The 288358-nt window shown below is 37.7% G+C and overlaps 2 protein-coding genes and 1 pseudogene across 6 annotated transcripts; 1 reads left to right on the forward strand and 2 right to left on the reverse strand.

Moving 5' to 3' along the window:
- Positions 1-14116: 14116 nt before the first annotated feature.
- Dmxl1 (Dmx like 1) lies at positions 14117-162156 on the reverse strand. Of its 4 annotated transcripts, XM_075968684.1 has the most exons (45): positions 161940-162156; positions 151868-151993; positions 148704-148775; positions 145258-145336; positions 143458-143590; positions 135747-135813; positions 135051-135229; positions 131218-131407; positions 128138-128306; positions 118621-118833; positions 117467-117720; positions 116672-117356; positions 116460-116581; positions 112300-112389; positions 112119-112221; positions 103314-103433; positions 102516-102737; positions 94782-96461; positions 93476-93583; positions 86962-87131; positions 86237-86334; positions 85049-85214; positions 84210-84471; positions 80739-81817; positions 79682-79873; positions 75581-75657; positions 71764-71891; positions 70823-71053; positions 70336-70449; positions 60374-60531; positions 58051-58199; positions 55686-55771; positions 54598-54799; positions 53144-53261; positions 49778-49840; positions 42987-43073; positions 40621-40742; positions 40070-40211; positions 30604-30664; positions 26177-26304; positions 23089-23181; positions 21854-21945; positions 20831-20883; positions 18812-19029; positions 14117-16193 (listed from the first exon to the last, which is right to left on the reverse strand). In XM_075968684.1, the coding sequence occupies exons 1-45, from the start codon at positions 162024-162026 to the stop codon at positions 15969-15971; spliced, it is 9213 nt and encodes a 3070-aa protein (XP_075824799.1). In that variant the 5' UTR covers positions 162027-162156; the 3' UTR covers positions 14117-15968. The 4 variants fall into 4 exon arrangements, with proteins under 4 accessions (XP_075824799.1, XP_075824802.1, XP_075824803.1 ...); XM_075968687.1 differs by lacking the exon at positions 49778-49840; XM_075968688.1 differs by lacking the exon at positions 70336-70449 and having other exon boundaries at positions 161940-162155.
- An 11059-nt stretch (positions 162157-173215) lies between these two features.
- On the reverse strand, positions 173216-173571 carry LOC142848651 (large ribosomal subunit protein eL31-like; annotated as a pseudogene).
- Positions 173572-233772: 60201 nt separating this feature from the next.
- Positions 233773-275502, forward strand: Dtwd2 (DTW motif tRNA-uridine aminocarboxypropyltransferase 2). 2 transcript variants are annotated; one of them, XR_012910291.1, is made up of 7 exons: positions 233773-234087; positions 249909-249999; positions 253212-253306; positions 253611-253803; positions 269460-269588; positions 273788-274748; positions 274937-275502. XR_012910291.1 is itself a non-coding variant. In XM_075968690.1 (6 exons), the coding sequence occupies exons 1-6, from the start codon at positions 233870-233872 to the stop codon at positions 273956-273958; spliced, it is 897 nt and encodes a 298-aa protein (XP_075824805.1). In that variant the 5' UTR covers positions 233773-233869; the 3' UTR covers positions 273959-275502. The 2 variants fall into 2 exon arrangements, 1 of the variants encoding a protein (XP_075824805.1); XM_075968690.1 differs by having other exon boundaries at positions 273788-275502.
- Positions 275503-288358: the final 12856 nt, after the last annotated feature.

A 288358-nucleotide genomic window follows, 5' to 3' on the forward strand; every position in this document is an offset into this window, starting at 1 on the left:
ATAGACCAGAGCCAAAACTAAAGTCTCTCATCTTCCAGGACCCTTGGGTGGTACTAAAGTCTCTCATCTTCCAGGACCCTTGGGTGGAGGAGGCAGAACAAAACATCTGTTTCAAATGTTGCTTCATTTGATGTTTCAAATGTTGTTCTATTAATTTAAAAAGTCTTTCAAATATGGAAACAACATAAAGGACCACAGAGTCAGGTAGCATGATCAATAAGCTGAGGAAACATGGCAGGCGAGATGCTGTGGTTGACAAAACCATGTCTCACAGAGAGATGTCCAGTCTCTGACCCACAGAAACTGTGAATGTGTAACCTTACACGGCAGAAGGAATCTTATAGTCATGAATAAAGCTAAGAACATTGAAATGGGGGACACTACCTTGGATTGTTAGGTGAGCCTAGTCTACTTATACGGGTCACCTAAAATGGGAGCACACTGGGGCAGAGATTCAAAATATGACAAGATGTTCGGCCTGGGGCATGAGCCAAAGACCATGGGTTGCCTCTAGAAGCTTGAACAGACCTCAACTAACTGTTCAAAAAGGGTGTGGGACATAAATAAGCCTTATATCCCTGAGAACTAAACTCTGCCATGCATCAAAATAAGCAAGCAAATGTTTCTCTCTTGAGGACCTCCGGAAAGTAACCCTTCAGATGCCGTAATCTGATACCGATGAGACTCCATACTGAATTTATGGCCTATGGAACTACAGATAAAAGTTTGTGCCAAATGCCTAACCTAGTGGTAATTCATCAGGGCAGCAATTGGGAACCGACACAGATACTGAAGCCCAAAGTGGATGGAACGGGTAAGGTGGACTCAGAACTTAGAAAAGGCCTAGAGATGGAGAGAGTATTGAGGTTGTTTTACAAGGTTTCTGAATGGAGTAACCACCACAGGTAGTTATTTCCCAAGGAGTAAAGTAAAAAAAGTAAGCAGATGTGTTCTAAAAACTCCAGAGTCTGCAGTGGTGTCACTAAATTAGGGTGGTAAGTGTTTGCGTACCTCCAGCAGCCTCTTTGTCAAACAGCTAGACACACTGTCTCAGTGCCTCCCGCACTGGCTGCTTTCCTTATTGTTGTGAAAAATACTGCAAAACAGTGTAAGGAGATGAAAGGTTCGTTTGGGTCGGGTTTCATATGGTGCAGTCTACAGTGGTGAGGAGGCGGGGCATAGTGGTTCTATCTGTGGGCCAGGACTATGAAAACCGTGCAGGGATTTTTCACATGGAATGGGCCAGGGAGCAGAATGCAGGCGGAAACCAGAAGCGTGGATAACTTTCTAAGGCCCACCCCTTGCCACTTCTGCCATCCAGGGCCTGCCTCCCACGGTTTTGAAAATAGCACAGCAAGCTCAAGATTGAACGTTCAGAATGTGAGCTTGTCTGGGGAGATTCCAGACCCAAGCCATAAAGCATTTACAGCCACCAAGTGGTGTTTGTCACCACCATTTGAGAGTTCTAATACTAGATCTGCCACACACCCACTGGATGTCTTGGGACAAAGCACAAAGCCTTAATGAGACTTGGCCTCTTTGTACAACTGCTGTGAGTCACCAGGATGCCCTGATAGCTGAAAATTCAGCTCCATTCACTCTCACCATTGCTTGTTTCAGTGTGTGAGCGGTTTCCTCCAGGTTTGACATGGTGAATGCCCACCATGAAGCAGAGTGGCTGAGGTGACCTCTGGGAGGCCTTGACCACACAGCCATGGCAACAAAACCAACAGACCTATGCTGTGGAATTGTCTTTTTGTACATTGTGAAGATTTTTCACTCAGATTGGTTTGATCAAAAGCTGTATGGCCAGTATCTAGACAGAAATCATAGGTGGGACAGTCAGACACAGAGAACTGTGGAAAGAAGGAGGACAGAGTCAAAGGAGAGGTCAGATGGGCATGCCATACTTAGAAAAGGTACCAAGCCACATGACAAAACATAGATAAGAAATATGGGGCCGGGCGGTGGTGGCACACGCCTTTAATCCCAGCTCTCGGGAGGCAGAGGCAGGAGGATCTCTGGGAGTTCGAGGCCAGCCTGGTCTACAAGAGCTAGTTCCAGGACTGGCACCAAAGCTACAGAGAAACCCTGTCTCGAAAAACCAAAAAAAAAAAGAAATATGGGTTAATCTAAATGTAAGAGTTATATAAGAATAAGCCTGAGCTATTGGCCGAGCTTTAGGATTAATATTGTCTTTGTGTAGGTTATCTGGGAACTGGTAGGTGGAGAAAAAAGTCCGCCTACAGACCTATATAGCAAGTAGCAAGGTGCAAGGGAAAGGGACTGTTAGCACTCCCTCTCAAAGGGAGGAGAAAAGGTCACAAACCTATAATAACACCCTTCTTTGCTACTCCAACCTCCGCTCACTCCTGCCTCAGCCATAATCTTAGCTATACAGTACATAAGTACATAAGTAAAAACCCCTGGAAGTGGGACTCTTCCCTGCTGTCACAGTTCACAAATTCCTCACACTCCAGCAGTAACACCAATATCTGCGTTTATTTCCCCACGCTGGACCCGGTGGCATTGTTCTTTGGTCTCTCTGTTCCTTCTCTCTTCAATGTGAATAACCACTCCTTTTATGGCCCCCCAGGAAAGTCATGTGACACCTGTGGGGTACTCCCTTCCTTGTCTGCGTTCCTCAGTCTTTGGCCCCAGCATTACTATTGGTCTAGCTGGAAACCCTTTCTAGACATCATGTTTTTCCTAAGGGCTGCTTATGGATCAAAATGTGTGAAACTTAGTGCAGCAGATTTACAAAACCCAATGGCCACTGAGTCATCATGGAGCCTGGATACTAATCTGCATAGTGAGGTCATCTAGCTGTTTTTCCCACTCCCCTAGCCTTTCTGCCCTTAATGTATATTCTCTCCTTGTTCACAGAAAATATAAAAACTGATAGAGTTGTTCATCATCTTGTCTAGCCCCCCCGCACGCCACCGTCATCCTCACTTATGTCTCATTACCTGCATTAGAGCGGGCCTGTTCCCAATTCTCTGGGTCTTCTCTGAACCATCCCTTCTAGCCACATGGATCAGATTCTATTAATACAGGTTTTCCTCAGTCTGTCCATTCCTATGTTCCTTTGTAACATAAAAATGCTAAAATAAAAAAATACAAAAATGAAAAGCTCTCAGAATAACCCACTTTACTAGAACCAGTTATGCTTGTAACCACACCACCAGGTGCTAACAGAAGAAACAGCAAAGTTTGTGTTTGTGGGGAGGGGGTAAAATGTTGAGGGACACTTTGTAATCTCAGACAAGTTATATCACTGTCATTAATAACTACTAATTACCTCTAACTTTGCTCACAAATATCCTCCGCATCCAGACATACTTACAGGACTTAAGTTTATTCTGTACTAAGAAGATGTGTAAAATGTAGCAGGAAAATTAGTATTCTTATCTCACTTGTTTGTTTGTTTGTTTTATTGGTTTGGTTTTTAAATTAACTCTTGCCAGTCTCTAATCTGGTACTTTAACAATCAAATTACCCTCAGTATTGTCTTCTATGCTCCTACTAAGTTAGGCCGGTTAAGCCCGACTTAAAATATCCAACTGCTTTTCCTAATTCAAAGTCCAAAACTCCACATTCCACCAAGTGGCATTGTCAGGCTAGCCACAGCAATGCCCCATTCCTGGTACCAGCTTCTGTCTTAGTATTCTATTCATATGAAGAGCCACCCTGAAAAGCAACTCTTTAAAAGAAAGTAATTCATTGGGGCTTTCTTACAGTTTCAGAGGTTTGGTCCATTATCATCATAATGGAGGATGCTGGCACATAGGTAGAGTAGCTGAAGTTCTTTATACGGATCTTCATGCTGCAGGAACCTTTAAAGCTACAAAGCCCATCCCAGAGACACACTTCCTCCAAGGCCACACCTCCTAACCCTTCTCAATTAATGCCACTCGCTGATGACTAAGCATTCAACTATATGAACCTGTGTGTGTGTGTGGGGGGGGGGTTCTTATTCAAGCCACCATAGTGGATTTATTTCTGGGTCATCTATTGTATTCCACTTGTCTATATGTCTGTTTTTGTGCCAATACCATTCTGGCTTTGTTACAATGTCTCTGTAAAATATAATCTGAGATCAGCACTGTGGTATTTCTAGCATTACTTTGTTTTTGAGACAAAATCTTACTTACTATGTAGCTCTGGGTGTCTTAGAGCTCACTATATAGACCAGGCTGACTATGAACTCACAGAGATCTGCTTGCCTCTGCCACCCAAATGCTGAGATTAAAGGCGTGCACCACTGCTGGCTGCACCGCTCTTCCTGGTAAGGACTGCGGTAGGGGCTGCAGCGGTGGCTCAGCAGTTAAGGTTACTAAGCACTCTTCCAGAGGACACAGGCAGTTACCAGCCCCACATGATGGCTCACAACCACCTATTACTTCAGTTCCTCTCTTCTGGATCCTCTTAGTACTGGGCATGCATTCTGTACAGATGTACATGCAGGCAAAACACCCAAACACATAAAAATTATAAATTTAAGAAAGGAATGACTTTAGCTATTTAGGGTCTTCTGTGATTCTATATGAATTTTAGGATTTTCTTTTTCTACTTCTATGAAATATGTTGTTGAACTTTTGATGGAGATTACATTAAATGTGTGTATTGCTTTTGGTAATGTAGCTCCTTTCATAATATTAATTCTGTTGATCCTCCTACCCAAGAAATCTTTTTTTTCTCATGTCTTCAATTTCGTTCTTCATTGTCTTAAAGTCTTTTTTAGAGGTATTTCACTTTTTTGGTTTGGCTTAATCCCTAGGTATTTTGTGGAACTATTGTAAATGTGATTCCTCCCACCCTGATTTCTTTGTCAGTGAGTTCACTATGGATATATAGAAAGGCTAGTGGATTTTCTGCGTTAATTTTGTATCCTGCTACTCTGCTCAAAGTGTTTATGGGCAGGAGTTTTCTGATGGAATCTTTCAGGTTTTTTAAGTGGAGGATAATGTCATCTGCAAATAGAAATAATTTGACTTCTCTCTTTCCCATTTGTTCCCCTTTTTGTCTTGTCTTATTCCTGAAGCTAAGCATCAAGCCTATGCTGAGTATGAGTAGAAAGAGTGAGTACACTTGTGTCATTCTAAATTTTAGACGGAATATTCTGTTTCCCCCATTTAATAAAATGTTTACTATAGGTTTGTAAATATAGCCCTTATTATGATGGGGTATGCCCCTTCTGTTCCTAACTTGTTCAGATTTTTTTCATTAAGGAATATTGAATTTTGTTGAGGAAAAGACCTTTTCTGTCTTTAAATCTGTTTATCTGTTGAATTATACTTACTGATTGAGTATGTTTTATTAACTCTGTATTCATGAAATAAAATCAGCTTGGTCATGGTATATGGTCTTCTTAGTGCATTCTTGAATTTAACTTGCAAGGATTTTATTGAGTATTTTTGGACCTGTGTCCAACTGGAGAAATTGTTCCATAGTTTCCATTGTTTGTTATGCCTTACGTAGTTTTGGTATCAGTATAATGTTGGTTTCATAGAATAAGTTTGGCAGTTTTCTCCTTTCTATTTCATGGAACAATTTTGAGAAGCCTTTGGTGTTAGCTTTTCTAATTTAGCGGTGAATCTAGCTGCATCTGTTCATGTGCTGGGTGACTTTTTGCTACTGCTTCAATCTTATTTATTTCTGTGGATCTGTTTAGGTTATTTATATCCTCTTGGCTTAATTATAATGGGTCATATTTGTATAGAAATTTATCAGTCTTTTTTTTTTAGTTATACGGATATTTATTTGTCTTCAACAAGGTGGCCATGCTCGCCTCATCTGTTTTGAATCTTTCTAGTATAAACAGTCATGGAAGTTGTATGTAGATGCCTTTGTGTTAAAATTTGGTTTAGAACCAGTGGGATCTCTGGGACCCACACCAAGCCTATTTCTTCTGTTCTGTGTTTTGTTTCTTTGGTAAAATGATAATGGTTTTCATTTTTTGCCTAATGTTGTATTCTTAACCTATGTAGAGTGTCAGAGCTAAAACAGGCAGAGCCTGCTGTTACTAGTTCTTTCCTCGTAAAGCTTGCACACAGTTTTTCCTTGTTAAGAAGATGTAAGATGTGACCTACTTGTTACTTAGTATCACACAGATTATGTGTTTTTTTTCAATTTCTTTCTTTTTTTTTTAATTGAAAAAATTTCCACCTCCTCCCCGCCGCCCATTTCCTTCTCCCTCCCTCCACTCCTCTCCCCCTCACCCCACTCCTTTTCCCCTCCCTCTCCAGTCGGAAGAGCAGTCAAGGTTCCCTGCCCTGTGGGAAGTCCAAGGTCCTCCCCCCTCCATCCTATCAGTTTCTTTAAGAAATTTCAGTTTCTGTCTTTGTGAGTTTCAAAGTACTCCCTACTGGAGTACTTTTTACTGGAATCTGCAGTTTCCTCACATCTTTCGTTTCTAATTTTATTAAGCTGAGTCCTCCCTTTCTTTTGGTTAATCTGACTAGGACATTTTCAAAGAACCAACGCATCGATCTATTCTTCATATTCTTTATTTCCTTAATTTCTTGCTTATCATTATTTCTTGACATCTGCTGCCTTTAGGATTGTTCTTATTTGTTTCTTTGCTTTTAAGAACCTGAGATACCTTAGTATAAAACTTAAACAAAACTTTTTCAGTGTAAGCATTCATTACTACAGGCTTTCCTTGGTGACTTTGAAGGCTGGTGACAAAGACCTGGTGTTCTGATTATTTCTGCCTTTGTAGGTATGCTGGCTACTTTTGTGTCAACCTGACACAAGATTCTAAGAGAACAGAGCCTCAATTGATAAAATGCCTCCATAAGATCAGCCTGCAACCAAGGGTATGTAGGGCATTTGCTTAGTTAGTGATGGATGTGGGAGAGCTCAATCCATTGTGGATGGGGCCACCCCTGGACTGGTGGTCCTGAGTTCTATAAAAAATCAGGCTAAGCAAGTCATGGGGAGCAAGCCAGGAAGCAGCAGCCCTCCATGGCCTCTGCATCAGCTCCTGCCTCTAGATTTCTGCCCTGTCTTCATTGGTGAACAATGATATGACAGTGTAAGCCAAATAATCCTTTTCCTCCCTAACTTGCTCTTAGGTCATGGTGTTTCATCGCAGTAGTAAATACCCTAACTAAGACAAGATGGTACCGGTAGTGAGGTATTGTTATGACAGACCTGACCATGCTGGTTTGGAGAGGATAGTAGAAGAACTTTGGAACTTTGTGCAAGAAAAGCCATCGAGTTCAGTATCTGATGAGATGTTCTGGAGGTGCTTAGCAGATAAGAATGTTGAGGGCAATGCAGTAAATGGAAGCAGGCTTTTGAAGTCCCAGAGGGACATTTAGAGTCTCTATTGGGGCCATTTATTATCTTGAGTTAAGATTTTGTCATTTTGGTTAGCTGGGACTGATGAATCAGCTGTAACTAACAAGATACCAGAACAACTAAAGTGAAACCTCTGCTTTTACCCAATGCTGGTCAGCTGGAGCTGAAAATTAGTAGGGAGTAGAAAAAAAAAAAACCCAACATTGTTGAGGTGAAATCTTCTGGGAAGTGTTCCTGAGAGCACAGAGAAGCTGTGTTCCAGACGCAACCAAAACTGTGCCTCACTCTGGAAGATGAACTTGGTAGTGTAAGAATCACCCGTTTGATACTGGTTTTGAAGGCATGAATGAGTAATGGAGAGCAGGTGGCAACTGAAGTCTCAGTGTAGAAGAGGTCAGACAGGGAAGTTGAGGCTTGGTACCAGGAAGAGAGCCTATATGAGGCTATTAGTGAAGGTGCTGTCCAGCTGCAGCAGGAGATCCCAGCATCTTGGAGATGCCAGTACCATGGATGACCACCAAGAACAGCAGCAGCAGTGGAGTGGAGCCAGCTAGAAACTGTAAGACAAGCTGTGTATGCTGAGAGCAGAGCCTCAACCCAAACCACTAGGAGGATCCCAGAAGATCCCGAGTGAATCCGACTTATTTACACTCTTGGAGTTGAGTTTTGCTTTTATTTGATGGTGACTGTGCACTGGTTCTTCCCTCTTGAAATAAGGAAGTATTTAATTTTATTTCAATTTTACAGGCGCCCACAGCTGAGAGACTGAATTTTTAAAAAGAAATTTTAGTTTTTAAGAAAGACTTTGGATTTTTAAAGAGACTGGATTTTAATATGTTTGAATCTGTAAAGACTTGGGGTTTTATACTATAATGTCAATGTGTGATCTTGGGGATGGTAAAGAAAGGAAAGTCTGTGACTTTCTAATGAGGTATTTGTGTGTCAAGTTGACAGGAGGTCAGTTGTGCTGGCTACTTTTATGTCGACTTGACACAAGCTTCTGTTTTGGCTTTTTGAGACATGGTTTCTCTGTAGTTTTTAGAGCCTATCCTGGCACTAGCTCTTGTAGACCAGATTGGCCTCAAACTTAGAGAGATCCGCCTACTTCTGCCTCCCGAATACTGGGATTAAGGCATACACAACCACTGCCTGGCTTGACACAAGCTTCTAAGAGAATGGAGCCTCAATTAAGAAAATGCCTCCATAAAATCAATCTTAGTTGTTGATGTGGGACTGCCCAGTCCATTGTGGGTGGGGCCATTACTGGACTGTGGCCCTGGGTTCTATAAGAAATCAGGCTGAGCAAGCCATGGGGAGCAAGCCAGTAAGCAGCACTCCTCCAATGGCCTCTGTATCAACTTCTGCTTCCAGATTCCTGCCCTGTTTGAGTTCCTGTCCTGTCTTTCTTTGATGATGAACAATGATGTGGACATGTGAAGCAAGTAAACCCTTTCTCTCTAGCTTGTGTTTTGGTCATGGTGTTTCATAGAAGCAGAAGAAACTCTAAAGACAGAAGGTGAGCTGACATCACTGCCTTGTAGCTTTGAAGATCGTTTGCTTTATATTTCTGACATCTTGATTACAAAAATGTAAAAGTTCTCTGGTTATGTCTGTTTTGGATTTTATATGCTTTCTTATATTTGAATACTTTTTCTTTCTTTTCTAGGTTTGAAGAAATTACGGCCATAATTTTCTTAAATTGATTCTCTCTGCTTTCACAGTTGATCTCAGCTTCTTCCTCTGTCTTATGGATTCTTAGGTTTGATCTTTTGATCATATTTTAGAGTTCTTGAATGTTGGGTTCCTTGCTGATATTTAAATGCTGTCTTCCATTAATCCTGTGCTTTCTTGATGGTATTTTTTCTTCTCTTCTGTTCATGTCACTTTCTATGGTGTCTTTTTTGTTGGCTTTGCTTTTAGATTTTATCTTTAGTTTACAAACCCTTAGATTCATTTATTTAATGTGCATGAATGTTTTGCTTGCATGTATGTACACATGTGCCCATGAAGGAAGGAAGAGAAGTTGGACCAGATGGAACTGGAATTATGGTTTGAAGCCTCCATATGGGTGCTGGAAATGGAACCCAGGTCCTCAGTAAGAGCAGCAAGTACTCAAAACTGCTGGGCCTTCTCTACAGCCACAGATTTTATTTTTACATTTAAACAAGGATGATGGATACTCTTGGTTGTCACCTTGACTGCAAGTGGAATTAACTGAAACCAAGTGGCTAGGTGTACCTGCGCAGGTTTTTGTTTTTTCTTTTTTTTAAATCTTAATTAAATCACTAGAGGTTGAAAGACTCACTTTTAATCTACGTCTTTTTGAAGATTGATATAACTTCAATCTGGGCCACACTCTCCGGTGGCAACCTGTATAAAAGACATGGAAGAAAGAAGGGCTTGTTCTTGGTTTGCCCTTGCTCTTGCTGGCAAGTTCATTCCCTCACTGTCATTAGAGTGTACTTCTTCAGGATTCTGACATGTACTGAAGACCAGCTGAGACAGCCAGCCTTGTGAGCTGAACAACTACTGGATTCTTGGACTTTCCATTGGTAGGCAGACATTGCCAGATTAGCTGGAACACAACCTGCATGTTAGTCCAATAAACCATATATATGTTCATTCTTTAAGTTCTGTTCCTCAGGAGAAACCTAATACTATATACGTATATGTGTTTGAGTGTAAACCCCAAAGGTATTGGGTCCCTTGGACTTGGAGTTATGGGAAGTTTTGAGCTGACATGGGTACTGAGAACTGAACTCAGATCTTCTGCAAGAGTAGTATTTGGTCTTATATGCTGAATCATCTTTCCATCCACTCTATTATTTTTCATTTTCAACTCTTGTTTTTCGTTTTCAATATTTTTCTTAATATTTCCTCACTTTCTGATGTGGGAGTGTCATATATCAATCTGTTGATTTCATTGGTTAAGCAATAAAGAAACTGCTAGGCCCATTTGATAGGCCCACCCTTAGGTGGGTGGAGTAAACAGAACAGAATGCTGGGAGAAAGAAGCTGAGTCAGGGAGTCACCATGGTTCTCTCACTCCAGACAGATGCAGGTTAAGATCATTCCTGGTAAGCCAGCTTGTGGGCTACATACATTATTAGAAATGGGCTAGTCCAGGTGCGAGAGTTAGCCGAGAAAAGGCTAGATATAATGGGCCAAGCGGTGTTTAAAAGAATACAGTTTCCATGTAATTATTTCGGGTAAAGCTAGCAGTGGGGGCGGCCAGGTGCTGGGGACGCAGCCCGCCGCCCTTGTTTCAACAACTTTCTTTGTTGAATTTTTTTAAGTTGCTCATGTTTTTCATCCACTCTTTCTCCCGTGTTGCTGATTTTGCTCTCTAGTGTCTGTATGTAGTTAATTTGCTTGGTTGTGTCCTCATTCAGGTCACTGACACTTTTTCCCAGAAAAGTTTTGACCTTGTCAGCTGGCATTTTACCCATGCCCATGTCTGTAAGTTCAGCACTTGTGGAATCATTTTGCCTTGCTTTTCATTTTTTGTTTCTGTGTTGTAATTTTTGCATCTGTTTTGTTTATCTCTTCTGGGTTTTTTTGTGGGGATTTTCTTACTGGGCAGCTTTTTCTAGTACCATGCAGAGGATGAAACAAACTTTTGGGGCATAGTGTTCTGTATTTTTTTTTTATCCTGGCTCTCATAGAAGTAGCCTTTAACCCACTATTTTATCTGGAAGTTCAGAAATAAGCCTTTACATTACTAAGTACCAAGGAATTAAAACGCCACAAAGTATGTATCTACTCTGAACATGGTTTCTAGGTGTGGCAGTAGAATTATATCCTTTACCACTTATGCACAACTGCTCCCAGGAGCCCTCACTTCTAGGACTCCCCAGTTACCTCAGTGCCCCCTTGTGGGAGAATATAATTGAAAAACAATGATTCAATATTGTGAATTACTAGTTATCCACAGTGTAAACAAGACTGGGTTAGGGCGATAGCTCAGTCAGTAGAGTGCTAGCTTAGTGAGCATACAGTTCTGAGTTTAATCTCCTGAAGCCACATTTGAAAAAGCTGGGCCGTGTGGCATGATGGGACTCCCTAGGTAGAAAGAGTCTGGGAGTCAGAGATGCTGGAGGACACCTGGAAACAAAGCCTTCTAAATCAACATGGTGAGCACACATGTAAACTCAGAGAGATCAAGGCAGCATGCACAGGGCCTGCATGGGTTGGCAACAGATAGGAGACAAACCCCCACATCCCTAAATTTCTTGTTTAGTAAACTATGTTGGTCTTCTAGTCCTGTTAATAATTTAATAATGTTAATACCATTTCCATTTTAAAGCTATATAAAACATTTTTTAAAATGTCTTCATATTGTTTCAGTTAATGAGGTACATTTGAACATTTTTGCTGTTTAAAACGACTTAATTGGGGGAGGGGGAGGGAAATGGGAGGCGGTGGCAGGGAAGACAGAAATCTTTAATAAATAAATAAATTAAAAAAATAAAACAACAACAAAATAGGGGCAGAAGAGATGGCTTAGTGGTTAAGAGCAGTGGTTGCTCTTCCAGAGGTCCTGAGTTCAATTCTTAGCAATCACATGGTGGCTCGCAACCATAATAATCAAACATTATTATATGCTCTTCTGGCATACAGACATACATGCTGGCCAAACAACAACCACCAAAACCAAAATAAAACATTTTAACAAAAGAAGGGTAGATAAGGGTTAAATGCTTAATTAGTTTATACCAATGCCTTTATAAAGTTTTGGTAAGAACAACAGCAAATTTTCTATCTTATCTAAAAGCAAAGAGTGGAATCAAAGGGGAAAACAAGTAATGATTATTTCATGATAAGAGGAATCCCATAGAGCATAAGTCCTGCCATGTGAAAAAAATCTATAATAATGTTGGTGGCCAAGGGTGACGCTGCCAGCTGGGGCCATGGTGACATCTGGGCCCAGGCTGCTGCCAAGGATCATATGTAGGTTCATGGTCCTATCGCACCTGGGATATGTGTTGACGTCTGTGGCCTAGGTCGCCATCAAAGGCCTCATAGATGCCCAGTGTCTGGGTGAACACCTGTAGCCATGTTGGTGTCCAAGGGTTGTGCCTCCAACCAGAGCCATGCCAATCTGAGTGGCCTGCACTGCTACCTGGTGCCATCTGGGCTGGAGCTGCTGCCGAGGGTCACTTCAGGGTCGGTGGCCCTCAAGCAGTCAGGATCTGATTTGATGTCCATGGCTTCTGTTATCACCGAGGCCCATGCACCGGGGGTCTGGTCAGCCATCTGAAACCGTGTTGGTGCCCTTGGGCTATTCTGCCACTGGAGTCATATTGGTCTGGGTAGCTTGCGCTGTCACCGTGGCCATGGTAATGTCCAAGCCCAAGCTGCATCCACAAGTCATGTCTGGGTCCATGATCCTGCTGCAGTTGGGGTCTGTGCTGACCTCTGTTGCCCACAATACCACAGGGACCACAGTGTTGAAACCAAGGGCCAATTTGAGCCAGCCCTGCCTTTCACCGGCCCTACCCATCACTGGCTATTGCCACCCCAAAGCTGGGCTGGCCCTTCACGGGAGGGCTTGGCTCCATACTCAGGAAAGATAGCCTCATCCCTTATCTCCCCAGAGCCATCATTCATGGCCCGATGGCACAGGTGTAGAAGTGCTGGTTCCAGCCCCCACCTGAGTAGGGCAGCTCCAGTGGGACTGACAAGGGCTTTGGGTTCACCCCATCCATGACCTGATGGACTGTGTGAAGTGACTGGATATGTGGCACCATGGCTCCAGGATTTCCACGAGCACGGCATGGCGGGATATGTGGGAGTATTGATGAGGGTCCAGTGTTGATAATGTACCAGAAGCCAGAGAGAGATCTTGAACCAGACCAACAACTTATCACAATAAATATCTAAAGTAAAGTGGAACAGACAAAAGGATATACTGCAAGACACACCACAAGCTCCCAATGCCACTAAGATGAATGAAAAGGTATAGGAGAGGCGGGAAAGGTGAAGGAAGGAAGTGGGCTTGCTCTCTAAAATAGTTTTAAATTTTCCTTTTGGGAGGCACTACAGCAGTGAGGAGCAGACGTGGAGGGGCTGGGAAATGAATGGGATTGGATTACATGATGTAAAATTCCCAAAGAATCAATAAAAAAATTATGTTAAAAAAAGCTGTAACAGTCATTCTCAGAAACATAGCATATAAGTGTATTTGATGTGTTCATTACATTTGGATGAATAATAAAAATTTAACTCTATGTGTATATATCTTTACTTATTTCAATTATTTTTATTCCTATCTATAGTTGTTTAAAATAAAGTGTGTGTGTGTGGGGGGGGATGGCCCTCATTATTGGGAGGTGTGGCCATGTTGAAGTAGGTGTAGTCTTGTTGGAGGAAGTATGTTACTATGGGAACAGGTTTTGAGGTCTCTTTTGCTCATGCTTTGCTCAGGCTGAGTCTCAGTCTACTTCCTGCTGCCTGCATCAACACATAGCAGCTATCTCTCCAGCACCACGTATATCTGTACACTGCCATGTCCCATCATGATGATAATGGATGAACCTCTGAACAGTGAGCAAGACACCACAACTAAGTGCTTTCTTTGGAAGAATTGCGATGTTCATGGTGTCTCCTTGCAGAAATAGAAACCCCAAGTCACCATTGTTAATGATTACCCATTAAGTAAAAAAAAAATGCAGAAAAGAATGCGAAGGTATTTAAGAAAATTCTCTCTACAACTGTCACAAATATAGAAATTCTGAATTTAAAAATATCACATAATGTAAAATCAACTAAACTGGCAGAAATACTTAAAATAAAAGCATGCAAAAAATCACTACATGATTGTTTATTTAAAATATGACTCTGGATGTAAATACATACGGGCTTACATAATATGTGGTTGTGGTTATTCATATAAACCCTCAATTAGAATGCTCAGTAGTTCATACCCAAAGCCTTTTGTTTAATACACATGATAAATTTTCTTTCTGATGGAAAGTGTTTAAAGCCTTTTGAATCTTGATTTGTGAAGAGATTACTAAAAAATAACTTAGCTACATCAAAGAATAATATTGTTTGCAATGTTGTCACAGATTTCTCCATGGCAAAATAGTCATGTATTATTATTGCACAATTTACAGGTACAGGTTACTATGTGTATATAAACTCTCTATAATGACAGTGTTCTCACTGTAACTTGCTTACTATATTTAAAATTATGAAATATAATTTACAAAACCTGTAACAATATACTTTTATAATAAAAGTATCCTGAGGATATTACAAAATTCATTTACCAGCCCTTCATTTCTTTGCTTTGACTTTTTAATTCCTAATAGTTTTCCATATTTCTTTACATAAAAATGGTCATTTACAGTTCTAACTAAAAATAAATTTAAGCTAAGTAGTATACAACTGTCCCTTAAAACTTATCCCCATCTACTTACTGCCAGTCTCATTGGCTAAAAATCAAGTATTTATCAAGTTTTTATAATTCTGAATCAGAAAAGATATAGCATGAAACAGACAGAAATAGGGTTAGCATAGTTATACGCATTGTAAAATTTATATATTTTGGTCAAATTTTATAATAAAATAATGTATTTTGGCAAAAATAATAAAATATAAGGTTTATTTCCTATCAATGGTAGATCTGCGGGACACTGTACATTTGTAAATACTATTTAATTTGACTGCTTTCACAGTGTTTCTAAAAACACTGCTATACATTTTCAGAATTTTGAGACTAAATTCATCTAAGAAGAAAGAAAACTGAAATTTTAAGTAAAATATCTGATCATCAAAACGATGACAAATTCATAAATGTAAATGTCTGTGTGCCACATAACATCTTTATTGCCTACTAAGACTTATTTAACACTTTTAAAATAGTAATCTTGAAATTCTTCTTAAAAATGACTTTGAAAATTAAAGTGATAATTAAAAAAACTTTATATAAGAAAATCACAAGAAAGGTTTTATACTTGTGGCAGTAGGTGTTATGGCACAAAACACATGAAAAGACTTGTAGCTTCTGTTTGTGTATATACAATATCAAGTAAGATATATATACATATATACACATATGCACACATATATACATACAATTAAATACATTTACACACACATCTGGGGCTATAGAAGGGAACGAGGAAAACTCTAATGAACTCCTTGGCTCTTTTACACTGTTAAGTCCCAATAGCAGTTTTAATGGAGATATCTTACCTATATATAAACTTCTCACTATTAACAAGAAAAGAATTATGATGTCTGTGTGATAAAGCAGTGAAAGTGTGGTCAATAAGTGATGAGTATTATCTCGGCACCTGTCTTAAAGAGTTTTACTGTCAATAGAATTTGTGCAGTGGGGTCTGCAGAAGGGTGTGTAACAACGAGAAAACAAAGTTCCTTTAACCCAATGACATATTTACTAAAATATACTATAAATAAGTATGAATACAGCATTATTTATACATTCTAACATTCTATGTTAGGCAATAGGATCTAACTCTGACTGACTTGTTAACTTTTAAGGCATCAGTGCATCAAGGGCAAAGCTCCATAAAATAAATATGAGGACAGAAAGCATTAGCCTATCCTTGGTACAGGGGATTACTGCGTAATGCATCTTTTGGCTACTTTCACAAAGCAGATAATAAATCATACACCCTCTTGTGAAGATGTTACAGCATCAATTTTACATCATTTTTTAACACCTCATTTAAAGGGCTAAACTGATCCGGCAGTATCCTCATTTTCATTGTTCCATCAGCTCCACAAGAGAAAATGTGATTTGCAGGTCCTGTCTCAATTTGCATGACTCCAGTTCCAATATTTCTAAAAATAGACTGTCGAGCATGTTCATTGATGAAAGTATGGAGAAGACTAAAGGTAGAAAGACTCCAAATCTGAAAGATACGAAGGACAAAGTGAAAACTGGGACTGGTGATTGACTCAATAATCCAAAAGAAAATGTAAGCCTGCCTTCTTGTGCAGGTAAGACATTCCTACAAGGATGGAGAGTATTTGTATATGCTATGATCACAGCTTCCTGAGTCTCTATAGGCTGGATACAATTATCAACTGCTTTTATTATTATTCAAAGTCCATCCTGTAAGGGCACAAATTATTAGCAATGCACTGAAGATTAGACAACCTGAGTACAAAGAACAGAAACTTGCATCAGTGACTAGAAAGGTGTTGCTGTGTAGCTACTATGGGGTATTGCTTCTTTATACTGAATACTCAGAGATCAGAAAAGATGCAAGGATGAAAGTAAACTGACATCTATGGCTCTCTACCCTCGTAAAGCTTAGACAAACTCAATTACTAAAATTATAAAATACTAAATTCTGAAAGTTTCTATTGTAAGCCCCATCAAGACAAATGTGACTGCTTTAAATCAAATGCCAAATGGCTTCTCTTATTAATGACTTATGTGGAAAGGCTTTCAGGATATATTTTTCTGGTTTGGAGATAACAACTTTTTAATTTTTTATATCTCTTAGGAAAACATCTGAAAAAAAAAACCCTCACCAATCCACATTACCTTTACATGAATTTGTTAGATTATACATCTTAAAACACACTGTACCTTTAAAACTTTATCTTTATTTGATGTATATGGGTGACTTACTGCATGTGTATGTGAAATAAGATGTGTGCTTGATGCCTAGGGGGCCAGAAGTTACAAGTGGTTGAGAGCTACATGTGGGTGCTGAGAAACATGGATCCTCTGCAAGAGCAACCTGTGCTTTTGATCACTGGGCCATTTCTCCAGCCTAGACTATATGTTTTTCAAATATCTTAAAATATAAACTGCAGAATCAGAGTAGAATCTAAAAATAGGTGATCTAAATCAAAGTCTGTCCTACTCTAAAGTCTGTTTGAGGTACACTATGCAGGCACAGGGAAAAAGAAGATAATTCACTCACTACATTAGCTGGGACCAACATGGCCAACACAGATGACAGTTAACTCTGCTTTACTACAATGAGATTTCCAGACCAACAGTGGACAAAATGGCCTGCTTCCATCACGTATCTGATATCACAACACATCCAAAAAACAAAACAAAACAAAAACAAAAAAACAAAAAAAAAACCTCCTTAAGCACAGAAAAGGGGGAGAAAACCCTATTCTGGGAAAATCCAGACCCATTCCTGGATTTCCCTGTAGATCACCTCCTGAACAATCCTTTCCTCCATTAGTTTTGCTCATTATTAAAATTACCCAGAATCCTAGCCATGTGACACTATTTCTTGAGGGTGTACTTCTACTTTATTACAAAACTTTTTCTCGGTTCTGTGCTTTGTCTTGTCTCTTATTCTTTCTCTGGAGGTGCTAAGTGTCTGGACACAACAGATGGAGGTCTAAATTTGTTCTTTCTGAAACAATGACAACCTTTACCAGCAGCCACAGGTTGAAATAAAAAAGTGGCTTCAAATCAGAGAAGAATAATTCTGCTGGGATTTATTATTTTTTAAAAAAGAGTACTTTGGGGCCGAGGAGATGACTCATTGATTAAAAGCACTGGCCACTCCTCCAGAGAACATGAGTTTGATTTCTAGCACCCATATGATGGTTCACTCCAGTTCCAGGGGACTCAATACTCTCTGATGGGAGCAGCAAGCAAGTTATGTGGTGCACTGGCATATGGGCAGACAAAACATCCATGAAACACAAATAACAACATTTCCAAATTCTGCAGTTCTGGTTTTTTTTTTTTTTTTTTTTTTTTTTTTTTGGTGGTGGGAGGAAGGAGAGTTAAGGGGGAAGAAAACAGCCTATCAGTTCTAAGAGAAGTTCATCTTATTTAGCACTAAGTATGCTCACATTCATGTAATGGATTCTAAAAATCAGATCCTTCAAATCTAGGCTTGCTGACCATTCAACATCATGAAGACCAATTGAAACTGGCATACCTCTTTGCAATGGGCCCACAGAATCTTCCTCAAAATCAACAGGTATTTCTTAACATAGAACTTCACAGCTGAGTATTTTTAAGGTGGAATTTTGCAATATACATTTTAATAAGTTGTTCAACATTTTTAAATAAGCTGCTTAATGCTTTAAACAACTTTAAAATTTAAGTACAATAGATTTTAGTTATCTATGAACAGGGCTTATCTAGGTACATTCTTGAACCAGAATTATGGAATCTGAGTTGTTGAATATTATTATTATATATGAAAAAAGAGGAGCAATGTGGGTTATAGTTAACCTAGAAATTTAATTTAGTAAATACATCACCAAAAGAAGAGTCAAAACCAATTCTAATGTCTGAAATATACTAAGATCCACAGAAAATTTAAGAATTAACTAAGCATTTTTTAAAACAAGTAAAAAAGTAAAACTTCAAGTTAAAAATAATTCTATTTATCAAAGGGTTTATTAAATAGTAATTGGCACTGCTGATTATAACAGAACTAATATAATATGACTAGTATTTAAGTAAATTACTACAATATGATTAAAGGCCTAAGTTTGTAATTTTTTTTCCATATTATTGATACCATGTTTTTACCTTTATATTGCCTTCTGCAGATCCTGTAACAAAGTATTCTTCAGTTGGATCAATAGCAATGGCTTTAACAGGGGAATCATGGCTCTGAAAAAGCTGCCTCTGTTGCCTTTGTCGAAGGTCAAATACACATGTGAAACCTTTTCTGCCACCTGATATTAGCAGCTGATGTTTGGGAGCATATGCTAAGACTGTGGCTCCATTATCATGGCAGGTAAAAGCTGAAGGTTTAAAAAAAAAAGATTAAAACCACTTAGTGATAAAAGACCACAAGGTGGTCAAGATAGAATAAATTGAATGAATAAATAAATATTGGATAAAGATTGCTGTCCCGCCCAAGGCAATTTAAAAACCAAATGCAATATAAGAAATAATTTGAGATACTAGGCATAAGACAACGAAGCATGGTCCTGGAGAAAAGGAAATATGGGTAGCCATAGTATTGTTCCAGCAAACCACCTACAGTTTTGTGGTCAGAACATAAGAAAAGGAAATTCAAGTTGAACTGGACTCAATACCAGCAAACGGTTGAATAGCATCTATTACTAAGTGTAATAATCTATAAACACTTATAAATATTATAAATAAAGCTGCTAAGAAAATTCCTGTTTAAGTCTTTTTGTAGCTTTCAGATACTGAAAACAGTACATACAGATGGATCACGCTCAGTCTATGTTTAACGTTATTAAAACTAAGTTTTTGGGGGCTTGGATGGTTCAGCGGTTAAGAGCACTAGCTGCTCTTCCAGAGGTTCAATTCCCAGCAACTACATGATGGCTCACAACCATCTCTAGTGGGATCTAATGCCCTCTCCTGGCATAAATGCATACATGCAGATAGTGCACTCATAATCATATACATTAAAAAATAATCTTAAAAAACTAAGTTGTTTTCAAAGTGGTTGTAGCATTTTCTGCTTCTGTCAGCAGTTGCAGTTTCTGTACGCCCTAACCAACACCTTGAGTCTTTAATCTTGGCCATGCTGGTGTAAATGATAACTTGCAGCACACTGGATGTGCATTTCCTGATTATCTTGATTATCCTTTTATATGTTTACTTGCCATTTGAATAGTGAGAATGGGATTGTTTAAAAGTCCTTGGAAACATTGTCATTTTGTTTTAAAAACTGTTTTTTTGGTATTATATGTAAGAATTCATCACCAGACCCAAGCCACGTAGATTTTTTCCGTTTCTTCTAGAAGTCTGCACTTTACATGAAGCTTTACAACCCATGCTGAGCTAAATTCTGTGAAAAGTGAAATCTGTGTCAAAGATATTTTGGGTTGTTGTTCTATGTCACTATTCAATTGTTTTAGTACTTTATTTAAAAAAACCTTATTTTTCTCCATTGAATTCTTTTGTACATCTATCTGATAAAGTCTATGATATATAAAGTCGCCTATGAGGCTCTCTAGTCTCTCCAATGCTCTCGGTAACTTTTTAAAAGCCACTGTCACGATGTTTGATTATTGAGGCTTTACATTAATTTCTGATTATGCAGGGTGAGTCCACTGAATGTTTTTCTTCAGTATTTTGTTGGTTATTTGCTATTTTCTTATACACTTTATTTAGAATCTGTTTACTGATATGAATAAAAATTTGACTATATTTCATTAGACTTGTGTTACATCTATAAAGTTGGGAGGAACTAGTATTTTGAACAAAATTAAGTTTTCAAAGCTCTAAATGTAAGTCATTTTCTATATTAATTTAGATCTTTGAGTTTTTAAATTATATTTGTCCCCTTCTACATATATGTCCTGTGTGTATTTTGTTTGACAAATGCCTCAGTAGTTATTTCAGGTGTTATTATGAGAAGATCTTTTAAATTTCAAAGTATAGATATTCATTTAGTGCAGAGGACCAACTGGTTTTAGTGTACTGACCTGACACCTTGATGTATTCACCATATTAGTCTAGGTGCTGAGGGTCACACCTAGGAGTGCGCGTATGGTAGACAAGCACTCTCCAAATGAACTATATCCCCAGTCCAAGATGTGATAAGTTGTCTTCAAAACTTACCATGGACTAAACTATTGGCAGGTGCTACTAGAGTATCCCACAGACATATGTTTCTGAGAGGAGAAAAAAAGGGATTTCTTTTTAACCGACACAAAAATAGAATAAAAAATAAGCCAAATATTAAACATTTGAACTTTGTTCAAAAGGTATATATATATATATATATATATATATATATATATATATATATATATATATGTTGTCACACTCAATTTAAAAGCTATTAACTAATAGTAACTGAAGGCTGACTATAGAAATTGCTTGTGTATTTACTAATTTTTAATCTATCTATACCTAACATAGACAAGTCATAGACGATGCTAGTTATTAGGTGGAATCTACTGAACACAGCCAGAGTCTACAGCCCTGAAGCTAGTTTTCAGTGCAATGTGAAGCTCACATCTGAGTTTCAGAAGCTCAGCAAACTCAGTGTGTCTGGATGGGCTGCGTGAGTATATGGAGGGAGAAGACAGAGATGTTCTTACAAACTATAAAGTTGTTCTGAGATTCCTATTTTCTTTTTCCTTTTCCTTTTTGGTTTTTTGAGATAGGGTTTCTCTGTATAGCTTTGGAGCCTGTCCTGGAACTTGCTCTGTAGACCAGGCTGGCTGCAAACTTACAGAGATTGGCCTAGTTTCCTATTTTTTTGCTGTGAAAATGATAATACCTACCTAGTAAAGCCATGAAGACTAACCAAGTTAACTAAATAATACGGCCAATAAATAATTGTACCTTTTTCAGCTTCAAGTTTTCTGAATATACAGAAAATACAAAGAAATGTTCATTTTACAAACAACCAAATCCTTTCTCCTAAAGTATCAATATGAGAATATTAAAAATAAGAATGATTTTTCTGTAAGTGGTACTAGAATTTTCCTAAATTTATGGCACTAAGAATGATTTAAATAAGAAATCTTTATGATGAAAATTCTTAGGTCATAATTACTGAGACAAATAAATACACAACAACAAAACAATTTAGTTATCCACACACAACATTTCTGTTTCAGCTCCATCTCTTACCTATTGTCAGTTGAAAGACCAGCTGTAGCTATCAGAGAGGAGGAACTAACGAAGACAAAATCATTGGCTGTTTTGTTATGACACTGCCAAGCCTGGAATGGTTATAAACAATAAATGTTACTGTTGCTAGTAAAATTTCCATAATGTGACCATGCACTTTATGTCTTTAAAAAATAATTTCTATTCTTTTAATCTTCTGAACTTTAAAAAGATTAGAGAATACAATAACTCTCACGATAATTCTCCCCATCTCTTTCTGTAAAAAATGCAAACAGTTAATGAACAGTCTTTTTCACTTTTGTTCAACCAACACCTTAAGAAGAAAACACAGAGGTTAAACTTCAAATAGTTACTTAGGTCTAGGTAGTGGGGGAAAAAACAAACAAGAACAAAACTGTCTTACAAGAAGTCAGATACGAGGATTTAAGATTATGTTAGATGTAAATATCTTTGCTAAACTGACATTAATTGTTCAGAAACATTCAAACTTTTAAATAAAAGTAACTGTTCAAAAGTAATAAAAAGTTACTATCACAAAATAAGAAAGCTCAGAGAACTTCTGAAAATTCAATCAAACTTATTATGATCATTTCACCAATTAAAAAAAGAAAAGCAGTCGTCTCTCCAAAAGGTCAACTTGCACAGTTCACACTGTAGCCTAATAAAACGATGAGGCGAAGAGCAAACTAAGTCTTTCAAGAAGTCCTAGCAATGCTCCCTTGTGTTTATTTAGATCAATACTGAACTCAAACATTTAACCTCAGGTGAATCACCAGAATTATAATCTATAACCTTAATCTTTTTCTATGTTTTGCTTATGTTTAGTTCTGTAAAGGAAATCAATGAAACATTTTTATTTTCTGAAGGCAAATTTTTATGAATTCTGCACAGACTTTAACAGATGAAAAAACAACAGGATCAGCAGCAGGATGCCCTTTCTACTTCGCTCATTAATAAGAGCTAAATACAGGAAAACAATCTGATAATTCCGTTGGTCTGCTAGTCACCTGAGGCTGGATCTCTGGAAAAACGGTGCTGGGCATGCTAACTTCCTCAACTTCACTCAGTCATTTTTATACACAACAGGAGTAGTCTGTTGTAATATGTGATGAGTAGATAAGACTAGACATATTTTATTTATTAATTGTAATATTACTTGCTCAAGCACAGCTTTGATTTTTAAACATAAAGTCCATGTTTCATATATATATATATATATGGAATATTTAACTTACCAGATATGGCTTAGGTATGCTCCCAGTAATTGGACAACATTTCCAGTTTGTTTGGTACAAACTTAAATATCCATCAGCATCAACAATTCCAAACTTTAAAAAAGAAATTACATGATTAGTGTAAATAAAAAGCACACATTTACTCCTTATACCCAGTGTGACACATTATCTCTATGTTTAACATTGGATTGACCAACTGTTATCTTTTAATTTCACTTAAGCTTCAATCTAGTTTTGAGCTATATTTAGGTATCACTTTAAGAAAACTTCCAGTGTAGAAAGAAGCAAACATCAGACACTTGGTTAGTTAAACTTACACCTCCACATGTTGAGTCATGATATGTGCTTGGCTTCCTCCCACAAAATAAAGTTCAAAAAATGTTAAGAAGTTGAAAGATGAAAGCAAAACAAAATTTTAAGGAAAATAATTTGAACTCAATACTCATTTATTCTTACACTAATTAATAAATATTAAGTACTATCAAAATTTAAAATATTTACCAAGTTTTAATAGCTATTTTTTCAATTTTCAGTGATGATTACTGAACATATTAGAGATTTTGGTAAAATTCATATCGCTTATTTACTTCTCTAATTTTTTCTGAGAATTCTGATAGAGCTATTATTAAGTATATTAGCCTACGGCTTTTATATTTGCTATAGATACTTTCCCCACTATCTAATCCTCTTTTCTAGTTTTATGTTTTCTGGAGTAGAGCTAGGTTTGTTCTTCAGCTGAAATAAACATGGAATATATACTCAAATAGTGTTAATGAGCCACCAAATTTGAAATATAGTCTGGCTGGGCATCAACTTATTTCTCATTCTTTATCTAGCAGAATTCTATGGAAATAGTTCTATTAATTACAATTTTTTCCCTTTTAATTGGAATTGTTGAGTAAGGTGTGCTATTCGGTTACATCATGGGCAAAGTAGGAACACGAAGCTAAGGGGTTTATCAAGATACCTGGTAGACAAAGAACTAAAGCTTGTTGTACTTTAAAACAGACGATATGAAGGACTGTAGCAGTGTTAATGCTGAAAAATAAGTCAGACTACGAAATCAAATTGTAGAAAGGTTTGAGTGTTATACTGATAAATCTGGGAAGAGGTACCTTGAAGGGTTTCTCAAAAACAAACAAACAAACAAAAGATACTACTTATTCTGTAGGTATTTAATTATGTTGTTCATAATATTACTTTATTTTGGGAAGACAATATATCAAAGGAACTATGGACTGACATGCATAGACTAGAAGCAACAGCACATCGCCAATTAAAATGGAAAACATAATAAATACTGAAAGGGAATACAACTGACAGCCCAAGTTGAATATTCTTATTGCAAATGTTTATACCAGAAAAGTGTCAGATTTTGAAGATATTTTGATGTGCGAATCCCTTCTGTATGCTGTGAATACGATTGGTTAATTAATGAACAGGCTTGGCCTGTTAGCGTAGAGTAGAGTTAGGTGGGGAAAACTAAACTGAATGCTGGGAGAAAGGAGGTAGAGTCAGAGAGGCCCTGTAGCCCTGCCAGAGACAGACGCCGGAACTTTACTAACCGGTAAGCCACAGTCTCATGGTGATACACAGATTAATAAAAATGGGTTAAATTAATACGTAAGAGTTAGCCAATAAGAAGCTAGAGCTAATGGACCAAGTAGTGAGTTAATTAATACAGTTTCTGTGTGGTTATTTCAGGGCTGAGCAGCCAGTAACAAACAAGCAGCCTCCTACAACAGTATTTCTTTTAATAGTTGCACTTACTAAACTAATCAAGCACTTATAATCTGAAAATGTTTGAAATCTGAACTTTGTAAGCACCATAACTGAAACTCAGGGAAAAGAAAAGGCAAGAGATACTATTATCTAAGATTGTGTAAACTTTTAGTGAAGCATGATCCAGAAGACAAAACAGTAGGCTAATTTGCCTGTTAATTCCTATAAAAACATGCTTCAGGAAAGCAATTTGAAATAAGCAGCAATGTGAGAAGTAACAGATAATAAAGGGATGGTTTAGAGGTGGTTTGGCAAACTTCTTTAAAAAAACAAAACCTAAAGTATTATTTATTCATGTGTATGTGTGTATGTCTGCATATGAAGAGGACAGAAGGGGTCAGATCCTCTGGAGCTAGAGTTATAGGCAGTTTGAGCTGCTAGATATCTTGGGTCCTCTACAAGAACAGTATGTGCTCTTAACCACTAAGCCATCTCTCCAGCCCTATATTATTGTTACATATATACATGTATAAATATATAAATGCAACTTGCTGAGTTTGTTTAATATTGCTGTGTATATATGATTTTAGGGCTGACCATTTTGTAGTGGATAACCAACTACAAGGCTTGTCCCTAGAAGAGAAATTTTCCTACTCTCAGTAGTCATCAGTTGCCTATAGTTCTTTGTCTAGGGGCCCCATGAAATTTTCTGCTTTCTCATTAGTTTGTCTATTGGTATTGTCAATGTTTAAGGTACCATGTTGCTTAGCTGTCATGGGTATAACTTTCCTGTCATTTCTAAGAGAAACACTCTCACAGTACACCTCCTAGTATCATTTTTCTTAAATATCTTGTAATTAAAGGTTAGCCCACCATACAGTCTTTGCCTCCTCAACTCTGCTAGATGAAAATACTCAAAGAAAATATAATGAACAATAGAATTCGGATTCGAAAAAAAGTTCTATAAAAGTTGTGTTGGTAACTAATCCAGTTTGCTGACCTGCCATTCTAGAGCAATATTACTAAGTGTTAAAGTGCATAAAAATCACAGTGCAGATGGGTTAAGCAGATCTGACACACCACAAACTGTACTTGCTGCTTGGTACGGAATCATATTATGAGCATATTCCAGGAACTAAAGAAATGGATTTCACTAATCAAAGAAATATAAGGGAAAACATTGGTCCTAAGAGAACATTTAACTTAATTTTAGTAGTGATATATGTGCACCACAAACCTACAGGAAGAATCATGTACACTTAAATGTTCTTTGAGAAGAGTTAAAATATTCTTTTCAAACTCTCAAGCTAGTAAATTTATGCACCATCAAGCTTTTTAAAGAAAAGTAATTAATTTTCAATAGTACCTTATTTCCCTGATAGTTAAATCTCATTCTTGTAATTCTTGGATTGCCACCGGATCGAAAACAGGTTATTTGCTGAGAATGGCCCCATTCAAACATTCTGACACTCCCATCTTGAGCACCTGTCAGATCTGCATTGTAAGATGACAAAAATTAAATATTTATTTTAAAAACTTTTGAAAAAATTCTTAACACAATATTGAATTATTCATCAAAGAAGTACCTAGGAAATAAAATCTATTTATATAAATTTACTTTGAAGTTTTATTTTATATAAGAAAAGTCACATGATGTACTTTCATTTGACTGAGAATATGTTTTCAAACAAAAAAGTAGACACATTTAGATCACTATAAATTATGATTCTTCTCAAAATTATCTTAATGTCTTAAGAGTCTAAAATAAATATATTTTATAATAAACATTTAATAAATTACTGAGATTATTAAAGAATCAACCTTTATCAGCCATATTATTAATGTTAAAATTATGCATTTTTCTAAGACAAGGTCAGATTTAAATACCATAGTAAAGGAGAAATTTTAATTTAAAATTATTTTGATGGATTTATTATCTCAAATATATGCTAATGTCTGATAATACTAATTATACTATGGAATAAATAAGTCACTATTTTTGAGAATGATTGAGATCATTTATATATAGCACTCAAAATAATAAATGGCACCCAAATTATATTAATTATAACTGTCAAAATTAGTATAGAATAGGGATAATGAAAATCAGTATAGATAAATGCCCAGCAAGTTGCTAATTATGCTATTAGTTGAGTTTTACTAATACTTTACCAAATATCTAATAGCAATGAATTCAGGCTGTTTTAGAATATTTTGTCGTGTACTAGGCAGGGGTGTGAAGGCGGCAGCATAATGACTTGGGACTCGTTGAGGGGATGTGAACTCTTTTCTTTTCCTCCCAGGATAGCTGCTTAAAAACTGTTTACGTTTTCCCAATATTATCTATAGTGCTAAAAACACTAATTGGGAAACCTCTAAGCTATAATGGCTCTGGTGTATGAACAAATCTAACCACAACTCACTATAAACAGTAAGACAATAACCAAAGTTTCAGCTCTAATAAGTAATTTACCACTTCAATGAATCAAATTTCTTTCTGTCTTGCTTCTGCAAACACCTTTAAATTTTTCTCCTACTACCTTAGTGTGACAGTTAATCTTTACTGCCTGGGTTTAGATTCATTTAGGAGATCAGTGAGGCACATCTCTGGGTGTGCTTGTAAGAATATTTTTAGAGGATATTAACTGAAAGATAATAGATGTACCACAAATATGGGACATGACATTTCATGAGCTGGGGAACCAGACACAATAGAAAACTAGCTGAAAAGGACAGCATATCCTATTTCTGTGGTTTTTAGCTGGCTTCCACTGCCCAGATTTCTGTTCAAGTGACAAAGGACTTAAGGCTCTGAAATAATGAGCCAAAATAAATGATTCCTCTCTTCTCAGCTGGTCCTCTCAACTATTTATTTGATGACAGCATTGAGAAGCTAATGAATATCTTGGTAAAGCTTTAAACCACCTATAGGCTAATGTATATACATTAAAAGGACAAAAATAAAAAGTCAAATGAAATGAAGTCAACCCAAGATAAGAAAATAGAATTCTATAATGAGAATTGATCAAGATAACCCAAACTGAAAAGGTGAGAGAAATGATAAACTCATTAACCAAAACAAAAACCTCTGTGGAAAGCCTCTCCAATGGAAGGGATCACATGGAAAACTATGTTACGGCTGGACGATAAACTAAAAGAATTGGCTCAATGAGTACAGGAAAAAAAACAAAGAAGAGAGGAGAGGAGAGAGAAGGAAGGAGAAGGAGGAGAAGCAAGAGAAGGAAGAGAAAAAGGAGGCAGAGAAGAAAAAAGAGGAGGAGGAGAAAGAGAAGGAGGAGAAGGAGAAGAAAAAAAAACAAAAGAAAGAAAAGAAAAAGAACATGGGGAGAGCTTCGGGACAGTGCCAAAAGACTTTAGGAAGAAACTGTAGACCATATTTGCTGGGTTTGATCATTAACAATGAATAGGTAGAATAGTCTCTCCTATTTATAAGACATAATTAGAAAAACTGGTTATATTACCAAGGTTTTGACTAGAATGTCATACTTGAGAATTCACATAATCAGATATACAGCTTTAAATCATTAAGGTGCTTTTATGTGACAAAAAAAGCAACTTGAAATAAAACTGGCCTAGCAACATGTACACAGTTTATATCATTCTCTTACATGTTTATCTTACAGCTGAATAAGGACTGTCTATCACTTCTGGAACCCAAGATATTTGGAGATCTTGGGAAAAAAGGAACCCAACTCTAGGGAGACAAAAACTGTTCTTCTGACCTTATCTTAAGTATCTTTTCATCTGTGTTACTTTATAATAACTTTTACAATAAAGTCTCAAACATAAGCCAAGTGTTTCATTGAATTATTCTAGCAGATTAGTCAAACCAAAGGAGAAGGTTGGGAGAACCCCCTGTATAGCCAGATGTATAGGGGAAGTGAACTAAGTGAGGCAGAGGACAAGCTTATGTATCTGAGCTCTTGACTTGTGGCTTCTGAATCTAACTGCAGGTAGAGAGTGTCATAAGTTGAATTGAATTAACAGCACACTAAGTTTACCTTCAGAGTGGGATACCTGCCTAGGGTAGGGAAAAGAAAAACCCACACAACTTCCATAAGAAGTGTTGCTGAGAACAACAGAATGTATTTTCTCACTTAGGAAATTATAAAAGTATTATCTCAATTTCTAACAAAAACTCAAAAATAGTGGCTTAGGGTACTGGCAAAGTGGTATAGAGCTTGGCTAGCCCAAGCATGGGCCTGGTTTTTAGTCCTAGCAATGGCTTGTAATGTTTTTTTTAAAATATCTGGAGAAGAAAAGGCCTACTGAATTACCTGAGTTTCAAAGTAAGACTTTAGGAAATCTTACTTTGTTGCATTTGCTTATATAATATGCACTTATTCTTGAACTAACTTATTTCTGGGAGAATGTGTTCATGACTAAGAAGAAATACTGGGGAAGAAATCAAATGAGAAAAAATCCAAATAATTTAATTACCTTTAATTTTCTAAGTCTCTTTCTTGTCCGTTATGGAAATTCTCTCTTATAAGACAGTGATGATTTTTCTTACCTAATACTTATAAAAATTGGTTTACTAATAGCTGTGGAAGTTGGGGATATCTTTTTAAGTCTGGGACTAATAACAGTTACTGCCAACTATTAATCTGGTGATTATATGCAATAGAGTTGACAGTATATTAGGTCCCTTCAATATTTCAGGAAGGTTACAAACCTTACTGCAGAGGGTAAGAACATTTTTAAGCAATGCCAAATATGTTGCTTGCCAATATTATTTAAACTTTGCACATAAAATACCTTTTTTTTTTTTGTGAAAGGGCCTTATTTTGTAGACCTGGGTGTCTCCCAAGTGCTTAAATCTCAGGTATGTGCTACCCACATGCTATGCTAAATGCATACTGACATCTTATTATATACACTTTGATGACTATTTTAGTTTTTCTTCAAATTCTTTCCTCTTTAAAAAAATTTTTTCGAATTTGTATTTATATGTGTGGATCATGTTAAGGCCAGAAGAGGCTACCGGGTCCCTTGAAGCTCGAGTCACAGGAGGTGGTGAGCCCGACATGGGTGCTGACCAAATTTGATTAAGTCAGCTCCAAAAGTAGCAGAGATTCTTAACTACTGAGCCATTTCTTCAGTCCCAGATACCTATAAAGTTGTAGGAACTCAACGTTAAGGGAGTCAATATAATATTTTATTTCAATTTGTATTTGGTATGAGAAGTCATTCTCTTCATTTAAAAAATTTTTTTCAACCTTTTTATTTGACAAAGTATGCAATTTAGATAACATGATTATAGCACACACTGGAATACAGAGGAAAAGAACACAGAACTTTGTTAATTTTATTTTAATGGACAATTGTTTATGAGAAAGGCGGCTAAAATTTTTATATATTATTAATTTGTAAAGACATGAATATCTCAATATACTCCTATAACTATTAAGGGAATGACATACTAACATATATATTTCAACCATCAGTTAATCAATACTTTCAAAATTTTTTAAAAAATTTTCATTTAATTTTGGCTACAACAAAAGAGACTTAAGATTTCTTCAAATAAGATCTGAAAAAATATATCTCCTACTTTATAAGAATTTACTAATAACTCCTTTTATGACTCCTATTAACGTGCTTGATGAAAGACAAACTGATAAAATTAGTGTAACATAAACTCATCTATGAAAAATAAGTAGGATAAAAATTATCTTTCAATTGAAACTAAAAGTTTCCCACGAATTCCTTATACAATTTATATAAAAAATGTAAAAGTAAGACAATCATTGTTCATCATTGCCAACTTACAGTAAGGAAGTGTTGGATGTGATGTCATTCTTCTGACATTATTAATGGCTTTCTTAGTCATCTGGTAAAAGAAGAAATATTTTATAGTAACAATAAAAAATAACTAGAACTTTAAGTTGTAGGGCTGTATACATAGTTCAGTCATAGAGCACACCCTAATTATGAGTTATGTTCTGATTTAATCTTCAGCAACACACAGAAACATACACATAGTTCTACCTATCAGTTAGTTAATCAATATCTCCAGCGACTCCCTTTTTGGCTAAACCAAGAGAAACTTAAACATCAGAATTACTCTACTTTTTTGCCAACTGATTCATTTTAAATCATTTTTTGAATGATTTAACTATCCTGTTAAGTAAGAATAAAATAGCTATGTAAAATTAAAGGAAACTATAGCTATATGTTAGTTTACATTGTGCATCAATCTTGAGATTGCAACAATCTTAGTTGGTCTTTTGGATTTTAATTGTTTAACTAGTCTAAAGTTGTGGTGATGTGTGGCATTGGTAAGGGTGGCAAAAAAAGCAGGCCATCAGAATGGTAGTGACAGGAAGAGAAAGATCCCTGTGGATGTGTTCTAGTCCAGAACAGAAGCTGCTGTTAACAAATACAGTACTGATCATCCAGTAACAATATAAGATCAATTCTCCAGACAACAAAACCTTGATGAACATATGACTATTACTTTAAACCTCACATCTAAATCCCTTTATTTTGTTTGGGGGTAGGGTTGGGAGAGACAATTTTTTTTAAAAAAAGGTTTTATTTAATGTTAATTTATGTGCATTTGTGTTTTGCCTGCATTTATGTCTATGTAAGTATGTTGTATCTCCTGGAACTGAACTTACTTGTGGGCTGCCATGTGGGTGTTTGGAATAGAACTCGGATCTGCTGGAAGAGCAGCCGGTGTCCTTAACCACTGAGTTATCTCACCAGCTACAGAGACAAAATTTTGTTGTATAGCCCAGGCTCACCTGTAACTTGCACATCGTGCATCACCCCCCTGAGTGCTGGGATAATTAATTATAGGCATGTCCACCATGTCTGCCAAATCCTATGTTCTGAATTAAATATATGTATAAAGGTTCTTAGTCTTTCTTTTACCTTTTTGTTTGTGACAAAATTATCACAGAAAAATAATAAAACACAGATTATAAGTTTTTCTGAAAGCAGGTAACAGAAAATAAAGAAACCATTGGTTATTTGAAAAGATTCATATAAAACAAACCACCTTATTTTATTAGTATTTTTTTCTTGAGAGAGGAATAGGGGTAATCATGAATCAGAATGACTTCCAATTAAAAAGCTATTAAGATGGTAATTCCCTATTACTACAGACAATACCTATGCAACTCATTGAACATAATTAGTTGACAGCTGGTGCCTACATAGAGCCTTCACCTCTACCGACTAGTGTTCATGGTATGGAGAGTACTTTGCATGGTCTCAGAAGGGAAAGGTAAACTATAACCCACCTACAAACCCTGCTATTTACAATGGTGACATGCCTGCAAGGTGGTTGAAAACCTGAAACTAGATAGGCCACAGACCTAGGGAAAACTAAATACAACTATTCTGTCAAAGGAACACAGCAAGAAAATGACTCCTAATGACATTCTGCTATACTATACTGATGCTATAGATCAGTTCTTTGCTCAGCCAGTATCAGAGCAGCGTTCTTCTGCAGTAGACCCACAACAAGACAATGTACAGAGTTGGAGCTCTTGGAACACTCAGTACTAAATGAGGGTGTCTCCATCAAACAATAAAGTTTCTTTCATACAATATATTCTGATTACATTTTCCCCTCCCTTTATGGCTCAGGGGATGCGGAAAGATTGTTAAAGAAACAAGGCTTTGTAGACATAACAAGACTGACACACATATGACATCAGAGACTGTGGTAGTATGCATAAGGCCTGCACAAGTCTAAGCCAGAGAGTACCCCATTGCTGAGGGAAAGTAGACATAAGCCTCCGTCCCCAACCCAGAAGCTACTTCCAGCTGATAATGACATGTAAAAGAAAATTCAGTTCTGGCCAATGGAGTTTCATTGGGTATACAAAACCATACTTAAGTGCAGGCCCTATGCTCGGCAGTAGATAGCCAACACAAACCTAACTCAACAGTATTTTTTTGGGGGGTATTTTATCTCATTATGCTTTGCCAGAGCATTTTTTTTTTTTTTTTGATTTTTTGAGACAGGGTTTCTTTGTAGCTTTTTTTGGTTCCTGTCCTGGAACTAGCTCTGTAGACCAGGCTGGTCTCGAACTCACAGAGATCTGCCTGCCTCTGCCTGCCTAGTGCTGAGATTAAAGGCGTGCGCCACCACCGCCCGGCTGGCCAGAGCATTTTTTTAAACCTCATAGATCTTATATGTTGTGATTTCTGATTTTATTTTTATATAACATATTTTTTGTTTTCTATATGTGCAAATATGTGTATCTCAGTATCTGTGTTTCTTGTACTTTTTCCTCGACTCTTTTCTCCTGTTTGTTCATTTTGCTCTATCCTGGATTGTTTATTTTTAATTTCATTGTCATTATCATGATTATTATTCAGATGCTTGTTTGTTTTCTAATGAGAGAGAGAAAGAAAGGGTGTGGACCTGGACTTGAAGAGGAGAGGAGATAGGGGAAGGGAAAATGTAATATCCTTAGTCATCAGAGAAATGTAAATTAAAACTACTTGAGATTTCATCTTATCCCTATCAATGAATAAGATTAATAAAACAAGTAAAAGCACACTCTGGAAGGATTCAAGGAAAGGGGAACACTTATTTACTGCTGATGGGAGTGCAAACTGGTATAGAAATCAGTGTGAAATTTCCTGAGGAAGCTGGGAATTGATCTATCTCATGATCCAGGCTATACCACTCTTGGGCATATATATCCTACTATGGAGATACTTGCTCATCCATGTTCATTGCTGCTCTAATAATAACAATCACAATTTGAAAACAGATTAGATGTCCATCAATTAATGAATGCATACTGAAATGTAATATATTTGCAGAATTGAAATATTATCCAGCTGTTTAAGACAAATGATATAAGAAATTTGCAGGTAAATCAAGCTAGAAACAATCATCCTAAATGAGATAACTCAGATCTCAAAAGATAAATATTGGGCTGAAGAGATGGCTCAGCAGTTAAGAGAACTGGAAGCTCTTCCAGAGGTCCTAAGTTCAATTCCCAGCAACTACACGGGGACTCACAATAATGAGATCTACTGCCCTCTTCTAGCCCGCAGGCATACATACATGCAAGCAGAACACTGTATACATAATTAATAAAATCTTAAAAAAGGGAGAGATTGCATGTTTTAGCTTATATGTAGATGTTAGATTTTAAGCTTTACATATGCACTTCAATTACAATAACCACAGAGGTTAGGTTGCTCCTAAGAACCAAGGGCGGGGAGATCTTCCAAGGAAAAGGAAATAGGACATAGTGCAATAAAGAGATAAAGAGGAAACTTGAATACATTTAAATGTCAAGAGGGGTGGGAGAGAGGGTAAAGGAGAAAATATGGGGAGGGACAATTAACACTAAAGGCTTTTTAACAGTCATTTGAAAATCTACTACCCAGAAGCTTCCTAAAATGTATACATATATGAAAGGAATGTAAGTGGAATCACCATATAATAGGGGAAATAATTAGACAACTTATGTTACCAAGTAAACTCCCTAGTAGCAGAAATGTGTTACATCTTGCAAAGATGTTAGCCAAACATATTCCATAGACTCTCTTAATATCACAGACAGTTGTCAAATCTATTAATTACCTTCTACAACCTGATGTTGAGTCTCTAATGCTGAAAACAACACTTACTCGTGTCATCGAACATGGAGAAACTGAACTTGCGCCCAACTAGAAGGTACATTCTTACTGACTACTTATGAGGTACTTTGCATGATACTGGAAGCTAAAAGCAATCATCAACCTCACCCAGCGACAAACCATGTTACCTACAATGTATCTGCCTATAAGATATACTGGTGCAATATTAAGGGAGTAACTAATCACTTTTGGGTTGGAATTAAAACACTGAGACAAAATAGGTCATGTGTCTATGGAAAAAATTAGAACTATTTATTATTCTGCAGAAGGAACACAACAATAAGATAACTACTAATGGCATATCACTATACCCATAGATCAGTGCCTTGGCTCAACTCTCATGAGAGAAGTTTCTGAAGTTGTTTTCTTGCTGTAGATGGGAATTAACACAGAAATCCATAAATATACAATGTGTAGAGACTGAGACACTTTGGAGCACTCAGTCCTGAATGGGATGTCTTTATCAAATCTCTTCCCCTTCAAAGCTCAAAGATTTATGTTAGAAGGAGGCAGAAAGATTTTAAGAGCCAAAGGTAGTGGATAATTCCAAGTATGTAAACAGTGTTTTCTAGACACAACAGGGCTGATACATATATGAACTCACAAAGACTCTTGACAGCACACATAAGACCTGCACAAGTACAAAACAGACAAAATACTAGCATAGAGAAAAAGAAGTTGACACAAAGTCCTACTCCTAGCCAAGAAGTTATTTGCAATTCATTTCTGCTAGCAAAGGGAACAATTAGTTTTCTCCATTGTAATGTGATTAGATTTATCAACCAGACTCCAGGGCAGGCCCAATGCCCAGGTATAGCTGGCCAACATAAAACAGATTCCATCACCAGAAGAACATAGTCCACAGAAACAACTAAGCAGGACTCATTGGGGCTCACAGAGACTGAAGTGTCAACCACAGAGCCTGCATGGGTGTACACCAGGCCCTCTTCATACCTGCTATAGTTTTTATAGCTTGAGGTTTTGTTGGACTTTTAACAATGGGAGTAGGTGTATCTCTTTTTCCTGCTCTTGGGACCCTTTTCTTCCTACTGGGTTGCCTCATCCAGCCTTGATATGAGGGTTTGTGCCTAGTCTTATTGAATTTTGTTGTACTGAATTGATATCACTGGGCGAAAAAAAACCAGACTCCATTATACAGCTTATGCAGAAACCATCTTTCTGACTATCAACAGATACATGTGTGCCCAGAAGATGAAATATATTCATGAGATAAACATAAAAGCAGTGGGGGAAATACCCATAGCTATTTTTAGGGAAGAAATGTAGTGGCACATGAGAAAATTACAGATAGAAGCAACCAGTCCACAGACAGTGTTTTTTGCTCTGTTTTGGCTTCTTCTTCTTCTTCTTCTTTTTTTTTTATCTTATTTTGCTTTTCTTCCCTTTCTTTCTTTCTTTCTTTTTTTGAGAGAGAGCATGAAATTGGGTGGGAAGGGAAACATGAATGATCTGGAAGGAGCTGGAGGAATAGAGAAAATATGATAAAAATACAATGAATGAAATAAAATTTCTAAAAAGCAGCCCTAAAATTTGCATAGGAAGAATATTCAACTGTAAAAGTGCTGAGAGTTGCTGGTAGCAATGGCTTTACCAGAGACACGAGAATACACAGCACATGACAGCTGAGAGTTCAAGTGTCAACCTACTGGGTGAATAATTCTCTGATGGAGGAATCTCATTAAGTAAGGCTTATAGGACCACAGACTCTGGGCCGGTTGCCTCTGTCTGTAATTTTCTCATGTGCCACTTCATTTCTTCCCTAAAAATGGGTATTTTCCCCACTGCTTTTGCGTTTATCTTGTGAATATATTTCACATATTGGGCACACATATATCTGTAGATTGTCAAAAAGATATTTCCGCATAAGCTGTATAATTTTGATGAACAGAAATAATACTAGAACATTTTTCATAGCTCAGACTGATGTAGGAAAATGACAATATTCTCAGTTACAAAAACAGCTTTTTACATATTTGCTGATTTTAGACTTTAGAACAGATTCAAAATAGGCTAGTTGCCCCTGCAAAATATGCAAAAGGGCAAGTTCCCAGGTGTCTGTTTGTTGAACCAAAGTCAGGCTGATAACATAAAGACCTAACTCCCTGCAGCAATGGACTTTCTGCATGTATTCCTGGTCTTGGTTTGTGATGCAGGACTGAAGGTCCAGAAACTGAAGCTTGTTTAAGTTCTGAATTTCAATGTCACTCTCTGTCTGGGAGCCCTGACCACTGAGAGCTAAAAGAGAAACTATGCGACTTATCAGATGTTATTAGAATGGGTCGGACCCTGTATATGTAACTCACAATTGTCCAAAGTTAGGGGGTTGAAGGAGGTGCATGTAGAAAGATCTATGTAGACAGAGTTTTGCAAAGGGCTTTGTAAAGAGCGTGTAGAGCTATGGAGAGAAAGCTATATAAAGAACTGTGTAGAGCTGTGTAGAGAGCTGCTGTGTAAAGAGTCGTGTATAGCTCTGTAGAAGACAGCTATGTACAAGATGAGTAGTTGTCTAGAAGACAGAGCCGTGTAGAGAGATGGAGCAGTAGCTGTGTAAAGACGTGTAAGGAGAGATATGTAAAAGAGAGACATGTAATGGAAAGATGTGTGTGTAGGAGAGAAGAGATGGAGCTGTTGAGGAAAGATGTATGGATAGAAGACAGCTATGTAGATATGTACAGCTGTGTAGAGGAGGTGTATGGTAAATGTAGCTACACGGAGATGTTGAACACTTGTTTCGTTTTTGGCTGCTCAGCCCCAAAATAACCACTCAGAAACTGTATTAATTAAATCACTGCTTGGTCCATTAGCTCTAGCTTCTTATTGGCTAACTCTTACATATTAATTTAATCCATCTCCATTAATCTGTGCATCACCACGAGGTCGTGGCCTACTAGCAAAGTTTCAATATGTCAGTCTCTGACAGTGGCTCCATGGCTTTTCCTTCACTCTGCCTCCTTTCTCCCAGCATCCTGTTTAGTTCCCCGCCCCACCCTGCCTAACGAAGTTCTACCCTACCAACAGGCCAAGGCAGTTTCTTTATTCACCAATAATATTCACAGCACACAGAAGGAAATCCCACATTATGGAGACAGAGAGATTTCCAGAAAGAGATTTTTCTTTTATTTTTGGTTTTTCGAGACAGGGTTTCTCTGTAGCTTTGGTGTCTGTCCTGTAACTTCCTTTGTAGACCAGGCTGGCCTCAAGTTCACAGAGATTCTCCTGTCTCTGTGTTCTGAGTGCTAGGATTAAAGGCACGAATCACCACCTGGCCAGAAAGAACTTTTTAAAGACAAAGCAAAAGAGGAAAGTTTCCATCAGAAAGCATGTGTTTCTTTCTTATTCCCCTCATATAGAAAAAGTCTAGCCCTTGCTGCATTTGTAGATTTTTTTTTTTTTTTGCACACCCTGGGCTGCTGGAGGCTGGCCCTCCAGATAGCAGTATAAAAAAAATGCAAAGTTGGGTTTCTAAATTATAATGCTTTCATATATAAAGAACTACTTTTGAACATAACGTGTCCAGCATTATTCTCTACAAAGCATATCTACCTGTAAGGCAGGCAAACCTCAAAAAGCTTCTGTTTACAGGAAAGAAACAACTAAATAATGCATTGCTTTTACAAAGATAAGGTGAGACAATAAAATTAGAAGTATGGGGCGAATGTCTTCTCTAAGAACAACAGAGAAATCTCCTGAGATCTCAAGTTGGGATCCGAATGTTTACACAGAGAGAGAAGCATTTGAAGGAGAAGGTAAGGCAAAGTCTTTAGCATGATAGCAATGGATGAGTCTGAGGGACAGAAAGCCGGCATAAACAGAGCAGAGAGAGTAAGTGTAGACTGGAGAGCTAGGATTAGAGTCAGGCAAAGCTTTTGGGGGTCAGAATAAGAACTTGTTTTTTAATAAAGATGTATTGGGAAATGCAGAACTTGAAAGGAGGGAAAATCTGAATGGTATTTTAAAAACACCTGCTGCTTTATAAAGAACAGAGGGAATAAGAGGTTGCAGCAAGAAAGCAATTCTAAGAGAAACTGTACTGTTTTATCTAAGGCTCATACTGAAAATAAAATCCATTATTTATTTGTATTTCCCTTAAGTTTCTCTGTAAAATACAATGTCACAATGTCACTAAAGTTCACAAATTTTATGATTTGTAATCTTAGACTGACCTAGTCATTTCATTTTAAAATTACTAATTTCTAATTCTGAATTCAATTGAATCCTTAAAAATAAAGTACTTGAAAACATTAAACTAAGTGATTTGAATCACGTGACCTTTTCAATTAAGCTTCATTTACCTGATCAATGAGTCAAGAGGAATATGAACACAAGTAAAGCAAAGTACTAACAGTCTGTACTACCTATAAAGGAACTGCACATTACAGAAGACTAAAAAGGCTTATAAATGATGTCCAAGTCTCCATTGAACAATTACCTATATTAATTGGTTAAAAAATGGCAGACTGGCAAAGGAGACAGAATGCTCAATAGAACTTAGAACATTAAAAGCAAAACATAATAAAACAAAGAAAAAAAATCCCTAACAACTAGAAATTAATTAAAGGAATTAATTTGTTTCTGTGCATCAATTTTTATAGCCTAATCAATAAAGGGAAATCCTAGAGGAATAAATATAGGTAACATTTTACACAAAACAATCAATGCTCAAATACATGCTTTATCACTACAAAATTATCTTGCTCAATTTTGAAAATTTGCATTTTTTCTTAAAAGAAAGAATGTATTATATATCAGCATTACAAAATGTCATACTCAAAATGGATAGCATTTAATTGGTATCTACTAAAGGATATTATCTAGAACAGGGCCGAGTACAGCATTTTACAAGAGCTGGACAAACATCCTGGGTTTTATGAGTACAGCATGCTGTCTTTTGCAGACCATAAGCTCTGATACTGCAGAGTGAGAGCAGGACCCATAAAAACGTAAAAAAATTGGCCACAGCTGAGTTACTACAAAGCTTTACCAACAGAAATATAAATCTAACTTTTTATAATTTTCATGTCCTGCAAAACTGTGATTTTTTTTTCTATACAGGGAAAAATGTAGGGCTGGGGCTAGAACTCAAGAATAGTGCTTGACTCACAAACATGAGGCCCTGATTTTAAACTTCAACATTGGAAAAAGAAAAGAAAAAAAAAAAGAAACAACTTAATCTCATTCTTATTATATCAGTTTCATAGTGCATGGTTTACATATGGCTCGTACCTGCAAATTAAAATGTATTTCTTTCATTTTTAAACCAAGTATATTTTATTTAACTTTTAGATATGTATCTCTGGCTGTCCAAGAACCTGCTATGCAGACCAGGCTTGCCTCACAGAGACCTGTCTGCCTCTGTCTCCAAAGTTCTGGGATTAGAAGGTGTGTGCCACCATGTTGGGCCAAAGAGATTTTTTTAAAAATATGTAATCCCTTTCAAATGAAAATGTTATTCTTAATTATTCAAACATACACTTCTAGTATATAAGGTAACTAAAAATTAAGAAATTAAAAAGGTCTTCATCACCTTTTACTCATTAACCTAAAGGGAAAAGAAATAGGACAGTTATGCGTAAACCTAAGTATCTTTAAATCTACATACCACAGATGCTCCTCTACCCGTCTGTGTACTTCCCAGCCACGGCATATTGATTGGAGTGCCAGGGTTGCTGTGTGTATATGGAGTTGAACCTTGGACAGCTGTTAAATCATCACGAGCATGTATCACCAAGAAATCTTCTGATCTACAAAGAAACATCAACTAGAATGAAAACATCAGTTCTTCATTTTTTTTCTCCCTGGAGTCTGTCCTGGAACTTGCTCTATAGATCAGTCTGGCCTCAAACTCAAGAGATTCACCTGCATCTGCTTCCTGAGCGCTGGGATTAAAGGTGTGCATCACCACCTGGCTCTTCGTTTCTTTTTTACATTCCAATTCCTTTTAAGAAGCTACAGTCACGACTTACTTACCACCCCTAGTCACGGCAGCATGTGCTACTCTGCTTACAATTACAAGCACTGTGTTTGAGACAAGTGCTGCCTGCTGTTCAAGAGGGCACTTAAATCTCTTAAGAAGGTTTTCCAAAGTTACAGTTCAGTGGATAAAAATCACTCATATTATATAACTGAATTAAAAACAAAGCATAAGAATACCCTTTGGTTTCTGTTTCTGCATCATCATCCACCCATGTATAGATCTGTGTGGCCAGAATTCCAGAAACATCGAGTTCTTGTACATCATGGCTGGAAGCAATTGCTATGCAATTTCTATTTGCCTGAAAAATAAATCATGTTAACTTTTACATTAAAAAGCCTAATGGGTCTATGAGCTACTTCTGAAGAAAATCTCTAATCTCCAATAACATGCACAAAAACATTTTTACCAACTAATATTTTAATTTGGGGGGGGGTTGGTTTTTTTGAGACAGGGTTTCTCTGTAGTTTTGGAGCCTGTCCTGGAACTAGTTCTTGTATACCAACTCGGCCTCAATCTCAGAGATCCACCTGCCTCTGCCTCCTGAGTGCTGGGATTAAAGGCATACACCACTATCCCAGCCTTAAATTAACTTTTTTAAAAAATGTTTTAATTTTTTATGGTGTTTTGCCTGCATGTATGTCTGTGTGAGGGTGTTGTATTCTCTAGAACTGAAGTTACAGACAGTTGTGAGCTGCTCATTTGGGCTCATTTGGAAAGAAATGCAGTCCTCTGGAAGAGCAGCCTGTGCTCTTATAACCACTGAACTATCTCTCCAGCCTCTTAAACTAATTTTAATAATTAAATTTTTGGTAATTTAATTTGGTAATTAAGCTTGAATGAAAGAAATGTTCACACTCTAGAAATTCTAGACCACCTAACAAAAAGTCAAGTAGAAATAAAAAATGTTTGAACTACTTTATTTCCTCTTTCCAAGCAGTTTCTCTACTCTTCCAGACGACTTTTATTGTCCTAATATTTGTACAACAAAAACACAAATAGTAGGCAGATGCAGCAGCAGCTCACACCTGTTGCAGCTGGGGACTCTGAATTCAGTGACCTCCAGTAAACAACCCACTGCTAACGCAGGCACTGCCTGTCCCGCTTTTCTCACTCTGCAGTCACTGGTAGCCCAAAGAACTGGTGTGAAGAGATTCATCTAATAGTGACTTCTTGTGCTACCAGATGTGAACTGTCTGTCCCTAGTCAGTGAAACTAAATTCTTGTGTTATCAAATGGCATCCAATAAACTAAAAATAATGTATTAGTTTGAATATAAGATACCATCACAACTCTCATTACAGGTAATACCCAATGAAACAAACGGAGAAAAAGCTTAATCTTAAGGCCATTTTAAAAACATGAAATGTAAAACAAAACAGATTATTTGTGAGCTACAAATTTTGGAAGAATGTAAAAATGTAATACCAAAATGTAGAGAAATAATTATATAACGTATTTATAAAAGTGAACAGCAGATTTCATATATGTAGATGACTATTTATAGTTACTCATACATTTTAAGGGGAAAGCAGATAATCCTGAGTGAGGACAGAATTTGTATGTGTGTGTGCTCATATGTACCCCCACACAGACATAGACACAAACACACATACACTCACTACTCAGAGTTACATAGATATTACAACTTGAGAACTGCCTAAGGGGTTAACTGCAGTTCTGCCTGGTCTAAACATAACTAGTTCACAGATGTTTATGATGAGATGAAATTAAAGATACAGGAAACTATAAGGACAGATGGCTAAAGAACAAGTTAGATAAAGTCGAGAAGATGGGTATAGAATATGAAAATGAACAATCTACTGGTAAAAGGCTTTCTAAGTGTTACAAAACATACACATGCTGAGGCTGAAGCAGGAGGCTCACCTGAAGGCAAAGAGTACCACAAAGGGTCTGGTTGATAACATTGTAAAATTAAAAATAAATATGTGCATATGTCCTTAGGTATACATAAAAAACCCATAATCCTACCCTTTTAAGTTGAAAAGGAAACAATAAGACACCAAAAACTATGCTGTATAGCAATCTGGGGGCAATTCAAGTGGGATAAGATTCACAAAACTTCACCCTTGGACTATTATACTTAACACTACCTCTTCTCCTGGAGTTCATAGATACCTCTAAGGAGGATGTTAAACAGAAGACTAAAGACTATAAAATAAACACAGAAACTGGACTTCTAATACATGAGTTTAAGTTCTTCAAATACCTTAGAAAGCCTCTGGATTAACGATGTATTATTTTCTATCTATTTTAAAGTTTTTGCTTGAAATTCAAATACTCAACACTGTTCTCTGCAGAGCAATAAAGTATTTTATTAGATGTATCTCCCAGATAATATAATAAACAAAACTCCATTAGCAAATTATATAATAAATTTAATAAAAGAAAGTTCTTACTGAGATTATAATTTAAGGAATGGGAAGTAAATTTGGAAGTAGAGTACTTTCACTGAATAAACTGATAAAGGTATTCTCCAGCAAGGAATAGTTGGAAGTCACAGAAAAGACATCTACGTACTTACTTTATTAACAGCAAAGGCAGTAATGATATCAGATTCCTTATGAATAATTCGTGCTTTACCTCCGGGATATCCCAAATCTGCCTCTATCTAAATAGAAGAGAGTATAATATTAAAATTTCTATTTTATTAATAAAACAAATGACCAAATCAAATTAATTTTAATAAAGTTTAAAAATACACCAATTCCAAAGGCACTATGGTAATTATCTCAGATTTATTTATTTTTATTTTATGTGCATTGGTGTTTTGCCTGCACATTTGTCTGTGTGACGGCCAGATTCCATGGAAGTGGAGTTAGAGACAGTTGTGAGCCACCATGTGGGTGCTGGAAATTGAACCCGGGTCCTCTGGAAGAGCAGCTTAACCACTGAGCTATCTCTCCAGAACTTATTATCCCAGAAAGAATTTGATGAGAGGAATTTTTCAAGCTTGTTTTCATACATAGAAACATGTAACTTCTTGAGCTGTTTATCCTCCTAAAGCAACAATGAACTAACTTTAAAGGATCAAAATATTTTAATTATTTTTTGCTATTTTGTTTTGTTTTTCAAAACAAGGTTTCTCTGTGCCACCCTGGTTGTCCCGGAACTCAAGTTGTAGACCATGCTGGCCTTCAAATCAGAGATATTCCTCATCTGTTGGGATTAAAGCTTCCTCACCTCTTATCTATCACCTGGCTGACATTATATGTGTGCATATATATATATATATATATATTGTTTTAAAAAAAGAAAACAATCTTTTTTTTCATTTTACATACCAATCCCAGTTCCCACTCCCTCCCCTCCTCCCTCTTCCCTTCCACCCACCTCCCCCACCCCACCCCCATCCACTCCTTAGAGAGGGTAAGGCACATTGCTTTGAGGAAGGTCCAATGCTTGCATATATATATTCCTATTATATCTAGGCTGAAGAAGGTATCCATCCAAAGAGAATGGGTTCCTAAAAAAGCCAGTGCATGCAGTTGGGATGAATCCTGGTGCCGCTGCCTGGCATTTTAATTACTGAAGTAAAGATCTCCCAAGTTTCTAAGTAATGTAATTATTTAATAATTCCTATAGTACTACAAGAAAGGTCAAGTGGTAATTAGTTCAGTCTTATAGACCACAAGGGTTCACTGTTGGATATTTTTGGTATTTTGTTTCCCCCTCTAAACCATCCACTCAAAAGTCCAAAGGCCATTCTTACTTCATAAACTAATAACAGTTGTTATCTTACCAGCCAGTTGTAGTTTACTGACTTCTGATCTAAAATAACCTTCCATTTAATAAGGAGAAACTGGAGTCCCAGAAAGGATGTAACTCAACCAAGTCAGTAATTAATTTTAGTAGTTGAATAAATATATTCAAGTGAGTTTACAGGAAGGACACATTTTGACATTCTGTTTATTCTAGAAAAGGCACATACATATGTATAACACCTTTGAATTCAGAAGAGAACACTTATAATCAACACTTATAATCAATATTTACCAAAATTAATTAGTTGGAAAGCTCAAAATATTAATTTATCTTATTTTACTTACCTTTAATGTCTAAAATAGATTACTAAGAAATGTTTAAAATCTCATTATGAAATGCAGAAATTATTATTTTGAAATTAGCATATAACAAATTTAGATAAAAATATCACCAATGGCTGCTCATTGATTATTTATTTATTTTAAAAAAAATATTTATTTATTATGTATACAATATTCTGTCTGTATGACTGCAGGCCAGAAGAGGGCACCAGACCCCGTTACAGATGGTTGTGAGCCAACATGTGGTTGCTGGGAATTGAACTCAGGACCTTTGGAAGAGCAGGCAATGCTCTTAACCTCTGAGCCATCTCTCCAGCCCCTGCTCATTGATTTAAAATAATCAATTTATTTTAAAAAATGGCCCCCAGAATAATTTTAATTGTAATTGAAGAGACTTATGCAATAACAAAGCCTATATATCCTAATATAAGCAAACATTATATATACTATATATATACACACACACACACACATATATATATATATATATATGTACAAAAGTCAAATATAGTCAATCTAAAATGTAACTAACTTACAAACATAAAACAATTTCAGTGTTTGATAACCAAACATTCTGGGTTGAGGTTCTAATTCTAAGGCAAGTATTTGCTCTGGCCGATTTCTGTATTTTTTAAAATGAAAACTCGATTTGTCCATTTATATTCCTGGTATCTAAAGCACCACACCAACGGGCTACTCCAGTGCTTGTGGATTATCAACAAAGTACACCAAGAGACCACCTCTGGGTCTAAAGAAACTGAAGGTATTAGAAGAGACATGACATTTTCACAGAACAAAAGAATCTACAGGTGATAGGCCCAAGGAACATGCTGGTTTCATGTGGAGAACTTTCCCCAACTTTACCATGGAAAGAAAGTGAAAACAAATTAATTTCAAAAACAGCTTTCTCAATATGGGAATAAATTCTTATCCTCTCATTCAAAACAATGTTTCTCAAGAGCATGGTATCAAAATTGCCTCCTTGATATTCAACTGGGTGGTATTTTAAATATGAAGGTTCTGAACACCATGTCAAACACACAATCAAATCACACAGGGGTGAGCAAAGAAATAGAGCTTAGCATCTCAACAGTTTCTGGTACAGTCTATGTGAGAATGACTATACAAGTAGGATTTTTTAAGATCTGCAGAACAGGCAGGTTCAGTTTATGAAAAGGCCTTAAAGGTTACAATAAAAATTCATTTGTCATATGAATGTTTAGAGGCCTTCAAATGATTCTGGAAATTCTGTTAGTAGCTGAAACATAAAGGATGTGAGAATGGCTATCAGAAAACCAGGTAAGACACTATAATGGCTCAAATAATAAATGAGGAAGACTGGATTAGGAAAGCAAGTATTACGGGGTTAGAATGGGATAAATTGTGCTTATGGGCTGTATTCTTTTAGCACGACTTAAGAGAAGCTGATTTTAGTTTTCAAGATTGATAAATGTTTGTTTTTTGTTTTTTCGAGACAGGTTTTCTCTGTGTAGCTTTGAAGCCTGTCTTGGCACCACTCTGTAAACCAGACTGGCCTTGAACTCACAGAGATCTGCCTGTCTCTGAATCCCAAGTGTTGGGATTAAAGGCATGTGTCACCACTGCCTGTCAGGAAGTCACCATTTACTGAGAAAAGTGAAAAAAAAAAAGTGGTCTTAGGTCAGGAGTAAGGAATGTATAGCCTTTAGTAATGAACTGGAACTAGTGTGATTTGAAATGTACCAGAACACAGATAATACTTAAACTGTAAGAGCAACCAAAAAGGAAAGTTAGAACAGAACTGAGTTCTTAGCACATGCATTCTCAAGGACAGATAAAAGTGAGGTCTGGTTATAAGTTCTCAGTGAACTGGCTAACACACACACACAAAAAAAAAACCCTTGGGGTTATAGAAATTGAGGTAAAAAACATTAGGAAACTGCCAGGGATCAATAGTATCAAAGGATACTGAAAGTTGAAATGAAGAAGACAGAAATTGGCAACTGAATTTAGCTTGCTTTAAAGCCAGTTATGCCAAGTACAATCTGAGTTGAATGGGCTAAAGACAGTACCTAACTATGTAAGGTTCTGACATCTCGTGACTAGAGAGGGAACTTCAGGGACATAAAGGACTGAAATTTTCTTTCTGAATTAAGACAGTTTGGTCATGATGTTTGCAGTAGGAAAACAGGGAAATGGCAATTTCATGGAAGAAAGTATAATGTCAACAGGTTAATAGAAATTAAATCTACAATAAACTATTATGATTGCTAAAATTTAAAAGCCTTTGATGTCGTATGTTAGAATGAAAGGTAATTGAGATTTTAAACACTGCTGGTAAGAACATAAAATGGTATAATTATCCAAGAAAACATTTAGATAATTTCCTAAAAAGTTAAAACACATACCAAGGTTACACACTTGCATCAATCTCTAGTACTGCAAAAATCTATGCCTGGTATGTAATTTAGCCATCTCTCCTAGGCATTTACGTAAGAGAAATGAAAGCCTATATACAAAGACCCTTATGCATAAATTTTCAAGGCAGCCATATTTGAAACTGCTCCAATATAATGTAATTAGCTCAAATCACTAGGAAAAAAAGATGAACAGATTATGACACAGCTGGATAATATAATGAGTATCAGCAATAAGAAGTCATGAACTATCAAAATACACAACATTGAGAAATCTCAAAATAATTATGCTAAGTAAAAAGACACGGGTTAAAACGAAAATACAAATCCAGGCATGGGGGCTTATGCCTGCAATCTTCAGCACCTCAGAGGCTAAGGCAGGAGGTGTGAGAGGTCAGCAGGGACTACATAGTTAGCTCCTGGCTGGCCTAGTCTTCAGAATAAGATTCTGTCTTAAATAAAACAGCAAAAATAAAATAATAAAATGACATATGATTTCATCTAATTCCTGAAGATGAAAATAAATTTAAACATTTGTAGTTACTTGGGGGAAGAAAAGGAGAGAGATGAGAAGGAAGAAAACGAGAAAGTCTAAAATGTGAGAGTTGATGTGTATAACTACCATCTTGAAGGTGGTGATGGTTATCCCAAACAAGCTAGATTATTTAAATATGTAGTTACTTAAGTTCACAAAATAATGGTTTTAGTTTTTAAAGGCATCACATGGTTTCCTCATAATATTTTTACACATGTGTATTATACTTGGTTCTAATTTGTCTTCCTTTCCTACTATCCTCCTCTTTCCCTTCTGCCCCTCCTATGTTGGTTTCTTTCCTCTCTGCATGTCACAGATACTCCCATTATCCTTTGTTTTATAGTTATTTCCTCATGAAGCATTCCATCCTAGACAAAAGGAGGGACACTGTTGAAAATTTAAAGAAACTAACAAAACTTAGAAGGCTCAGGAAACTAAAGAGTTACAAAAGGTTGACAAGGTCCCTCCTTCAAAAAAGGCTGTTTGTAGGGACGATTGCAAATTGGGCCAGGAGCTCCAGAGAGGCAGGTTTTGTGAGAGTCACCATGTAAGGCACACTTTTCAGTGATGTAGCTGCTTTAGAGTTGCACATGCTCAAGCACACAACCCTAACAAACTCAATAGGAGCTGTTTCTCCCGGCTGCCATGAGATCCTCTCTGGGGTAAATAGGTTTATTCAGTCACATAAACACACCCCTTTTCCTCTTTTCCTTTTCGTTTAAGATGTTTGCCTCTCCTCTCACAATCCCCTTTCTGGTTTCATAACCTATGTAACACACACACACACACACACACACACACACACACACACACACACACACACACACACACTTACATACAGGTTCATGTAAAGAAACATGATATTTATCTAGTCTGGCTTACTTTGCTTAAAATAATGATTTCTAGTGTCATCCATTTTTCTGTGTCATGATTTTGTTTTTCTTCATAACATTTCATTGTGTACATGTACAGCATTACCAATCCATCTATTGTCAGATACCTACGCTGGCTCCATTTCTTAGCTATTGTGAATAGTGTAACAACAAACAAAGATGTGCCTCTGGGGTGTGTTGACTTAGCCCAGAAGTGGGTCTAGAGGAATTCTATTTTTAGTTTTCCGAGGAACCTCCATATTAATTTCCCTAGTGGCTGTACCAGTTTATACTCCTACAGCAGTGAGTAGGGCTCCTCTCTGCCTATATCCTTGTCAACATTTGTTATGCTTTATATTCTCGATGGTGGCCATTCAAATTGGGATGAGATATAATTTCAAAGTAGCTTTAATTTATATTCTCCTGTTAATTAGGATAAAGAATAGTTTTTCAAATTTTTTTTGGCCATTTGCATTTCTTACATAAAGATGTTTCCTAAGTATAGCTAAAATAGTTAAGATGGTAACCAAACAATGACTAGTTTCATGAAGCATGGACAAGTCTTTAGACATATGTCAAGAAAACAAATTTTATAGAAATAGTATCAAAAGAAAAATAATTGAAAAATATTTTTTTCAATTTCCAATAATAAATACATTATTTAGTATAATTATCCAAGCAAAGAAAATTGTTACCTAAAAAAAAATTGTTGTATTCTCTCAACATAAAAATTAAAAAATCCAAAGTATACAAACATCTATCAGCTTTAGATATAATATATGCATTATATCAAGTCAGTTTTTATTAATTGCATAGGATTAGTCTATTTCACTAATTCCTTTGGAAAACAATAAGAATTAATGTCCCTAAAAATATTTTCTGAGAAAAAATTTTCCCCTAAAAATTATCAATGCAAGATTGTCTTAAATTTCTCAGTCATACAATTTAGATCGGATGAGTTAAATATCAACATAATGTTGTAGCCACAGAAATTCTATGAGTCATTTATGTTTATACAAATTCTTATGTGCTCTGCTTTACTTCTCAAGAACTTAGGCACTTACTACACACAAGAATACATGTTACATGCTATTTTGAAGCAAAATAAATACTATATAATAGTAATTGCTATAATTTTCAAATAAGAGATAAATTTAACAACGCTATTACTATATTTTACACTTCTTGATGTAATTACATTCCCTAAACTTGAAAGGTATTTACTCAGAAAAATCTGTAGCCAACAAAGAAACATTCAACTCCCTTTTAAAACTGCATTCTTTTAATTACTTAAAGAGGACCAATTTTTATGATTGCAACAGCTAAATTGTTATGATGAAACAACAAACTGAGCAGATACGCTTCATTCCACTGGAAACCAAGTTCAGTTGAAAACTAAAATGCAAATTTCTTTTTGTTCTGGTCAAGAATGCAATTTTTAATTTCAGTTGAATGACATTATGTACCTTATTGATGTTTGGCTCCTCCATCATAGAATTTTTGATGGTTTCATTGTTGTCCTCTAATAACTTCATTAAGAAAGAATAATCACATGTCAAAGAATAAAGATGAGATGTAACATGTACAACACTGAAGTATTTTTTAAACTTATATTTGTAATCAAATTACTAAAAAAACAAGGAAATGATATCTTCTTAAATTTCATATATTTTAAAAGGAATGCATGTTGGAGAGGGCCTGGTTAGGGAGTAGGATATTTTGAAGGTGTAAAAATTCCTTATCTACAACTATACATTTTATTCTACTGCATGAACAATTATTTTTAATCATTTGTTTTATAATGCTGACATTAAAATAATTTTTTGTCTAAGGCACCTTATATGTGTAAATTCAGAATTTCTGGTGTCAACTGAAAATCAAAGTCAAACTATTGTCTTAATACTATATTACTTCCATGATACATAATTCCTGCAGAAAACCTCCTTGGTAGAAAATTCAAATTTCTACCTTTCAAATTCTCTCCTACTGATGTTGCAAGGAGGCATACAGCCTTACACAAAGATGTCAAAGAGAAAAGTTGAGTCAGGACTTTAAAGTTCTCAGAAAATTAAATATCACCAAGACAGTGCAAAGATGTTAATTGTTAAATCCAACTTTTGTTGAGAGTGGCTTTGACAGCCTACCTACAATCATGTAAGATTAATTTACAAATGAGTACAACCATTTTCTAAGAAATTTTAGTTTTTTTTAAAAAAAGGAAACAAATAAACTATGCTATGAGGGAAAAGTTCTGAGATACATGAGAATTTTAAGATACGATAAAGTCAGATAAAGAAATGGTAAATTTTTATTTTCAATCACATAAAGGAATAAACAATGGCAGCATCAAAATATTCAGCATGCCATATATCAATCTTCTGAGTAACTAAATTCATAATGGCTTTAATGATCACTTTATTAAAAATAATATACAAGAGGCACTTTTATGACTACCCAAAACAGACTACTTAATTCCTAGTAAATAATTTTCTACCAACTCTATAAATTTAAGAATCTATTTAACTCTATCCAACCTAGTTTTTTTATATTCCTCTACTGAAATTTTCTTATGAGTATCATGGTCAGTAATAAACTACAAGGCAATAACAAATTCTTATTGCCAAGTCCAGAATGGGTATTGAGTAGGAAATCTTGCATCCCATAAAACCCAAGACCTTTTTCTTTCAAAAATAGAGTCTTTTGAGACCTCATTTTCTCCTTAGTCCAGACTTGAGTAAAAATCTGTGTCTATAGCAGAGAATGAGAAAACAAAGACAATGGAAGCCACCTGGCTCGGACCTTTATCTCTCCTCCCATCCTTCCACCCTTTCTCCACCCCAGAAAAACAAGGTCTAGCTCACCTACCTAAATTTACACTTGTGCTAGCTTTTACAGCTTCCTGTAAATTATAAAATGGGTACAGAGGGTATGGGGGAGCATTAGCCACCCCTGCCTCCATTTAGTCAAAGTGTAAATAAATTCATTTTCCTGTGAAACAAACAAACAAAAATTCACAACAACAAAGTTCTCATAACTTTCAATGAATGTGTTAGTGTGTAAGTTTATTATAAAAACATTGCAAAGAGGCTCAACAGTCATTTTGCAGATTAAAAAATTCAGAAAAATATTTAGAGATGCTACGAAAACTGTTAATACTATGTTCATATTTTTGTTTTAAAACTATAATAAAAAAGCTTTCAGTTTTCCATTAAGGTATTATGAAGCTCCCAACAAAGATAAGACTAAAACTGTTCCACATTCCTCTTTCAGAGTATGTACAGAATATAGCACTTACTACTTACTTGTGGGCTCAGAACAAAATGAAAGTACAGGACATTTGTTAAAAATTTAAAAATGTCAATAGTATATTAGACAAATATTAAACCAATTGTAACTCTACACCAATAAATTAAGACAGATTAAATAAAAATGTGCAAGTTTACTCATTAACTGTTATTCTCATATGATATGGCATGGTTATACCACTCTATTTCTCTATGCTGAATCACTGAGAATATCAAATCTTCATATGCATGTTAAAAGGCACACTACAGAAAAAGGAGCAAGCAGAGTGAACTTTTAAAATCTAGAACAATGTAGCAGTATTCTTAAATATTACATAAGAAGATGTTTAAGATAAAATATACCTTTCTACTAAGTCATATATTCTATTCACTGTTGACTATTCAGTCAACAAATTCACTGTTAACTATATTTGTTCATTTTCTTGAACTGTTTTAGTGATAACTCACACATTAAATTATAATCATATTTTACAGTTACATTACTAAGTAAATGGCATTCATATCTGCTTAGATTTCAATATATTATCAAGGCATTCACCTTTAAATACTTAGCAAACATGCTATATTTTGTGTGGTATGATCACAGCAAATAGTAAATAACACATTCAATCATTTATTATAATTGGTACCAAGGGAGGGAGACATGGTGGAATCACATAATTGCAAAAAGTAAAAAAATTTCAAAAAATTTAGTATTTAAATTGAGAGTTATGTATAAAAATATCCTTTGACATTTGATGTTATCTTGTTTTTTTCTTGTCTATTGTGAAGCCCTTCTATTTTATTTTTCCAACCATATAGCTTTTTTCTCTTCTCCTACTTCAAAACCAGTCTTTGGACCATGTTCTGTCATTTATAGACTCTGTTAATGACTCCAGAGAAGTAACTGGCTAACTATAACTGTGTCTACTGTTTAGGTTCACTTGATAATTTTTAGATACAAATCATTTATATTCAGAAGGCAAGATCTTCATGCTAACCACTATTTTTTTAGTAGCACTGGACTAATGATCCCTCCCCCCAAACATACAAAACAAAACAAAAAAACAAAAAACCCAATCCACTGTAAAGATATCGAGGTATAACTTTGCTATTTCAGTTTAATTATAAACTAGCTTGGATTTGTAAAATTGCCTTTATTTGTATGTAATTTCCAGAAGAAAAAAATACACATATTCAGAAAGTTTCCAATAGGTAAACCCAGTTTCAACTAATTCTAAGACTGACTTCTCTTAACTATCATATGAAAATCAAAGGAAATGTTTCCTAAGAAAAAGGTCATTATAAAGCAAAACACAGTATGCAAATATCAGAATCTTAACTCAATACTTCAGAAAAAAGTTCCAATTACATTAATTAAACTGATGTGTGAAAATGTTGTCCCTTCCTTTTTAACACACCTTTATAAACATTAATTGTTATACCAAATGGATTTTTTAAAAAATGCGCAACTTCAATTATTTTAATGATTACAAACAATATGAAACACTCATAATACTATAGTAAAGAGTTTTAACATCTACAAACCTCATTTAGACATCGTTTCTTTGTGAATATATTTCTGATAAAAGTTTCTTGAATTTCTTCCTGTTTCACCAAGTACTGCCAAAGTCTCTTCACAGACAGTGCCAAATGATTCTTGGATCTATAGGTACAGCAGATTTAATTACCTCAGACTTGACATTTCCATAGCACTCTACCACAGTTTACTATAATAAATTAGATTGCACCTCATGATCTAGGAAAGCACCCAAAGAGCTTTTCTACAGAGTCACTGACTACTATCTTAGGGTTAGTGGACAGTGTGGTTCCCATGACTCCATCACTTTGGTGGGAAAGCAGAAAAGGTGAACATCCCTAATCTGAATGCTCCAAAATCTACAACTTTTTTCTGGTTTTTGATTTTGTTTTGTGTTTTTGAGATAGGTTCTCATGTAATTATGGTTGAACTGGAACTCACTATGTAGACCAAGCCGACCTCAAATTCACAAAGACCTATCTACTTTTTTGTCTCTGCTTTCCTAGTGCTGAAATTAAAGGCATGTACCATATACTTGGCTAAATTTTAATACCTTTTAAGTGACGACAGGACACCCAAAATGTTTTAGGTTTTAAAACATTTTAAATTCTGTACTAGAGATACTTATTCAACCAGTAAAATCTTATTCTCATCTGCAAATGATATTTATGGCTGAGCTAATAAAATGTTATTGACAAAAGCAAGAATAGGTATGACCATAATTTCCTGACCTTTAAATCAGGGTCATGGGTGTTAGCAAGAAAACAAAACAAAACAAAAAGTTGTGCTTACTAGAAGATAACTAGAAGCAGAATTCCTTAATGTGTTTGCTGTGGATACAATAGTCTATAACTTTCTTGTTACTGGCCAAAATTGGTTTAAGAGCTCTACAAGAACATAAATGAACACTAAAAAACTAAACATACTCTTCAGTTAAGTGAACATTTGTTTGGGGCAAGACTTTCTAGATAAAGCAAGTATTGTATAAACTGTTTTCTCTTCATGCATAGTACAACAGTTGCTGAATAGCTATTATTCTTTTGCAGAGCAGGAGTTAATAAAAGCACATTCTTCAAGCTGTATCTACTACTTCAGCCTTATCTGTTCCATATTTTCAAAAACTCAAGTTTTTGAAACCCCCTTTGTTATACATTCTTAGTGGTTGCCTTTACTCTGCAATGTCAGAGTTACCTAGTAATGACAATGCATCCTAAAAAGCCTAGAACAATTACTATCAGAACCTTCAACACAAATGCTTGGTGACCTTTGATATCTATGTCTTATAACAAAGACACATCTGCTCCTAAAACTGAATGTTAAGCATGTACCAAAAGTATTTCTTCCTCTAAATGTTCCCAAGGACAACCTGGTTCTGCAAAACTTCTTAAAAAACGAAACAAACAAACAAACAAAAAACCCCACACTACCAACAATAACAAACAATATCCATGGTAAAACCTACTTGAAAGGAGTGTTTGTAGGTTCTAGTAAAGCTTTGTGACGGAGTATTGCAGGACCTGCAGACACACTCTCTTCACAAGTGTGACTGGAGATATAATTTTGAGGAGGTCCACCATGGATTTCAAGTCGTCGGAGAAGTACTTGTTCCCAACACTGGAGAGTTTTTAGGACTGCATGACAAAGAGGTGAACTGACTGGTAGTTCTGAAAAAGGAAAACACAATTGGTCCACGGTTATATTCTACAGTAAAATGCTTATGAGAAAACAATGGATACTAATGAAATTTAGTAGGGATATGTGGGCACTGAATCTGGTATTTTTGAAGATAAAGTGACATAAATCTTTACAACTATTCCAACATTACTGCTTTGGAATTTAATTTCACATGAAAATTATGCTTGAAGATTATATGAAAATGTTTATGGAAGAAAAATTAATTGCTTTAATGTCTGTAACAGGCCTGAAAGCCATCTGACATTTTTGTTTAGAAAATGAAAATAATAAAGTTTAAAAAGTTCAATGATCCTTACCATGAAATGAAATACTACTTCAGCTATACTACTTCATAGTCTTGGGTAGCAATCCTAACTACTTTTATCTGCCCACATCTGGTAACAGTCTTAATTTTCAATTCTGAAAATTACCTACTCATTTATTATAGTAGAATGACTATAAACTTATCATTCCAACAGTCATACATTTTTTTCCATTAAGTTGGTATTTTATTATTTACTTTAGTGTATGAATAAACACGGTTCACAGCTGAAGTGTCTTTTATAAGAGTACCCTTCTTTATTTCATATACAGCACTCTCCTACTTTGGAACTCATCACTGTGTTTCAAGGTTTATAGGTTTTGTATTAAGTCCCAGGTAAGACATAGTCTAATATAATAATATCAGGCTCGGGGCCTTTGATTTCTCAAACATTTCCCTCCTCAGCAGGTAACAGTATGATAGAAAAATTTAAAAATAGTTTCTACCTGAAATAAATGTATATTTTACTAAAGAAACTCATTATACCTTTTCTTTATTTAAAATATACACACAGAATAACAATTAGCACTGATTCATATTAAGATGTTCATTACCTGCAAGATCATGGCCTGCAAAGGGATAGAAAGTCTTCAAATTGCTGAGCACCAACTGGACCATAGCCAATCGCATCAATGACCAACTAAAAATAAAAGTTTCTCTGTTTAAACATTTGTACAGGGATCTAGAAAATGATGTCACCCTTTAACATAACTATTTCCCTACAAGGAATTAGCCCAAAGATATACTTCTGTAAAACCAAAATAATATAACTAGTTATTCATGTCAGCATTATCTAAAACAACAGTTAAAAAAACCTAAATGCCTGTCAGGAGAGTAGGGGCTAAATAACAATAATTTTGTAGATTGAAATTTTAAAATAACAGTAAAAATGAAATATTACTAAATGAAATATTAATATTGCTAAAACTACAGTATCAATAGTAATAAAAAAGCAAGCTTAGGGGCATCTTGTGTATGTGTGTATACTGTCATCAATTTAAGAAAGCAGGGGAAATAATACAGATGTCCTTTATTTCTGTAATCAGAAGGATATAGGAATGAATAAAAATGGCTACCTTTACAAGTGCCAGGGAAAACATAGCATAAATGAGAAACATGAGGCTTCTGACTTTACATTTCTAGATAGTTAAAATTATTTCTGCTTCTCTTTAATTTTAAATATATCATATTTATTTATATCTTACCATACTGACTTTAAATCATGAACTGTGCAAAATATGCACAACATAAAGTCTAGCATTTTAGCATTCTTGACAATAGCACACTGACTGTTTTGGAACTATCACCATCATCATTCTCTACAACTTTCCATAGAACTGCTAAAAAAGAACTATGCACTTTTCACTCCTCTAGTGACTATCAATTTGACTGTTTAATGCATTTAGTAAAGTAGAACACACACAATTTACTTTGTTTTGACTCTTTGTATAATGTCCTCAAGATTCATCCATGTATCATGATTCAGAATTCCCTTCCTTTGTAAAATATAGTAATTTTCTGATTACGTACATAATACATTTTGCTTACTGAGTCACCCAACAAAACACTTGGATTTCTTCATACCACTGCCCATTATGAAGTTGTCAATTGGATGTACAAACACGTTTGAGTTCCTACATTCAACTCTTTTGGTATATGCCCAAAGTAGAATCACCAAATTATACTATAGTTGTACTTTTAAGTTTTAAAGAAACTATTTTATCATTTTCCAAAGTGGCTGTACCATTTTATAGTCCAACCAAAAGAACACAAAGGTTCTAAATTCTATCTGGGTCAATACTGTCATTTTGTTATTTTTGTAGCAGCCACACTAATGGGAATGAGATAACATCCCACTGTGGTTTTCATTAACATTTCCCTAATAATCAGAGTATTTTTCCAGTGTTTATCAGCCATTTATATGTCCTCTTTAGAGAAACACCTCAAACTATTTGGCCTCCTTCTCCTGACTCTTGCTTTTTTCCAATACTGAGAATTAAACCTGGGCCTTCACAGATGTAAGACAAACAACTGTGCTACAAGTGACCTACATTTCCACTTCTGACCAGTTTTTAAAAGTTTTTTTTTAAATTGTTGGATTATATAATTTGGCTTCTGAGCCATACATATGTTTATATATTCAAAAAGTAAACTAAAGTCAACAGAGAAAAAAAACACCAGTAAGCAAAATCTTAGTTTTTCAATAGCTATTGTCCAAAAATCTACTTGTTTCTTTTCAAACTTTTATTAACCCATCATTAGCATGCCATGTCTTAATAAAATATATTGCTGCTCCAATGTAAATAACATATGAATAAGACCACTCAAAAATATAAAGCCAACAGTGAACCATTCAAATTGATGTTGAGAATAGTGAACACTTAAGGCATTTTTTTTCTTTAAATCACAAAAGAACTGGAGAGATGGTTCATAGGTTAAGAGCACTGACTGATCCTCCAGAGGTGCAGAGGTCGATTCCCAGCACCCACATGGTGGCTAGCAATCATCTGTAATGAGATCTGGTGCCCTCTTCTGGCCTGCAGGCATATATTCAGGCAGAACACTAGATTCATAATAAATAAATAGATCTTAAAAAAAATAAGGATATCTTATATAATTAGAGGTCTACTAAACAGTCATTTGATATTCTTTGTTGACATTGTAAGATTTATATGTGCAAAAAAATTAAAGCATAATATGAAAAGATTTGTGTGATGTACGATAAATGATAATGTTTTATCAAGGGATAATCAAACATTAATTGAAAATTTATTGCAGAAAAAAGGAATTTAAAAATTTCAACTAGATAAATAGTATAGCAATTCAATAGGTTATTAATTAGATGTTACTTTTAAAAATATTATTTATATAGGCCAAGTTGATTTTTTTTAAAGAAGCTTAACATACAGTATTTCATACCTGAATGAATTTGAATTAGAATGTTCCTGGAGATGGGGATCAGAAGGTAAAGTACCGTCATCATTATCATCTTCATCATCATCCTCATCACTTTCTTGACTCTCCTCAGAATCATACTCTACTCTACTTTGGGAAGGAGGTAGAAAAGGCTGAAATAAAAATTATATACCTTATCATTCAAATATTTGATTTAATCTATCTAATCATATAATTCATCCCATTTGTGGATATTTCACTATAAGCACAACAACTATTATTTACCACACTGTGTTTTTGATATAATTTTATATATTCACCCAGTTAACATAAAAAAAATTTTTTAAAACAATCTTATTTGCATATCAAAGCCAGTTCCCTTTCCCTCTCATTCTTCTGCTTTCCCCATCTTCTTGCTACTCTGCCCCCATCCATTCCTCAAGAGGGTGAGGACTCTCATGGGGAGTCAGCAAGTCTGTCACATCACTTGAGGTAGAACCAAGGCCCTTCCCCGTATCAAGGCTGAGCAAGGGATACCTCCATAGGGAATGGGCTAAGAAGAGCCAGTTCACACACTAGGGATACATTCTGGTTCCACTGTTAGTGGCCCCACAAACTGCCTAAGCCACACAACTGTCACCCACATTCAGAGAGCCTCATTCATTCTTATGCAGGTTCTTCAGCTGTCAGTCTCACTAGCTTGGGGACTGCTTTTGTTTCTGTGGGTTTTCCCATCATGGTGTTGGCCCTTCTGCTTGTAATATTGCTCCTCCCTCTGTATGGCTGGACTCCAGGAGTTTGGCCCAGTGCTTAGCTCTGCAACTGCTTCCATTAGATACTGAATGAAGGTTCTATGATGACCATTAAGGTAGTCATCAATCTGATTACAGAGGAAGGGCATTTAAGGTACCCTCTCCATTATTGCTTAGATTCTTAATTGGTTTCCTGCTAACCCCGTAATAGCTCCCCCCCCTTTTTTTTTGCTTCTTATTTGAGCTTGTTATGCTGTTCGACTGAATGCAGAATAAAGACCTTTCCAAAGCTCCGTGTGTGGTGAGGGCTTATGAGCAAAGAAGTCGGGACCACTAGGGGTGCACCCACCCACTGAGACAGTGGAGCTGATCTACTGGGAGCTCACCAAGGCCAGCTGGACTGCTACCAAAAAAGCATGGGATAAAACTGGACTCTCTGAACATGGCAAACAATGAGGGCTGATGAGACGCCAAAGACAATGGCACGTGGTTTTGATCCTACGCAATCTGCTGGCTTGGTGGGAGCCTAGCCAGTTTGGATGTTCACCTTCCTAGATATGGACGGAGGGGGGAGGACCTAGGACTTACCACAGGACAGGGAACCCTGACTGCTCTTTGGACTGGAGAGGGAGGGGGAGAGGAGTGGGGGGGAAGAGGAGAGGGGTGGGAGGAGGGGGAGAAGAGTGGGAGGAGGGGGAGAAGAGTGGGAGGAGGGGGAGGGAAATGGGAGGCTGGGAGGAGGTGGAAAAGCTCCCCTTTTAAAGATTATCTCTTTCCCTGCTCTCCCTCTCTGTCCTTCACCCATTTATCTTGCCAATCCCTCATAATCTCTTCCTCGCCCACCCTCCCCAGTCCCCCCCCCAACTGCCATGTTACTAAAGAGATCTTGTCTACTTGCCTTTCTGGGGGTGGGGGGTATGGGGTGGAGTTGTGGGCTGTAGGCAGGTTATCCTTTCCTTTATGTCTAATATCCACTTATGAGTTAGTACATACAATGTTTGTCTTTCTGTGTCTGGGTGACCTCATCAATAAAAAATTTCTTAGGAATGTCACCCAAAAGTCTACTTGAGATATATCTAATATCTACACAATCCTCCCCTCCCCTCCCCCTCTGAAAAGGTCTCACTATGAAGCCCAGGCTAGTCTTTGCCTTGTGGTTATCCTTCTTTAACCTCTCTCTCAAGCGTTAGGCATTTGATAGCATAAACTGGCTTGACACAAGAATGTTTAAAAGAATTACATCCAATGCCATCTAACAGTTTTACATTTTTGGTAGTAAAGTTAAGCAAGTAAGTAAAAAATTAAGTAAAATTCAAGAAAAAAATGTATTAAGTGTTACCAAAAGGGGGGAGGGGGACTAAGATGGAGAAAAGTGAAAGCTGACCATAGAAGGCCTCTATGAAAAGTAGCATTTAAATAAAACCTAAAGGAAAAAAAATAACCAGCCTAGGGACAATAATGGGGCTAATGAAACCTGTCTAATAATTCCATAAAGAGAAAAAACAATTTTCCAAAAGCATTATAATCACTCACTTTAGACCACTTGTTCCCATTTGACTACATGAACATTGTTCTGTGTATCAATGTTTTATTACCTTGGCTATGAAGTAGTCCCAGATACTTAGCTCAGGTGGGATAAACTTCTCTTTTACTGCCAGTGACTCCTGATTTACTGAGGAAGAGGTTATGGGGGCAGATTCTCTGCAAGATACTTTTGATGGAATAAAATGTTTGTTTTGTTTTTCTCCTTCAACTAATAAAGAAACAAAGAGAATAAATTATTAAAGTACTATGTCCAACTGTAATCTTTACAAAAGATAACTACAAACAACATACATAAACTAAAATATGATTATGAAAGTATAGAGCACTTGAAAAAGCAGGTACGAAAAGGAAGAAAAAAAATCACTCTGTATAGCAACTTTTGCTTTTACCTTAACTTGTCCACAATTATCTGAATGCTAACTTATATGTTGTATATAGTGTATAATAGACGTAATGTCTGACAACCAAAAAAAAAAAATCACTCTACAATTTAGTTAGGATTATGATAGAAATTTCCTATATCCTTCTACTTCACGGTTTTTAAGGGGAAGAGGTTTACAGGAGAATCAACCAGGGATTTATGCACATTAAACACAGATTTTTTTTATTGCCAGTAAGCTACCCCAATAAGCACTTAAAAAAAATAGATAACATAATGTCAATATGTTATATATATGAATTAAAAATAATACCACATTTCAGATTGTACAGTAACAAAATGGTCTCATTATACATTTAAAATACATTTTTATTAGAAAATATTTTTAATATTTTGACTTCCATAATTAAATTGCATTTATTACAACTTGAAAAATGGGTTAAAGATGAACTTTCTAGTTGTTAGAATTACACAAAAGAGAAAACTCAGTCTTTATTTTAGTTTCTAAAAACTTTAGAATTAGACAGTATTCTCTCAGGATTTACCCTATAAAACTAAAAATAATAAGTATACGAAAAGCAAAAATTATATGGGAGCTTGATTTAAAAGATTTTATGGTACCAGTGATCAAAGCCAGGGCCCTTGCACATGCCATGCAATTATTGCATCACTGAGCTACATATCCACAGGCTATAAAAATATTTAATAAAAACTAAGTTATAAGACACATTATCAAATGTAGACAAACAGGGGTCTTATAGACATAGCATGACCTAATAGGCAAACAATTTATATTAAGCAAAACAGTATCTGTCTCTAATGATTCCAAATGAGATTTACTTACCTTAGGAAGGGATGTAAATATTTGTGTCTTAATTACAATTTTGATTTATCATTTGGAATTATTCAACTTTAAAATACAACATGCACATGCAATATATCAAGCAATAATAACTTAAGCTTAATGTAGTAAATTATGTGATTTTGGAAAAGATGAATGACACGTGCATATTCTAAAGATAGTATATAATAATGGTTCCACTGTTATTTCATCTATTAAATGATTAAATTTGTAAATTGAAATCTGTATAAACTTTTATTAGTATCTGATAATTAACAATCAAATTTCCAATATATACATTGTACATATTAACAAACATTCTAAAATTAAATGGAGCAGAAACTGGATGTAGACCTTATAAAGTATCTAAGAGAAACGAAGAGGATAAAATGTAGCTAATACAAAAACAAAGACATGCTTTTATCCACTGACTGATGAAAACAGATGCAGAAACCCATTGCTAAGCTTTGGGACAAGTTCCGGATATTCTGATAAAGAGAAAGAGAATTGTAAAAGGGGGAGCTGGGGGGTGGGGTTGGTTCAGTTGTGTAGTTTGGTCTACAAACAATGGGAGCAATAGCTGTCCTTAACACTTTGGCTGGCTCTTGGAAATTATTCTTCATATTGGGTTGTCTTGCTCAGCCTTAATGTAAGGCGAGGAGCTCAGTCCTACCTTACCTTGATATGCCATGCTTTGTTGATACCCACAAGAAGACTGTCCCATTCTGAACAAAAACGGAGGACTGGACGGGGCAGAGGGGAATAGGAGAGAAGGGAAGGGGAACTGCAGTTGAGATGTAAAATAAATGAATAAATTTAATTTATAAGAAAAGAAAAAAAACAAAGGTATGCATGGGATGAAAAGCCTGACAGAATAAAAAAAATGTCCTAAATTTTAAAAACTTAATTCTTTTTTGACTAATAGGTTTTCATGTCAAAATAGATTTCGTAGACAAATATCCCTTCCTTTCCTGAACATCCTGATCTGACTCTCAGCAATTCTGTATTACAGATATTTAGAAATGTTAAAGTCATTCCCAAAAGATATGAAAGAGAAATGTGTGTGAGGTTACACTAAGGCATGGGAATATGAAACTAAAGGAATAAGAAATGAAACACTGCTTTCTATAAGTTTTCTTGTATTACTAGATTTGTTACCATGAAGATATTACTGTGATAAGAACACAACAAACCAAAGTGCAGAAGTGAGAAAGGGAAGGATAATATGAATTAGTGGGACTTAATATGCTCCAAGTACATTACATACATGCATGAAAATGGCCACAGGTAACCTGTACAATAAGAAAAATAACACATTGAAAGTTAAGAAGTGGGATTGGAGAGATGGCTCAGTGGGTAAGAGTATTGCCTGCTCTTCCAAAGGTCCTGAGTTCAATTCCTAGCAACCACATGGTGGCTCACAACCATCTGTAAAGACATCTGGCGCCCTCATCTGGCCTTCAGGCATACAGACAGAATATTGTATACATAATAAATAAATAAATATTAAAAAAAGAAAGTTAAGAAGTTAAAAAGCTTAACGTTTATTTTATCATTGTTCTTTGTCTATGTGGTGTGTGGTGTATGAGGTGTACATGGTATTGTGTACTGGGACTGCATGCACACATTTCGACATACACGTGGAAGCCAGAGTACAGCCTCACGTGTTGTTTCTCAATAATGCCATCTACCTACCTGGTTATGTGAATCAGAGTCTGCTGCCAGCCTGGAATCACCAAGTAATTTAGCTGACTGGCCTGTAAGCCCCCGGATCCACCTGTTCGCCCCTCAACTTCCCCAGTGCTGGGATAACAGGCATGTATCAATATGCCTGGATTTTTTCTGTGGATTCTAAAGACTGAACTCAGTCCTCACACTTCCATAGCAAGCACATTACTGAGTTACCTCTCCAGCCCGAGCTTACCATTTTAAAGCAGATATAACAGTATTTTGTAGCCAGATTTAAACACTACTTACTTAAGATCTTAACACAATCAGCAGAACTATTTCATTTCCTCCTTTTCTACTGAAAGCCAACTTATCTTTGGGGTTCTTACAGAGAATGCCAGGAGTACATAAAATTCATAATGCAGGACTTTAACAGTTAGTCCCAAATGCAGGAGGAAAGGGTAAATTGTTTACTGATGACTTAAATAGTTAATGTTGAAGGAAATACAGATATGAAAAAGATATAGGACATTTAAAGTTTAATAAAAATTAATCCCAAATTAATTTTTGGTTTTAGCAAGGCAATTCAGGCTAAGTACTTAGTTTTTTATAGGGTACTTTAGATACAAACCTACCTGAAATCTACAAATAAACTTCAAAGAACCCAAAAAGGGAAATAATAAAGAAGCAATGAATTAAATGAAGTTTTCTTCTTAAATAAATAATATTAATAATTTTCAAAAACTGACATGATACTATTCAGGTATAACAACATTTGATTCTCAGGGTCCTTCTAAAATCATTACCTCATATACTACTTTGTAACTGTTCTGTAGTATTCATAAAAATAAATTTACAAGCTGGACATGGTAACACACAGCTTTAGTTTCAGATCTTTGGAGGTAGAGGCAGGCAGATCTCTGAAGTTAAGTCTAGCATCATTTACAAAGTGAGTTCCAGACCAGCCAGGACTATATATATTGTGAGATGCTATGTTACAAAATAAATAAATTTATAAATATTTGAATTAAAAGTAGCAAATTTTTCTCAAAATCCTATACCAAAGCAGATTCCTAGATAGTTGATGTGAAAATGATTCACTGAAAAATAGCAAGAAACTACCAAAGCTGTTATTGGTAAGAGAAGGGGAGAAAAGAAAGGGAAGAGCTGGAGAGAAGTTTAAAGCAGGGCACAGAGGCAGAAAATAAGAAGTGGGGAGGGTGAAAGAAAGAGAGAAAAAGAGAGGAGAGGGAACATGGCTGGAGGAGAAAGAAGACAGTCTCTATAGTACTGTGAGCACATGAGCTAATGCTGTGACTCATGTTCTGTAAGCAGGGTTTTATAATCAAAAGACCTATGGTCACTGTATTGGAATACTAACTCTAAATTATTACAAAAGCCCCATGTTGGAAATATATTCAATCCATTTTGTTGTAGACTTGAAATGGCCAAAAAAAAGGGGGGGGGAGGTCAGGAAAAAAGTTTACAAAAGAAAATATGCTTAGTTTTAATAATCTCATTAAATATCTTTACCCACTGATGGCATCTGGATCAGGTAGACTTTTTCCTATTGCTTCTAGCTTTGTATATCAAAAGGAACAGCCTTAATAATGAAATTAAAGGACTAATTATCTGCACAAAAAGTACATTTACATTTCTTTCAAGCCCTCCTGGAAAGCTTCTTTTATCTCCCATTCTCACAAAAATAAGTGCTATTTAAACACAAAGGGAAACTTGATATGACATGGCCCTCACTAAAAACCTAAGACTAACAAACATGAATTAATTTCCTTCTAAAGTGAGTTGTTTTCATAGCTGGTCGTATTTTTAGAAGTTCTTAACCAGTGATGAGTGTTTCCCATGCTCACCTGTGTTTAGTCACTGCCATTCAAACGTTATGCCTTTGCATTTTCTGGTAAAAAATGTTATTCTGCTAAAGGGATGATTGTAATAGTATGTAATAGTCACTAAGGAAACACTGAGCTTTCATACAAGTTCTATATATATAAATGATTTGGATTTTCTGACTATATTTAGTATAAATAATAAAAGATCAGGGATAATTTTAAATGTCTTCAAAATATCTATCATTAGCAGTTTCAGAGAAAGATGATATAACAGGCTTACCAAAAGTAAAATACTCATTTTATGTTTCATTCTACAATTAGGAGATAAAATATTCTGTAAATTTATTGAGAAGACAAAATTCACAAGTTTTTTTTCTCACAAGATGCAAAATTCTAAAAATTATTTCTAAAAATGATAATACAAGAAGCAAAAATATGGATTTCTAACTGTTTGCAAAAATAATAATTTTAAAAAATTGCTCTTGCTAGTTTTCAACTTTAACAATTATCAGAAAATATAAATACCACAAGTATACATAATTACTACAATTTAATTATAAATATCAAAATTTTCATGTGATGCAAAATTTACAAAGAGAAATTTCATTAACATTTAAGTTAGTAAGTTATTTAAATTATTAACTTTTTGATTAAGAATCCTAGGCTGTCCTTACTAGCCAAGTAGCCACAGGGGCTACATAAGAAAGCTGGCTGAGCATGAGCCAGGGAACATCCCAGAAGCACAGTTCCTCCATGGCTTCTGCCTCCAGGTTCCTGCCCTGAACTTCTCTGATGCCCAAGTTTCTTTCGGTCAGAGTGTTTTAGCAAAGCAACAAAAAACAAACTGTAACAGTCAGCAAAACGATTAGAACAAAGTATATGAGACATGCAGGAAAATAAAAACCTATAATTTAGTCCATGAGACCATTATTTCAAAACACTTGAGATGAGAATTTATATCAGAAGAAACACAAATACCAAACTTCAAATGCCTTTTCTAGCATGAAATTTGAAAACACTTTTTAGAGAACATATATTTAGGCATCCCAAAACAAGTATTTCATTTCCAATACACAGTATTTGAATAATGATGTGTTAGGAAAACAATATTCTACACTTCTCAATTTTCATTTGGCTAAATTTAAAAACTTAAAATACATACATTTTAATGCTGACTCAATTCGCACTGACTTTCTGAAATACATTATTTATCCTAGTGATGATTAAAGCCATGGTTAAACTTGACAGCATCTGGAAGCACACAGGAGATTAGGCCTCTGGGCATGCCTGTGGGGTTACCTCATTGCTGACTGAGGTGCTATTATGGGTAGTGTCACTTCCTGGTTGGGGTCCTGGATTACTTAAATAGAGAGAGGAAGTTGAGAAGCAGCAGGCATTCACTGTTCTTCACCTCCTAAATGCAGAAATGACATGACCAGGCTTCAAGCTCTTCCTGATTTGACTTTACAAAATGATGACTCTACCTTCAACTGGGAGCTAAAATAAACATTTCCTTAAGTAGCTTTTGCCTGGGTATTTTATTGTAGTAACAGGAAAAGAAACGAAGATAATCCCCTTGGTCAACAATGTACACTGAATATTAATACAACCAAACTCTTGGGACATTGTGAGTGTTATTTTGCAGCCATCTAAACACAAAGCACTGCTTATCTACACCTAAAATTCCTCAGATTGTTGTGCTTTAAAAATACAATAATGTGTCTAAAAATCAAGATTTTAAGAGTTTCCTTTCACACTAACTGCCGTCATTCTGTTGTTTACCTTGACTGTACTTTGGTTCTGAGTTTTCTCCTGTTCACAGGACTGGCTGTTTCTGACTGCCAGTACTCTGTTTTCCACTGCTTCCCTTTCCCACTTCAGTCTCTCACTCCTCTCCCTTCACTTCTTTCCTCCATGTTTCCTTTCAAACTAGAGTAGTTTGGAACCAAGAGCCTTTCTCTTAATCAATTGATAAATCATGTAATTTACAGTTCCTGTAAGTCACATCCTTCATAGCTCCTCTAAGCGCGCTTGGTATCCAAAATAGTTTCTAAGTTCTCAAAGACAGGTGAGCATAAGATGGATGTTTACATCCAACCTTACCACAAGATAACTGTGTTTTAAATATTTTATTTGGCTGGCCTATACCCAATCCAAATGGATAAACATACAGATAATTTTTGGTTATTTGTTTATTTTTTATTATCTGAAAAAATGGTTAGGATTATCATTTATTAAGATCTTTACAACTACATAATGATATTTTTGCCTACAAGCAATAGATATAAGTGTTTAAATAAGAATCAACCTGACCTTTGAGTAAGGCTCTTCATAAACATGTAGAACTGGGGCTCGTAATCTGGTTCATTGGTAGCAGCCTGCCTAACATAAACATGGTTCTGGGCTCAATTTTCAGTATCAAAGAAAAAGAAACAGTTGAAGCTAAGACCAGGCTAAAAATATACTTTTCATCTTAAACCATATGATAAAATTGCTTACCAAAAATTTATTCCTTAAATAAATTTATAAATTTAATTTATAAAATAAATTTAAATTTCACTTAAATATTTAAGCCTTAATGTTTTTAAAATATTAAAAATAAAGCAAAAATTAATTTACCAATTATCAATTTAATCATTAACTCCATGACCTATGAATCTATTTATGTTAAAGTTTGAAAATTTTTTTCTAGAACTCAGATATATGAAAAATACAGTCAAGGTAAATTTCATAGTTTTTTAATTGATGGAAAATATATCATGGGAAGTAACTTTAAAAACTATTCTCCAAACTAAAATGTTTAATATTTTGATAAACAGATAAATTTCATATGTAAAGTAAATTTGAACTTAAATCTGCAATTTTAAGGAAAAAGAAAAAATGTTTTAATTCAGAACAAAAGGATTAGTGAGGCAGTGTAGTGGGCTTTAGTACAAGACGAGATGGTATGAAATCTGTGGGCAGCCACATCAGCACTGGACCTTCCAGGAGAGGAGCCAAAACTGTCTTAGCTTCTGAACTTCTTCAAAGAAAGGGTCACAGAAGGAAAAATGACAATTATCACTCTGATGGCATCTGTGCCAGACATGAAATGGTAACTTTAGTTCTTAAAAGCAGAAGCTATAAAGTGTAACAAAAAACTTTGTATCTCAAAGGCTGTCAAAATATGACCTTTTTTTTTTTTTTTTTTTTTTTTTAGCTCTGGCTGTCCTGGATGGAACTCACTATAATAGACAAGGCAGACCTTGAACTCAGAGATTTCTCTGTCTCTGTCTCCAAAGTGCTGGGATTGAAAGATGTGTACCATCATATCTGGTTTACGACCTATTTTTATATCCAACATTTTACTGAAACACAGTCATATTTATTAATTTTTGTCTATTGCTGCTTTAGTGCTACAAGAGAAGACTGATACACCAAAAGGTCTCTGTACCCCAAAACGTACTCAGTTTGTTTTAAGTCGCATCCCCACCCCCACCCCCAGCTGTTGAAGAGCAGGAAGAGTATGGATTAAAATGTAAGAGTGACAGATAAATGAACAGTTTCAATGTGAGGATAAAGTAGAAGCTAACCTACCAAGACTTTTGTTGTACAATTCTATGGGATCACAGCTTAGTGAAAAGTGTGTCAATATTGCTAAGAAGGACTATTAAGGATTTTAACAAGATAACGACTTTTTTCTTCTATTACAGAAGATCATTTTAAAAAAAATCTAAAAATATTTACTTATGAGGGTATGTATGGGCTTTAAAAATGCTTTTAAAACTTTTTAAAATACTTATTTTATGTATATGAGTGTTTCACTTGCATGCATGTCTGTGCATCAAATACATGCCTGGTGCCTATTAAGATCAGTGCTGGGATTAAAGGCTTGCACCACCACTGGCTGGTTTTGTTTCTTTGGTTTTTAGAGACAACAGGTCACGGTGTCTTGGAAAGCACTTAAGGAAAATTAGATATAATGTTTCATGCTGTAAGTAAACACCTCAAGTAGACTCAGGAAAGTTCCGTGAAATGTTACAGTGTTAAACTTTTCTTTTTTAAAAATATTTTAGAGGACTTGGGGTTTCTTATGGGATGGTGAGAGTACCCTAATCCTTATTCTTCCTAGAGGAACTCTGGTCCTTCACCTTATACCCCCTCTGATCACCATCTTTCTTCACTTCCTTACTAGCTTCAGGCTTCGATTTTGTATTAGCCTATTAAGATCAGTAAGAGAATGTTGGTTCCCTGGAACTGGAGCTACAAAGTTGTGAGCTTCCACAAGGGTGCTGGGATTCAAACCTGGGTATTCCACAAAAGCAAGTGTTCTTAAGCACTAAACTATCTCTCCAGCCCTACAAGGATTTTTTTTTTAAATTATGAATCCAAATCTAATTATATTTTTTCGTCAAGTCTTTTGCCAACCATCTGACCTTCCAAATAATAAATATTTAACCCTACAAATATATACAGGTACGGGTCTAAGTACTTAAAGGCAATAGGGAAGAAGTGGATTAAAATTCAGAGATAATCTTTCTGGGCTTCACTTATAAATGTGATTTCTTTTAAAAGGGTTTCTTTTAAAAGCATTTAAAATTGTTTTCCAATTTCTATTTGAAGATTCAAATTTACATATATTTTAATAATTTAAAAATATTTAATGTTAATATAGTAACAGGTTTCCCAGTGTTATAAATTAAGTCCAAAATCTACTCCAAATAATCCACAAAACTGGAAAACCAATACTATCATGTTGTTAATAAATCACAAAAAAAGTTTGAAAAACATCATGAAAGTTATTTTCAAGTTGAACAAGTACGTTGTTTTAATTTTATTTAAATAGAATACATGTGGTTATAACATCAGAAATGAAAGGATACAATTACTTAAAATATTTACTTTTCGTGGTATTAAAAACACTTAGAAATCCAAAAACTAATAGCCAGTCATAATATGCAAATCATAAAGCAGCCTCATGGGAAATGCTTTTTAGGTCATTTCAAGCCATATTGTGATTTCCTGGCAATCTTTTTCTTTTGGTTTTGTACACTTAAAGATGTTAAAATTTAAGGGATAGAAAATATCCACAACCAAGTATTTGAAACTAGTATGGAATAGCAGAAAGAACTTTATAAAATGCTAATAATTGTTTTAAATAAAAAATATGGCTTGAGTAAAAGAAACTGTCAATTTTTCTTAAATGCCAAAACAAACTATCCCACTCTATGCAAACCTGCGAAAACAACACAAAGCAAGCTAAATAGTAACAACCTATTTCTAAAGCTAAGATCTTGCCTTCAAGAGTGGGAGGGCTATGAGAACTGATGGCTGAAAGACCTTTGGAAAAGCCCACACATTCCATGGAGAATACGACTACCTGGTGGGGGCTAGGCATAGCAAAGTGCCTTCCTGCCAAAGAAAGAAGAGAAAAATCTGTATTTGGAATAGAACAAATTCAAAGTGACAGAGTATTGCAAAAGAAACGAACATTTTAATAATAAGAAACAAATTAAAGTACATTAAATAGTCTAATCATCAATGCAGGAGTATGTTAAAAGACTGAAAACTAGACCAGAAGCTTTTTTTTTTTTCATTTTCTTACCACATTATTATTTGCTGACTGTCTTGTATAACAAGAGCTCTCTGACACAAAATTAAAACATAATTACATTTAACAAAGCTATCCAGATGAATAAAGTTTCAGCTTTAAAAAAAAAATGAGAGGAAGAAGAGATAAGAAAGGAAAAGGGGGAGGAAGAAGAGAGAGACAGGAAAAACTTACCAGATAAGCCTTTTGAGTGTGTCTGCACTCCTCCACCAAATACTGCAGACCACATATTTTCATTTAGGGGGTGGGCTACAATCCGAAACAGTTCATTACTAGAATGTGTTGCCAGCCCATGAATAAACAGACTAAGATACACTGCTGTGAGAATTTCACAAAGCAAGACTGTAAGTCCTGATTGGGCTTCTTCACCAGAAGAATTCAAAAGTTGTATTAGGCAATTTATTCCTAGGATCAAAAAAAAAAATTCTGCCATTAACAACAACAAACTTTTTTTTTTGAAGATTTATTTATTTATTAAGTATAGAACATTCTGCTTCCATGTATGCCCACACGCCAGAAGAGGGTGCCAGATCTCATTACAGATGGTTGTCAGCCACCATGTGGTTGCTGGGAATTGAACTCAGGACCTTTGGAAGAGCAGGCAATGCTCTTAACCTCTGAGCCATCTCTCCAGCCCCCAACAACAAACTTTTAAAGTTAAAAAGTAAAAATTTTTGAGTTTTTGAAAAAATTTACTCAATCAGCATTAAATAACCCCCTCTGGATTCATAACCAGTAGGTTATTATGATTTAAGAGCAATTGCTGAAATATCTGTGCAACTTAGATAAACTGAAAAATTAAAACTTATGTCAAATCTCATAATAAAAACATTAGTAACACAAATATTTTGATAAAATATTTCAAACTATTTAAGAAACAATTTAACAAAATGAGCTACTTGAATATAGTGATTAAAAAATACTTGTTTATTAATGTCTTGTGTAACAAGAGCTTTCTGTGACTAAATGAATTTGCATTGAATTTTTAAGGGTGTCAAATCTAGCAATATTTAACAATGATAATCAATTGGCAAAATTAAACCAATCTGCTTTTTATCACTTAACAGTTCTAATAAGACTAAAAAAAATAACTCATATATGTAAATTACTTATACCTGGCCATTGAGCTGGTGATGTGTTGGGAGTTACTGAGTCATCTAAACTTCCTGTTCTCAAAGAATGTCGATGGGCAAGCAGTACTGTCTGATACACCATTCCAGTAAACTGATTTGCTTGAAATGAACTAAGAAAAGAAACAATATTTAAGCCTAAGCTAAATTCCATGTAATTCCATCCAACTTCGAAAGTACCTTAAACAGAAATTTTTGTTTAAGAATTATATTGCTTTTATATGTCTAAGTTATAAGTTTTACGGCACTATACTGTTATTAATACACTATCCTCTAAAGTTGTAAACACACACATTCTAAACTAAAACAAATTTGACAAGTGTCTAGCATATTTTTTTAGTGAAAGATGAAAAACACATTTTTAAAAAAGACACATTATTTTGGGCAACAAGAAGCAAGCTTATATGTATGAGTTTAAAACAAAGCTATTTCATTGAAAATGAGGTGAGTCCAGGCTCAATTTCATAGTTAATGGCTAGTCAACCCTCTATCTGGCACTGAACTAGGTACTAAGCATATAGTAGAAACAGTTTCTATCCCCATAAAAGTTTTGCTATGATGGAGGAATCGGACATAAATAATTTTATCATACTGCTATTGATAAAATTATATACATCACACTATGAAGGCAAAGGGGATAAGCATTACTATATATTTAACAACTTACAGTAATTTAATAAGAGATTAAGTAAATAATAATAGTTTACCACAAACTATTTTAACATTATGATACCTAGCAGCAAAAAGAACTTATAAAAATCCTAGAAAGTAGTACTTCAGATGTTTCTATACTACATATTCAGTAAACAAATATAATATTTACACTTCAACAGACAGAGCCTTAAAGATGTTATACTTAGTGAATCTCACTAATCATAACATTTTCATATTTGTAAACAGATTCTTGGGCTTTATTTTCCAAATTTAAGATGGCAGAGTAATAACAAAAACTCCCTCAACTTGTAGAAATATTTATGATAAGAAGATAAAAACATGTCGATGAAAACAAACCAATATGCAATTACATAAATAAACTCAAAATCAAAGAAATAAAATTGAAGCTACCCTGGGAATATATAACCAGAGTGGTAAGTGGGGTTGTCCATGGACAATTTACAGAGATAAGATGAACTGACAACCAAAAACCAATACCGATGAGAGTTGATACCATTTAAGAGATAACAAACTCACCAAGACATCTATCTCTACCCACAGAAGCAAACTTACTAAAGCTATTAAAAAGGAATGTTATGCATAAAGAAGTTTTCTGAAGTCAAAACAAAGATAAAGTATAAAAATGGAAGACATAATTAAAAGAGATTGAGAGGGACATTACATACATAGTAGAATGGGAATCTCTTGATTTTCCCGCTACCCATGGATATACCGTAAACATCTATCAGTGGATTGGTTCCCTCTAAAAGAAAGTCAGAAACCAGTTGAGAATCCCCAGGCACTAGATAATTGAGAAAATATTTGTACCAAATAGGTAGGAAAAGCTATGACACAATCAGGTATGGAGTCACTTCACGAAAAAATTGAGTAGGTAGGTGTCTTCTTGTGAAGACAGGGAAATGGGTAGACCTCATGTTTCTTGAGAACTTTATTCATTAGTATTGTTTACATCATATCTCTCTTCTTATTCAACTCTTTCTGTGTCCCTCCTATTCTTGCTCAAATTCATGACTTATTATTGCTATATGTACCCCCCTTCTGTGTGTGTGTGTGTGTGTATGTGTATGCCTACATACATACAATTCACTGAGTTCATTTAGAAATGCTTATATATTCATGTGGTTAGGGCTGGTAAGTTGGAAAAGGATAACCCACCAAGAGGTTTGTACCTGGCAAAAACTCATTCTCCCTGTCTCAGCAGCGACTGACTACTTTTTAACTCTTAGAGATGGGGCATATGAAATTTCCTCTCTCTATGCTGTTTAGGCAACCATACTGCTGAGATTTCATGTCTTTTCTTTCCTTTTCATGTCTAGAAGTCATTGTTCTGCAGCAGAAATCCTGGTTCTCTATCTCTTAAAAATCTTTCTGCCTCTTCTTGCATGATTTTCCTGAGCCTTATGTATAGAGTTTGGGTTATGATATATGTATCAATTGGAATTAGGCACCCCATGTTCAATTGTTATAAAACCTTGATTGATCAACTAAAGGAACAGAAAGAATTAGATGTAAAAGGCTACTCTAGTCTGAACATGTACAAAAGCACTACAGGAAGACTACTACCTAGAAGTAAGGACAGGACTTAAATAAAGTAAAACAACAGAGTTCCTCATCCTCTTAAACCACTGCTCCCACCACCGATTGACCTGGGGTTGACAAAAAGATCCCAGGCAAGAGTTACCATGGCCTGGCTTTTAACCAACTTTAATTGAAAATTAAAGATACAATTATTAATCCTTCTTTGTGGTAAAATGGATGAATTCTGAGGACGTCATATAAATAAAATAAGCTAGGCACAGAGAAATAAGATACTGTCAGTTTTTCACATATGCATGGATTTAATAACAGTTATCTCACAGAAGCAGCTGAGTAGAATGGTGGTTACCAGAAACTAAGGAAAGGAGGGTAAAGCAGAGAGAGAGTTGTATAACAGGTACAGAACTTCAGTTAGACAGAGGAAGTTACTTCTAATGTTCCACAACACAGCATGGTGGCCACCATTAATACTGTGTGTGCTATTTCAAAATACCTATGATAGGATTTTGAATCTTATCACAAAGAATAATAAATATCTCAATACCCAGTTTTGATCACTGGACATTGTGATATCAAAAATATCCCATACTGTACTGCATAAATATGTACAATCAATATACATAAATTTAAAAACCAATTTGCAGTTTTAAAATGAAAAAATATTTATTTAATATTTTATTTTTTACATTTTGCTGTTACCTTTTAGAAGCCTGTTCTTTTCTAATGAGACAGACAGGAAGTTGACCTGGATGGAAGGTGAGGTGGAGTGGAACTGAATGAAGGGTGGGAATACTGTAATCAGGATATATTGTATGAGAGAGAATCTATTTTCAATAGAAAGAAAAAAAGCAAAAATTTCTAAAATATAAACATCTAAAGAGGAAAAAATAGTATATATTGTAGAAGAATGCACCAATATCTAAAAAATTAAGCGAGAATTTGCATGGAAATGAAACCAATAGATAAAAGAATGGATGAAGTTTAAAAAAGAAATGGACATACAAGTTTTAATATCTGTCTCAAAGAGTAAAAAAACAGAAGACAGATAATATTTAAATAAATAATGTCAGAGAATTTCAAAGAATTAATGCTAGACTATACACTAGAATGTCAATTTTCAGACTTTTAAAATATTATACTGAATACAGAATATGAAAATTCCTAAACATGAAATTTGAAAAATTTCTCAATTTCATATTAATCACCCCTTTGTCTACGTGCCTCAGGCTTTTTGCTGTATAACAAATTAAAGAATTTATCACTCAAGTATGATGTTTTATTATTTATCATCTATTCATCTGTTTTTAATGAGAACGTTCTTAAGGAATGAGTATTTTACCTATTTTTAATTTCTCAGTATCTATCACGGTATTTAGCATGACAGCAGTGATCAATTACAGGCAGCTAAATAAATTACAAAAAAAAGAGCTTCAGTTTCCTTTGTCATTAAGGCATAAGCTGAAATTTCAAAGATGGAAAAAAGTACATTTACTGAAAGCAGTGTTATGTATCATTTTGAGGTAATAACATATAGATAGGGAACCTCACTGTTTACTGAAAGTAATCTTAAATTCCATAAGAAGGTATTTACCTGTAGTTATGACTACCACAAAGGCACTGATAAATACAAGCAGAAAGTGAGGCTGCTAAAGTATGCATTACATATACCTGGAAAAAAAACAAAAAACACAATTACTTTAAGTAGAATTTTTGTTTGTTTGTTGAGACAGGGTTTTCTCTTTGTAACAGCCCTAGATTTCCTAGAACTGGCTCTGTAGACCAGGCGGGTCTCGAACTCAAAGAGATCTTTCTGCTCCCGAATCCCTCCCGAATACAGGGATTAAGGATGTGCACCACCAAGGCCCGGCATAAGTTACGATTTTGCCAAAACGGAAATGAAAAGTCTTTAGCTTCTGTAGGCTATTTTCTTCTTTTAGTCCTCCTAAGAACATCTACCCACAGAAGTCATTTTATAGAAATATTAAAGAAAAGACAAGAGTTCTCTGGCAGAAATTACAAACCACACAACTATAACCAAATTTCTCCAGAGCAGGGGAGAAGTATGAACTACGTAGAACAATATGAACCACGTGCTAAGAGTATACCATTCAAAATGCATCTGCCTTTTCTTAAACAAAATATAAATAGGTAACAGTAATAAATTACAGTTCACTTATGGACAGGCCACCGAAGAAAATGCTAGCATGTATCATAGTCATCTGAGAATGAAACTTTAGAGAAAGGAAAAGTGAAAAAGGTAGTGAAGGCAAATAATTATTTTAAGGAAGAAAGGATTCTAACCTGACATGGCAGGAGCTATAATAACAACAGAAGCCAGGATAAAGAAGATTAAGGCAGAAGAAAGCAGATTAGATTATAAAAGATTACCCGATTATGAAGTATAAACATTTCATGTAGATAAAAATGGGTATTGATAGATAAAAGTCTAATTGCTTATTTGGCTTCAATTGTCAATAATACCTGTGGTTAAAAATACCATATACTCAAGCTGGCAGAATACAAATATGATAACAATAACTGGTAGTATTTCTCCAGATAGGACTGGCATCTGTTTCTCTATTCATTGTCTGCTGACTTATCTAACTCATGAACAGAAGAGAAGAAATGTGAGAGTCCTAAGCTTACAACTCAAAAGGCACATTTTACTCTTGTTGCTCTTAAACCCCTGAAACTCTTGTGTAACAAATAGAAACCAAGTGTTACTGGACTAGGAGGTACACAAACACTTGGATAAATATTACTCTGAGTGAGCCTGAGGATATTTCTAGGAGACAAAAATATATAAAATAAGTAGTCTGGTTAAAATAGATTGATTTCTCATTTGCCAATCACCTGGAAGAGAGGGTAAGAAGTAACACTTTTTTGTCATCATCTTCCCTTCTCTATCCTCAGAGTCTAACTGAAACATAAGCTCTTGATATAAGATATCAAGCGGTTCACTTTTAGAATAAACTTACTTTTTAACCTTTGAACCTGGACTGGAACTGTAAAGTCTGTTCTTCTATTCACAAGTTTAGCATGTGTAGATCCTTGAGCTACTCAGCCACCACAGTCACTATGGTGGCTGACATGAGAATGGCTCCTGTAAGCTACCATATTTGGATGCTTGGTTCCTAGTTGATCGACTGTTCAAGGATTAGGAGGAATAGTCTTGTTGGAGGAAGTTCTTCACTGGAGTGGGCTTTGTGGTTTCAAAAGCCCATGTCAAGCCTTGTCCCTCCCTCCCTCCCTCCCTCTCTGCCTTCTGATTATGGATCAGGATATAAGCTCTCAGCTACTGCTCCAGCACCATGCCTGCCTGTCACCACAGTTCCCATCATAATGATCATGGACTTATATGCTGAAACTATAAGAAATGCCCCAATATAATGCTTTTCTTTTATATGCTACCTTGGTCAGATGTCTCTTTTACAACATAGAATAGAAACTAAGACAGTCACACATGCCAATTACTGATAATTTCTTTCCCTCTTCCTCCTTTCCTATTCCACTGTACTTTTCATACATCCTATCAGTTTTACTTCATTGAAGAGACCAGTTTAACGCATTTGGCTTGCCTGCTGGGGGATGAGACACATAAAATTAAATCGTCTATCACCAGAAAATAAATGAGGCTATATCACCCAGAATCTAGCTACCCAACACGAGATCACAAGCATAAACAAGTAAGTTCAGAAAATAGCCATGTTGGCTCAAAAAAGAAATGACAAGTCAACAGATGGAATGAAATTAAAGCCAGTCATATTTCAGGATAGTTCTTAACCAGCAACAGGAATTTAAGAAGGCAAAGCTAATACGATACAGCATGGATTCCTGTAATTAATGTTAATAGGCCAGCAGGGAAAGAATTTGTCAACAAGTCTGAGTTTGCTCCCTGAGCCCACATAGAAGAAAAGTGATTCCCAAGAGCTGTGCTCTAAGTTCCACATGTGAATTGTAGTGTTCAAGTGTATATGCACACATACAAATTTATAAAATAAATGGATATATAAGTGTAATAAAATAACAGAAGTAAGAAATGTAGTTTGCTGAAAATGAGCAGTTTTTAGGAAATGAATTTCCAAACTATATAGTACATGCTTTATGGATTTCCACTGTAGAGTAATACAGTAAAAAAAGTGTGTGTGGGGGGGAACAAATAAATTGTAAAAATTGAGTAAACTGAAGAGGGTAAAATTGTGGAAAGGAGATTTTACTATCAGTACAGCAGAAAATCAAACTGGTATGGTATCATAACCTGGAAGATAGCAGGAATTTTAAGACAATGTCAGAAAAAAAATCCCAAGGGATATACCGAAAATGTCAATTAAACTCAGTCATTAAAGGAATCTCAAGAGGAAAGATGAAATATAGTTTCAACAGGAGATAAAGTACAGTAAGATGGATAAGAAGATGGTGTGATCAATTAAATTATCTATAATAATACTAGCATATTTTAAAGAAGTTGCAACTTTGTTAGTAACAAACTTATTCCTGAGCCTCTCTCACAGGTGATTCAATAAATCTGGAACAATTTAGGAATTCAAACTTTTAGCAGATGATTCTGATAGGTAACAAGATACCTCATGCTTTTTAAAATGTATAACTCAGTATTGACATGGGAATAATTTAGTTACTTGTTAGTGCTTTTACACTAAAATACTAAGCATCTATCCTTTAAAAATTATAGTATTCCACCCATGGAAAGCATTCTACCCTTTATAAACTTAAGGAGGGGCCAGCAAGATAGCTCCAAACGTCTTGACCTGTCACCAAACCTGATGAAATGAGTTAAATCTCCAGAACTCACATGGTGGAGAGAGAACTGAGTTCTGCAAATGTCTTCTGACCTCCATATGAGCAGTGGCATGTGCACACCAATACACATACACAAGACTTTTGATGCAAATCAAAAAGATTAAGGAGTCATTGATGTTTTATGTGTGTGAGTGTGTGTGTGTATTTGTGTGTATAAAAACAGTTAAAAATCTAATATATATTACATTTTGGTGTATATTTAGATATATTAGGTATATAAATATATGCATACTTATATAAGTATATTATCTATTTATGTATATATAAATATACAATAGATTTTTACCTGTGTTTATGTATAATTATTTATTGTGTGTGTGTCTTAACGTGGATATAGAGGTCATGGACAACTTGTACAACTTTCAGTAATCTCTTCTTCCACCATGTAGATACAAAGCATCTAGTGCAGGTTTTCAGGTTTGTAGTAAGTGTCTTTAGCAACTAAGTCATCTCTTTAGCCCAGCTGTTTTAATCTTAATGAAGCTAATGAAGCTTAAACAATTGACACACAGAACTGAAAAAGAACTCCAGTATCCTACAAAACAGTAAACCTGACCTAAAACCAGGGAATTGTTAATACAATTAATACTATGCCTAATCTTGTATTTTGTTTTGATAGAAACTCTTGTATCTTCAGAAAACAAGTAAATGAAGGTAGGAGGAGGCCTGCTCAGGAAAAGGAAAAATCAGGGCAAAAAAAAAAAAAAATTAAAAAAATGAGTATGTAAGAAGAGGAGTGGTGTAACAGAGGGTGTATGTGGAAAATACTGCTAAATGTTTTAGAGATGAATAAAATGTTAGAATAAAAAAATCTGTCATTTTATCTAAATAATATACATTGGTAACAAAAAAGCTTTAAATGAAGCATACTTACTTTATTGCTTTGGCTATCAGGATGAGGTGGTGAATCAAAGTTTATTATGGCATGTAGAATATCATGTGTGAGATTACTAAGGTGCAGCAACGGATTGGCAACTACTGTTTTGGCACTGGCTGTACAAGCGAAGAGAAGAGGCACTGAAGTTTGTTCTGACAGAGGGTTAGGAAATACTGGCTCTGCCGTTTCCTTAAAAATAAAGAGAATAAAAGTTAAACGACTATTTTTAGTTATACTCTACTCCTTAAGAAATTCAGGGGAGAGCCGGGCGGTGGTGGCGCACGCCTGTAATCCCAGCACTTGGGAGGCAGAGACAGGCGGATCTCTGTGAGTTCGAGGCCAGCCTGGTCTACCAAGGGAGTTCCAGGATGGGCTCCAAAGCTACAGAGAAACCCTGTCTCGAAAAACCAAAAAAAAAAAAAAAAAAAAAAGAAAGAAATTCAGGGGATCTTTCAAAAAGCTTCAAAATTAAAACTTAAAAGCATTCAGAGTACATATACCTTAAGTTGCTACAACCCAAGGACATAAATGTTTCTACAGTTGTATTTCAAACAGTAATACCCTTAGTACTCCTCCATAAGGTGATGCTCATTACCTGAGGTGTTCCTACAAACAAAGCAAGTCATAACACCTAACAAGATCTGTTCTGCAACTGTAACAGACACAGCACCTCCAATTCCTACTATGACTACACACAGATTCATTCCTTAAAGCAACTCTAACACAGAAAATCAAGTACAAATATAAAATAAAAAACACAACACCAAAAGCTGCTTCAGACAGGTAGTATCTTTCTCTTTAATTAAAGCTTTTAAAATTTTAATTAACATAATTATATTACTTCTCCTTCCCGTTCCTGTTCTATGTTTGACTAGTTAAAGTTATATACCTGCCAGCATGCTGGCACAAGCCTTTAATTCCAGCACCTGGGAGCTACCTGCAGAGGCAGGAGGATATCTGTGAGGTCAAGGTCAGTCTAGTCTACGTAGAGACGTTGGACTAGCTAAAGTTACGTGACACCTGGCATGGAAACAAAACAAAAAATGTTACATACCTGCTGAGATTCTTGCAAAAGTAAGATTAATTCCATTCTCACAGATGCAAGACCCCCACCATGAGAGCCATGAAGTACACAGTAACTAAGAAACATTCTCAAGAGTGACTGATACTTCAAGAGCCACTGTCTTTTTTCCTGGAAACTTTCTCTCCTTTGTTTCACTGTTGTTTGGTGATGCAAATCATCAATATCCTCACTTAATCCAGATTCCCCTACACTTTGACTAAATGTGGTCTGCAGTTGTTCGGCATCTGAGCAAAAGTCACAGATCCTCTGAAGAGCTACCACCTCTTTTTCAAGCCAGTGGTAAAGTTGGTAACGCAATTTCCCACCATCTATTTCATAGCCAGTAGATAAAGTACGAAGTTCCACTGTGAGGATCTTTAAACATGCTCTAAATTTTAGTTGAACAGCAATTATATCTTCTGATGGATTTAAAATGTCACTTTCATCTAGTGTGCTTAAAGAGTCTGTGTAACTGCTTAATTCGTCTAATTTTTTATCTGCTTTTCTCGGCAAAGGTTTTATTTCTTTCATTGAAATAGGAAGATCTTCATTTTCTTCATCATTATCACTATCCCATTTCAATTCCAAAGAGTCATCCTGAAATACCACACTTGGTTGGCTCCAGTCAAAGGAAAAGGTAGAGTTTGACTGTTTCTCTGAGGAACCCTCTGAAGAAGATTCGAAACCATTTATCAGTGACTGTGACCAGTCAACAGCAGAAGACTTATCTTCTTTTGCATCTGATTGTAATGGAGAAGACTCTTTACTAGTAAAAAAACTAGACGCTCTACACAAGTGTTTTGTTTTCTTGACAACTTTAGGCATCTTTGACAATACTTCCAAAGCCAACATGGGGCAGCCAGATTTGAGGTGAGCACTAGCAGTACTAAAAAATAATCTTCTTTCATTTAGATTAATTGCTCCAGCCAATCCACTTTTTCCTCTTACAGCCATGTGAGTTGAAAATGTATCAGTTGATCCAAAATGACGTCTTAGCAAAAGTGGATGTGTTCTTAGAAAATTGTAGAAATTAAAAACTACAGGATTACAGGCTGACATCACGACTTGATCTGAAAGCAAATTTACTTTGTAAGTCAAGAGAAACTCAAGATCTGAACAGAGAATTTATGACTGTATAAAATTCCCTCTTTTCTCTGAGGAAACTTGACCAGGTCCTTGGGCAAATTATAATATCATATATATTATATAGACCACATTATTCCTTGTCACTGAACAGAAAAGATTTTACAATTGTATTTTAAACATAAACAATGCCTTCAGATAGATAGATTACTTAGCTCTTTTTCTCACTATTCCCTGGATACATCTCTTCAGTCAGTTTGGCTAGTCCTTGTCTTCTCTGATCATAAATACTATATTTTAGCCACACTCCCCAAGTTAAACTCACAACAGTCCCATAATCTTAACCACCATTTATATGTTGTTAATTTGCACATTTCCCAATTCCCCACAGCATTTCTACTTAAATACAAAAACACTTTTGCCCTGGGGTGGCTTATCTGATGTGCCCTTGGTCCATACCACCCTTTATCCACCTACCTCTTTTGATTAACTTGCTTCTTTCAACTAGTTCTTTGCCCAAAGATCATCTAACTGGAGGTTTCTTGATCTAATCAGTGCTCCATCATATCATTCACTATTAGTCAAGCTAAAAATCTAGGAGTTACCTGTAATTTCTTAATCTTTGACACTCCATATAAAATTCAGTCCTGTGTAGTCAATCTAAAATTATCCCATATTCAAATATTTCTTTCTGCCTGTAATACTATCTCACTGGTACTATCAATTAAACCAGTGTTATCACTTGTCTTTCAAAAGAATCCTGATTTAAATGGTTCTAGAAATGTAATCTTGCATTAATATCACACAAACACATACACACACACACAAACATTTACATATTTTCATAAAACAAGAAGGCATGAAAGTTTAATAAAGCGATGTTTTCCCTCCATTATGAAGAAGCCAATTTAAAAATCTTTACCTCATGTGACTACTGAAGGGACAACAGTCAGTTGTTCCAGCAGCCAGATGTTTGCTAAGACCTCTGCCCCACATTACCCCACCATCCTATATTGACTCATGTCTGGCTTCAACTAGACCCTCAGCAAGTAGATCCAGTCAGGGTCCTACCTGGCCACAAGCAGGAACAGTTCTTGCTATTTTCAGTCAAATAGACTTGACACAGCAGACAAATCCCTGACACCACAACCACAGTTGCTGACTAGATGTCAATCACAAAATGATTCCTCTGTCAATACCCAATCACTTCAAAGTACACTTACCCAGAGCTGAAATTTTCCTAAGTAGGATTAAAAGGGGCTGCCTTACCCTCCCCTGGGGTCAAACCCCGGGGGAATCCCAGCATGCTAGCTTTTTTTGTCTCAAGAATAAACCTGCCTTCTCCAATTGCAGATCAGGTGTCTTCTGGTTATTTGGAACCATCTAAGGACCCTTTAGCTACGAGACTTAAATACCCACGTCTCATGGCTTTGAGTGTTAAAAGATACTTCCTAATTAAATAGTGCTACATAAAAAGTTATAAACTAGAAGCTATTTTACTTACTGTTCCAAATGATACACTCACTACTAAGCCAGCTACAACATACCATTCAATCTTGCCTATGGAGAAATACTGGTAAAGTAAATCCCACCATTTTTACATGACTTCATAGAAAGAATTTCACTTTATAGTAGGCTATAAGAATGTTTCACAATCAGGCATGGTGGCACATGCCTTTAATCCCAGCACTCCAGTGGAAGAGGCAGATGGATCTGTGAGTTCAAGCCAGCATGGTTTAGAGAGCTAGATCCAGGACAGTCACGGCTGTTACACACACACACACACACAAACACGCACACGCACACACACACACACGCACGCACACACACACACGCACACACACAAGCCCTGCTTAAAAAGAATGTTTCCTGCATAAATGTGTGTATGCACACATGCATGCACTCACACACACACCCAGAAAGAAAACGAGAAGTAGAGTTCTAAAGGGCATATTTAAAATAACCTATATGCTACTGATCCTAAGAAAACAATAGTTAAGGATTTTTCCAGTTTAAGGTTCTCCTATCACATCTATTAAGTCAGCTTTCTTGTCACTGCATTTTTCTTGTAAGAATTATAAAACTGATTAAGAAGTGTAATAACTCAACCAAATATTAAAAATTGGCTTTATATTATTACCATTTCTCCAAAGTATTTAAAATCAACTGTTGATACTATTTATGTTCAATACATTTATTTCATAAAACAGAAAATCTAAAGTTCTTGGCTTTAAATAGTTTATCTTTCTGAAATAATAAAACCCCACTTAGTCACCAAGACCAAAAAATTAATATGCAGTATTACATTTGACCAGAAAGTGGACTACATTTTCATAAAATAATAACATTTTTATTAAAATCTAGGAAGTGTCACCTTACCTTCATTCTCTGTAACTGGCTGCTTTATTAATGTCTCCAGAGCAGCGCTATAATCCTCTAAAATCCAGTGTGCCATACTCCGAAGAAAGGGGTCGCGATGTGCATTTAGGTTTGATGAACTGAGTTCACTGACTGGAGAACCAATTCCCAACACTTTTTTACGTAAAATAGATTTGTATGTTGCAGACTTATCAAATTCAGACTCAAACAGTCTTGCTATTACAAGAGCCAACTGAATGTCATTCAGTTTCTCAAGACATACCTTAAAAAATATTGTTTATAAATAAAGTCAGCTTTTAAGAAGAACTCAACCTATTTACCGAAAATGTATAAGGATTTACTAATCTCTAAACATTACAAGCTATAAATGCAATACTGGCATGTATATTGCCTACTTTAGTAAATTAACATTTATAACATCTGCAAATCTATTTGTCACTACTAAGCATGCATTTACAAAGTAATTTGACCTGAGGAAACGGATAACTCTAGTCAGTATGAATCTATAATTTTTATTCTTAAAACTTGCTCTTCTGAATTCACCTGAGCAGATTAGAATTTTAAAATTAAGAAGATATTTTTCTCAAATCTAATAAGTAAAAGAGCCAGATATACTTCATGTGTAGTCATATGAATTACTCATTTTACAAAACTTGCTTTATCAGTTCTGTAAAATACTGCTCTAGGTAAAAGATAAAATATAAAAACTACTATAAAATATTATCAGTAACTTTAGGCACTTAGCTTCATATTTCTACCAGTTAAATTAAAATTTAGAAAATTAAGATTTAGGTGAACTGCTTAAGGAAATGATAATGCTAATTAAAAAGAAAGTTTACCTCAATTGCATCTCTGAGGCAACCACCTAGAAGAAAAAAGGCTGCAGAATGTTCAAACCTTTGCTTGCCTAGTAAAGAAAAGGCATTTTTCAAAGCTGCTTTACGCCACCTCTCTTCCTCAAAATTGTGTCCAAAAAACTGTGTCATTTTGGTGTCTTTTTGAGATCTATAAAGGAACAAAATTCATAAAATTTTAAAATACTACTTTGGAATCAGCCTTTTACACTTAGGACTTTCAGTGAGTAAGATGGGTAATTTGAAGGCAATCTGTAGTGCATACTAAGATCCAGTTACAAAAAAAAAGTTATAAAAATGAAAACAAAACATTTGCCAGTTCACAAATTACTATGAATCTGCATCTTCATCAGCAAAATAAGATTAGGTAAGCATTTACTTTTATATATAAATCTCACAAATTATTTAAAAGTTCTCTTACAAATTGCAAAGTGATCTGCATTTGCAGCACTCAGACAAAAATCACCTTTAAATTCATGCAAATTAATTTTACTAATACATACTTCATTAAGATAATTTACACATTAATATTTACACTAGTATAAAATTAAAACCTCATCAATAGTTGTGTTCTACCTATTTGGAAATGAGTTTGCTAACTAAAACTCAATGGAATCTGATAGAAAACAATCCTGAAAAACCTTAGATTCTTAGAAAACTCATATATTCAATATAAAAAATTTCCCCAGAAGTTGCCATTCTGAAACAGAATCTTCAACAAATGGTACTCTTGGAGTGGTTGCGGTTGACAAGTGAGAAGAAGAAATGACAGCACCTAGAAGAGTAACAGTCTCAGGAACACCCTGACCCATGTCCTTTAGCAGCAGAGGACAGATGCTTATCCCAGACTCCACTATCTCCTCCTCCTCCTCCTCCTCCTCCTCAATGCTGATGCAAATTCATCTTGACACATTTGTTTTCTACTCCACTTCCTTCCTCCCTGCTTCTTGGTGATGAGGGAGATATTCTTAGAATAATCAAATAAGAAACAAACTTGTTTTTAGACTGATAAATGCTAAAACAAACTTAAGTAACATCATTTGGTTTCTTTTAACATGGAACACATACTTTAACACAAAAAGCAACTAAGAACATATTCAATAAAAACATGTTTTACTTATGCATTCATTCTGAATGAAAAGTGACTTATAGCTCTAAAGGTCTTTCACTTACCTATATAATCCCCAAATCACAGCTTTTTTTTTCATGGCAAGGTAAAAAATTGCAGCATCTAAAGGATCATTATTTCTATGAAAGGCTGCTTTGGCTACCTACAATTGGAAAACAGTAGTCAATCTTTTAAAGAAGTAGTTTGGGAATGAACAAATAATTGCTCTTACATATAAGATTAGTACATGCTATTTCTATGTTAAAATTTAAATAAGCACACAAATAAGCATAAATAAGTGCAAGCATATAGATTTAACTAGTATATGTGCACTTATAGTAGCAGAGTACACACAGAAGAGGTGACAGGGCTATAGAAGCCTTCCTAAACTATTGTATTTTTCTAAACAAATACTTCAGAAATTAAGAAGTATACAAGTAAATAAATGTGTTAACTAGAGGTTGAGAATAGATAGGCCTACTGGCAAAGGCCTAGAATCACAACAGCTCAAGGGTTTGAGACAGAACTGCACATTCAAGGCCAGCATCTGCAATGTACTGAAATCATTAAATGTTTTTTTTAAAAAAGAGGCTTGATTCTGAACTTTGTTCACTGATATAATGCATGCCTAGCATTCATAAGGCCCTACATTTAATACCCAATAACACAACACACCACACAAAAATTATGAAGCTGTTTCTAAAACAAAATGGAATAACTAATATAGAAAACAGGATGCCATTAAACAAATATTCAAAATATACTATTTTACGTCCAAATAAAAATTTACCTTTTCTATGCATTTGCGCAAGATGCGAGAATTGCGAACCCACCATCCCACACCCATTGCTCTAAGTTCAGACCAAGTTGGATCATCTTTCTGCATGACTGGCAACATATTCAGCAGTTCTTCTTCTGCTACCGAGTGAAATGCCCAAGCAAAATGACCAGTAGAGAGGCCTGAAATGTCAAAAAAGACACTTATAAACAATGCAAAAATTATACAATGATTATCAGAAATATTTATAATATTTGCACAATAAACATATAAATGGTTTTAGGTTTTTATTTAAGCAAATTAGCTCAAAATAACCTCCGTTAATATGTCTATGAATTGTGTATATTAATTAAGACAAACCAGGTACTTAAATGACATATGACAGAGTCCTTTTACCATAACAGATGGAAGAATAAAATCCTAGAAATAGCATAAGAAATGATTTAAGGAACCCTTCATCACTATCCTGTGTGTATGATTTGAGAAACCATTTCTAGGTTTATTATTTCTGTGGCAACTTGAAACTGTGATGGTGACAAGCTTGAACTGGAAACAGATGCTCTGGGTCACAGACTTGCTCTCTCAGTTCAGGCCTTTTGCTCTTGAGAAATATCTGACTTACCAACTTTGCAAATTGCTACATGCATCAGTGAGAAGCCCTGTTGCCTTTCAAAGCTTTTTCCAGACTCATAACTATAGTCTTTATTGTTCCTAAAAATGTGACTTAGTTTTTACTCCAACAATACCACTCCGATGAATACAATTCACATCTATTTCTTTGAAAACACAGAACACGTATGGGAAATGTCACTGTGCTACTCTGGATATTACCCACAGACTTCCTGAGAACATAAGAAGCACTTGAAGCATTGTTACACGGGGGTGTGCTTTCCTCTTTAGTACTGCTTCTCTTTTCTCTCAAACATCTGTTCTAGATGTTCTACTCCATAGAATTAAAGAAATTCATGGAACCAAACAAAAAGTATAACTCAGGCTAAGCAAAGTACTACAAAGACTCTAAAATTAGAACATGTATGCAATATTCCAGGTATATTACAAAATAAAATATATAATCTTGGGAAAGTTATTATATTTTTAATGACTCTGGTTTTTATTACGAAAATGTGAATAAAGGGTTGGAGAGATGGTTCTGTGGCTAAGAGTACTGGTTGTTCTTCTAGAGAACTCAGATTCAAGTCTCAGTACCCATATGGCAGCTCTCAAGGGTCTGTAATTCCAGTTCTAGGGAATCTGACACACTCATATATACACACAGGCATAACACCAATGCACATAAAATAAAAAACAAATCATTTAAAAAACAAACAAAATATCATGGGGGTGGTGGCTCATGCCTTTAATTCCAGCATTGGGAAGGCAGAGGTAGGAGATCTATAAGTTCAAGGCCAGCCTGGTGACAGAGCGAGTTTCAGGACATTCAAAACTACACAAAGAAACCCTGTCTTAGAAAAAACAAACCAACAAATAGAAATTGTGCTTAGTTATAATATATGCGTAGATATATATGATATATATAACAGTATTAAGGATTGAATAAAATAATCCAATTAAGTAATACAGAATATCTGACCCATAACCATGGCTATTATGCTGCCTCATCATATTGATAGGATATTTTAATATTGATATTTAACATTTGTGTAGGCAAGCTAATGATCAGTACAGGTAACAATGCTCAGTTTCTATTCTGTCTTTTCATGCTATGTTTTATTTAATATTACTAGGCAAAATAAATGTTTGTTTACAAGACATGACTTTAACATATATGGCTTCACATTTTTAACCTATGATAAGGAATAATTTCTTTTACTTGAACAGATATTACACTCTATTCTGATTGCAGCAATGTTCATAAGATGTGGAAACAACCTAAATACCCATCTGAAGAAGCACGGTTTTAAAAATACAATCTCTCATACAATGGAATAGAAAATTCTACAATATGTAACATAAAATTTGAAGACATTATACTAAGCAAAACAAATGAGTCATATTATTGGTAAGTACTGTATTATTCTACTCACATGATTTATCTCAAAGAAAAAAATTCATAGAATCAACAGACTACAATGGTGGTTTCAGGGGCTGAGAAGACGGGAATCGTGAGGCATCGAGTTTTATCAAATAAAATGAATAAACTATAGATGTCTGCTATACAAAATTGTAGCAATGGTCAACAATAATGTATTGTCTTCTTATAAACTTATATTAAAGGTTGACTGCATGCAGTATAAAGAATATCAACACTGGAAAAAAGATTAAGTATAAGCAGATAGAAAAGTTAATAAATATCTAAAAGAAATAATAGCCGGGCGGTGGTGGCGCACGCCTTTAATCCCAGCACTCAGGAGGTAGAGGCAGGAGGATCTCTGTGAGTTCGAGACCAGCCTGGTCTACAAGAGCTAGTTCCAGGACAGGCTCCAAAACCACAGAAAAATCCCGTCTCGAAAACCAAACAAAACAAAAACAAACAAACGAACAAAAAGAAATAATAGAAATCAAAATTTAAAATAAGAATGCCATCAATAAATGAGTCATCAGTAGGCTCAAAACAGTCAACTTCTGAACATACAAGAAAACAATCAAAACAGTCAACTTCTGAACATACAAGAAAACAATCAAAACTGGGCAGTGGGAGGTGGATCTCTGAGTTCAAGGCTAGCCTGGTCTACAAAGCAAGTTCCAGGACTGTTGTTAGACAGAGAAACTCTGTCTTGAAAAAAATCGAAGAAGAAAAAAGAAATAACGAACACAATCAAAATAGAGTCTCAAGAACTGTGAGTTTGTTTTTAAGTATAGTTGAGCTACCAGCAAAAGAACAGAAAAAAAGAAAAATAAGTTTTTCAATCAATAGTGGCTGAGACCATTCTGAAATTAATCACAATCAAGGATGCTCAAAGAGCACAAAACAGGCCCAAACAACCTGCAAGCTCCATGACTTTGACAATGATTGCAGTACAGACAACAAAAATAGAAAAATGGGACATAAAACTAAAATACTGATAGCAAAGAATGAAAGATGGCAAGAATAGAAACAGCCTATAGACTAAGAGAAAGTACTTGCAATCTGTACATCTGATAAAAAATTCATATCAAGGAAGGGTGTGGTTGCACACAACTTTAATCCCAGTATCTCTGTGAGTTCAAAGTCATCCTGATCTATATAGTGAGTTGTAGCTAGCTCAGGGATACATGGTGAGACTTCGTCTCAAAAAAAAAAAAGTTCAAAATTTAAAAGGAACTTAACAGCAAGAAGAAGAAACTTGATTTAAAAATCAGTGAATGAACACTCCAGCCATGGAAGCAGGTAGGCTAACTGCAGAGCTTCACTTCTCCTTGCTCTTCTCAAAAATCAATCCCCCAGTCTCACCCCAGACCTATAGCAGACTACCTGCTGTGGCCGCCCCATCTCCAGTGGGATCACACAAGTCTCCAACCTTTCTTCCCTACTCACCCACCACCTTATCCCAGTCCTCAAATCCAGCAGGCATTTCCTGGGCACCGACAGGCCACTCCTGCCACGGATACGGGTAGCCTAACTGGATCTCCATCTCTCCCTTCTCTATCCCAAATCCAAGTCCCAAGTCTCACTCCCATCTCTGCAGCAGATTACCTGCTGCCTACATCTCCAGCCTGAGACAGATTTTCTCTTCCAGTCTTCTTCCCCACTCCTCCTGTTATGCTAGTTCTCTAAGGATAGCAGGCTTTCTCTGGAAACCATCTAAACAACTTTCCAGACATGCTATCAAGCCTGGGAAGCAGGTAGACAAGTTTTAGATCTTCAACCTTCTCTCCTTCAAATCCACCTTCCCATCCCCCCATTTCATGCACAGCTTTTTTAACAGACTACCTGTTTTGGCCTCTCTTCTTTCTGCCCCCATTTCTAGGAGAACAAGCAGATCCTGGTGGTTCCCTTTAGGGTCCTACCAATCCATTCCCATTACTAAGTAAGAATTCCTAATACCTAGAAACATATTTTACCTCGAAACCAGTGGCCACATCTAGCAGAATCCCAGAATTTCTTACCAGGCAATACAGGGCCACAACACATTCCCAAGAACCACGCAGAGCAGCAAAAACCTAGGAACAAAATATGTACCCACCAAAGACAAGACCTAGAATTTCAACACCTAGAATTTCAGTTGTCCCAAACAGAAATGTTTAGACTCCAGTGTAAAAACAATCAATACAGGACAGGAAAATGCTTCTCTAAAAGGGCACAGCAACCCTACCACAGTAGGCACTGAGGACTGCAACATAGCTGAAGTACAAGATAAAGACCTTAAAATAGCCTTTTGACTATGCTAAAGGTCCTTTTGGAGGAAATTACTAAAAGCCATAAGTAAATCTATGGAAACACAAACAAATGATGGGAGGAAATGATTAAAATACTTTAAGACCTGGAAGTGAAAATATGATCAATAAAGAAAACCCAAACTGAGAGAAATTTGGAAACAAAATATTTAGTAATTCAAACAGGAATCCCAGAGGAAAACCTCACCAACAGAATACAAACGATGGAGCTGAAAGTGTCAGGCATTAAAGACACAATAGAAGAAATGGCTTACTTGGTCAAAGAAAATGTTAAATCAAAAAGATCTGCCCCCCACAAAAAAATCAAGAAAAAGATTAAATAAAAGACCAAATCTAAGAATAACAGGAATATAGGAAAGAGGCCTTTAATCTCAGGACTCAAGAGGCACAGGCACACAGGCAGGGGGATTTCCGTAAGCTCAAAGCCAACCTGGTCTACAAAGCAAGTTCCAGAACAGGAAGGGCAGTTACACAGAGAAACCCTGTTTTAAAAGACCTCCCCCCTAAAAATAGAAAGATGATTCACCAGTAAATGATGTAGAATGATGCTCATGTACACTGTAAAGATTTGTCACTTGTATTGGTTTACTAAAACACTGATTGGTCAGTAGCCAGGCAGCAAGTATAAATGAGGCAACCAGACTCAGAAAAATTCTGGGAAGAAGAAAGGCAGAGATGCAGTCCCCAGCCAGATGCAGAGGAAGCAAGATGAGAATGCCTTACTGAGAAAAGATACCAAACCATGAAGCTAAACCCAGATAAGAATTGTGGGTTAATTTAAGTTGTAAGAGCTAGTTAATAAGCCTGAACTAATAGGCCAAACAATTTATAATTAATATAAACCGCTGTGTGTTTCTTTTGGACTTAATAATAGCGGTGGGACTGCGCAAGACAGAAGCTTCTTCAATCTACAGGTAAATACACAGAACACATGTTTAATACTGCAAACCTCCAGTAAAGTGTAAATTAAGATCACAATGTGACATGACCTATTATCTGGAAGAAAGATACTATATCAAAAGATAAAATCCTTCTTTTCAAGAATTTAGAGAAAAGGGGAACACCATATGATCCTGGTGAGAATGAAAGTTGTCATAGATATTATGGAAAACTATATAGCATTGCTTTATAAAACTAGAAATAAAATTGCCATGTGGGTCAATATTCCTACTTTCAGATACAATCTTAAAAAGTTTTGAAATTAGCATGTTAAAGAGTTAATGCATCCAATGTTCATAATAGCTCTGTTAAAAATGAATCTAAAATGTCTTACTAATGGGTAAATAGATAAAGAAAATGTATATATTCATAATGGAATAGAATCCTAGTATCTTAAAAAAAATTCTGTTACTTGCAACAACATGAATAAACCTGGAGAACATTATGCTAAATGAAAGGCAGAAAAAGACAAATACTTCATTATTCTATTTATATGCAGAATCCATATTGCATCTTATACAGGCAGAGGATAGAATGGTGGCTACCAAAACCTGCTGGTAGGGCAGTGGGGAGACACTCATCAAGGAGAAATGTTTATGAGTTCTAATGAATAGCATGGTTACTATCTTCTTTAAAAAAAAAATCAACTGTTCATTTTACACTTATGAAAAGTAAATTTCAAATGTTTTCACTAAAAAATGAAGTATTTGAGTGACTGATTGTGTTGACTAATTAATGGTTAACTTGATAGAATCTAGAATCACCTGAGAAGTGGATCTCTAGAAATGCCTGTAGCGATGATTATCTTGCTATATCAACTAAGGTGAGTAAACTAAGGTGGGTAGAATGCAAAATATGGATGAAGGCAAGCAGAAAGAGAAACACAGAGACAAAGGGAAAAGAGAGATACATATATCACTGAGTAAATTGCTTTACCAACATGGCCCAAGCCCCACTGTTAATAACAATGTAGCCAGTAATGCTGCTGGCACCATGCACTAACTTCAAATTCCCAAGTACTGAGACCATGTATATCTGGATTTAATGTAACATCACTGAGGTCTGTTACTTGTAATCACATGTATATCAGAATATAATATTTGTAATACTCTCATGTTAGTTATGTTGGGAATACACACTAATTTTACCAGTTTAGTGGGTGGATAAATCTTATTCTTTACTTCCTTCCTTTTGTTCTATCAAACTCTCTTTTTCATTCCTGGTATCTCCATGCAATGAATAGCAAAATCACCTTGGTGAAGGAGTTGAGCTCGGTAGGCTGGAAGGGAAGTTGTAAGAAAGGTATGGAGTCGAACAGCCAAAAGAAACTTTAATCCACATTCATCTAGAGTTTCTCCACCTATAACCAGAAAAAAAAAGTAAACTTTTGTGGTTTTTTTTTTTAAAACTATATGCAAATGCAATACTAAAACTATTGTATAAGCATAAAATACTAAAAATTTTTATAATTAGCATGCCACAATACCATATATAAGAACAAAACATTCTTAATCTTTTTTTTTGGAACATTCTTAATCTTGCAAAAAAGTTTACTTTAAAATATTTTCTAGCATTTTTTCTCTAAGCATTCTTATATCAGAGAGGAAACAGCATAGCTAAATAACTGAAAACTAAAGATGAGAATGAATTGACTTAAAGTCTATTAACATTCTTTATAATCTGACCTCCTTTGATCTGAAACTTTTATTTTTAATGAGTTTAATGCTTTCTATGGTTATGTTAAAGTAATGTTTACTATAATGGATTCAAATCATATCTGAATCCCAATAATCAGCTGTAATACTGGAGGATATGGTGTTATGCTAATCCTGATTGTAAGTTCTAATTTTTCCCTTATAAGCTTAAAAATAATAGCAACATACTCATAGTAAACATATTAAAATAAACATAACATATATAAAATTAGTATCTATTAGTAATACCCTCTAAAGTATAAACTACCTTTTTTAAATTTAAAACATTTTGAATGAACTTTAATCCTTATTTTATTGCCAAGCTTAGGTCAATGGTCAATCCTATTAAGCAATATATCTGATTTAAAATAACAGACTTGCTAATTTCAGACTTTAAGATATGATAGAAAATTTCCATTTAAATATGCTTAAATGTGCTCATAGCTTAGATTTTAAAAAATGCTCTCTGGGTAATGAAGATATAATCCTCTTGTTTTTACATTTGTTATTCTAGGCAGGAGTACACAAAAACGCTAATTTTTTTAAAATGTTAAATCAAACTGTAATGTTTTACAGTGGATTATCTTCACAGAAGGGGTAAAAACAGAAACACTTAAATTTCAACTATATTAATAATCTGAACTTTTGCAAAACTGATGAGGTTCAGTTGGATCTTCTGTATCTGTACTGAGCAATTATTATTGATGACCGGTATGAATTTGTGAAAGATGAATTTTTTGCAGTAACTTTCTAAAAAGGTCCCTCATAATATCATTTTTATTAAAAATTATGTAAGATTGGTTTCTATAAAAGTAAGTAAAATTATCTTTATTCCCTCCCCCTTTGTACAGAGTTTACTTTTACCTTGACTTCTGTCTCGGCTTTCTCCAATATCAGTGCTTGTAGTTGCAATAGTATCTGCCAAGGCCATCAAAGACATCTGTTCCATCCGGCTGAGTCCTGGTAAACTAGAATGCAGTAAATGGCCAGAAAGAACCTGTGCATGCTCAGGACCAAAGTAAGTTGGACTGTATTGTGAAAGGTCAATAACTTTGGGCTTCGTATTTTCGTCATCTGTCTCTAACATGTGACTATCAGAGAGAACTGAAGGCTGGAAAAGCTCATCATAATTTTCTTTTGAAAACTGTTTATTTTTACTTGAGGAACTTTCATTACTAAACTTTTCCAGAGATGAGTGATAGCTATCATCATCCGCAGCAAGTAAGGCATATAAAGGAAGTGGAGGGACAGAATCTATTTCTGTGTAATCTGTGTTTTCAGCTTTGTTGAATGCCTGTGGGTCTCTGGTGGTGCTTCCACTAGCACTGATGGTGAGAGACCTAATACGACGCTCATGATTGGATTCAGTTTCATTCAGAGCCACAACTTCCCCAGCAATGCATTTGACAAGATGTGACAAGATAGCCTTGGCTCTCCGGACTTTGCCAAGATCCATGAGTTCCAGAAGTTGCAATGGATGGTATTGAGGTAAAGTTGGAGAAAGTACATGAGCTGATTCAAAAAGACCGGAATCTTCCATATCCACTGAAGGGTCAAACGTACTTTTCTTTCCACAGATTTTCTGTGCAAGACTGGTCATGGATCGAGTAAGAGTTTTCTTTGGAGGATGTAGACCAGAACTTGAAGAGTTACTTTGTTTTATTAAGCTTAGTATAGATGGAGTGCTTCCATTGAATGAATCTGTTGTAACAGGTTCTTGTTTATAAGATGGCTGCCACTGGGAATATACATGCATTTCACAATCCATTCCTACCACAAGGATGCCATCCCGGACCCATGATAAAGAAACAGGAAATGGTGGGGCACCTTCTACAGAAGAAACCAAGTCCACACTTCGTAAAAGTACAAATTTAGAAAGAGGTACAATTTTAGTACTCTCCCAAAGAGGAAATGCCTGGTTCTCCTTACCAGTTTGTTCTTGTACCTTGCCAGCCAGAGGTCCATACATAAAAAGTTTTGAGCCAACTCCTACAGTCAAGATATGAGAACCATCTTCTCTAGACATCCAGTCTAAGTGAACCAAATGTTTTGTGTTTGATGTAATACTTTCTTTACTGAATAAATATGTCTCTTGTTTATTATAGGCCACTAAATTGCTATCAATACTAATGCCAGAATCCAATACTGTATTTAACTCATCTAAATAAATAGTCTGTTCAAGGACCCAACATGAACCTCCTGTAGACTCACATTCAAAAATACTTACATGCATTACAAATTCCTGAGATTTACTATTAGATGTAGGCTGTTTATAAGCTACTGCTAAACGATTAGTATGTGCACAGCTCACTTCTACAGGTCTACCAGGTACAGTTATACTACTATTGCTCTGAAGTCCATCTTCAATGAGTAACGGCCATTCTTCCCAAATATACACAAGATCCATTTTTCCATTCTTTGATGTAGCCGATTCTCCATCTGTTACTCTGCATCTCCAAAATCTTACTTTATCATCTGAGCACGAAGTTGCCAACAAATAAGGGGCACTGCACGCAGGATATATGGAAGATGAACTCAGGTGTCCTAGAAAGAAAAGGAGACATTAAAATTATATTTTCTATGTATTAAAAGTTTAAGCTGTTTTGCTGAAAACTACTGTAAAGCTCATGATCAGGCTTTTAATGACACCAATATACTATATACTACAGGGCTGTGAGTTAAATTCCGGAACTTTACATGGTAGGAGAATAGAACAGACTAATGCAAGTTGTCCTGAGTTTCATATGTGTTCGTGCACATATCCAAACACACACACACACACACACACACACACACACACACACACACACACACACACACAAATATATAAAGAGGAATACTACAAAAAAGTCACCAAAATTTAGAACTAAAAATGAATTCAGAAAATTTATTTTAATCCTTACATTTTATAGGTTAAAGCCCCGACAATCTACATTAAATGTGTTCTAACTAAACTGAACTACTGTACTATTTAAAGGATTATTGAAAACTTAGTTATTATCCTGATTCTGTACCCATTTGCTAGTTTTATACCTATGTATCTCATTTTAAAAATATATTGACATTTGTCATGGTTCTCTAGCTCCATATTCTTCGTATCTTTCAATATAAGTATGACTGCCCAAGCTTCTGGTCACTTTAGAGGTTTTTTTTTTTTTAAACAAAGTTTATTATATGACAATTTCATGCTTATACTGCAAGATATTCTGATTCTCTCCCTCCTCACCTTCTCTTTTCTCCCTCCCATCAGGACCACCCACCCAACCACCTCCACCAATGTCTTTCCTAAGTTCATGACTTTCAATTTTGTTTTGTGACCTAACAAGCTTAAACAAGGTCATTTGTGACACTAGTGGATTAATACTAGTCATTGGAGTCTGGTGAAAGCAGTAACATCCCCCTCTTTCTGAACCTATCAGTAGCAAATAGTTAAGTAGTGAGAGGCTGAGATCACTGAAACCCTCCTCCATCCATGCTTGAAAGATGACACGCTCATTCATATATAAACCCTTTGCAGACACCTGCAGTTACTATGATTTTGTCTTATACAGAAAATGGCATTTCATAGCCTTTCTATCTGCTGGTTTTTATATTCCTATCACCCTTTTCTGTAATTTTCCCTTAGCTTTAGAGGGTAGACAATAAATATCCTCTATCAGTACTTTGTGTAGTCATGTATCTACACTGACCACTAATCACCAAAAATAGACTTCTCTTACTAGTACTGCGAACCCCCTCAAATGGTGGTGGTGACTGCAGTCCCTAATAGAGAACTGGATATTATTATTTAGATAAACTGACATACCATTAAACTGTCTTCTAAATATTTATGTTTATACCCACAAAGTCTATACTAAAGTATATTTAATAACACTAATCTATTCCTAAGTGAAATGAATACTTTATCAGGCTTAAACTAATAATATATACTATTAGTTTCCCAAAACAGGTTGTCAGATCTAAGGAGATATTGATAACTACTTCAGGCTTTGACAGATGTAGGATCTCTATTACAACTACTCAACTGTGTTACTGTAGAGCAAAATCAAATATATCCAACAGCAGACAAAGGGTATAACTATAAACTGCCAAATTTATTTGTAAAATATAGGTAAAGGGGCTAGGGAGACAGCTCAGTCAATTCAGTGCCTAATGCACAAGTACAAGGATCTGAGGTTGGGTATTCAGAAGCCATGTAAAAAGCTCGACAGGAAACACATCAATTAGGAAGCTAATTGTAAAACAAACAAACAAACAAAAACAAAAAACTATTTAAAAGACTTTAAATTGAATTATCCTATATATGTGCACAGTGTCACTCCCAGAATAAATAAAAATGACAGGCGTGGTATATCTTCTTATGAGATCTTGGTCAGAGAAGTTCTAGAGGTCTACAAGACAATACAGAATATTGCCCTTGTCCTTGATTACCCACCACTGCTAAACACTATCACTCTATTGCTGAAGACATTGCATGCACTGGCTGCAGGAAGTAGAGAAATCAAAGTCAAACTGTCCAGGTAAATGCCTCCACAGTAGTGAGCTTTCACAATGTGAAGATGCTATGCAGGAGTAAGAAAAGACATTAATGGTCTTATCCAGCTCTGAATCATACATGTTACAATATGTACCTATCACGCAAAATATGCCAGCTTCTGCAACAGTGGCATTACTGTTAAAGAGTGTTAACTAAATGATTGGATTTGAAGGCTACTCTACAAGAGAAAATGTTATGCCCTGTATGATAATCCTACAGAAAAGACCATGAGTGTTATCTATTATTATTATTTTTCTAAATGGTCAATTGCCATTTAAATCTTTATGTTTATACCTATAACCTAGGCTGCTCTGAACCTTGATAGAGAAGCCTCTTCTTGAAGTGGGCAGTCAATGGAATGATGCATAACTGGTGATAAGAGACTGAGTACTCAGCCCTAAATGAGATATTTATATCAACTCCCCTTCTTCCAAGCTCATGAAATATCATTGAAGAGAAGGCAGAAAGAATCTACGAGTCAGCGGAAGGATGGGGAGTTTTGTAAAATACTACTTTCTGGATATAACATGGCTATCACACTCATGAACTCAAGCAGCTGTGATTACCTGCACAAAATCAAACCAGCCAAACTTCTGGCATAGAAAGATAGATGGTATCCAGGTACTTACTGTTCCTTATTGAGGATGTGGGGAATTCTAATACCTCATACGTATGAACATATGGGAAGCACTAACTGGACTAAGTGGGTTATTTAAAAAAATAAAAAAGGACATATAGTGGGAAAGGGGCATGTTAAAGTGGATATAGATGGAGTTAAAGGAGGAAAATAAGGGTTATATATGATCATATTTCATTGTATATGAATGAAATAGCCAAGAATAAAATTAGAATGGAAAGGAAAAAAAAGTAGAAATAGGAGCTCCTTAGGTTTTTGGGGAAGAATTGGGTAGAAAGAAGTAGCTCCCTGAAACTCAATGGCTGGCCTAGCTCAGTTAATGAGCTTCAGGTTCAGTGAGAGACCCCACCTTGAAAAATAAAGGTGGAAGACTAGAGAGAGAGAGTTCAGCAGTTAAGAGCTCACACTATTCTTGCAGAAGGCTAAGTTTGATTCTCAGGACCCATGCCAAGGAGTTTATAATCACTGGAAACTCTAGCTTTGGAGATCAGGCTGGTCTTCATAAACACCTGCATTCACACGTGCATACCCCATAATACACATAATTAAAAATACATCTTCAAAAAATTAGAAAGTAATTGAGGAAAGATGCCAGATGTGGGTGCTGGGAATCTAACTCAGATTAACTCTGACTGTCAGTCCTACCAGCAGATACTTTTACTCACTTAACCATCCACAAGCCTCTATCACAGTTTGAAGTTCATTTCATATTAACTGTGATGATATTCCAAAGTCTTAAACAAATGTAACCTTACATTAGGATCATCAATTTGAGCTGAATAAAAACATTTTTAATCCTTTCCAAGAGAATTGACTAAATAAATAAAATTCATACTAGAAAAAAAAACATTTTCTATATGGCCCCCAAACACCCTTATATTTTTAATAGGGTTTCATTATATAACCCAAAGGCCTGGAATTTGCTATGTAGACAAGACTGGCATTGAACTTGCAGCAATTCTGCTTTTGCCTTCCAAATGTGGGAATTATATGAAAGAGCCACCACATTTGAGTATATGCTACTCATTTTATGAAATAAAACAAATCTTGTTTTTCCACACAACTTCTAAATTAGGCCAAAGAGTTGTCTTAATATATCCTTGATTTCTCTATTTTGCTATTTTAACTGGACTTCAGCAATGAAGACCTATTTTGTTATAGCTAGTGGCAGAATTTTGACAATACTAAAATTACTCTTTTTCAAGGTTTAACTTTGCTTACATTGATGCTGCATATATGGCAACAACCCAAACTCCTAAGACTTTCACCTTTCACAAAGATTAATGTTTAATAGTATTTGTATTTTAGGCAAACCGTCGAAAGAATGAGAAGTAGCAAAGAACACGGACACATTCTAAGTATGAAACTCAAAGAATGAATGACTAAAACCATGGATGTTGTATTGGTTTTCTTAGAACCTTAGCACACTGGTTCTATACCTGAAAGAACAAGAGTCACTAGAGTGCTGGTCATACTTGCTGGCCTCTAGCCTAGAATTTGTAATCAAGAGTCACACTTTCATAATAATCTGATGATTTAAAAAAATAGGAGTCTGAAAATAGAGTTTGGAGTGATTATAGTCCCTGCACTTGCGAGGCTGAATAAAAGAACTATTTGAGTTGGGGAAATTGAGCTCACTTAAGGAAACCCCTACTTAAAAAAAGTACAAAAATAATGCCTGGCGGTGGTGGTGCACGCCTATATCCCAGCACTCAAGAGGCAGAGGCAGGGAGTTTGAGGCCAGACTGGTACCAGTCTAGTTCCAGGACTGGTACCAAAGCTACAGAGAAACCAAAACAAAAAACCTTGAAAAACCAAACAAACCAAAACAAACAAATGAAGAAAAAGTACAAAAATTAAAAGGCCTTGTATCTTGTCTTGTATTCTTGATACATATATGCGAAATACCTGGAAGGCTTAGATCAGATCACTGGGCACTAAGCTACTGTGCATGAATCAGTCATTTCAATGCCAGTAAGTCACGTTAGCTGCTGCTCCTGGTCTGGAAACTGCACTCTCAAAACCACTGTCTTGGAATAAAAGTGATAATACACTGCAGAAACCTTATACTGTCTACCTTAGCACATAGCTCCAGAAAACTACTGTAACTACTAAAACAGTTGGCAAATAAGGGAAAACATGTTATTACTTACATTCTATTTTTTTTTTTTGAGATTCTCAAGAAAGAAAAAAACTCAAATATTTATTTAAAATTACATGGTGGAAAAGTCCTGGAGAAGTCATAGGAGGCAGGAAAGTACCTTTATTGAATCCTTACCAGATACATTGTCCACAAAAGAGGTAGAATGGGGCAGGTAGGACCCAGAGGAATTAAATACATACACTAGTTTTCCTTAGTACTAATACACACAAGTATAAAATCTGTACACGTTAGACTTTGTAACAAAATTTGGATGCCTGCATAAAAAAAAATAAACTATAGTCCTAATTAAAAATTACTTACATTCTAAAACTTTCATTTTGTCTAATGTGATAGTTTACTTTTTCAACTTGAGGGATTTAGAGTCACCATAGAAACAAACCTCTAGGGAAATCTTTGAGAGTTTCTAGTTGAGTTAATGGATATGGAAAAACCCATTCTAAACTTGGCAACAGGATTCCATGGGTTGGGGTCTTGGACTGAATAAAAGAGTGTGGTGGTTTGAATAAGAATGGTCTACATTTGAATGTTTGGTTCCTAATGGGTAGAACTGCTTAGGAAGGACTAGGAGGAATGGCCTTGTTGGAGGAGGCGTGTCACAGAGGGAGAGGCAGTAGTTTGCTCAACTTGTATCATTCCTGTGTGCTCTTATGCTTCCTCCTTTTAGAGCTATGAACTCTCAGGTGCTTCTCCAGCCAGCCTGTTGCTTGTTGCCCTAGTGTCCTGTCACCCTGCCATGATGGACTCTTAACTCTCTAAAACTGTAAGCCCAATTAAATGCTTTCTTTCATAAGTTGCCTTGGTCAATGGTGTTTTACATTGAAATAAAAAAGTAACTAGCAAGACAGTGAGTGAAGTGAGCTGAGCAGCAGCTTTCATGTCCAGCTCTCTGCTTCCTGATTGCAGACACAATGTGTCCAGCTTCTTCAAATTTCTGCCATGCTAGTTTGTACCTTAAAACTGGGAGTCCAAATAAACATTTTCAGGTATTCAGTCCAAGTAGTGAGTAAAGTAGATAAAACATCTATCCAAAAATATCGTTTTTTTAAACAAATCAGTATTTCCAATACAACTTGGCTGGAAAATGTCATATAACTTGAAAACATAATAAGAAATTTAAACCTTCAATTTCAGGTTCTCAATAGAATTATTTCCATTTCTGCTTTGTGTGTATTTCAGAGTAAGTTACAGCATTTACTTTGAGGAACACTGTAAGCACCCAGGCTTTACAAAGCTGGCTTAGTCTCTGGGGGACATACAGACCTGCTGAAGGCTGGACACTGATGATCTCCACCCCTTCTGGCAGGTCCAGCTCTTTGCTGTACACCATTTCAGAGGACAGGGACAGCTTGCTGGTGGTCTGGAGATTTGCTCTGCAAGCCTGGAATCTCTGTGAAAATGGAGAGAGAATCTTCTCTGGAGAAGAGGAATAATGATCTTCTGGTACCCAAATAGCTTCTGATACTTTTGTGTCTGTTCTTTCATCTGTAAAACAAAAAAACCAGAACCAAAATCTGAGCAGGAACTCTATAAGAGTAAATATTGTAATTGCTACTTTTAAATACATAGCTAAAATGTAAAATTGTAGACACTATATATAGGAAGACAGTAAGAAAGGTGTTTTACTTTTGGTATTCTAAATAAACTGTAATTATTACAATATATAAGAATGATTTCAAAAACTAATTCTAAACAATGGAAAAGGAGACATAGCTAAGAAGGATAACAGAGGAAGAAGAGGAAGAGAGGAAAGTAACTATGCTCAAGTAACTAAACATATTTATAAAAAGTTAATAAATCCATTATTTTGTGTAAGTAATATATAATGTTAACAAATGATATTATTTACAAGAATAAATACGGTTTTACAAAACCATTTTTCAGTTAAATGTATGTAGGATTTTGTAAACTATGTAAAAGTAAAAATTTTTTTCTTACAAAGAAAAAAAGCCCTAAACTTTTCTAACTGTACATGTATACTTTGTTAAATGTAGGTCTACTTGAATCTAAACAAAACAAAACAAAACAACAAAAAAACCCACACAAATGAAGTAGACTTACCCAGTGAGACAGGAATGGACCTTAAGTGTAAATCCCACATGTGTAACAGTGAACGACTGTCTTGAGTGCACTCTATCACAACCAGGTAGAACTTTTCAGAAAATCCGTGAGGTGAATTGCCTGTTGACATTAAATGGATAGTATACTAAATATACCAAGTTAAAATAGCTTTTCGCTATTTTAAAGAAAGAATCTTAAAAAATGCAAAGCAACATTATAGAATGTATTCGATAGTGTTAGCAAATGACTTAGCATTATCATGAAATTCTAATTATATACATGCTATAGGCAAATTTCATTTTCAAAGTCTAAATTTTAAGTGTTGAATTTGAACATTTTAACCTTAAAAAGTCCTATTACAAGTGACTAACAGGGAACTGTTCACAGTGATATCCTAGTAGGTAGGACATTGCTAAAGAGATGGAAACTATGTAAAATAACATGGTACAATATATCACAATAGCTGGGCGGTGGTGGCGCACGCCCAGCTATTGTGATATATTATCACAATAATACTCCCAGTATTATATATTATCACAATAATACTCCCAGAGTGGCCCAGCACTCTGGGAGTTCGAGGCCAGCCTGCTCTACAAGAGCTAGTTCCAGGACAGGCACCAAAGCTACAGAGAGACCCTGTCTCGAAAAACTAAAAAAAAACAAAACAAAACAAAAAAAAAACAAAAAAACCCCCAATATATCACAATAAAAATTGTATTGTTAAAACCTTCCAAGGTAGCTGGGTGGTAGCACATGCCTTTGATCCCAGCACTCAAGAGACAGAGGCAGGTGAATCTCTGAGTTTGAGCCCGGCCTGGTCTACAAAGCAAGTTCCATTACTCAGAGTCTGGGGAGGGGTAGAACAGTGACGTGTAGACCTTCCAAGGTAAGTTACATACAAAAATGTTGTCTTTGTTTGTTTGTTTTGTTTTTTAAGACAAGGTTTCTCTGTGTTACAGTCCTAGCTGTTCTGAAACTAGCGTTTGTAGTTTCAGACTGGCCTCAAACTCACAGAAACTGGCCTGCCTTGGCCTCCCAAGTGCTGGGATTAAAGGCGTGAGCCACCACTGCCCAGCTTAAGTCTATATAATAATACATAGTCAAGAAAATATTTCTTTTATGTGTGTGTCCCTCTTTCTCTCTCTCTCTCTCACACACTCACACAAACACAGAGGTGGTGTGGAGGGAGGGAGGGAGGGAAAGAGGGAGAGAGACAAACCGTCTGACCTACTGACCTCACTGGTCCTAGCTTACCATGCAAGCTTGAAGACAAGAATTCAGATGTGCCAGTGTACAACTATAATCTCAGTATTCCTTTACTGAGATAAGAAGCAGAGATAGGAGACTTGCCTAGAAGCTCACATTCCAGTTAGAAACAGCAGGGGGAAAAAAAAACCAAGTGAGACTCTGTCCAAAAGAGGAGTCAAGAACTGAATCCCAAAAGTTGTATTTGACCTCCATAAGCATGCACCCCTACATTTACACAAGCACACAAATACAGATGCACAGACAAAATAATAACAAAAAAATAAAAAAAAGAAGGAAAGGAAGAAGGAAGGAACCCATCTTAGTTCATACTGCAAAGTGTAAATTAAATGCATCTTTCTGAAATTATTACAAAACCAGTAGATTATTGCCTCTTTTATGAAAGATTATAGTGCAAGATTTCTTCATTGTAATCTGTTTCTAAGATACAAAATTATCTAAACAAAAATTAAAATTACAGTCAGAAATGGGTGTCAATATCAGTAACCTTAGCTATTTGGGCAGCTGATGCAGATAAATCCCAAGTTCAAGAGCAACTTGGGCAAGACCCTGTCTCAAAATAAAAGAAGTTGCAGGTATAGTTCACTGATAGAAAGCATTATGTCATAGATTCAGTATTTAATCTTCTCTCTCTCTCTCTCTCTCTCTCTCTCTCTCTCTCTCTCTCTCTCTCTCGTGCACACACACACACACACACACACACACACACATATGCAAAGGCGATGATATAAATCACAGAAAACAACATATAAAAAAAGGTAAAAGCCAATCCCTCACCAGCAGCACTTGGGAAAACAGGCCCTATACCTTGCCTGGGTAGCACAGCCAAGTTGGCCCTGTAGAAAAGAATGCTGGTGAACCAGCCCTGAAAGTGTTAGAGAGGCTGGTACCCTTCTAACCTCCTCTGCAATGAAGTGGTAGGCATGAGGTAAAGATGCCTTCCCTCCTAGCTTCTACTGCCTCCAGCTGGCAAGGGGGTTGACCTTCCCCTTTACCAGCTGCAAAATTTGGAAAAGTGGAAGCTGCACCTCATCTGGGCAGCACAGTAGATCCGACCCTATTGGAAGAGGTGTGGGTGGGCCAGTCCTGACGTTGTTAGCATGGGAGAGCTATCTCCAGCTATTTATCTGTCTTGTGGGTAGGTAGGCTTGAGAGAGATGTCCCCCCTTACCCCTTGCCGCCTGCTCCCCCTTACAAGCTGTAGGAAACTGGGCCCTGCTCCTCACCTGGGCAGCACAGCTGAGATGCAGGACCTGCTCTCACACCCTGTTGGCAGAGGTGCAGGTTGCTTGGTCCTGAAGGTGTGAGAGTGGGATAGCTGACTACATCACCCTTGTCTGCCATGGGATGGTGATGGCAAGGGATAGATGCCCTTTCCTGCTTACCCTGCCACAGGTGGTGGGCGAAGAAGCTGCCCCTGCCCCCTACCAGCTTCAGCACTTGGTAAACTGGGCCCTAAATCTCACCTGGGCATCACAGCAGAGCTAACTCCTCTCCTCATCTGCCATACAGTGGTATGGGTAGGGGAGAGATGCCCTCCACCCAAATGCTGCAGACCCAAACCTGCAGGATCTCCATGACACAGTGCAACAATAGGATATCCAAGAAGAGTCTCAGTGAGGTCTCAGCATCAAATATGTAGCAGAAACCGGAGGCTTCGAACCAGATCAATGATTCTTTGCAATGAGCACTTCCAAGTAAAGGTACATGGGCAAAAGGGTTTACTGTGTGACTCACTGTGTCACACTTCAGCTTCTATGATAAGATTTTCTTCTTTTTTTTTTCTCTTAAATTGTATTTTATTGGGAGGGGGTACAAGGGCACAGGGCAGGTTCAAAGAGATGGAAAATATTCATGATGTGAAAGACACAAAATAACTATCAGGAATTTTATCATTGTATCTCTATAAAACATATATAAAATAAATTCATTTAAAATTTTAAAAAAGCTGAAAGCAACTATTATTAGGGTACACCAAAGATTTACCATTTTAAGTTTGTATAAGAAAAGTTTTAAAAAGAAAGCCAAAAAGAAAAGGTGACAACAGGACTTCTAGGTAAGATCGTACCCTAGAAGCCAAGTCAGAATCAGTACCTGATTACTGTATAAGAAACAAAGAGAACAGGAATATATTACTCTATCATCTACTTCTCCAGTCTCTGAACTGATCTGATCAAGGGCCGACAAACATCTTCAACCTTTAGAACTTCAACCATGAACTTTCTCTATCATCAGACTGAATTTGATGCTGCAACTGAAACCAAGAAGTTGTTGCTGCCATAGCAACATTTTATTACAGGCAAACTAGGCTAAAAGATTCTAACAGGAAATATACAAAAGTGGTGTTGGTAGAGATTTCATAAGAGGGGTTCTCAGAAGCTGCTGCCAGGGTCACCATCAGTGCCCCAATTGGAAAAACCAAAGCTCTCAGAGCTAAACATAAGCTATAAACAGTGCCATGGGCATTGAACAGACACCAGCTGCTCCAACTCTGTGAGAAGGCAACAATGGCCTAAAGAGTGGAGACTGCCTAGGCTAGCCAAAGCCCACTAAACAGAAAACTCCATACACAAGCAAGGTGAGAGAGATTCCACAAGAGAACAGGACCCTAAAAATCAACAGAGTACAGGCCAGACAATAGCCAGGGAGATAAAACATTTCTTCTATGGCCCACCTTCTCTACAACTATTCATTATCTTTAAAAATACAGCAGGGAGCCCAGTACGGTGGTATAATACAGCATTAAGGAGGCAGAGGCAGGTAGATCTCTTTAAATTAAGGCCAGCCTAGGATACAGGAACAAGTTCCATGACACCCTGGGGCTATGTTAAAAATTCCCAGACTCAAAAAGAAAAAGACAAGACGAAAAGGGCAGTAGAACAGGGTTTTATACATGTTTGTTACTATTTACTCTCGCTATTAATTTTTCTTCCTTTCTCTTTTCAGCATCCATCCCTCCTCATGTTATATTTCCTAAAGCCAAGAAGCTTACCTACTTAGCCCAAAATGCCCACATACTCACCCCATTTTTTAAAACTGAATCAACTGTTCACACTGTTAGGCATGTCTACCCTCCTCTATGTCCATTAACAATACTTACCACCAGTCTAACTGGACTGCCTACCTCTTTTCTTTTCCATTCTACTCATAATGTTAGTATACACAGTACCTCTGGGTCCCTTTATCCCTAACTGATACTTAAATATGCTGCTTGATTATTAGAGTTGGTTAATCAAGAGTTGGCTGTTCCTACAGACAGTACTCAATGCAGAGAGGCAAAGTGGAGATAGAGCCCAGTGCCTAGAAAACCAGTCTACAAGCAAAAGCAATCACCAAAACTATACTACAGCATAGAGCCTCCTGAACACTGCAAACTCATTCACTGGCAGAAAAACCTGAATTAAAAGAACAAAAACAACAGCAAATCTTAATTAACAATCTAATCTCAGAAGTGAAGATCCCAGAGAAAAACACAGGTAACATGAAGCACAAAGACAATGTGTTTCCTCCAAAAATTATCAATCCCATATTAATGACCCCTGACTAAAACGACTTAGATAAAATTCCAGATGCAGAATTCAAAACAATGTTTATGGATATGGTAAAACAACTCAAAGACTTGAATATTTTCCAGAAAAACACAAACAGCTACATGAAATAAATAAGTCAATATAAGACATAAAAATAGAATTCAATAAAGAGATAGAAAAATTGAGGACAACCCAAGTCAAAACAATAATAAAAATGAAAAACATAATGGGTCACACAAGAACTTCAGTGAAAAGCCTCACCAACAAAATAGATCATGTGAAGATATATGATCAGGTTAAGAAGACAAAATAGAGGAATTAGACAAAGTCAATGACTTTTTTAAAAAATGTATGAATCCACATGCAAAGGTTCTGGAAAACTTGGCAAACATGCACACTATTGGAATGCACGAGAAGGAGAACTAAATAGTAATGGTATAACAATATTTTAAATAAGTTATAGGAGAAAATGTCACAAATCTGGGTGGGAAAGACCATCCAGACACAAGAACAACACAGAAAACCAAACAGAAAAGACCAGAAAATAAAACACTGTGTCATGTTATAATTTAATTGTTTATGTACAGAACAAGGGAAGTATATACACAGCTACAAAAAAGGTCAAATGACATCCTAGGCAAGCCCATCAGAGTAACTGGTGACTTTTCAATTCCAACCAGATAATCAGGAAGGGCTTAGACTGATTTGTTTAAAAGCCTGAAATAATACAATTGCAAACCTCTTCTAATACACAGAACATTCCACTCAAACATCAAAGAATACATAGTCTTCTCAGCACACCACTGAACTTCTCTAAAATAGATCACATTTTAAGACACAAAGTAAGTCTCTACAAATACGGGATAATTCAAACTATATCCTATATTCTGCCATATGAGATAAAGCTAGGCATCTCTTAAGAGAAAGTATATAAACTCATGAAGTTTAGTCAGTAAGATATTGAATGATGAACAGGTCATTGCAAAAATCAAAAAGGATACAAAACCTTCCTAAGACTAAATGAAAATGAAAACATAACACAGCCAAATCTAAGGGGTAGGATAAAATCAGTTCTATATGTACAGCTCTAAAGGCCCACTACACTAAAAAAGAATCAGAGATATCTCAATAAACATCCTGATGATGAACCTTAAGGCACTGGAAAATAAAATAACAAATCAATACACAAACTAGTATTAAAAAATAATCATGCTAATGCAGAAAATAATGAATCAATGAAGCAAAGAGTTTGGCTTTTTTTTTTTTAGAAGATAAATAAAATTGGCAAGTCCTTAGCCAAATTAACCAAATGAAAGAGGTAAGATCAACTGACAAAATTAAAGATGAAAAGAGCAACATTACAACAAACATAGAGACATTCAGAGAATAAGGGCATACTTTAAAATTTTACAGTCTCCTAAAGTGGGAAATCTAAAAGAAATAGATGAATTTCAAGGTGCATATAGTCTACCAAAGTCAAGAAGTAGTAAATACATTAAATGGATCTATAACAAACAATAAAACAGAAGGAGTCACTAAAACAATCCCAATAAGAAAAAGCCAATGGCCTGAATGAAGTTTTGCAGACTTAGACCAAACACCAAAGAAGAGCACACATAAATAATTAGTCCATAAAATAGAAAGGAATACTTTCAAACCCCTTTTTAAAAAGTCAGTATTACCCTGACAATAAAACCAAATAAAGATTAAAAGAGAAAGGACAAGACCAAGTCATTTCTTAAAATTATCTGTAAAGTATTCTCTTCATAGAGCAAAATAAAAAATATGACTCCATAAACATTTTCGGGGAAACAATAATAATAAAAGCAATGGATTTTTTTAGTATAATTAGCAAGAATTGCTTAAGTATTTTAAGAAATACTAGAACAAGTATTTGGTCTTAAAGAGAAAAATTTAAAAATAAAAGAATCTTACAACAAAAAATGCTAGAAACAAGAAACAGCAAAATTTGCTGAACAGCAGAGTTAAAAAAATTTACTTTTAATATAGTTATTAAAAAACAGGATGCAGCCATTTGTAGTTACTTGCAGGGCCATTTATCATGTAGAACTGTGACTCCTGCACTGTGGTTCCTTTGCCATGTAGTCTGCTGGCATTTTCATTTTAACCTTTTCTTTCTTTCTTTCTTTCTTTCTTTCTTTCTTTCTTTCTTTCTTTCTTTCTTTCTTTCTTTCTTTTTTTCTCTCCCTCTTTTTTTCTCTCTCTCTTTCTTTCTTTCTTTCTTTCTTTCTTTTCTTTTCTTTTCTTTTCTTTTCTTTTCTTTCAAGACAGGATCTCACTACATAGCCTTGGCTGGCCTGGAGCTCACTCTGTAGACCAGGCTGACCTCAAACACATTGAGACTTGCCTGCTTCAGCTTCCCAAGAGCTGACATTGAAGGTGTTCACCTCACAAGGCTTTCTACTCTTCTCTTCAAATTCCAGTTAAAGCCTGGACACGCATTCTTCAACACTATGAACTTCTTTTCACTTTTCCTGAAGCTGCTCCCCACACTTGCCATGTGGTGCTTGCCCTCCATTGCTGACCCAGCTAGTTTTCTCAGACACTAAATTTCAAAGGGAGTGTATTTCTCTCTTCTTTTCTTCTCCCCACTCCTAGCAGGCACCAAGACTTACAGCTTGCCTGCTGTTGTTTGTCTCTCAAACTCTAGTAAAAAATTTCTTCAAATTTTCTCACTCCAAAAAATTAACAATATTAACAATTTTGATATCATTTAGAAGAAGGTTTCATATTTGAATTTTTCATCTTAAACCTGTCATCTTTGTGTGTGTTTGAGGGGTGGTGCTCAAGCAGAGCAAGTGTACTTAGGACAATCTGGGTCTGTCCCGTTGGGATTACAAATGTACCCATATTTTTAAACCTGGGTTTAGAGATTAATTAACCTCAGATCCTTCATGCTATATGACAAGCATTTTACTGTCTGAACCATCTTGCCTTCCCTTTATTCTCATTTTTAGCATATGGCTACAATGTCCAGAATTTAAAAAGTGCATGAAAAAAGTATATTTTCACAGTTCATGAAATCTCATGGAAAATGATGAAACCACAGTAAGAAACTACCAACAGTAAGGTGCAGAACTCTAAGGAATACTTCTCAAAAGAGAAGTGGGTATTGCAGAAGTATTTGTAAGAAAAAATCTGGAACAAATAAATAATGTACTTAATATTATCTGAGACTTAATAACTGACTTGATTGATACAGTGTAACTGCTTACTGGATTTTAGTCTTCAGGAGAGAAATAACCCAGTTTGGTTTGCCTGTGTAATTAAAACTGATAGCCAAGAAATTTTAGCTCTGTTTTTTCAACTTTTCTTCATGCAAGTTAACAATAAGATAGCTAATTAAAAAGAACTTTTATTATAAATGTTTTTTATACATAAAACACTACCTAATAATTACCATTTTAAATACTTATTTCTTTAAATTATGGGCTTCCACAAAGTCAAGTGTCCACATTTTTTCAAATCAATACACCCATGTAAAGAGCACTCACTTACTCTCAGATTCCATCTATTGTATACTTAAAGTATAGGTAACTGGGCTGGGGATAGGGCTCAATCATAGAACACTAGCTTAGCTTGATTAATCACCAGGACAGCTTAAAAAGAAAAGTCTAGGAAAGAGATCAGGTAGTAGGGAGGAACTAAGAGGAAAGTAGCTTAAATTGAGGAAATTCAATTTGCTTTGATTTGTGTTGTTTGTCCATTTCCTGGTTAAGAGTAAAAAGCTAAAAAGAAAGGCTATATGTCTATATTCAAGCTATTCAGGAAGCTAAGGCAACAGGAGACCTTGAGCAGGGAATTTCAAGGCCAGCCTCGGCTACTAATAATACATATAAATAAATGCACACATTCATAGACAGAAGAGATAACAATATTTATGTTGCAAAAAATCAACCTGATATACAACTTGAGATGTATTAATTTATCTTTATAAACTATGTAACATCAGCTGCATATTTCTCATTACATCAAAATTTTTCCTTACCTGGATCCAATAAAATGCTTTCTTTCCCCAGACTTTTCTTCTCAAGGTTATTCAAAATGAAATCTTCTTGAAAAACATGAAGCAACTGGGTTTTTCTGCCATGCTGAGATAAATAAATACCAATATAAATTGACATATATGTCATTTACCTAATCCTAAATAGCAGAAAAATAATACTTACAAGCTTGGTAATGGGATCTAATGCAATAATGCAGCCTGGCCTGGCGGTTGACTGCTGACTGACAATGTTAAACACTTCACCAACATATTTCTGTTAAAAAAAAAAAAATTTCTTTAGTAAACAAATTCAAAAGTAACTAAAAACAAATATGAAATATTTCAACCACAATAAAGATAAATACAAAGTCAAGTAGATTTAAACATATTTTCTTGTAGCACGAATTCTAGTTGGTCTTAATAATAAAAACTCAGAGTCAGATATTAGGAGGTAAAAGCTGAAGGATCAGAGAAGCAGTGCAGCCAGTCACTAGAGAGACCTTTACCTCTCCAAAATACTCAGACTGAAAGGGTGAACCTGTCCTCAGACTGCATCTCCAGATAGCATCTGTCACCACCAAATCTCAGGCTGCAATGAGTTCCTGTCTATCTGGCCTTATATTCCTCTCTCCACCCAGCCATATCACTCCTATATCCATTTTCCTAGTGCTGGTATATTCCACCACTCCCTAACGTCTAGTGGCTTAGCTCTGCACTCTGATCTTGAGGCAAGCTTTATTTGTTAAAATACAAACAAAATATCAATAGTTTCTCTCAACCATAAACATTATAGGATTTTACCTTAATAGAAATTACACAGAAATGAGTAGAACTACAGCTCAATAGGTATAGAGGGGTTAAAAAAGGCAACACTAGGCAACAAAATATTTTATACCAAACAAAGTGAAAGATGCTTTCAACTTTCTGGATATACTCTAAGTAATGCTTTAAAAATATCAATCTTTCAGAGTAACATGTTTGTTTTGTTGTTATGCTGAGAATAAAACCCAAGGCCCTGTGCATGTTTAACATACTATCTTTCACCGAGCTACAGCCCTTATCTAAGATTATTATTAGCCATCATAAGGATATTTTCTTTCTGATAAATACTCTACTTAAATTTCAAGGTAACGTGTGTGTTTGTGTGTGTGTGTGTGTGTGTGTGTGTGTGTGTGTGTGTGTTAGTGGGACCAAGAATAGAACTCAGGGCCTTACTTAAACTAAACCAAGTGGTCTACCAACCAACTCAAAGGAGCTAAAGCATTAATTTTAAGGTACTTACAATGTAGACCATATTAGCTAATGATGTAAGTTAGCATCTTGTTTCTATAGGCTGATTTTTAAAAAGAATTAAATTTTTAAAAATTATGTGTTATGTATGTATGGGTATGAGCGTGTGATTGCAGGTATCTGCAGAGGACCAGCAGTGTTGAATACCCTGGAGCTAGACCTTCAAGTGATTGTGATGTTGCAAGTACTGGGAACTAAACTAGGGTCCTTAGAAAAGCAGCAAGTGCTCTTAGTTGCTGATTCACCTCTCCAGTTCCTTTTCCCACCATTCCAATTTTTTGTTGTTATAACTGTTGAGTATGTATGTGTATATATATGCAAAAGATGAGGGGGAGACAAGAGGAGAGACAAACTGACAGACAGACAGTGAGTGAGAGCCAACACTCATGTGCCATAGTATCTCTAAGGAGGTAGGTAGGCAACCTTGTGTGTTAGGCCTTGTCCACCTTATTGTAAACCAAACTAATTGGTTAGCAGGTTTCTTACAGATGTATGCACTACAGTGCCCAGCTTTGTGTGGTTTCTGGGTCAGGCTTGTGTAGTAAACACTCTGCCCACTGAGTAATATCCTTAGTCCAAATATGCTGACCTATTGAGCCACTTACATCTTTACATACTGTGAAATTCAGTGTTCATCTTATTTCTCACGTATTTAACCTTTCAATAGCATTTGATCCTAGTGATCCTATGAATACTTCATTGAGCTTCTATAAAATACCATATAAAACATATTTTAATAATATAATGGACTATTTAATACTTCTATCATTTACTTTTTCTAACTATATTCCCTTCTTCTACAATTACATCCACCTCTGTAACTTTAAATTTGTCAGTACTCCTTATTATTGTTATGTTTTTGTTCTGTTTTGAAATGGGGGTCTCTCTACATAGTCCTGGCTGTTCAGGAACTTACTATATAGACCAGATTGGCTAGGAATTCACAGAGGTCCACCTTTCTCTCCCTCCCAAGAAAGGCATGTGCCACCACACCTGGCCTCAGCTGCTTATTTTATATGTTCAGTCCATACATACTTCCAAAACCCAAAAGGCAACTTTATTGGATTGCTTGGATGACAAACAGGCATCTCAAAACAAGTATGTCAAAAGAGGAATCTTAAATCCCCCAATTCTTCCAAACCTTCTAGCTGTACATTCTTCCTTATTTCAACCATAGCAATGCTACTTTACATCTAAAATCCTGTCCAATCCTAACTACATACCTCCAAAATACATTTAAAATCAAGCTATTTTTAAGCATTTCTAACATTAACCCTCATAACCACTCTTGGCTCCATATCATTCTCCTAGACTAGGGTTACAACTTTTTAAATTGGTCTCTCTTATTCTACTTTTTTCTTTTCTTTTTTTGAGACAGGGTTTCTCTGTAGCTTTGGAGTCATTCTACTTTTTTTCACAGATAGTGGCATCACAGTTGTCATAGTGACCTATTTAAAAAACCTACATAAAATAATTTTCACATGGGCATAACTTGCAATGGTTTCTTGCTGTGAAATATTCCTTTACACTGTGAAGATATGTCACTGTGATTGCCTTAACAAAAAGCTAAATAGCCAAAACCTAGGCAGGAATTTGGGGGCAGAGAGAATGCTGGGAAAAGATGAAGATGCCAGTGAGACACAGAGGAAGGAACATGGGCATTACAAATTAAAGGGAACCCAGTCATGTTAAAAACAAACAAAAAAGATTAAAAGATTTAAAAGATATGGGTTAATTTAAGTTATAAGAGTTAGTTAGAAACAAGCCCAAACTATTCATAACTAAATGAAGTCTCTGTGTGGTTATTCGGGAGCTAGATGGTGGAACAGAGAAAGACTCACTATAGTTTTTATGTCATTAGGCAGAAGTCCAAGTTACTGAGATAAAGTATAAGGCCCTCAGAGGATCTGAGCAGGTTACCTTTCTGTTTTAATTTCTGACTACTCTATATTACTTTAATCCACAATGATCTCCTTAGTGTGCTATTATATAACCAACATATTTTGGCTGCCAGGTCCATGAACAGGTCAACTTTCCTTTTGGATCACTCTTCCTGTAGACAGATGTCTAGATCACTCTACTCCTCCAAATCTTTATAAAGTTTTTCCATACACAGTAACTTAAGGGACACTCCCTACTTCCTTTGCAACATTGTTTCTCTCCACAGAACTCGTTAATGAATGCATTTTTATTTAGTTCCCTTCAGCCAGCTATATCTTGCTTCACTACAATGAACTTTGTGGTATCAGCTTGATTTTCACAGCTAAATTCTCAGCAGTTAAAACAATATCTAATAAACAAAAGGCCCTCAATAAATATCTTTCTCTACTAAATAATGTGTATGTATACATACATATACATATACTTTGCAAAACACTGTGTTTTGTAAAATTATACTGTAAAAAGAACTTAGCATCAAGCAGACTAGAATAAACCAAGGACTCTACTACTTTACAACATTAAAACAACTAGTAACTGTTAGTTCCTTAAGCCAGAATCTCCTAAGCAGGAAGCTTAGGCACAGCCTGAAGGCTACCTCAGGAGGTATTTAAAAACACCAAATAAACATGATATGCTGTCAAATGCTTACAATTGGAACACATAGGAATCTGAAGTAGGGTCTCTTCCACAGTAAATGGCATCCAAAAACTTGCCTGAGTTGCAATCAAGCTGTGGCCATTTTCTTTTCATGTTTAACACTGAAATTCCACTTTAACTAAACAGAAACCAAAAACTTCTACTACAAAAGGTAGTCCCCATTTATTTCTGAGCAAAGAAACACACAGCTAGACTTTCCTTTCTTTTTTGTCAGAGGGAGGGGCTGGGATTTGAACTAATGGACCTCAGCATGTTAACATTGTACTCAATACAGAGCTAAATACCAAACCTAAAATGATGAAAGGGCTTAACTTAAAAACACTACATAAGTGAATGTGAAAAAAATATATTAAAAAAAGAAAACACTTATCTGTCATGAATTATAGGCCACAGTTCTAGCACACGCCAAGAAAGTATAGATTAAGTATCTAAAAACATCATAAAACTAGTACTTACAGAAATTTCAGGGTTGGAAAGCTCATATAAAAGTTTCTTGGCATCAATAACTGCTTCATATAACCTCAGATACTGTCCATCACTAGCTACAAAGCATGCACTAGGAGAGTTGCAGTATGCACCTAGAAAGTATTTATAAACATTTAAAATTTAACTTTTGAGCAAGAGTGCCTGAAAATAAAATTACTAAAATAAAATCATAGTATGCTTACCTAGACAGTAACTGGGTATAAGAGTAGGGAGCCATGCCACATTGGAAAAGGCAGAAACATGAAGAGAATTAATCCGGGCCAGCTCAGATACTCCTCCAGAAAAGGATAATGGCCCAACTGGATCAACCCTCCAAAGAATAAGCTCACTATATATTGCATTGGGATCTTGAAATGCCATATCAACATTCTTTTTATTTTGCTGAGTCAAGGAACAGTCTTCAGTATTTACAGTGTCATGAGCATGCTTTTGGTTACCCACATTTGGTGTCCTTAATGCATTATGATGTGAAGTTGTCAGTAGTAATGGTAATACTGAGTGGCAAGCTAAATCATTAAGATGAAAACGGTGACCACAATATCTGGATTTGTGAGAAATACTAAGAACTGTAGAAAAAGCAGATTCCTCAGCAAAACTAACCAGCCACTGATTCAAAGATCCATCAGCATGCTTTGAAATCATCATAACATTAGGAGTAAAAATACTTAATTTTAAACTGTTCGACGATTTACTGTGACCAGATGAGATAAGCATTGATGTGGAACGAGTGAGGCCAGAAGGTTTCTGTTTTCCATGTTGAATAGCCAAGTCAACATTCTTTGTACAGGCATACATAACTATGCTCTTACAGAGAGAGTTTGCATCACCTGTGGGGAAAGCTACAGGTATTCTGGAAACAAAGGACACCTAGAATTAAAAAAGTAAACATTAGAAAATATAATTGCATGAAAACATATCACAAAAAGTTTTCACACAAAAAAAGAAGTAACTCATCATAGACGATTAACAAACAATACCTGTACTTGACGAAACATACCAGGCTGGTACTCATCCAGCCAATCTACATGCCAAACTAGTAAAGAACCATCCATGGGATGAATACTGAAAAGCATGTCTGCATTTTTACTCCATTCAGACAGAAGCACTTCAATCTGATGATCGATGGCAGCTGACGATAATGGTGTAATACTTGAGTTTGGTAACATTTTATCTTCACCCAATTCCTTTTTCTCATGATTTATTTTTAAATCATCAACATCATCATCCATTTCTATAAGCAAAAGAGTTCATGAACCAAGTAAATACAATAAATCTATCACTACAAATTAAGACAGAATTTTCTAAATAAATCCAAAGCGAGAAGCCATATTTTCTGTATTAACAAGAAATAAGGCAACAAAGTAAACCTAGTTATCAGGCAGCTTCCAGGGCTGTTAACATATACAAACATGGATTTCTTTACTTCTTTCAAAATCCAAGCTCTAGGCCCTCTCCTCAACTCCTGGATTAGGAATACGGAGAATTATTTTAAAGAAGCAATTAAAACCTTTTATCAGATTGAAATGAAAAATAAGCAAAGACTTATAAATTATAAATAAGTTTGAAAATGAGACCACATAGGGCTTTGTGATTGTTTCTTGTCAATGCAATCAGAGTGGAAGTGGTATGTGTCAATGCTGAGCCAAGGCAGAGAAACAGTCTATCTTCACCCTGTCTTTTTTTCCTTCTCCACTTTCAATGGTAGGATGAACAAAGGGGGTCTAAGACCCTAAATACAATGCTGTGTGGTGTTATTGGTACAGTGTTAAGCATAATTGCCATCTTCCTATATACAGTGTTTCTCAATGCTCATGTATATATACATCAACTATATATGAACGGCAGATTCAGGTTGTGTAGCATATGAGACTATGTATTTGATGTCATGATTCTACAAATAGTTCATAAAGCAACAAAGACTTAGTGGCTGATAAATCCAAAAGAACAGAAAGCTCTGAAAAAAAAAAGTGACATGAGCAAGAGCATCCACACAAAGTTATTAAATGAACTAATCCACATTTACACTAAGTCAGAACAATCTTGAAGATTATCTTACAATATGTAATTTTATCCTTATATGAAAAATATTTATGGCTGAAAATTTAAAATTTCATCCTTCTTAAATCTTTACCTTCATCAGATTTTATATCTGCCTGAATAGAATCTTCTACACTGGCCTCAGATGAAGGCTGTTCAAAACTTTTTCTAAGTTGCTGTAAGAAGACTTCCATGGACAATGTAAAATGCAGCTCTTTATTGTTTAACCAGTGTACCACAAAAGGTCCACACTTCTCTTCATTTTCACTTAAACTTAAAGATGTAATAGATGGAAGAAGTGGAATGTCTATAAAGAAAAACAAATCACAAAATTTAAATTTTGAACAACTGTAACAGAATAACATTTACACGTTCTATTTTCATTACGGACATAATACTTACCATTTATTTGAGAAAGATTTAACTACTTTTAAATTTAACTTAAGAGTTATTTTTTTTATAGTCAGAAATTGGAAACAGCATAGATGGCCATCAGCTGACAAAGGGATAATGAAAAATGTGGTATATTTACACAAAAAAATATTATTCAACTGTTTAATAAAAAGATAAATTTGCAGGTAAATGTATAAAGCTGGAAAATCATTTTGAGTGATTCACTCCACAAAGGGCAAATACTACACGTTTTCTCTAATATGTGGATGTTAACTTTTAAGTTTTTGATACATGTGCTAAATTCAAATAACCAGTTGTTAGGAACTACTAAGGGACCGGGGGACGGGGAGGACTTTTTTCATGATAAAAGATCTTTAAAAACCAATAGAATACTCTGTTCGATTTATCTGTAGTTAATATAGAAGTGAAAACAATACTATTTGATAAATGATACATGAAAGAATCATTCCCTTCATTCTATCACCAGAGGCAAGTTCTAATACCTCCAATGCAAGAGCTCCTGGTTATACCTATACATCCATTAACATAATCATTTTAATTATATATTTACTTATATTTATCTGGTTACAGACTTCAAGAGAGAAGGATGACAGCTGTGTTCAGTGCTGCTTTCCCTCCAATTCCTAAAATTATCTCCAGGTTTGACAATGGTATAGAGAAAGCTACTAAATGCCCTGAACAGCTGAATTAATTACCAATCTCATTATTCCTGGGTAGAGTCAGGGACTGAAAGGGTACTTCTCCAAGAAGTTATGAAAAAAGTTTTTCATTTTTGGTTTACACCAATCCAGACGAGAATACAAAACCTTTTGTATTATATTGTCAATTGACAATAAGCATTGCTGTTGTCATAAGAGATAATATTGTTGACTTTTAACAAAATATTAAGAAAGTTTAAGCACTTCTGCATCAACAGCACACTCAAAGAACATGTTATTTTTTATAACAAACTTTCATGAAGATATAAGGACTAGAAATATAAGAGAACATGTTACAAACTCCTCTCCTATGGCTATAGGTAAAAATCAGTAGGAAACTCAATCTAAGCAGTGCAGTGGTGGCACACGCCTTTTAACCTTAGCATTTAGGAGTCAGAGGCAGGCCTCTGTGAGTTTGAGCCCAGCCTGGCCTACAGAGATTGCTTCAGGATAGCCAGAGCTGCTGAACAGAGTAACCCAGTCTCAAAAACCAAAGAGGAAACTGGGCGGTGGTGGTGCACGCCTTTAATCCCAGCACTCAGGAGGCAGAAGAAGATAGATATCTGTGAGTTCGAGGCCAGCCTAGTCTATGACAGCCAGTTCCAGAAAAGCCAGAGTTACGCAGAGAAACCATGTGTCGAAAAACCAAAACAAAACAAAAAACCCAGAGAGAGATAGAAGAGGGGAGAGAAGAGGAAATAAGACTAGACCTGTATTTTCAAAAACATAGCATCTAGGAACATTAATCCAACAAATCAAATCTACAAAGAATTCTCCATATAGCCCAAACTAACAAGAATATTATGCTTTGACATGCTCTATGTTTTTAGCTTAGTCTATTTTCTATTGCTATGAATAGAAAACATAACCAAGACATCTTTTATAAGAGAAAGCATTTTAACTGGGGTCTTGCTTAGTTTCAGAGGTTAGAGCATTATCATTAATACAGGGAGCACGGTAGCATGTAGGCAGGCAGACTGGAACTGGAGAAGTAGCTGAGAGTTCTACATCCTGTTCTGTAGAGAAAGTCTGGGATGGCAAGGCCTTTTCAAACCTTAAAGTCTACCTCCAGTGACACAGTTCCTCCAACAGTGACACACCTAATCCTTCCAATCCTTTCAAACAGTGCCTTCCCCGGTGCTGAAACATTCCAATATGACCCTGTGGAGCCATTCTTATTCACAGCACCAGTTTTCTGAAGGACGATTAATAAAAACTTAGGGTAAAAAATTGGGGTTCAACCTAAAGATCCCAAAAATAAAACAGCCAGCCACTGGCTCTTACCTCGACTTTGGTCTGAAATGGCAATCCTGCATCCTGGAATCTCTGAAAGAAACTGCATCTGAGAGTTGCCCCCCACCACCACACCCCCTCCCCGTTTGTTATTCTCTCTAGAGCTGGAATTAAAATGTGCAACACTTGGATTAAAGGCATACACCACCTGATTTCTACGACAACTAGTGTGGCTACTGGGATTAAAGGTGTGTGTCATTGTGGCTACTGGGATTAAAGGTGTATGCTACCATAACCGGTCTGTAAGTCTGACCAGTGGGACTGTTTTACATTCACATCTTCAGGCTGACTTTACTTATTAAAATACAATTGAAACACCACTACATTTCCCCTTTGTGTCTAAAAAAAAGGCTATAAATAAGAAAACTATATGCAATAAGTACTGTGACTATATAATATATACAGGCAATAAATACATGAGCAATGTCTAGTCCATTTCTATTTGACAAATTCAGAAGAAACATTTCATATCCGTCTTCTCTTGGTGAGTCCAAAGTCTTATACCTATTTTATTTTTTATTATAACTTGCTTTCTGTGTCTGGTAAACTCTAACTAATGCTACCTGATCTTCAACTCCCTCACAGACCAAAGAAGGAAATAATACTAAATAAGGAAACAGGAAATGCAAGCAAGAGACTTCCAAAAGATGTGAATAATGACAGAAATAGCTGACTGCTTGAATGGCCATCCAAAGTTCCTCTGCATCGTTGAGGCACCCATATTTGGCTATAGTTCTAGCATATTTGATAGACTATGAAGCAGGATATTTTGCGTCCTGCTTATCTAATTATGATAGCATAAAGTCAGTAGTTGAGGCAGGGGCATTTTCTTGCCTAGTGGCTTACTTTTGCCACAGAGAAAGTAAATTCATGTGGAGTTTTATCGATGTCCATTATCTTCTCTGAACTATAATTGGTGCTGCCAGGAGCAAATGACTCATCGTCATAAAAAAGAACAACTTAGGTTATTAAAACATCTTAAATGCCATATCCTATAGATCTCTGAAGTGTTTGAAGATGACATATCTATCTAAATTACATCTTTGTCTGACCTTGAAAACACACCTAATGTTACTACAAGATTGATTTTACTAGGTGATTAACTACTAACTATATTTCTTAATTATCCTAAACAGTTGATAATAATAATTTTCAAGGACTAGAAATTTAATTACATTGTTAAATGAGCTGAAATTTGTTAAATGAGCTTGAACAAGATTAGAAACGTATGTAAAATTATTTTAACAAAATTAATCAAGCATGTATCAATATACAAAATATGTGTACAAGATACAAAAGTAAAACCAATGTAAAACATTTAAAACTAATAGTTGCTTTTAAAAAGTATAGAATGAGCCAGGTAGTGGTGGCACATGCTTTTAATCCCAGCACTCAGGAGGCAGAGACAGGTGGATCTCTGTGAATTCAAGGCCAGCCTGGATATAGAGTGAGTTCAAGAATAGGCACCAAAACTACTTAGAGAAACCCTTTCTTAGAGGGAAAAAAAAAACAAGAAAAAAAAGCATAGAATGTATGGGCTCCAGTTGTTGGTGTGTCACGCTCAATGCAAAGAAGAATACAAGTAGTTTTCTTTATAAAGTTAATTTTATTGCTTCTGGGAAAATTGCTATTAATCTCTCCTAAAAAATTAGCACAAACTCTTTGCCAGGGTTCACTGTCTTCCCATAATTTAATTTCATCAGTATTAAAAGGCACTATAAACTCTGCTGGGTCTATTCCTACTAGTTGACAAAGTTTCAATTTTTCTTTTATAATTAATTCAGAGACCTTTTCCATATAAGTTTGTAATTTTTTACTTGGTTTAGGTAGTAAAAGATCCATTCTAATTTAATATTTGCCCTCTGCATTAAAATTCCTTTTGGGGAAATTCTGGAAGGCAATATGACTAGAATACAATTAAGATTTGAATCCTCCCAATCTCCATGTGCCTCCTGTGATATCTCTTCAACCACAGTTAATTCTTTCTCAGCTTCAGCTGTCAACTCACCATTTAAGGTTTTGTTTAAATGAATTATTAGGTCAGGTGTTATGCCACCAGCGGATTTTAGACTGGAAATGTCTCCAGATAATTGTTGAAAGTCATTAAGAGTTTACAACCATTCTTTCCTAATTTGTGCCTTTTGTGTTCTAATTTTCTATAAACCTCTTATAACCTAGATAATTGACAGAATCTCCTCTTTGCATTTTTTCACGAACAATTTGTAATCCACATTTACTCAAAAAATTTTACTTTTCAAACATTCTTTCTAAAGTATCTAGATTTGAATCAGATAGCAAAATGTCATCCATGTAATGGTAAATTATAGATTTAGGAAACTGTTTACATATTATTTACAATGCCTGAATTACAAAGTATTGGCATAGGGTGGGACTATTAAGCATTCCCTGTGGGAGGTCAGTTCATTGATCTCTCCTAGCAGACTGAGGAATATTAAAATTAGGCATGAAGACAAATTTTTCTCTATCCTTTCCTTGTAAAGATATAGTGAAAAAAATCAATCTTTTAAATCAATAACTGTAAGAGGCCATCTTTTAGGTAATAGGGAAGGCAAAAGAATTCCAGACTGTAGAGGGCCAATAGGTTGAATTACCTTGGTGACAGCTCTTAGATCTGTCACTATTCTCCATTTACCAGATTTCTTTTGAACAACAAATACAGGAGAATTCCAAGGGCTGGTTGATTCTTCAATATGGTGAGCATCAAGTTGCTCCTGTACCAGCTTTTCTAAAGTCTGCAGTTTCTCTTCTGTTAAAGACCATTGGTTAACTCATATTGGTTCCTCAGTTAACCATTTCAAAGGTAGGGCCTTTGGTACCTCTAAAGGTTTGCTAGTTGTTTTGTGTTCTTGTACATCTTGAATGGCTGGTGACCGTTTTTAATAATACCTAATAATATCCTTCCCAGAAATATGCATTTCTGTGACTGCAGGCATGTTAATCTTGGTATTCCATTGCTGCATCAGGTTATGACCCCATAAATTCACTGTGTTATTAGCCACATATGGCCTCAGCCTTCCTCTCTGTCATTCTGGCCCTATGCATTCAATCCATCTTGTGCTTTGTTTCACTTGAGACAGGGTTCCAATTCCCAGGAATTGAACACCTGCCTCTTGAAAAGGCCAATTTGGATGCCAAGATTCTGGAATAATAATAGTCACATCTGCACCCATATTCAGTAATCCCTCAATTACAATGCTATTTATTCGCACTCTTAACTTTGGTCATTGATCATTTATAGAAGTCTGCCAAAATACGTGTGTCCTATTTCTTATTGGAATTTTTGATTCATCCTCCACATTTAATCCACCATCCAGAATAATATGATTTTTTTTACAGCAGGCACTGAATTTTTTGATTTTCCTGGTGAGACATGTCCTCCACAGTGACTGGACCACATTTTACCTGGGGGCCTCCAGAAACCCCCTGTAAGGAGTTTCCCAATTGTACAAGGCTACCTTGTCTTTTGTCAATCAACATTCATTGGCCCAATGTCAACCTTTGCCACATCTACATAATCCAGAAGGTTGAGACCATTTTTTTTTTTTTATTTCCCAGAAGAGACATCATTCCTAGGAATGCCTTGTCTCCAATCCCTACTCAGATGTCCTATTCTACCACAATTAAAACATTTGGTATTTTAATGTCTCCTCATACCTTTGGAAGTTGCTTCTCCGACCTAAGCCTCATAATCATCAAATGTCTCAACATTCATTGTGTGCAGGATCCATTCATCCATTGGTGCTGATCTAACCTTTAAAGGTCCAAGTATCCTTCTGCATTCTAAGTTTGCATTTTCAAAATTCAGAGATTCAATAAGTACTTGTCTAGTTTCTGGGTCTGTTACTCCTTCTGGGTCTGTACAGCCTTAGTTAAATGCTTGTAAAAAAATCACTAAAAGGTTCTCTTTGGCCTTGTTTAAGGTTCAATTCTTTTTCCTGATTCTTGAATCCTGTCCCAAGCCTTTAAAGCTGCGGTGTGGCATAGGGACAAGATGTGGTCATCATAAAGATCGTATTTCTGTGAATCAGCATAAGTATCCTCGCCAAGAATTTGATCTTGAAGCCTCAAATTTTTTTCCCTGGTATTTTAAAATTTTTGCTTCTTTTCTCCAATAGCATTTCCAAAGTAGTTGTGACCTGTCTTCCAGGAACAATGAAACTGATTGAAGCCAGTCATGTAGCCTTATTGCTTGAAGCAATAAGTTTCACTATCTCCCTAACAAATAGTGAATGTAAGCCTCAAAATACCACTGCTTGCTTAATTTCCTTTAGATCATTCATACCATAGGTTGCCATTTATAGCCTTTGAATCCTTTTGGGTATTTAGTAATGGATGGTTTGTCAGAGGAGATTACAGGGTGGGTAGCTAGAATCCTTGGTAAGTCATCTCTGATTCTGACACATACTGGTGAGGCTAAATCCTATCCTTGTACCTCCAGCCCATGCTCATCAGTTCCGATAATTTCTTCACTCGTTTCAAATATTTTTACCACTGTCTTTTGTAAAGACTGAATCTCTTGACCTGTGAAATTTTCTAATGATTTCATCGACTCAAATAACCTCTGGTTCTCAATCTGCACGTATGATTCCAAGGTATGAAATTTTTCCATAATGATAACTTCTCATCCTTGGTTATTATTTGGATGGCTTGCAGAGTGCTTTCCTAGAGAGATATTCTATCTGCTAAGCTATATAACTTTTTAACTGATTTTGATTGTCAAATTCAACAGTATGAATTCTTTCAGATAAATTTTCAGCATCCTTTGACATGGATTGAATTTTTTTTCTGTCAAATCAATGTTATCCTTTTCAATGGTATTAATTTTTTCAGGTAACTTTTGATTTTCAATGGTATAAACCCTGTCAGCTAGCTGTTCATTATTAGTCCATAAAGACTGTATCATTTCTAAAAGTGCCTCAGTCTTAGCTCTGTTATCAAACCATTTTTATGAAGATATAATACGAAAAATGAAGCTAAGTCCCAATATTAGAAAAATAGATGCATAAGAAAAACCATATAAGACTTGCAGAATATCATCTATAATATAAGCAAAAAGTTATTCAATTCCTGGATGGTGATACAGTCTGCCGTCATAACTTTCAAATTTATTGAAATTTATTAGGAGATTTCAGTAAATTTTTATCTGGGAACACAAACCAGAAGCTGAGCAAGTTGCCATGTGGCAGGGAAAGCAGAGGGGGTAGAGGGAAGCAAGTGCAAATTGGGTAAAACCACTTAGTAGGTGAAATCAAGTCAGGCAGGCAGGGATGGGAGACCTTAGGCTGCGGACTTTCTTAGCTGGTCCTGGTAGGCGTGGAGTCGGAATCCACATGAATTTGTACCCCAAAACTTTGGGTACCAAATGAAGCATGATTAATAAAAACTCAGGGTCAGAAATTGGGGTTCAAACTGAAGATCCCAAAAGTAAAACAGCCAGCCACTGGCTCTTTCTTCAACCTCAGTCTGAAATGGTGATCCTGACTCCTGGAATCCCAGAAGGAAACTGTGTCTGAGAGCTGTCTTCCCTCCATCTTGTATTCCGCTCTGGTGTTGGAATTAAAGGCATGCACCACACGATTTCCATACTGGGATGAAAGGTGTGTCATTGTGGCTACTGCAATGAAAGGTGTATGTTACCATCACCTGGTCTGTAAGGCTGACCAGTGGGACTGTTTCATTCTCAGATCTTCAGGCAGTCTTTATTTATTAAAATATAATTGAAATGCCACTACAATTTCTCTTGGTGATTTACAATCTAAAGAAAGTTTTAATTGTCTTTATTGAAAGCATGTCAAAGAGATGCCATACTTGAACTGAGAGTTTTTATATCAATAATTTCTTAGGCTTTTTTCATTAATATGAGAAATCAAGTTTTCTTTAATTCTTGTAATATTGCTGATTTTTTAATTTATTTCATTTTTTGAGGTAACGCAATCAAACCAAGGACCTCATTCATATCATTGAGTATCTAATACTGTTCCTCACTCAACAGGGGCCTTCAAAATTATGCCACTGACCTTATAGGTAATTGTATTTATAAACAGTCAATAAATGTTCAAGATCCTTAGTCATCAGAGAAATACAAATCAAAACAACTCTGAGATTCCATCTTACACCTGAAAGAATGATCAAGATCAAAAACACTGATGACAACTTATGCTGGAGAGGTTACAGGGAAAAGGGAACACTTCTGCATTGCTGGTGGGAATGCAAGCTGGTACAACCCCTTTGGATGTTAGTGTGGCGATCCCTCAGAAAATTAGGAAACAACCTTCCTCGAAACCCAGTAATACCACTTTTGGGTATATAGCCAAAGGATGCTCAATCGTGCCACAAGGACATGTGCTCAACTATGTTTATAGCAGCTCTGTTTGTCAAAGCCAGAACCTAGAAACAACCTAAATGCCCCTCAACCGAAGAATGGATAAGGAAAATGTGGTACATTTACACAATAGAGCACTACACAGCAGAAAAATATAAAGACAGCTTGAATTTTGCAGGAAAATGGATGGAGCTAGAAAACATTATTTTGAGTGAGGTAACACAGACACAGAAAGACAATTATCAGATGTACTCACTCATAGGTGATTTTTAAAGATAAAGCAAAGAAAGCAGTCTACAAAACACAATCCCAGAAAACAGACAACAATGAGAACACTGAGAGACTTACATAGATCTAATCTACATGAGAAGTAGGAAGTAGAAAAAGACAAGATGGGAACCCTGGGGGAAGACTGAAGGGAGGAGGGGGGAGGAAAGGAGAACAGAGAAAAATGTAGAGCTCAATAAATATCAATTAAAAAAAGAATATTCTATACTATCAAAGCCATCCTTGGTTATATGATGAGACTGTATCTAAAAAGACAGGGAAAAAGGAGAAGGGACTATATTCTATAAGATATATAAAAAAACAACTGTAGTTTCATTCTAGGGAAATGGACTAAAGTAAAAAGCCATTTACTGTCCTCCTTCTATAAAGGTGGTATTAATTATGTGCAAATATTACCTTTCATTTTATTAAAGAAATATTTTGACATACTACTTCAAGTCCCTCAGCTGTGGCTCCTGATTTTCATATTCACAGAAAATATTTAGTCAAGTGGTAAATAATTAAATTCATAGGTAGATTGAGATTATGTGGCTTTGCTAGTCTAATAATTCATATTTCACTACCGAGTCAATTACCTGTGGCTGGATTGATGCTGGCTGCAATATGAAAGTGACAAAGTGCATTAGGATGTAGAGGTGTGTTCCTGTGGACATGGTGAGGATCCTGCTGATGAGGCAGATAGCCAGTATGTGCTACAAGAGCAAGTGATCTCCTCCGACCTCTACGGAAAGGTTTCAGATTTACCTGTATAAATTAAAACAAAGTAAAATTACTGCCACATTATGACTGTCAGAATGGCATATATGTTATTTTATGTAAATTCATATGAAAAAACCTCTTTGCACACAAATTTGAATGTTGAAGAATACGTATCTGACCTACTCTTTTCACATTTGTTTTCAACATCTAAAATCAACTTCCAGAACTTAAAAGTAAAAAAAAATAAAAACCAACCAGCCAATTAACAAAACACTCCAAAAACTAATAGGGTGGGCATAATGGTAGACACCTGAATCTTAACACCTAGGAGAGAAGCAAAAAGACCTCTGACTGAGTTCTAGGCTAGCCTGGTCTACAGCGAGCCTGCCAATGCTATAGAGTGAGACCTTTTCTCCGAAAGTAAAACAAAATACAACCAAGATGTTGTCTGTGTACAGATTTCTCCACAGCTTACTCTCTGTAATTACAAAGTACTGAATGTTATTACCATCATGTACAAGGTTATCTGGTTTGTATCTGATCTTGTGTGGTATCCAGCTTAAACACTGCTATTTTAGTATTTTATAACATAAAATAGTTCACGTAGAACCTAAGGCTATCTAGCTAGTAAGATGCAAAGTAGAGCAAAGATTCCTAGTCTAATACTTTATAATGTACTTATTACACAAAGCCATTCTATTGTTTAATATACAATACAGTTTAATTAGATTCTGAGTCATTAAAAAATAGTTGTTCAGCTGGGCATCATGGTGCATGCTTTTAATCCCAAGTACTCTTGAGGAGGAGGCAGGCGGATTCTGAGGCTTTGAGTCTATCCTGGTCTAAACAATGAGTTCCAACACAGCCAAAGCTACATATTGAGACCCTGTCTCAAAATATCAAAAGAAAAAAAAAAGTTGCTCTGTGGTAATTTAAATGTAAATAGCCTCCATAAGCTTACTGGGGCCTATATAAGGATCAAGATGTGGGACTCTCAGTTCCTTCTTCAGCACAATGCCTGCCCATACACAGTCATGTCCCACCACAATGATAATGAACGAAACCTCTCAAAACAGTAAGCCACCCCAACTAAATGTTTTCCTTATTATGAGTTACCATGATCACGGTGTTACTTCACAGCAATAGAAACCCTAACTAGGACATGTCCAATACCCATACAAATTTAAAAAAAAAATTCTAGACACTTTATGCTTTAATACTAAGAAAACAGTGCCAGGTGGTGGTGGCACATGCCTTTAATCCCAGCACTGGGGATGTAGAAGCAGGCAAATTGCTGTGAGTTTGAGACCAGCCTGATATACAAGAACTAGCTCCTGGATAGGCTCCAAAGATAGAGAGAAACCCTGTGTGTGTGGGGGGGGGGGGGGAGCAGTAAAAAGCTAGGTGTGTTAATGGACACTTTTAATCCCAGAATTTGGGAGACAGAGGCAGGCAGACCTCTGAGAGCGCCGGCGGAGGTGGGAGGGGAACAGAGGGTGATCACGCTGTTACAGAGGCATTGCCGATTTCAAACCCAGGGAGTGCTAGCTCTCCCATCCTGCTTGATTCTCTAGCTAGCAGCAGGGAAAATCGAGTCGCTCAGAGTCTCAGCTACTTCCACGCGCCCAGGGAGACCCCCGCAGCGGCCCGGGGTGGGGGGGCCTCAAGAGACTCCGATTTGGGCCGGGTCTTGGCAAAGCTCTCGGGGGGTGGGGGGGGGGTGGGGGGGGGGCGCGCCAAAAGTATCGGCGTAAGTAAATGCAATGTAGATATTAAAGAATATTTACCACTTTAATGATAAACTTACAGAACCGAAGTTCCAGCGTAGTACAGGAGGCAGGAAGGAAAAAGGGGCCGAGTGCCTCCCTGCACGCCCATTTATTGGCAGGCATTCGCCCGAGGCAAACCCAGCCCCCTAAAGGGGCTGTCTTAACCCTACATACAAGAACTAGTTCCTGAATAGGCTCCAAAGATAGGGAGAAACCCTGGGGGGGGGGGAGCAGTAAAAAGCTAGGTGTGTTAATGGACACTTTTAATCCCAGAATTTGGGAGACAGAGGCAGGCAGATCTCTGAGTTCCAAGTCAGTCTTGTCTACAGAGGGAGTTTCAAGACAGCCAGGGTTACACAGAGAAAACATTTGGGGGAAGAGGAAAAAAAGAAAGGAAATGAAAAGGAAAGGAAAAAAAAAACCACTAAGAGTCAGTATTTTTATTCCATTTTCAATCAGAAATAGACTCACACTATAATCCCAGAACACTGAGACAGGATGACTGGCATGAGACTGATAGCATCCTCAAAATACAGTGTAAAACTTCATATCCAAAGAGCAAAATTTGTTCTATATTCAATTAGCCCAAACATCAAACATTGACTTTTACTGTCAATGCTTGTAAAATGAACACTCGTGCTCTGGTGGGTCTGAAAATAACAAAGGGTACAGCAGAATACAGAGAACAAATCTACCATGAACACTAAGAGAAAATAAAATTTATAATCAAATCTTTGCATTCTCAGACTTTACACTCGTAAAGTCAACTGTTACTACCATTTTGGTTTAGTTAAACTAAGATTAATCACATAATTAAAGACCATTTATGTGTTATAAAAAATATTTAAGAGGCCAGGCAGTGGTGGTGCATGCCTTTAATCTCAGCACTCAGGAGGCAGAGGCAGAGGCAGGTGGATCTCTGGGAGTTCCAGGCCAGTCTGGTTTACAAGAGCTAGTTCCAGGACAGCTAGGACTGTTATACAGAGAAACCCATCTCGAAAAACAAAACAAAACAAAACAAAAAACCAAAAAACAACTTAAGTGTATTTTCTTAAGAAGATAAAAGGAACATTGCTGATAATTGATTTCCTAAGGTATACTACTTCTTATATTACTGTATAGCTGAAAGAAAAAATATTAAAGATTTAAAAATCTGTAGAAACACACAAAATAATGAAAACACTTACTTCTAGAGCGCTTTGAACTCGGTCTTTACTGGAAGCATTTCTCTTGAAGTTATTTGTTAAATTAATTGGTTCACACCAGTGGTTGTAATCACCGCCATATAGCAAGCAGTCATTTGGTAAAAATGTTTCTACCCAAAGACGACATACATTATCTTTACAGCAAGTCAACAGTACATTACATACAGAAGCCCTGAGGAATAAAAATATTTTAGAGACAATACTAATTACATAGCAATGCATCATAAACATTCTGCAGTGTTTCTATACATACTTAAACACATAACCAAGTAAAAGCCAGAGATATGCTCAACGGTTAGGAGGCTGCTCCTGTACAGAACCAGGGTTTGATTCCTAGCACTAATTAAGTCCAGTTAACTCCAGTTCCAGGGAATCCAACACCCTCTTCTAGCCTCCATCCATATGTATAAAATCTTAAAAAAAAAATAAATGAGTCAGGCAGTGGTGGCATACACCTTTAATCCCAGCACTCAGGAGGCAGAGGCAGGAGGATCTGAGAGTTCAAGACCTGCCTGGTGTACAGAGTGAGTTCCAAGGCAAGTTCCACATAGAAACCCTGTCTCTTAAAAACAAAACAAAACAAACAAAAAAAACCCCAAAACGTTTCCTATTTATTCAGTGAATGACCATTATTTTAACTATTTCATAATGCTCAAGTTTTACTTTCTGCAAAGCACAAAGTCATTAAGAAGCTGATGTAACCATACAGTATCCTTATCCTCTTCCTGCCTGCCTAAGTCCAAAGCAGTGATGTGCAAGAAAATTCATGACAGACTTTCACAAACCAAATCCATCCTCGGTAATTCTGAACTTTTGGTTATTTTTCTCTTATGGCATTCTCAAAATAAAAACATATCTAGTCATTATCACAAAGAAATATACTATCAGAGAGTTTAGCAAATGAAAGTAAAAGAGGGGCTGAGAGTGGGCAGCAAACCAAGAACAAAAGGGAAAAAAACTAAGGGGGGGCGAAATCAAATATTCTACAGTAATCACCTTATCATCCATCTCTATATGATTAAAGACAAGTAGCACAAAAGAAAAATGCAGCAAAAACCATGTTTGTGATGATTACCTTGTCAACCTGAACTTCCCTAATCCATTTTCTCACCTTTCTCCCTGCTGTACACTCACCCACCTTTCTTTTTATTCTTTTGCATTCCTCTTCTTCAGGACTTCTCCATTCTTCCCTTTCTCTGTCCTCTGACATCACTCTCAGCCTCTCTAGGCCACATTTTCTTTTCTTCTTCCCTGTCTTACTCCTTACCTCCCTCTTTATTTCTTCCTGGACTTCTTGCTTCTCATACCTCATCACCAAAACGCATCCATTCCTTTCCATTTCCTTTCTTCTATCCCTTGCCTATACTTAAATCCTCTATCTTATGTGTTCATATATATAAACCATAGTAATGAAACTAAAAAATAAGCAAATATATCAAGAAGAAAGTAAATCAAAAGACAATAACAAAAGTCAAAGGTTCAAGAGACAATACCAAAAGTTCAAGGTTCATATTGTCAATAAGTAACTAGCAGAGTAGAAACATCTACAAAGGAAGAGTAGAAAGTAGTAACTTTAGGGTGAGCTAGATGGCAATCAGATGAAGTGAAAGAATTTAAGAGAAACAAAACAAGTCAGAAAGGTCACAATCAAAAACAGGTGAGAGTAATGATCTTAGTGTGTGTACAGCTTCAACTGACTTCTCAAGATAGCTAGTCAATATAAAAAACTGGCAGGTAATCCTCAAGATAGCTAGTCAATATCTAGATTATATAAACAACTGGTTAGGATTGGGGTTAGGGTTAAGTGTGTGTATACATATATATACATACACATACATATATATGATATAGAAATTATATACACATTTCTTTGGTAGGGTCTCCCTTGCTTCCTTCTTAGTTGCAGTGTCCTCTAAGTACCTCATGAAATTGACTGGAGCTCTCCTTCCTCATTTCTTTTACAACATTTGTTATCTCCTTGATGGCCTATCACAGTGGCTCTCAACCTCCTAATGCTGAAACCCTTTAATACAGTTCCTCATGTTGTATTAACCACCAACCATAAAATTATTTTCATTGCTACATCATTACTACAATTTTGCCACTATTATGAATCATAATATAAATATAATGTAAATATTTGTGTTTTCCTATGGTCCTGGGTGTCCTCTGTAAAAGGGCCATTCAACCCTGATCCATAGGCTGAGAACCACTGGTCTATCATATTGATACAAAGCTGACACATCACATAAAATCAGCAACAAACAATGTCTAACCTCACAGAAAGCTCTTCAACATCTGATTTACACTGATGAAATCAGAAGCTAAGATGGTTCTGCAACCTCTTATCTCCAGCCAACGTTTGGAGGTTCCTGCAGAGTATCACCAAACCTCCCAACCTGCCCTATAGTCATCACTTTTTAAATAGTGAAGTATACGTTCACTACACAAGCATGTCTACTGTTCTTTCTCAATCCAACAGTCTATGTGTTCAACTTTGCCACATTAAAAAGAGAAAAAGGGAGACCATAACATAATAAAATGGTCCACAGGCAGAGATGGGAGAGTAACTAAAAATGCTTCATTGTTATTTGCAGGTGCCCCTAAAAGTCTGCTTCAGCCTTCACTGTGATGACTCTGTCAAAACTTAAGTTAGCTTAGTTAGTCCTTAGAAAATTCAGTGATTCATAAGCCTGTTTAGTATTTTCATGGTTGTAGCATCAACAGATGATAATTTTCATTTATTATGTATCAGAATAAGTTAGTTACTGTAAAACAGTACTCTTCAGATAGGTTTAAAAGCCAAATTTGTGATGACCAAGCTGGAATCACTCACAACTTTCAAAATAAGAGTTAACATACACAATTAGATCATTTTATTTAAAACACATCTTTATGTATGTAGGCAACAGAGTACTAGGAACATAAGTGAATCTGAGGCGAGGTTTTTTTCAGCTGACAAAACTGATTACTTAGACCATTCTCTTAGCTTGAAAACTCTACAAATTAAGAACAGAATTACTACTTTTCCTAGAATTTCTCTTTGGCTAGAATAAGGACAGTACCTACTATACTGCAGTTCAAAAATCTAAGTATATCCTGTTGGTCCAAAAGAGCAAAATAAACTCAAGAAATGACTTAGGTACAACATTACAATTCTACTTGATATCTCAGATGTTAAAACTCAACAGCACTACAAAGGCAAAGAGTAGGATAACCAAACTAGCACTGCCATGCAGTCAAGATGGATTTCTAGATGTACTTACTAGATCTATGTAACTTACCATAAACATTCTATGTGAAACTAAGTTTTTCAAGGACCACAGAAAAGAAATGTACTAACAGGCACACATTTCTGAGCTTGTATGGGTTAGAAAAATATCTAACTCAGGGCATGATAATATAAAGAATTACCTCTTTTTCTCAAAGTTGTCTTTTCAATAAAGGATAATTTGTTTGCTTGTTTTAAAAAAGAATGTCAGAATATACAACAGAAAATACAAAATGAAGATAATAACTGTCAAAAGAAGTCCACACAAACATCAATCTGTATAAGGAAATACAATAGGATAGAAAATATAAAGAAAATAAAATCATGTAGAACTCTGTGACAAAGACATCTGATATGGAAATAAATTATCTTGGTCTTAAATTCCCTTTGAGGTCCCAATAGTAACCATGAACCATACTTGACCAGACCTATGTAGCCTGGAACAATCGACTATAACCCTGATCTTCAAAGGCTCCAAGTAAGAAAACCAGTCAAATTGGTTATGTTCTTGTAACACACAGTGACATTACAACCAATTACTGACCTTGGCATATATTTGCTTGTTTTACGCCAGGAAAATCCATTTACAGCTCGTGGATGGGCCAGATACACAAAAGAAAAGTCAATTTCTCCTTGGGATTGTTTTTCTGAATTTTTATCTGGAGAGGTAACAGCTGGCCGCCAGTTTTCTACATTATACCATACCTTTAGAAGACAGTCATCCTAAGGAGAACAAAAAGATCCAAAGACCACATAACCTTGTATACTTTTCAGGAAAAATGAAATTAAGGGCTTCTTTACCCTTAAGCCAAAAATCAAGTAAGGGTGTAATACTAAAAAGAAAGAGTCAGTTAATGTTTGTAAGTTCAAAAATAAAGTAGAAGAGGCTGGAGACAGCTCAATGGCTAGAGTGTGCCCCATAAGCAAGAGGATCTGAGTTTGAGTCTCCAGAACCCGTATAAAAAAAGTCAGGTGCCACAGTGCTTGCCTGTAATCCCAGTTGGGAAGGCAGGGACAGAAGACCATGGAGGGTTCTGACCAGTCAATTTAGCCCACAATGAGATTCAGGTTCAGTAAATAGTAAGATGAACACTGATCAGGAAAGATACTACTGACCCTTTACTCTGTGTGCACATGCCTGCACAAGTACCACACACACATGTACACACAAGGGCAGGTGTACACATAATCTTAAAATATAATGTAGTACAGATACACAATTTATATTTTCAAAATTTACCTTTCCAGCAGTGGCAAAAAATTCTCCATCTGGTGAAAATTTCATTAAATGAACTTGGGAAGCAGTTCTGTAAATTAAACAGAGAAGGGATAATCAGCAAGGAAACTAGGTTCAAAATAATTAGCACTCTTCAAATTCAACACCAGCAGTTTCATATTCTTACAGATTTTTTTGGTAATAATTTCACACTCACTTTTTTCTACTTATAAGATAATGTTTTGCAAAATGGTTCATGTTAGATCTTAACACCAGGTTAAGTAGTCCTCCTGCCTCTACAACACATAGCTAGAACTACAGAGTACCATGTCTGACTCTAAAGGTTGACTGAAGTTCTTTGGTGTTGTTGCTGTTGAGAAACTTTTGTTTATTTATTTGATTTGGTTTTTTCGTTTTCATTTTGTTTTGTTTGTTATGGATTGAACTCAAAGGTCTGCATATGCTAAGTACATGCTTCACCATGGACCTTCTCCAGGCCCCTAACTTTTAAGTATATTCCAAAAAAAAAAAAAAGTACTGAGAGAAACTTTAAAAACACACACACACATATTTCTAAGTCATGTAAATGCAGGTAATTGCAGTGTTCAGAAGGTAAAATTAAGAATATTGCAAGTTTGAGGCCAACTTGGCCTACACCATGACTACTTCAGGCAAGCCATGGGTGTATGTCAATGACGTCTCAAAAACCAAACCTAGAGCTGTGTAAACTCCCTGGAATCTAGGAGGAGTGATCCTAGTTAAGTCTCCTAATAATGGGGGATATAGAATCCAAACTGGATCTCTTCTATAACCAGGTCCTCCTAGCATGAGGAAGGGGATATCAACTCAATCACAAAACCTTCAATCAACAATGTGTTCACCCTGCAAGATGGGCTGGGGCAATGGTGGCACAGAAGTTGTCAGTGGCCAACCTATGACTGGTCCAACTTCAGACCTATGCCATGAGAGGGAGCCCATGTCCAACACTGCCTGGATGGCCACGAACCAGAAGCAGAACAGTCCAGAGACACAGGATAGAACTAGACATGTCTAGCAAAAAAAAAAAAAAAAAAAAAAAAAAAAAAAAAAAAAAAAAAAAAAAAAAAGAAAGAAAAGAAAAAAAGAAAAGAAAAAAAAATCAATGCAATGATTCCTAATAATATTCTGTTATTAAATCAGTGTCTAGCCAACTGTCATCAGAGGAATGTCATCCAGCAACCAATGGGAGCAGATACAGGGACATACTGTCAAACACTAAGAGGAGCCAGGGGAATCACCTGAACCCCTTTCCTCCCCCCACCACAAGAAGAGGGAGAAGAAGAAGGCGCCAAAGAGGATAAGGAACACCATGGGAATATGGCCCACAGCATCAACTAAGCAAGGCTCCTAGAGACTCACAGAAACTGAAGCAACAATCAGAGACCCTATATGGGTCTAAGCTAGGTTCTCTGAATATACCTTACAGTTGTGTAGCTTGGGGTTCGTTCGTGTGGGACTCCAATCAATGGGAGAGGGGAAAATTTGATTCTCCTGCCTGCATTTGAGACCCTTTTTGTCCTACTGGGTAGCCATGTCCAACCATCATATGAGGGCTTGTGCCCAGTCTTATTGTATCTTGTAGATATCCCTAGGAGGCCTGCTTTTTCTTTTTCCTTTTTTTTTTTGTTTTTTAAGGGAAAGAGAGAAGTTGATCTGAGTCTGAGGGAGAGGGAAGATTAAGAAGGGACTGGGAGGAGTGGAAGGAAGAAAAACCAAGGTCATGATATAATGTAGACGAGAAGAATAAGTTTTAAAAAACAAATAAAAAACAACTATTTCCAAAGAATCATAAAGTAATAATTGTTAAAAACTTTGTACATCGGATCCAGCAATACCACTCTTGGGAATATACCCAAGAGATGCCCAATCATACTATAAAAGCATTTGTTCAACTATGTTCATAGCAGCATTATTTGTAATAGCCAGAACCTGGAAACAACCTAGATCCCCCTCAATGGAAGAATGGATAAAGGAAGTGTGGAATATATACACACTAGAGTACTACTCAGAGGTAAAAAACAATGACATCTTGAATTTTGCATGCAAATGGATAGAAATAGAAAACACTATCCTGAGTGAGATAATCCAGACCCCAAAACACGAATATTGTATGTACTCACTCATTAGTGGACTCTAGCCATAAACAAAGGACATTGAGCCTATAGTTCACAAGCCTAGAGAAGCCAAATAATAAGGTGAACCCAAAGAAAAACATATATAGATCCTCCTGGAAATTGGAAGCAGACAAGATTGCCGGGCAAAAGTTGGGAGCATGGGGGTGGAGGTGGGAAGGGGAAAGGGGGAGAGAGAAGGGAGAAGGCAAGGATTGGGGAGAGCTTGGGGAGTGGGAGGGTTGAGATGGAGGAAGCATGGATACAGGAGCAGGGAAGAAGGTATCTTAATTAAGGGAGTCATTTTAGGGTTGGCAAGAGACTTGGCTCTAGAGGGGATCCCAGGTGTCCATGGGGATGTCCCCAGCTAGGCCCTTGGGCAGCAGAGGAGAGGGTGCCTGAACTGGCCTTATCCCATAGTCACACTGATGAATATCTTGAATATCACCATAGAACCTTTATCCGGCGATGGATGGAGAGACAGAGACCCACATCAGAGCACTGGACTGAGCTCCCAAGGTCCAGTTGAAGAGCAGAAGCAGGGAGAAGTTGAGTAAGGAAGTCAGGACCATGAGAGGTTGGTCCACCCACTGAGACAGTGTGCCTGATCTAATGGGAGCTCATCAAATCCAGCTGGACTGGGACTGAACAAGCATGTGATCAGACCAGACTCTCTGAATGTGGCTGACAATGGGGGCTGAGAAGCCATTGGTAATGGCACTGGGACTTGTTTCTACTGCATGTACTGGCTTTCTGGGACTCTAGTCTGTTTGGATGCTTACCTTCCTAGGCCTGGATGGAGGGGGAAGGGCCTTGGACTTCCCACAGGGCAGGGTACCCTACCCTCTCTTAAGACTGGAGGGAGGAGAAAGGAGGGTGAGTGGGGGAGCAGGAGGGAAATGGGAGGAGGGGAGGAAGTGGAAATTTTTGAATGGAAAAATAAAAAATGAAAAACCTTTGTACATCTAACATCAAAGTAACAGCAATTTCCCTTTAGAGGTTAAGAATAATTTCTGTTTTTAATCTGGATATCTAACTTTCAGAGCCATGGATCTCTAATAGTCCAATATACATTTTTCAGACAACAATGTTTTAAAATAAATTTTGCCTTCATCTGGGATAACATTTACTTAATAAAAGGTTTCACATGTGTTAAAGGAATTTAAATGATCATGAACTCAGTTACCCAAATTCACCTACCTACTTAGTGCATACTTGCCTTGTCTTCTCAAAGAAATTTTGGCTTATTATCCCATATTGCCTTTTGTTCCTAACACTCATTATTACTGCTTTCCTTTTCTTCATTTAAATTCACACTTAACTGTAACTGTGTCAAACTGATTAGCAAAGCATGTCAAATAGGCTTTTTTCTTCTTTCGGGTGCAGTGCTAGGATCAAGCCAAGCATTAGATTACTGAGCTCTACCCCCAACCCTGTAAGGGAACTTTTGTTACAATTCTTTTATAGTAAAATACTCCAACTTTTACATATAATAAATATATTCAAAACACTAATGGATGAAAAAAAGAAAATGTAACCACCTATAGTCATTACTATCATAGCATTCTTCCTCAGACACACATCAGTCAACGTATCAGTACATGGATTTTTCACACCTTTTCTTTCTAATCCCCTCATCTAATTTCTACAAAAGAGAAACATGAGGAAAGGTTGGAAACAAGATCATATTTAGTGAGAAACAAGATATTTATAGTTTACACTGTTAACAGCATTTACTTATTTAAAAATGTGAACATTTCTGCATCCAGATGTATATGATGTGTTTATGTGTCTAAGTATAAAGACCTACATCATTATTTCATTGGCTTATGGTTTTCCATGGTAAACCATACAATGCTTTAGAATATCTACTAGTTCACAACTATTTCCTCATTTTTGCTGCAACAAATTGATGCAATGAACATTCATACTTACTGTGTGTGTGTGTCTGTGTTCATAGGCAAGCAAACATTCATGCTCACATCATGACCAAAAGCAACTTAAGAAATGGGTTCATTTCATCTTACAGCTTATTGTCCACCATGAAGGGAAGTCAGGGAAGAAATGCAGAGTGGGAATCTGGGGACATAAACTAAAATAGAAGCCATGAAAGAATGCTGCTTACCAGCTTGCTCCTCCTGGCTTTCTTCATTTGCTTTCTTATATATGCAATGGTTCTGCCCAGGGACAGTACCACCTACAGTGGACAGAGCTCTTAACAATTATCAACCAAGAAAATGCTCCCACAGGTTTGCTTAAAGGGAACATTTACTCAGCTGAGGTTCCATTTTCTCAGATTACTAGTCTGTGTCAAATTGATGAAAACCCAACCAACACACAGACGTTTTACTCTCTTATCACCCTATTTTTTGAGACAGAATCTCTCACTGAACCTAGAGCTTGTCTTTTAGCTAGACTGGCTGGCTGGTAAACAAGTGCTTGCATCATCCTATTGCTGGTCTACCACCTCTCACACTGAGATTTTACATGGATGCGGGGCATCCAAACTCAGGTCCTCATGCATGTATAGAAAACATTTACCCAACGTAGCCACCTCACCAGCCTGTACACTCATTATCACTCATCTGGTTAATCTTTTGAGATAGTCTTAAACTAAATCACAAAAATGTGCTTAGAGTGCTGGCCTGTAATCCCAGCACTCAAGAAACTGAGGCAGTATGACTGTGAATTCAGGGCCAGCATAGCAAGATCCTCGTCTTTTCTTAGAACAGCAACTACAGTAGTCTTTCTAAAAGCAAACCAAATCTTAGCATTCCTACTCAATCCCTCAGAAATTTCTGGATTCCTTCAGGCAAACAGAAAGACAAAGGCATCTGGATATGGTGGTTCTAGTTTAAATGGCAATGGCCACCATGGGTTATATGTTTGAATACTGGTTGCCAGTTGTGAAGGATTAGGAGGTGTGATCTTGTTGAAGGAGGTATGTCACTGGGTTCAAGTTTTGAGATTTCAAGAGACTTGTGCCACTGCCATGTTTTCTTTCTGCCTCCTTTTGCCAATCAAGATTAAGAGCTCTCAGCTGTTCCTGCCACCATGCCTTTGTTCCTCCATCATGAACTCTAACCTTCTGAAACTAAAAGCAAACCCAATTAAACACTTTCTTCTATAACTGGTCATGGTGTTTGTCACAGAAACAGGAAAGTAATGGCCAGTAGCAATGCCAAAGTACCAGCCTGAGCAATATAACAAGACATTTCCCTCCTCCCCAAATGTCTTCGCAATGATGTATAAACAGTTCCCTTCTATCGTTCTGTGTCTTGTGCATGTCACTCTAGCCACAAGTTAAACAGTCATACATACAGAACTTTGATGACACTCATTTCTTTCAGGGTGATTTTCCAATGTGACCTCCAGTTCTCTTTCAATTACCTTGCTTACTCTTGGCTTCAAAATTCTTATGTAAAACAAGTTCAGTGTTTTAAACACATCACCAGTAAGGAATGTGATCAAAATTGAACTTTGAGATGTATGCTAGTCATCTTAAACTGATCCTAAATCAAAACATGCAGTCTCTGAGCTTGGACTTTACTACTTACTTAATAAGAAAGTAACAAATCAAGTTGTTGTGCCTATTCTAAGTTACTGTTGCGTTCTCTGAGCTTAAACAGTCTTCCCTCCCTTCTCACAAATACACAAAGTAGATTTTTATGTTCTTTTTTTATTTATTTATTTTTTTTTTTTTTGGTTTTTCGAGACAGGGTTTCTCTGTGGTTTTGGAGCCTGTCCTGGAACTAGCCCTTGTAGACCAGGCTGGTCTCGAACTCACAGAGATCCGCCTGTCTCTGCCTCCCGAGTGCTGGGATTAAAGGCGTGCGCCACCACCGCCTTTTTTTATTTCATGGAAACCTTTCAATATACCTATAGGAAGAGTTAAGTTCCCCCCACTTTAGTAAGTTAAAGGAAAATGTCAAAACAAAGGTGCAGTTGCCGGACAGCTGAAAAATTCTTATCTTGATCTGCAAATATGAGAGAGATTAGGCATAAAAACAAAGTATAGTTCCTTCTAAAAATAATTTATGCAAAATTCTATTCTTCTTCCACATATTAAGAGGTTTGTTCTGATGATACCTTCTGCAAATTTAGCATATAGGTCTGCTTTGTGGTCATCTGGTAACTGATAACACTCCATTACTACCTCATATAAAATGGAGTAAGAAGAATTTCATTCTGTTATTCCAGTTTCCCTGTTAAACACTGATCTTCCCTTAACTGTTCAATGCAACATCCAAGCAATTTTACAAATGCCTGGAACATGTTAGGCAACCAAAAAAAAAAAAAAACTGTTGAATGATGGAAACCTGAAAATGCTAACAAAATATATGAAAAAAATAAGCCTACAGAGTCATAGTTATAAATGTCTATGAAAGAAATTTTTAGAAAGAAAATATTAATTTGCAGTCAACAGTTCATAATACACTTTTTACTTTGAATAGCCACTACTAATTGACATTATTTATAATCTTCTTTCAGGACATTTCACTTTTTTTTCTTTTTTGGTTTTTCGAGACAGGGCTTCTCTGTAGCTTTGGAGCCTGTCCTGGAACTAGCTCTTGTACACCAGGCTGGCCTCAAACTCACAGAGATCCGCCTGCTTCTGCCTCGTGTGCCACCACTGCCCAGCCATTTCACATTTTTTACTTATGAATAAGTCACTCAACTCGTAAAATCTGTTAGTGGGGCTGGAGAGATGGTTTTGCAGTTAATAGCACTGGCAGCTCTTCTAGAGGACCCGGGTTCAATTCCCAGCACCCACATGGTTGCTCACAACTGTCTGTAACTCCAATTTCCTGGAATCTGACATCCTCATGCCAATGCACATAAAATAAATTTAAATTATTATTATTATTTTTTGGTTTTTCGAGACAGGGTTTCTCTGTGGCTTTGGAGCCTGTCCTGGAACTAGCTCTTGTAGTCCAGGCTGGCCTCGAACTCACAGAGATCCGCCTGCCTCTGCCTCCCGAGTGCTGGGATTAAAGGCATGCGCCACCACCGCCCGGCTTAAATTATTTTTTAAAATGTGAGTTAGTTACACATACTGCAACTCTTCACATCTTCATAACTCACTTCTGTTAATATATGATCCGCTCTTTTCTAACCAATCTTATTTTTAAAAGAATGCATTAACCGCAAAACTGCACCTATTTCCACTCCAACTTTTATTTCCTAAAAGAAATGTTTTATTTGTATAGTCAAATCTATTAATTTTTCCTTCTCTTTCAATTTCTAGCTTTGATGTATTTAGAAAATGTATTTCCATACACCATTTTTAATTGTCCAACAGCAACATAACATAAATGACAATTGTGTGGAGGTTAAAAGACAACTTGGAATGGAATCAGTCCTTTCCTTCTACCACATGGGTTCTGAACTTAGGTTGTTGGGCTTTACAGCAAGCAACCACACAGTGAGCCATCTCACTGCCAACCTAAGTACAATTTAGTCTAACTCTAGATTCTATTGTCTGTTCACACAGTGAGTAAATTAAAAAATCATATAGAAACAACTTATAAAATAAAAAATGGCAGGACAGGTTTACCAATTAAACTATCTAGTCAAATGCTTACTTGCAATGCCAAATGCACACCCAATCTCCAAAGTTAAGACCTGTTCTATCTGGATTTTCATCTTCAGTTTGCTTTCTTGAGTTAGTATTACACCAGAGCTGCAGACAGCTGGAACCAGTTAAAAGACGATTACCTAAAGAAATATACAGATGTATTATTCACCATTTATTATTGTAGGTAGTTAACACTGAGTTAAGATACAGACTCAAGAATCTTATAATACTAGAACATGTAACACAGTTTCTAAAAAGAACTATTTCCGGTTGGTTAGAAGGTTCACTGAGTAAAAGCATTTACTTATAAGTCTGATGACTTGAGTTCTAGTCCCAGAACTCTCATGATGGAAGGATAGAACCAACTCCTGCAAATCTTCAACTGACCCCATATATGAACCACAGCACATACACGCCCATGCATATATACACATATGTAATCTTTATATATATATATACATATATATATACACACACACGTGTGTGTGTGTGTGTGTAAAAACAAAAGAATAATATTTTTTTAAAAGATAAGACCTGCTAACATCCTGCTATGGAAGGAAATGATCCCATGAATCCTGTCCTTTCCTTGAGGATTATTAACAGACAATGATAACTGGGGGGAGGACCAATGAGCACCCACTCCTCCCTGGTTATCTACAGGTTATCAGTTAAGAGAGAGAAAAGACATTTTACTGTGTGTTACAGCAATTGGTAGGGAGGCCATACTCTTGGAAATGATCCCTCACTCAGGATTCTATAAGAAATACTAACAAAATGCAATGAGAGAGGAAGGAGGGAGGTGGGGAAAAAAAAAGGAAACAAAGAAAAGAAAAAGTCCAGCAAAAGCACAAACTTAGGTAAGAAATTCATAAATCCGTCTGTCTACATCATTTAATTAGCCATCCAAACTGGATCTAGTTGGGCAGTCTTTGAATTTTAATTTTCTTATCTGTAAATTCAGAGCTTTCTAGAGTTATAAAAATTAGCTATGATTTTACAAAGTCTATAGCTAGGCCCCCATGCAATATGCCTTTTCCACACATTTCAACAAGAATGGAATCTGTTTCTCTTATTTCTTGACAACCTACACTTCTACCTTGTTTTGAACAGAGAATGAAACAGGAAAATCCCCTAGATAAGGGAGGCTTTAAGAGTACTTGTAGTTTAAACTTTCAATTTGAAAATTTAATCACCATGTAAAAATACTACTCTGCTGAAAAGGCCACATGAGCGAGAGAGGTGACATGGAAAACAAGGGAACTCGCCAAAGCGCCACATATGTGAACAAAGTCTTTTTTGAATCCTTTACAAGTAAGGTACTGTTTTGTGGTATTTGCTTGTGTTCTGGAAATCAGAGGGCAGAGCTAGTCATTAGTTAACCACGAAAGCTGAGCCGTGCTGGCACACACCTTTAATCCCAGCACTCGGGAGGTGGAGACAGGAAGTGATAAGGTGGGGTGTAGATAGCACCTTTTTGAACTGCGAGACAAGGGAGGAAAGAAGCAACTGGGGCTGCTCCCAGTTCTCTGATCTTTCAGCCCAATCAATATGTGATTTTAATTAGATTCACATTTCAAAGTACTTCAGGTAATCCACGGATTAGAGACAAGGCATTCCCACAAAACTCTGTAGCAATTCCAACCCACAGAACAAAAGTAGGAAAATGATTGTTGCTTGAAGCAAAAGGGCACAATTTGCTTTATTTACTTTTGCATTCACCACAGTCTGACAGATGAAATACATAATAATAATAAAAACAAACTAGTTCAGTGATATTTGCTCTAACTAATCTTCTTAAATTCCTTACCTGTGGGATCCCAAGTTATATTATGTGCTATTGAGTCCAGAAAAAATTGGCCACTTTTCTGCCACTGACTATAAAGTTCCTAAAATGAGAAAAAAGTCAGTTAGTTAATTGTGATTAGCATCTTTTATATCAAATAAACATGTTCTCATTTGCTGTGCTCATATCAATGCAGTAATTTTTTTTTGAGAACAAAATAATTCAGTCAAGAGAAATAGGAATTACATCAGTGATTCTCAATCTGTAGGTTAAGACCCCTTTGGGGGGCATATATCAGATATTCTACATATCAGATATTTACATTATGATTCATAACAGCAGCAAAACTAGTTAAGTGGTAATGAAAATAATTTTATGGTTGGGGGTCAGCACAACATGAGAAACTGTGTTAAAGGGTCGCAGCATTAGGAAGGCTGAGAATCATTGAATTAGATGATAAAGAGGACTCTTAAAAAAAAGGACTATTAACAGACTACCCATTGCTGGGATCGGAAAGTCAATCTTGCATATAAACAACCAATAAGCATATAGCTTATTTATCTTCATGTCAAACGTTGTTTACAATATGTGTATTTTATTACACTAAAGCTTGAAGGGAAATTTAAAATGTGTGTCCATGGGTCAAATAATTTAAATATTCTCTTAATATTTCATCTCTATCTAAAATGCACTACTTCCCTAATGTAAGATTTTCTCATTCTTTCAAACATCTTTTATTTGAATCTACAAACAGTTAAAAAAAAATGGAGCTGGAAAGGTGGCTCAATGATTAAGAGCAGTGGCTACTTTTCCAGAGAGACTGAGTTCAATTCCCAGCACCCACAAGGCAACTCACAATTGCCTATCCTCCAGTTTCTGGGGGATCTGACACCTTCACACCAATGCACATGAAATAAATTTTAAAAAAATACATGTGGCACTACTACATACACAAATGAAAACCATGGGTACCCTTAGTACTAGTATATAACCCAACAATTTCTATTGTAGTTCATTTTAAGTTCAAACTGTGACCTATTAAGTTAGCCCATAAATAACTATCTTACTGCAATGGTCTTCAGACTTCCACACAACAAAGAATACGCTAAGATATTTATTAAAATTTCAAGTTTCCAAATACATACCCAAAAATTCAGGTTCAAAAAGTGCACTTTGAAGCACAAGAATATGGACTTTAAACCAATACCTAAGGTGATTTTGATACCAGATGTGGACTACAGAATACCCTTTTAGGAATGCCAGAATAGTTCTCAAGGACAATGAACATCAGTCCTCAATAGAATTAGACACACAGATGGATCAATGGTATATACGCACAGTTTTGGACAGTGCTAAGCTACGAGCTGAACATAAGAACTTACTAATAGCCAGACAGTGATGGTTCATGCCTTTAATCCAGGCGCTCAGGAGGCAGAGGCAAGCGGATCTCTTTGAGTTTGAGGCCAATCTGGTCTACAGAGTTAGTTCCAGGACAGGCTCCAATGCTACAGAAAAACTCTGTCTCAAAAAACAAAACAAAACAAACAAACAAAAAAGAACTCACTAATAATTCATTAAGAATATTAATAATTTTATTACTGCTATTTGCATTGCTTAGGATTGAGCTTACAGCTTTTTAAAAATATTTATTTATTTGTTTATTTATTTATTATGTATACAATATTCTGTCTGCATGTATGCCTAAAGGCCAGAAGACGGCACCAGACCTCATTACAGATGGTTGTGAGCCACCATATGGTTGCTGGGAATTGAACTCAGGAACTTTAGAAGACGAGGCAATGCTCTTAGCCACTGAGCCATCTCTCCAGCCCCTGAGCTTACAGCTTTGCATACACTAGGCAAGCACTCTATCGTTGAGGTACATCCCCAGCACCAACAGTAATCCAAAAGTATACCTCTCATAAAGAACCACCATTTCAAAAGAATATTCCAGAATGCATAAGAAAAACGAAAGTATCTTTTGTATAAGGATCTAAGGAGTGCTTGAACTAGATTTCGGTATTACAGATTTTGTCCAACTCTATGTCTTTTCCAGTTTTCCCCTTCAAGGGGAAATACTGTGTAACAAACAATTAGTCTGATCTTACTGAGTATTTTACACTATTATATTTACAAGAATAATACTCATTTTAAAAAAAACAATTATATAATTATATATATTATAATAATCTATTATTACAAAAAAGGCATCTTAACAAAACTAATTTCCAAACCATTTTCTTTATTCAGCAGATAGTTGTTGAGTTAGAAAAACTGTGTTCCTTGTGTGGAACATTTGTGTACACTGTAAAGATGTGTCTCTGCCAAAACACCTGCCAGTCACTTAATACAGAGGTAAAGCCCTCTAATACTGGGTTAACTAGATAATCTAAAGACACTAACAAAAATCAGAATTTTGGAAACTTTTCTTGAAAATGAATGCTGGTGAGTGCCCAGCATAGTGGCACATGCCTGTAAAACCAGCACTTGGGAGGCTGTGGCAGGACAATTAAGAGTTCAAGGCTAACCTGAACTCATGGTGAATTCCAGACTTGTCTTGGGGTACAGGGCAAGATTCTGTATCAAAAAGAGGGGAAAAGAGTGAGAGGTGGGGGGGGGTAATTTGTAAGATACTCCTGATTCATGTAAAAATGACCCCCAAATCATCAGAAGCAATATAAGAGTATTCCTATCATTAAAACACTATTTAATTCGTTATATTTCTGAACTTTTATATATCATCCTATTAAGAATGAATAAATGCCAATTAATTTCTGAGTTGAGCAGAGAAGGTTATAGGCAAAAGCAACAGAAATAGAAAGCAATCCTACAACTTCTAACCCTGTCTCACTTCACTATGCTGATGCTTTCCTATGGTTAGGAATCACTGGTTTAAAATTTATGGTGACTACACAGACATGCAAAAGAATGTGGCCTATTTGTTATATTTATCAACTATTAGTTAAGAAACTAATTTCTTATATATTTTCCTTATAAAGAACATCTATTGATCTAATAGCAACTATATTACGTGATATAATAAAAGCAAAAAACAAAGTCCTAGAAATGTCTTAATACTAAAAGCAAATCATGCAATCGTAAGAACAATACACACGAAAAGGAAGAAAACTGTTCAAGCATGCTCTATAAACCAAGAATAAAGTGCCACTTATGGCTAAACAACGGTATCTCATAGTAGCAATAAAGTAACTTCTAAACTTAAAGTTATCAGTTCTTTGCCTATTATGAAATAAAAATGTCAGAAGGAAAACAAAGCACTTTAAGATATCTGGTTGGCACAATTTAGTATAATTCAATTCCAATAAAAAATTTAATTATATTTTAGTATGAACATTGAGCTTAAACATTAATATTCAATTATAGTCAACAACTTATACTAGTTTGCTGAGTCCCTCTTTTTTATACTAAACATATTTCAATTCAAAAAAGAAAAATAACAAACTACTAACCAAATTTTTCCCTTTTTTTGGAAGACTGACTGGTTCAAAAACAGAGATGACATTTCCATAGGATGCTGCAATCTTTTAAAAAGAAAGACAATTATAAATAGATTAACATACTTATGGAACAAAAGAGTAAATGAAATAACTATTATGGCTACATTTTTAAATATACAAATACATGATTTCATCCAATAGTACTTGAGAATATACGGGATTAGAATCCCAGCATAGTTACCTTCTGTACTTATTTTCAGAGATTTCTCTACCTGTATTTACAATACATATAACACTATTTTTCTAACAGTCCTATGTTGAGAAATGAACATTCATAAAACATCTTTCAACAAGAATCTTAGCAACAAGATAGTTGCTAAACATGAAATCTGACCTGATTTTAAAATGAGTTTTTTAAGCTTATCTATCATTGGAGTTCATAGTTCTCCCAACAAATAATTTAACTTAAAAAAAAATTAAACTTAAGGGCTGGAGAGATGGCTCTGGGGTTAAGAGCACTGGCTGCTCTTCCAAAGGACCCAGGTTCAATTCCCAGCACGCACATGGCAGCTCACAATTGTCTGTAACTCCAGCTCCAGAGGATTTGACAACACCTTTACACAGACATACATGCAGACAATATACCAATGAACATAAAAATAAATAAATCTAAAAGAAACATAATATCTATTCTTTATCAATTCCCTAAACTTTTTTTTAACGTTTTATGTTTTTTTTAATTTCTTCATTTTTTGGCAGAAATACATGATCTGAAGCCAGGGCTCTGAGGCTCATGTACCCTGGAACCATGCAACATGCTTAATTCTTTCATGAATTTGATCTTTAAAAAAGCAACCAAAATAGCTTGAATGACCACCATCAAAATCTCAGAAATCAGCTAGTAACAGTAGCAGAGACCTGTAATCTCAGAATTTGGAAAGGCTGAGGTAAAAGGATTGATTACAGTTTACAGTTCAGCCTTGAATACAGAGTTGAGACCCTATCTCAAACACAAAACAAAAATTAAACCAAACAGATAAAAAAAAATACACAAATACTCAAGAAATTCTTCTGCTTAGGCTTCAGAGTAGCTGGGACTATAGGTATGTGCCATCCTGCCTAACTTCTTGACACTTTAAGGAAGGCTTTGCTAACTGTTAATAAGGAAACTTACCTTTTATTAGTTTGATCATAAAACCAAATGACTTCATCCTAACCTAGATAATCACATAACTTGGAGAATCTTCATTAAAAAAAAAAGACATTCTTGCTGGAAGCTATGAAAGCTATCAAATTTCCAACATTAATAGCTTTATGAATCTGAATGATATTTTAAAAAGTTTTTAATAGTAATGAGATTACAGAACTACAAAGTTAGGGGAGCAAACACTGAAAGCATGAAAGGGAAAAAATACAAAATAAACACCAACAACAACAAAAAGCACCTCACTGAATTTTAGAATTCTAAAGTAAAGAGCAGCATGTTTGTAGCACTGTTAAGAACTAAACAAGAGGCATTTGTAACTATATTGAAAAGAAGGGCTATAAAGTGACAAAAAAAACTGCGGTACAACAAACAGATAAAGACTGAAATAAAAACTCCTTTTATCAAAAGTATCATTAGGTACCTAACATGATGGTGCATACCCTAAGTGGGTAGAGGCAGAGAGATTTGTGAGCTCAAGGCCTGCACAGTCTATATAGCAAGTTCCAAGCTAGCTAAAGCAATTAAAAAAAAAAGATAGACAGACAGACAGATAGGCCTAATCTTCTATACTTAGTTGGTGCTATTTCAAGGTATATATGTTGCCTGGAATGACTCCTAGCAGAACACTTTACAAAACTATAGTTAAAATGATCAACAAGAACTACATGTTGTTTCTTTTGTATTTGCTGCAATTATTTTACTTTCAAATTACTATTTTTACTTTTCATATACAAACAGAGGTCCTAGAAGTCTTTTCTTTTTTCATTTATTTATTATATATACTGTGTTCTGCCTGCACTTATACCTACACACAAAAAGAGAGTACCAGATCTCATGTGATCTATGAGCCACCATGTAGTTGCTAGGAATTGAACTCAAGGACCTCTGGAAGAGCAGCCTTGCTCTTAACCTCTGAGCCGTCTCTCCTGCCTCTGTAAGTCTTTTCTTAGACCTAAAAATGAACAAAACATTTCAGATTTTAGTATATGTATTCTTTCGATGTTTTCCAGGAGTTACTAGAATACCGTTTTAAAAAGAATGTCTACCAAATTTGCCTTTTGAAAATAATGCTATTCCTTTTTTTTTAAAGAAAGTTAACCTCTTAGAAGGCTTTTAATTAATTAATTAATTAATTTTTCTCTTCTGTTTGTTTTCCAAGGCAGGGTTTCTCTGTGTATCTCTAGCTGTCCTGGAACTAACTCTGTAGAGAGTTCAGGTTGGCTTTGAACTGAGAGATCAGATCCACCTGCCTCTACGTCCCAGGTACTGGGATTAAAGACTTACCCAGCCTTGATTTTTTTTTTTCTAATGCTGAAAAACTAAGTTTTAGACATGTTTAGACGTAAAAATTACATTTGTTTCAATTAGTAGAGAAGACTGTGCTACATCTTAACATTATACAAAAACAGATTCCTAACTGGGTATAATAATTCCTGTCTGTAGTTTCAACATTCAAGAAACAGACAGTAGGGTTGCTTTGAGTTCAAGGCCAGCCTAGGTTGCATAGTGAGTTCCAGGACAAGTGAGCTTACAATGTGACCTTGTCTCAAAAATCAAGAAGGGGCTGAAGAGATGGCTCACTGATTAAAAGTACTCGCTACTCTTGCAGAGGACCTAAGTAAGTACTGCTCCCAGAACCCATGTCAGGCAGCTCACAATCAACTGTCAAGTCCAGGTCCAGGTAATCCAAAATACTCTTCTGGCATCAACTGATAACCTGCACACACACACACACACAGTTCACATAAATATACTCAGGAATACACATAAAATAAAGTATTTTAAAACAACAAAAGATTATTATCAGAATTTCTGACATTTTCCAAAATGCATCTTAGAGAGCCAAAGAAATGTATAGCTTTGTTCTTGGAAAGAAGGTCTTAATTGAATAGGAAATATATATTTCAGAAATTATTCTGACAAAAACTATACTCAAAATGAATCTGCAAGTTACCACAAGATTACAAACCTTGCCTTGCTGCATTGAACAGTCCACACATCCCACTTGAATATTTCCATGTTTAGCGCCTGGGATGATCTGTAATCTTTCAAAATTACTTCCCAGTATTACAATGTCACATCCAGATGCATAGGCCTAAAAAATTAAAATAAAAATGATAGACATTTCAAGAAAATATGTAGAAAACTTGCATTAAATATTGTTTAAAACACAAAAATTTTAACTGCCTTCGAGACAGCCTTCATTGAACTATTTTCTTTCCTTCTTATATGCAAATCCACCACAAATCAGTCCCAACTGTAGCACAAATAATAAAAACTCAGAGACAGATATTGGGGTTCAACCTGAAGATCAGTAAAGCAAAGTAGCCAAGCCACTAAAGAGCTCTTCCTCAGACTGAAAGAGTGTGACTTCCTGTCTTTTATAGTCCTCCCTAATGCTGGGATTAAAGGCATGTGACTCCCTAATACTGGGACTAAAGGTGTGAGCAGCCACCTCCACTTGAATCTGTTGCACAGCCCAGGGTGACCTTGAACTCACAGAGATCCTCCTGACTCTGTCTCCCAAATCCTGGGATTAAAGGTGTATGAAATCACTGCCTGCCCTCTAATGGCTTAGTTTCACCTTCTGGTCTACAGACAAGTTTTATTTATAAAACATAAATAAAATATCACTATGCCCATCTGAAACCAATCACATGCATTTCTTCTATCTTCACTGAATGCTATCATCCCTGTTTGTAACTTCATCATCTGTCTCCTGCCCTACTGTTAACAATCCAATTGCTTATATCTTTGTTCTCAAACCAAACAGCTGAGTCCTAAAGATGTTTTACTGCACCAAGTTATAATTCCTACCTAAATTTTAAAGTTTCCCACTACACTTACAATAAAAACCCCAACTCCTTACCAGGACAGTCCATCTCAGGCACTTTTGCCTGATTCCTTCCCTCACCAGGTGGTCCTTACACCACCCTTCCTTCTATTCCTTTTTCCATATCAAAGTATCTTATCTGAGTTTTATTTGCCTGGTCTTTGTCTACCTCAGGGTTTCTTAAAACTTTGTCCAACTGAGAAATTATTGAATGGCCCAAGGTATAGATATGTAAAACAGGTAAAAAAAAATCAAACTTTTGCCGGGCAGTGGTGGCGCATGCCTTTAATCCCAGCACTTGGGAGATAGAGACAGGTGGATCTCTGTGAGTTCAAAGACAGCCTGGTCTACAGAGTTCCAGGACAGTCTCCAAAGCTGCAGAGAAACCCTGTCTTGAAAAACCCAAATTAAAAAAAAAAAACAAAAAAACTAATGATAAGTATTTTAAAACAATTATTTGGCATACACAAAATTTTAACATTTATAAAAGGTAAGAACAAATTTGTATATTAGTGAGATGAATATGCTTTTTTATTATTAAAAAATATTGGCTGAATATTTTATGAAAAAAATGTAGCGTGCTGTCTAATATTTTCAGTTTACTGATCCCTTAATTTTATAAGCCTGTATTTTGAGAACACCATTTTGCATAAAATACATATTATAAAATGGCAGAAGCATGCTTAGAGAAATTTCAGAAATGGATGGATGTCCCATCCTAAAAATGGACCAAATTCATTGAATTATTTCTGGTGAAACTCAAGTTAGCAGCCAAAACACAAAATTTAAAATCAAACATTATTTAACGCTATATAATCCAAAAATAGACTAATCTGAATGCGTTCTTAGATTTCTTAGATCTCTTAGGACCAGTTGCCCAGGTGTGGTGCGGCCCATAATGTGCTTTGTCTTTAGAGCAGTTGATTCCATCCCATGCTCTCTGTCCCATTTGTTCTCAGAATATTTACTACTCTCTACCTCTCTAGCTGCTTAGGATGCTATGACAAAGGACACCATGGGCCCCAGAAAGAAAGAAAGAACTAGGCTATGGTATAATAATAATAATAATAATAATAATAAATCACTGTGTGATGGTGATGCATGCCTTTAATCCTAGAACTTGGCAGGCAGAGGCAGTTGAATCTCTGTGAGTTTGAGGCCAGTCTGATCTACACAGTGATCATACAGAGATACCCTGACTCATAAATAAGTAACTAAGTGAGTGAGTGAGTAAATGAATGAATGAATACAGGAGAAATGATAATCTGACTAGAGACTTCTACTTTAAAGCTTTAGGAATGAGAATATTAAGATCTTTTCTGCAAAAGCAGAAGGAGTTGAAAAGCTGCTTGAAGAATGTGTAAAAGTGCTTAGACATAAGAGAGAAAAAGTATTTAGGATTCCTACCATACAAATTGTGAATAACAGATATAGCAAGTTTAAGAAGGAACCTTCTACAAGCAATAGACTAAAAATGTCTATTAAAATACCTGAAAAGGTCACACTTATCTTAATGTGCCTTCTGCTCTGGCAGTGTTAAACTGGAGATTAAGTATGACTGCATACAAGGACATTGGTAGTATGGACAGAGATAAGGAAGAGATCTGATATTTATGAGGTAGACCCCGGTGGCCTTCAATCTCTTGGGAGATCTCTGAGTTCAAGGCCAGCCTGGTCTACAGAGCAAGTTCCAAGTTCCAAAACAGCCTGGAATACACAGAGAAACTCTGTCTCAGAAAAAAAAAAAGGAAAAACTAAAAAAGAGGGAAAGGCAGACAACTGGTTGATGATTATTCTCAATGATAATAATATAAGAAAACAAACCAAACAAGGTGGGAAGGAAAGGCTGGAAGACATACCAATAGGGGAAACTGAGCCTAAACAATGATTTTGAGTGTGTTGCACCTTCAAGTGAAAAAAATCTAAGAATTGTTTATCATTTTGAAATTCAAAACACAGATCTCACCACTAGAGGTAATATACCCTACAGAATGGAAGACCAAGGACAAATTATCATCCTGAAAGGTACCTTACAAAGAACACTGAGTAGAAGAAAGAAGGAAGGAAGGAAGGAAGGAAGGAAGGAAGGAAGGAAGGAAGGAAGGAAGGAAGGAAGGAAAGAAAGAAGGAAGGAAGAAAAAGGAAGGGGAAGAAAAGGAGAAAAGATGTTGTAATTAACTAAAAGATGTTAGAACTATAACTAACTATAAGAAGGATGTTATAACTAAGCTAAGGAGAAAACTAAATAAGTGAATTGACAAATGCCAAAGAGAAAGAAACATAGAAGACACTGACAACTAAGGAGACACAGGCTGCCAGAAAGCACTGTTTTTAAGATGAATGTTTTAAACATATCTTGAAATTTCCAGAGAAAAAAGAAAGTAGATAATAAAGGACCAATGCCCCAGATAGAATTTGAAGATAAAACCCACAGCATAGAGAAAGGGGTTAACCTGGGACATGTAGGATAAAATATATCATTCATTGTGCAATGACAGGGAAAAAAAAGGATGCTGATATAGTGACTTTTTTGGCTTGTAACTGACAATGAGGGAGTGATCAGCCGACAGATTCCAGGTAAATGTTTATATGAGTAACAGAATGTTGGGCTGGGAGGTTTTATCTTATGGAGGAACATGAACAAAATGAACAGATGGGCGGGTGGGTGCTTGGGAAGCTTTGAGGTCTCATCTAAAGGTGGTAAATAGAATTGCATTTCCCAGTTTTATTTATATTATCAAGGAGTGATCAAGAGTCAAGAACGAAGATACAAAAAGGAATAAAGAAAAAACAAAGCATGTTGGATTTGGTTAGATTCAAAAACAAGAAGGTTCAAGAAAGTTAAAAGATGTGGACAACAAAGACTATTATTAAATTAACTCATGTCAAATTATCTAAATTATAAGATGTAGCTGTCTAAAAATAACCATGCTAAATAATAAGGACAAGGTTCAAGGTCTGGTTTTCACATTGTGTAGCACAGAAGTGATAGGAATTCCACAATCAGAAGATCCAAGAGCAGAGAGAGTAATCAGAGGTAGAGCATGCTCTTGCATACAAAACGCCCTGGTTTTACCTTGTATTAATTGCTCGTACATATACATATGTACTTTAAGTTCTAGGCCCAAAATAAATGGATGACATTTCTAAATGAAAGAGTACATTTACTCTCTCGCTGCAATGTTTTCCAAAGTTTGTGAAAAGTAGAAACAATGCCATGTTTTAATTTTTTATTGTTTTGCATTTTTAGTCTATAAATTTATATAAAGTCTGTGCTAACAAAGGGGTAGATTATATATGTGTTTGTGTGTATAATACACCTAAATCTTAAAGTCACCTAAAGTAGTTTTATCAATATATAAAATTAATTTAACTTCTAGAACTTATATCACCTGTCAGGGTACTAAACATGAAAGTATATCAGTAAGAAAAGAGTCTTACAATGGACTGTGAGCTAGGCCTGCTAGTACATTCCCTTAGTAATCCCAGCACTACTGAGGCTGAGAAAGGATCTAAATGCAAAGTCAGCCCTGGCTACCTAGTAAATTAGCTGATAGCCTGGGCTACATAATAAGACCTTATTTCAAAAATAACAAAAGCCAACATGGCAGTGCACACCTTCAATCGTCAGAGGCAGGAGATCTCTGTGAGTTCAAGGCAAACTTAATCTATACAAGGAGTTCCAGGACAGGATTATGTCTCAAAATATAAAAACAAAGTCAACACAATTTAAACATTAGGTATAGACTTGTCTGAAATAAATTATTCACAAAAACTCACTTAAGGTGCTTTGACCTTAATATGAAGAGTTACCAAATGCAGCTTAATGACAAAGTTGGTATTTAACATGCTTCTAGTCCTGGGTTCAGTTCCCAGCACTGCAAACAAACAAACAATAGCAACAACACTGTGCTGGATTATCAAATAACTCTCACAAAATATTTGTATATTACAATTGGTACACCAACTACTTCTGTCAAATCTCTAACCAAGCCAGGAGAATGACATATATAATAATCCCAGTACTTAGGTGGTAGGGGTTAAAAGGTCAGCCTGAGCTACATAGTAAAATCCTGTCTCAAAATAAATAAATAAGTATAATTAGAAGGCTTTGTTCCTAGCCAATGAAGGTTCTCAACTGAAAATCATCCAGTTAGGTACAGGTAACAACAGTAAGTCACTAACTCAAGTAAACAGGATGCAATGCACAGGAAGACCTGAATCCAGAGCACTAAGAAGCATCAATCAAAGGACCTTCTTAACTTCCAAGTCTGACAATTAACCTGAAGTATTCTAAATTTCAAAATTCAAGTTTGTAATAGCCAGTCTTCTAATCTGGAAACTGATTTCTCTAAAACAAAGTTTGTTTTCGTGAACCTTTCATTTTAGGTAAATGTCCTAAAATTTTTCTTTCTAGAATATGCTTTGGTTAAATAACTCAAGTTTGATTATGTTGTAATTAATGCTTATTCTCTCTTTTAAAACCATAATATTGACAATTAGTGTAATTTTATTAATTTTTAAGTGTACTTACTTCTACAAATCACAGTAATTGATAAAATGAACCAAAAATTTTAAAACAAAGGTCAACTAAGTTACTTGGAACGGCATTATAGATACCATGAAGTTTTTTCTTCTTCCAGATAGGTACAAAGACAAACTTTCCCCGTCTATAACCTCCCCACCCACAAAGACGTACACCATTCATAGAACCCTTCCATTTTCCAAATACAGCAATCACAGTGCCACCAATAAAGCATCCTTAAAATAAAACAAGATTACTATCACAGAAAGTTGGGGGAAGAGAAACTTATTTAGTCTCCCTACCAAAACCCCCATAGAACCATAGCTGCATTTTTGAATTTGTAACTGGATCTACTTAGACATGAGTGAGCACCGAGTTGTCTAATATTAAAGAAAGTCTGAAGCTATAAAATATTTGTTTTACCCTCGATACAGAAAGAAAATCCTAAATACTAGCTTTCTGTTTCTTAAAAGTTAACCTTCTTGAATCAGCAAGCAAGGTACTTACAAGCCTGATGACCTCAATTCAATCCAAAGAACCCTGACTTCAACCATCAGCAGATGAAGAGAACAATCTCCTACAAGCTCTCTTCTGACTACCATACATGTGACACGTACACACATTTAAAAAAGTAATAAAATTGAAAAAATAAATTAACTCCCTTTCTGTTTCTTCCAAAACACACTGTCGGCACTAAGTATGGACTAATTATAAAAGGAAAAAATATTTTATGTCAGCATTCTACACAAACTATTAAGACATCTAAATTTTAATTAATGGTATCTCTTTTTAAATTACTGTGTCTCATAAACAGAACATTTCCTCACCCCCCAAAGGAAATTAAGATGAATAAAAGAAAGAGGGAAGCATTACTGTAACCAAAGAAAAAAATAATAATTTGGCTCATGTATCCATTATCTCCCCTAATTCCTCATTTGATGTTGATGATAAAACGTGTAACAAATGGACTATGAAAAAATTTCATGAAACTTTAGTAGAAATATTGTATTTAGACTCATATCTAAATTATTAAAGCAATTTTAAAAGACTGCAATTATTAACCGCACAACAATAAAGCTGCTTTGCTCACACATCAAGTCAACCAGTATTTATACACTTTCTAGTACAAAGTACCATGAATTAGGCACAATGAACTATAACCTTAATTTAATAAGTAAACATTTCATGTAACAAAACAGTGTCCCATTAAAAGATGATAGAAAAATAACATTTAATGGTTAGAAAAAGAACGTGCTCAAAAACAACTAATGACAAAGACCTGTGGTCCAAGCTAGTAGCAGACAGGAGGATCAGAAGTCCTGGGCATTCTGGCAAGGTGCTGACTCAAAAGAAAAGGTGAAAACAGTGTTGAAGATTCAAAGAGCTTCCCTAGCATGTGAGCATGTGCAAGACCCAATGGTTTGATCCTTGAATCAAAAAACAAAATTTTCAAAAATTAAAAACAAGCAAGCAAACAAACAAACAAACAACCTATTTATAAAGAACCATGCTTGAGCCGGGCGTTGATGGTGCATACCTTTAGTCCCAGCACTTGGGAGACAGAGGCAGGCAAATCTCAGTGAGTTCGAAGCCAGCCTGCTCCACAAAGGGAGTGGCAGGACAGTCCAGGACTGTTACAAAGAGAAACCTTGTCTCACAAAATCCAAAAACAGAGGGTGGAAGGAGAGTGGGAAAAAATATATATATATAGCTCAATGAAAACATTAAAAACAAACAAAAAGAACCATGCTTGAAACCAAAGCAGTTATGACTCAACTGCGACTTCAGTGACTGTCTAGGCACTCCCAAGGAAGCCACTGAGGACACATACTCAAGGCAAAAGTGCTAAGCAATGAAATAAAAGCATTCATTCTGAATGCATGAGTGAGATAGTCAGTGTCCACTAGTAGCTTTCCCAAAGCAAATCCAAACTAGTTTGAGGCAGTTGATGTAGTAAGAAAAAAAAAAACAAAACTGAATGTTTTGATATGATAACCTATATTAGTAACAGCATTTTTTTTTTTTTGGTTTTTTGAGACAGGGTTTCTCTGTGGTTTTGGAGCCTGTCCTGGAACTAGCTCTTATAGACCAGGCTGGTCTCGAACTCACAGAGATCTGCCTGCCTCTGCCTCCCAAGTGCTGGGATTAAAGGCGTGCGCCACCACCGCCCGGCTAGTAACAGCATTTTAAAACATGAAAATTGGCATTCCAATTCAATTTGAAGTATGTTGAGACGTTACTTAGGAACCAGTCTTGTTCTTGTGATCCTCGGAGCGCTGAAATATTTGCGAAAGTGTAAAGGGAAGAACTGCAGACGGGCTCAACTTCAGAGAGATCATCAAGTTCCACAAAGGATGAATAGGAGACTGCAAAATCCCAAGTCCCCCCCTCAAGTGCAACTACAACTCAGAGGGATTTTTAGTCTTTGCATATAATCTATCATTAATATTTTGCTCTTCTTGCTAAAAAAAAAAAAAAAACAACAACAAAAAAAAAACCCTCAAAAGCAGAGCAGGGGAAGGGGTGAGCTTGGAGGAATGCTTGACTAGAATGCCAGAGGCCTATGATTTGATCCTCAGAGTCTTCAATCCCATTCAAAGAAAAGAGGTTAAAAACAAATCTCAAGGAAGAAAACAATAGACTGTTCATAAACATGAAGGAGAAAGCGTGCAATTTCAAGACAAAGAAATATAAGATGTACTAATTTATTCAGGAAACTAAGGGCAAGAAACTTGCTGAAATGGGACTACAGCTGGCTGCAGGAAAAAACATGACTCTAAAATAAAAGAGCTGGGATTTTTATACCAAACGAATGTATTTATATGTATTTACTCTCTAATGTGTGAATAAATGTGTATGTAACTTATTTGTATGCTTATCTGAAAGCAATCTGCAACCAGCTTGAGGAAGGTCATCAACACTTGCTTTAGGAAAAACTGACTTTAAAAACAGAACTGGGCAACAAGTTACATGATAGTTGAAGATACATTTCTTAGCTCCTGAAAAGCAACATGGAATCAACTGGCCAAGATTTTACAGAGGAATACATGTAGGTGTAAAAATGAACAGTCATATTAATCATTCTATGAAGTACACACACTATGGCCTTGTGTACATTCAGAACGCCTTCCTTTAGAAGCTGGGAGCATCTGCCTTGGATAAAGCCCTCATAAAAAAAAGGGGGGGATGGCAGAAAATGCAATACTTCTCTATCCTATACTCTCCCACCTTGGGAGACCTCCAAGGAAGCTGTACTTCCTTCCCTTAAGAACAGATAGTAGGTAAGCCACCTCGTGGGCTACACAGATTATTAAAAATGGGTTAGAGCAATATGTAAGAGCTAGCCAATAAGAGGCTGGAACTAATGGGCCAGGCAGTGTTTAAATGAAAAAAAAAAAAAAGAACAGATAGTAATGTCAGCGGAGGGGTGACAAGTGCTAAGACTTCTCCCTCCCCTCACTTCCCCTGGGCAAATAGCACAAAGTAGAATCTTGACAACTACTAGCATCACGTGCCACTGCACTGGGAAGTCACCGTCTTTATCGGAAAGCAGGGAACTTAGTTGACACAACTCTAAAAGGACACTTTAAGCATTAAATCCCTAAATCACGTTAAATGCTGAGTGTTACTTAGTCCAGCGCGCGCGCGCACACACACACACACACACACACACACACACACACACACACGTATCTGGAAAATTATGATTCCTAAGCCTGGGGCATCTATTAAGCTGTTTTAGTTATACAAAATTTTACATTTAATCACAAAGTTGCTGCAAAACTTATCAGCACTACAGATATAGTCAGACTAAAGATCTGAAGTCCAGCCGGGCGGTGGTGGTGCACGCCTTTAATCCCAGCACTTGGGAGGCAGAGTCAGGTGGATCTCTGTGAGTCCGAGACCAGCCTGGTCTACAAGAGCTAGTTCCAGGACAGGCTCCAAAGCCACAGAGAAACCCTGTCTCGAAAAACCAAAAAATAAATAAATAAAGATATATCTGAAGTCCAGTACTGAGTTATGACTTGAAATTACTAAACTAAGATAGAAATGTCATTTATAGCGATAAAGCCAGAAATGTGAGACAGATCATCTTCGTTCTAATAGCTGGACAAGGCAAAGAAGAGCAAGTCACTTTGGCTAAATCTTAACCTGCCCTAAGCAAACAGGGGAAACCCTAACACTACAATGGTGAAACTGTCAGTGTTACCTTGAATACCCTCAAAACTTTTCAAGAAGTACAAGGCCGCTGCCTCTGCAACTCAAAGGATGATAGGAATGAATGAAGAATAGTTTCCTTATTCGTTGGCGAACTTTAAGGAAAATAAATAGGAGCTGTTTTCATTATACTGCTATTTGCGCCGGCTTAATAATCAGTAACTGTTTTAAGACTACAAGGGCTTGACCTTAGAACTGGAAAAAAATGAAACATATCCCAAAGACTGAAACTAAATTCATTCGACAACTCTCGCTAGGAAGCGAGAAAAGTCAAAAGACCCCTTCCACCCCCAACTCGTTATTCAACTATCATTTTGGAAGAGCTACTTTGGCCCGAGGGGGTCGGACTACCATTTCTGGAAGCCTGAAAGCACGCTAACTGGAGCGGAGGCCGAGCGAGCGAGCGAAGAGTCAGTCTGCTCCAGGCCTCCCTTCCTTCTCCCTCTCTCTCTCTCCCGCACTCACCGTGAAGCGCTGCTCGCCGACGCTGCCCACCGAGAAGCAGTGGTCGCCGGGGTTCACGGCGCCGGTCAGCACCTGGTGCAGGTTCATGGCGGCGTCCCAGTCCCGCAGCAGACGCCGCAGTCAGCTCATGCCTGGGCTCAGCCACCTCCCTGCGCCTTCCCCTTAGGGGCGGCGGCAGCGGAAGAAAGGCGGCGGTGCCGGGCGCCCGAAGCCGCAGACGCTCGGTCGGGGCCCGCGGCTCATCCCGAGCCGGGCGGCCGAGGCCTGAAGGGGGCGGGCCGGGCGAGCGGGGGCGGCGCCGCGCCGCTCTGCACCTGTCACGGCCGCCCAGGTGAAGCGCGGCCACCGCTCGCCGATCCGCCCCGGCCTGAAGCTCCCCGCGGAGCCGCGCTGTCCGCAAGCAACGCCCGAGCCGGGTCAGCGGCACTCGCAGCCAGAGAGGCCCCGCGGCACGAGCTGCTCCCACCAGACCGGCGGCGCCTTCCCGGCCGCGCGCCCGCTGCCCTCGCCAGCTGCCACCGCTCGCGACGAGGCTCCAGCCTCTGCGCCAAAGTATCGCGAGACTTGCCTCTGCGATCCCGAGGGCCCCACTGCACACGCAGCGGCAACGCCCTCTCCAGCGAGGCTTAGCCAATCCTGAGACGCGGAAGTACAAAGAGCTCCGCCCCATGCTGAGGAGAGGCCAATCTCTTTGAGGCTTGTGGAGGAGCCTGTGAGCCTTTGGCGTCCTGAGCCTTGCGCCAACAGTCAGAGCCGAGACTTACCGAAAAGTTACCTAGCTGTGCTTCTGGTGAGGGGTCAACCTAACTGCTGGGACAGAAAGTTCAACAGGGAGAAGTTGTCGTTTCCTTGACCCTAGGACGACTACAAGTCCCAAGATGCACCGCTTCCCACAGGCATTCCCCCGTGATACTCTGTAAAAGTGACCATTGAAACCTTTCAGCCTTGTCGTGGTTTTTCCGGCGCCTTTCCAAGTCACTAAATTTAGAAAGGTTTAAGCTCTTCAGTAATACTAGTTGATGTATTTTTAATATAGACACCATTCTTTTACAGTAGTGCCGATAATAATGACCCACCAGTCCTACTTTGTTTTGGAAAGAGAACCCAAGAATCTCAAAATGAATTGTCAGGCACCAGTGGTGACATCCAGTGCTCATTATGTTTTGACACTAATTTCATATTATTATTAACAAAAGTCTGCTCAAATGGCTTCCCCTCGTAGGGACAGACTGTTCTGTTCCCCTCCATCGCAAATGACTGGCACAAGCTTAATCCAGAGTGTTCGAGAAAAGTTTCAAATGGATGAGTATAATATTGAACTTTGCTGCAGTAATGTTGACAGAGGTGAGAGGTCAGACACACAGCTCAGCTCTGACACTCTCGGCTGCCTAAGGAGTTTGCCTAGTTTACAAACTTCAAGCCAAACCGGAATTTGGAGCTTGGGTGCAGAAAAGAATTTCAGGACTTTCCAGTTCGTGAAGCACAGGTGAGGTTTAATAAAAATATTTTAATATTGGTTTAAGTGCGAGTGTTAATAGAGCAGTATTCAGAAAGAGAACACACCCAAGTGATGGTATGGGCTCCTCAAGGGATGGGGTTCCTGGGACTAGAATTGTTTTAGCCATACAAAACATTTTGGAGACTCTCAAGTTACACCTCAAAAGGTTGCCAACAATGTATCTTCCTCCTTTTCTCTTTCTTTTGATAAGAGAGATTAGAAGGTGTCCCTGGAAATAACTTCAAAGGAACTGGACTCTGAAAGGATGAAGCCAGAAGTTTCACAAAGTGTTTACTATATGAATTTATTTTCCTGTAAGTTGGTTTTGGGTGAGATTCCTAGGAAATTTGAGGTTTAAAGAGAAAGGTCTTGAACAATTGTTAATTGTGCTAGAATTCTTGATTCTTTGCTAGAAGTAGGTTTCAACCAGTTTCCAGGATGAAGGGCTCTTCTCCCTTCTCCTATCATTTCAAATATTCCTGTTTTTCTATCCTGCCTCAAAATGATTTCACATTGGAGCTTAGAGAGAGTGTGTTTGGATGAGGCCCTGTATTATACCTGATTTACCGTTGAGAGAGAGAGTCAGTCCTCTGGAGGCAGAGGCAGAAGGAGAACAATGGTGACTTCCAGGCCATCCTGGGCTACAGAGAGAGACCCTGTCTCAAAATTAAAAAAAAAAATGAAGATGCTTAAAACTAATATAACATGGAATGTCCTTCTGTATATGTGTTGCTTTTATTGGCTAATGAATAAAGCTACTTTGGCCTATGACAGGGCAGAATTTAGCCAGGCTGGAAGGGATATAGAGAGAGACTAGGCAGAGTCAGAGAGATGCCATGTAGCTGCTGAAGGAGACAGATTGGAACCTTACTCAGTAAGCCACAGCCTCATGGTGATAAACAGATTAATAGAAATGGATTAATTCAAGAAGTAAGAGCTAGCTAGAAATATGGCTGAGTCATTGGCCAAGCAATGTTGTAGTTATTATAGTTTCTATGTGATTATTCGGGTCTGGACAGCTGGGAAGTGAATGAGCCATCTACGGTTACACTAACATTTCAGTGACAAATACTAGTAACTATCCTTTTCCTAAGACACTTGCAATATACATTCACTTGGACTTGCAATTTAAAAAATATATAAGAATAATCTTCTAAGAGCTATCTCCTGTTTCTAAGTAGAAAGATGAAAATGCATTAAAAAATGTCAGTCTTTTCATAAATTAGACAACACTAGGTCATCCACAGTGGCACCTCCTTGTAGTTACAGCACTTGGAAGGTGGAGGCAGGAGAATCAGGAGTGCCTTGGGTGCATTGAAGCTTAAGGCCAGGCAACCATGACTACATGAGACCCCCTTACAAAAGAAGAAAACAAAAGGCAAAGTGTAGTGTGTTTTATGGAAGTTTGTGAAGTGTAAGATACCATGAGCTGAATTTCTCTTGAGTTGGAAATTGACACTATGGTCTCACACTTGCTAAGCAAGCATTCAACTACCAGCTACATTGCCGTCCCTAGAAATCACTTAGGAGACATATTTTCAGGTGTGTTGATAAGGCATTTTCTGAGGCATTTCACCTACCCGGGATGTAGACAGAACCGTGCCATGGGTCCAACTAAATATAAAGGAGAAAAGGAGAGGATCACTGGCGTTTATCTCTGTTTCTTGATACTGGCCGCCTGATGCTCTGATGTGAGATTCCCCTCTTTATGCTGTGAATACCATTGGTTAATAAAGAAACTGGTTCCACTTCAGCTGTTGGAGAAAGAAAGAAAGAAAGAATGAAAGAATGAAAGAACGAAAGAACGAAAGAAAGAAAGAAAGAAAGAAAGAGAGAGAGAGGCTTGGCCTGATAGAGCAAGGTGGGGAAAGCTAAACTGAATGCTGGGAGGAATAAGGCAGAGTGAAGGAGAAGCCATGGAGCCCCCAACAGAGACAGACGTGCTGCAACCTTGCTGGTAGGCCACGACCTCGTGGTGATGCACAGATTAATGGAAATGGGTTAAATTAAGATGTAAGAGTTAGCCAGTAAGAAGCTAGAGCCAATTGGCCAAGCAGTGATTTAAATAATATAGTTTCTGCGTGATTTTATGGGTCTGAGCTGCTGGGCAGCTGGAAAACAAACTAATGGCCTCCTCCAACAATGCTCATACCACTGTGTCTTCCCACCTGAATGGACTGAGACAAAAACACACCAACCCCTCCCCTCTGCAAGTTGCTTTTACCAGGTATTTTATCCTGGTAACGAGAAAAGTAACTAATACAGTCACCAAGAATGTTTGGATGTGTTGTTTAGTTATCATCTCAAATTCATTCAAAGCAACTTTAAGTTAACTTTGAGAGAGAGATATACATGAAGTTGAAATCAAGACCTCATGCATGCGAGCATGCTTTCAATGAGCACTAGTCCCCAAAATTGAATTATTTTATGTATATGTGTGGGTAGTACATACATTCTGTGGCTAGTGCACAGAATTTATTCACCATTTACTCATTCTCTTGTGCCCAGTTTTTGTTCTGCAGCACATTCAGGGGGGTAAAATGAAAGCGATTCAATGAGTTGGTACCTATGAAACTGAAGGCAAAGTCTTGATCACATAGTAACTAGCTATATGACTAAATATGCTTATTAAATTTGAAGAGTCATTTCCTCATCTATAAAAATGGGAAGTTTAATTTGACTATCAGCAGCACTTTGCTCTGTTTTGGCATCTATCCACCTCTGTGTTCTCATTGGTTCATGTTTAAATTCTCTAAGCATGTATGTAGTTCTTGCGGCCAACTGCCCAAGTTGAATGCTGCCCTAACTACTCTCTCAGACAGATAATTTAATTTCCTATTGCTTCCTTTAACTATAACTATTTATCACATAATTTTTGTGGGATTTAAATGAGAGCAATGTGTGGAGTAAACAAAGCAGTCAAGAAAAGTTCTATGTTGTTATTATTCTTAAATAAATCTCACCTGTTGATATATTTGTCCCAAGGTTGTCCAGACAGCATTAAGTTTCTGTCTTAACCAAATTTCTCAGTGATATTTGAGGCTTCTGCAAAGGTTCTGAGGTCACCCCTATCAGTATTCAAAAAACATAAACTGACATAGTGGCACACACCTAGAATCCTGCAGTCGGCAGCTTGAGTCCAGTAATAGTCCAGGCTACATACATATCCAGAACCAGTCTAAAGGAAGAATAAATTGAAGCCTACAGGAGTGAATGGCTAACAGAACGCAAGGGCACTCTTAAGTAAACCTACTTAAATTAAATTTAAGATTCTTCATACCACAATTTCCAAGATAACTGTAACCTAATTTCATACACAAACTGAAGCCTACCCATAGGACATATATTTTGCTGAGGTCTAGAAGAGTTTGAGAGCTTTACAAGCACATGAGATTTAGCTGATCACAGGCCACCAACTGATAAGACCTTGTTCAAATAGGCAAACCTTGACCTATAACCAACCAGTAAGTCATATATGAACAACTTATTTCTGTTTTCTGCCAACATTGTTGAGGAGAGCTCTCTGAACCTTTATGTTTCTGGGGACTGCCAATCTGAGAATCATTATTACCTCAACTAAACTCTTAAATTTCATTTACATAAAGCTTTCCCTTTAATATTAAATCACCCACAAAACAATCTGTCTGAATTATAGAAGTACCTCATACTGTTTAAAGTTACTTATTTGGTTTTGTCCACGTCAGAGAAAAAAATATTCTTTAACTGTGACCTCTTGTCTATTGGGGGGAAAGATTCAAACAAAAAGCTTGACTATATAAATCACCTATGAAGACTTATCTCTTGTGATCTTTGTCAACAGTGTTCTTCTGACCAAACTACACTTAGACTTGTAAGCTCAGGGGTAAATTGGGTGAAGTGGCCAGAGGACAATCAAGAGGACACAAGTGTTCTTTTTATCCCTGCCACTAACCCCAAGTAATCTTGAAAAATATATTTCAACTCTTTAGGCACTGGTATGACCTTAAACTCAGAGAGACCAGCCTGCCTCTGCCTCTCAAGTGCTGAGATTAATGGTGCAGGCCACTACCCCCTAGCTATTTCCTAACTTTATACTCAGGAATTTGGACCAAGTCTGTGGGCCCTGAGCCAAATGCAGTCTGCTTCTGTTTTATAGAGTCCTTGACGTAAGGATGGGTTTTTATAGTTTTTAAGTGGCTGAAAAAATCAACAAGAGAATGATATTTCATGACACATAATATTTATGAAATTTAGGTAGGACTGATGGTACAGGCCTATAATCATCTCTGCCCAGAAGACTGAGGCATAAGTGACGATCGTAAGTTCAATGCCTGTCTGGCCTATAGATTGAGTTTGAGGCCAACCTGGACCACTTAGTAAGACTTCATCTCCAAAACAGAGCTAGGATATAGCTCAGTGGTATGGTAAAGTCCTTGCCTAGCATCCACAAGGCTTTATGTTCAGTCTCTAGGAACAGACACACACAATGGTGGGGGGGGGCGTCTGGAGGGAGAAGTGTTTGGCTGAGAGGGAAGGAAACAAGGAAGGAAGGAAAACCAAAAAGTTATAAAAGTTATATCCGTTGGCATTCATAGAACATAGATGTATAATCACTTCTGGGTTGTCTGTGCTTTCACACCGCAGTGCAAGGAGGAAAGTGTCAACAGAGAGGTTTATGACCTGCAAGTCTGTGACCAGAATAACAGAACTTGGCCTGCCTGGCAATAAACTGGTACTGAGTAAAGATGGAAATTGAATTTGTAAACTGTTTGATTTTCAAAGAGCCAATGAATCCTAGACACCTGCCTTTCATCACATATCCATCCAGCAGGTTACATAGGGTGTAAACAAAGCCAGTCTTTGTCACTAAAGCACTGGTTCTCAACCTGTGGGTCATAACCCTTATGGGGTGGGTCACATAACAGATACCCTACATATCAGATATTTGCTTTATGATTCACAACAGTAGCAGAATTACAGTTATGAAGTAGCAATGAAATAGTTGTATGATTGGGGGCCACCATAACATGATGAACTGTATTAAAGTGTCGCAGCATTAGAAGGGTTGAGAACCACTTCTCTCTCTCTCTCATATCCTGCACCTTCTCTTGCTATCATTATTATTTTACCATTATTGCAGCACAGAGGCGGCACTTTAATATGCTGCCGTTTTAGCCAGCAAATGCTGCTCCACGGTTACTTGGCTGAGCCTCTGGCAGTGGCTCAACCATTCAGGCATGGCCTGGTGGGAAATCTGTTCCCGTAGACACCTGCTATGTCACTGCCACCAACTATAGCTTCTAATTAAATCTCTATCATTCTATTTGTCAATAAGACTTAGAAGGCAAGAGATTGGGGTGAAACCCTACTAGCTCATAAAGTAGCAACTAGCTGATCTTCGAGCGTCCTTCCTTTCCACCAAAACAAAAGAACCCAGGCTAAGTTCCTCCCTACTAGTTTCTGAGCATCTCTCTATCATCTTAGAGACACCCTATGACTCTCTATGACTACATTCTGTCAACTAGTTGCTAACTCAGCCTCCTGACCCAAGGCTGATTTTGTTTAAACAATTCAAACTCAAACTCGGGGTTCACAGTGTGATCAAATATCCCACAATTTACTATAGTTCTCAGTGCACCTGGGTTGCATACTCCCAAGGCCTCTGAGCCTTGTATCCCTCATACAGAATCCTCTAGACTAGGGGTTGACTTAGATTAACAAACTAGTGGCAGCATGTTCATGTTGAGCTGTTTACAACATATATGTGCATTTATACTTCATCATATACTATATGAAGTATAAATGTGTTCTTATGACACAGAATATGAAAGTGATCATATCCATTCCTCCTCTCCCTTATCATTCTCCACTGTCAGCCATAACTCATAAGGCATTTATCATACTAGATACAGCATCCTGCCATCAGTCGGTTGTTAGCATGACTTCTTACCCATAAGAGAAAGTATATTAAAGATGACCTTACTGTAGAAAAGTAATTACTAAGAGTGGAGAATGGTGAAGGGAAGAGGAGACAAAGGGAAGATTGATAATGAGTACCAAACATGAATAGAAAATGTTCTGATGTACTAACTATAGAACAGCTTTAAGGCCAAATGGCCTTTGGCACTATAGCATGATGTTGTCATCTACACAAGTCAGGGTCATGCTTGAGAACTATACAGTCAACACACACACACACACATGCAACATCTCATACTACTTTAAGTAAGTTTACAATTTTATGTTGGGGGTCATTTGTTTTAGTGTTTGGCTGCATGTAGCCCCCTGATTACAGTCTGTACATGCCTGGCAGAGTAATCTAATCTAATATTTATTAAGATCTACAATTTAGGATATTGAAGGCTCTAAACTTGATAAAGAGTAGGGAATGATAGCTACCACTGGTAAAATATCACACTGAACCTCATTAATATAAACAGTTAATATTTGTTAATAAGAAATATATATTCTGCCAAACAGTGGTGACACACACCATTAATCCCAGCACTCAGGAGGTAGAGGTAGTCGGATTTCTGTGAGTTTGAGGCCAGCCTGGTCTACAGAGTGAGTTCCAGGACAGTCAAAGCTACACAGAGAAACCCTGTCTTCAAAACCTGGCAAAAATAAATAAATATATATTTCTATGATTCCTATGATACCAAAAATGCACTTAATTTTAGAAAAGAGAAACAAAAATCTAAAAACAAAATTGCTTTCTTCAGAGTTTCTTTTCTTATAGATACAGATAGAGAGATAGAGCAATGGTAAAATTAAGTGATTAAATAAGATCAGGGTATTTAAGGTAACTTCATTTGTATTAAAGCAGAGGAAGCCTCCTTATCATACCAAGGGAAATTGGCCTATTTGGAAAAGCTGGCTCTCTCCCTAATCTTAATTTCTCAGGTCAGATAAATAGCTCAGTCTCAGCATGGTGGAATGTTAATATGACTGACTTTATTTTTATCTGTAGACAAGTCTGTGCAGGAGCATAGTCTAAAACAATAGCTCTCTGTGTTTTTTCAAACATTTAGTTATTTATTCTATGGAAGGTAGGGGTGGCGTCACATATGTGGAGGTCATAGAACAACTTGCAACAGTTGATTCTCTTCTTCCTCCATGTGGATCCTGGGGATTGAACTCATGTCTTCATGCTTAGTGGCAAGCTCCTTACCTGCTAAGCCATCTTGTTCTTCCTCCCTTGTAGTGTTTCTTTAATGCCTGCCAGCTGCTAATTCTCATAGACCGTGTCCTAACATGCATTTAGTATAGCTCTGTTCAATCACAAACGTACTCCTGTCTCCTATAGTGAGATGAGGAAGAGGGTAAAGGTAAATTGTTCTACTTGCCCCTTGTCCTCTGTTCCCTGTCTCTTTATTGAGACAACACTGCCTGCTTGCATCTTGCTTTCTCAGTCTCTACCTTCCTTCTGCTCAAAGGTCACAGATCCACCTTCTAAAACAAATAGCCTAAGATAAGTGTTAATCCATTTTTTCTCTAGTGAGGCTGAACTGTGTGATTCTTTCCTTTCCTTGGAGGCTGTATGACCTTGTATTGTTTTCCTCTTTATTTTCCAAGAAATAAAAGAGGAAGAAAGATCCTAAAGGGGAAGTCTTTAAAAAAAATATTCTGTATGTTTCTCATTGCTGCTGGCAGTAGAATCTCTAAAGTCCAAACTGTTAGTGTGGGAGGATGGCTCAGTTGGTAAAGTGCCTACTACAACTGGGCAAGCATGAGGAACTGAGTTCAAATCCCTAACACTCATGTAAAGCATGGGCGTACTGGCACACGTCTAGAATCTTAGCACTGGAGGGGGGGATGGGCAGCTAGATCCCTGAAGCTAAGTGGCCATCCAGCTTAGCAGAATCGATGAACTCCAGATGCAAAAAGAGACCTTGTCTCAAAAAAACCAACCAGTCAACAAACAAAACAGAGTGATTGAGGAAGGTGCACAGAGTCAATCTCTGGCTCCGCATGTACACTCACACACACAAGAAGCAGTAAAAGAAAAGTAAACTGTTAAGCGGTTTCTGGCACCACAAGACCGTAGAGACGTTATTCTGTCTTCAGCGCTCTTCTTTAAGAGAAGAGAGATTTTTATGTGAGTACGTGGCTTGCGCTAGTGTGAAGAACAAATAAGCAATCTTTAAGATCCTCAGAATGAAAAAGACTCGATAGGAGACAAGCTCAGACAGAGAAGTTATTGTGCATCTCTTCACTCTCTGATTACAAGAAATGTTCAATGTCTTCTATTCCAGCTTCACCAATGCAAGTCCCTGTCCTTTGGCATAGGAGCCAGGAACTTCAGGTAACACCCAATAGGCCAAGAAGTTAGGGCTAAGAGAAGTTCTTAATACCATGACTATTGTTCAAATAGGTGGACTATTTGCTGAACTTCTTATAAGCATTCTGAACACGTAGCAAGTGAAAATAAAATAAAGATCTCCTTGCAACTAAGACATTAGGTACTATAGAAACCTTACACTGCCAACAACAACCTTTTATAGAGACATGCCACCAAGAATACTATAGTTTAAAAAGGGGTTTGAACAATGAGTTGGGATCTTGGCCAACATTTGTAATATAATTCAAACATTTGAAATATAATCCAAACATCTCTAAAATATGAAAGCTGTTGCTTAATATACTTAGCTCACACTCAAAAGCTCAGTTGGGAGATTTCTTCACCTATAAGCATTTAAAGAGAGTTATTCATAAAATCTGTGGTTAACAAATTTCCACTGTACTTTTTTTCAGGCTGGGGGAGGGGCAAATGACAACATTGAGTCTATGTGGTTTTGGCTGTCTTGGAACTCTCTGGGATTAAAGGTGTGTCCCACCATACCTGGCCCCACTACACATTTTAATAAGTATTTAGTCTCAATATTTAAGAATAATGCCTTTGTTTTTGTTTTTGTTTTGTTTTGTTTTTACAAATGAAGAAACCTAAACTCAAAGAGATTAATTTCCCCAAGATCATTTTAGATCTGGGTCATATTACCACCCAGGGTGGTAACCCTGAACTCAGGGTGCTTAGGTAGAAATCAGACAGGCCAACAGGACCCAACTCTTCCTCAAGTTATTTGGCTGGAGTTCAAGCATTATTAGGAAACCTCAGTACCTGTTAAAAATCCAGAAGCTGTCAGACAGAAGGCTCACAACTTGACTGACATCTGTCAATCCTTGTCTCCAACCCCAACAAGTTGCCTGAGAGCAAAACTAAATGACTACCATAGAATGACCAGAGACAGGGACTGGATCAAGAGCCACTGCTGTCAGATCCGTGTTTCTGAATCCCCAAGACTGAATGCTTTTGCTGTTGCTTCAAAGAACCATCAGGATGGTGTGCTCTATTCCTTCCCTCCCGTCTCCCTAGTTTCCTGAGTTGTCAGAAGCTGTCAAAGGCTGCTTCCTCCAATGTACATCTAAACAGTCTTGGCTGTTTTAAAACTCTCTTGGTGGCTAGTGGAGACTCCAAGCCTTCTAGTGACACCTGATTCTTAGCTAATTAGATATTCACTTGATTAAAAACCCATTACTTCTAGGAAAGTTTTGTCATTATTAAGTCACGAGAATCAGGTGACTTTAATCAGCTTGTGATACCTATTAGAGGTAGGTGTTCTCTACAAAAAAACAGAATTCTCAACTCCAAGGAGAAAAGATAGTTTATTCTGGAGCCAAATATCTGAAAGAACACAGCTAGTTTACCCAAAATTCCATGTTCCAATGTGGAAGCAGTTTCAGAAAGTTTTTTTTTTTTATTTCTTTGGCAGTTCTCCAACTTTATTTGACATTCAGCAGGTTAGTTCTCGTCCACATTGACTGTCTGTAGATTTTTGAACATGGTAACAGGTACATAAGTTACCAATGTGTAGAGCTTGTTTGGTGAGTCCTCATCCTCACGACGTTTTCTGGACAAACGTATCTGGATACGGTATGGAACATTCCTTATTCCTTTGGCCAAGATGGCTTTATGGAGCCTGGTATCAATCCACACATATGGAGTCCCCATCTCCTTCATGGCAAACTTCTGAATTTCTTTGGGTGTGCTTGCAAATGTTGACGGTGTATTCTCGGGTCACCGCCTCGTTGATGGCAGGATGGCTCGGTCTTCTCGCCCCTCTTCTTTGTGGGAGCCATTCTACCGGGCTCAAGTTGGAAAGGAGAGCTTAGGAAGTTCTAATAGTAATGAAAGAAAGTTGCAACTCGAGACACTTTTTTTGTTGTTGTTTTTTGGGTTTTGTTTTTTGTTTTTTTGTTTTTCTAGACAGGGTTTCTCTGTAGCACTGGCTGTTTTGGAACTCGCTCTATAGACCAGGCTGGCCTCAAACTCAGAGATCCACCTGCCTCTGCCTCCTGAGTGCTGGGATTAAAGGTAAGGGCCAGACACTTTTTTGTTTTGGTTTGGTTTTTTGAGACAGGGTTTCTCTGTAGCTTTGGAGTCTGTCCTGGAACTAGCTCTTGTAGTCCAGGCTGGCCTCCAACTCACAGAGATCCACCTGCCCCTGTCTCCGAAGTGCTGGGATTAAAGGTGTGTGCCACCACCACCCTACAGATAGTTTTAATAAATATTGGTGGAAACGTCAGAGAAGTAGTTTCCAGCAAAATGGAGAACTCTCAGCTACAGACTCAGATGCTGTCTGAAATGCTCACTCGGCCTTTTTGTTGATGGAACTACAACTATTTTAGTTAATACATTAGAAGGTTTTTATCTATTAGTCACAGGACGTTTGGTTTGACTCAGACATAGCCAAGGATTTGCTAATTACAGAGCTAAATATAACTCAAGGTAAATTGCAATTAGACTGTGAACCTAAGGTTTCACCCTCTCCACACAACTCAAGTTCTAAACAGTCCATCAGCCCTTACAGACACTGCATCAATCAGCCTTTGCAAACACAATTTCAAATTCGGGTTCTCACTTTCATACCTGTGCAGGAAGGTGGACAACTCGAAAAAATAAAAGCAGCTGCGTCAGCAAAAGGCTTACTCAGCATTTGTGAAAACTTGGGCAACTGCATCCCTGGAGCTCTTGGCATAATTTGCAGGCAGTGTGTCTGGTTAAAGAGTCACTTCTGACCAGAAATTGCCGTTGCTTATATAACTACAGGGGAGGGGAGAAACCTTTTATTGCAGTAATAGTCACCATAGTGAAAATAACAAATTGTCTTAGGTGACAAAAGTTGTCTGTGCAATAAAGCTGACAGTGGTGTGCATCTGCAGTCCCCACATGTCTGTGGTGAGCTGAAGAGCAGGAGGCAGAGGCAGAGGAAGCTAACAGGCTAGCTAGCCTAGAGTGCATAGGACATAATCAACAAGACGTAATCTCAACAAAGTGAGAAGAACTGACCCCTGAAAGTTGCTTCCTACCCTCCACTCATGTGCTGTGGCACACATGTATCTGCACTTACACACACACATACACACACACACACACACACACACACACACACACACACATTCTCTCTCTCTCTCTCTCTCTCTCTCTCTCTCTTTCCCTAAAATACAAAGTTAGAATAAGCATGAAAAAAATCAAATTTTGCACGTAAAGGGAAAATATAATTAATGTAAAACTTCAGATAACTCAGAAGTCTGGTGTGGTGGTTCATGATTGTAATATAAACATTAGCAGGCTTGGGAGGCCCAGGCAAGATGCTGGTTAGTTGTTTCAACTTGCCACAACTTAGAGTCTCTTAGGAGGAAGGAACCTCAATTGAGAAAATGCCTCCATCAGACTGGGAAGTCTATGGAGCATTTCCTTGATGAATGACTGATGTGGGAAGACCCAGGCCTCTGTGGATGGTGCTGTCCCTGGGATGGTGGTCCTGGTTCGTGGAAGAAAGATGACTGAGCAGGATAGGGGAAACAAGCCAGTAAGCAGTATCCCTCTGTGGTCTCTGCTCCAGTTCCTGCCTCCAGGTTTCTGCCTTGATTTCCCACCTCACCTTCCCTCTGTGATGGACTATATAACTGGTAAGCTAAATAAACCCTGTCTTCCCCAAGTTTGTTTTGGTCAGTACTTTATCTTAGCAACAGAAACGCTAACTAGAGCAGGCAGAAATATCATGAATTGTATGGTGGTGGTGGCACATGCCTTTAATTCCAGTACTGGGGAGGCAGAGGCAGGTTCTAGGACAGCCTGGTCTAAAGAGTAAGATACACAAAGAAACCTTGTTATAAAAAACCAGAGAGAGAGAGAGAGAGAGAGAGAGAGAGAGAGAGAGAGAGAGAGAGAGAGAGAGAGAGAGAGAGAGAGAGAGAGAGAGATCATGAATTTGTGGCTTTGGTCTACACAAAAAGACCTCGTATCTAAAAAGAAGCATAAAATTGAGAATCTAAAAACAAGATTATTACGTGTTTTACAAATAGAAAGAGAAAGAGTAATTCTCAGAAAATAAGAGACTTACTTGAAAATAGTAGAATATACATTTGTTTTTGTTGTTGTTGTTGTTGTTGTTATCGTTGTTGTTTGACAGAGTCTCACTATGTAGCCCTCTCTGTCCTAAAACTCACTATGTAGACCAGGCTGGTTTCAAACTCCCAATTATCTATTTGCTTCTGCCTCCCGAGTGCTGGACTTAAAGGGGTGGGAGTGCCACCATGTCTAGTTGTTTCTATTTTCTTTAAGGTATAAGTATTTTTATTGTTAAAAATAAGAAAATGCAGAAGTTAAGAGTTACAAACAATGAAAAAAATCTCCCTCAGAGAAAACCATTATTAATATTTTTTCTGGTATGCTACACACACTTTTAACCAAAGGGAAGATTATACAGGATATTTTATTTTAATTAAATTTTTAGTTAGTGTACACTATGATGGGTTTTATTACATGTTATACATACATATGTATGTGATTATATATGTGTGCATATGTATAACCAACTCTTTATTTCACTCTTTACACTGTTGAGTCTTTATTCCACTGAATTCTGCTTTGATCCTTATGATTTCTTTCTAGTTGTACTACCCCACCTCCAATGTGCCCTCCCGCATTGATCATTATTAAGAAAATGGCCTACAGGCTTGCCTACCTACAGTTCAATCTTATGAAGCCATTTTCTCAGTTGAGATTCCCTCGTCTCAGATAACTCTAGATTGTGCTAAATTGACATAAAAGTAGCCAGCACACTTGTTTTGAGATTATTCTGTGTCCCACACAGAATATAATTCCCAGGTTACAGATAACGAATCTGAAACAGTAAATGTAAGCTACTTCCTAAGATCATGCAGTTCACTGGGCTGTCTGAAAACAGAGCTCGGCTGACTGGTGGGCATCCTGCCTTACCTCAGATTACTTAGTAACCATAACCAGTTCAGAGCTGAAACTCCAGCCGGGCCCATGACAACCCTTCTCCACCTAGCAGGGGGGTTTCATTCTTTAACGCTTTCTAGACATAGATAACATCTGCATGTTTTAGGAAGGAAGGTTGTACTGAACTCCAGCTTTGACGGAATAAGGGATACAAGAATGTCATGACAGCCTCACCTGAACCCTTGGTCAAAGCCTGCTTCATGACCTTCCCATCCAAATTCGTGAGACTTGACTCCCCATGACTTCTTCACTTCCTTTGGTTGGTTTGAATTCAGTTCCTTTTACATGAGAGTCCCAGTTTTCTACATCTTTGGAAAATACTAGCATGTGAATTAGCCCCGAGAAGGGGATCAGAGAGTCTAGGAAGAAGAGACTACCACATCTACAGACACTTGATGTATCACATGACTCCACAGTAAAGTTCACCTGCTGCTGTTTTTTATTTTTTAATAGAAGTATGGAATTGAGAGAATTTCAGAGGGACTAAAGAAGAATTGAATGGATGGACTGCTTATCTTTCATCTAGCATTTTCCTTCTCTGCTTCCCAAAGTATAGAAAACACAGCATTTATAAGATGGACATTTAGTAAATAACTTGCTAAAAGTCTTGGCACTTTAATTAAGGCACATTGTAGACAATCAGCTTTTTGGGTTTTGTTTGTTTGTTGTTTGGCTGGGGAAGGTTTTGTTTGTTTTATTTTTGAAATGAGGCTTTTCTTTGTAGCCTTGGTTGTCCTGAAATTCACTCTTACAGAACTGCCTAGCCTCAATCTCTGAGATCCACCTGACTCTGCCTCCCATATGCTGGGATTAAAGGTGTGGGCCACCACTGCCCAACTGGCAATCAGATTTTCTGTTGTAGGTTCTATATCTTCTGAATCCTAAAAAGTAGCAATAGATAAAGAAATACCCTTTCTTAATATACAAAAATGTCATACATACATTTTCTCTGAGAAAAAATCTTATAGCTTATAATTTTCAAAAATAAAATGGTATTTTTTTACATATTTCTATTTTCTGGTATAGATAACACAATTGATGCCTGCTATGCTATACGTATTTAATATTCTTTGTAAAGAAGTTTTGCTCTGGATAAATGAGAGTATTTTGAAGGTCTCTCTTAGGAGAGTGGGACTTGAGATAAGCCATTGATTAGAGGTTAGATGTCTAAGGAAATGGTATTTTACTAGTGCAATAAAAATAGGGAGAAAACAGCATGATGAGCTGTTTTGGTGAGGGAGGCTAAGGATAATTTTGGTTTGTGAATTTGAAGTAATTATAGATGTTGTTTGAAAGGATGGGACTGAAGCTCAGGAATAATATCAGTACTACCAACACAAGCCTTGCAGATGGCCATGATGTCAAGAGTTCAGCCACAGGAAGGAAAGTAGGTTTCAGAGGGGCGGGAGTAAAGAAAGCAAGCCATGGAGAACCAAGAACTACATCTAGTCATGCCCCTGGAGTGTTAAATGTGAGGAGATGTCCTTGAGTGAAATATTTTGGTTGTACATTGATTTAAACAACAACAACAATAAAAGATGATACTCTAGGGGGTAAAATGAATTAAAATTTAAGAAGAGAGCATTGGATTTAGGATTTTAGTAATTTCTGGGAATGAACTTTTAAAAAACTATTTAAATTGCATTTAATGGTTTATTATACAAGATATAACACAGGAACAGTATACTGCAAAGAATAAGTGATGTTTAAAAATCAGGCGTGGCTGGCAAGCTGATGACCTGAGTTTAATCCCTGGCATTCACATGGTGGACAAAGAACTGATTCTTTCAAGATGTCCTCCACTCTCCCTATGTGGGAATGCACTGTCTGTTTTTTTTTTTTTTGAGGGCATGGATGCTATTTAGATTAGGACATTGTGTTTGTTACTTTCCTCATTCTCGTGACCAAATGCCCGACAGAAGAGAACTAAGGAGGAAAGGTTTATTTGGGCTCAAGATTCAGAGGGTTGAGAGTTGGAAGCTTGATAGCTGGACTAGCTTCCTCCTTAGCAACAGGAGCAGGAGGTAGCATTTGTAATACCTCGATGGACAAGGGTGAGGGGAGTGGGAACAGAAGTGTGGCCTGGATATAACAATCAGGTCCTGGCAGTCTCTGCCCATCCCAAAGATTCTAGTCACCAACTAGGGACCAAGTATTCAAATACGTGTGCCTGTGGGAAAATTTCACGTTCAACAGACATGAAGAGACAGTGTTGTTTGGCAGAAATAGCTACAGGTTGCCTTTGCCCTTAAGTTTACTAATTGTCCTTTCTCAAATTTTTTATTTTTAATTTAGAGAGATGAAGCCTTGGTCCCAAGAGATCTTCCTGCCTCTGCCACCCAAGTGCCTGGAACTATGGGCATATATCACCACATCTGGCTGCAAGTGGAGTTCTGAAAAAGAGAAACCTATGGAAAAATTCCAAGACACATGTGCTGGTTTTGTTTTGTTTGTCAACTGGTCACAAACCTAGAGTTCTCTGGGAAGAGGAACCCCAACTGAGAAAATGCCTCCATCAGACTGCTTCTAGGCAAGTCGAGTGTTTCTAAATTAATGATTGTTGGGGAGAGGGCCTAGCTCACTGTGGGAAGTGTCGCTCTGGTTTCTCTAAGACTGAGCAAACCATGGTGAGCAAGCCGGTAAACAGCATTCTTCCATAACCTCTACTTCAGTTCCTGCCTCCAGGTTGATGCCCTGCTTGAGTTCTTGCCTTGACCTCTCTCAATGATGGACTATGATAGGGATGTATAAGCCAAATAAGCCATTTTCTCCCCAGGATGCTGTTGGTCATGGTGTTACCACAGCAGTAGAAAGCAAACTAGGGCAGCTCTGAAGAATTCGCCTTCAATTCAGTCTTCAGCCAAGCTTATGCTATCACCTACACACCCAAACCACAAGACAGGAGACAGGGTGTCCTTTTGTTTACTTCTATCTTTCTTTAAACAACCGTAACAATAAAAACATTCTTGTTTGAGCCTAGAGTAGTGGCATGTGCCTATTTCTCTGCATGTTTAAGGCTGAGGCAGAAGTTTGACTGTAAGTTTGAACCTAGCTACAAAGTGAATTCCAGGCCAGCCTGGGCAATAGTGTGAGAGAGCTTTTTTCAAAAAAACTAGAAAATCTCATTTTGTTTATTAGTGTCTTAGTTAGGGTTTCTATTAATGGAATGAGACACCATGACCAAAAAACAATCTGGAGAGAAAAGGGTTTATTTAGCTTATATTTCTGTATTGCTGTTCATCAACAAAGGAAGTCAGGATGGCAACTCAAACAGGCCAGGAAGCTGGAAGCAGAAGCTGTTGAACCTGGAAGCACAAGCTGATGCAGAGACCATGGAGAGGTGTTGCACACTGGGCTAGCTTCCCCTGGCTTGCTCGGCCTGCTTTCTTCCAGAGCCCAGGACTACCATCCAGGGATGGAAACACTTACCTTGGGCTGGGCCCTTCCCTATTAATCACTAAATATGAAAATATCTTATAGCCGGATCTCATCAAGACATTTCCTCAACCGAGGCTCCTTCCTCTCTGATGGCTCTAGCTTATGTCAAATTGACACACAAAACCAGTCAGTGCAGTTAGCTTTTTGGAATTAGGGAGTTTTAAAAATTGTCTTGTTCTCTTTAGATAGGGTATAGACTGCACAGTTTCTAAATTGCACTAGATGAAAAAAGTTTCTTGGGTGTCAGTCAGAGAACAAGTTCTTTCTAGCAGTGGCTCTGGACCACTGTCCTGCAGGGTCTAATTACTTTGCCTCCTTGACCTTGATTGCTACCTTTAAAGGAGGCTTTAAAGCCGGCCAGCTTCCTGGACCTGCCAAGTCGGCTGCCTGTCTGGTCAATGGTCTTGACTTGCCCAGACCTCCAACTGTCTGACCACATGCTTAGCTAAGTCCATTTCTGTCATACTTATTGTCTATGCCCCTTTCAGAAAGGCTCGTTTAAGTTCTAGCTCCTCTGTAGCTTAGTAGTACAGTGCTTACCCAGAATGCATGAATCCCTGGGTTCTATCCTAAGGACCAAACAAAATAACCAAAGGTACTTGGTGTAATAAATACCAAGAAGAAAATAAATTAAAGCTGGAAACTGGGCATGGTCTTGCAGACTGTAATCGTAGCACTGAGGAGGTAGAGTCAGGAGGAATAAGAGTTCAAGGCCAGCATTGACTACCTAGCAAGCTTGAGATCAACCTGGGATACATAAGGCTGTATGTTATACATGCATATGCACACATACATGTAACTAAAATAAAAGAATAAAAGATAATATGGCTAGAGGGATTGGACTCCGAGAGAATAAATACAAAGATGATAGTTTATCAGTGGTTCTCAACCTTCCTAGTGCTGAGACCCTTTAATACGGTTCCTCATGTTGTAGTGATCCTAATGACAAAATTATTTTTGTTGCTACTTCATAACTGTAATTTTAATATTTTTATGAATCATAATTTAATTTAAATATTTTCAGAGATGGAGATTTGCCAAAGGGGTTGCAACCCACAGATTGAGAGCCACTGGTTTAGTTAAAAGATACAGATGTGTTTGAACAGATTAAATTTGGTGGAAAAAAATGTAATTTTTACAATGTAAAGTATTGAGTTTAAAATGCAAATCCACAGTGGGTTGCAAATGTCTGCTTATGGATGCTTTAACATTCCTATGTAGGTTGGTTGTACCAGTTTCTACACAGTCCTCCCTTCCTTCTCCATTAAAATATTAGGTTATTCCAAAGGTTCTCCTTCCCTCAATGAATTGAGGACCATGTTACCAAATAGAAATTATAATTAAGGATATTAAGAATAGCCTTGTTTTTGGCTTTCAGCTCATAGAAGGCAAAGGTATGGTTTTCTTCAGTCATCTCAAAATTTAGGTTTTCTGACAGTAACTGCCTTCCCCATTCTATATAATTTTAATTGTGTCAAAATCGTATATGTAAGTATACCAGTTGTAATGTTCACATCAAGCTTACTCCAAACAGTATTTGCCCCGTATCAGTCTCTTTCCAAAAGGTTGGTTATGACATTGCCAAAGCAACTAGTGACAAAAAGGTCCCGAGGATTACAGTGCAGCACCATTTAAATCACACAGGGTCAGGCTGAGGTGGAATCTCCTGCCTTTGTCCCTGGTCAGCAAAACTTTCAAGAAGCCACCCAAAGTGAAAGGAACACAAAATGGTGACACAGTGGAGATTCCACTTTGGGTGAGGCTGTCACCATTGCCTAACAGTTCCGAGACTGATGTGTAGTCGCAAAACTTTCAGAGACCATGAAAGAAATCTTGGGCTTTGTCCCGTCTGTGTGGGCTGTAGTGTCAGTGACGTCACCCTCATGACATCATATATAATATCAAGTGGAGCTGAGCGTAGTGGTGCACACCGGCAAGTGCACATTCAAAGGCCAAGACAGGATGACTGAGAGTTCAAAGCCAGTCTAAGTTACAGAGAAACACCGTATCACAAAACAAACAAATAAGCAACAATAAAACCCTGCCAATTTTGGAAAGACATCATGACAAAATGGTTTGCGTTCATTTCCTTTCCCCAAAGATCTGCTCTGTCTCAATTTCTCTCTCTCTTGGATTTTCAAGACAGCGTTTCTTTGTATAGACTTGGCTGTTCTGGAACTCACTTTGTAAACCAGGCTGACTTTGGACTCAAGAGATCTGTCTGCTTCTGCTTACCAAGTGCCAGGATTAACGATGTGTCCAAACAATTTCTGCTCCGTGACTTAAGGAAATCTCTTTGTTCTCCTATAAAAGTTTTCTCCCTAACCTTACTAAATTGCCTATATGCATATCTAATCACTTTAATGAGCTAGTTGCTTCTTTTCTTAGCCTCCTTATGCACATGGATTACTGTTTATCTTCTTAATCTGTTTTTGTTGTTGTCATCAGTTTAAAGGACCCATCGCTGTACCTAAAGACAGAGGAAACGTGTTTTCCTCCCTAGAAAGTCTGCTAGTTTTCAGAACTGGTGCTATTTGTATTTACGGCAGAGTTCATCATTGCATGGTACTATGCCATATATTAGGACATTAAATGACCTATCTCTTGTCAAAAAAAAGTATCACCCTACTTCCCCACTCACTTCCATTTCACTCTGTGTCAACCAAAAAATGCTCATATATATCCTATTAATAAGCAGGATTATCCTGTCGAAGAGAGAAAGAAAAGTTTATATAGTCAGGGGTCAACGTCGTCGCAAGAGAACCCAGAGAAATTCCTAACCAGGGCTCATAGGAGCTCACAGACTTTGTCCTGACAGCTAGGGAGCCTGTGTGGGACTGACCTAGGCCCTATACACATGTGTGACAGTTGTGTAGCTTGGTCTATCTGTGGACTTCTAGCAGTGGGATCAGGGCCTGTCCCTAACGCTTGAGCTGGCTGGCTTTTGGGAATCTAGTCCTCATACTGGGTTGTCTTGCTTTCTTGGTGTATGTGTGTGCTGTTGGCTTTGCTTAGAAAGCTCTTCCCTTTCCCCTCTCGCCCTCATCTTCTGAAGCTTTGTTTCAAGGGCACCCTTACCTTAGAAATGATTCCAGATCTGTCAATAGTCCAGTTCCCCAACAGCACAAGCAAAGACAGTCCAAGAAAAGTTTATTAAACAACCACCAGCCCAGAGAACTGCAAACATTACCCATGGCTGGAGCAGTCAGGAACAGTAAGAAACGAAGTGTTTGTTGTGGAATGTGTATGTCCCTTGTTCTTGCCTCATGAAGGAATTTAGTAAAAGCATTTCTCTTTCTTCTCCTCCTTCTCTCTTTCTGTCTTTCTCAGTCTGTCTCTTGGGTTATCCGTCTCTCTCTGTGCTCTCTCTCTCTCCTTCGTCCTTTTACTTTTTCTTTTGAGACAGAGTCTGTCTATGTGGGCCTGGGTATCCTGGAACTAGCCTGGCTTCAAACCCACCTGCCTCTGCTAAAAGCATAATTCTTGATGACTAAATAGAATGCTTTATCTGATTGATTTTGTACTATTATCTGGATCCTGATAACCTTTTAATTAATGATCCTAATACTCTAAGAATGGAATTATGCATATCTTCAACTACATTGAAATGCTTTCTCCTACTATAATATGGTTCCTGAAAATTTTAAAAACTTGTTGAATAAACATGAATTCACACATCTAAGTCTCTTAGCAAACAGATGTTATTGAAGTAAAAGTAGTTATGCTCTGATATTTAGAATATTTGCAGAAATTGCCTAAAATTTTATGCTTGAATACTAGCATAATATTTCTGCATATGTTTGTATGCACACAATTTGCACCATTTTTTTCACTGCAGGTGATCCAACCTGGAGCCTTGACATACTGGGCATCCAGTCTACTACTGGGCTATACCCCAATCCCTCTTTTCTAATTTTTTAATGTCTAACCAATATTATATGCTGCCATCTCATGGTTTTGAAATTATTGTATAACATTAATGTTAGTAAATATTTTATATGAAGGGAAATATTTCAATAAATAGCTAGGCCACATTTTAATGCCTGGACACGGCATATAATTATGTAGATAATAATATAACAATATAGATAATAATATCACATTAGTGTAAATTTACATTTTTAGAATATAAGCAATAAAGAATCTATTGACAAAAGTAAAAATACTTTCTATGCTTGTTTTCTTTTTTCTGGACTTCAGGTTATGTGGGATAAGTGAAATCATGTCTGATTGTTATCATTTTTGTTATGGTTTAGGGAAGGAAATCATTTTATAAGTTTGATCCCATTCCCTAGAGTTTAGAGGGAACTGAAATCTTAGAAGTGGTTTTGAGTGAGAAAAGGCAGGGCTTGAATCCTAGTCCTGGATCACTTAATAAATAAATAAATATATAGTAAAAGACAATAATCATGCAATGCTGGCCAAATGAGTTCACCTCTATGAGTATCTGTTTCTGCATCTGTTAAGTGGATAACAAGTACTTCAGAGGTTGTTGTGATGATCAGTGCCCACTGCTTAGTGATGAGCACAGTCTAGGGCATGGTTAGTTCTCAGCACACTTTTATCTAATCAATGGCACAGTAGCTCTGAACCTGAACCAAAAGGAATCCAGCATAGGCATCTCTACTCCTAATATGATATGCAACTTGAAATAATTTTTTGTGACACTGCAATTCTGTTTCTGCATCCAGAAAATGAAAATAATGTTGCAACTATTTTTAAATATGAGCACAAACCTTGAAAGTTACGTAAATGCTAATTTATGTATCATATTGAAACCTCTAGCTATGTTTATGGTCCTGAAGATAAGAATAGTTAATGTTTTGTATTTACAGTGTTCCTTCCACTCAGGCATTAAGAAGACATTTCCAAGGTGAGCAAGCATACTGTCTTGAATGTCGCCAGGGTTATGAACATGGAAGCAGTGACAGGAGGGACTGGTATCCTAAGATCCACAGACAACCCCTGTCTCTAAGAAGTAAATAGCAAGTCTTTAATGAGCCTTGCCAGCTGCTGCAGTAAGAAGTGGGTAGGCCAGACCTCCAGGGTGGGCTGATAACGCAGGTCTCTAGGCTACTTGAAAACCTTCAGCCTCTCCTTTCCTTTTCAATGCCCGGCTACACCATGATTCAGTTCTCTGTAGACTTAGCAACCAAACAAGAAAGTGCAAGAGTGTGGATGTGGTAAGAACCTTTCTTTGACTCACGTCTCAAGAGAGGAGATTAATCATTGTAACTAGTTTAATTAACATTATCATTCAAATATTAATTTGAGAGTTGTATAAAGCAGTAATCATACTCCTAGATATGAATTCTGACTTTGGAGTTTCCTAGCAATGTAAATGTAATACTCCAGATGACAAAATAGTATCTACCTCATTAACTAAACCAATACCTTAACCATTATTAAAGGCTCCATGAATGCCTCACTAGCTGTGTGGTTCAGCTGGGTATGTAAATGAAGCTAGCTGGGACTGAAAAAACATAATGGTGACTCTTATGATGGCAGGACATATTATTTCATAAACAACAACTGTTCTTTCTTTCTCATCATTACAATTCTAAAACACTGCAGCACACAGGTTGTAAGGTAGCCTTTGCACAACTAACTACCCTTATCTTGGTTTTCCTGTTCGTGAAATGGTTAAAACAGTACCCTCTCTGTGAAGTTGTTTAAGCAGAGCTGTTTAAATAATACAAATAAAATATCAGCCCATTTTCTGAAAGAGAGTAAATGTTTAGTCTTATTTAGTGAAAGACACGTAAATCTCTTAAGATACTCCTGAGTGTAACTATCATCATCTCAAACCTACCGTGGTCAGAGTTAGAACTTTTTACTGTAGACTTAGACACAGTAAACAAACCTAAAACGAAGCTGTGTTTGGTGTAGACTCAGCTCATGTAAGTGCTGCCTAAGGCATGCTGCTGTAGGAACACCGAATGTTGTTTCCTTTCCTTGGCAACCCTCACAACTCTTGTCTCCGAGACATCCTGAATTGTTTAAGTTTCAAGTCCACTAGGCTAAGGGAGATTGTTTATGGCATCACAAGGTAAGCAAGGTCTGAGTGTAGATTTGAATCTTCTAGAAGCAGCAGGAAGGAACCATAACCAGTTGGCATTAGAGCTGGTCTTTGAGACAGTATGGAGGTTTGAGGGAAGATGTTTTTAAAAGTTACAGGGAAAAAAAAATAAAAATAGTGTCTTGAATTTCAGGGCTTGCATCTATGTTAGAGTCTGATTTACCTTCTCTAAGGGTTAACTCTGGAAAAATGTTTGTAGCATTTTTTTATCCAATTTATTCTGCCCTAAAGCTCATTATTGTCTTAATAGATTAAAATTAATTATGGTATTAGTTCAAGCAAAATTTAATAAGGAAGTCAAATGCTTTGCTTCCGTCTTCCTCAAAGGCACTCTAAAGTAAAAGAGTTTTACATTATAAATTGCTCTCAAGTATTCCAACCATTTCCATTCATCATTTAAAGAAATAAATGCTTGTAAAATTGTATTCATAAAATAACAAAATGTTTTAACAGAAAAATTTGTTAGTAATTCACAAGAGGAATTAGAGCTAGTTGTGTTTATCCATTAATATACTTACAATAGACTGTTCACTGAATTTCCTTTTGCCTTGTTCTAAATCCAAACTTTATCTTCATTTGCAATGTCTGGGAATATTGCTATGGCAACATTAGGACTCAGGGTTTTAGAATGTGGCCAGATCAGAATGTAACATTCACACTTCTGTGTGTGTCTGTAAAGTCTGGTCTATGTTATTTACTGTGAGAGGCTGTGTGTTGTTGTTATTGTATATGCGTTCCAGAAGATAATTTCCTTAATTTCCACTATCTAAATATCTTGGAGCAAAAAAAGGGAGGGAGGGAGGAAGCAGAAGCGCTACAGTTTCAGGAAAGCCAGCCTACAAAACTACTTCTGACATTATGCTTTCCATCTTTGTCTTGTTAGGTTACACTGCTGTGATAAAACATGGCCAAACAACATGAGTAGGAAAGGGTTTATTTCGATTTACCAGCTTCAGGTTCCATGCATCACTAAGAAGCAGCAGGGCAGGGACTCAAGGCAGGAATTGAAGCAGAGGTCAGGATGGAAGGATGTAGCTTGTTTGTCAGGCTTTTGCTTAACCCCCCTTTTCAGAGTTTGATTTTTGTGTCTGCTATCACTGAGATTAGAATAGCTTCTGAGACGAAAGAAAGAAAGAAGACAGCATGACTTTCCTGCTGTACTCTAACTTACCTTTTTATCCACAGCAGTTGAAAGATTGAATTTGGGAGCCAATGTTATTCTCTCCCCTAAAGGAGTGTGTTAAATGAAGTATGATGACATACAATGAGGTGTGATTGTTTCTGTGCCTTTTTTGAAGCACATTGCTTTGTCTCCAAAATTGAGTATATTCTCTTTGTAGAACAGCACAGCCCATTAACCCTAGGCGTAGAGTGACATTTGCCACCTAAAAACTTTGCAGTTTTTAGGACAGAGTTTTTCTCAACTTCAGTGTATAAACATAGGTAACGGCTTTCTGAATAGGACCCTGTCACTGAAGCAATAAAACCAACAATCAACAAACGTGATCTCATGAAATTAAAAAGCTCTGGTGTAACAAGAATAGCTAGTCAAGCAAAGAGACAACCTACAGAATGAGACAAAACCTTCACCAACTATAAGTATCTAATATCTAAACAAGGAAACAAGCAAGTCAGTTTTAAAATAGCCTTAAAAATACAATAATCATTCTTAAAAGAAGAAATGCAAATGGCTAAAAAAATTAGTGTTAAACATTCTTAGTCATCAGGAAAATTCAATTTTAAACTGTTAAGAGATAACTCAACCATAATAGGATGGCTATCATCAGTAAAACAAATGACAGCCAATGCTGGCCAAAATGTGAGGAAAGAGCAATCCTTATCTACTATTGATGGGAGTGTAAACTGGCAGCCACTGTAGAACTCAGTATGGAGGTTTCTCAGAAAGATAAAAATGGAGCTACCACAAGACCCACCAACTATATCTCTCTTGGGCATATATACCCAGGACTCTATATTCTACCAAAGAGAAACTTACATATCCATGTTTATTGCTGGTCTATTCACAATAGCATGAAAATGGACTCAGCCTAAATGTTTATCAACTTATAAATGAACAATGCAAAGGTGATGTGTGTGTGTGTGTGTGTGTGTGTGTGTGTGTGTGTATGATGGAATTTTATCAATCACAAGAAAAAATGAAATCATCCAATTTTCAGGAACATAAGTGGAACTGGGAATATATTAAATAAGCTTATGATGCCAGGACAGAGGAGACAGATCCCTGGGGTTTACTGGCCAGTCAGCCTAGCCTACTTGGTGAGCCCAGATCAGTGAAGGATCCTATATCAAAATAAGGTAGATGGTGCCTGAGAAATGACACCCCACTGTGACCTCTGCCATCTGTGTACATGTTCATACAGTCATACAAATGTACCTGTATGCACACATACACATACACACAAAGAAGAAATAAATAAAATACAAGAGATAAAAAACACTGGCTGTCCTTAAATGTGTAGACCTCCTGCCTCAGATAACTGAGCGCTATGACTATGGGTATGCATATGCTATGACTATGGCCACTCTTGTTCATAAAGAAATCACAATGTTTATGTTCTCTTTTTCTTCTCTCTCTCTCCCCCTCTTCCCGTGTGTGTGTGTGTGTGTGTGTGTGTGTGTGTGTGTGTGTAAGTATGTATGTATGTGTGGTATATGCTAGTGTGCTAAGTATGCAATATACATGGATGCACATGGATGCACACAGGCGGCAGGCAGGGCAGGGCAGGACATTGTGTTTTTACTACTACTCTCTACACTCTACCTATTGCCTGGAGACAGGATCTCTCACTGAACTGACAGCTTGTCACTTTGTCTAGGCTAGCTGGCTAGTGAGCTTGAGATCTGCCTGTCTCTGCTCTCCAGTGCTAGCTAGGGCTACAGGTACTTGAAACTGTGCCTTGCTTTATACATGGGTGTTGAGGAGGTCCTCATGTTTATCTAGTAGGTCCCCTTACCACCAAGCCATCTTCCTAGACCCTTGAATTATATTTGTTTTATTTATTTATTTTGGGGGGATGAACTGAAGGTTTTGGTTCTGTAGTTCATGCTGGCTTAGATCTCGAGATCCTCCTGACTTTGCTTCCCAAGTGATAGCCGTCCCTTCCATTTAGGACATATCTCATTTAGTAAGTCAGACCTTTGGCTTATTTCCTGCATGCCAGATCCAGTTATTCCATAGAAGAGTTATTTTTTTCCAGGGGACTCTTTCAATAAACTGATTCCAAAAAGGGAAACTTCAGCATAATGAAATTCATTTGAATAAATTTGATAGGCTTTGGTTTGGCTATCATGCTTAAATGGATTTAAACAGATGAAAAAAATATCTTCTTGGGTTTGCCAGTGAAGAGGATGATTTATGTATGAAAGGCTTTTGTTGTTTTAATCTTGTCATGTGGGTGAATGTCAAACTGCTTCAAATTGCTTCTGATTCAAGCTCAGTGGAGCCTTTTCCTTATCTCTCTGAATCTTCCTGTAGCAGCTTCTTCTTTTTCTTTTTCTTCTTCTTCTTCTTCTTCTTCTTCTTCTTCTTCTTCTTCTTCTTCTTCTTCTTCTTCTTCTTCTTCTTCTTCTTCTTCTTCTTCTTCTTCTTCTTCTCCTCCTCCTCCTCCTCCTCCTCCTCCTCCTCCTCCTCCTCCTCCTCCTCCTCCTTCTGTCACAGGCAGGGTTTCACTATGTAACACTGGCTGTCCTTAAATGTGTAGACCTCCTGCCTCAGATAACTGAGCGCTATGACTATGGGTATGCAGGATGTCCAGCTTTTCTTGCCTTCCTTCTCTAGCCCGAAAATCAATTACTTTTTCTAAGTTTTAAATTTACACCTTTGGTTTGTTTGTTTGTTTTTCTTTTTTCTTTTGTTTTGGTTTGGTTTTTGGAGACAGGGTTTCTCTGCAGCTTTGGAGCCTGTCCTGCAACTTGCTCTGTAGGCCAGACTGACCTCGAACTCACAGAAATCCACCTGCCTCTGCCTGTCTAGTACTGGGATTAAAGGCATGTGTGACCACCAGTCGAATTTACACTTTTGACAGTGCGTAGGCTTATTCAGTAAAACAGGGATATCCTTAATTGTACAGACCATTTTTGTAGAATCCTAGAGGAAAATATTTTTGACGTAATCATGAAGGAATGCTATCCTCCCTGCAATGAGTCCCTTATTGAGACTCTATGAATAATGTGATGATGAAAATATGAGGTAAGGCATTCTCCATGCATGGTATGGGCTCACAATAAGATCCCTTTCTAAGGAGGGCCTTCAGTATTTCTTTGAGTTGATCCTACTTGTTAGATTCACTGAAGTTCTAATGTAAACTAAACCATAGACCATCTTATAGCAAGGTCTCAGGGTTTTACCAGCTGTGTCACTATCGAGTTTTAACAGAACATGTGCTAACTATATAGGGATAGTGTTTTCAGTTTTAGATACTGAGACAAGGCAACCAGAAGTCTTGTTAGGATCTGTGGTTTGCTTGACACTCAATTCTCACTGTTCTCAGGGGCTCCATAAGCAAGGACAGATATCACACATTCCCAGAATTGGAAATTCCATATCTCCTGTGTTTAACCAATGCCACCTCCAGCTTCAGATCAAGAATTTCCCTACTTATGACAGAAAAACAGGACTGGGTGTGGTGACGCACACCTTTAATCCCAATACTAGAGAGACAGAGGCAGGTGGATCTCTGTGAGTTTGAGGCCAGCCTGTCTTACAGAGTGAGTTCTGGGACAGCCAGGGCTACACAGAGAAACCTTGTCTTGAAAAACCAGAAACCAAAAAACCCAACACAAACAACAACAAAAACCAAAATCAAAACCAACAACAAAGAACAAAAAGCCCCAGACACTTCAAATGGCTACAGATGTAGTCTTTTACCAGCACAGTCTTGTGCTTCATATACACAGGATTATCTAGTACCAAGAGATTTTTCAGATATACATGAGAATTAGTTTTCTTAAAATTAGATTTGTATATAAAACATTGAAGTTTTTCTGGTATGTGTTCTCATAATAAACTTTATCACAGCAGGAAGCAATGAAAACTCTGTAGTCAGACATTCTTGTTTCAGGGCACACATTCTTCTGCCCTCTGCCATGATGTCATGTGTTAGGTTAGTTATAAAGTGGTTATGTCAGAAACAAGGGACCTGAGATAGTAATGATGGCTGATAGAAAGCTATGTGTTTATTTAATGTACTTCCTATGTAGAAACAAAAACAGGAAGAAGGGCCAAGGGAGAGTTCCTTACCAGCAGAGCACTTGCCACTGAAGCACGAGGACCTGCATTTGAGCCCCAGCCTCCACATAAAGTTTCAGCATGATAGTGGATTTATTATTTTCTTATTTATTTATTTATTTATTTATTTATTTCAAAGACAGGGTTTCTCTGTGTAATAGTTCTGGTTGTCCTGGCACCTGATCTGTAGACAAGACTGGCCTTGAACTCATAGAGATCTGCCTGCCTCTGCCTCCTGAGTGAATGCTGGGATTAAAGATATCTTCCAGTGTCTCCAGTGATAGTAGATTTATAATCCCAAGTCTTTGGCTAGAAAGAAGTAGATCAAAGGGCTCACTGGCCAAACAACATAGTCTAATTAGTGAGTGTCACATCCCAGTGAAAGGTTCTATCATAGAAAACAAGGTGGATGGCTGCTGGGTAAAATACTCAAGGTTGGCCTCTGGTCTCCACATGCACAGACAAATGTGCACACATATGCAAATATGGACCTACTCATAACCACACACACACACACACACACACACACACACCATGAAAGATAAGAATGTGGTACAGCGTTTGTACTCATCTCTAAGATGATCAGTGTCTTAGGGCTTCTATTGCTGTGAGAAGACACCATGGCCATGGCAACTCTTATAAAGGAAAACATTTAATTGTGTGTCTTACAGTTTCAGAGGTTCAGGCCATCATCATCATTGTGGGACATGGCAGTGTGCAGGCAAACATGGTGATAGAGCAGTAGCCAAGAGTTCTACATCTTGCAGGCAACAGGAAGTAGTCTGAGTGTCACAATGAGGGAAGCTTGAGCAAAAGAGACCTGAAAGCAGTGACACACTTCCTCCAACAAGGCTATACCTACTTCAACAAGACCACACCTCCTAATCATGACACTCCCTTTAGGGGTCATTTTCTTTTAAACCACCACATTCATTTAGGCAGCAAAGGTAGTATTTCTTAAAGATAACAACTGTATTTTGGAATCTTAGGTATTTGGAATCCTCACAAATTTGGTTTTCAACAACTTACCAGGTTGAAAACTAGCATTAATATGGCCCATTTTGTTTCCTTATCATGGCTTTGGAAACTTATGCTTAAATAATTCTGAAAGTCATTTTCAGATTGACAGGTAATGAGTCATGAGAACAGTTCCACCTCTGACTCATCGAGTATCTGGTACAAGTCATTTGACTCATCAGTTTCTCTCATTTAGGAAATGTCACCGTACATGTACCATAAAGTCCTTTTGAAATGCTGGCATCCACAGAGAAAAGGTGACAGCTACAAGGATAAAATTCCATTTCACATGTAGTTATATAAACTTTCAGCATTTTAATTCCCTTCCAGACCACAGAAACTCCCTTCCTTTACAAATCACACATCTTCCAGAGGTCTCTTTATCCCCTTTTCTCTGGTGCTGGTGGGGATTGTATCCAGCCAAGCACTTCTGCAGGCAAGGCATGTGCTTCACCGCTAAGAATACCACCAGCTGCTACTTTTTCTTTAAATGAAATAACTTACTAAAAAGTTTTGTAGCTGCCGTATGTTTCTGGCCACAAAGTAAAAAATCGTAAGAAATATTCACAGTTTTTCTCCAGTTAAATTAAAAATTCACACAATACCCAGAGACAATGACTAATTAAATTAAGTAAATAAACCAATCATTCTACTTTGGTGAAGTGGAATGAAACCTGTCTGCACCATGGCTGTTCTAGGATTGGTTAATATGAGCGCCCTAGGAACGATTTTGAGTAAGTGGAAAGTCTGACACAATGTGTGAATGGCAGGCTTTTGTCTGAATAACTAAAAAGACATACAGAAAGCTTTTTAAAAGAACAGTTTTAGATTTAAAGAAAATTGAGCCGACTATATAAAGTTTCCATATATTTCGTGTTCCATTTCTTCCATCATGTTATGATGATCTCCTTGTTAAAGTTATTGAAGCACATTGATACACTGTTTAATAAGTCTACAGCTTACTGAGAGATACCTTGTTTCACCCAGTGTCCTGCTTTTTGTCCCAAGATTCTTTTAAACATAACTTAATACATTTAGTTATTGTGATGTGTTGGGGTTCTGATTGACAAAGATATATATTTTTTTTTTTAGGTATTTCTGTGGTTTTGAAGAATACTGGTCAAATAGTTTATATCATGCCCTGTGCTGAGATTTGTTTGAGTTCTAATCCCATACCACGTAGTTAAACTGAAACACAGATGTGGGATTTTGGAAAAGGAATGCAGAAGTAGAATGTCATTTCCTCAACTCATCAGCAGGCTTCACCTGTCCATGGATTTATCTCAACTCTTATTGACCTCAGTTACTCTTCTGACACAGTGCCTGTGAGTTTCTCCACCGAAAAGGTATCATTTTCTCTCCCTTCATATTCTTTACTCTTTAGAAAGAAGCCATTATGTATGGCCATATCGGGTACAAAGGTAAATACCCTTCTTGGGGATAGAATTTTTACATAGTTATTTGGGAGATTTTTCTTTATGCCCTCATTTATTTATTGAATAACTTGCTTCTGTCAGTACTAATTTTTATTTTATTTTTAAGATTCATTTATGCTGGGTGTTGGTGGCACATGCCTTTAATGCCAGCACTCAGGAGGCAGAGGCAGGCGGATCTCTGTGAGTTCGAGGCCAGCCTGGTTTACAGAGCAAGTTACACAACTGCTCCATATCTATTAGAAAGCCCTACCTTGATAAACCAAAAATACAAAAGAGAAAGTTATTTATATATATATGAGTGTTTTGTCTGCATACATGTATGTGTGCCTGTTGTCAGCATAGGTTGGAAGGGGGCATAGGATCTGCACTTAGAGATGGTTGTGAACTGCCATGTGGATGCTGGGAACTCAACATGGTTCCTCTGAAAGAGTATAAGTGCTTTTAATTATTAAAATATCTCTCCAACCTGATTTTTATTTTATATATTTATTTAAACCCTTTATTACTTATTTTACGGTCTGAAATAGACCCTGCTTTGGCCGTTGGCATTTTTACCACTTGGTCCCGATGTTTCCTTGAAGCACCTTAATTACTGCCTCTTGTGTATTCATTTGTTTGCTTTTGCAGTTCCTTACTTTATAATACTATACAGTTCTTCAGGTTCATTTGAGCACGGCTGACAACTTTTAGAAATGTATTTAGATTTGTTACATTAGAGGAATATTTACAAGCTTATATTTCTCTCAAAACTAGTGTGTAGTTCACAGAACTATTTTTCTATATTAGATGTTATGAGAGATAGCTGTGAGTTCAGTAGGAGTTCAACGCCGTTTTCTATCATTTCTACAGAGGTAGTGCACTATAATTCTAATGTCAGTTAGTTCAATAATGATGAGGACAGGAAAAGAACCCCGAAAATTTCTAAATCAAATGAAGGCTTAAACACATTAAGCACAATTTTAATATCAGTTACTGTATACGACTTAAAAAATTGCAACTCAAATGTCACATATAAAATACTCAGACCCTAAGCAGCATAGATATATGGGATAAACAGATACTTTATTTATGGGAATATGTGTAAATGTGAACTGTGGACTCGGTGTTGCTATTGTGGTGGTGGTGCTGATGATGAAACTCCAGGAAGAGCAGACTCTGCGCAAGCACTCTACCCCTAGCCAAAGTCTGAGTGCTTCTTCTGACATGAGGCATGCCATGACTTAGAATCAGGTAACAATGGGGTTCTTATACATAGTAAAAATGACACTATGTATGCCAATACCAGCAAAAGTATGCAGCACAGGGTCTGACACATTTATTTCAACCTTAATGCTCAACGTGAAGATGGTCATAGATAAATACCAAGTGGCACACGTGGCCTGGCTGTGCTCCCCAGTGTACAATAATAATCGGAAATCTCAGTGAGCACAGGAAAGGTGCCCTTGATGTTGTGTGTGGATGATCCCAAGAGGTGGCTGAGTCCCTGGGTAGCTCTAGACCAACCTTAGAGCAGTCCTGCTGCTCTGTCCTGAAAGACCACATTGGAACTCATGGTTTAAACTTTACTGATTGGGGGGGCGGGGATCCAAGCTCAGAATGCCTTTGCCTTTACCCTGCAGTCATTTTGCATGAGTCTTTGGCTCCACTTTCCACTGGGCTCCTCCCACATAAGGTCCAAAGCCTTTAAGGTTGCAGTGTTTCGAAGAAAAGTAATAATAGAATTTTTCTAGTCCTAAGAAAGGCAAGCACTGTTCCTCACACTTTTTTAGCAATGGGATAAAGTGCATCACCATACCAGAGTTTTGCTTACATAGAGATAGAATCTTATAGGTTAAATGACAGTTAAATAAGGTAAAAATAAAATGAGTTAGTTTTTCTACACTTTTTTATATTTTAATATAAAATCTTGTATTGTCCTTTGTAATATACTGTTTTTCTCTTGCATGGATCATGGATAATAGTATTAAGACTGTTATGCAATTTTGGTTTCATAATAACTCAAGAGAAGGTCAAGAGCCTGGTTCAGATAGTAAAAACTCGTTCCCAGAGGAAGACTATATTGTGAAGCCCTGTCCAAACGCAGGGTTCTCTCTGTAATACTTGTTTCCCAAAGTAAACTTGTGGTAAGGATGTTTCGTAGTTGACAAGATAGTAAGCATAGACATAATTAGCACATCAACTCTATTATGTCATGGCTGTCAGCTGAGGATTAGAGTAAGATAGGGATTCTGTATGAAAATGAGGCCGTCTATAAAAATACAAATGTTGATCAAATATTGAAATTGATGGTGTGGAAGAAATCATAAGTGTTCAGGAAATCTTGAAACAAAGATCATGCCTTTGATCTTCAAAGAAGTGGGGTCATTTCTAAAGGGAATTAAGCAGGAAGGCAAAATAAAATCAAAACAGCAGCAATCATATCAAAAATAAAAAAGTAAAAAAATGGAATAAATGAAACATTGGTTGACATCTTAGAGAGATTCAAAAGACTCTTCATCTAGCTAGTCAAGTTGGATACATTACGTAATTGTAGACATGTTAATGGCTAATATGTTAGATGTTGAAGATATAAAGATATAAAGTCTGGGCTGGAGAGGTGGCTCAGGAGGTTAAAGGGCTTATTGCCTCAACCCTAAAGATTTGAGTTCCATCCCTGGAGACTCCTCTGGTAGAAGAAGAGAACTGAGGCTCACAGATTTGTCCTCCAAACTCCCCATGTGCTTTCTCATGACTGGGACTGTTAAAGAACTGTGGTGGGCACTGGAAAGAGCAATGAGTAAGACAGCCCTAACTCTTCAGCCCCTATGGGAGTCAGTGCACTGCAGGGAACACACACACACACACACCCTTCAACTGATTTGTCATGAAAAAAAAATACATAAGATTCAATAAAAGTGCCCATTAAGGCAATGTATCTTAAGAAGAATCTGTGAGTGCTTCATGAAGTCAGTCTAGTGGCTAAAGGCTAGATTTTCTTTAAACGAAAGAAACAACAGAAAATAGAATCCATCACAGACAGTAAGACTTGCCATTCTTTAGTGAACCTCTATATTAGTTTGTGGTTTTAGTAAATAAAGAGATACACATCTAAATCCTTATAAAATATGCTTCCCACAACGCTAGATAATCTGCGTAACAAAAAGAAGTGAGAAATGCATAAAAAAATGAAGAATGTTAAATTTTAACTAAGGGAGACTTCAATGCCCACAAGCCTTTTGATTAAAGACCTCCGAGAATTCAGGGAGTGAGTAATATGGATATTTGGTGGATAAACATTCTAGGCAGAAGTAGTACTCAGTTCGAAAGCCCCAGTATAGCCTGCGTGTTTGAATGGAAGCAAGATGAGGATGATTGAAAGAAGAGACAGCGAAGACTGGCAGGTGATGAGGAAAGAGAACCAGCTGTGGAGACCAACTTGTGTAAATACTTATGTAGTAAGTATTTATAAAGTAAGTTCTTATGTAGTAAGTACTTATGTAGACGAACCTATGTAGTACTTTTTGACTGAACAAACCAGACTGCACTGTTTTTATAGGGACCATATGGTTTTTGTATGTAAGTGTTAATGTGAGTGACATCATCTGCCCAAGGGACTGGCAATGTGGTGTGGAATACTAATTTAAGATGTGTTACATTCATTTATGCAGTGGAATATTTGTTTAATGATGCAAAGACGTGTTACATTTGTTTATTTAAATAAAATTAACCTGGGGTCAGGAGGCTGAGTCAGCAACTAACTGACAGGAAGTGGTAGGGAGGAACCACACATAGCTAGGGTTCTTAAGTGGGGGCTGAGTAGAAGGATGTCCCGTTTTGGGGGGAGAAGATACGAACCGGGAGGAGGTTAGCTACTTGCTATTTAGCCTCTCTGAGAGAGCGGAATTTCACCTCAACTTTTGAAATCTGAGTTCTCTAGAGGGACAGAGGTCTAGATAAAGTTCCTGTTAGCAGCTCACCTTGACCTGGTGCCTGGGGGAACAGAATTCCTGCCTGACTTTGGTTAGTGTGGCTGGTCCACTACTGTTAGCTGTGGAGTTGCAATTGCTGATTAGGACAGCAATTGCTGAAGGAGAAATTATTGAACTTAATGAAAAACGGCAGTAATGCTGCTTTCCCAAGTCTCTGTCCAGTGTTGACGACACTGTTTCTGTATATTAAGTCAAGGTCTGCTACCACGCTAGCCATTTCACACGGTACACATACACAAGTACACATCTTAGAGACTCAGTAAAAGATTTAAATGATTTTGCAGTTAAGCAAAATTGGTGTTTATATATTTTTGTTTTTTTGGCTTTTTGAGACAGGGTTTCTCTGTAGCTTTGGAGCCTATCCTGGAACTAACTCTTGTAGACCAGTCTGACCTCAAACTCGCAGAGATCTGCCTGCCTCTGCCTTCCAAGTGTTGGGATTAAAGGCATGTGTCACCACCGCCTGGCCTAAAATTGGCATATTTTTATTTGCTAATGCTAGTTCAGTATCAATAATGTTTTACTAGTTGTTGATTTGTGAAATAAAATAAAGCATATTCTTAAAAATACAATTTATGTTATTAAAATACAATCAAATTCTAAGTTTATTGGTTAAGATATACAATTTACTTTCAAAACAAAATGAACTGAAAATGATTGAAGTTGTTTTAGAGAACATTCCCAATTGTTTAAGCAAATATTTTAAAAGTTAGGCTCTCAATGAGAGCCCAGACTAGCCTGTGTATTCCACTGTGGAATACATAGTAGCTCAGTGTGTATTCCAGGCTGGCCTTGAATTTGTGGCAATCCTCCTGCCTCAACTTCTTAAATTCTGGGATTACGGGCATGTAATCCCACCACCACACCAGACTCGTGTCCTTATTATAGAGATAAAAGGTTATAGACAGTACACAAGATATAAGGACAATAATAAAAATTTTCGTTAGTCATATTTCTTAGATATAAAGTTTTTTCATCCTGATAAAATCTGTCAGTCGACACAATAATCCAAATCAGACCAAATCAAATCTAATTAGGAAAAGCCCAGGTTTAATGGATGCCTCAGCGCCCCCATCTCTCTGCCCAAGGAAGACAAGGAAACCACTGAGAGGGGAAAGGAAGACCAGAAGACCATGTGTTCATTCTCTGGGGGACAGTTTAAATATAAATAGCCTGTGGGAGTGGGTCACCATTTGGCGGGCTTTTTTTGGAGGTGGAGTCTGGACTGTGGCAAGTCCCAGGGGAGAGGGCCTGGAATGGAAGGTTCCACTCAAACATTTAGAATGGATGCCAGGGGCTGGGATGAAACCTCCAACCAAACATCCCAGACTCCTTTGGATATATAGGTGCCAGGGGACTGGGGTGATGCCTGGACCCAAACATTCCAGACTTTGAATATAGGGGTGCCAGGAGCCGGGGTAAAGCCTCCAAATAAGTATCACTGTTTATCTTCAAAATAGCTCCACCCTTTGCCCCTGCCCGTACTTAATGCACATTTAATTGTTAGAATATTTATGACCTTAACAATGAGGAACAATTATTGACCCTTTACTATGAGTCAAGTCCTTTGCTTATGTCCTCTCCATTACCACCTGGATTCTATGAGTTACTCTTAATGCACCCATTTTATAAATAGGAAACTGAATCTCAGAAAGACGTAACAGCTTGCTCAAGCTCACACATTTAGAACTAGCGTGAGGCAATTTGGGAACTTTATCTGTTCACTGCAAGGGTAGAGCCTGTGTCTTTTATTTTTATCCCCATCTGAGCTTTTCATCTTCCTGGAGATTGTGTGATTTTCCCCATGCTCTTCTAGGCTTTTATAAATAAGTCCCAATTCTCTAAAGGGTCTGGTTTTTTTTTATCCTTATCACAGCTAATTTAACCACGTCTCCACTGTCAGACAGTAGGTCATTTCCAGCTTTGAGTCAAAAGCAGAGTGTGAGTCATCTTTGTATCCCCAGCATCTAGCAAAATACCTGGCACTTTAATTCAGGCTCAAAATGTGAACCTAATGATGGGATCAAGAAAAGGAGCTTCACCTGGAGGAAATAACAAAGAAAACAGGAAGAAATGAACACAGCATGACCGAGGGGAAATGAAGAGACAGGGATAGAGAGGATACATGTTGGGATTCATGTCACTAGGCCCTTTGAGTTCTGAAAAGCAGAAATGCGTGGATGTCAATGCTATTAAGAAGATAGTCACTAGGAAAACCAGTGATTCTAGATGGAATCAGGAGTCCAGAGCTGTTGCAGGCACCCTCTTGAGCATTTATTCCTGCCTGGCTTCCTTCCTTCCTTCCTTCCTTCCTTCCTTCCTTCCTTCCTTCCTTCCTTCCTTCCTTCCTTCCTTTTTCATTCTCTTTTTTTCTTTCTTTCTTTTTTGTTTTTTGTTTTGTTTTGAGACAGGGTTTCTCTGTGCAACAGCTCTGGCAGACCTGGAACTCACTTTGTAGACCAGGCTGGCTTCAAACTCACAGAGATCCACCTGCCTCTGCCTCCCAAATTCTGGGATTAAAGGGGTGGGTCACCATGCCTAACGTCTGCAACTGTCCTTACATTGAGAATTGTCTACTCTTTTTCTTTCTAGCTTCCACTCAATGGAACCCTCTATTCTTTTCTCTGGTTCTATATTTTCTTTGTCCCCTCGGTTCTCTCCCCTTGCTTTGGCTCAGTGTTGCCCCTCTGCCATCCTTCGATCTTAACCATTCTAACTCTGCCTCTAAAGCTAAACTGTCTCATGCAGACTTGAAAAGTATAAGATTAACATAACCAGGATAACAGACCCTGGAAAAAGTCGGAAGGAAAGAGAGGCCTTAGCTCTTCACTGCAGAGGAGGCATTACACAACTTCCTGTCTCCTTGAAAATGCAGTTTTTAGAGGTCAGCTGTAAGGAGTCTCTTTCTCTCCCAACAGCCAGCTCCCAAATAACGACACCAAGATTTCTTATTAATAAGAAAGTTTGGTCTTAGCTTAGCCTCGTCCCAACTAGCTCTTATAACTGAGATTAACATGCTTTTATTAATCATCTATGTTCTGCCATGTGGCATTACCTCACTTCTATCTTGCACCCCTGTTTCCTCTCTGTCTGTCTGGAAACTCCTTTTTTTTTTTTTAATTCCCTGAGTCCTCTCTGTCTCCAGAAGTCCACCCCCCCCCCACACACACACAACCTCTTCCTGCCTAGTTATTGGTTTTTATTAAACCAATTAGAAGGTGCCTCGGCAAAGACATATCTTCACAGTGTAAACAAATAAAACAGTCAGCCTTCTGTTCTTCCATAGTATCTGGGATACACTTCTATAGCAACACCTGTAATGTCTTTTGTAATTGTGTGTTTACCTTTTCATGACTATATAATTAGTTTTTCAATAGCAGGGATGAATGACTGAATATGTTAAGATTTATTTATACAGCACCAAAATATTCACTGATACATAACACTCTGACTATACTCTAATTTATTGAGGAGACATGGCTAAGAAGATGGCAAGAATGTATTCATCCTTCTGCTTCATCTTAGAGTAGATCCTGAAGAATAGCTGCAAAAACAAACTCTTACAATGTTCCAAATTAATATACTTCAAGAAAAATAATCTTTTATGTCTTCAAGGAAAGGAGGAAAAAAAAGATAAAAGCAAAAGTAGCAGTCCCAGTACCACTGAAGAGCCAGTTCTGTCCAAATTACCTCAGTGTCTGACTACCAGGCTTGAGTATAGTCTTATCTCTCAAGTAGTGCTGTATTGGCAGAAAAGGGGAAGTTCAGGAGAACAGTGAACATTTAAGTCACTTGCCTCTGTGGAAAATACATTTAGAGGACAAAAGAATTTTGACCCACTAACAAACCTCTGACCCATTATTTCATTCATAGCTGTTTTCCTCTCCCTCTCTCCTTCTCTCCCTCCCCCTCCCCACTCCCTCCTTCCTGTTTTTTTCTTTCTTTTTGTACATTTGATTTCTTGATTTTATCTGTTTTTTTGATTCATAAAGTAGAATCTTTTCTCCTAGTTTTTAAATATTAAAAAAATCCCAATTTTATACTTTTTAAAATATAAAGACCCTATATACAAAGTCCTGAGAGTTTAGGATCTTGATCATTGCCATGTGGCCACTCATTCCCAGCTCACCACTCTTTCCAGTTGCCACCAAACATGGACCACAATGGTACCATCCCAGTATAAACTTGAAATCCTAGTTGCTGTTTTCCTATCGCCATAAAGCAGTTAAATTCCAATGTATTTTTAAAGATCTGAGTAGTCTAGAGATAGGATTCTTCCCCAAATAAACTTCAGAGGGTATAAACAAAGAAAAAGTATAACTCATTTAGCAATGATTTTGTTTTTCAAGTATTTTTCACCTGCTAGAAGGCATGTAAAACATTACATGATATTCAGTGCATTATATAAAATATGTAAGAGCAAAGCAAGACAAAAACACCACCTGCATGATTTAGGCTGTGCCTTTTAGGGAAGGTATAATGAATCCATCAGTTTCACCAATACCTCAAGATTTTATTTTTCTTCTTTCTGTAGTGATAAACATCAAACCCAGGGTCTTCTATTGCAATACTGGTTACTTCTCCTGGCTCTTCTCTAGTTTTTTCTCCCTGCCATCTTTTGTCTGTTGTTTCTTGGCCTGAAGTTTATTTCCCTCTGATTATAGGATGATTGTCTTTATCAGGTAAGAGAAGCCTGTCCAGTTCCTGGCACATTTCATTGACTGCACCCAATTTTTATACTTTTAACTCAACCAATTCACCATTATTGGCAAGGTGAATGAAGTGATTTGAAGGAAATCTAAATAAGATTCCCTTCTGCCTCTTTTAAAGCACAAAGCTAACCAGGACCTGAGCAACAGGTTCTATTGGCAAGGAACAAAGCTGGGATGTAGAAAAGAGTCTTATTGTCTAGGAAGGGAAATGGTTCTGATACATAAGTCTTCAGCAGAGAAAAACCAGATACCCAAACACAAAAGCATACTGTTCTGGGCCATTTAACTTGGAGGCAAACAGAACCACACATATTATTTATTCTTACAGATTAATTTTGTAGCTGTGTAGCGTGGCAAGTAGGACATAGGAATGAGACAGACCCGGTTTTAGGAGTGACTTTAGCTTACAGAGGTTAAATTCTCTTTAATTCTTTTTGCCCCCTTATTAGATGGGGAAAAACATATGTATCTGTGATTGAGTCTAAATTGGAAGCAAGCTGATAAACACCTTTAGTTATGTGACAGGATACAAGATTAACTAAAAAAAAATTAGTAGCCCTTCTATACACAGATGATAAAAGGTCTGGGGAAGAAACCAGAGAATCAACACCCTTCACAATAGCCACAAATAGCATAAAATATCTTATGGGTAACTCTAGCCAAACAAGTAAAAGACCTATATGACAAGACCTTTAAATCTCTGGAGAAAAAAATTGAAGAGGATATCAGAAAATGCATGCTCTTCCATGCTCTTGGGTGGGTAGAATTAACATAGTAAAAAGGGTAATCTTACCAAAAGTAATCTACAGATTCAATACAATACCCATCAACATCCAGCACAATTCTTTACAGACCTTGAAAGAACTATACTAAATTTCATATGGAAAAACAAAAAACTCAGAATATCCAAAGCAATCCTGTACAATAAAAGAACATCTCGAGGCATCACCATGTATGACTTCAAACACTATCATAGAGCTACAGTAATAAAAAAAGCTTGATATTAGGATAAAAATATACAGGTGAACCAATGGATCCAAAGACCCTGATATGACACCTGATTTTTGACAAAAAATATAAAATGGGAAGAAGGCATGTTCAACAAGTGGCACTGGCATAATTGGATGTCAACATGTAGAAGAGTGGAAATAGATCCATATCTGTTGCCATGTACAAAACTCAAATCCAAATGAATCAAAGACCTCAACATAAATTTAACCACACTGAACCTTATAGAAGAGAGAATGAGATGTAGCCTTGAACACATTTGCCCAGGAGACCACTTCCTAAATATAATACCAGTAGCACAGACACTGAGAGCAACAATTAATAAATATGACCTCCTGAAACTGAGAAATTTCTATAATGCAAAGGACATGGTCAATAAGACAAAATGACTGCCTATAGAATGAGAAAAGATCTTTACCAACCCCACATCTGACAGAGGAGAATATATCTCCAAAATATACACAGGACTCAAGAAACTAGACATCAAACTAAGAAATAATCCAATTAAAAAATGGAGTACAGATCTAGCCAGGTGGTGGTAGTGCTTTAATCCCAGCACTTGGAAAACAGAGGCAGGCAGATCTCTGTGAGTTCGAGGCTAACCTGGTCTATAGAGCAAGTTCCAGGACAGCAAGTGCTGCTACACAGAGAAAGCATATCTCGAAAAACCAAATCGAAGCCAAACCAAACCAAACCAAACCAAACAAACAAACGTAGTACAGATCTAAACAGAGAAGTCTCAACCGAAGAATCTCAAATGACCAATAGAAAGATACTTAAGGAAATGCTCAACATCCTTAGCCACCAGAGAAATGCAAATCAAAACAACCCTGGATACCATATTAAACCTATCAGAATGGCTAAGATAAAAACAGTGAGGACAGCTTATGCTGGAGAGGATATTAAAGTAAGGGGAACAGGCCTCCATTGCTGGTGGGAGTACAAACTTATCCAGTGGTTGTAGAAATCAATATGACAATTTCTCAGAAAATTAGGAATCAGTCTACCTCAAGACCCAGCAATACCACTTTTGGGCATATACCCAAAGGAGGTACACTCACACCACAAGGACATTTGCTCAACTATGCTCATAGCAGCATTATTTGTAATAGCCAGACCTGGAAACAACCTAGATGCCCCTCAACTGAAAAATGGATAAAGAAAATTTACACAGTGGAGTACTACTCAGTGGTAAAAAAGTAATGACAGTTTGAAATTTGCAGGCAAATGAATGGAACTAGAAAAAAACATTCTGAGTGAGGTAACCCAGACCCAGAAAGACAAATATAATATGTATTCACTCATAAAGGAATATCAATCATAAAGCAAAGGATAACCAGCGTACAGTCCACAACCCCAATGAAGCTAGAACCCTCATCAGAAACAAATGGAAGCAGATGCAGAGATTCACAACTAACTACTGGGCCAGGCTCCTGGAGTGCAACTGAAGAGAGGGAGGAGCAATAATACGAACAAAGGGGTAAATGCCATGATGGGGAAACCCACACAAACAGCCGACCCGAGCGAGTGGCTCCAGACTGACAACTGGGGACCCTGCATAGGACCGAACTAGGCCCCATGAATTCAGGTCACACTGGTATGGCTTGGGCAGTATGTAGAGTCACTCACTGAGGACCAAGATCTAACCCTAATGCATGAAATGACTTCATGGAGCCCATTCTCTATGGAGAGATATCTTGCTCTACCTAGGCATGGGGTGGGAGTGGGCGGCAAGGTGGGGGACTTGGTCCTGCCTCAACAAGATTTAGTTGACTTCCCAGGGGAAGCCTTACCCTCTCTGAGGACTGGATGAGGGGGTGAGGTGGGAGAGCTGGAGGAGAGGAGGAAGGGGGAACTAGGACTGGTACATAAAAATAATTAATAAGAAAATATCAATTACACAGAACAAAGATTATAATAATTCATAATGATAATTCTAAGACATTGATAAAATGCCAATTAAAATAATTTTGTTTGGAAGCTGATGCTTACTATACTTGGATTTTTTTGTTACTTCTGATTGAGATAATAAAATAGAAAAAACTCAGTAATAAAGATGTCTAGGATGATTTGTCAATAGTAATGTCATTAATTCACTTTCCGTCTTATACTGTATGTAGATTTGCCTTTCCTGATATTTCATGTAAATAGGATCAAACAATATGTGACTTTTTTTTTTACTGGCTTCTTTTATTTAGCACAGTGTTTTCAAGGTTCATTCATGTTGGAACTTGTGTCAGTACTTTTTCTTTGTAGTGATGAATAATAAATACCCTATTGTATGACTATATACCTTGGCTTGCTTGTCTGTTTAGCAGCTGAACAATGTTTTTTTTCTAATGTTCTATGTGTTAAATAACCCTTCTGTGAACATTGGTGAGCACGTTTTTGTGTGGGTGTGTGGTTTCATATCTCTTGGGAAATCTCTTGGGTAAATATGAATGGATTTGTTGGGTTATATGTCAACTCCGCGTTTAACATTTTAAGAAACTGCCAAAGTTTTCCAAAGGCATTCAACACTACTTCCTCAACAGTAATGAATGAGGATCGTGATTTTTGCACACACCTCTTGGCCAATACTTGTTATTTTGCCTTTTAAAAAATTATAGTCATTGTTATGAGTATAAACTGAAATTTCACTGTGATTCAAATTAGCGTTTCCCTGGTGACTAGTGACATCAAGAATGTTTTTATATGCTTGTCACTTGTATATTTTATTCAGTGGCATATCTATTCATACACTATGCATATTTGGAAATTTCACTATTTATTTTACAAAAATTCAACAATTCTTTATATGGTCTAGATTCAAGTCAGTTTTTAGGTATGCTATTTACAAGTATTTTTCTCCCATTCTTTTATTTAATTTTACTGGAAAGTGTTACTACTTTTAGTTTTAGAATGAGAATACAGCTGGGAGTTGTGGGACATTTCTTTATCTCAGCCCTTGTAATGAAGAGACAGGCAGGTCTCTGTGAGTTTGAGGCCAGCCTGATATATGTACAGTGAATTCAGGATAGCCAGAGCTATATAGTGAGACCCTGTCTCAAAGAAACCAAACCAAACCAACCAACCAACTAACCAACCAACCAACCAAATAAACAAACAATAACAAAAAGATACTATCAACTTTAGAGGTTGGAAAGCTCAAGATTAAATCTGACTCTGCAAATCATATATATTCATTTATAATACATGGTCTGAATGGGGTGAAAGGATGTTAGTAAAATTACTATGAAAAACTCATTTGCTCTGTTTACAATATCAACAAATGTAGAAGGTAATTAGGGACAAACTGTTCAGAAACGGGGAATAATTTTTGAAGAATTGTACCATGTTCTTGGATAACGGAATGTACCCTTATAGTACTGCTTGAGAATATTCAACTCTCCTGTAATAGAAATAAAATAAATGAGACTGATGAAATGTTAGAGACATTAAGTAATAGAAATAAAATAAATGAGACTGATGAAATGTTAGAGACATTAAGTATGGAGAGGTGCTTAATAGGTAGCATAAGAATGGGTTAAAGAGAACAAATTGGGATGACCAAGAGGTCACTACGATTCCTGAGGCCTCTACATAAATATAAAATTCATTACGTTAAAAATACAGATGTAACTAATATTCTGATGTCCTAAGTCCATATATATGTATTTATAGGATCTTGATTCAACCATTTCCATCTCCTGCTGACCCCTACTCTTCTTTATGAGGTTAAGATTACAGTGGACTGTACATTTTCTTTTCAGTTAGTATACAAAATAATGGGTTATTATATTTTTGTACATGTATATCACTTCACTTAGCTCATATGCACTCCTATGAGAATTCCCATTCTGATATTATGTGTCCTCTACACAGTGAACACAAATTAAACCTTCATGTTCTGATTGGATAGTTATCACTTTGACCAGGTGTTCCTGTCCCTGAATCTCTCCACTAAAAAATGTATGCATTATTGACACTGGGCACCTTATGGATTGAGTCTCCTTGCTTAGACTCCAACTTTAGCCTTTGTCACTGTGTTGTCTGGGGAAGGCTTATATGCTCTATAAAGAATGGGAGACAGTTCAGACTTAGCCTTAAGAGCCGGAAGTCACCCCTCTCTCCACACTTCTCATTGGATGCTTTAGAAGGATTTATTACCCGTGTTATTTAAGCATTTCAAATTTGTTATGAGCTTTGTTTTCTTATTATCTCTAAGTTAGTGACAATGCAATTGCGGAAAAAGAAAATACATCCAGTGGTGTGTTTTATTGTCTTTTGTGGTGCTGATAATCAACTCTAGGGCACTAAGTATGCTATGTAAGTATTTCTACCACTAAGTTTGTACCCCTTACCTAAATTCACTTTTATTATCATTGCAGCACTGGGGAAAAAATCAGGGCTTTCCACATATTAGGTAAGTTCTCTACCACTGATCTACATCCCCAAGTCTAATCCAATGTCATTTTCATCAGACCCTCAGTATAGTATTTTCTATAATTGATAAGTTAACTCGTATGTGTGTCTATAATCCCCTCTTCATGTTAGGCATTGAACCCTGGCCTTGTGCATGTCAGGCAAGTGCTTTTTTCCTTTGAGCAATATTCTTGAGCTTGTAAATTAATTCTTCTAATATGCTATTATGGATTGCATTGTGTCAACCTAATTAATACCTATTACCAGGTATTAATTCAGGTTGAATATGATTTTATATGGAAATAAGGCGTTTTCAGATATTTAAGTTTGATGAAGCATTTTGGATTGAACTGGTGCTTACTCAGTGTGACTATCTATTTATTTTAGGTGCATGAAATACATTCTGAATAGTGATTTCAGCAAACTCTAGGAATATGTGAACTACTGTTTCATCTTTCCCAGTTTAGATGTTTACAGTGATCATAACTTAAGATGTTCGCAATAGTCATGTAGACTGGGTTTCTCTGTGAAACGGTCCTGCCTATCTTGGAACTTACTCTGTAGACCAGGCTGGCCTCAAACTCACAGAAATCTGCCTGCCTCTGCCTCCCAGCTGCAGGGATTAAAGGCACATAACACCACTACTCAGCCTGTGAGGGGAATTTTTGATTATTAAAAACAATTTTGAAATTAAAATATAAATTATGATTTCCCCTTTCCATTTCGTCTCTTCAACCCTTCCCATGTACTCCTTTGCCTCTCAACTCATAGCCTCTTTTTCTTTATTATTATTGTCATACCCCCCCCATACACAACTTATTCAGGTCATTTAGCATTATTTGTATGTATATGATTTCAGGGATGACCAATTGGTATTGGGTAACCAGTTTGAGGTTATCCATCTCTAGGATAGATGTCATCTCTGTATGTCATATCAATATCATCTCTAGGATGGATATCATCTCTGTATGTCCTATCAATACCATTTCTAGGATGGATGTCATCTCTGTATATCATATCAATATCATCTCTAGGATGGATATCATCTCTGTATGTTATATCAATATCATCTCTAGGATGAATATCATCTCTTTATGTCATATCAATATCATCTCTAGGATGAATATCATCTCTTTATGTCATATCAATATCATCTCTAGGCTGACACACCACTCTTAGCCTTTTTTAGTTGCCTATAGTTGTCTGTCTAGGGGCCCAATAGGATTCTGAGGGGGAATATTTTGAAAACCCACCAATGAACAGAAAGTAAAATTCACTCCTACTGTTGCTTCAAAATTTGTACACTAGATTTTTCATGCCCTATTCCACCCTAACCCTGTTGCTAAAGAACTACAAGTGTCTCATCTTATGATCAGGAAGGATCTCACTGTACCTCACAAGCCAGCAGCTATGAAGCGGAGGAATCATAAATTTTATTTTGTTAAGGTTATGATGGGGGAGAGGGATGAGAGTGAGGAGGAGAGAAGAGGAGAGAGAGAGAGTCACAAATACATACACAGTATGCATATAGAGGTCAGAGAACAACTTGTGAAAGTTGGTTCTCTCTACAGAGTGAGCCCTGGGATCCTGTTTAGGGCACTGGACTCAGCAGCAGGCAACTTAACCAGCAGAGTCATCTTGTTCTCCCAAATGATGGCTTTTTAAACAGTACATAGGATTGGGGAGGCAGGACTCCTTCAGAGTTCTGTTAGCCTTAGAGAAACAATTCAGAATACAGATTCACACTGACACACAGCAACACTGTTCTGTGTTCTGTATCTGACCCTAGTCCTATGTTCTGCTATTGGTAATGATCCCACCTTTGGCTCTCTGTACATAATCATTGATTTTGGTGGAATCTCCCAACTCATGATGAATTCGTTAAACTTGATAACCAGTACTCTTGCCAAATCTTTAAGAATATTTATGAGTAATCACATATCTATCAAAGTCATCATGCAAACCACTCTTTTCTACATAGGAATAATCACTACTGAAACCATGTGTGGCTCATAAGCCACTTCCATGCTCATGATGACCTCCATGTGACCATTGCTGTTTCAGGATGGACACTGTAGACAGCAATCATGCCATCATGGTGACCTCCATGTCTTCCTCTTCAGCTGTCATATGATCTCCTCACAGTAGTGGTTATGGGGAAAGAGTGTGAGCTCTGCCCCGATCCTGACCACCTTGACCAGGAGGAGGTGGTGGTCTTTGGTATGGGCTTAGACTCTGCTAGAAGGAAGCGTGGGAGAATGGCTTCAAGTAGAAGGCCTCCTGTCAAAGACACCTCTACATGGGAAACTCCATGTAGACACCATGGCAGTCATGGAGTATCATTGCAAAAAGTCTGCCATAACAGCTTTATCCTGGGTTTACAAGGCTCTGGTTGCCCTCTGAAGTGGCTCAGGTAAGAGAAAAGGATGACTGTTACACATTCTCCATCCCTATCAGGTGTCCCACTAATCAAACAACTCTGTTGGTGGAATGTGGACCGCATTCCTAGAAAAGCTTGACCGTTGTTTGAGTCTCCTCTTGAAGTTCTTTGGTTGTTAGCTGCTTTGACCCCAACAATTTTTCCTCCCAGTATGATCACGCCCCAGCTCCCAAATCAGAGTCACTTTGTGTGTTGGTTTAGGAGGTCCTTCTGTATTTGTATTGCTTTTATTGGTTGAATAAAGAAACTGCCTTGGCTTTTTGATAGGGCAGAAACTTAGGTAGGCAGGAAAGACAGAACTGGATGCTGGGAAGAAGAGCAGAATCAGGCAGTCGCCATGAAGCTTCTGTCTGAGACTGATGCTGATTAGGATCTTTCCCAGTAAGCTATGACCTCGTGTTGAACACAGATTGGTGGAAATGGGTTAGATCAGGATGTGAGAGTTGGCCAATAAGAGGCTAGAAATAATGGGCCAGACAGTAATTTAATTAACACAATTTCTGTGTGATTATTTTGGGGGTTAAGCTATTCGGGTGGCTGGGAGCCGGGTGGCTGGGATGACAAGCAGCCTGCTCCTCCTACAACAGTGTGTAGTGTTGTTAATCTAGGCATTCCACAGCCTCAGGGGAGAGCTGGCTGTGGCCATTGGTGATGGTGGCTCAGTCCCTGCTCTAATCAGGATTTTCCTCAGTATCAACAGTATGATCCTTGAAAAGTGCTGGAGGCCACTGCTGTCTGAAATAAATGCTGACATCCATAGTCTGCATGGGTAGCCTCCATGTTTGTAACTCATTTCAGTCACTGCCCAGCACTGTTTTTCTAAGCTAGAATGTGTAGCACAACCATTTCACTGGTCTTCCGAGATTATTTAAATGCACGGTCCTCTTCTAAACCTTCGGTGATGCTTCACTGCAACCACACTTGGTTTCAGTCTTGGGGGAAGGTTTCCTGCACCTGTTCAGCTTCCACTTTCTTGTGTTAAATGGACTCATTAGTTAATTTTTATATATTATTGCAGAAATATAGCACTCTCAGCAGACTGAACAATTGACACACATTTTGGTGGCCATACAAGTAGCCACATATTTCTTCATTGCCTGCTGCAATAGATTCTTTGCTTCCCCTTACAAGTGATTTGTTAAGATATATTAAATATATATATTGGGGTTCATCATGGCATTTTGACACAAGCATACAATATATTCTCATTTAACATCAGATTCATTCCTATTGCTCACTCCCCACTTCCCAGAAAGTCCTCCTCCTACTTTGTATCTTTGTATATGTGTATGTCTGTGATTGTATGTGTGTGTGGAGGCATGTGTGCATGTGTGTGCGAGTGTGTGTGTGTGTGAACAAATGAGTTTAATTAAGACTACTTAAAGGGGTACAAATGGTCATCGGTAACTATAGCACTGAAGAAAATGTCTGTCTCTCCTACAGCAACTGTTAACTACCTATAAATCAATTCACTTTGTTTCTAGCAATGTCCTGCTGCTGCTTGTAGAGGGCACACTATTGTCACAAGACAGAAGGCAGATAGGCAAAAGGCTTATGCTAGCTTCTTCTGTCTAGCCTTTTAGTAAGACAATACTTTATTTAAAAAAAAATGCACCCCACCTCTTAAGACCAACACAGTAGGATTTAAATGCCAACATCAACTTTGAAAGTGTTCTAGTTTGCTTTTATGTTGCTGTGATAAAAACCCTCTACCCAGGAAAGGAAAGGGTCTACTTCATTTTGCACTTGCAAGTGACAGTCTCATCACTGAGCAAAGCCAGAGCAGGAACCTCGAGGCAGGAACTGAAAGAGAGACCGTGGGAGAGCTCTGTTTACTGGCTTGCCCCGTGCTTCACATCCAGCTCTCTTCTCTTTCCGGTCCTCCAGCCTAGGGATAGTACTTTCCACTGGGCTCTTCTACATCAATTAGAAGTTAAGAAAATGCCTCTCACACATGACCACAGGCTAGTCTGATCCAGGCAGTTTTTCAGCTGAGATTTCTTCTTCCTAGGTGACTCTGTGAGTCATGGTTGAAGCTAGCTATGACAAAGAGAATACACTGAACCAGCAACATTTTATAGAGTTTTATTTTGGTAACCTTCTTTTTCTTCTTTTCATTTCCTGTTATTTTCTTGCTGATTACTCTACACATCTTAGTTGGTCAGCATTAGTTTCAGACTTACACTAAATTTCAGTAAGAGAACTGATAGAAATGTTGCTCTTAATGTAGACCGAGTTCCTTTTCCTCTTCCTTTTGGGGCCATATTATTAAGCATATTGTATCTATAACAAATACAAATGTTATGGTCCAGCATTGTATTGTTTTAGTTACTTGTAGATAGTGTTATGGGTTTGTTTGTGTGTGATCGATCCTGTGTGGAGAAGCACATATGCACATGTGTGGGCATTTGCCTGTAAGGGTCAGAGGACAATCTCAGGTGTCATCCTTCAGATGACATCCACCTTTTTTTTGCCATCTCAACTTCATTATTATTCATGGGTCATTGTTTTATTAATTGTGCATTATTTAAATCATGCTACATAAACGTGTTGTTGAAAATGAGTCAGCTTATCCACAATCTTATTAATATTTATCGTCATATGTGCTACCATTCCTTTTTACTCATGCAAAAACTGAGTTGTAAAAAGGTTGCGTATTTGAAGCCATGTAATTAGCATTAATATGCTTATTCCGATAGGATGGCTATCATGTGTGGAGAGTTAACACTGAAATTTAAGAGGTCTAATAATAAAGGCTTGCTGTGCTTATATTCATTCTCGTTCTTGTTATATACCCCTAGAGAGTCGCTAGGAGGTTGTATGCTATATGCACCCTGCAAGATCCAAGGTGGTGCAGATCTGCCACCTGTTATCTGCATTGTCTAGAAGAGGCTTCCACGAACACAAAGGTGGAGGTGATCAGTGAGGTACTGTATTCTTTAAATTAAAAATATTACTGCCTTACTCTCAGCCTCTAAATAAGAAAACAGAATAACTTTTACTTTTATAGACCCGAGAGGAAAGTGGAGAGGTCATCATTAAACTCACACGTCAAAACTAAGCAAAGGTTGCACATCACCGGTGCCGTTTTAAAAATTAGCGCACAGAGTAGTAGATTCCCTTATGAAATTATAGTACCTGCTGCCAGGAGTTGGCTGACCCACCTGCGCCTCACCTCCATCATCTTCCTGGCCCCATCCCCTCTAAGCCCTCGAGAATCTCCCTTTCATTTTCACAGCACATGTTTTATTCCTCTCTCTGCCTCTCTGTCTTAAAATTGCTCCCTCGTCCATGTGGCGCCCTTCCTATTTTCCTGGGCTCTACACAGACTCATTCTGACTAGATATACACCCACACAAATAGATGCAAAGATCCAGAAGGGAGAGGACATGTCTTTTTCTGAGCCTGGTTTACTTCACTTAATATAGTATGTTCCAGTTCCATCATTTTCTTTGCTGAAAATTGCCTAATTTAATTCTCTCTGCTAAATGTAATTTCATTGTGGACTAGTATATTTTCATTATCCATTCATCTGCTGATGGGCATATAGGCTGATTCCATTTCCTTTCTATTGTGGATAGAGCCACAGTGAATATGGATGTGCAGGGATTTCTATAGTACAATATAGAGTCCTTTGGATATTTACCCAGGAGCGGCATCACTGAATCATGTGGTACTTCTATTTCTAGATTTCTGAGGAATCTCCACACTGATTTCCATAGAGGCTGCACTAACTTAGACTGTCAGCGACAGTGGGTAAGTGTTTCTGTTTGCCCATACTCTCTCTAGTGTTGTTTGTTTTCTTGATGATAGACAGCTACTTTGGCAGGAGTTAAAAGGGATATCTGTAACGGCGTAAATGAATGCAGACAGATTGAATTGCATTTCCCTGATGGCTAAGGATGTTAAACACTTAAAAACATATATATCGTTCAGTTATATTTCTTCATTTGGAAATTCTGCACAGCTTCTTATTCCATTTTTGATAGATTGTTTTCTTGCCTGATCTTTTGAGTTCCTTGAATAGTCTAGATATTAATCCTATCAGATGTGTAACTGGAAAGATTTTCTCTCATTTAGCAGGCTGCCTTTTCACTTGGTTAATTTTTTTTTCATAAGAAGTCTTTTAATTTCACAAAGTACCATTTTTGGGGTAATTATCGTATTTCCTGAGTCACTGGAGTCTTACTTAGAAAACCTTTTCCTCTGTCTTGAGAGGTTTCTCTTACTTTTTCTTTAGCAGTTTCACAGCTTCCATTCCTGGATTATGATTTTTTGATCCTCTCGGAGTTGACTTTCATGCAAGAAGAGAGCTATGGCTTTAATTTCACTCTTTTCCATGTAAACATTGGATTTCCACAGCATCATTTGTTAAAGAAGCTCTTTTCTAAAGTGAATTCATTTGGAATCTTAGTCAAAAATCACATGGTTGTAGCTGCATGGATTTATTCCGTTGTTCTACATGCCTATTTTTGGGCCAGTGCCGTGTTGTTTTATTTCTTTGGCTCTATATTGAAGAAATACAAAAACCAGGTGCATCCTTTATGTTATATATTGTATAATGATGTTACACATTAGCTATTTACACTTATTCTATATAACTGTAACTTCATGCTCTTTGACCCATTCATGGTAGCTTGAATGAAAATTACCTCCATAGGCTCACAAGAGTGGCACTTTTTGAAAGAACTAGAACATGTAGTCTTGTTGGAGTAGGTGTGGCCTTGTTTGAAGAAGTATGCTACTGAAGTATGGATTTTGAGGTTTCAAATGCTCAAGCCGGGCCCAGTGTCTTTCTCTCTTCTTGCTGCCTGAAGATCCAGATGCAGAACTCTTGCCTCCTTCTCTAGGAGAAGGAGGATGTCTGCCTGGATGCTTCCTACCATGTCGATAATGGACTACGCCTCTGCACCTGTAAGCCAGCCACAAGTAAATGCTCCCTTTTACAAGATTTGCCATCATGGTGTCTCTTCACAGCAATAGAAACTCTTAACAAAGACACCATATCTTCCCTTTCTTCTGCACTATGTCCTTGGTAAACAACATTCATCTGTTGCTATGTATTTTAATTTTTTTTAGAGCCTATATATAGGTGAAATTTTGTGCTGTTTTTCTTTTTCTACTTGGTTTATTTCACTTGGCATCCTTGTGTTTACAAACAATAAAACTTCCTCCTATTTTCAGGAGAACTATTATTTTTTATTATTATTATAAATTATATATTTCAACTTTTATACAGTTTATATCACCCTTTATATTAAGAAAAGAATACTACAATACATTATACTGTCCTTTAGAATTGTACATCACAAAGAAAACCCTCAGTCTCCCACTACATATACTTCCAATAGCCAACTATTGCTGTGAATATTTCAGTATATATAAACACTTAAAACTATGAGTTTTAAAACTATGAGTTCATGTGAATACTAATAATTTCAACCAGTTCAGGCAGTGGTGGTGCATGCCTTTAATCCCAGCACTCAGAAGGAGGATTTCTGTGAGTTGGAGGTCAGCCTGGTCTACAAAGTGAGTTCCAGGACAGCCAGAGCTACACATAGAAACCCTATTTGAAAAAGCAAAACAAAACAACAGTAAGAATAATTTCAATAAAAAGCAAAGGGCTTTGTCTTATCCTCCTCCATGACATATTTCCCTCTTATCCCTCAAGGACAGCTCTGTTTCCAAGGAGAATTTACTCAGTTACACATTCCATGCCACCTTCCAGAGTTATGTGACGGGATGGAGTCTCAACCCCACACAAATTAACCTTCTGTGCCTGTACGTTAGATGCTCATCTCATGATATATATTTGAGGGAAATTCAGAGTAAGTCACACTGCTACTCACCTCCCTACATGTCCCAATTAGTATAAATGCTCTTGTAACCGCCACTAACATGCAAATGTCTGAGTTAGGGTTTCTATGGCTGCAACCAAACACCATGATCAAAAAGCAAGTGGGGGAGGAGAGTGTTTATTTGGTTTATACTTCCATATTGCTGTCCATTTTGAAGGAAGTCAGGACAGGGAAGGATCCTGGAGGTGGGAGCTGATGCAGAAGCCATGGAGGGGTGCTGCTTACTGGCTGGCTTCTCTTGGATTGCTCAGCCTGCTTTGTTATAGAACCCAGGGATGGCATCACCTGTCACAGGCTGGGTCTTCTCCCATTGATCACTAATTGAGAAAATGCCTTATAATTGTATCTCATCGAGGTATTTCCTCTACTGAAGCTCCTTCCTCTTCGATGACTTTAGTTTGTGTCAAGTTGACAACAAAATCATCCAGTACAGCAAGCTAAAATCATAATATTACAATAACAGAATCATAAACTACACATGGAAAACGAAACCCAGTACATAGTAAGAAAAATTTACTTCCTCACACTTCTATTTTAATAGCCCATGTCTCTGTTCTCTTATGAAAATAAAACTATGTTATTGACAGTAGTTTCATTTGTGAATTAAATTGTAGGTATACAGTTAAATAAAGAAAGAAAAAAGGAAGCAGGCTAGAAGGAATGGAGTGAGGGAACGACAAGCGTATTTTCAGGGCAAATGCTTTGTCATTAAGTGGCTTTTATGAGTCACACACTTTAACAGTGTGTCACTTGACTCACATGCTCACCACAGGAGCAAATGTGGGAAGAAATGAACATGAAACCTTGATTTTGATCTTAGGCAAAAAGGAGGAATGTTTTTTTTTTAATTTAGTACTTAGGTAAAAAAATAAAGATAATAGGATTCTCAGATCAAAGAATTTAATATGAGCTTAGAATACAACAAAACATATCTTAGCCATTTTAAAGACTGAGGAAAATGTACGTCTTTGTCCTAAACCTCATATAGAGATGAAAGACAAACACAGCAGTGAAAAAGACTCTATATTGGACACAAGGAAGTTCTTTAGAAACATGAACTACACTCAAGAGGCAGAGGCAGTGGCATCACTTGAGCCCATGAGTATAACACAAGCTTGGACAACCTAATGAGATCATCATTTCAACAAGACAAAAAAAATGAATATCTTAAAAGTTAATTGAAAAGTTTAAAATATACAGGGCAGTTATATCCAAAGCATTAACAGTGTGCTTCCTACATACAACTTTGTTTTATGAACAAAATCATCATAAATTGTTAACAGATGTAACTCTTGGAATGGAAATGTTCTTTGATCTCTCATGGTTGTCTGTATAGAAATCTTCATAAAGTGCCCTTTTGGGTGAGGAATAGCAAGCACTGTTATGTGCAGTCTTGCTTATGGAGTTGTTCCTTAATTCACACGATGACTTTACTCAAATGGATTGGAGATGGTTCCTTTGCTAATCTTCCGGAGCACTCTTCCCTACCAGCTGGAGATATCTTCATTAAGCCCAGAGCTATGTCTACAGTGTTGTGTAAAGCTCCTTCACTTGGAAGAATTTACCCGTTTGACTCCAGCATTTGAACAACTGAACTTCCAGATAACTCACAGGAAACAATCCTGCATTTCTGCTTGCATGGACTATTTCACTCACCAAAGGCTAGCTCTCTAATTGCTACCTGGATTGTATGATTTAAAAAGACGTGGAATAAAGTTCAGGCTTTGCCACTTGTTTTCATGAATGTTTAAAGACAAGATGTTATTGGTAGTGAATAATTGGTGGGGGAGGGATAATCATTCTCTATTGGTGATATGGCAACCCCGAGGATTCTCATGCTCTAGTGGATGGCTACACACACATGCACATAAGCGCAGCATTAACTGAACGTTGTGGGTTTTATTAAAAAAATACATGACATTGGAAGGGACACATGATGGTGGTCTGTGGGAGGATTTGGATGGGGGAAGAGGGTGCATATGATCATATTTTGTTGTGTACATGTATGAAATTCTCAAAATGAAGAAAACTAAAAAAGAAACAGTGAGTTAAAAATTAAAAAAACAAACAAGCTACATTGTCCAATAAATGGCTCTAGTCCTCTCTGGGTTCTGTGAATGAGCTAAATGGGGCTGGGAACTCTGTTTTCTCACCAGTGGAGGCCAGTCTCTGAAACAAACACACCCCTAACACACCTCTGTGTGTGCATTTTCTCCAGTGGGAAGAACTAAGCCATAGACTAACTTCACACAAGCACGAACAAATATGTTGCTGTGTGACTGTCATCAAAACCCAACCATTTATCCTTCCATTCCAGATCCTGCCTTTGGCTTCTGGAGTCCATCCTCACTTTGTCACAGAGAGGAGTGAAGATCAGGGAAGGCAATCCTCACCTAAAGCGTAGCTCTGTGTGATCTGGCTGCACCCTCAGAGAACGTGAGCAGGATGGGGACTGCACATAGCCAGAGCTCACCAGTTATTCACAGTAGGACTTTAGACTACTGATATCTAAATTTCTAGTTGGGAATGTCGTTGGGAATACAGATCTCACCTAGTTAGATTCTAGTGTTCACAATATGCCTTACTCTTATTTTTTGATTTGATGGACTTTAACAAGTCAAATAATACAGCTCAGTAAAATTGATTTTCTAATTTGGGAAGAGAACTATGGATTAGTTTTGATTCTATATACTAACAATCTTTTCTTCTTTGTACTATATTTTTCTTGGGATATTTTGTTTGTTCTTTTGTTTGTTTGTTTTGAGACAAGGTTTCGTTGTGTAACTTTGATGCCTGTCCTGGAACCCAGCTCTTGTAGACCAGACTGACCTTGAACTCACAGAGATCTGCCTATCTCTGCCTCCTGAGTGCTAGAATTAAAGTTGTATGCCACCACTGCCATGCCATCTGGGAATATTTTTACTTTGGCTAAATACATGTGTAGAAGTGTATGGATCTTTTTAGTCTTTAACTATTTAATTTTGTGTATTAGGTATTGGCCACTGTATGTGTTTTAAAAATAGAAATAATTTTTCAAAAGCTAGGGATGCACTTCAGTATGGATCTCTAGTATGTAAAGAACCTAGTTTGATTCTCAGAGCCACATCACACATGTGCATGTACACACACACACACACACACACACATACACACCCTACAACACATATCAAGCAAGAAATAATAATCTTGCAATCTTGGTAGACATGATAGCTTATATCTGTTATTACATGGCTTAAAGGGTAAGACAAGGATTGTTGCTTCAAGGCCAGTCTGAACTACTTAGTGTGTTTGAGGCTACACTGGTCTAAATAGAGAGATTGCATATTAAAGCATCAAGAAAATATGTAAAAAGAAAAGTATCGGGTTGGTTTCAAAGGGTAAATAACCTCTTGATTGAGACCACACTTACATACTTAAGGCACAATTAATTCTGTCTGTTGATCTATTGCTATATTTAAATCCAATTCTGGTTTACTCAAAAGTTACTCAAGAACAAATAGTTTTTAAGCTAAGGGACTTTAGAAAAGTGGAGAAACGTTTCAGCTTCCCATTTGCTGGCTTTTCCTTAAGTGGCACTCACACGTCTTCTAAAATAAATAAAATAAATCATCTAACATATGCACAAGTGATGACATTTTCAATGAATGGGGGCTTTGTGCCTAGTGAAAAATCTAAAACTCTCCCTTGTGTGACTGTTACAATGAATGCACTCACGGTCTCGACACCTGGCATTCTAATGTGATTTGAATACTTAGTTTTCTTTTAAGCTTCCTCTTTCTTTGTCATAGCCACATCTGCTTTTGCAACTTTGTGATTTTTGAACTTCCCCTACAGAAGAGTTTTGAAAGCATTTTTGTTGTTTGTTGGGTATAACCATTATCCTTTTGGAAGCTTGAAGCTATAGTAAAAGTGATGATAAATTGAATTATAAGCTGTTGTAAGAGAATATTTTCCTTGTCATATTTTGGAGGCAGGGTTTCAAGTATTCCAGGCTGGCGTTAAACTTACTGTGCTGCAGAGGGTAACTTTGAACTTTTGACCCTACTGTATTCATGTCCCAAGTGCTAGAATGTAGATGCGGACCCCCAAATCCAGTTTATGTGGTATAGGTGTGTCTTGATTGTTGTTATTATTGTTATTATTATTATTACTATTAGTCAAAGCTGTTTGGAAAGAGAAAACCTCAATTTAGAAAATGCCTCCATCGGATTGCCTATAGGTCATTTTCTTAACTAATGGGTGATACAGGAGAGATCAGCTCCCAGTAAGCAGTACTATTCCTGTGCAAGTGGTCCTGGGTTGTATTCAAAATCAGGCTGAGCAAGCCAGGGGGACCAAGCCAGTAAGCAGCACTCCTCCATGGTTCTGCTTCAGTTCTTGCCTTCAGCATTGTGCTCCTGCCTCGACTTTCCTAAATGATGGACTTGAATGGAGATCTGGAAGCTGAATTAACCCTTTCCACTCCGCATTGCTTTTGGTCATGGTGTTTTTTTATTATAGCAATAGAAATTTAACTAGGACATGGACTTTGTGCATGCTTAGCAAGCATTTCATCAACTGAGCCACTTCCCAGCCACTCTGTAAGAGATTTTATACCAAGCATATTTTCCTTGTGGATTTTGGTTCAAAGTATTTATGTAGTTACTACTAGAAGAACGAATGCCCAAACCATCTCTCGCTGAATCATCAGTGGATGTTTAATGGATTCGTGAAGAAATAGCAACTCAGGAAATAGTAATTCTAATCTTGGCTGCTTCTGACATAATTTGATGATGTCAAACCTTTCATTTTACTCTAAGGTATTTTTAACTTAGACCTTACAAATAGGGGAAAACTATTAATAAGTAGCCCCTCCCCAGAGGAGGGAAGAGTGAAAGAGGCTTCACAGCAGAGGAAGAAAAAAACAGGCCAGGAGATAGGCTTTCTGAGGACAGCCTTGTCAGGTAGAAGCCATGTTAATTTAGACAAGCGACTTTGTTTTGCAGACGCTGTCATCCTGCCTCATCTGTCATCAGCAGGTGAGGACATCTCTCTTCTTTAGCTTGTACGCTGCAGGAAAGCATGCAGTACTGAGATGCTGGGAACGGACTGTATAAATCACAACGTGCCCTCTACATGGGCTACAATTCCAGCAGGAGCAGCAGGGCTCCGATGCAGCACCATCTGCTGCAGCAAAAAACGCGCTGTGGCACTGCCCCGTGTCAGACTGCTCAAAAGCTGTGTGAGTCGCAAGGCGACATCGTGTTCAGCTTTGTGGGAATTTCTAGGCTAACATTGTCATGAAATTCAAAGCGTGTTTATTTGTGAAGTTGGATTCTATTTCTGTCAAACCACATGCACACGGCTTCACTGGTTTGCATTTGTCATGAGACGTGTCAGACCTTCCCATGACTCACCTGCCCCTTTTTCCATTAACTGTGGAAGCCTCTCCTCTGGAAAAGGATGCTTATAGAGGAACCAGGGGCCATGTCTGTGTTCCATATTCCTTAGACCTCTGCAGTACAGCAAAGGGATCTGAGATCTGCTGTCTGGAGCAGCTTCTCTCTGCTCTGCACCCTTTACTGATCCACAGGAATTGGGATCTTGCAGGGACACACAGACGCACAGACTGTTTGTAGGCACACACATACAACATGCTCAGGTAATGATAGTCCACACCTCTTACACCTCCCCTCAAGTATCACCTATTGGAGGGCATTTTCATTCAAACCACACTGACTTCATGGCGTGGTGGTGGTGATAAAAAATCCTATTTGGGAGAACTTGTATTTTATTTTTAGATTTTGTTTCATTTTATGTATATGAGTTTTTTTTTCTTGCATGTATGTATGTGCGCCACAGAGGTTTGTGTCAGATTCCTGGTAACCAGAGATATTGGTGGTTAGGTACCATTATAAGGTGCCAGGAATTGAACCAGTCATCTGCAAGGACAAATGCTCTTAGCCTTTGAGCTATCCAGCTCTGAACTCACATTTTCAAAAATCAAAAGTATATTTAGTAACATAAGCATCAAATTCAAACATGGCCTTCCCCTAATATTCTATGCTTTTATATCAATGGGATATTTAATATGTCCACTATTTCAGGTTTTCCTTTCCTTCCATATTCCTTTCCTCCCTCCATTTCTATGAGGTGATCTTGACCTTGTCCTTCGTTTTCTTGTCTCTGCTTGCTTTGTGCTGGGATTGCCAGTGTGTGCCACCATGCCTGATTCAACCATGGTGCTCTAAGAGTAGGGACAAAAAGATTTTTTGGTTGATTACTAGATCTTTTCTTCCTCAACTAATTATCAGGTCTTTATATCACTCAGTTATTCCAAGAACAACAACAACAAAAGATTGTTTTTCTTCTTTAGTCTACACACATAACCATAAGTCAGTCTTTTGAGTTCACTTGTAAAGCTCATCTTGAGTCTGTGAACTTTTTTAAATGTCTGATTATCACTTTATTATGTCACATCTAATTGCCATTTTCTTCCTTCCTTCCTTCCTTCCTTCCTTCCTTCCTTCCTTCCTTCCTTCCATGCAGGCATAGATATATAATCTCACCCGGCACCACATGTTTAAAAAGTTTAACAGTAGGTTGCTGATAAAGTGTTTCATTACTTCAGTGTTCAAGCCTCAAATTCTTTAATGATTTTCACAATTCTAAGAATAAGAACATTAATACTGACATAATAATATTACCTAATCTATAGACTTTACTGAGGTCTCAGTTTTCTAAATAAAGGACGGTCACTTTTAATTTCTCCAAACGTTAGGTCCAACTATACCTCAGAGAACACCACCACAGACACACATTTATCTTTTATTTATTTTTTAATTTAGTTTTTTTTGTGGTAGCCCTGTTTGGCTTTGAACTTGTGGCACTTTCTGCCTCAGCGAGTGTAGGAGCCATCTCTTTATTATTTTTATGGTGCTATTCTGTAGATACAGGAAAGGAAGAGGGGACTTGGCTCCACTGCCTGCTGTCAGACACTTCTTTGGTAACCTCAAGTGTCTGGACCTCAGTTTCCTTAGCTATTTGGCAGTAGATGGTTATCTCGGAGAAGCCCCGAGGTTTTAGAATTCCCAGACGATCGCTTACACTCTCATATTTAAGTCTCAGGCAGAATTACAGCACCGTTCTGTGGCTCCTTGCTAACAGTCGGGTTAACTATAGGAAGCATAGGATGATCACAGTTCTTGAGCTAACAAGGCTTCTTGCTTTGGAGGAAGCAGATGAGAAGAGTTGGGCTTCTATCTACTCTAGGGTGCAGCTCCCAACCTTTTGGCTCCTCTCAGCCATGTTTCAAACTCTCTGCCAGCCAGACACTGCAAATCTTTACCATGGTTGGGCCTTGTAAATCTACCTGACCCTTCCTGCCATATGCCTTCCTCAACTCTGCAGGTCTAGCCTAAGTCCCACATCTAGCACCCCAGCCTAGCTTGGTCACCCCTCTTTTTGCAGGCTCAACCTTCAGACTCTAACCAGGACATACCTTGTCTGTCTTTTGTCAAGGCCCCTCTTACACTATACTCAACTTCTCTGCCCAGCCAGGTCCTGCACAACTTGAGCCAGGGTCTAACCAGGTGAGCCTGATTGATCACCTCCTCCATTAACGCTTCCCAACCCCCAGCCCAGCCTTAGAGTGACAAAATGAACAAAAGTACTCCAATCAAACAGGATTAAGGAAGCAAGCAACTGTCATCAACCTAATATCTGTCAAAATTAAATTTTATTTATTGAAAGAGATAAAGATACTTTATTCTAATAAAGGAAATAATTAGCCAAGAACACATTCCTACCCTTCATACGTATGCAACAAACTCTGATGCACCCAATTTCATAAAATGTTTACAAGTGCTGGAATTGAAGGCACAGATTAATAACCAGTAATACTATCTTCAATCCTCTCCAATAGACAGGTCATCTGGAGAAATAATAAACAGAGAAGCATCAGAATGGAATGACATCATACACCAAAAATCAGATGGCTATAGGATGGTGGGCTTTTATCTAGACCTTTAATTTATGCCATTGTCTACTTTGTCTGCTTTTATGACAGTACCATGCTGTTTTCATTAGCTCTGTACTATTACTTGAAATCTGGGGTGGGGATAACCTCCAGCAGTGTTTAGTTTTCAGGATTTCTTTGCCTTTCCTGGGTCTTTTGTGTCTCCATATGTGTTTTAAGATTTGTTTTTCGATTTCCTTGAAGAAGTGCACTGGAGTCTTAATGAGGATTGCACTGAATTTGTAGAATATTTTTGGTAATATGGCCAGTTTCACCTTAGTTTTCTGAACCTATCAGCTTGGGATTTCTTTCTATCCTCTGGTATTTTCTCAGTGTCTTCTGTGTCCAGAAGTTTGCACCATATACATTTTCCTTTCCTTGGTAGACTCAGTATGATTTTTGAGGCTCTTGAGAATGGAATTGTTTCTGTTTTTACCTCCCTTCAGTGTGTTTACCATTGGTATACAGGAAGGTTGTTGGCTTTTATGGATTAACTTTTTATCCCGTTACTTTGCTGAACGAGTTCATCAAATGTAGGAGTTTTCTGGTGGACTATTCTATGTAGAGAATCACATCATCTGAAAATCAAACAGGGATATTCCCCCCATTTTTTTCTTCAGACAGCATCTCACTATGGAACCCTGGATGATCTAGAACTCACTATGGAGTTGAGGATGGCACTGTGGATCTCTCTTTTCCAGAGATCCACAGAGACTTCCCAAATGTTCTGTTTGATGATTTCAGCCACTTTGTCCAGGTCCTTTCTTTTTGCATCCTCTCTATCTCTTTCTCTTGTCTTGTTGTTTAAGGTGAGACTTTAAAGACTGTACTGAACAGGAGTGGAAAGAATGGGCATCTTTTTCTCAACTCGAAGTTTAGTGTAAATGCTTTGTGCTTTTCTCTATTTAGCAAGATACTGGCTGTGGGCTTGTTGTATATTGTCTTTATTATGTTGCGATAACTCCCACATATCCCTTGATTCTTTGGGGCTTTTAACATGAAAGGACAATTGACTTTGTCAAGAAACCTTTTCTGCATCTAATGAAATATTCATGCAATTTCCATTTTAAAATAGCTGTAAGATACTAAAGTTCTCCTGTGCTCAGGGGCCTAAACCAGAGCCAAATCTGGCCCTACCTGGAGTCTGGGGTTGTTCTGAAGCTGCTGGAGGGTGGAGAACTTTCCAAGCACCAGTAATTCTTTCCCTGCTTCAGGACTGTCCGTATCTTCAGTTTCAGCCCAAACCACTGGGCTGAGAGTAGGTACTCCCACGAGTTAGAGAAACTAACCTGGAGAAAATCTTGTCTCCATGCCGGGTCTGCAGCTTTTCTGAAGTTGCGGCCAGATTCACTTATGGGTTTTACATTCTTTATCATTTATTTGTTTTGTGTGCTGCAATAAGTCTTCTGCAAAAGTCATCTATTTTGTTTCATTGATTGATTTTAATTTTTTTAATAGCACCATATGCACCCTTATCTGGGAAGAGAATAAAATGTTCCCTGGAATTGTTCAACAGGCAGTGTTATCTAGAAGGGATCCATGGTATTGAAATTTACCCAAGCCCTGAATTTCTGGAAAAGAGACAAAATTAAATCCTACAAGATTTTATGTTTAACAAAAGAAGCCTTCTTTCCCACATAATGTAGATAAGCTAATACTTCTCTTGTTTCCTTAAAAGGCTAGACACCACACCCCCAACCAGAGACTCCCTGATCTTCTCTTTCCCTCCACTTGATCAACACTATTGGTAAGGCTCTTGACTAAATTTTAAAAAGATTTACATGCTTTATCTTTTATGTTTGTGTGTGTGCACTGAGTCTAAGCCTGTGCGTCACGGTATACAGGTTCCCATAGAAGCCAGAGGAGAGCATTAGATCTCCTGGACCTGGAGTCAGGGCAGAACCTGGCTCCTCAGCAGGAGGAGCAGGTGTGCCACCAATGCCAGGCTTTTTTTTGTTTTCCTTTTAATTGAAAATTCATACAGCATATTTTGGTCTTGGTTTCGCTTCCTCTGTTTCCTCCCAGGTCTACCACACCTCATTCAACTCCACATCTTCTTTCTCTCTCTTTTAGAAAGCAAAGGCAAATAAAAAAAATGAACCCAAATAAAGCAGGATAATAAATAAAACAGCAGAAAAAGCACAAAACACCTGAAAACACAAAATCAGGAACAATAGCACACAAGCAAAAGGCCAAAACAAAACAACAAACAAGCAAAAACAGTAAGTTTGCTTTGTTGGCCATCCACTGCCGGGCGTGAGACCTGCTCTTAAGCGTGGTTATATACCCAAAGAGAATTTCAGTGAGGTTATTTCAGAGAAATAAGGCTGTCTATTGGAAAAGAACTTATTTTTCCTTTGCAATTCATTGCCAGTGGGAGAAAGCTTCTTAGATGGATCATACCCACTTCCCCCTTGGCACTAGGACCCAACCTGGCTTGAACTTGTGCGGGTCTTACGCATGCTGCCATGGTCTCTGTGGGTTCAGATGTGCATTAGTCCTGCTGTGTCCGGAAGAAACTGTTTCCTTGGAGTCATCCATCCTCTCTGGCTCTTAACATCTTTCCGCTTTCTTCTTTGCATAGCTCCCTGAGACCGGAGGGGTGGGGTTTGATGGAGACATCCAATTTAGGACTGCATGTTCCACAGTCTCCCACTCTCTGCACAGTGTCCTGGTGTGGGCTTCTGTTTTAGTTCCCATGGACTGCAGGAGGAAGCTTCTCTGATGGTGAGACCCACCTGAGTCCAGGTTCAGTGTGGCCCATGTTCTTTGCTACCAAGCCACTCTCTAATCCCTCAACTAAGGTTTTCTCTTTTCATATTGAAATTTCATTTCCAGCATTTGTTTGTTCCTTTGCACAGATCTCTGTCTTGCTTGAATTAGTGTTTCATAGTAATTCACCTAGCTATTTGTATTCTCTTTGAAGTTGCTGACCATGAAAATAATTAATTCCTCAATTCTTGATCTGGCCTTTCATCTACTTTGATAGTTTTTGATCAGTTACAGGAAAGTTAAGAGCTTTTGGAGGGGTCATGTAACTTTTTTTTCATATTTCTTGTGTTTCTATCGTGATATTTAAGGATTTATTGTATTTGATGAATCTCTTCCACTTGCAGGTTTATATAATGTTTTGCAGTTTAGGAAATGTCTTACTTAGGGCTCTATTACTGTGATAAAACATGTTGACCAAAAGCAGCTTGGGGAGGAGAGGGTTTATTTCATTGTACACTTCATTGAAAGAAATCAGGGCAGGAACTAAAGTCGAGATCATGGGCTAACATTGCTTATCTGGTTCTTACCGCTGGCTTGCTCAGCTTGATTTCTGATATATCCAAGGCCCAACTCCCCAGGGATGGCACCACCCACAATGGGCCGGGTAGGCCCTCCCACATCACTCAACAATCAAGAAAATGCTCTACAGACTTGCCTATAGGCCCATATGATGGAGGCATTTTCTCAATTGAGGTTCCTTTTTCTCAAATGACTCTAGATTGTGTCAGGTTATCATAAAAGTAGCCGACACAGTAGAGATAGACTGTAAGTGTGAAGTCTCACGGGAACTGTTGAGAAGAGCTGATCCGCTTTCTTTCTAGAGTCAAGAAGTGATAAAATACTCGGTTTGAGGAGAAGGATCTGGTCGTGGAAACTAGTGCTTTAGAAAAGAGAACCATTTTATCAGCTAGCTCCACTGAACTTGGTTACATACAGGGCTGCAGTTTTTCTTATGCTCACTCAATGGTGGCTGTTTGTCCTCCTTTTACAGTATTGGACTCTCCGAGAATGCTTCTATACCAGGAATTTTCCATGTTTTTGCTTTCAGAACTTCATAACAAATGGAATCTTTGTGTGGGTTGTTACCTACTGATATTAACAGTATCAGAAATTGAAGTGGAAATTTCTATACTCGTTAATTTTAAGATAGCAGTATGAGATCCATTATATGATAACAAAATATATTTTCAATGAGAAGTCTGCTAGAAGAGCGGTATTGGTTTGTTTTACAGATCTCTGGAATGTCTTTTTGCATTCTGCTATCTATTTCTACATCCAATCTTATGTGCTTTATTATTTCCACTCACGCATACATAAACAATTTGGCATGAAACAGATATACTATAGAAAAAGCACGTCTTTTTTTATAGTCTTTTCAGATAATTATATTATAAACCTTGTACCAAAATTTTAGCATATCGGTGAACTTGTCCTGTTCAGTTAATCCAAATGCATCGACACTTTCTGTGCTCTGAAGATGAGAGAAAGAAGAGATTCTGGTAAGTGATTTCTATGCTGGTAAAATTCCCCACGGTGGAGTTTTCAAACACAAGCAAAAACAAAACACAACATATAAGGCAGGAGTGGAGGCTAAAACTAGGAACTCAGCTCCTGGGTAGCCTCGACTACATAGGACAATTATGTCTAAGAAAATAAGCAAGCAAGCAAGCCAACAAGGCAACGGACATTCATTTACTATCCCTGAAGCAATAACTATTGCCTTCATAAGCTAGAAACCTAAGACCAGTAACCTTTTTTTCCCCTTTGGAATGAAACCTCAGTTCTTCTTTTCTGGCAGAAAAGCCTGGTTACGGTAAGTAAATTCCAATAGTTCACAGCCTTCGTGCTCACCTGGGTCACATAAGGAGTGGCAGATTCTGTTTAATCAGGTTAGCACTTAAGATATACTGAATAATCGCGAGTGCCTCGCAGAGGATTAGAATCTCCCCCAGACAGGCTGGTATGGTGAAAACCTTGCAGGTTTGAAGCTGGGCAGTGCAAACTTCCTGCGTGGTGCCGACCTTTCTGCAAAGGCAGGGTCAGCACAGAACAGTGGTTCTCACTTCGAACTGGAGGCAGAATTCTTGGGAGTGTTGATGTCTACAGGCTCTGGGGCTCTCAAGGGACCCCAAAGGAAACTAGACTGGAAACATCCTGTGTTAGACTGACTTTCATTTCCCACCGTGGTCTAAGAGAAGCTGTTTGTAATGATACAACTGATTTTTATTTCACATACTAGTTTCTTATTTAACTATTAAGTTATTCACTCAAAGATAGTTACTTCAAGATAGAAAAACATGCTTCTATTGTTATAAGACTAATTGATTAACAAACAAAACAAGAACTCTCCCCCATAAATCCAAGAATATAGGATACACGAAATCCTGTAGGCAAATGTTGAAAATTACATCTCTGAGCAAAAGGCATTAAGTTTCCAAGTGACTGTAGCATAGAATTTCAAACAAACTTTAAAGCAAAATCACACAGGCAGGAAATTGGAGCAGACCTACAAGGAAAATCAAGCAGAGAAATTGGGCCGCTCTGTGTAGAGCTTGTTTTTCTGACCTTTCTCATCGCTGTGACAAAATATCAACAAGAGCAACTTCAGGACGAGTTTACTGTGGCTCACAGCGTGAAGGTCCAGCTCATCATGGGGAAGACAGGGTGACAACTGAACACATTTCAGACACAGGACATAGAGAGATGAATGGTTGTGCTCAGCTCCCTTTCTCCTTTTCATTCAGTTCAGCATCTCAGCCCAAGACGTGGCACCATCGTGTTTCATGCAGGTCTTTCCACCTCATGTAAGCTGGTTGATAATACCAGACCCATGTGTCCACACATTTGTCTCCTAGGTGATTGTGGATCTGTTGACAATGTCTCCTGCCACAGAGGGAGTGTCAGAAACTTAGGGGAAAAGAGAATCTGATAGCAGTGGTGTAACTCAGGAGGAAACAGACTATTAGATCTTGGTGACACGTTGGGTAAAACACATGAAGCTGTGCAGGAAGGCCTTACTCTGAGAAGACAAGAGCAACTGTAGACTACAGGAAACAACGTGTCGAGGAACTTGAGATTTAAGAAAAAGAGGAGCATCTTTCTATCATTGCCTAGGTTACTTAGCACCAATTCGTTAACACAGTCATGTCAGATGGACTTAAGGAAGCTGCAGAAATGTAAGCATCACTGGACTCATTGCTAATTCACATAGAAAAAGATCAGAAATATTTCTTACGGAAAGGGCATCAGGGACCCAAGGAAAGTACAGCTAGCAGGAAAGGGCAGAATTGACAGTAACCATCTTCCACATAAGATGGAAAGGGCATCAGGGCATCAGGACGGAATCAACCGGACTTGTCCTCCTGGTATAATACTGGTACTGCTTTGAGGATTATTGATGTGGGAGTGTCATATATCAATCTGTTGATTTCATTGGTTAAGCAATAAAGAAACTGTTTGGCCCTGTGGGTGGAGTAAACAGAACAGAATGCCGGGAGGAAGAGGAAGTGAGGTCAGACTCAACAGCTCTCCTCTCCGGAGCAGACTCAAGAGAGACGCCATGCTACCTGCTCCAGGGAAGACGCACGCTATGAAGCTCCAACCCAGGATGGACTTAGGCTAGAATCTTCCCGGTAAGACCGGTGCTATACAGATGATTAGAAATGGGCTAAATTAATATGTGAGAATTAGCCTAGAAGAGGCTAGATAGGAATGGGCCAAAGCAGTGTTTAAAAGAATACAGTTTCCGTGTAATTATTTCGGGTAAAGCTAGCCGTGCGGGCAGGCGGCTGGGGGTGTTGGGGATGCAGCCCCGCCGCAGCGCCCTTATTACAACAGATTATTAGGTCTGGTGTCTTTATGCATGTTCCATGTTCTTCTCAGAATACTGTTTACATAGTTCTTGGGTACAGTGCTTGTAAGCCATGTGAAAAGCATAGTATCTTGACATTCGGTGACTGTATGTCATCTAATTTCTTAAAATAATGATTTATTTATTTACATTTTATGTGCATTGGTATTTTGCCTGCATGTATGTCCATGTGAGGGTGCTGGATTCCCTGGAACTGGAGTTACAGACATTTGTGAGCTGTTGTGTGGGTGCTGCGAATTGAACCTAGGGCTTCTAGAAGAGCAGCCAGTGCTCCTAACTACTGAGCCATCTGTCCAGCCCCTATATTTCATTTTTCACATGCAGTTTGTATGAATATGAAACTACTAAATTTGGTGAGCATATACAAGGTGAAAAGAATTTTGGCTCCCATGACATTTTCCCTCTTCCATGTTTATGCATGTAACACTACATGGTTGAATGGAATCAAAGTTGCCAATTGAACTCAATACAGCAAAATTGCCTTGGGTGATTGGAGTTGAAGAAGTGGTGAAGAAAGGCAGAGGGTTTTTCAGAGAGGGAAGTTCCAGAAGAGGCAGGGAAAGTTAGAACGATGAAAAATAATCAGCCCAGTTACTGGCTTTTAAGATGGAGGAAGCGGGGCTCTGAGCCAATCATGCGAGTAACTTTTAGAAGCTGGGCCCAGCTGATAACACTACAAGGAAATAACCACAAGGAACTGAATCCTGCCAGTGACCCATAGGAAAAAACACACCCCATCTTAGAGCCTCCACATTTGTGGCCATTTGTTGCAGTAGAAACAAAATGCCCTGCCTTTATTTTTATTTGAATCAAAGCGCATCCTCTGTTGGCCCTACTTCTGCTGGATCGGCAGGGTATGTAATATTTGGCATTACTGAGGTCCTTGCTTGACATGGTCCCCTCTTCCTCTCACTTAAACGGGCCCTATCATAGAAACTCGTGAAGGGAAGAAATATAAAACCCTGGTTATCTGCATAATGAACAGCTAACTGCATTATCTTGCCCCTAGTAAATTGTATCTCTTTAAAAGACATTTTATTTCCTGCCTTAGTTACTGCTCTATTGCTGTGAAGAGACACTATGACTCTTACAAAGGAAGGGAAGCTGTCTTACAGTTTCAAAGGTTTGGTCCATTACCAGCATGGCAGGAAGCATGGCTGCTGCATCCATGGCACTGAACAGTAGCTGAGCCTGCTAATCCTGACCCTGGCCTCAGGAAGAGAGAGGATGGAGCCTGGTGTGGACTTCTGAAACCTTAAAGCCCACCCTAGTGGGTTTTCTGCAGCAAGACCACACCTCCTCCAAGATCATACTTGCCAATCCTTCTCAAGTAGTGCCACTCCCTGACGCCTAAGCATTTAAATATATGAGCCTCTGGGGCCATTCGCATTCAAACAACCACTTCGTTCCTTAGGTCCTAGCCTTTTCCAAGCAGGTTACTGCTAGACTTGTGTTATTTTTGTATGTTCCATGGTGGTCACTACACACATGGGTTTCCTCGAGGTGCTCCAGGTCAGGGTTTGAAAAGATAGGCATAAGGGTGTATATTCCACTTCCCTGAGGGCATCGGATACCTGTTTTTGATTGCATCCCTCCTCATGGAAAAGATTTAATAATTAGCTTGTTTTGTTTCAAGGTGTTGCTGAGGAATCCCAGGTCTAGCCCATGCAAAAGACACGTGTCTGCTAACCCTATGTCAGCCCCTGAGAAGCTTATGTGCTTGTTTATTAACTATTTAATTTTTTATTCTAGTTAACTACTGGGAAATTGGACTTGTAGAGAGATTTTTCTTTCAAATATAGAGATGAAGCAGGACTCATCCGTGGCAATGGTATAAACTGAGCAAGAAACATGGAGAACTGAATGGGGCAGAGGTGGTGACACAGATGAGTGGCTGGATTCTGCATCCTTGGACGGTCAGAGCCAGGGACCAGGTGAGGGTTTCCTGAGAAAACCTCCGGCTGTTAGCACTCATCTGCTGAGAGATCAGCAAAAATACCTTGCTTTCCCTGCCCTGAAATGAGAGAGCCCGAACATCCTTTGGTTTAAACCTAGTCAGTAGAGAATTTAATTCGTTAGTTAGAAATAGCTGGTCCTTCGATCCATACCTGTAGCCAGGAATCTTTATTTTCTGATTTATCCTCCTTCCCACAGTTGCTGAGTTTCATTCATATCATAATTTTAACACAAAAGTGCCAATTTATTTTTCTACTACATCCATTCACCAGGTAGACTGTCCCCTTCTTTTCAGGATATCCCCAAATAAAAGATACTGTTTTCAGGGCGAGAACTTCGTTATAGGTAGTGCTTGTGTAGTGTTTTCTCAGCCACACAATGTGTATCGTAACCACTGTTCCACTCCAGGCGGTTTGGGTAAACACAGCACTGGGATCATACAGTGTCAAATGTGAACAAGGCACGGGACACAAGAGATCCGAGTTTATACTGGAGCAGTTCCTGGACCAGTTTTCAGCGGTTCCGACAGCTCCTTTGCAGCTTTTGGCCACTAAGGGCGCGAGTGGCCGCAGGGTTGAGCGCGCACACGTCTTAGAATCCGGCACTGCTGCCTAGAATTTCACGTTATCCTTTAAATACAGAGAATGGCGCTGAGGTTCGGGGTCTGGGTAGCTTCTGGCGATGACTCCTTTACTTGTCCCAGGAAACCTATACTTACTAGCATAGCCATATTGCCACGCCTTCCCTCCTACCTATGGGTGAGGCACACCCGCACTGACCAATGGGCTCCTTCATTTCTGCAACGGGACGGGACCTCGCGGCACCTCTGAGGCCCGCCCCTTACGTGACGTGCGTGCGTGGCGCGGATCGCTTTCTTCAGCGCGTGGCGCCCCCCGGCGGCGGCGCCCCCTCAATGCGACAGCTTGACTGCAACATCAGCCATGGAGCCGCAGGAAGAGGCGCACACGCTCGGGGCGTCCGTGCCTCGGCCTCCTGGGGCCTCGGGGTCGCCGACGCGGGACGAAGAGGAGCGGCCGGAGGGCAGCGCAGCGCCGGTGGCGGCTCCCGCGGGCGAAGAGGGCAACGGCGCGGGCGCCGACGGGCTGTGGGGACTGCCGGTGGAGCACGCCGAGCGCAGGCCCGAGTGCAGCCGCTGCAGGTGAGCGCGGGCTCGGGAGCTGCGGCGCCCTCTGCCGGCCAGGCGGACTCCGCGCGCCGGTCGCTGCAAGAAGTCTTTCACCCAGGGCCATGATGATTATTTAACCTTTCTGCAAGACTTAGTTCTTTGTTTGTTTGTTTGTTTGTGTTTTCATGGCAGGGTTTCTCTTTGTAACAGAGCCCTGGCCGTCCCGGAATTCGCTTTATTGACCAGGCTGGTCTCGAACTCACTTTAGATCTGTCTGCCTCTGCCTCCCGAGTGTATGGTTTAAAGCGTGCACCACTAAGCCCTGCAAGAGTTAGTTTTTTTTCCCCCAAGAAATTTAAGAGTCTTTGATACATGGAACTCTTGAGGCCTAATGACATTAATACTTAACGACGCCTAAGTGGGCTGGTCATCATGAAATGAATCGGAGGAGAATAATAAAGGGACTGCTTGGATTGAGAATTTTGAATTTATTTATCAGTGTTTACTGAAAACCAGGTTTGTTAGCTGAGTACTTGGGAAGTAGAGGCAGAAAGGTCAGAAATTCAAGGTCATTCTCAGCTACCTATCAAGTTGTAGGGTAGCCTGAACTATATGAGACACCTTCTGATTTTTTTTTTAAACTGAATTTCTGTGTGTCTGCTGCATGCTGGCTGTTCTGGGTACTAGAAATGCATTGAGGAAAAAAATAAATCATGGTCTGGCCCTAGCTGGGTCCTTAGAGGCTCATGCAGAGAGTTTCTTGGGTGGATGATGACAACCCCGGGCCGACTGTTCACAATATAGCTGATTATTCTTTGGGGGCCACCTCATGTGTGCTTCAGCTGTGTGATTTGTTCCTCCTGCTTATTTAATTGCAGAATTTAAGAAACAGCACTCCTTGCCATTTGGACTGATGTCCCTGGTTTTTGAAAGGTCTTCAGCTGTCACCCATCTCTGGTGTCCTTTATAATCATTACATACTGGTCACCTGTCTCTTATTTTAGTACATGAGGTCTTCAGCTTAGAAGGAGAAACTTTATGTAGGTTTAGGGTCTCAGAGTTTGCAGCCCATAGCTTGGTGGGTCGTGTTGGGCCTGCGGTCCTGTATAGGTCATTGTGCACAGAATAGAGGAGGCCTATAGAAAGGGACCAGATGCCCAATGTCCCACGCAAGGCATTTACCAGATGACCTAACTTCCTTCCAGTCATCCCCACCTCTTCAGTAATGCCGTAAGTTGACATACGGACATTTGAAAGGGGTGTGCTTGGCAACATATTTCAGATCCTAACTAAAGCTTGCCTATACTTCCCTAGCTTATAATCACTCTGCAGTTCGCTATCAGATCATATAGTTGCCCTGAAATGGCTTTGAGTATAACACCCCGTAACCTTCATGAGCTAAAACCCAGTGGATCGTTGCTGTATTACACAGTAGATGAGCTGGCAGCTTTCTGTATACACTCTTTCACACACTCTTTCTTTAGTTCCCCTTGCATTTAGATGACTTCTTTGGCCCAGTCTCCTTGGCCTATCCTTCTCAAAGTCTAAATGTTGGGCCTCTCTGCTGGGAGCATGGAGGTCCTTCAGCCCACAACCAGGAGTGTTAAGCATGCAGGATTGTCTTCTCAATGAAAAAAATGTAAAAACTATTCTTCCATCCAGAAGGCTGGGAATTGGAGGTGATTAATAGCCTGGTGATTTGTGTTATCTGTTGAGTCAGGCCAGATCAAACTCCTACAACCAGGGCCAGAGGTGGCTAGCAATCTAAATGACCCTTACAGCCAGGGGCTCCCCAAGGTCCCACAACCAGGACCGGAGATATCTAATAGTTTAAGAAACCCTTATTAGTATCTGTATAGCCAGAGGCTCCACCAAGAGCCCACAGTCAGGAACAGATGTGGTTAATATCCCAAGTGACCTCTGTGCTCTTTGAATAACCAAGACCCGGCCAGCTGCTTCCTTAGGCCCTTAAGCTAGTCTAGGTAACCTATCTCTAGAACCCATCTTCTTGGAAGAAATGACGCGGATCCTGAATCAAGTTTCGATATAATAACACTTCTTCGTACACCAGGGACTGTATTGCACCAGGAAACCTTTTCCCAAATTATACTGTGTTTAAACTTGGCACTAAACCACCTGGCATTAGACTCCCCAAAGTCTTGATCCAGGTTGCTGAAGTTGATCTACACCAAGTTTTCATTCTCGCCTCCTTGAAGTTTGCTTTCCTGCCTGCCTGATAACTGCAGAGACCCTCACTTCTCCAGAGTACTGATTCTAAGTCCTCTTCTCCTTCAAGCTCTTCCCGCTTCCCACTGGTGATTTACCCAATTTCCTGGGAGATTATCATGTTTTCTCCACCCTGGGCCTTTCTCCTGAGCTCTAGACCTACACATTTGCTTATACTTTCTGAGTGCTCTGCTAATCACTAACAATACAATGACCCAGGTTCATTTTCTTACTGGATACAGATAATAAACAGCAAGCAAGTGAGCTGCAGACTAGGGGGCAGGCAATGTTGGAAAGGAATCAAGATGATGGGAAATAGTTGAAATGGCGTTAGGAAAGCTCTGGTGGGTGAGGTGACAAAGTAGGATGCCTTTGCTACTTGAGCACTTGGGATATTTTATCTTACATATTTTGACTTTTTGCCAGAGATTGGCTAGTACAAACTCAGAATGGATCTCGATTGTAGGGTATCTTTTTTCTAGATGCACTTACCATTATGTGGCCTGCAATTTTCCAGCTTTACAGTAATAGAAAAGCAATATGCATTCAGTAGGAACTGGATTTCAGACTTCGTATTTTATCTTTTCTTGGATTAGCAGTATGGCTCAGCGCGCTCTCTAGAAGCTGGTCAGCAGCTGTGAGCCGCAGTTCTGTTAATCCCACTGTCCTCACTGGCATTCTCACTGTACTGTATGCTAAATTATTTCACCTAAGTTACGTGTATCAGATACATTTTAACTTAATAATCTTTTCACTTCTCTCCCATCCCCTCCTTTTCAGCATGGTATTATGTAGCCCAGCTCGTTTCCAACATTCTGTAGCCTAGAGTGCCCTTCCACTGATCCTTCTGTCTCCCACTCCACTTGTGGGTTGCTGGGGATTTTACCAAGGGCTTTAGGAATGCACCATCTGAGATACATCAAATGGATTCATGACAACAATGTTTAGGGTAAAAATTTAGGTATTCCAAAAATTTAAATTTTTGTACATATAGAAATCATATTTCCGCCGGGTGGTGGTGGCGCACGCCTTTAATCCCAGCACTCGGGAGGCAGAGGCAGGCGGATCTCTGTGAGTTCGAGGCCAGCCTGGTCTAGAAGAGCTAGTTCCAGGACAGGAACCAAAAAGCTACGGAGAAACCCTGTCTCGAAAATAAAAAAAAAATCATATTTCCAAGGAAATTCATTAATTTGCTTTTTCCTGTTTGCATAGAAAATATGTTTACTCTAGAAAGTGGTTTGTTCATAATACATGAGCAAAGCTGATTTGTAAATTGTTATGTAGGCTAATCATATGTTCAAAGTTGAGCAAAGATCATACATGCCAAGAGACATTTTCCCTCTTAATCTTAATTAAATCTTTAGAGAGTGACCAGTTAAAAATGAAGCACATTAGCGCTTACTAAATATTTGATTTACTTTCCCTTAGAAAAATAAGAATTACAGTATTATACTCAGACATTTTCTTCAAAGAACATTGAACCACATTAATCCCTATGTTAATTTGTCCCAAATTAATAATTTATAGTATTAGTAGTGCTTATGGAGTTAAGGACTATGTAATCAAGTGATATTCTAGTTTAAAATCTGGTATTATTTAAAGGAGCTCTTAAGTTACGAAGTAATTGAGGAGAAAGTGTGTATGTGTGTGTACATATGCTCACCTGTCAGGCACGAATATGGAGGAGCGAGGACAATTTTGTTCTCCATTGTTTCTCTCTTCCCATCTTTAAGTGCGTTCCTGGAATCAAACTCAGGTCTGTAGGCTTTTGCAGAAAGAGGGCTGCTGAGCCCTCAATGACTCCAAAGTTCTTTTTGTACATTTTTATCTAGTAAGATAGCTTTGTGATTTGAATAGTGTTTTCCCTCTCTTGGTTTTAAGCTTCTCCCCCCAACCTCTCTGTGTGTGTACGTGCACATCTGTGGAGAATAGTTGGTCCTCCCTGTGGTCCTATGCCAGGCTAGAGGCCTCTGAGCTGACAATATAGACTCAGCTACAGTGCCGACTTTATGTAGGCTCAGAGGATTTAAACTCAGGTCTTCCTTCTGTGTGGCAAGTGCTTTACCCATTGACCTATGTCTCCCACCTCTGTGTTTTTGTCTTTAGACGCTGTTAGTGTTAGATGCTTAGTTCTGGCTTTCCTGGTTCTGTTGCTGCTGCACTGGTTATAAAACAAGGTGTTTCTTTGCCTTTTCTAATACATTGATTGTTTTCCATGCCTTTGGTTATGGCCATTTTTAATTATTTGAGATTTTTATTTATTTATTTATTTTCAGTTCTCTTGCCAGGTGTTGGGATGACAGTTGTGTCCCACCATGCCCAGCTCATTATTGCCCATTTTAAGGGCAAGCTTATATCTTCTGAGCCTTCTTCCTGTCCATGGCCAGATTCTTATTTCTCCTGATGGCTTGTCCTTTTTATTTTAGGAATGCAGATTTAAAGGTAGTACTGGTAGGTATTTACTTTTTTCCTCTGCTAAGGTTTTTTTCTTTTTTTTTTAATTTTTTTTTTTATTTCTGTTGGAAGCCTAATGAAAAGATGGGGAAAGAGCATTGGAATAGAGAAGATTCAGGACCATTCAAGGAAAGAAATCCAGAAAAAAAGTCCATCATTACAGCACTGGAGGGTGAAAAAAGATTCTTGCTCTTGGAGTACACAAGAGTGAGTCCAAATGTGAAATCTCCACTCTCTCTCTCCTTGTGTCTTCCCTCTGCCCTGTTTCTGAGCTCTTTGCCCATCTGACTTCTGTCTGTTGTCTGTGGTTGAGTTTGGCCCTAAGAAAGGACTTTGCTCAATATTTATTGCATAGCATGGAAAACATGGAATGGGAAGGAAATGAGGAATGGTGTTTTACAGAAGATTTTAGCAGAATCTTACAAGGAAAGAAATTATTTTGCTGACCCCCAAGAGACCCAGAGTAGTACTTAAAACCACAAGGAGTTGTTATTAAACTATATCCACATGTTGCTTCCATATGGTAGATATTTGTTTTCTTTAAAATTACATTAGATCTGTTGGTTGCTTTCAGCAAATGATTGCTACCTCCTCCCCCATCTCTGTTCTTGTCTCTCTCTCTGTATCTCTCTCTCTCACACACACTAACAGCTATTCTGAGTCTGAGGCATGGAAGAATGCATAGTTTAAGATTAAATATTAGAATTTAGCTTATGTCGTAGAAGCTGATTTCATGTGAAGTCCAAGGGAGGATTAGGTTGGACTATACTGTTTTCTGAAAGGCAAGTTAAACAGAGTGAGTATATAATAGTGAAATGGATTAAGTGTATAATTTTGAATGGTCTCAGGGCGTATTATTAATTTGGTTGCAAGATCTGGTTGAGTTAGTTCTGAACGCAAGAGATATTTTCGGAAAAAGTTATTCCCACAAACAAAATAAAAAGAATAGGTATGCAATAAGTCCCCTGGCCTTGCAAAAAGGATTAGAAAAATCAGCTCAGTAGAAACAGATCTGGTTTGTTTATATGGATAAGTTTCTTGCCAGACTTATCTTTGTTTTTGAGTTGGGATAGCATGCTTAAGAATATATTCATTATTTCAACTGTGTTATAAGTTTATATTCTGTGGTGGTTTGAATGAGAATGGTCCCCATAGTCTCCTGTATATTATTGTGTGGTTCCCAGTTGGTGGACTGTTTAGGACTAGGAGGTGTGGCCTTGTTAGAGGAGGTGTTGTCACTGGGCATGGGCTTTAGGGTTTCAAAAATTCACTCCAGGCCCAGTCTTTTTTCTCTCTTCCTGCTACTTGTGGCCCTCAGTTACTGCTCTGGTGCCATGCCTGCCTGCCTACTACCTTGCTCCATACTGTGATGATCTAACCCTCAGAACAATAAGCAAGCCCCCTGTTAATTTTTTTTTTATACGCTGCCTTGGTCATGGTGTCTCTTCACAGCAATAGAACAGTAACTAAGACACATTCTATTGCATTATATTTGTAGTGTTACATAGTCATCAGCACTATGTGGACCCAAAGCCTTTCATCATCCCAATATAAATTCTGTGTCTTAGGTTTCTATTGCCGTGATAAAACACCATGACTAAAAGCAACTTGAATAGGGTGGGGTGGGTCTTATTTCAGCTTATACTTCCTGGTGATGTCCGTCACTGGTAAGTCAGGGCAGGACCCTAGCTAGAGGCAGGAGCTGATGGAGAGTCCATCGAGGAGTGATGCTTACTGGCTTGTTCCTCACAGCTTACTCTGCTTCTGCTCTCTTATACATCTCAGGGTCATCTCCCCAGCTGTAGCACCGCCTGTAGTAGGTTGGCTCCTTCCACATTAACCTTCAATCAAGAAAACGCTACAGACTTGCCTACAGGCCAGTCTAATGGAGGCATTTGTTTGTTTTGGTGTTTTTTTTGAGGGGGGGTTTCAAAATGGGGTTTCTCTGTGTAGCCCTGACTGTCCTGAAACTCGCTCTGTATACAGGACTGACCTCACACTCGCAGAGCTCCACCTGCCTCTGCCTCCTGAGTGCTGTAGGCCAACATCGCTGGCTTAAGAGACATTTTTCTAATTGAAAGTATTTTTCTCAAATGATCTTGGATGGTGTCTTTAGTTAACAAAACACTAACCACCATATTGTCTCTAGTTTTCCTTGTATCCCTTTTCAGGACTCTAGTAATTTTACTTTTTTCTTGACTCTGACAAGAAAACAAATTCAACATATATATGGGATCTTATGTTATGCTCTAATGTATGTAAGCATTCTATAATGTTTGCATCAGCATACCATATTTCCCCAATGACTGAAACCTTTAAAATCCTTTCTTCTGCACCATATGTTATCATTATCGGTCTCTAAGCTGTGAGGTTCTTCAGGCTTTTCTTGTTTTTCATGATTTTGGTGCTTTTGAAGGGCACCTACTGGTCAGTTACTCTGTGGAATGTTGTTTAATTTGGGCTTGATTTGTGCTTTTTCATGGTTAGTGCAAGGTTATACATTTTTTGAAAGGATAACAACTGCAGAGCAGTGTGTCCCTAGCATATCACATTTGAGTTTCATAATAGGATGGATGCCTATATCAAAAGAACTGTGTGTGCAGGTGCATGCCCATGCTGAATACTGGTGGGGGGCAGAGGACAAGGAGTCAGCTGTCTCCTTCTACCCAGCAGGTTCTGGGGATCAAACTCAAATGATCAGACTTGGAGGCAAGCATCTTTACCTGCTGAACCATCTCACTGGCCTAAGGGCTGCTTGAAAATTAATTAAATGCGTGTGGATGTTCTGCTTGACTGCATTCCTGTGCCCCACATGACTGTGCCTGCCGCCTGGTGCCCGAGGAGGCCAGAAGAGGGCAGCAGTTACAGCTGTTAGCTGCCATGTGAGTGCTGGGAATTGAACCCAGGTCCTCTGGAAGAGTCACAGGTTTCGTTACCTGATGAGCCATCTTTCCAGCCCCATTGTTACCTTTATTTATAAATTTTAGTTTATATTATTCATATTTAGTTTATATGTATCTGTTTTGCGATTTTTTTCTCTTGGCTTTTTGGAGTACCTACCACCCAGCTCCCAAATAAATCACACACGGAGTCCTAATTCTTTCTTACAATTGGCCGTCCTTAGCTTGGTTTGTTTCTTGCTAGCTTTTCTTAAATTATCCCAACTACCTTTTGCCTCTGGGCTTTTTCCTTTTCTTTCCTCTGTATGTCTTACTTTCACTCTTACTCCATGGCTGGCTGGGTGCCCCTGGCATTCTCCTCCCCTTGTTCTATCTTGCTCCATCCTGGTCCTTGGTTCTCCTTCTATTTATACTCTTGTCTGCCAGCCCCACCTAACCTTGCTCCTCCCTCGCTATTGGCCATTCAGCTCTTTATTAGAACCACGAGGTGTTTTAGACAGGCAAAGAATTAAAGCTTCACAGAGTTAAACAAATGCAACATAAACAAAAGTCACACACCTTAAAATAATATTCCCCAATACGTATTTATTAAAACACTATAAAGATTATTAGAATTGATAGTTTCAGATACAAACTTGAAAATTAAACTTACTCATAAAAACTTTTACTCTTTTGAAGTAGCAGCTTAAAATAATACTGTACAGTTAAAAACATTTGCTTTCTTCCTGTTCCTCTTTTAGCTATTTCTTTTCTATTTTAGTTACTCTATAAAGAAAGTCATTTAGGCCTGCCCAGGGTCAGGGTCATCACCATCCCTGCTCACCAGTCTCTGGTCTGTCCTGCTGGAAGTCTTCTGGACGGTAACACCTCAGGATTCATCTGCTGTGTGGACAGAGCCTCTGGAATCCTTCCCCAGATCAGCTGGCAACTAAACCTTTCTACATTCACCCTCAAACTGTAACAGCATTCTCCCCAGTGATCAGTGTGTGGAATATATGTGACGCTAGTTGAACATGATCATAACGGGGCCCTCTTCTTTTTCTTCTTACTTTTTTTTACTTTATTTAGTTATTATCGATCAGGCTGGCTGTGAACTCACACAGATCTGCCTGCTTCTGCCTTCCAAGTGCTGGAATTAAAGGCATGCATCACCACTGCTTCTCTGTGGGCACTTCTGTGAGATTCTCTTGGTTTCCATATTTAGTGTTTCTTAATTATGTCTCTCCCTCAATACAAAGGAGGTATATACTTAATGGAAAAGGCTCCACATTGCTGGATCTTACAATGGAACATATGGAAATACCTCGTAATGTTCCATGGCAACCATTACTTATTCATACCTGCTGAATGACTGTCCACTGACTTAAAAAGGACTTCACTATTGTATATGTATGTCTGTTTTGCCTGCATGTATGTATGTATGTACAGCATCTGTGCCTGGTGCCTGTGGAGGCCAGAAGAGTGCATCAGGTCCCTGGAACTGGAGTGACACACACTGAGCTTACTAGGTAAAATCTGGACATGGAATCTAGTCCTCTGGAAGAGCAGCCGGTGCTCTTCAGTACTGAGCCATCTGTCCAGCCCATCTTCTTGGCTTCCCTGCCAAGTAGACTTTCATTCTAAAGATTAAACTCAGGGCCTCATGCATGCTAGGCAAGTGCCCTCCACTTCCCACACCTACGTTTCCCCCCCTTAAGCTTGTAATTGCTCTTGTAAGTTTGCCAGATCCTGCTGTATGTCTGGGAATTTAGGTGGCATCATGGAATTTTGATACGGTTAAGGTAGTTTTCTTGGCAGGAATCCTAGTGACTTCTTCAGTCTGCGGTTGACGTCATTGTGAGTTTGGGCAGAGGAAATGCCGGTGTGTGTGTAAAGCTCAATACAAGTGAAGAATGAAGTCTTAGGACACACCTGTCCCAGGAATCACGGTTCCCAGGGCTACCGTTGCAAACCACAACAACTTGGAAACTGTAAACAACAGAGATTTGTTTTCATACTTTGGGGATCGAGAGTTGGAGCTTCAGTTGTCACTGGTGCTGGGTCTGTCTGGGATCTTGGGGAAACCTGTTCCTTGTTTCTGTCTTCTGGATGTTAGCGGTTCTTGATGTTGTTGTATAGTGGCCTCTCTTCTTTCACCAGTTCGGCCTTTCCTTATAGCAGCTGTTCTAGGCCATCCTAAACTGATCTCATTTTAAGATTCTTAATTAGATTTGCAAAGTTCTGATATTCAAATGCAGTCACATTCACAGGTATTAGGGGGTTAGGACTTTTCCATGTCCTTTAAAGGGACACTGTTCAACCCAGTAGTCTACTGTTTGTATCTCCCTGGGTACTCTGGTAAGATTTTAAGAACACCAACATTTTTACCTTTTTTAAGGAGTGATACTTTGTCTTAGTTTGGTTTCCTACTGCTGTGAAGAGACACCATGACCGTGACAACTCATAAAGAAAACATTGAATTGGGATGGCTTGCTTATAGTTTTAGAGGTTCAGTCCAGTGTGGTCGTGATGGGGAGCATGGTGGAATTCAGGCAGATGTGCTGGAGCTGTGTGTGTGCTACATCCTGGAGACAGCAGGAAGTCAGCTGACAGTCAACACTGAGGGAAGCTTGAGCAAAAGAGATCTCAAAATCTCTAAGCCTACCCCCAGTGATGCACTTCCTCTAACAAGGCCACACCTCCTATTAGTGCCACTCTCTTTGGGGGCCATTTTCTTTCAAACCACCAAATATTATAGTAAGCAACCATGAGAGATGAGATCTTTGTTTCAACATTCTGTATACCACTTAAAACCATTGATTCCCCAAGCTTTATGTTCCTCCTCTAACATACCTACTGATCACCCACTTTGTTCTTGTGAGTCTAGGGGAAGAGGGAGACTGCTGTGAACATTTGGGATGCTCACAGCACCACAAATAATACAGTAAGATACTTTGCCTCTAACTTAGAACCCCCACCTCTTCTGTTAGACTTACTGGCCTCCAAGGGGGTAGAATACTATCAAAGGTGGCCAGGAAGCTCCTGTGTTGTCATATTCTTGGGTGAATTCCTTGGGCAGAACATTCTTGGAATTTGGTCCAGAGCATGTGACTTACCCTAAGAAAGAACTTTACCCCATGTCTAACTCAATTGTTACCATCGGAGGATCAAAAGGATAGCACCAAGCTCGTCTCCAGGGATAGCTAACCAGCTGGAGAATAAACAGAAGGCAGAGGAGTCCTCTCTGAGTATTGGACCCAGTGCCACTTAGTGACTCAGTTTCTAAGAAATTAGTTTAGTGCACGTCTTAGAATCTAGGTAGATGTGAATCAGTGGTTTTTCTTAAGGAAGAGCATGACTGAGTTCAGTAGTACAGTTCTAAGCCCTAGCCTCCTGTGAAGTAGGGATTAGACCTCAGCTCATTCTTCCATCAAATCGCTAAGTAAACACACTCAGATGTTGTGATCTGCACGAGTGTGTGTTTGGCACCTTTCACCAAGCTGGACGCTGGCAGTGTGAAGAGAATGGAACGTGGCTGTTGTCATCAGGCGCTCTAGAGGAGAAACACGTGAGGCGGATTGTACTGTAGCATGGATGATGAGATTGAGGAGCCCAGAGCAGTGGAGGGACTCACTACTTCAAACTCCACAAGAAACGAGCGGCTTACGCTACTCTGTTACCTGTTTTTTTCTCACTGATGTACTGTCATGAATTTTTACAGTTCTGTACTCATGGTTCCCAGCTTGCATTTCATCATCAGACCAACTCAATATCTGGGCCTGCTCATTTTATTCTTTTCCTGGAGATCTATGCTTGTATTTTAGGTAAAGGCAAAGGGTTCAAACTCCTGAATTTACTGCCCAAAGGCCTGCAGCTTAATCCCCAGTCTGTTGATTTGCGTCTTTCTCTGCCACTTCGTATGTATCCATCCCCACCTTGTTATCTGTAACTGCTCCTCCTAAATAGTTATTTTTATGTTTGACTCTTTACCTTTGTTCTGCTATTTTTTTTTCCTCTTTGAGAATCTCTTGCCTTCTCCCTGCTGTATGAAATCCTCTATCTCAGGGTTGTACTTAATTGTCATGAAGGCAGTTTCTATCCTTTTTGTTTTTTCCAAATTTGAACTAACTCCCCCTTTCCTTCTCTATTCATTCTTTATTTGCATCTATGCAAATAAATGTGTGTGTGTGTGTGTGTGTGTGTGTGTGTGTGTGTGTGTGTATGTTTGAGAGTGGGTATGCATGTGCCATGGTGCATGTGTCAGAGATCAGAGGACAGCCTTGGGTCCAGGTCCTCACCTGCTGTTTTGAGACAGGCTCTCATTGTTTGCTGCGGTGTAGTCAAGGCTCCCCTGTCCTCCTCCCGTCTCCCCTTAGGAGCACTGGGATTTTATAGATGTGTGGCACTGTGCCTGGCTTTATGTGGGCTCTGAGATTCTAAGCTCAAGTCTTGGTTTTTGCACAGCAAGTGCTTTTATACACTGAGCTTTCTCCTCAGCCCTTGAACTATTTCCTTTCCTCCTGTTTGCTGTACTGTACTGTTTACTTCCTCTTACCTGTTCTGATAGTCAACCTCATATCCTCTGTTACTTTTAGCCATTTTATTTATGGATACTTGGGCAGTGACCTTTTTCTTCTAGCTCTCTTGCAATGTCTAAGGTTTTTTTTTCCAGCTGTTTTAGTGGTATCCATGTAGAGCCTAAAACAGCTTACATAAAGCTGCACGTAAAACTTCATGAGCGTCAGGCATATGGACTCAGTGCGGTGCCCTAACTAAAGGCATCTGTTTTGAAGTGAGAGCTGTTGCGGCTCCTGCAGTGTGTTCTTGAGGACACTATTAACTCATGTGAGCCTGCACTTTCCCCGTGCACTAGTGGTGCTACTGCCTTGCACAGGAGGAATGTTCTCATCGCTCCTGTAATGTCACAAGTGTGTGGCAGATGTTACCTTCTCCCTCTGCCTCCTTCCCCCGCTCTTCTTTTACTTCCTACCCTTCCTTTTTCTTTGTGAAATCTCACTCTTATTATCATCTATGAATTAGTGCTTTGCTTGTTATCCAGCCTCTTTATTGTTAGGATATCCCTCCCTCCCCAAATCCAGAGGCCTTATGAATTTGTGTTACTCTGCAGATCAATGTAACTAAATTACCCCTTCTGGAGGTGTCTCCCTGGAGCTCTCAGTCGGTCTTTGTTTAATGCGAAGGTTAAGTTGGTCAAAACTACTTAAACAAAAACACTTTTGGGTAAGATAACATCAAATCCATAGGTTATTTATAATGTTGGGTTCTCATGCAATAAACTAACAGTATACTTTTTTTTTTTACTTCCCAAAAAGTTCTCAATTCCATTTATATTTTTTGAGGAAATAGGCATATAAATAAAATTAGGAAAATAAAAAACTCACTTTAAAATATAGAGTTTTTGAAAAGAAAAGATGAAAGAATCAGCAAATGAAAGTGTTTTCTAGTAACATGATTCTCTCACTCTATATAGGTCTTGGGAAAATAGCTTTTTACTTTTAACCTTTGACTACTTGTTGGTGGGGATGGGTGTTTCTCCCTTTAATTGGCCTGAAGGAGAGAACATGGGCTTCTGCTGTATGGTCACACAGAAGCTTGCATCCTCTCATATATGGGCTGGAGGTATTACCTAGGGGCACCACTTTTAGCATGCACAGGGCCTGGGTTTGATTCTTAACACTAGAAGAAAATAAAGAACAGTCTTTTTTTGGGAATGGGGTGGGGAGGTGGAGGGAGCATGTAGTTTTAATTTTTTTTTCAGTCATTATTTATTCAGTGTCCAGTATCTGATTAATAATGAACACTTGGTGGCATATAAAGTGATTAAAATTGTGTTCTTCAGAAAATTAATATGGAGGAAAACATGTATAAGTAATATTAAAAAAATATGGAAGTATAGAAGAAGCATTTTCAGAGGAAACACTGATTAATTTACTACTAAGACAACTACTTGCCATCTTTTTTGTTTCTCCTGTCTTAGGCATCAAAACTGGGGTATTATAGATGCTTACTAGGTGAGAGCTCTCTTTTACTCACATACATCCCTCAGACTGTTTCTTCCTTTCATCCATCCATCCATCCATCCATCTATCCATCCATCCCATCTACTGTCTGTCTATCATCCATCTATCTGTTTTTCTTAAAAGAACAGAAAGTAAATCATAGTTAGCTGGATATGGATGATAAGGTTCTCAGTCCTTTTTAGTTTCTCTTTTTGTTATTTCAGTGTGGTAGGGCCTTTGTATAGTTGCTATGGTAGTTTCAATGAAAATGGCTCCCATAGGTTCATGTGTTTAAATAACTGGTCCCCAGTTGGTAGAACAGTTTGGAAGGATTGGGAGGTGTGGCCTTGTTAGAGGAGGTCATCACTGGGGGTGGACTCTACTATTCCCAATGTCTCTTCGCCTCCCTGCTTTGTTTCCACGTGTGAGCTGATATTGCAAGCATGTACACACACATGAATAAAAGTGAATACATCTTTAAAAAAAGACAGCAGAGGGCACTGTGGGATTTAGTCTTCTAAAGCCTGCTTTAAAATGAGAAAGTTGTTGCCATTTTTGTGTGTGCTGTGTTGTAGACAATTAATATGGCAAAGAGCTGTGGAGTTCCTAATTTTCTTCCACTTTTGAGAATATTAAAAAAATTGTGTTTTGGAAAATTTGATTTAAACTATTTTGGGGGGCAGGTTTACATGTGTATTTCTTTAGTTAGTGAGTAAAAATCCTTTAAAACAGTTGGTGTGGGAGGTCCTTCTGTCTGTTGCTTTTATTGGTTAATGAATAAAGAACTGCTTTGAGCCTATGGCAGGGAAGAACAGAACTAGGCAGGGAAAGCTAGGCTGTATGCTAAGAGAAAGAAGGGCGGAGTCAGAGAGAAGCCATTACCCCTGCCAGAGCTGGATGGAACTTTACCCAGTAATCCACTGCCACGTGGTGATACATAGATTAATAGAAATGGGTTAAATTAATATGTAAGAGTTAGCCAATAAGAAGCTAGAGCTAATGGGCCAAGCAGTGATTTAATTAATACAGTTTCTGTGTGATTATTTTGGGGTTAAGCAGCCAGGAACAAACAAGCGACTTCCTTGCTACAAACAGTAATTATTCTAAATCTATTCATACATTTTTAAAGTTTACTTTTTCTTATGTGAGATTATCTTAATTAAAATCATTACTGTAATAGGAAAAAGCTTTCAGTGACTATTCTGTAAGGGACTTAATTAGGCTTTGAAAGATGTTTTTGTATGCTCTAGCATCTCAGATCCATGCCACACGTAACTGCATTAGCCCACACGCTGTCAGAGGGCGTGTGCTCAGAGTGACAGGTTACCCTGGGCCTCACTTGCCAAGGAAGTCTGTCAGTTTGTGTCTGATAGGTGGACCACATATTTGTTCCTACATCTCTAGAGAGAAACAAAGGAAAAGCTTCTTGTACTCAGTTCCCTTAGGAAAATTCCTTGTTTCCATTCATGTTTTAAGAATATAATTAAAACTTATTGGGTTATGTAGATTTTTAAAGAAGATAAACCCCATTGAGTGGAAAAACAATAATGTATTTACAATGCATTATAAAGGTAGTGAATGGAAAAATCCAGTTCTTTGCTCATTATATTATAGTTAGATACACATCTAACATTTAATATATATGTGTAATGTATATTAAAATAGGAATTGATTGAATTACTTAATATATGCAGCTTTGAGGTTTTGTTTAATGTATTATCTATCCAAAATATAAAATAACCTTCAGGTTTAAGTTTATATATATAGCTTTTTATTCTTTCTTTTTCAAAGAGTTAAGAGTGCAGACAATTACTCTGCACTTACTATTTTATTAAGAGATAGTTTAATGGCTGAACAGTTAGTCATCATTACTGCATTGCTGCAGAGAGAAAGTATTTAAGGTAAAAGACTCAAATTCTCATTGTAAAGTAACTCACTAAATATAGAGTTGGTCAATTGAAATGATAAGATGTTTTAAAGAACTGTGGATTGGGACTGGAGAGATGACTCAGTTGTTAAAGTACTTATTATACATGCATGAGAACTTGAGTTTGATTCCTAGAGCCCCTAGTTTTCTAGGCAATATACATTGTATTAGTTGTGGGATGTTTTAATCATATGCGGGTTGCCTAGTGATAGAGTTGTCAGGGCAACTGAACTGGTTGGCTAGGAAAGGTCATATTTTCATGAAGAGAAAATGGTTTAACTGACTTGTTCCTTCACTGTTTTGTTATATCACATTTTAAAGATTCTCTTTGCTTTTTTTGCTCTTTAGCCGACCCCAGAAAGTATGCTTGTGTCCATATCTACCAGTGCACCCACTCCAGATCTCCACCCATCTGTACATAATTCAGCATCCAGCAGAGGTGAGTTAAAGTTCGTAAGTGGTTTGTCTTCAGGTGGAGTCTGAGTGCAGCAGAGAGCACACGCATGTAAACATGCTCATTCCTCATGGTTGTGAGTGTCTCAGAAACACCACTATTGCTGATAAGTATTTGCTTTATCTATCAGATGATAGTAGAGAGTCAATGCTTGAGACAGTGTTTCACAATCCTGCTGCTGTGAGGTAGAGATTTAGAGCTCCAGCAGGTTTGTAAGATGAAAAGATGCAATTTTGTGAATAAAGAGCTGAGAAAAATGACTGCTTTTAAAACTCTCGTCAGCATCTTGGCTCCCTGATGGCTTTTCTTGCTAGAGTAAATACTTATTTTGGCATTTTACTCTTACAAGATGGATATGCAAGTAAAATTTTCTTTCTTTTAGGTGGCTAGCACAAACGCTTTTAGTTTGTACTGTGCCATCTGTAAGGCTTTTTAGCTAACATTGTTCTACTCTGTTTAGGATTAGATATGTGCCAGTGTGTATGTATGTTTGTTAATTTTGATTTGTGATGAGGAGATGTAAGGAAACTACAGGCAATTATAAATTAGTTAATACAAAACTACTCAGTGCATGTTGTAAACAGATTTAGTGGTAACCCAAGTGAGAACTCTTTTACCTCTTTAAAAAAATTTTTTGTATAGCTTATACAAAGACACAAGGGAGATGTAAAACAAATTAGCCTTTTCTGTTTTGTGAATGATGAATACTGTTTCTTTGTTGCAAATTATTTGTTGACAGCTCCTCTCCCAGACTTGACAGCAGGCTCTTATGATTCTGGCAACTGTGTCACTGAATTACTACTGCAGTTAAAATTATAAGACTGTACAACTTACATTTACAGAAAACAAATTGTTATGGTCATACAGGATTAAAACCTGAATTTTGGTTATTATTGTTTCCATATTATGATGCAGATATGGTACTTTTCCATTATTATGTTGTCCGATGGTATGAGATGTCCTTCAAAATACAGCTTTAAAAATTGATTTGTGCTAATTTTTTTTTTTATTGAGAAAAGGAATAAAACAAGTTTCCACCTCCTCCCAGCCTCCCATTTCCCTCCCTCTCCTCCTGCCCTTCTCCCCCTCCCCTTCTCCCCCTCCCCCTACTCCTCTCCCCCTCCCTCTCCAGTCCAAAGAGCAGTCAGGGTTCCCTGCCCTGTGGAAAGTCCAAGGTCCTCCCCCCTCCGTCCTTATCTAGGAAGGTGAACATCCAAACTGGCTAGGCTCCCACAAAGCCAGCACATTACTTAGGATCAAAATCCCGTGCCATTGTCCCTGGCTTCTCATCAGCCCTCATTGTTCGCCATGTTCAGAGAGTCCAGTTTTATCCCATGCTTTTTCAGTCACAGTCCAGCTGGCCTTGGTGAGCTCCCAATAGATCAGCCCCACTGTCTCAGTGGGTGGGCGCACCCCTCGTGGTCCCGACTTCCTTGCTTATGTTCTCCCTCCTTCTGCTCCTCATTGGGACCTTGGGAGCTCAGTCCAGTGCTCCAGTGTGAGTCTCTGTCTCTATCTCCATCCATCACCAAATGAAGGTTGAAATCTCTTACAGTTTTTTCAAAACCACAGTCCCCACTTTAGATGACCAATTTAAGACTGTGCCCACTATGGATGTGTTTTATGACTAGACAGGTACATCCAGATTGATCTTCCCTATCAGCAAAGGGACTTTCTGGCCTTTCTCTTGTTCACCAGGCTGCTTGTGTGTAACTTTAGCACAGTACTTTGTATAAACAGATTTGACAGTTTCATGGTTCTCCCATAAAAATGAGACTGAAAAGCATTTGGATGGGTTCCAGGAGAGAGATGTGGTGGAGAGGATTATGTGACCTAAGGCACAGTGGCTATCTGGTTGCCTCCACAGGACTAGCAATAGAGTTGTGGTAACAAGAAAGCTTGTTCTTAGCAGTGGAAGCTAGGATACTGAAGACAACCACTGATTGTTGTAGTGCGATTTCTAATTGGTCTTAATAATAACAACCTGGAGTCAGTATTGGGGTGGAAAGCTGAAAGATCAGAGAAGCAGAGCAGCCAGCCACTAGTTCTTACCTCTACGAAATCCTCAGACCGAATGGGGTATCCTGTCTCTACAAGTCCCTTCCTGACTTATATTCCTTTCTCCACCCAGCCATATCACTCCTGTCTCCACCTCCCAAGTGCTGGGATCAAAGGTGTGAGCTCTATTTCTCTTTTAGGCGGATTCAGTCTTGAGTAGTCCAGGGTGGCCTTGAACTCATAGAGATTCACCTGCCTAGTCTCCCAAGTGCTAGGATTAAAGGTGTATGCCACCACTGCCTGGCCTCTGACTTCCCACTGTCATCTTCAGGCAAGCTTTATTTGTTATAGCACAAACAAACTATCAGTACAGATGGTGGTCAGCTTTGTGCTTGGGTCTGAATCCTGAAAGTGCAGCTCACTTCCATGGGAGGAGGAAGGAAGCTTTCTGGAGTGGGCAGTGTTTTCCCTGGGGACTTAGAGTTGTGTAAGAAAGCTACTTCCCTTTCTCTCATTAGTTAGTTATTAATTTTCAGGTAACAGTGTGGAGACCTTTGTATTTTGTATTAGAGTCTAATATTTGTTGCTTAAACTTTTCCATTTAGCCATTAGTAAGTCTCTAAATTTGACATGTCCTTTGTTTTATATTTTGCATATGTTGCTACTTTTTTGGTATAGAGATACAGGCTATCATCTGCAAGCTGATATGTTCAAAATGTAATTACTGTTGAAATAAAAAGCTTATCAGAATAAATTATTCAGTTTAACACAAATTTATGTGCATTTATAATTTATTTAGTTTATTGCTAATATGTATTAATTATACATAACAGTGGATTTTATTATGGCATTTGCATACATATCTATTAAAGTATTTTCCCCCTATAATTTAAAATTCTAACCATTAGTCTATAAATATATCTAAATAAGTTTTAAAAGTGTGCTTATGTTATGCCTAATACTGGTAAATTAGAGAAATGTTATTGCTTCTTAAAGTCTGGTCTTAGGTAAAAGATTTGTAAAAATGTATAAAGTTAAAAATCAAATGTTTCTCAGAAAAGTTTTTTTTTTTTTCTGCAACACTGCTGCTGACACTCAGTTCCCTGTACCTGTGCGCAAGCACTTGATCACTCAGTTCCAGGAAAGTTTTAAAAGTGTTTACCTGAGTAATGACTCCATCTTTTAATTTTTCTTTAAAGGAAAGCAAAGTGTTGCGCACGGTCCCTCTGCTAGCAGCATGCCTGCCCCCTGACAAGTGCACAGTAAAGATTGGCCGCCGCTTCAGTGAAGAGCGGTAAGTGAGCAGACTGGCGGGCAGTTAGGGGCGGGTCTTTCCCACATAGACATTTCTTTGGGAGGGTTAAAAATGATGTCACTGGTCATTGGCTAGGAAAGACTTGGCAGGAAGAACTACTGTGGCTGAGGAGACAGCATGCCAGGCACCAGATTCAGAGGCTTTTGGGTAACCTTTGAACTGGCACTCCTGTTTGATTGGACAGATTCCTTGAGAGGGCAGCTTTGCTTAGGCAATCACTAAGTGTATTAAATTTTTGTTTTCCCTGTACCTAATAAAGATATCTTAAAAATTATTGTTTTAGAGATATTGAACTTTCAACTGTTTGCCGGGACTCTGGTACATTAATATTATATCCAGGGGCTGAAGCTACTAATTTGGAAGAATTTATATTAGATTCTCCTGTTTATCCTTCCACAATCATCATCATTGATGGTACATGGAGCCAGGCTAAAGACATTTTCTATAAGAATTCCTTGTTCCGACTTCCCAAACAGGTAAACTAATACTTTAACAAAGAATAAGTACAATTGTACAATTACATGCTATTTAGGCTTTTGGTAAATATATACATATATTTACATATACAAACTTATATATGTATATATATTTGCCATATTCTCTAATAATATGCTTTAAGTTGATTTATGTTTATGAATGTATGCACATATAAATCTCTGTTGAAAGTAAGTATATATACTTACATAAGTGAGTACATATACTTATATTGTATATAGAGAAAATTTCAAATGTGTCATCTCTTTATATGTGTATAAATGATTTTGTTAGGAAATGTTATTTAAATACATAGTTACTTATAAGTAATGATTAAACTTTTGCAAGGTACTTTTGGGGTAGATATTATCATCATCATATGGTTCGTCCTTCATTTTTCATGTTAAAAGCTTTTTTTTTAACATTGTGTGTGTGTGTGTATACACAGCAGTTTGTGGGTCCTGGGAATCTAACTCAGGTTGTCAGGCTTGGTGGGAAGTGCCCTTTCCTTCTGAGCCATCTCTCCAGTCCTGTTTGATATAATTTGTTGTAATCATAGGGTTTGAAATATTCAACTGTGTTTGTGTTTTGGGAGTGAACTTTCCTGACTGTTAACATTTTGTATTCAGCTGGAGCTTGGATTTTGTGTAATGTATTAAACTGTCATGCACATGGTTTTCATATTTTCCCTGGCAAGTTTGAGTTTTAAGGTTTTCCAGCTTCACAGGATAAAATGAATAAATATTTCTCTGTAGCCTAGAATAGTTACCTATAGAATTAGATCCTCCATAGAAATAAGATAGAATGCTTTGGTAAAGCTGTCTGCTCTGGGTACTTTTAAATCCCTTCAGACTCTCCTGCGGAGACTTCAAGCTTTCTATTTACATTTGCCTTTTTTACTTCAGTAATTTTTTCTTGATCAATTTTTCAGTTGTATTTTAATTGACATAATACTTGCACATGGAATACCTATGGTTCTCTGGGGTGTTATACATTGCTTAATGATCAAATTAGTGTGTTGGGTCCCATTACTCAAGTATTATTTCTCTGTATTAAGAACCTTTCCTTAAGCAGCAGCTGTTTCTTTGTGGCGAGAACATTCAGATTTGTTTTCCAGCTATTTTGAAGATTGGCTGTTGTTGACTGGAGCACTGTGCTGTGTGACATACCATGAGAACTTACTCCTTCCTTCTCTCTCTAACTTTGTTTGCTGGCCTCTCTCCCTTCCTCTCTTTGCCAATTATTATTTGACCTCGAATTCTGTAATAAACTTTTTTAGGTTTCACAGGAGTGTGATGAGATGGTATGATGGTGTCTGTCTGTTTTACCCAGGATGGTGTTGTCAGTGTTCATCATGTTCCTGCAGTTGACCGGGCCTCATTCTCCTTTGCAGCTGACTCATGTTTCACCATTCACATGTGGAGGACACTGTCTTTCTTCTTCCCTGTAGAGTAGTCTTTGGAAAGTTTTTTCTGTTCTCACTTGGTTACCACAGAGTGCTTTAATTTGTGTGTATCTTGCTCAGTTTTTAAACATAACATCACTGGGTATAGCATTTTTGGTTCATAGTTATTTGCTTTCTGAGGTTGAAATATTTCACTTCATATTTTTTGAAGTTTTAGAATTACTGATGGAAGGTCTGGTTATTGTGGTGTTCCTGCCTTTGTATGTGCCTTCACAATTTTCTCATACTACTTTTAGCATTGTTTCTTTGTATTTTTGACATCTTGACTATGATGTATCATGGAAAGTTCTTCTCTGGTCGTGTCTATTTGTGGTATACATGAAGAAAAATATCCATTTCTTTTCGATTTTTCAATTTGGTGGAGTATAGGTTATTTAAGTATGTCCTTGTTATTCTCTGGGTTTTCTTGGTGTCTGTTGTTATAACCCCCTTTCCATCTCTAATTTTGTTAATTTGGATATTCTTCCTTTACCTCTTAGTTAATTTGAATAAGGGTTTGTCAATCTTACTGATTTTTTTTTAAAGAACCAACTCTATTTTATTGATTCATTTGTTGTATTGTTAGTTCGTTTCTATTGTACTGATTTTAGCTCTGAGTTTGAATATTTCTTGCCATCTACTTGTTTTGGGTGTGATTTTTTTTCTTTTTGTTCTAGAGCTTTCAAGTATGCTTGAAAGTTACTAGTATGAGGTTTCCCCAATTATTTAAATGTAGACACTTAGTGCTATAAACTTACCTCTTCCAACTGCTTTCAATATGTCCCATAAGTTTGGGTATGTTGTGTATTCATTTGCATGCAATTCTAGAAAGTCTTTAATTCCTTTCTTAATTTATGTCTTGACCCATTTTTTTTCATTCAGTAGTAAGTTGTTCAGTTTCCATGAGTTTGTAAGATTTCTGATGTTTCTGTTGTTGATATCCAGCTGGAATATACAATCTGGTAGGACAGTTATCCTGGGACACCTTTTTTATCACTTTTCTGATTTTTTTTTTTGAGGCAGTGTTTCTTTGTGTACCCTTGGCTGTCCTAGAACAAGCTCTGTAGATCAAGCTGGCCTCAAACTCACAGTGTTTGGCCTGTCTCTGCCTCCTAAAATGCTGGATTAAAGGTGTGTGCTACCACTGCCCAGCTTGGATTCTTTTTTTTTTGTATTTATGTATTTCCTTTTTTTTTTTTTGTTTTTATATCCTGACTACAGTTTACCCTCCCTCTTCTTCTCCCATTCCCCTCACACTCCTATCCACTCTTCCTCTGTTTCTCTTCAGAAAAGGGCAGTCCTTCCATGAATATCAACCAGCCATGGCGTATTAGATTGTAGTGTGACTAGGCACCTCCTCTCCTATTAGTGCTGGCCGAGAGAACTGGGTAGGAGGAAAGGTCCTAGAAGCAGGTAACAGAGTCAGTTATACCAGCTTGTATTTTTTTTTTACTCTTTTTGATTCATTGTGGAATTTACATCATGCATTCTGTTCCCGCTTTTCTCCATTCCTTTATCCTCCTTGTCCTCTCTCTGCCCTTGCAACTTCTCCCACCAAACAAAACCAAATTTGAAAGAAAAATCAAAAACCAAACCAAGCAAAGAAACAAAACAAAAACAAAAAAGAAGAATCCTACCTTGAAAGCTGGAGGTGGGCTTTGAGGTCTCATATATGCTCAAGCTATGCCCAGTATTGTAGACCACTTTTTGTTGCCTGCAGGATCAAGATGTAGCTCCTCTAGCATCATGTCTGCCTGCATGCCATCATGTCCCACCATGACTATAATGGACTAAACCTCTGAAAAATGTAAGCCACCCATTTAGATGCTTTCCTTTGTAAGAATTGCTGTGGTCATGGTGTCTCTTCACAGCAATTGAAACTTTAAGACACCGGCATTCAGGCAAACACCTAGCCAGCACAGGGACCCTGTGACCATATATTGCTATGTCATGCGTTGTGTGGCTTCTTAGGGCTCTATATACATGAGCAGGCTTTCCCTTGTAAGTAAGCTCTGCCCACCTGTTCACCCCCTTTCCACGCCCCCTTCTCCATCAATCGACACTTCCTCTTACCTCCACCTTTTCCTAATAAACTTCATGTGGGTTTGTTGAGCTCTGAGACTCATTCTTCACTGCAGCAGCTGCAGCCTAACAACAGTTGGTACCAAGAATTGGGGTATTGTTGTGATAGACCTGAGCTTTTGTTTGGAGGAATTTGGGTTTTGATACTTTAGGTTAGGAAAGCAGTGGAATGCTTTAAGTACTGCTTAATGGGCCATACATGGAAGACAGTGGTACTGAGAATGATTTGAACTGTAGGGGCCTGGTTCAAGAGGTTTCAGAGAAGAAGAATTTTAGTATGTTGCATAGAAATTATTCTAGTGATAGTTGGGTGAAGAACGTGGCTATCTTTTGCCCTTATTTGAAGAGTCTGCCTGAGGCTAAAGTGAAGAATTTTGGATTAATTCTATTCTATTAGTTGGATGGAGGCCACTTGTTGGTTCCTGGCCTCTTAGCCATGAAATAATTGCACAGAAACTGTATCAGTTAAATCACTGCTTGGCCCATTAGCTCTAGCTTCTTATTGGCTAACTTGTACATATTAATTTAACCCATTTCTATTAATCTGTGTATTGCCATGTGGCTGTGGCTTACCGGCTAAAGTTTAGTGTCTATCTCCTCTCTGGAGGGTGACCTGGCTTCGCCTGACTCCACCCTTTCTCCCCACATTCAGTTTACTCCTGTGTCCATCCTACTGTCTCCAGCCCCCACCCCACCTACCTCTATTCTATCCTATTAGACCAAGCCAGTTTCTTTATTTACCAATGGTATTCATAGCATACAGAGGGGAATCCCACATCAATAGTTTGGTGAAGGAAGTGACTATCTTTTGCCCTTTTGCGAAGAGTCTGCCTGAGGCTAAAGTGAAGAATTTTGGATTAATTCTATTGGTAGAGAAAATCTCAAAACAGCCTAGTATAGACTCTGTTGTGTGGTTATTAGTGGTAACTCTAATGAAGATTTATAATGAAGAGGAGCAAGCTGAGTACCAGGAAGTGGATGGAACTAAGACTCCTGTTCAAGCAGATAAACAGATTAAGAAATGGAATAATGAGCATGGTGACCTCAGAGCAAGATCCCACCCAGCTAAGTTTTTAATTTGTGAAAAAGAATTAAAGAAAAGCCAGGTGCTGGTGGCGTGCCTTTTATTCCAGCACTTGGGTGGCAGAGGTAGGCAGATCCCTGTGAGTTCAAGGCCAGCTTGGTCTATGAGCTAGTTCTAGTACATGCTCCAAAGCTACAGAGAAACCCTGTCTTGAAAAACCAAAAAAGAAAGAAAAGCTTAGAGCCAGGTGTGATGGTGCATGCCTTTAGTACCAGCGCTTGGAAAGCGAAAGCTGACAGATTTCTTGAGTTTGAGGCTAGCCTGGTCTACAGAGCATATGCATGGAAAGCCAGTCTTAGGCAGTGAAGGAAACCATTGAAGACAGAAAACTGGCAAATACGTAACTGAACAAAGAGCTGTGTTCCAGCCCCTGCAAGCAGAAAAAACTGGCAGCTTTGGCCATGTGGTTTTGACTTTAGAGTTAAGGATATAAGAAAGAGAATTTGCCTCCATGCTGAGGAAAGCTGTTAAGTTTCGGCATGTGTCAGGGGTGTCTGTGAACAGAGGCCTAGAGAGGCCATTATGTGAAGTTGAAATCTGGATTGTCTTGGAGGCCCCAAGATGTTGGAGATGCCAGAGACATTGCTGAGGAATGCTGCTAACAGGGACTAGACACAGCCCAATAGAAAGAAGTATGTTGCAGTCAACAAAGCTAAAAGGAATTGGAGATCTAGGGAACGTTTTGACATCAGACATGGAGATGCAGAGTTTGCATCTCCTGCTTTTCAGTCTTGTTTTGGTCCAGTATTTCCTCACTATATTCCCTTACTTATGTTTTGGAAAGGTATGTGTTGGATGTTTGTGATCTGCTTTTTGATTTTGATTTTACAGGGGATTATAGTTAAGAGGTTTCATGAATCTCAGAAGAGACTTTGAATTTGGACTGTAAAACATTGTTGAGACTATGTGATAGACTATGGGCACTTTTGAGGTTGGACTAAATGCATTTTGCATTATGCTACTGTTATAAACTCAGAACATGCATTAATGGATGCTTCCCTTAAGAGATGAGTGACACACTGTGTTGATGTCTAGTGCACACAGTGTGCTAACAGACAGGCACCAGTTTTCCTCTGGGAGTCAGAAATTCTGGTATGTGTGAGGAAGCAGAAGACCTGACTGGCCTCCAGTAAGAACTGTGGACACTGCAGCCAGTACTGCATGCAGTGTTACAGTTCACTGCTGGAGGATTCTAATTTGACTTGAGCTATTATCACTGGAGAGATCTCTAGGAGCTTCATGTATGCTTTCACTGGGACCAGGCCTCAAGGGTCTTTTTGTTGCTTTTGCTTTAATAATTCTTAGTCATAGTTTTGACTGTGTTTTTTTAAATTTTTTTTTAATTACTCCATTGATAGTGAACGATAGCTTGGCTGGGTATAGACTGTGTTTTATTTTTGTTTATTCCTATCAAGTCACTGAATCTTTGATTGTGGGGACCCTTAGAATACTGCACAGTAGATAGACTTCACTGAAGCTTCTTATCTCAGAGCACCTGCTGTTTTACAGTGTTTCTCGATCCAGTCATAGTTCAGTTTGCTGTTGACAGAACTTACATCGAGATTTTCACCACATGATTGGTCTGAACTAGAGGTCAGCATAGCTTCTGCTAATATGTGTGGCACACTAGCAGGGGTAGCTGCAAGGTGGACTCAGACTGTTGGGTGGAATGCATACCTGTAGATTTTATGATATTAGCACCCAAGGTGTTGATTAAGGAATCAGATTATTTTATATTCTGGATTACCTTGTATTTTTGTTTAGTAAGGACAATTGTAGTACTCAATTCCATACACACACACACACACACACACACACACACACACACACACACACGTTATATGTAAGCTGGTTATTGTGAGAACACAGTGAAATCAGAACTGGACCACCCTGTGGGTAGGTTACTGGTGGATCAAACTGCCAAGCTGTCTCTCAGGTGAGGTGGGGGTCAGAGAGAACAGCAAAATGCCAAAAAACCAAAAAAGCAGGTTTTATATGACAATCGGCAGGGTTGTGGTCTTTGAGCTAACACAGGTTGTTCAGATTAACTGGGAACTCCATGCCCTTGCCTCAGACAATTGGAGGTGGTGGTTTGCCAGGTAAATAGAAAACTACCTTTAGGCTTCTGCTTTCTCAATAACAATCCTGTTTACCCAGTCAGAGACTTTCTGTTTAGGACACTGTCTTTTTGGGGCCCTGTTTGGACCAACAGTAATTCTTTTCATTTCTTCCCCAGCTATCCTTTTCAAATCTTAAGGAATATCTTTTCATTCTTTGAATGATTTTGTGTCCATGTTATTCATGTTTTTGGTTGTCTTATTAATATATAACATTCTTTCCTGGCTTTGGTGTTTGTAAGATAAACAGTGTTCTGATTATATACTCATTATAGAGTGTCTATTTTATTTTTTTTAAAATCTCAACCTTTAATTTCAGGTTAATTTTTATTTGGAAATAAAAATCTGGTCAGCATGTAGAATGAAGGGCTAACATGCACCATAACTTTTGTTTTCAAGAATAACTATGAAAGAAAGAAATCTTTTTCTAGAAAATATTGCATGATTTTATGACGAAAAGTTAGCTTTGCTTAATATAGAAACATTTCCAACATGTGATGAGAAATAGTTCTTGTTTGCTCACTCATTTGTAGCTCTGGAGAGTCCTTCCCTCTGAACAGCAAGCCTTATACACATTTTAGGTATAATTTGATCTTTTCATGTATAAATTCATTTATTGCTCCTATGTGAGTGTGGCTTTGTTTATACTTAATACTTGTATCTGTATTTTAGTATTTATAATGAAATGACAACTTTATGGAGGTATTATTACATCTTAGAAAATAATTTTGCATACATTTTTATTTCATTTAAATAAATTTTGAGGAGGTGTCAATAAATACTACTAATAGTTTTGTGTCATTTTAAATTGAAATTCTGGATATTTAAGCTTGAGAAAGGAAGAAGCTAGTATGAGAAGAAGTGATTTCTGGCTTCAAATTTGTTGGTTCTAATCTTTCCTAAGTGCCTTTTTGTTTTTCAGGGACATCTATCTGTTCATCTCTGTCCTGATGTTAAGTTTGTTTTGTTTGTTTGTTGCTTTCCCCCCTTCTTTTACTTTGTCTTAGTTGAGGCAACAGGATATGTACACTTCCACTAGAGTTTGGAGACCTGAGGTGAACCAGAACACTCATGGTTGAATCTGTGTTCCTTCATTTGTAATACTCTCTCTAGATGAATTAATTTAACCATGAATTCTGAGTACACAGTTTGCTTATGTCACTGAGACCTTAAGCCACTAGTGTTTTAGGTCACGATACTCCAACCACTTGTTCCAGAAGTAGTATAGTGGACCAGCTCCCTCTAATCTTCTTACCTGTTCTCGTCACTAGCTACAGTGATTTTTGGCTGACTACTCTTTGGATGCCACTGAAGACCTTGGAATAAGAAGTTTTGGTCACCTGCTTTGGGTGCAACCTTAAATAAAATCACACCCATTCATCCTCCCCTTTCATTTTCTGCATTAACGTATATTTACATTGAGATTCTTAACGTTCTTTTCATTTGTATGTGCCACTTCATTATGATAATCCTAAGCTATTAATTAGATATAGTATTGTTTACACAGTGTTTTCATTCATGTTTTTTGCGCTACTCTTGTTTAATCACAGTGATAATTCACAATCTCTTTAAAGCAACAAATTCTCAATCTTGAGTTTGTAGGGGTGGCTAAGATCTGCCAGTCATTTCCAGATGGAAGGCAAGTTAAGTGAGCGTATGCATATTATTATCCGGAATTAGAACATGGATTGAAATAAAGAAAGGTGGTTGGAGATTTAGTGCAATGGTAAGTGCTTGCCTAACAAGCACAAGGCTCTGGGTTTGGTCACTAGTTTTTTGTTTTTTGTTTTTTTGTTTTTTTTTTTTTAAAGATTGGAGTTTGAGAAATTGAAGTGCTTTATGCAGGGGAGAGCGTACACTGTAAAGGACACTGAATGTGTAGCCCAGTGGATAGAAGGAAAACCAAGGGAGTCTGGTGTCTCAACAGCAGAGCAATAGAGTTTCATTACAGTTGACCACTGCTTTTAGGTGAGTTAAAATGAGGACAGAAGTGTCATCAGTTTTAATGACATGATAGTTGCTGCAGTGTTGCTTTTAGTAAGCAGTTTTCATGGAGTACAGAGACGGAGTCCAGACAACCTGGCTTAAGGGGCCATTAGTCTCAAGCTGAACAGTTTGCAGAGAAAAGGGAGGACGGAGAAGCTGGCAGAATTCTGAGACTACTGTATGTGTGTGTGTGTGTGGGGGGGGGTTACTTATATTTTCTTCAAATAGGAGAGGCTTAAACTTGTTTTAAGTCAGCATGAAGGTTTAGCTAAAAGAGATCAAAGTAAGAAAAAGAATGTTTGATAGCATGAGAATCTTTCTCAGACAGTAGGAAGGATGAATAAGGGTGTTTTGAACATTTTTTACAAGTCTTTTGGGTCTTGGATAAATAAATACCTAAAACTGGACCTTGTTTCTTATTTAACTTCTCCCTTGATTTTAGTCATTCTAACTGCAGTAGCTTGTACCTCATTGTGCTTTAATTTGCATTTGTGCCCCCCTTATGATCATTACTTGGGAAAGAATTTTTATTATTGAGATGCAAGACTTTTAAATATATCTACAAAGTCTTTGTTAGATTTATATAGCACAAATATTTATTTCATTCTCAGTTTTGCTTTGCATTTATTAATATTGATGTTTGAAGAACAAGTTTTTAATTTTAATGAAGGCCAGTTTATCCCATTGTTAAAGTTTATATTATGACAATTTTTTTACTAGCAGTGAGATAGAGTGTTCTTGTTTATATAAAATTGGTGCATAATTTATATGTGTGTATGTATATGTACATGGCGTGTCACTGTGTGTATATGTATATATATATATTATATGTAAGAGGACAATTTGTGGGAGTTGTTTTTTTTCTCTCTACCATGTCCTGGGGTCCTGTGGATTGAATTCAGGTTATTAGGCTTGGCAGCAAGTGCCATTCGTTACTTAGTAAGGCATTTTGTCAGTCTCAATTTTTATTAAATATTTATGTATTTATTAAATATTAGTTCCTTGATTCCATGTATTTTGTGAATTGCAGTCATACCTGGAAGGGTCTAGTAATGAGAGATGACTTGTGTTTGTTTTTAATTAACTGTAACTTTTAGAGAGCCATATTATTTTCTGATGATGCATAAGCCTCTAACTGTGTACATTTTTGGAGGAGTACATTATTCAGAAAAGTCTTGCATAACCACAATGAAAATCAGCTGTGCGCAGCAGCGTGTGCACTGTAGACTTCCATGCAGCAGCTGTCACAGTTGGCAGAGTCATCCTAGAGAAGCACTGTATTAAATTGGTCCAGTGGACACAATTAATTCAGAAAAAGGAGCTGTTTGCATGACAGGCATGGTTGGCATAGTTAGGCAGCTGGTATGATTATGTACCTCAATTATAGGGCATGGTGGATAAAAGTGTTTATGAAAAGATGAGGAGTGCAGAGTGTGAACAGATGGCTAAGAATACTTGACTTTCGAAGAATACCTTGCCATATTACTAGTAATTTTTAAAAGAACTGGGGATTTTGTATAATTTGAGAAATACACTGAATACAAATGGAAAATACTTAGATAATCTGATTTAGAAGAAAGATAACAGTAAAATGTATTTCATTGCTTTTAGAAATTACTAATGAATTTTATTATAAATGTTATATAAGCATGCAAGCAGCCTTTGTATCTCATAACTTTTATACTGTGTACTATAAAATACAACACATTAAAGCATTTTTCTCTCTCTCAGAACACACACACATGCACAAATTCATATATGCACACGTACAAATACAGCCTGTATAAGCCATGACATTTCATGTACTTTTTACTGATTCTTCTTCTTATGCTCTGAGGCTACTAAAGGTTCTTGCTAAGTATGTATGTCCTAAACCAACTTAAAAGTAGCTCTTGCTTTTCAGACTTATTGGACCAAAAGCAGATAGGATATATTCTATAATTTATGGGAAAAATTAAAAATTTACCATTTCCATTTTTTAAAGATTTAGTCTGAATCTCTGAGATAAAATTAGACCATTTTATGTCTCATCAGTGTTGTTACATCTGTTTTAAAGTGATCAGTATTTCTAGCGTAGATTGAAGGCAGTGAAGGAATGCTTATTCTTAAGTTCAGGTACAGATCCAAATGTATTTCAAGAATGAGTGTGTATTAAGTATTTGAGATGAATAGTTTGAGGATTGAAAGGGATCCATTTAAGTTTTCATTAGCACTGTAGGGAAGTCGTGGATCTTGGAGGAGAACCTACAACCATCACCTTACTAAACCAACACAATTTCTATATACATTCTAAATATTGTCCGTAAACTTACAGATGAGTGTAGTTTTTACCCCTCATTAAGGAAACTTCTCTTTACAACAGATAGAAACCATTATAAGAAATCACAATCCATCAAAATGCAGAGTTATGGAGCCCAGTCTCAACTGATCTGCCTGTAATATAACTCCTACACCTCAGATTCAGGGATCATTGCAGAAATGGGAATGGAAAGATAGTAGGAGCCAGAGAAACAGGTGAAGGACAACATCAATGGACACCCCCAAGTAAACTCGGCATTTGTTGCATGTGTGTTGGGGAGGTAGTATCACAAGTCCTCAAACCTACACAAAAGAACTGTAGGCAACTAAGGGATGCTGAGAGTGGGATACCTGGAGAGAGTCCCCAGGGAAGAGTGCACCAATTGGTTATCCGGTGCCAAATGGTTGGCCCTGAGAAAACACACACACACACACACACACACACACACACACACACACGAGTAACTTTATATAAGTAAGTTGTATTTATAGATTTAGGAATACACACAAGGAAGGTACAATACACATGAGAGGGTTTAGAGGAAGGAAAGCGAAGGGGAAAGTGATAGAATTATTTTATTATTTCAAGGAAGAAAAGAAAATTATTAAATTTTCATTAGTTATGTAGTAGTCAGTTGCCACTGAATGACTTTTTCAAACACCATGTGTGTGTGTATATATAAATTTACAAAAGTAAAAAGGGACCTACTTGAAACCCAAGAAGAGGGCTACTCTGAGGTTATGAGATTAGCAAAGGACACAACACATTTTTGGAACCCAGTAATTAATATAGGGCATTTTAATTTTTTGTTTTATTTCATTTTTGAAGGGTTTAATTATGTGTCCTTGGCTGTCCTTGAACTCATTCTGTAGACCAGGCTGGCCTCAAACTCAGAGATCTGTGTGCCTGCCTCTGCCTCCTTACGTGCTGGGATTAAAGGTGTGCACCAGCACCTCTGAGCAGTGGGGACATTTTTATAAGCAAGCCTTGGGTATAACAACTGGGGCCACAAAACTGTCCAGTTTTTCTATAATGCCTGTGCTAGAAACTGAGAATTAGGAATGAAAACATCTTTGTCTTTGTTTTTTAGAGGAGTATATGCTTCTGCTTTGCCACCAGTATTTTCTATGGGTTTTTTTCCGTTTATTTATTTATTAAAGATTTCTGTCTCTTCCCCGCCACCTCCTCCCATTAAATTTTAGTTCATTATACCATTTCTGTTTTTAAAATCTTACTCACTTTGGGTATAAGGGCTAGATTAAAAACAAATTTTCTAGTAAAATTTGAATGCTACTTTTGGATTTGAGGTGTGTTAAGACTTGCAGATACTAGTTTAAGCTGTTTTTCTGTCTAAAGAGCAGAAAATAAAATCAAGTAAATAATGAACCCGAATAGCTGCTGTTGCTGTGTCCTTGTGTCATGTTATCTTTCTAGACTTCTAGTTTCTCTTGTTACACACACACACACACACACACACACACACACACACACACACACACACGTACTAGTGGATACTTGGTCATTTTCTATTTTACTTACATGTTCAACAGAAATTTAAATTCATTATAGTATAACTTTTTTCCTTTGCTTTATGGTATTATATAATCAGTTGATCTGGACTTTTAGATGGATTGTCCAGAAAAGAAAATGCTTATATTGGTAGAAGAAAATTCTAATGTAGCTTTTGGTTCTTTAATAATATAAGAAACAGTCGTTCTGAACAAACACTGATGGCACAAATACTAAGAACAACAGTAAATGAAACTAAGCAACTTTAGTACATCAGAAGGCCATTGACAATTCAGACAGAGCAGTGGGCTACAGAATGGGAAGAGATTTTTACCAAATACATATCTGACAGAGGGCTAATTCCCAAAATATATAAAGAACTCAAAACACTAGACATCAATAAAATAAACCTCTTTCTCAAAAGAGGAAACATGAATGACTCTGAAACACTTAAAGAAGTGTTCAGCAGCCAGGCGGTGGTGGCGCACGCCTTTAATCCCAGCACTCGGGAGGCAGAGGCAGGCGGATCTCTGGGAGTTCGAGGCCAGCCTGGTCTACAAGAGCTAGTTCTGGGATGGGCACCAAAGCTACAGAGAAACTCTGTCTCAAAAAAACCAAAAAAAAAAAAAAAAGAAGTGTTCAGCAACCTTAGTCATCAAAATTACTTTAAGATTTTTATCTTACACCCATCATAATGGCCAAAAGTTAAAAAAAAAAAAAAGACATCGCATGCTGGTGAGAATGCAGAGTAAGGGGAGCACTCATTCATTGCTGGTGGGAGTGTAAGTGTATATGGTTACTATGGAAGTCAGTGTAGTGGTTCCTCAAGAAGCTAGGAATTGATCTATCTCAAGATCCAGCTATACCACTTTTGGGCATATACCCCAAAGATATCTCTAACTTGCTCAACCATATTCATTTATGCTCTATTCATAATAATCAAAACTTGGAAACAACCTAGATATCTGTCAGTGGATAAATGGGTAGAGAAAATATTTATTTACATAATGGAACATTATTCAGTTTTTAAAAATAATATCATGAAATTCACGGACAAATGAATGGAGCTAGAAAAACTCATTCTGAGTGAGGTAACTCAGACTCAGAAACACAAATATGGCATGTATTCACTTATATGTGGATATTAGCTGTTAAGTCTTCAAACACAAGCTATAATCCATAAAACCACAGAGGTTAGGTAATAGAGTAAGGGATTATCAGGGAGGAATGAATTTCCCTACAAAGAGAAATTAGCATAGTTACTTATGGGTGGATATAGTGCGGCCTGAAATTGGAGAATCAAAGAGGAAGGGAGAGGTAAGAGGGGGGCGAAACAGGGAGGGCTAGCTAAAACTAAGGGCATCAGGGAGGTTTTATGAAAACCTTCTTCTGATATATAATAGATGCTTCCTGAAATGTACGCATGTACGAAGATGATCTAAACTAAAGGGCTAAATAGCAGTGAAGATAGAGTGCCAACTGGACAACTCTCATCACCCCAAGTGAAGCTCCCAGTACCAGGAATGGGTTAGTACCTAGTTGAGTTGTTGGCTAAAGGGGCCCCAAACAACCTAGGCTATTGGCAAGGCAGTTGGTTGCTCTCCAGCAATTGATGATAGAACCCTATTGTTGAAGACAATACCTACACAAATCATTGGGTATGGAAAAGTCAAGCTGGTGCCTACCTGGAGCCTTCACCCCTTAAGTACAGTGTTCATTGTCCTGAGAGAGATTCTGCACACTATCAACCGAGAAAGGTAAACACCAGCCCAGCTACAAAACCTTTCACCTACAAGAAGACCTGCTTGCTAGATGTATTGGTACAGTGGTAGCATAAAATTTATGGGCATAGCCAGTATCTCATTGGACTTAAAGTCTACCCTATGAAATGGAACCTATCCCCAACAGTGCTCATGTGACCAAGAATGTAAAAGTAGATACGTCAGAGACCTAAAGGAGAACCACACACCATTGTTCTGCTAAAGGAACACAGCAGTAAAATGACTCCAGTGACAGTCTACTGTACTCATAGATCATAGTATACTGAGGCGGAATACACAGGACCTGCGTGGGTGTGCACCAGATAGGGTCCCAGCACCAGGAGAAGCAGTCTTAAGCCCACATTGCTAACCTTGAAGCTATCGCCAGACGATAACCATTCACAAATGAATTAAACTTATTTTGAACATGTAAACACAGAACATTTACATACAAGTTCACAAGGTAGGATTTCTCCCCTTCCCCCAAAACTGAGAGGTTATACAGACATCTTCAAATGTATTCTTCATACAATTAATGTAAATACTGTCACATCTTCTCTCAGGAAAGAAAGTTTTAATTATATAAATGAAAAACTCAATCCCCTGCATTTTTAAAATGATCTTTCTAAATGATGCTATATAGTTAAAAAAATATTGAGGAACAGAATTTTCCTCTGTTTAAGTGCCTGAATAGATTCCTATTTAACATATTTTTCCTACACTGAGTTTTGTTAGTATGAGATCCTGTTCTAGAAGGCTTTGTTTCCTTGGTGTCTTCCATCCCATCTGGCTCTTCCACTCTTTCTGTTTCCACTTTCACAGGGTTTCCTGAGCTCTTAGGGGAGTGATCAATGGATCTCACACTCATTGTTGGGCTGTGGGCCTCTATATTTGGATATAATGGTGTTAATTTGGGGTGGGGGAGATAAAGGGAAGGCAGTATTCAGGATTGAGTTGGGTGCTTCCTGTATGCCCAGTAAGGGCCCTACCACTGAGCTGTATCCTCAACCTTAGGTTAATTTTTTTTTTTAAATTTAAGCTACTCATTGGATCATTTGAGCACTTTGCCAATTTCCTATTTGCTATTCTTATGTCTTCTTTTGTGGTATGTATTCACTCTTGTCCTCACTGGAGGGTGTTACTGGTGTCATTTGTTATATAGAAATATAAATGTATTCTGGGTATCTTTTTGTAGCTAGACTCTTGCTTCTGCTACCCAATAGTAACAACTAAAGGATGTGCATAAAGATAATGATATATGTTAATATTTCTAAACTTGAAATTTTTGAAGGAAGGTGAGTAGTATTTAAAATGTATGTTTCATAATTTTAAATTTAAAATGAAAATTACATTTCATTACTTTGCATTTGGTTTCAGGTGCAGTTAAAAACTAGCATTTGTAGTCAGTATGTAATTCGGATGCAACCAACTAGCGGGTGCCTTTCTACCTTAGAATGTGCTGCTGCTGCTCTTTCCATCTTAGAGAGAAATAAGTACATACAAGAGGTATGTGGAAGTCATAGTTTTTTCTTAAAGTCGGGTTGGATTTTATTGAGAAAATGTAGACATGCAGAACTTGTTAACTGTGTAAGAGAAGTGACAAGTGGAGTATATCTGCTGTAGGTGTTTATGGAGTTTCATAATCTTCCTCCTCTCTGGTATTTTACTGTGTTGGTTTAGCATTCCATTTTGCATTATTTAAATATTCCCACTAAGCTGTGCAAACAGTATTTTTAATATGCTAAATTGCATGTAAGTAGCACAGCACTCAATAGAGTTTTTTGGCTAGATTTTTCCTTTAGTGTTCTCTATACTTCTTTTTTAAGTAGTTGTATTCTCTGGTGATCCAGTTTTTTTTTTTTTAAATTAAAAGAACATTCTTCACCAACATTACTTGTTTGAATTGGTGCCTTTATTTGCGGAGATATGCTAACATTCTGTTTACTTTATTAAACTTGCTTTGAGTGCAAAATAGGTACTTATGGATAGAAATGTCTATAGAATATGAAAAAGATTTAACCCACAATTATTATTTTATTTAACTCCCATAAAATTCTAATGATTACATATATAACTAATAATTATTAGCAGAGAAAGCATTTCAATGAGCTTAGTAATATCTCAACTTTTTGGGACAGTTTAGAAACTTTATAGCAAAAGAAAAGCATCATAAACAAATAACTTAAGATGGGTTATGAAAAGTAAGTGAACTATTATTTCTTACTCAGAAAAAAATGCCATAGGATGACAGTTAAAAAATAGAGTTGTTAGCTCCTCTATCATACAAGCCACCATGCAGGCACGTGCCTGCGTGCACAGACAGAGCCCTCTCTTCAGCAGTGACTAAAACCTAGCAGAGTAACTGGAGGTTATAGAGACGTTAGTCCTGAAGAGAACAAAAACGACCTCCAGAGTTTGCAGAAGAGTTAAAGAGTGCTGGGAGCTAGGATTGAGTTCTTTGTTCCTCTCTGGGCCCTGAGCCGTGGACAGAGAGTTAGGGGCCTTCTTCTTTTGAGGGGCATCGTGTTTCATGGCGATACACAGATTAATAGAAATGGGTAAAATTAATATGTAAGAGTTAGCCAATAAGAAGCTAGAGCTAATGGGCCAAGCAGTGATTTAATTAATACAGTTTCTGTGTGGTTATTTCTGGGCTGAGCAGCGGGAACCAAATAAGTGGCCTTCATACAACAGAGGCTTCCTTTGTATGTGTGTGTAGACTGGTCCAACTAAACAGTTTCACTCCCACATGCTGTCCTTGAGAACACTTCCCAGCAATCCTAGATCTGTTCTTTGAATGACCGGGGTGTCCCAGACACTCTCTTCTTCCTTTGCCAGTCCCCTTCCCTCTCTGTGTGACTTTATGTCTATATGTTTGCCACTTTCTTTCTTGATGAAACCAGAAACATTCATGGATGACAAAAAGCTAATAGCTGACGTTGATTCCTGCTAGATTATATGTGATGGTTTGTGGTATGTTAACTTAAAAATAAGAGGTCTACCATGACCACACAAAACTTGAGTAACTTATGCTCTAAGTGTAGTATCTGAGAATAAATAATGGCTAAAATATGGAGTTGTGATGGGAACCCACATGTCCTGAGCTTTTGATATTCCTTATGGATGGGTTGAAAATAAACTTGCGTAGTAACACGGAGGGCCTGGAACCCTTTTTCTGCTTACTTCAACCTTCAGGAATAATCAAATCACAGTGGCCATGAGTAGAGAAACAATGTCTATCCATGATTTGGGTGATTCTAATATGCACGATGGGAGCATGAATGGGAGACATGTGTGATGAAACATCTTAAAATGCTTATTATAGAAAACAAATTTGCTTCCAGTTCATAGTATATGTTGTTTTTATTGGAAGTGAACCCTAAAGCCAATCTATTAAAATTAGTTACAAGAAATAAATAGCACACTTCTTTGTGGAATACAGACAGTTACTGTCTTCTGTGGCAATGGGTGTATTATTTCTTCCCTGGAAGGAAAGCTACAGAGTCTTTCTTCTAGAAAACCTTTTAAAACCTTAAGATCTTGGAAAACAGGAAATATTGTGGCTTCCTTCTATAGACATCAAGTGCCTAAAAGTGCACAAATTTAATGTGATATTGATTTCCAGTCTTCTGGTTCAGCCCCATGCTAGGTGCTGGAGCAGCTTCCAAGCACAGGAAGTAGTGGATGTGAGGCTCTGAGAGTGTGGCCCCTGGAAGGAGCATGGTGCAGGCCTGAAGTCAGCTTGGGTTGCAGCTTTACACCTGCTGTCAGTATGATTTGCCAGGGGCAGTTGCATAATCTCTCCTTGTACTTATTTTTCCTTTTAAACTTGTATAAATTGGGGATGTAGCTCAGTGAGAGAGTAGAGGTTTCCAAAATACTTGTCCTTTTTTTTTCTTACTGGTCTGTATCAACAGGGATTCTGTGTGACAGCCTTTAAAAATAAAGGCAGTGGTTAAATCAACTTTTTTAAAAAAAGCAAAACCTCTTCTCTAAGTACAGCATGCTAAAGTGGACGGTCCTGAGTTATAAACGCAGCTCGGAAAGGACATTAGGAGCCCAGATCTGGGGCTGGAGAGATGCCTTCGCAGTTAATAGTACTGGATGCTCTCCAGAGGACCCAGCATTATCTCAGCACTCACATGACAACTCATAACTGTCTGGACCTTCAAGCCCAGGGGATCTAATGACATCTTTTTGCCCTTTGGGCACTGCATACTTGTTTTGCACAGACATACATGTAAGCAAAACACCCATACACATAAATAAACACAAAAAGCCCACATTTTTTTTCCTGTCTGTCCATTAACCTCTGTTTGGCTTTAATTGTTACATTTATTGCCAACTGATCATGATGGTTTGTCCTACCTCTAATAACCATATTCTTGACAGGAAAAGAGCAAAAAAAAAAAAAAACCCATGCTACCTAAATCTGTTGGCCTTGAGTGCCTCTAAAAGCCCATCCCAAGTGATTTTCATTTACCTGCCATTACTCAGTGCTTTATTAGTAGAAGGGCATAATACCTTCATGAATAAAATTGGGTTCTATTAATAAGATAAAATTATTGGGTAGGGAGAGGCAATTATCAGAGACTGCCAAAGTATTTAATACTTCATTGTAAAGTAAAGCCCATTTGTCTGTTTTTATATGTAAAAATATACCATGTATTTTGTATATGTGGGAGAACAAATTTTCACACAGACAGTTTGAAAATTTTCGATCAATTTTCGCCCCCCTCAAGACAGGGTTTCTCTGTGTAGTTCTGGCTGTCCTGGCACTCATTCTGTAGGCATGACTGGCCTTGAACTCAGAGGTCCTCCTGTTTCTGCTTCCCAAGTGCTTGGGCCAATTTTTTCCTTTTAAAAAATGATTCTTTAATGGCCTTTTCAACCAAAACCATTGCTATTGTTATTTATATTATTTTTTTTCTTTTTTATTATTCTTATTATTACAAATTTCCCCCTCCTCCCCTCCTCCTATTTTCCCTCCCCCTCCTCCCGTTCTTCTTCCCCCTCCCTCTCCAGTTCAAAGAGCAGTCAGGGTCTTACATACAAAGAATCTGATCCAAAAGTGTCTTCAAAATGCTATTTAATTTTGTTTTAGGTTTTCATCTTGAATAACTTTATATAGCGCGTGTGTTCCAGCTTTGTATCTGCCTTCACCATCTCTGTTAACTTACGTGTAAATTCAGTTAACACATGAGTGTTTTATGCTTGGCCCTGCAAAAATTTTTGTTAGACAAGGTTTAAATTACAGTATTTCAAACGTACCACATGTGACTTTGTGGCATCTGTGTTTTCCATGTACTCCTGTGAGGAAGACTTCGCTATCATCATGGAATTGTTTGTGTCAGTGAGGTACACTAATTGTGATTGGAATTCAACTAATGTGATGTACCTATTTATCTGTTTTCTTTAATCATCTTGTTAACTGATTAAATGATTGTAATGAGAAATTTTCATGTTACCTAAATAAATTTCTGTATAAAACACAACTCAGCTTCCATTTCCTATATGGAAAATCATTATAAATCCTTTTATTAGAATCTGAATTAGAAATAATTACGAAGGTTAGAATAGTCATTACTCTTCACAGTTAAAAGCAATAATAAAAAGGACGTCTAAATGTCTGCATTGGAAAGAAAAGTATAGATAGAATACATGTTGCCACAAATATGTTTTTAGTATCTCTTTTTTCTTAACAGACTTTGCTTCGCCCTCTTCAAGCGCTATGTTCTTTCCAGCTTCAGCATGGTGCTCAGATTCGCCTCAGCAAGGAATACCTTCTGAAAAACGGATTATACCCCAAGCCAATGCCAAAGAACAAACGCAAGCTCAGGAAGATGGAGCTGTTAATGAACAGTGTTAAAATTTAGCACCACTGGCTCCATGGTGCTCATTCACCTGTCTTTAGCTGACAAGACTGTGTAAACTTTCCCCCGGTTTGGGCTTGAAGGCTTTGACTCCGAAGACGCAGAGCTGGCAGGCACTTGTGCAGAAAGAGATGGGCTGCTAAACAGCATCCTACAGCACACTTCCACCCACTCTGGGAAAAGCAGACTTTCACAGTGTATTTGTCATTTGTTTCATTTTGGTTTTTGTTTTCTTTTGAGACAAGGTTTCTCTGTATAGCCTGTAGACCAGGCTAGGCTCGAACTCAGAGATCCACCTTCCTCTGCCTCCTGAGTTCTGGGCTTAAAGGTGTGAACTACCATTGTCCAGATACTATATTTGTTTTGAAATATGTGCTTCTGCTACATTTTTTTTTCTTAGATCTATTCAACAAACAGTTAGTTGTTGGTCTAGAGTAAAGAGTTGTCTATATAATGAAAACTGTGCCTGGGAACAGTGTTGTTTCCATCGGTGTTGCCGATACCTAGGTATATATAAATCAATGATGGATATACCCTACATTGGTTTCAGCCTTACTGTGAAATAAATGGCAAAAAGGGTTACTTGTTTTTTTAAATAGTATAAAGGAACAGGGAAACTTTTCTGTTTAGGGTTGAACTTGGACTCAGTGAATGTAATTTACACCTTCTGTAATTATCTGGATTCCTGTGGAGTGCATTTAATTTTGAAATAGCTTGCATTCTCATTGGAGTTGCATTGCCTAAGTTTTAGTTTTTCAGTGTTCATTTAACAAGTTTACTGGTTGTAGTAAGAGTTTTTTTGGCCGGGCGGTGGTGGCGCACGCCTTTAATCCCAGCACTTGGGAGGCAGAGGCAGGCGGATCTCTGAGTTCGAGACCAGCCTGGTATACAAGAGCTAGTTCCAGGACAGGCTCAAAAAAAAAAAAAAACACAGAGAAACCCTGTCTCGAAAAAACCAAAAAAACAAAACAAAAACAAGAGTTTTTTTTGGATGAAGTGTCTGTATAGAAATGAGCGAAGTAGAGTATAATACAGTTATCATTTTGAGAACATACTTCTGTAGTAGCTCTACGTAAATTTTTTAAGAGCAAAAAATTTCAATATGAAAGATCAAATTTCCTCACCCTATTAAGAGAATATTTGTTGAGATTTTGTATAGAATAAGAGAAATTTATACACTATATATCCAATTTACAGTTAAGTCGACACTTCGGCAATATCAGGGTGTTTCTATTTTGACCTATGTTCACGATTACTACAATTCCCTGAATCCAGGGTTGTATGGGAGGAAAAATCAAGCATGCAGTTAAGTGATGATTTTGATAAATACATGTGTGTGACACACACTGGTTTCTGATGTTTTTCATGCTCTTTTGTTTATTATTGGTCCAGATGACATTCATTAATAGCTTGGCTGGTCCCAATTAGAATGCTAACAAATATGTGTCAAATTATGTAAAAATATTTAAAATATTAAAATTTAGATTTGTGACTTCAATTGCTGACTTATATTTGCATTTAAAAATAAGTTGGCCTTTTATAACCTGAATGTCCTGTATCAATTGACTATTTGTGTAATAATGGAAAAATAGTATAATGCATAATAGTTTCTTAATGAATAAGTTAAAAATCATCTTTCAGTAGTTTTTTATGTTGGAATTAAATTTCACAAAGTTCTTTGAGTGTTGTGTTCGCTCTTTAAGAAAAATCAAGCAAATGATACCATTTATATTTCCAGACTTCAGTTTGTGTTTACCATTTAGAATAACATTTTAAATATATTGACTACTTAAATCCTTAAAATGTATTAATTTGGCTGTGTGTGTGTAATAAAGAAGATGTATCTAGATAGAAGGAAGATGGCATATTTGAGACATTTGGCACTTTGCTACATCTGTGAATCTACACCAGCATCAGGTGCATGGCTACATGGAGCGGTGAGCGGTGTGGAAAGTCAGGATGCTACAGTAGACAGAGATGAGGCAAAAGCAGAAATACAGAAGTTTAGATTTGTAGAAGAAACTGGATCCTAAGGTAGTATGCCAGTGGAGCTTTAAATCAAAAACAAAGGAGTGCGTTAATGAGCTCTACAGACTGAAGTGGCATTTTTCAAAACTGTGGTGTAACATGGATCTCTGCCATTTGAAGTCACCATCTGCACAGGAGCAGACAGGGGAGAAGATCCCTACCTCCTTCTTGGTTTGTACTCTGGTGCTATGGGGCCATCTTAGAATTATATGGTAAAATCTTTTGACCAAGAAGACAAGAAAACTCTGCATTTGTTTATCTTCAAGTATCAAAGGCCTCCTGGTTGAGTGACTGACCATTCTGAGAGTTAATTAACCCCAGGAAGCTGGCTGTAACTTGGACATTGGTTCATGAACCATTAGTTCAGTACCATTTGCTGCATGCTTTGAGGAAAGTAGAAGGTGGTGATATTAGGAGAGGCAGCATGACATTGAGAAGAGAGAGATTCCCCACTCGTGTATATGAGCTGGGAATGAGGGAAACTGGTGTGTCTAGGGTAGCTGTTTTCAACCTGTGGATCATGACCTCTTTGAAGGGGGCAGTCAAATTACCCTCACAGGTGTCACCTAAGACCAAAGGAAAATACAGATACTTAACATTATGATTCTTAACCATAGCAAAATTACAGATGTGAAGTAGTAATGAAAATAACTGTATGGTTCGGGGAACACTGCAACACAAGGAATTATATTAAAGGGTCACAACATTAGGAAAGTTGAGGACCACTGTTCTAGGGTATAGAGGATCTCTGGTTTCCTGTTGTCTCTGCAGTCTTTCTTAATTCTTGAAATTTATTTCTTTGATAAAATAATTTAAACCCAGTGGGAACCCAGAGACAATTCATTGGGGTTAGAGGGAGAAAACAGTGGAGCAGGTAAGCTGGAGATCTTGACAGCTGATAGAGGAGGGAAATGGGAAGGGGAGAAAGATAGAAAGTTATATTTATTCATTCACAAGGTAAAGTCAGCTTTATCCCAGAAATGTGGATAACTCAACATATGTAAATCAGTAAGTATGGTTCATTACATAAGTAGACTCAATGATAGGAATCACATGATCATGTGTAAATATAGTTCACTACATAAATAGACTCAATGATAGGAATCACATGGTCATGTCATTACATGAAGAGAAGCCTTTGACAAAATCCAAAAATCCCTTTATGATTCATGTCTTGAAGAATCTAGGATACAGGAGACAACTCAAAAACTACCTACTAGACAACAGAGAATAACAAATCCAGTGTAAGGAATGGGTTTTGAAGTTGTTGGTCAGGGAGGTTTCAGAGATCTCCAAACATTACATGCTCTTGGTTGCCAGAATTTGATGATGAGACCCTATTGCTGAAGATACCACACACCTGAATCATAGAAGATGGAGAAATAAACTGGTACTGACCTGGAAGCTCTATCCCCACTGGCCAGCTTTCATAGTGCCGGGAGATGTGTGCATACTACCAGAGAAGAAAAGTAACCATAGTTCCATCTGGCTGTGAACTGTGTGAGCTACAGTACTAGATTGGTGGAGTTGTGATTTGAACATCAATGGAATAACTAGACACTTTCTGATTGATTTAAACTCCATCGCACATGAGGAAACTCATACCTAGCAACATTATCGAGGCCAAGAATCTTAGCCAGAAAAGCCCTAGGGGAGAACCTACTCCTATTACCATTTTAATGTGCATAGCATTAAACTTAGTCCTAAAGACTTGCCATTATACCCACAGGTTTGTGTAGCTCTTAAATGTTATCAGGAAAACTGCTTTATCCAGTAGACCATGATTAACACAGAGAACCAAAACCGGTCAAGGTGCAGAAAATATGGGGTTGCAGAATGCTCACCCCTAAATAACATATTGGTATCACATACCCTCCTCCCAAGGCTCGGGGTTCATTGCAGAAGAGGGGACAGAAAGATTCTAAGAGCCAGAGATGGCGGATGACAGTGTTTTCTAGATTTAACACAAACTTGCAGTGCTTGTGACAGAAGCTGAAGCCAAAGCATAGACAGGGAAGATGGGGATGAACTGGAACCCCTAACTGAAGAGCTCTTAGACAACTGGGAGCTTCTAGGAGATGGAAATTCAATTTTCTTTGTGTGGCCCTTTTTGCAGGTCAACCACACTCCAGTGCATTCAAGAATGTATGGGCAGCATAAATTAGACTCAGTGCATTTTTTTTTAAATGACAGAGTATTAAGTGAGTAATGAAGAGGGGTGGATCTTGGAGGAGTTGAGAGGAAGGTTAATATGAAAATACATTGTATAAAAGTATTAAAGAACTGGTAAAACATGAGGAAGAGACTAGGTAAGCAGCACCGGAGAGGGGAAGTGGAGATAGGATGACCCTCTGGCTTGCTGGCTAGCAGAATTGGTATGCTTTGGGTCCTGTGAGACTCCCCTCTAAAAAATTTAGATAAAACATGGAACATGATTGAAAAAAACACCCAACATTTATTTCTGACCTTAGCACATTACCTCCTTCCCCCCAGTTTACTCTCCTTTTGGGGTGATATGCGCATTGGGCATTAAAAAAGTATTCTACCTTTTTAGGCCAATCAAGGAGGATACATTTAGCTTTAATATTTGGGTTAGTGCTGTAGTTGGATGAGGATTCCTGTGTATGACCTAGAATTCAGTATTTCACACTCTGCCCCTTCTTCTCTGTTCACACATTCTTTTAATCTCTTATTTTGCAGTGTTCTCTGAGCCTTGGAGTGACTGTCAAGATGTCCCATTTGTGGTTGAGCATTAAACCGTCACTTACCATCGGCACTTTGATCAGTTAAGAGTCTCTGCACTTACTGTCACCTACTTGAAAAGGGCAATCCTCTGACCAAGGTGACATCACACTAATCTGTGGGCATAAGGAAGGTCACATGATGGTTATAGCTTGTCCACTTAGGAAAACAGCAGCTATACTTTTCCACTAAGGGCCTATGAATGTTGTAAAAGGGGAACGCGCTGCTTTTTGTCCCACCCAGCCACCCAGCTAGTTTTACCTGGAATAATTACACAGAAACTGTGTTCATTTAAACACTGCTTGGTCCATTAGCTATAGCCTCTTACTGGCTAACTCTCACATCTTGATTAACCCATCTCCATTAATGTGTATTGCCACTTGACTGTGGCTTACTGGCATGAGTCTAACCACTGTCTGTTGGGTAGGAGAAGCATGGCATCTGCCTGACTCTGCTTTCTTTCTCCCAGCATTCTGTTTGGTCTATTCCGCCTATCTATGTTCTGACTTATCAGGCCAAGCAGTTTCTTTATTTGACCAATGAAAGTAACACATAGAAGATTCACCTACATCATATGAACTTTCCAGCCATAGACTTTTGAGCAGTACCAGACATGAATTCCCTTCTGTGGAGTAGACCTCAATTACAGTTAGAAGATGGTTGGTTCCTCCCATGATAAATTTGTCACAGATTTGCATTTATGGGCTCATTTTGTCTGGCTGGTCAGTATCATAGCATGCAACACCTAAGACAGTTCTCCCTTGGCAGTCTGCCAAATACTTTCTGGCACTATGAGGGTTGGCTATCAGGAGGAAGCTTCCAACCTAGTTCCAACTTGATTTCTCTATGTTCTGCAGCCAGAACATCTGCTAACTTTGGTAACTGGGCCTTACCATCCAGTTCTGCTGGGCAACCAACAACTGTAGCAATCATTGTCTGTATTGTTTGGAGTCCTTACTGACCAATCTTAGAGGCCTTGCTGACCAATAACTCAAGGAAGGTAGCAGCTCATCCTGGCACTGGAATTTTCATTAATAACCTGTGGCAGCTTTATACTCACACACAAGGCACCTCTTTTTTTTGTTTGTTTGTTTTGTTTTTATTTTGGTTTGGTTTAGTTTTTAAATTAGTTTTCCTATAATATGGTTTTCTTACCATTTTAAATATATCATTAGTTTTGGTTGATCTTATCCCATTCCTTTCTCTCCCCTCATCCTTCTGTCCCAATTTCCCTACTCTGATTTTTTATTCTGCATTTGAATATCTAGTTAGTTTTTAAACTGTTGCTGTTTGTGCTGTCTGCTGCATTTCCCCCCTCTAGTCTGTGGTGGGAGTTGAAATCCCAAGAGAAGGCTACCCACTAAGAAAACACAAAAGTATATATGTTTATAAATTAGAAGCACAAGGAATACACAGCTTCTCCAAAAGTCTGTAAATTTTAAATAATCAGTCAAAAGGTAATGAAATTATTCAAATGTCAGACAAAGAATTAAACATTTTAAAAAATGAGTGGTGTCTAAAGGGGGGGGTTCTAATGAAGAAAGGAAGTTAGTGCAAGACATGGATGAGAAATCCAGCAGACACAGACATTGTCAAAAATATATAAGTTAATAAAAAGAGCAATAACAATAATAACAAAACATAGTCCTTAAAAGTGAATTTCTCTACAAATCAACTAAAACTTCCAACAGAGGGCTGGTGAGGTGGCTCAGCAGATAAAGGTACTGAGTTCTATTGCTAGAACCCACATGTGGAGGGGAGAACTGACTTCTATAAATTTTCCTCTGAACTCTATACCCATGCTCTGGCATGTATGTGTGTGCAAACCCCCTGCCAACCCCAAAATCGATGTTAAAAAAACATAAATGTTTCAGTGAGAAATATTACCAATTAATTAGACCAAATAAAGAATATTAAACACATTCTTTTAGCAATAAAGAACAACAACAACAACAAGCCCAACAACCATAAATACAACTCACAAATTCTGGGACATGACTAAGACATTAAACCTAAGAATCAATGGGTAAAATGGGGAGTTAAAACATAAACTGAAAGCATGGAAGATCTATTTTATGAAATTGTAGAAGAAAATTCCTTGTATCTGGGAAGAAGATGTGGACATTTAAATACAGAAGGCATTTAGAACTGAAATAGAAATGACAAGACAGGGACTCCAGGTCACAGAGTTAAAAATCCTCAGGTAGAAAGAGCCCCGCAAACTGGACGTGTTTCATCCATTCCACAGCCACATATGGCCACTGGCCACTATTTTGAGTAACACACACACACACACACACACACACACACACACACACACACACACACGAAATATTTCTGCAGCCTGAGGAATTTCTCTGGCCACTAAAAGTAAATAATAATTCAAGGAGTTATAAAGTAAAAATTAACAGGAAATAAAGCACTAAGACATTTACACCTGGGGATTCAAGGAAAGGACAAGGATTAAAAATAGATAATAAAAAAGCAAACAAATAGATTAAAACAAAGTGCATATTCTTTTCTTTTTTTTTTTCCAGACAGGGTTTCGCTGTAGCTTTGGAGCCTGTCCTGGAAGCTCTTGTAGACCAGGCTGGCCTCGAACTCACAGAGATCCGCCTGTCTCTGCCTCCCGAGTGCTGGGATTAAAGGCATGTGCCTACACTGCCTGGCTTGAAGTACATTTTCTTGTCACCACCATCAAGTACCAGAGGGAGCAACTTTAAGGAGGCAAAATCTGATTTCTTTTGGCTCATGGTTTCAGAAGGGTGACTCTGTGGTTATGTGGTTTTATGAAATGATGCAGAGTATCATGGTACGACAGAAGCATGTATTGGAGGTTGTAAATTCACCTTTTGCCAGATAGAAGGACCACAGAGGAGGCAAAGGCAAGATACAGCTCCCAGGAACATGCTCTGAGTGACATTCCCTCCAACTGGGCTCCACCTTGACTTTTACCACTTTCCAATAAAGCCATAGTATTATCAACCTATTAAATGTTGTGTGACACACTATTCCTGAGGAAATGGAAATAAACATCTACTCACCGCAGATAAGAGAACCAATGGCAGACCAAATTCCAGCTTGGTGAGCCAATGAGTTTTGTTGGGGTTACTTACAGGTATATGGGTGAGGGACTTCTTATAGGAATAATGATGAGGGGTTACTTATGGGAGCAGAAATGACTAAAGACAGTTACATCACAGAGTCCACCCAGTATTGATGACAGCTCAGAAAAGCTGGGAACCTGTAGCACTGCACAGCCTGCAGGTAGTTAAACAGGTTCAAGACTCTTTTGCAGGTGGTCAGAGCCTCTTCTAGGCAGCTCAGCTTGTCTGAGAGAGTCCCTGCTGCTTATTTATTCTTGGAGGCAGAGATGTGGGTGGGCTTAGTGAATCGTGTCATTTTCAGGGCCTTTCTAAAACCTTTGAGCTGTCTTCTTGAGCACCCCTGGAGGATGGAATGTTTCACCACCCAGCTGGGATATCTGGGTTTTCACCTCTCTATAAACATCCTGTGTCTTCCCAAGATTCCCTCCACAATGGAAGGTATTAACCTTAGAGGAAACTGTGGAACCTGAGAGAGAGTACAGTGGTTAAGAGCACTGTCTGCTCTTCCAGCAGACCCAGGTTCTGTTCCCATGGTCTCTATGGTGACCCATAACTATTTTTAACACCAGTCCCAGAGGATCTGATGCCCTCTCTGGCCCCTGTGAGCATTGTACGTTACCTGCATATGGCACACAGACATATGAGCAAGCAAAACACCCAAACCCATAAAACAAAAAATAAATTATTAATAAAGGCCAGTCTTGGAGAAAATCACTATACAGCTTCAAGGAATAAACATCAATGCTCATGGTGTAAACCTGTCTGAAGATGCCCTCTTAATAACCCAATTTGTACTTCACTGAGCTACTAAGTCAGTGTTTCTCAACTTGTAGGTCATAACCCATTTGGGGATGAACAACCCTTTCACAAGTACACTAATATAACAGTAGTAAAATTACAGTTATGCAGTAGCAATCAAAATAGTTTCATGGTTGGGGGCTCATCACAGCTTGAGGAACTGTACTAAAGAGTCACAGCATTAGGAAGATTGAGAACCACTGTCCTTGGTGTTTGTTAATCCAATCAATTTGATAATTGAGATTAGCCATTACACACAGCTACTTTGTGAAATAATATAAGTGATCTAATCCATAAACAGAATTTGTCAGACGGGGTTAAAAAGTGAATTCTCACTGTGTATAGTTTAGAGCAGGCACCAGACATTTATGCAGAGAAAGAACTTGAAAGTAAAAGAATTGGAAAAGATATTGTATAAACTTGGTGTATTTGTACTAATCTCACATAAAATAGACTTCAAAGATTGTCAGGCCTAAAGAAGATCATTTCATTAAGATATGTTTCTAAACAAGTTAAACAAAATTTGCTAGAACCAAGGGGAAAAATACAAAAATTTAGCTTATTGGTAGAGTTTGTTTCTACATTCCCCCATTAGTATTTGGTAAAACATTTAGTAAAGCTGCCATTGTTTTGAATACTATGGTCTATCACTTTGGCATAATTAACTGTGGTGTATTATCCTGCATATCATAGTATGCAGGCCTTTAATCAGGAAGGTAGAACCTCTCTGAGTCTTAGAAGAATTCCCGATAGACAGTAAAGAATTGAAAGCCTATAAACAGGAAGGTAGAACCTCTCTGAGTCTTAGAAGAATTCCTCCTGATAGACAATAAAGAATTGAAAGCCTATGGACTATGTTCCTGTATATATTAGAATTTAATTAGAAATCATTATTTACAAGCCACACACTCCAAATAATTTCAAGGTCAATAAAATCACAAGGAAAATTAGTAACTATTTTTGAATACGCTGTAATGTAAATTTATGAGCTTTGGTTAAGCAGGCCTTAAAGGAAGTTTGTGATTTTAAATTTTCATCTTAGGAAAGTGTAGAAGAAATTCTTGATTTGGTGTGGATGAGCACTCCAACACTTGTTAAAACTGAATGGTGATTGTGGTAATAGTGGGGTAAGATCCTTCAATACTTACCTAGGCATTGTGCTCCATCCTTGTGGGTGGGATGGGTATCAGTATAGAAAGGCCAGTTCACCTCCCTAGGGCCTTACTCCATCTCCCACTACAGGGTGATGGACAAAGAAGGCTCTTGCTAGATCCACCCCACTGTTGTGAGTTTTCTAGTTTGTGTATATGTAGAGGAAGATGTATGTACCCCCCTCATACTAGACATTTTGCACAAGTGTCTCTGAATCAAATGTAACTTTCTATTAAGGGTGAAAATCATGCTTCTACTCACTGTAGCTTAGTTTTCTGTAAAACAACAGAAAATATGCTAATTCCTCTGGGCAATAGTATATACAATGTATCATGTCAGTTTATCCATCTTTGCATGATGTTTATTTCTCTCTCAGCCACGTCTCTTGGTTAACTTTAATCTTCTGTATCTTAAACACTGAAGTATAAGAGTACATAATAAATCACTGGGAGGATAGCTTCCATTTGGCAAACAGGGAATGGTAGAAAAAATGTATACTTATATCAAACTAACATAATTATTATAGCTCTTTCTGTAACTATTATAGTACTCTTGTGTAACTGAACATGCATCTTTATTTATATCCTCTCCTAAACATTCAACACTTTCGTGCCTTCAGCAGACACTCAGCTATTCATATTTTTTCCCAGGGTGAGATGACCTTAACTTTAATTCTTGAATTGGTTTACAGCTTGGGGCAATGATATCAGAAGGAGACTAATATCCATAAATTGTGTCATCTCGTCTACTCAGTTACTGAGATCCCTCTGTACTCAAGTTGCTTTTGGTGATAATTCATAAACAACTCCACGTTTAGCTATGAACTACTTCATAAAAGAATACCTCAAACTTGATGCCCTAAAGTAACCACCATTTACTTGCTCACTATTTTAACCTATGACCCCAGGAGACAGACTTCTGTTGGATTCTTGGAGTCTTTCATCATCTTTTCTCACAGGACCCATGAGAATTAAGAGAAGCACCAAAGAAGTCCTTCATGTTAGTCAGTCCTCGCAGCCTCATTTTGGGCTTGGCAGCCCACTTCCCCTTGATAGTCAGGATTAGTTAGTCAGTACTATAGACCTCCTTGCAGCCCGTTGTTTTCCTGGCACGAGGAGCCAGTAGAGCTGGGTGGAAGTCTCAGCGTCCAGTTTAACGAATCACTTGTGTTCCTTGTTGGATGCTTTCCTGCTTTAGAAACAAACAAATGAATCTCTGTACCTGCTCTTTCTAGAACCTCTGAGAGAGGAAACAAAAATTTTGCTTGTTGGTAAGACTTAAATGAGGAGTGAGTCCTATTTCTACTTTCTGACCCCTGGAGCTCTGATGACACAGGACGTGTGTCATCACATATTAACTGCTCATTCCGAATGTGCACCGCAGCCTGCAGGATATTATCTCAGCCCTCTGGTGCCCCACAGTATGCCAGAACGAGTTTTCAAATGGTCAACATTTTATCAGACCAGCTGCTTCAGAGTGATGAGAAATGGAGCATTAGTGCGTTGATTCTGCGTGTATGAGAACTTGCTTCCAGGCTTCATTTGCTTCAAATGAGTTATCTGGTCCTCAACAGTGATGATGATGAATTGGGATTTCTCTAAGTCTTTCAGTTTTACTGTTGACAGAAGCACTGTGGGCAGGGCAGACAAGTCCATATCTGTAGTAAATGCTTATATTATTGCATTTTCTAGGCTAGAAATGGTTCATTATAATCAATCTGGCACTACATATATGTCTGATTCAGCCAAGAAATGGTGCTGGGCTTCCTTAGTTTCTGTAGTTGGCTTTTAGGAAAATTAGCAGTGACTGTGGTCAGCAAATGGAAATTCATGTTAATGAGCCCATGAATAACCTCATCCTGGTGTCTGTTGTCAAATTTTGTTTGAGCCAGTTGGTCAAGCATTAGCATAGTGATATGGGAAGAAGGATACTATCCATGCATTGTGTCATCCTGTCTACCCATTTGTTAAGATCCTTCTTTGATGAACTTGCCCTTGAAGTTCACATTTAGTTATGAACTAATTCATAATAAATCCTTTTGAACCTGAAGCATATTAATTCTGTTCTAGGCTCAACTAGAATTGTTTCAAGTAGACACTTTCTGTTAGTGTCCTGATATTGTTCATGCAACTATAGTAATCTAGAGGCATAGCTGTTTCTAGATGATACAAGATGGTTTTATTTGCATGTCTTTCACCTTAGCATGACTGGATAAAACATTCTGGTCCTCTTTTAATAAAAGCTGGACAATTATTTGACGTGATGCTCTAGGTTCCCCAAAGAGTGAAGGCAGAAGCTTATATGCCTCTTGTAGGCTCTGTCCTAGAATCCACAAATATAATTCCTACTATGTAATATTCACGCAGTTATGAGGTCAGCTAAGTGTTAAAGTACAGAGATGAGTAAATTCTGTCTTCATAAACTGATTGACATTGTGAACAAAAGCTCCTGAAGCTGAGTCTCAAGAGATGGGTTGACTGATTAGAATTTGAGTGCTGTGGAGAGATCAATGTTATAGGTTCAGAGGCTAACTAACTTATCTGGGGCCAACTTTAGTCCCTGAAGCAATTCCTTATCCAAGTCTGTAGTGGAACTAACATCCTGTGACTAATAGAGAAAAACCTTGCAAATCTATTGACTCAGCAGGCCAATGGTTTGCACCAACCCAAAAGCTGACAATGGCACCAGGTAGCACTTTAGGCCTATAGAAAAGCTTCTGCCGTCCATCTGTAGCTGCCTCTCTCATGTACCCACCAATGTATTTTAAACTTGCCTTGATTTATGATGTTTCCTGTTCTGTATAATTTTAAAAACTTCATGAAACTGTTTTCATGTTGGAACCTGGACTTTGGGGTAACCTAAATCTGTGTTCCTGGGCCATGGTCACTCAAAATGGCTTGAGAATAAACAGTATCTTATTTTCTTTAAAATCAGAGCTGTGGTTTTTTTGTGTATTGAGAGCATACACATACATTCTATTTGATCTTTTACCCTATGATTTTATATTCTAACATATAATTTTTAAATGTAATGGTGTGAAAATCACATTTTATTATTTTGCTGCTTCCCCTGCATCTTGTTCAAGAAGTTTAACTGCAATCATTCTTTGACCTCATAGGTCTTTGATTGATCCCTGTGTATTTTCATTTTCATTTGTTTCTCTCTCTCTCTCTCTCTCTCTCTCTCTCTCTGTGTGTGTGTGTGTGTGTGTGTGTGTGTGTGTGTGTGAGAGAGAGAGAGAGAGAGAGAGAGAGAGAGAGAGAGAGAGAGAGAGAGAGAGAGAGGTGGTGTATGGAGGTTGGAGGACAGTTTTGTGGAGCTGGCTCTCTATTTCCACTTTTTACATGTATTCTAGGGCATAAACATCAGGCTTATGCAGCAAGCACCATCCCTCATGCACCATCTTGCCAGACCAATCTCTGTAATTTCTTTTATTCCATCAGATCGTGGTTTTCTTAATTTTATGATTCATCCCATTAGTCATTCAACAAATATATGCTTAGCAAGCCCTGGGAATACAGCGGCAGGCATGCAGAAAACTCACCATTATTCCAAAGTTGTTTGCTCCTTTGAGCCATACCATCAAGCAAAACTGCAACCGTGATGGAGACTCATGATCAACTTTCTTTATACTTGTTCCAAAGACCCAAGTGTTATGAAAAAGTTTTTAAAAGATGACACTGAAAAGTTGAATCCATGATAATCATTAAAAAAAAATCACCAATAACACGTTTCTGATCAGTTCTCACCGTTTTTATTCTCTGTTGCTTTTTTCAATGATCCTTTCTTCTTCTACCATGAAACTCCTGTTTTAAAGGATTTCTGTTTGTGTGTGTGTGTGTGTGTGTGTGTGCGTGTGTGAACTTCCTACTCTTCTTGACTGAATTACAAGCAGCACTGTGAAAAAAGGGACGAGAACCAGAGTATCCCTACTACTGAGACATAGAGTGTATTTTACTTGAGAACTACACAGCACTTATGAAAAGGCAGACTTGCCTTCCCATGCCTGGGCAGTTCTGGACAAGACAGTCTTCCTACATAAAAGATTTATACCCAAAGTAAGTTATAGCTGTCAAAGTCAGGCAGCCAAAGTAAGGTTAAATCATAACTTTTTAGGCAAGCTCACTCCCAAAAGGAAGAGTTCAGACCTGAATTATATATCATAGATATTGTCACCAAATTTAATGTTAAAAAAATTCCATTTTTCAAGAAATGTCATGAGAAAAAAAAGTCACAGAGAAGCTACAGGAGTCATACGGGAGAGGAATAGAAGGTGGGATTATGTATAACATTTGAGATGGTTCTCAATAGTAGAATGATAAAAATCACATAGTTCCTTGTTCTGAAAACCACAAGTTTCTTTTCTTAAAAGAAGGAAAAAGTTCCTCCATGCTTGTTCAATCGGAGCATCAGGTCAGTACTTTGTTTTATGTCTAAATTCCTAAGAAGGTAAACAGTGTTGCTCCTTTGCCAGTGGCCTGTTCCTCTTTCACTTAAAGAGCACGGCTGTTGCGCCACTGCTCCTCAGAAAACCCTATAATGCTGTCTGGGTATTCACAGGGAAGGCGTCAACAAC

The sequence above is a fragment of the Microtus pennsylvanicus genome, chromosome 4 (genome assembly GCF_037038515.1).
Source record: "Microtus pennsylvanicus isolate mMicPen1 chromosome 4, mMicPen1.hap1, whole genome shotgun sequence".
NCBI lineage: Eukaryota > Metazoa > Chordata > Mammalia > Rodentia > Cricetidae > Microtus > Microtus pennsylvanicus.

Excerpts from the sequence above, each read along its gene's own strand:
- Dmxl1 (XM_075968684.1), bottom strand. The coding sequence starts at position 162,026 with ATGAACCTGCACCAGGTGCTGACCGGCGCCGTGAACCCCGGCGACCAC. Across the intron at positions 102,738-103,313 it reads GTCCATTCCTGTCTCACTGG|ATGAAAGAACAGACACAAAA; the intron begins GTAAGTCTACTT and ends TTTGTTTTACAG. Across the intron at positions 84,472-85,048 it reads GCCTCAGAGATGCAATTGAG|GTATGTCTTGAGAAACTGAA; the intron begins GTAAACTTTCTT and ends ATATTTTTTAAG.
- Dtwd2 (XM_075968690.1), top strand. The coding sequence starts at position 233,870 with ATGGAGCCGCAGGAAGAGGCGCACACGCTCGGGGCGTCCGTGCCTCGG. Across the intron at positions 234,088-249,908 it reads CCCGAGTGCAGCCGCTGCAG|CCGACCCCAGAAAGTATGCT; the intron begins GTGAGCGCGGGC and ends TTTGCTCTTTAG. Across the intron at positions 253,307-253,610 it reads CGCCGCTTCAGTGAAGAGCG|AGATATTGAACTTTCAACTG; the intron begins GTAAGTGAGCAG and ends TTATTGTTTTAG.